Source organism: Tamandua tetradactyla, chromosome 16 (genome assembly GCF_023851605.1).
Source record: "Tamandua tetradactyla isolate mTamTet1 chromosome 16, mTamTet1.pri, whole genome shotgun sequence".
In the NCBI taxonomy this organism is placed as follows: Eukaryota; Metazoa; Chordata; class Mammalia; order Pilosa; family Myrmecophagidae; genus Tamandua; species Tamandua tetradactyla.
Window position 1 is genome coordinate 72,136,658 of NC_135342.1, and position 288,358 is coordinate 72,425,015.

Here is a 288,358-nt window from a genome sequence, read left to right on the forward strand (position 1 = left end):
ACACCGCAATCTCTTGACCCAATCCTCCACATCAATGTTCTGTTCCAAATAACTCTGCTGGGAATTGAATACACACATATTGGTCAGCATCCACCCCTACTTCTTTCCCCTTTCTATTCAACACTTCCATGTCTATGGAATCCTCCTCCAGATTCCATGTCTATGCCTAAACTTACCTTTGGCTTTTTCCTAAAGGCAAGGTTTTTTTTCTGCAGCCCTAGTCTTTCATATACAGTCTCTCATATCTCAAGACCAGAGTTCTTCTAGATCATTACCTACCACTGCATTTTTTAAACACTTTATTCTTCCAAGATTTATATCAGCCTCCTGGTTATCACCACTCATTACTTGAAGATTGTGTGGTAGTTAGGTTCAGGTGTCAGTTTGGCCAGGTGAAGGTCCCTAGTTCTGTTGCTGTGGACATAAGCCAATGGTACATGAACCTCATCTGTTGCACATTGCATCTGCAGTCAGCTAAGAAGCGTGCCTGCTGCAATGAATGATGTTTGATTTAATTGGCTGGTGCTTAAATGAGAGAGCTCAACATAGCACAGCCAAAGCAGATCAGCATACCTCATCTCAGCACTTGCAGCTCAGCCCAGGCCTTTGAAGATAAAGAAATCACCCTGGGGAAAGTTGTTGGAACCCAGAGACCGGGAGAGAAGGCCTGTGCCTTCTTCCCACGTAAGAAAGAACCTCAGTTGAAAGTTAGCTGCCTTTCCTCTGAAGAACTAATGAAATAAATCCCCTTTAATTGAAAGCCAGTTCATCTCTGGTGTGCTGCATTCCAGCAGCTAGCAAACTAGCCACATGGCTCACGTGGTCTTCACTCCACAGACTGTCAAAGCTCACTGACTTCCATATCCGCAAAAATGACCCAAATTCTAATACTCTGGATTCTTACTTCTAATCATTTTCACCCAATCCCAGCCGATCATACTTTGGACAATGTTGACAGAAATGGCACCATTTTCAAAATCACTCATTTAGATATCTAATTCTATGATCATAACCCTTTGTCTTCATTCTGGCTCACTTTTCTCAAGCACCTTAACTACAGCAGCCTCTCAACCTTATAAAGTGCTCCAGTCTCTTTTAACCACTTCATTTTCTCCTTATCCATCAGCAGTCTCTTTTCCTCATCTTTACTTTCCTCCTAACCAAAATACTATTCTATTAATCTATATATTCAGCTGGGAGCCTATAATTATTTATTACCCCTTGTAAGAAACTTTTGCCTCCCTGCCCTGATATCTTTTTGTCCCACCTTTGTGGCAACACCCTACCTCCAGATGAGTCCAAATGCCCACCATCTTCATGCCCACAGTTGAGTAGTTGAACTTGGTCTTTATTATCTCAATACACAAAACCACTTTTTACCCAGAAAACCAAACCACCTTTCTTGATACCATCACCCTCACAATCAGCCAATTTCTTTCTAAGCCCTATCAATTTGACTTCATAAACACACCTCAAACCCATCCATCCCTCTTCATCTCCACAGCTAACACTCTGATCCAAGTCACCATGAAGTCTCACCTGAACCACGGCAACAGTTCCCTAATGGTATTCCAGCTACCATGTAGACCCCTTCCCAATCCATTCTTCAGACATAAACAGAGTAATCACAATAAATGAACTGAATCATATCAAGCACACATTTAAAATTTATAATTGGCTTCTTATTGCACCAGACAAGAATTAAAATCTTTAACCCAGCACACAAGGCTTTGAATCAAGTGTCTTCCCAGCTTGCCAGTCTTATCACATCCTAGCCAGTACTCATTTATTGCTTTTCAGCCATAAAGGCCTTTTTTTTTTTTAACCTCCAGAACATAACAGGCTCTTTCCTGCCCTGGCTTCTGCACAGGCCTTTCCTGCCATGTGCAGGAACTTCCATCTCCTGACCTGGATCACTCCTAATTATCTTGCCCAAATCTCAGTTAAAATGTCTCTTTTTCAAAGAGGTCTTCCATGATCCTAGTCCCAATACTCAAGGCCCAGAATCTCATCTAAATGTGTTGAAAGTGCATCTTAAATCAGGTCCAGGTATAGATAAGGCTCCTCGAATATATTTCCTCTTCACCTATGAAGCAAAGAGAAAAGTTATTTGCACTCTGCTACCACCCAACATAAAATGGTAGGCCTAGCAGTAATTGAAATAGCCATTTCTGTGCAGAAAGTGGGAACATGGGAGGCTCAAAAACATCATTGATCCACAGCAATTCCAAAGTCCAAATGGGGCAAATATTGGAATATTCTTAAAGCCTGGAAATAATTCTTTAGTGGTTCTCAGCTCTAGCCTCTTGGGTCTTGCTCCTGCTCTCCAAATCCTCCATCCTTTTTCATGAAAGGTAGCACATGTTTGCAGGTATGTAGTTTTCTTATCCTTCTCCTGGCCAGTAGAGTGGGGGGTGGGGGGGGTCCAAAGCCCTTTTTTCACTTGGTACTATCTCTGTTTTTTCAGTCCAAGCTAGTGATGTTTCCACATAAGTACTCCTTTAAAAAACTTTGTGGGTCTTCTATGAATCTTAGTGGATCCACTACATTAGACAAATGCCACAGGTGCAAATCTCTTCAAGATAAATCCTTCTCTTCCTCGAGCTTCTGCTGAGCCTGTGGTAGGATCACACCCTGCCTCCTTAGAGTACCTTTTATCAGTTAGAGAATATTCTGTGGAACTACCTTGGCTCTTCCTGAGAACTTAACAAGAATTTATATTTACACCTGCAGTATCATCTTTGGACCATAGTTTCCTTTCAATACACTGGATTTGACCTTCACTAAGAAGCCATTCTTTAATTTTGGTATTGTTTATTGTCTGAAGAGGCTAAGAATATTCAAAACAATCAAGTCCTGGCTTTTTTTTTGTTTAACATTCCTTCCTTTAGTTTAGCTCTCTGCTCCTGCATTTTATGATTAACAGCAAGAAACCAGGTGGCACTTTCAACACATGCTTGGAAATCTCCTTAGCTAGATTATTCAGTTCATTAGGTACATTTTCTACTTTTCATGTTACTGCAAAGTATTGATAAACTTTCTGCCATTACATAATAAGGATCTCTCATTTCTAGTTTCTAATAATATTTAACCCTGCATTCCTGCAAGCCGTTACCCACAACTTTATCAAAGACCATGAGGCTTCTTTTAACAGCTTTTTCCAGTCATATCAAGGCTTTCCTAACACTCTCTTCAAAGTTCACCGCCTGACTCAAAAGTCACAAGCACATTTTAGGTTTTTGTGGAAGCAGCATCCTATTTCCAGGTATACTATTGTATTATCTCTTGCTGCATAACAGATTCCTGGACACTTAAGCATGGTCATCCGTGTGTGTTTATTTTTAACTGCTAGGTGTGTATTGTTTACGATTAAATATTTGGTGATTGAGTTGTGCGTAGAGCAAGAAGGAATGATGAAGGAGGACTTCGAGTAATAGGGACAAGCTGGACCAACACGGCAGCCACCAGCGCAAACGAAGGGAATGGGTCCATCCTAAGACAAACAAGGAGTTATTTTAGTAAATATTCACTACTCTTCTGGCTCTCAGGGGTCCCCAGACCATCTTTTCTGTCTCCTGAATGCTTTCTTTGGAGAAAGGCAAAGTCTTAGAAGACAGCTCTGGAGAAGAGAGAAATGAGAAGATGACCAGGAATAATCCTTTCTCCTACACTGCAGCGCCTTCTCCCTCCTACAGGGGAGTCACAGAGGGCACCCATGCAGGCAGTTCTCAACAAGGGCCCTGGCAAAAAAGGTCCAGGGAGCCAGGCTTGACTCAGAGCCCTGGGAGAAAAACTTCCATCTCCCTGGGAACTGGGTGAGGACTTGCCACTAACTGTGTAGAATCCTATAAGAGAAAAATGGCCCTGGCATATCCACAAGGCAGTGCTTCAGTTCAGGGTGTGGGCTCAGGGATTCGTGTCTGTTGCAGAAACTTGAGTAACCTCAGGGAGCCTGCTTTGCTACCCCAGCCGCAATTTCCCAAATGTTTACATGGCTGCCAGAATGGCAAGTTAAAGCCAACTTGGGAATGCCCAGGCTATGGCCAGATGCCCCAAACCTATCTTAGGTTTCTTGTACCAAGGGCAAGTTCTGGAGACCACATGCAGAAGCCTCTGGGAAATGTAATCTTGAGACAGAGATAAAGATTTCTCTAGGGACTCCCTGAGCTCCCTGAACCACCATCAATTTTATGCATGTGTTTTTCAAGAAATACCAGCACCACAGTACCACCACTATGTGTTGACATGAAAATGTAAAAGCCAAAAAATGGCCTAGGTATTCTTGAAGATGAACAAAGCAGAAAGATTTATATTACTGGAAAAGAAGACCTATTATATTTTAAGGAAGACAACATGGTATTGTTGCAAGTATAGACGAGCATAACAGCAAGCATAGGGAGTGCAAAAATAGACCCGCTAATATAAGTTCACCTTATTTTATGACCAATATGATACTGTTGTGCAGTGAAGAAAGGATAGTCTTTTCCAATAAATAGTGCCAGGCCAACTGGGTATCTATAAGGAAAAAATAATCATCTTGATCCCTATCTCACACCATACACTAAAGTCAATCCCATTTGGATCAAAATATAAAGGCAGGGGTGAAACAAAACTTTAAGAAAAAATGTTTTGCACAATATTAAACATGCTGAGATGATAAAAGTTTAAAACAGTAGATTTAAATTTAGCTTTTTAATGCGGCTACTGAGCACACTGAAGTGTCAGAATATTGTGCTCTATTCAGATGGCTCTTGGTCACACTTTCATGTGAACATTTATTTATAAACATCTATAAATTATTCTATAGTGTAGATGCTACCATTTTTACAACATTAAATTTCTGAAAGGGCACAAGATGGCAGTAGTTCTAAACTGTTTTCTAATAGGAACAAAATTTTAACTGAAGTTTAATCTCCTGATGGACTTGGCAGAACATGGTTCAGATTTTACCAACAGTATATTTATTGTGAACACAGAGGTTCAGCAAAATAACATTTATGATCATTCTAAATATTCCCAGGGATGTTCCATATTATTGGGGTCTTTTTAGATGGAACAGGATCCAGAGCCTAATTTAGCATGTAGGAAAAAATGGAAGAGTTAAGAGGTTTTTCTCAGGGGTCACACAACAATTGATAAAATCTTAACACTGATGCCCTTTAAATATACTCAACCTTCACCTTTGTGGATCATAAATTTGTTGAAAAAACATGAATTAAATAAGTTATAGGTTATTTTTATCCATTAGGAATTTAAGAAGTCCTTGGGATATTATTTATTTAGCTTTAGATTTTGGATTAAGAAAGGTGTTCAGTGGAATTTAAACAGATACCTTCAGTTTACTACTCATTTAAAATAATGTTAACCTTATTTTATGACCAATATGATACTGTTGTGCAGTGAAGAAAGGATAGTCTTTTACAATAAATAGTGCCAGGCCAACTGGGTATCTATAAGGACAAAATAATCATCTTGATCCCTATCTCACATTTAAAATAATGTTATGTGTTATTTTAAACACATAAAATATGTGTTATGTGTGGTGAATTTTGTAATGTCTTTATTATGAACATTGTCAATGACAGAAAATTCAAATAGTGAAATGATTTCCCATGTGCCATTTGTTATTCTTGTGATATTGGAAATTACTTTTGTGACTTACTCATTGAAAAACATTTTAAATACAGTCACAGAGATGATTTATCCACAAAAGCCCATGCACCCCAACCATAATTTGGTATGGTATGTTTACTTTCTCACTATGTAATTTCCTGCCCCCCACCCCCCAACCTCCTTCCCCTCCCCCTATTTTAAATATTTGTGAGAGGATCAAGAGGAGATAGGCAGGGCAGCCTGACTTTCAGAGAAACTATGCCAGAGTCAGCAGCAGTCTAATAAGACCCTAGATCCTCAAAGGGAAAGCATTACAAAAGCCCCTAAACACCATTGTTGAGGGTATCAAAATAGCACTTGACCTTGGAAGGAGGCCAGTTTTAAAGATTTAAGCCTCTACTGGAACTAACTATGGCCTTTATTGCCATCTAGTGACATAGGTTGGAAATACACAAACCAAACCAACCCAGCTCAGCTCCCTGTAATTCAGGTAGACTGGAAGACTGACAGGCAAGAAATAAACAAGTTGAACCTGGAGTATCTTGTAGTGCCATAAGGTAAGGAAGAGCTAAAAAAACAACACACCCAATGATGGGGGTATGTCAAAGTGACACAGGAGCCAACTGAAAGAGCTTCCAAATGGCCAAAGCTGGAACAATTTGAGAAACTAAATTAATAAAATAAAATGAATACCCATTAGTCCATACTTATAAAAATCATTGGATAAATAAATAAATGAGAGAGGAGAGATAAATCTCCCATTCAGAATAATTCTAAATCATCTATGCAGATACTCCACCCTGAAGGAGAAGGGAATAACCTAGAAAGACCTTAAAAACTACCGATTGACTAAGGAGGTGCATCTGGAAGTGTGTTCCCAGGTCAAACGGCATCACCATCACCTGAGAACTTTTTAGAAATGCAAGTTTTGGGGCTTCACCTCAGAGCTACTGCATGAGAGAGTCTGGAGTTGGGGGCCAGCAATAGGGTTCAACAAGCCCTACAGGTGATACTCACCAAGTTTGAGACCCAATGAACTATCACTCTTTTCTATCTATTCTTGTGGTAGAATACAAATAAAAACAAAGTCTTTGGATACAGAAATTTCAGGATCAATTCTGTGATCCTCAGAACTTAAGGTGTGACCCAAGACAAATTATTTTTTCTCTTTGATCTTGAATTAACTCATCTGTAATTAGAAATTTAGACACCGATTTCAGTAAACCTGTGAGGATGAAATAAGGTGATGCCAATTTCTCTACTTTCCTTATTAAGGGGATGACTATTTTATAATACACTTTATGTCTTGATTGGGCGGTGGCAACATAGGTGTATATATGTCAAAACTCATCAAACTATACACTTAAAATGAATGCATTTCATTCTACTCATATAAAATTGGATATATATGTGTACATACAACTGAAAGGTAGATAAGCTAAAATTCACAGAACTAACAGGATGACTAAGGGTATCAGGCCTGAGTAAAAAGGAGTTGTCAAAAGTGACTACCAGCTGAGCCTCTGCCCCCTTCAACCTATATGGGGAGACCTTAACACCATTTCATACAAAATGCAGTAACACCAACATGAGACAACCAGAGGCAATAGGACACTGTTTTATCATCTGCCCCTCCACTTGCTCTCAGCTTTATCTCCCTTGATTTAATGGCCAATAAGAAGGAATTTCACTGAATATTATTCCCTCTTTCATGTTCATTCATCTTTCTGTACCTGCTACCTGTGGACATGTGTTCACAGCTGCTGAGTGTCCACATACAGGTCACACCTGCACTGGGTGTTCATTACGATATTTAAACGATTCTCTCTGATCAATGACAACCTAAGTGCAAAAAGAAAAATAAATGCACTTTCAGAAATCACTGTGAAGTGTGGACCACCCATTAAGCTGAAACCAAAGTGCAAAAGTCCTATACAGTGCTTTAACACTTCTGGGCTGCTGTGGGTATTAACAGAAAGTAGGAAAAGAGAGTCAATGAAGTCTTGGCAGAACTTAATGGAGAAGATTCAATTCTCTAAGATCCCTGGAAGAATACCTAGAAGTGGAAAGGGTCATATAAGGGCATATTTGATGCCCTGTGTCATGCATAGCATTTCTTAAAGAACTGAGCCTCTCCCAAGAGAGTAGGAGTGACTCTAGCAAGCAACAAAGACTAAACACCACAGCTAAGTAAGTCTAGGGTGTCAACTGACAAGCTTTGGGGAAGCTGGGTGTGGGGGATTTCCACCTGTAGACTCTCTGTAATCTCATTTCTAGTCCACAGTCTCCTTGAAGATAAAAATGGAAGACAATCTTGTTCCTTCTTTCCACATCACTGTACCAGCGCCCAACATTTCCCAAACACACACACACATAAACATACACATATTCACACACACACATCCATCAGAGCTCCCCTGTTTTTTTTACCTAACAGAATCTCTCTGGAGCAGTAGTGCTAATTAGTTTGGAGTTTGAAATCAAGATAAACCCCATTCAGTCCACCATCATGGCCACAAAGATAGTAGGACAAATATGACTGGATAATACTTTGAGGTTCTTAATCTCTGTGATGTACTTTTCCAGTGTGCTCTAGATATTGTCCTAGAAAAGAAGCAAAGCAAAGCAAAAATCAGAGAGATCTTATCTTGCTGTTCCTTCTAACTTTTTGCCCACATTTTAAGCCACAGAGTGAATGAAATTTTAAGTCACTCAGGTATAAATGAAGATAGGACCACTTTGTCAAAAGTGGAGTAGAAAAGAAAGCGGCTTCCTCCAAGACTAGAAAGAATTTCCTTTGGACTGAGGAAGGATGGAGGGAGGAGAAAAAGGAGATGGTCTGTGACTCTAGATTTCAAAAAGAAGTAGTCTTTGTTCCAGCAGCATCACCAAAAAGGTCATAGGACCAAAAACGACCTGCCCCAGCAGTGATGGGCAGAGTTCCACCTACTGAGCATGCCAAAGAAGCAGTTTAGGACCACCGATGTCCCAGTATACAGAGACCTCTCAAAGATCAACCTGAGAAAATTTAGGGCCAAATTCTTTTCAAAGCCCACCAAACCCCAAAACTATAACTTATGACCATTAGAAGTTGGGGGTTACAACTACCACCAACCTGCAAGATAAGGACCTAAATTAGAGAATAACTTGGTTATTAAAAAAAAAAGGCATATGTTTTCACACTTGTATTGTGTACTGAGAGTCACACCGTCTATGTATACATTGCATTTGTCTTAATTTTTAACCTAGAAGGCTACTGAAGGAATGATTTACAGTGCTTTCCCTTGGGAAGAGGGATAGGATGAGACAAGAGAGTTTTCCTTCATTTTACTCTATGCCGTTTAAGCTAATATATGTTAGAACTTTAAATTTTTAAAAAAAAGTAAAGAGGAGGGAAGATTATGAACAACTTTTGCTTCAATCTTTATATGTCTATTTTTTCAAGTCTTTTTTGTTCTATAAAATACTCAAAATGCAAAGCAGAGTGAAAGGGCATTCGAGTGCATTGCCTTAAGTGGCTTCTATTTTGTAAAGTTTCTGTGAAGTTAAAAAATAAATATGAAAATATATTTAATTCCAGAATCCATACTTACTTGTTTCAATGTATGGAAAATGTCAAAAAAAATTATTTCTGGTAAAATTGCTCAATTCCCGTCACCAGCAACAAAAGCAAAATCTTCCTATAACAATGCTTCAGAATCATGCCCCTCATATATCAAAGAATAGTGAAGAAAACTATGAGACAGGCCAGTTTGAAATGTGCAGTGGCAGGAATTTATGTAGAGGTGGGTGGCCAAGAACATGTTGAGGTGATTAGGGGCTCTGCAGATAGCTGGCCTGACTTCCTTTATGTTTTCACGCCTTCTAAAGGATTCAGGTGAAACCAATCCAGCCCTTGCCTCTCTGAGCACAGAACATTACGAGAGTTGCTAAAAGTGATTCTAACCAGGAGATGGCAGCATTTACTCAGAGATGTTCCCGTGAGCTGCCTTCGCCTCCATCACACCATGGAATATGTCTAAGCAACTCTAGAGAGCACTAAGGCCTCATGGTCTGTTACAGAGGGGCTGGTTTGGAGAAGTTCTGGTAGGGAAAATCCTCCTCATGTCACACACACACCCCACACATCTACACTCAGTCACAAGTTGGGCCCTGTAGCCACCTATAGAGGCCTGACTACTCAACACAATTCCCCAGCCCCACCCACATACACCACCCCATGCAAAATTTCCAGGCCAAGAGAAGGCCACAAAGTCACCATTCACAAGGTTCAGATCAAGCTGTCATCTTTCCTTTACCTCCTCTTTGATACTTTGTCATAGGAAGTATTTAACTTTAAATACATTGTATTAATCAGGATTTTACAAAGAAACAGAACCAACAGGATGTAATGTGCACGTGTGTGTATATAGAAATATAATTTCTATGTACATAAAGATATTTTAAGGAATTGGCTCACATGACTGTGGGAGCTGGCACGCTTGAACTCTGAAGGACTGTCCAGCAGACAAGAAATTCTGGTAAGAGCTGATGTTGAGAACTTGAGTGTAAAATCCATAGAGAAGGCCAGACAGGCTGGGAACTCTGAGAGGAGTAGAGGGTGTGGGCTTGAGGCAGAATTTCTTTTCTTCTGAAATCACAGCTCTTGCACATAAGGCCTTCAGCTGAATTGAAGAGACTTACATTATCAAGGGTAATCTCCTTTACTTAAAATCAGGGGATTCAGGTGCTCAATCGCATCTACCAAATATCTGCACAGCAACATCTAGGCCAGTGTTCGACTGACCAAACAACTGGACACCATGACGCAGCCAAGTTGACGCACAAAATTAGCCATTTCATCCATGTTTCAAAGGCAGGACTTATTAGATCACAAAGTTACCCAGGGCACCAGTTGGGCAAGGGTTGTACTCAGCAGACCCAGTGGGAATCAAAGAGCAACTAAAGAACTAGAACTAACTATATGCTTCTGTGTGCCCAGAACAATGGTCATAGATGGATATATGAAATAAGATTACATATATCATTGAACATTGTAAGAGAAGTAACATTATCACCCATTTATACTTGAAGCAACTGATTTTCAGGGTGGCTTAGTCACTTCTCCATTGTCATATACCTACCTAGTGGTGGAAAGGAATTTCAAATCCAAATTTGTCTGATTCTGAACCCTCTGTTCTTTCTTCAGCCCCAGCTTCCCTTAAAACATTGGACCAGCAAGAACATTCAATTCTTTGAACGGAATTTACTGTCACTTGTAATTGTTTTTCCTTTTCCAAATAGAACATATTTGGATTAAAACAAAGAATTTTGCCAAGTGCTAAACTTTTCTACCAAAGGCAAGTTCTAGTTAAATGGAATATAATGTGAAACTCTCGGCTAGTAGGAATTCTCAGGAGCATTGCATAATACACAGTTTCCTGTAATCATGGTAACACCTAAAAGGCTCAATTACCATGTAAATTTTAAAACAAGGTTAAATGCAAATGGCTGTGCTTGCTCTGCAAATGGTAAGAAGTAAATTGTACATCCTCAGGTTGAGGTGAAATATGAATTAATGCTGACCCAGAAGTCTTTTTCACATAGGCCTTTGCTAGCTGCAAGGCCGTTATTATCAGAAAAATATGGCTATCCAGTAAATCGATATGTGCTCAAGTGGCATTGATAAAAAAAATAAAGTTCTAAACAATGGACATGATACTTCTCCTCTACTCTGCTTTGTTCAGACCACTCTGTACTAAATTCCTATGAAGACATTTTGATGGTGAGTTTTGGTAACTGGAAATTGTCAAGAGAAGAGAGACCGGATGGTCAGAAGCTACTCCAGACCAACCATCTGCTTCCCAGGACCCTCACCTGCTTCCTATACCATAGGCTGAAGAAGAGATGATTTAGGGAGAACCTAACACTTGCATACAAATATGCAAATATGCAGGGCATGTTTTGGGGGCTCTCCAAGATGAAATGTAAGCCTATGAACAGAAGGTACAAAGAGGCAGAGTGGATCCCACTTCCGGAAGAACAATGTCACACATAGAACTGTCCCACAGTGATTAGGTGGCCTGTTGAGGATACCAATGAAAATTGGTGAACTGGTGAAATGTCCAAGCAGAAAATCCCCTCCATATATGCTATGTGCTAGACCAGATTCTGGGGGTACAATAATGACTAAGGCAGGTTCTGACCCTGCCTTCATGGAGCCTTCAGTCTGGTGGAGAAAACAGGCATTATAACTTTGAGGTGTGAAATATAATATAATAGGGGAAGGAACAGGATACTAAAGAGCTCATTGAAGAGACAGCCACCTTGTCTCAGGGAGCTCAGGGAAGTATTGCCAGAGAAAGCTTGCCTAATTTGAGAAAAAATATTGTGAATAAGAGTTAGTTGAATAAAGAGGGTGGGAGAAAGGGGATTTCCCTATGGGAACAATCTGCTTTCCCAGACAAAGTTACCTGTGACTTCCAATACTTATGTGATCTTTCCAAAACATCAAGAAAAATTTCCGATTGTTTCTATTGTCTTTGTTGCTTAACAAACCACTTCAAAATGTTATAGCTTAAAACCACAACCATTTACATGCTTATGGTTCTGCAGTTTGGACTGTGTTCAGCCAGGTGGTTCTTTTTCTGTCTTGACTCAGTCACTCATTGGGCTGCCATAATCTGTTAGCTCAACTGGGTGGGCTTCCAGATAGCTTCACATTTCTGGAAGTTGGTGCTGATGTTTGCTGATGCACCTTGGTTCTTCTCCTTGTGACCTCTCATCCTCTTGTAGGCTGACAGAGATGTCTTATATGGCGGTCCTTGGGCAGCATTCCAAGAGGACAAACGAGGAACTTTTAAGGCATCTTGGGGTCTAGCCTGTCATATTCTGTCCTATTCTATTGGTCCAAGTAAGTTGGAAGCCAGCCTAGATCTAAAGAATGAGGAAATAGACTCCTCCTTTTAAGAGCAAGTGTTGCAAAATATTGGAGCCATCTTTTTCATCTACACAAATCAGGCTGAGAAAACCCAAACTAAAATCAATGAAAGATGACTCCAGAGAAGTGAAGCTGGAGCTCAGTCTTAAAGGATGAGTAAAATTTTTATTAAGGAGAGCAGGAGAGGGTGCAGTCTGGCAAGGAAAGGTTGGAAACCATAAATGGACTTTTAGAGACATTCAGATGATCTGGTAGCAAAGGATCAGGGAGAAAATTGTGGAAATGATACAGTGGAAGGAGAACATCAACAGATAGCAGTGTCTCACAATGCATTGGGTTGCCTGGGTGATCAATAAATATTGATCTTATCCCTGTTAGTGTAAAATCATGAAGGCCTTTGGATGATCAATGTAAAGGTTAAGCATGAGAAAATTTATATCAGGGGATTTAGACAATGAGTTTTGTTTTTGTATATCTGAAGTGACGTTGCACAGGCCCTGCATAAAGTAGCTACTGAACTATTCCTATGGATTTGGTCTGAAACCTTAATTATCAGTCCCTGCTCTGCCACCTAGTTTGATCATGTCTGTAAGTCCTGATTCGTTGTTTTGATCTTATTACTTCAACTCGAGTACAGCAGTGGTGGTGTTTTCTCAGTAGGCTGCAAAGATCCCATCTGGCCTCATTATGGACAATGAAACTAGAGACACCAGGGACCATTAAGAGCATCTGAAGGCAAAAGCTATCTAAGCCAACACATATGATCCATCGCCAGTTGGATCTCCACAGGATGTTTCCCCCTATTTATCTGAAAATCGGTAGGGAGAAGACTTTTTGCTGAAAGCCCAGAGAGAGGAAGAACTAAAACAGCAATCAACTATTTGGCAAAGCTGGGATCGAGGTGTCTTAAATTGCTCAGGGTCATGTGATGGCTAAATGATCTAAGCCCCTGGGGATGGATAGCAAACATTTCCTCACATTTTTGGTTGCTCTGTGGGCAGGAACAAAGCACAATTTAAAATTGAAGTGCAAACTCTCTCTTTCAAGCAAATCCTTCTGTCATTTTGAGGTGGGCTGGCAACCATCTAGTCTTTATGCTCACAAATTCTTTTCCAAATCAAGCAGAGGCACGTTCTTGAAGCAATAGCAAGCATAGCAAGTGTCTTCCACTTCCTCTGTATGCCCCTTTGTTCCTTTAACCCAGAGAAGCATCTACAGAAATCAAATAATGAATCCAACAACTTTTTTATAGTTATCAGTTGGAATTTGTATTATTCTAATACTGGCAAAAACTACTCCTTTGTTTTGCTGTGGGGAGAAGTGGAGTTTCTTAGAGATGGCAGGAATAAAGACCTGTTGATTCAATGCATTTTGTGTTAGATTAGTTAGACTCTATAAAATGACATGCCCCTGAGCCTCGGGTTGCCTATGTTTTGCTAAGATAGGAAGGATTCCCTCAGGGACAGACAGGCCTGGGGCTAATTATGCTGCAGGGCGAATTCATCACTAAATCTTTTCACTAACAAAGACAAATTACTTCTTACATTTTACAGAGCCCTAAAAAATTAGGTGAGTGGATCTAATGTGCAGTCAACACATGAGTCCAGAGTCAGCAAAATGGCACCCTGCCAGAGAGACTCCTCATTGTTGGTTTGCATAGAAACAAATGAGAATAGGCAATCATCATCGGGCATATGATTTATGAGAGCTTTCACACACCATGATATTATTTGACATTCCCTGTAGCCACAGAAAGGAAGACATTATTATTGCCTTCATTTGCAAATGAGGAAACTGAGGTTCAGGAACATCAGAGTCACAGAGTGGAAAGAACTTGAACTTTGCAGGCATAAAGCTCAGCTCCAACTCTGTCTCTACCTCTCATTTGCCATGTGACTTTTGGCAGGTTTTTAAACCTCTCTGAGAGTCAGTCTTCTCAACTTCATAACAGGGATGATAATACCTCTCTCAGAGGCTTGTGACAACTAGAGAAGAATTTATTCACACTTATGCACACTAACATGAACTCACACATACTCATGGCAACTCATAGGTGTTTCTTTTAGGAAGTGGTTATTAAGCAATGGTCCTCAGAGTTAAGACTACTAGGGTTAAAACTCTAGTAATGCTATCTACCAAAGATCATAAATCAAAGAACTAGTTTAGACTGTCTATGACACATTGTCTTATTTATAAAATAGGTACAATAATAGCAGTTGCCTCAACTGCTTAAAGCTAATAATGACAGGTAAGCATTTAACAAATGATGATGACGGTGATGATGGTGATGATGGGTGGTGACGGTGATTATGGTGGCAATGATTATCTTATCCTGCACATGATTTGTTCAGAATCACACAGTATGTCAAGGCCAGAGACAGGGATCAATCCCAGGTCTTCTAACTTTAAATCCTGGGGTTTTGTTCTATGAGACAGGACCACAGAGCTAAGGACAAGGGTGGGAAAAAAATTGAAATCCCAAGAGATCTGTGATGGCAGAAAAAGACTTGAGTAATTTTCAAGAGACAATGGAAGTGTGGGAGGGCTGGACTAATGCCTTCCTTATGGTCAGGATGGGACCTCTCAGGCTTTGACAAGGAGAGCCAGAATGAAATTATGTTGCAAGACATGCATAGCTTTTCTATTCTGTGCACACATAATTGCTCAAAGGTCATGGGCTATAGTTACGAAGCTGTTGGAGCTAGGGTGTGAATGGCAGGGTCTATAGGTCTATCTTCAGCTCAGTTTTGATAGAGGGACCCTGCTGTGGTCATAGAAACTCATATTCCTTTGTTACCTCTCCTTTTCCCCCTATAGCTTACTCTTTTAAGGGAAGCGTTCACTCATTTTCCTAGCTCTGCCACTTGACCAAGGTCAAATGGCGGGTACATTAAGCTTTCATTATTTTATTTTTAAAATGGGTAATAATGCTACCTATCCCCTAGGCTTTTAATCAAGACAGCATGAGATGATGCATATAAAACACTTAGCTATTATTTATTAGTCACTGTACCTTATTACTTATTGATAGTTCTATTGGAAACAGTATTTTAGATACAGCAGCAAGAAAAGGATCTGATTCTTTGAATCTTATCTGGAGATCTAAGCTTCTGTCCTAGTTCTTCTACTAATGAATTGTATGACCTAGGGCAATTCATTTCTCTTTCAGAACCTTTTTTTCTTTTTCGTAAAATTAAAAAGTCAATATTACAGGCTATATTCCTAAAAAATTAGTCCCATGAGATTATCCTTAGAATGAAAAAGAGTTCAGTGGATATACAAGTCTGGGAAACTTGGTATCTTATATTCTTTTCCTAGAAATCCTCAATGCACATGACTGGAGTAAAGATTCTGAGAAGTCCTGAAGTGAAGTAATCCATTTGATCTGGATCAAACTAAAGTTTCCCAAAGCCATTTGATTGCAGGATCATTTCCCCCCATAACAGCAAGTCAACTTGCTGTTATGTATTATTCTTTGGGAAATGTTGAACTAGGTTATCTCCTAGGAGCCTTTTCAACTTTGAAAATATTTTTTCTCTTTACCAATATCACCTACATTCAATGTTTCTTTCCATAGTTTCAGGCTCAGGTACAAGCAGGCTTGTTCTTCATTGATGAAGGCCACACTGGTACATACTAAACCACATGGTATAAGCAAATTAAAAAAGAACCTCATGAGTAAAAAGCATACCCATTAATAAGTGCACCAAAATGACAATAATACGCAAAATCTAAAAATGTGCTTCATGATAGTCTTATTGTTGCCAGCACTGTTTTTTGTTTTTTTACTGTTCTCTGGACAGCCTTTTCTTTAGGAACCATATCCCATTTTTTTCTCACCAAACTGGAAAGAAAAACTTGGGATCAGAAGGCTTTATTGCCTTCTGAATAGCTGAGCCAAAGGAGAGTGATGATCTGGAAACCAGAACATTTGGATTCTAATTCTGCCTTTGCTGTGAACTTGACCTCGATTTGGAGTAAGTCACTTGTACCATCAAATCCTGCATTTCTCCAACCTTGAAAGGGAGGGAGTTGAGCTAGACTGGTCTCTGTGTTCTCACCCAGCATGAGATATGTGGTTTCTTTCCAGAAAAATGGCATTCAAAGGCTGCTTTTGATCCAGCAGTCCCACAGTTGGCCCCTACAGCCTCTGGTAGCAGCCATCTGATTCTGTGTGGTTTGCATGAGCCTCCCTGAAGCAACAGCAATAGCTGGGGGTGGGAACAGCCCAAGCCCATCTGCCTCTTTTAAGAGGGCTGCACTTCCCCCCCGCCACCACCATGTAAATGCCCACACTGATGCCACCCCCAACCTTTGGGAAAATGCTCTCTCCATCTACTGGGAAATCCCATGTCCTCTAGATCAAAGACCCAGATTGTAGGGATTTGGGTATTTTCTTTCTTTCTTTTCTATTATAACAAAAAAATATTAGCAAGAACTCTAATTTAAGTTATGTGAAGGGTTTTACTTAAATCCACAAAAGCAATGAGAACCAGACCTAGGCCTGCAACTAGGGCCAGACACAATGGCTTAGATTAAGGAGCGAAGATCAGCTTTAATTTTGAGCTTAAAGATCGCTCTTTCTTTTGTGGCTCTGTCGGGCTGTTAACATCACTTGAATATAATTGATTTGGGGGATCTGAAGGCTGTGAATGTGTACATTGGCTTCTAGGTCTCCAAAATTATGTTTTAAAGGCTCAAATTCCCTGAATACTGAGCACAAGGAATCTCTCTTGAGAAAAAAAACAAACCCTCAAGCTTTGATTTTGAAATTGCTTGCTGCACTCCTCTCTCTGCCCCATTGGAGGTCAGCTAAATGAGGCCTGCTTGGGGCTGGTCTGAATCACCTCTGTATGCCCTGGGGTGGGGGCAGCAGCGGAGGTGGGGGTTGTTATCAAGAGCTCCGCACATGTGTAAGTAGAGAAACATCAAAGAGCAGGATGTCAGTGGTTGGCTCAGTGATCTTACCATTCTATGACTTTAGGATAGGTGGTTAACTCCTCTGGGCCTTAAAATGGGGCTGGTAATCCCTCTCCTGTAAAATGGGCTGATAATCCCTGCCATGAATCCCTCATGGGACTTCTCTGCCACACTACCTCGTGCCCCTCTCCAATTTGCCCTTGACTTAGTGTGACTCTACCTTGTTCTTTGGAGCCTTCCCTTCTGGTACCAGCCCTCCTCTTTTGCTAGGTGAACTTTTACTCATTCTTCCAGACACAGACCAAGTGCTTTCTCATCCAGGTAGTTCTTAACAAGCTTAGCTGAGTGTCCCAGTTCTGTACTCCTCTGACACTTTGTATTTATATTTGTCATAGCTCTCAGAAAGCCCAAATTCCCCACCCTCAAGTTGTCCAGCATCTTGTGGCAGATGGATCATACCCTTCTATAATTGTTTGTTTTCAGCACTCTTTCTCCATATGGTGGCTAGTGCTATTCTAGGCATATAATAGCAGGCGAGAGAAAGTGAAGACTGTATCTCATTTCAACACATTAATGATGGAGAGGTTCTTACTGGTGAGCTAATAAGTAAAGAAAAAAATTTGGTGATGGCCTACATGAGCCAGTACCATTTATATATATTATCTGATTTAACCTCTTCTAATTCTGATGATATATATGGTAGCAATTTGTGAAAAATGAAGAAACTAATCTCAGAGTTTAAGCAACTTCATGTGTCAGCTGGTCCCTTTCAGACCCTGAGAGGGAATTCGTAGTGCAAGTGGTTTATTGTGTGTGTGTGTATGTGTGTAGAGGGCACTTTTGAAAGATATAAAGGGGGTGGAAGCAAAATTCTGCAAGGAAATCCTTCAAAGTGCAATGCAGATCTGATGCCTGTGAAAGGAAAGAGGGGAGGATGTGGGATTAGACAGAGAAAGACACAGCTCATAATGCAGAACGAAGTCTCAGCCAATCCAACGGGAAGCTCTGAGGTGTCCACTAGCATATCCCATGTAGACGTAAATGCTCTAGTATCTCTACAGTGCTCAGAAGCTGAGGTGAACACTGAAGACACCATAGCTGGAAGCGCTCAGTTAACTCCACTCCTTGCCTCATTTACTCTAGATGTTCTATCATAGCCATGATTATGAAAGTGGGTCCGTCTGGCATTAAAGTGCATTTTCTTACTCTACCCTTCTTAAACTTAATGGGCCTTCCATTACATATCCTGAAATAAAATTTCAAAGATCAAATACGTGACCACAATGAACCTGATACCAACATAAATATCACAATAAAGGTCCTATGTCAAACAAGGTACAAAGTGAACTTCCGGTTTATGATCTTGCTTCCATGACTTGGAAAGTTTTCCCTCTCTTGAAAAATGTGTTCTGTCAGGACCAACAGGGATTATACAATATACAGAATGATTAAAAGTTATTAAAAATTCAGATGATTGAATCTACTGATTAAGCAACTGTTTGCACATTCAAATCACTTAACAGGACTCAGTCGCCAAGTGCTGTAAACTTGGGCTGGAAAGGCAAAGGATTTATAAAAGCTGGAATGCTTTTTATGCTTCCTGTACCAGAGCTTGTTCTGAGCCAAAGCTTGTCTAACCATAACCTCATCTTCACCATAAATATCCTGGTATCAATCTTTCAATTGCTTCCACTGATGACCACGTGAGGGCCATCACCGTGGGATCATAAGATCCATTGAAGTATGAACTCAGTGTATTCAGAAAACTGTGAATCAGCACAGTTTTCCAATTCAGTTGTCTTCCAAATCTTTAAAATAGCTACAAATAAGACATAAAGTAGAGAGACGGAGATGGGGCTCAACCTTCACCCCTATGATTCTGATGCATAACCCAGGTATAGAAATGGTAGGAAGGGTAAAGTTTCAATCACTTGACTTCTCAGACCCCCAACTTAGCATTAATAAGTATCTCCATGGTGGGAGCTCAAAATCTGTATTTTATCACTGATTGATGTGAGAGAATGAGCAGACTCATAGAAGGCCTCAGAATCTTCCACCTCATCCTAATCTACGCTGACTCTAAAAGTTCTAATTTCAATGCCACATAGTTCTTTTGTGGGAGAAGCAAACCTAAAACCCAGTCCAGTAGTCTGTCAGAATTATATTTCTTTTGATTTTACATTTTGGTGGCTGGCTCAACTAGTAGTGAGCTCCCCATGACTGGAGACAATCAAACAGAAGCAGGAGGGTCATCTGTTAAGTAGGTTGTGGAGAACAGTCCTGAAGAAGGAGGGAGGAGTGAATCCCTAAGTTCTCTAGCGACTCTGAAAGTCAACTTTTAATCAAACTGAGTACAGACTATCCAAAAACATAAATTCATTATAGTTCATGCCTAATACCATACCCTCCTACAGCCTTCTTCAGACCATGCTCTAATATCTAAGCATTCACCTTCTAACTCACAAATCTGACTGTCATTTCACTAATGAAATCAACAATTATCTCTTATGAATCTCTGTGGTCCACAGCATTAACCTGATTACAATACCTTTCCAATCCGATCTTCCCCTTTCCTCTTGGACCCTATCCTCAACACTTACCATACCCCTTCTCATCTCAGAACATGGCATAAACTTTCAAGTCACCCATATTAGATACCTGTTGTCATTTATTATCTAATAGGAATTCTAAAGTGGCTAGCTGTGTAGTTATGACTTGGGATCCCTTATGAAGTTGCAGAAAAATGTCAGGCAGGGCTACAGTAATCAGAAATTTGGCCAGGGATGGAGAATCTGCTTCCACGATGGCTCACTCTCATGGTTCTAGACATTGGCAGGAGGTATCAGTGGGCATCTCCAGGTGGGCTTCTCCATGGGCTGCAAGAGTATCATCACGTGGCAACTGGCTTTTCCAAGAGTGAGGAATCAAAAAGGGACAGAGATGGAAGACACAATGTCTTTTATGTCCTAGCCTTGGAAACCACGTACTATAATTTCTGCAATATCTCAAAAGTTAAACAAATCAGATCTTTTTCTGTATGAAAGGGGATTATACAAGGGCAAGAATATTAGGAAAAAGAGCTGTTTGGGGACTCTCTTGGAGACTGGCAACCGCATTCATAATTTTTAACATGCTGTCCTTTTTGCCTTGATTGCTCTTATCTCTTAACTACCTAGCACACTCCTATTCATCCTTCAAGACCCATCTCAAATGTGACCCAATTGTGGAGCTTTCTCTTAATCTGTTAAACAGATTTCTTATCTAGTGTTTCTGACCCTTAGCTCAATTTTGGCAGACAATAGGCACTTATGCAATATTTCAATGAATAATACCATTTCCCCCATCACACCATCCCTAATCTAATTTCTGGGGCCAAATTTAATGCCAATAAAGTACAAAATAGCAGTTAAGATAGAGTAAAAAGCACCAACCATTATTGGTTATTTAAACCCCTAACCTAAGCCTAATATTGAATAAGAAAGCAGCTTTCTGTAAGGAAAAGTTGGGTTTGAAAAGAAAATTACTATTCTTAGAGCATGAAAAAGCTTTAGAAATCAAGTTGCCCATTCTCTCCTTTTGCAAATTTTTCATGGAAGAAACCAGAAAGGGAGTTTGTGAATCTTGATAAAAGGAAGATATTTGAATAATCTGAATAGATTTTAATTTTATGCTTTCATCCCCTTTTATAATCCAAATCTTTGATTTCTCTCCCTCTCAGTCTTCCTTGAAGAAGAACAATATAGAGTGAATTAATTGAATAGATCAAAGGAGGTAGGAAAAAGCAGTTATTAATTCTAAAAACATTAAAAGAAAGCTCAGGAATTTGGCGCCAGGCACCAGTAAAGAAGAGCTCTTGAAAAGAAAGAGAGAGAAAATTGGAAGAGACCGCACTCACTTCTTCCCTGAATTCAGTGTTCTCTGTTCTAAATGTAGAAAGCCTAACTTCCAAAGTATGGCAGATTTTCTCTGGAGATGGAAAAATAAATGCAATGGCAAAGGCTATGCTAAGTACTAAAGAGCAACATTCAGCAATAAAATTGATTTCCTTCTAGGAGTGGGGAGTGGAGAGAATAGACAGGGGAAGGACAAAGGAATTTTGAAGTTCAATCTCAAATTTAAGTTGCATTTTTGCTCTGAGTAAAATTGCAATGGAAAGTCCCTGTTCATCCCTCTGTACCCTTCACTAGCCAAGATTGGTGCAAGTAGTTCTATTTTCAACAGTTATGACAGACTCAAACTGAGTTTTCATTGTTCCTGGGTGAGGTGAAAGAAAATAAGGTCTTTCTGGAACCAGAGAACTCTACAGCAAAGAGACCCACTGTACCAAATCCACCACTAAGGTGTAGGCAGGGCATTTCTTGCCAACATCACAGCAGCAGCGACATACATAGAAGAAGGTTTCGATTTGAATTTGCCAACAATAAACTCCCTGAGTACCACTTGCCTTCATCCTCATTGTGTCCCATGTCACTGTGGCAACGAATGCTCCACACAAGTTTTTCCTTTTCTTGGCTTGTTGAATCGTTGAATCCAACCAGGGTAGCTCAATAAATTGCTTTAGCAATTGTACTTTCAGGCCACATGCACAACAGGCTGAAGTCATTCTTAGACTTTTAGTGAGAATTGAAACCACCGTCAAGTTATGGAAGACTCAGGGGCTGGGAGAGGCCTTAAATCACATCTGCTATGCTATTGGGACCAAAATAGCGGTTCCCAGCCCTGTTGCATATTAGAATAACCTGGGAACTTGCATCTCCACTCCAAATCAATGGAATCAAAATTTCTGAAAAGGGGGCATTGTGTAATATTTTTTACCTTCTCCCCAGGTTATTATAATGTATATTCAGCTTTGATAAATTTAAAATCTGATGATATCCAGGGCTTAAAGAAAGGATGAGACTAAGTCTAGGTTATCTGGCTTCTAATGAAGTCTTCTTTCCAATGCATCATGTTATCTTCTTTTTAATCAATTCATAGGGTGGAAGACATTGAATTTTAAAGACTCTTGCCTTAAGGCAAGGATGTCCTAAAACATCAGCCACCAAAATATTGGGCTCTACTTTTTGTTGTAAAGAATTGGGCAGAATGTATTCTTTTTAAGTGCAGAGCCCATAGAAAGTGCATTGGATATCATACCTTTCTTCTCTTTAATATGAGTATTTAATGATATTAGTTTACCTTTAAGAAGTGCTTTAGGGCGGGCCATGGTGGCTCAGCAGGCAGGAATGCTTGCCTGTGATGCCAGAGGACCTGGGTTCAATTCCCAGTGCCTGCCCATGTAAAAGAAAAAGAAAAAAAAAAGAACTGCTTTAGCCATATTCTGCAATACACTTCATAAAAAATATATTTTTATTTTTCTTGTGATTTCTTCTATGATTCATAAATTATTTAGAAGTATGTTGTTTAATTTCTAAATATTTGGGGTTTTCATAGATATCTTGTTGTTTATTCTTAACTCAATTCTGTTGTTTTAAGACAACATATGGTATGATTTCAATATTTAAAATTTACTAAGTTTTTTTTAAATGGTCCAAAATATTGTCTATCTTGTTGAATGCACTATGTACTGTTATAAAGAATATGTACTGCAGCATTGTGGAGTATACTGTTTTATAAATATCACAAGTCAAAGTTGAAAGTGTTGCTCATATTTTCTGTATTCTTTACTAATTATTTGTCAGATTTATCAATTGCTGATAGAGGGATATTAAAATATTTTTCTATAATGGTGAAACTGCTTCTTTCTCCTTTTAACTGTCCATTTTTGTTTCATGCATTTTGAGGTTTCTTATAGGCAGGTCCATATTTATAATTGTTATGTCTTCCTAATACATTATCCCTTTATCACAATGAAATATCATTCTTTATCTGTGGCAATACTCCTTGCTTTAAAGCCTACTTTGTCTTCTTACTCTTACTGTTGGCTTTCATTTTTCATCCATTTAGTCTCAATACAGCTGTTTTTATATTTAAAATGTACCTACTGTAGACAGTATATCATTGGGTTTTTGCTTTTTAGGGTATTCTGTTAATCTCTGTCTTGTAACATTTAGACTAGTAAGATTTAATGTACTTATTGATATGTTTGAATTTAAGTCTACCAATCTGTTACTCATTTCCTATCTGTGACCTCTGTTTTACTTTCTGTTTTCCCTTTCCTGTCTTCTTTTGAAATATTTGAATTTATTTTTTAAGTATTTCATTTTATTTTTCTATTGGTTCATTAGCTACACTTGTTTATGTTATTTTTTAGTGGTTGCTCTAGGAATTTAATTATATATCCTTAGTCTTGTTCTACTTAGAGTTATTTTAGGATTCTTGTGAAGTCTAGAAACCTGTGGGCTTCTTTATCCCCACTCCTTGCACCATTTAAAGGATATATTATAGTCATCATATTATTACATTTGCATACACTAAAAACATCACAAGACAATACTATAATTGTTGCTTTAAACAATTTTAAAAGTTAAAAGAAAAAGATCAAACGAAAAAATAGTCTTTTATACTTAAGCCTATTTGGGGATTGCTGAGCTTTTTGAATATGTAATATTTTTTCTTTACAAAATTTTGGGATTTGGTGCCATTTTTCCCTCAAATGTTTTCCCATACCATCAGTCCCCTCTTCTTCTGGGATTCTAAATACCCATATGCTAGATATTTTGATATTGAACCACAAGTTTCTAGGCTCTATTAATTTATTTCCCACATTGATTATTATAAACTTTATTGTAGTTATTTTGTGTATTTGTCTTAATATTTCCTCTGCTTTTATATAGATACATTGCTCAGTTGGATGCCTGCCATTGTGGCTAAAATGACCTTTCTAAACTGATTTTTTCTCACAGTTTTTCTTATTGAGATATAGTATACATGCCATAAAATGAACTCCTTAAAGTATACAATTCAATGCTTTTTAGTGTATTCATGAAGTGATACAACCATCACCAATATCAAGTTCCAGATCCATTTCATCACCCCTGAAACAAACCCCATGTCCATTCCCCCCCCACTCCAGGACCAGGAAGTGATTTGCCTATCATTGATATTTTATAAACATACTTGTTATTATCTGTCTTTTTTATTATAGACATCCTATTGGGTGTGATGTGGGTGGTGTGAAATGAAGTGGTATCTCATTGTGGTATTGATTTGCATTTCCCTATTAATTAATTATATTGATCATATTTTAAGTTTAAAATTGACCATTTGTCTATCTCATTAGGAGGTATCTCTAAATATTTTGTCTATTTTTAAATTGGGTTATTTGTCTCTTTATTATTCTAAGAGTTCTTGACATAGTCTGGACATTGGACCCTTATCGGATGTATGATTTGCAAATATTTTCTCCTTCCATGGTGTTCTATCCACATGACCCTGACATTGGATAGATGATATTCACAGCAGTTTGCTAGTCACATATACTCACAGCCTGGAGGAGGAGGACCATACCGGGACTGCTTGGGAGCAGCTGCTCTTGCAACAGCTAGGACTGTTTCAGGGCTATAAGAGTTTTACGGTTTTGAGTCTTTTTGGGAAATAACTTCATAGGTTCATTGATAGCTAAGATTTCTGGAATAAAGTGAATCTACTCCCTAGAATTCCTCTCTCATTCTCTGGTGGCCAATCATGATTTTCAGGGTTCCTTTCCCTGTTCTCCCATCGAAAGACAGGGACCTACTGGAGTTTTAGCCACGCTGCTCTGTGTCCGCAGCCTGCCCTTGGAACAAAGCTATTTGCTTTCCCAAGTTTTGACTCCCTTACACAGTGTTCTAATTTTTACTCTTCAAAATCTTTAGGCAATTTTTACTTTTCCTATTTTGTCCTAAATAGGAAGCTATTTCAGAGAGCTGGCCAGTAGGAGGCTTATACACCCACACTAGAAGCAGAAGTCACAGGACATTTAACAGTCAATATAAATATTTTATGGAATTAAAAAAACTTCCCCAAACTTTATTCCTTGCAAGTAGCCATTATTATCATCATCATCACCATCACAATGAAGACACAGATGTGTCATAGTTTCAACAACAACAAAACAGTCATTCAAGCTAATCTCTCCTATTCATGAAATTCAAAAGGGCGATTTATACCATAATTTATCTATTCCATTATAGAAAAATAGTCTCTATCAACATGGTATGTAGAACACAAGTTATGAAGAATAATCCATGGGCTTTCCTCATACACAATTTTTAAAATGACCCCCCCCCCCTTTTAAAACAGTTTCTTCATACACCATACAATGCACCCAAATTAATCACGGATGGCTCTCAGTATGATCGCAGAGTTGTGCATTCACTGTCACATTCAATGTGAGAACAGTCTCATTGCTCCAAAAAGAAAACTCATATTGGTTTGCTTTTGTAAAATTGGCTCCTCTCTGCCCTAAGTGGAAGGATCATATTCCTGAAACAGACCTGTACTTCTAAACCCGTAATGGCATTTGTTGTTATGTGACCTTAAGTGAGTTATTTAAATGTACTGAGCCTCAGTATCCTCATCCTTAAAAAGAAAAAAATGATAATAAGGGATTTGATGTGAGAATTAAAGGAAAGAGTGCACATAAAGTGCTTAGGAGAATGTCTGGCACACAGCAGGGGCTTAGTAAATGTCAGCCCCCCTTTTCCCTGGATAGCAGCAAAGAGAGAACGGAATTGAAAGAGCTGGTGAATATCTGGCTACTGCATTTGAAGGCAGTAAAACTAAAGTCTGACTAATCTGAGTTAAGATTATCTAGATCACTTCAATTCTCCCTGCCACTCTATTCAGGGGATACTGAGACACCCAGCTCCCAAACATAATCTTCCCCAAATCAGTCCTTTTACAGGGGGACTCTGAAAGACTCTTTGTACTAGCAAACAATACTCAGAGTGTGCTTTGCAGATAGACAATATGGTAAAGCAGCACATTAATCTTCCCTAAATCCTATTTCATCTCTTCCGGACCTAGCAGAGGGGTGATGGGTGGGAACAATTGATCCATTGAAGAGTCACAGGCTGACCTCCAGCTGAGACCTCTACCTGGGTGAGTAAATCTGGATGGAGAACAAGTGCCTTGGCCCCAGCCAAAGGTTGCTTCCTGTTCCCTGACTGAGGCTGGCTGCAGTTCAGTTATGAAATCTGCAAGCAAGAGTGTGCCACTGGAAAAGACGTTAAAAATGCCCAGCCCATCAGGATTTAATTAATAGCCATCCAGGAACAAACTTCCTCCCACCCTGGGGAAATGGGGAGCTTGGCAGCTGGGCCCTCCTAGGCTGCCAGCTGTCAGTCCTTTGAGAATCTCAGCCATGCACCTGTGCCAGGAGGCTGGCAGCAGAGGTTCATATGACCCCAGGGCTGAAATCTCAAGAAATCTCAGCCATGAATGAACCTGCTTATCAAGTTATTCCCTGAAAAGCTTCAAAACCATAAAACTCCTCTTATACCCTTGGAATCTCCTTAGTTGTTACAAGAGCACCTGATACTTCACTATTCTACCTTCTTTCTCTTGACTGTTATTTTTATAGTTACCACTTCTTAAGTATTGCTGTGAGCCAGGCACCACTCTTTAGTACACAGTATCTCCTTGAATACTCAAGCAACTCTAGTTACTATAGATACTCCTGACTAGGTCAATCACCAACGAATGACCAGTTGGTTGAAGGTCTGCACCTAGGGTTGGGTGGGAACAGAAGTTTTTCAGTCACTTCTGTCTTTCTATGCTTGCTGGTAAAGTGGGTACTGACAGCAAGGGTAGGACTCTGGAAAAAGAGATGCAGGTGCTGGTTTTGGGAGTAAAATCATAGCACAGGCTGGAGTGCAAGGAAATGGCTAAAGGATCCAAATGGTTATGGGTGGAGCACTAGTACCCAATGTGCTTAACCCTAACTGTGGTTGTAATTTTGTGTTTGTACATGAGATACCTTGGTTAATGCCTGTCTGCACCCATGATTGTAAGCCTAAGGGTGGTGGAAAACCTGAGTAATTTCTGCTCAAATGTATAGCATCTGGCATAGGTGGTTCTAACTTTTGTTGATTAGATGATTAAATGCCTTTTCCTAGATGAAAACATTAGGGCTCAAAGAAGTGAAGTCATGTGGCCACTCACCTGACTTGTACTTGGGGAACTCAGGATGTGAATTTGTAGTCTGGAAGCAAAAGTCTCACTCTTAATCAACACATTAATGTCTCCATGAGTACAATAATGCCATTGTATGAAGTGTCTGTTAGCCTTGGTTCATACACAAGATTAAGAGAGTTAATAATATTTACTTTACATGTTAAGATTCAGATAATTATAGAAATTCAGATTAATACATGGAAAACACAAAGCATTTTCCTTAAACATAGCAGATGCACATTAATATTACTTTTGTTCCCCTCATCCACACTACATCACCATGGTCTCTTCCTGCTCTACCCACTTCCTAGTTGCTAGTCCCACGAGTCCTAACATATTACATTGTACTCATAGTTTTCTAAATAGGTCCTAGGAAAGTTGTATGAAGATAAGCAAAACACTTTAATAAGATCAGATAATTCTAGGAATTTAAATATTTTTTTTTACCTGTATCGTAACATGCACAAGTTATTAAAAACACAGTACCCAAAAGATCCCCCCAAGGTATAAACCTCTTTCTCTTTTTATGTGTGTGATAGAAAAAAGAAAGTAAGACAAAATTACAGTTTTTCCTACCCTCCACCCTCTCTAGTCTCATCCTCATCACAAGGTCATATATTTCACAAACTGGGCTTTCTTTCCCTCAGGATGAGGTGGCTATAAATGCAGACATAGCCACTCCTGCCAAACTCTTAAAAGAGTAGGCTGAACTTTGAGGCTTTATCCAAACAGGATGTTAATAATGCCAGTATCAGTCCTCCATCTTCCCATCTATATTTTGCAATCAGTTTAGAATTTTTATAGTGATTCCCGTCTCACTCTAGTCTAGCAGAAGCAGCTTTGCTCCTGGCAGGTCCCTCTCCTTCAAGGACATCACATCAGAATAAAGGACCTACCTCCTATCTGGCTCATTTCCTTAGGGTTATCAGTTTCAATGTTCCGTATTTCTTAGGAGAACACACTTAGTAAATTAACTTACTCTTCTAATAGGGCATATTTGGCCATTTCAAGCATATCATTGATTCATAATATTTTGAGCATCAAAATCCACTTACTACCCACACCCTGAACACTGATACAATGAATGTTGCTCCATTCCCAGGGGCATAGGGAATAATTTAGAAACTTTCAAAACAAAAGCTAACATTAAGTTTATCTTTTCCTCTCAATCATCAAGTTAAATAATTACAACTATAACTAAAAATTCCTCATTTAGGGCTCTTCCTCTGAGTCCACATAGTTCTCAACAACAAACGATTTCAAATCTATATTAAAAATGCTTTTTCATTTTCTGATCCCCAACTAGACTATAAGTTTGATGAGACAGGAACTTGTGTCTGTCTTGTTCTCATGGGTATCATTCATTCAAGAAATGACAAGTAATGGGGATATACAAAAAATTTACCTGCCTTTATGGATCTCACATTCTAATTATGCCTTCCATACCAAGGACAATAGCTGACAGTGGCCATTCCATGATTACTTGCTGAGTGAAATAATAACTGGATGAATCGAGTTGCCCCTTTTGAAATCAAGCTTTCTTTGGGGAACTGTGTTGGAATAAGTAAATAATTCCAGTGGATTTTGATCAGTCTCTACACAGAAAACTTCCTATGTGACCATAGTCATTATTTTTTTAAGCAGTTTTACTGAGATGTAATATATATGCCACAAAATTCATCCATTTGAAGTGTACAACCCAATGGTTTTTAGTATATTTACAGAATTTTGCAACCTCAAGCATCATTCTTAATTTATGGCTCAGGGCAAAGCAATAGCCTAGCTTCCTGAAGATGCCAAACTTTTGGAAAAAGTAACAGGTTAGATAGTTTTAAGAACTGATACTCACAAAGTCATTTTGCCCTATAAGTAGAGAGGATGACAATATTCTTATGCTGCTTCTTTTACTGGAACATTTTTGAGAGAGGGAGAAAAACTTAAGTTAATGTCATATATATCGTATGACCTCAGTCTTTTATTAGGTTTCTATTTCAAACTCATAATTTATTAAAATTGCCTTTAAATTAGATAAAAAGAGTTTGCCTATTAGGTAAAAATTAATAAATATTTTATCATACAGTCACAAGTATACTTGCCTGAAAATCATTGTAACTGGCTTTACATCTGGATTTTCTGGGTTATTATAGGAAAGTCCCTAAAAGTTCAGGGTCTCAGCTTCTACACCTATGAAGTGAGAGAGGGAACAAAATGATCCCAAAAGCTACTTCCGGTTCTGAATTCCTAAGAATTTGCAAGTGGGTCACTCTCTTAATTCTATAATTTCATAATTTTATTATTTTACATAGGAAGAGACACTTTTTGCATGAACCTGATTTGCATCATGATATTGCCAATAACAGACTTAAAGCAAGCATGAAGTGTTGACTTGGATGAATATATAAATGATTTTGTTATTCTAAGAAAAGAGATGAGGAAACTAAAAAATTTTAGGACTTTATGCCCTGGGAACATTGCCTAATTGTTCCAGGTATAAGCAACCTCTATTTCCAAATGTAAGTCCATTGGGGTCTTCAGAAACAAGATCTTTTTCTTGCTTTTCTATCTTACATTGCAGTTGATGTTCAATAAATGCCTCTTGAATGAATGAATTTATTCTAGTTAGCAAAAATGCAGAAAAAATATTAGTTTAAGCAGACCAAACTACAAAAGGGTGAATGTGAATCTGTATATCAGAGGGAACTTTACCATGAAAAAAATATCAACCTCTAAGAAAATATGAAATATCTGTCCCATCAGGACACCTATCGGCAAGTAACAAAAGTCTTGAATAATGTGGGAATCATTAAAAAAAAAAAGGAGAAGGTTTCTGGATACAGTAGTGATTATTCCATTATTGGCTTAGGACTGTGGAAATACGCAAATAGACAAATGACATGTTAATTTTAATTATCTGGAACCAAATCTTTAAAAAAAAAACATGAATTAGTGAAATTGGCCATTAAGCAAAAAAACCCCAAATATATATATATATATATATATATATGATTCCAAGCACAGGACAATGAAATTAACTTTTTAATATTTTAGTTTGATTCTGAAGTATCATTTTAGCAGCTCTTTCCTATATCATCAAAGATGTTGTTTCTTTTGTCTTTCATTGTACAAAAGTTGAAGTCAGTCAATGCATTTCTGGCAATTTAAAGGTGGCTGTTGACCTGATTCATAAAAGCGATTAATTTACCTCTTGGCACCTAATGACCAACCAGAAAGGATATAGGGCAGCAGTATTCATTTTGTTTACTCTGGATTTCAGGAATAAAACTTGTCATGCACCATGGTTCTATCCATAAAGACACACAAGAGGCCTTGGCAGTACTTTGCCAAAGGACACGTTCAGATGGGGATTTCATTGGCTTCTCTACTTTATGTCTGTTCTTGTTTACAAACCTGGTACACTGATTCTTGGGTGTGAGTCTTTGACAAAAATGGTCCATTGTTCTCAGTGCTGCCATCTCCTCCCCATTTAAACCCTGGCTGTAGGTCATTGGTGTGCTGTGGGAGTCAGAAGAAACTGAGAGAACAATGGCCAGGACATTGGACCTCTTGACCCACCATTTGTCACTGCAAGAGTTTCCCAGTTAAAATACCCAGTGCAGAAGAGAAGAGTAGGCAAAAGACTGCTTTACTATTAGCTGAGTTTGAGCCCTGATCCCTGACCTGCATTGGGTGGTATGATGCCAAGGGGGCCTCTTTGATTACACTAGGAAGACCCAATGCCCTCCTTTTTTTTTTTTTTTTGTCTCTAGGCCAGTGGTTCCAAAACCAGCTGTTCCTCAGAGAAATTTGAATGCTTTTTAAAAGTATAAATTACCCACCTGAGGTTTAATGAATTAAAATTAATTGAACAGGGCCAAAGTTTATGTCTAAAATATCTTTAGGTGATAGTGATGGTGATGCAAATATTTAGAAACCATTATGCTGGAACTTACTCTAGATCCAACTTGGCTTTTAAAGTGGATGGGGATAAGGGAGAGAGGAACCTCTGTCCAAGAAAGAGGAGACCTTCAGCCCTATCATCTATGGAATGAGAGTCTTTAGAACTCTCTAAAGGGGCCTGGCTAGGATTTCTGCCAAGGGAGGAATGGCCAGACCTTCCTGCACTTTAGCCACATGAAAGGAGAGACAGTAGGAATTCAAAAGGAGGGATATGCCTGGGCACTGTCTCCAGCAGGAACAGCCCATGGCCTTGGATTCACCTTCAAAAGACCGCCTCCTCAAGGGTTCAGATGGCTAACTTATCACAGCAGAAGCACCACTCTTTGTACTCCATACCAATTTTTAAGTCTATTAGCTATGGGATGGAGAGTTGAGGAATTACCATATATTTTCATCTAGAGTAGTGTTTTCCAACATAGGGTGTGGATGTCATGATGTAACACTAAGTTATATCAGTTGATATCCTAAGCCTTCTAGTAACAGAGGCAGCCAAAAACCAAGGGCAAGACTATGTGGGTAAAGAAGAAAAAGAAGAACAGCTGATGGGGGAAATGGCCAACAGGGTTTCCTTGTTGTGCCCCTGACTCATCCAATTAGAATCCTGGGGACAATCCTTGAACCTCATTGGTCCATTCAACCAACCAACAAATACATAAATCACTTTTTGTTATTGAATGACCTGGTTATGAACCCTATTTTGCTCCTCACTAAACATAGTTTAGGAAAATACTTAGGAATACCTTGCAAGTATGTCTTTATTAAGTTCAAACTGGATGGTGGTTGTGTAACTGGCTAAGGCAATTTGCCATTACTTTGTAGAAATTAACTAATAGCAGGACACATTCAGAGCATATTCTGGATATTGTTCCCCGTGGCTTTTCACATAAAAATTTGATGAACAAACATTATTTACATCATAATTCTCAATGTTCAGAGATGCAATTAAATTGATTTAATTCTCCCTTTCTGTTACAAATGTGTTTTGACATTCAAGATAAAAGATAATCCTTTTGTTGACAAAAACTCCATCGTTATCTTAAATTTAATGTCGTTAAACTGAATGTTCTGACGAACTACACACAGTTCACTTACCCTCATTGACGATTGTTTTTTTCAGACATGAATTTTGTAAACCAATTAAAGTAACTGTATTTATTTAAATTAGCACTAAAATGGTGAATTTTTTTATTGGGCTTACTTTTATGGCTACTTTCTATTTATGACCGATACCACAGATTTTTCATTTAAAGGAATTATAAGAAGCTTTATTTTTTTAACCTTTTTTTGGCTCAAATCAATTTTCTTAAGTAGATAAATTTAAATTAAAAAAATAGTAAAGTTGTGAATTTATAGGGAAATTCATGATAATAGTAAGTGAATGATAGCAGTTTGAGAAACACTTCTGTATTTTTCTCTGAAAGGGGAAGATGTAGTTACCAAGATCCTAAACTAACTTCAGATGTCAGGATCCTCAGCAGCATTCAGTGACTTAAGATCTTCAGGAAAGATACGGTAAAGCAAAGAGAGCATGGAATCCTAACACATATTTTACATTTTCTAAAATACAACCACATAGCAAATAAGTAAATGACATTTTAACCCATCATACTTAACAATAATGACTCTCTGCTATTGATCCCAATAACAGGCCTTGCATAATGCAGATTGTAGAGGGTCCATGCTCCCTGCAGTCAGCTCATAGAATCCATGCCAGGGGTGGTCTCGTTCACTCACTCTCACTATATGCCCTGGTGGACTTGAAGTTGCAGGCTCCAAACACTCTGACCCTATCTACCAGGAAATACTATCATCCTAGAGAATCAGTTATTAGGGAATAAAGACACTTAGATATGCATAAGTCTTTAAGTATCCTTTATTGAAAAGTCTAGGCTAAATGGGAATTTATCACCTCTCATCCCCAATACCCATCTTAAATCATCCTAGAGCTACCTGTCACTCTTTATTTCTAAATCATTCATTGCCAAACCCTCTTCACACATTCCTCAGGGGCCTAGGAGTAAAGTTCTCAGGCCTAGATCTTCTCTTTCTATCTTTGCCATGGAAACAGAGCAGAATGACCAAAAGAATGACCTTTCAAGTTCAAGGGGAACTGGTTTTGAGTCTGGACTCTGTCACTTAATGCTATGCACCTTAGGGCCGAATATGTAATCTTTCTGAATTCAAGTGTCCCCGATTTGTGAAGTGAAGATAACTATAGTAGCTTCCTAACTGGGCTGGTATGAGGATTAAATGATGTAACTATGTAAAGGCCTCAGCATAATAGTACATGGTACCCACTAAACACCTCATGTGTAGTTGCTGTTAATATTTTATTATCAAAAGAAACAAAAATATTTTTTCTTTCTTGCCATCTGTTTATTTGTCATCTATTCCATTTTACATTCTTAGCTATAATCTTTTTTGCTTGCCAAACAGCAATAACTCATATAAAAGTCCTCAAAATATACTCTAAAGATATGTATGCATAAAAAATAAGAATTTTTGTAATCACAGATGCAGGTGAAAATACTGTATTCTCTGGTCAATCAAACTAACTTTGTCCACATAATTTTTATTTTCCATTGGTCTGATAATTTAAATTTGAAAAACCTGAGAACAATTTCTTTTAAGTTTATTTTTTAGAGCTTACTTTCTGCCTTCTTTTCTCCTTCCTCTCCATTCTCCTCTCTTCCTTCCCCCTTCTTTCCCTCTTTCCCTTCCCCTTTTTCTTTCTTTTTGCAAAAAGATTTCACCAGAAAACCTTTAGAACCAAAACAAGACAAAGCAAAAAACTCCAACTACATTCATGGTAGCTTGATCTAACTGAGATGAATTACATAAGTAAATGTTTACCTGTTGTTATAATAGCACAAAATAATTCAGTGTCTCCTTAAACTGGAAAATGCGTTCTCTATTTCATACCAGCTTGTGAGAGTTTCTGACTTTTTTTTTTGGCACACAAACAAGATCATTAATTATTGAACATCTTATCTCCTCTCCCCCTCAAAGAAGTTACTCTGAGAGTCTTAATAAACATTTATACAAGTAAATTACCTTGGAAATAACTGACTTCTCATTAACTTATTCAAGAATTTAACAAGTTTCAAAGATAAAAACCAGAATATTTTATTATAAAACATAAAATAATTAAATATTACACATATATTTTGATTTTCTCTCTGATCCATACTTTTATTCAACATTTTTCCACAGAATTAATATCATTTGCTCAGAGAAACAAGTCAAAACACATAAGGACAGGCTGTTAATAAATTAATTTTTCCATAAAATAATAAAATGATAATTATATAAACAAATAACTTGCAGTTTTCAGAGGGCAAGGGGAAGCTAGTATGGGATCATTTCTTTCTGATCACTAAACAGCCACAACTTCATACCATGCTATATGGATTGAGAGAAGCGTCTAATCATTATTTCTCCTTGATTCCAGAACACATGATTTTCATTAAAATGGCAAAAAAGGGTGCTGCTAAATTTAACTGACCACTGTCTAGTTGGTTGTGCTGAGTTGGCTAATTCTCATTTTAAATAAAACTTTTTAAAGCAGTAAAATTGGGTTATAGTCATCAAAGAAGTTGAGGAATAGAAAGAATCACATAAATGTGCCCTTTATGACCACTTTTAAAAAAATTATGAAAGGATGTAATCTTGTAAATGACTCTGGTTTTGGCAAAATAGCATGGTGTTTTTCCAATTGAGAACAATTTTAAGCTCATTAGTGCCTACCAACAGCTGACTTCTGAAGACTGCAAATATTATCAGGAAGGTTATAAAACACTCTTATTCATTGAAGGGTCTTGGCATATTATGATTTATTAATATTAATGTGGCAGAAGATAGATGGAGTTTTCTATTGCCACTATGATTTTTTCTTGTTACTAAATCCTAGGGCAAATTTAAACATGTCAGCTGGTAGGAAGAAAACACAAGTGGCCTTTACTTTTCCAAGAAGATCTGATAGTACATAGGGAGTGTTATAAAGGCCAGTCTCCACTTCCTCAAAACAAGGTTAATTTTGCTTCTCCTAGATATTGACCAGAAATGAACACCTCTCCAATGCTCATTCCAAAGAGCAGATCTCAGTCTTCCATGTTTATGTTCTGCTAGCATTCAAAACTACAAGGCTGGTATAATGTAAAGGTCATCGATATTTGTCTTTTATAAGAGTTTTTTCAAAGTGTGAATGTCAATTAAGTGGAGATTTCAAATGGTCCATGTTGTCTTATTTTTGGAATATTTCTGGAAACACTTTTCAGGTTGATTTTAGTCTTTGAGACTCTGTATAAACAGAATATACTTAAAAAGAAAAAAAGAACACACATGTATTCGCACGCACACACACACACACACACATAAAATCAACATTACAGGAAGCTTGCTAGTCCAGCAGCAAGCAAAATTATCAGCACCATTTAGCTTCTCATGTAACACCTGGTTTGGGGTGTTCGCATTTTCAGTCAAATTGTGAGCTCAAAGAACCGTTAGACAAGGCGTTCTATCCGTATTTACTTCCTCCAAGTCTTAGTCTTTGACCTGAAGGCTCAAAGGACTTCTTCAAGACAGATGTCTTTGAAGCCTCTGAAGTTGAGGAGGGCAATCCATCCCACAGTGGACAAAATTCTTTGTCAAAATTAAAATTTGACATATCTCAGTGTGATTCATCACTTTCATGCAACAGTGCAAATCAAAAGTAGTTTTTTGTGTAAGTCAGATTTGTCATCGCTTCCCAATTTCAAGTGCTTCAGAGTACCATGTGCTTTGGTGAATTGAAGAAGGATCCTAGTGGTAACCTGTCTGCTCCTCAGAGCTGGCTCCTTAAGTGCTGCAGCAGCTCACAAATGGTTTGCAGCTCTCATCTTCCCATCATAGAGCTGGCTGGTGTCACTGGAGGTTGAAATGTAAAACGCTGACATGTTGGGAGAAGGCACTGAGATCAGCTCTTCCTTGTGCATGACTTGCAGCACTGTTTGCCATAAAATTTGTCATTGCAGACACCATACTGAGGAACTAGATGACACCAGCTGAAGAAATCGACACAAAATGGATCCTCTGAAATGAGAGAATATATTTGACACATTGTCTAGAGCTCTTGGCCTTTGGGCCCGCCTGCTTTGTGCTTCAGACTGTTTCTTCCCATTATACATTACGACTTTGTTGGGTGCTGGGGCACAGGATTAAGACACGAAAAGAGACTGAGATCATTAGCAAAATGTGAGCACGTGGGAAAAAAAATACTGGATGTTGAAAAAATAGCCAAAACCAGTGTTACTGGTTGGACTGGATCCCCCAAATTATAGTCAAGTCTTAAGCCCCAATACCTCAGAATGTGACATTGTTTGGGAATAGGGTTGTTGCAGAGGAATCAAATTAAGATGAGGTCATTCAAAAACTAGTGCATATGCATATACACATGATCTCCCAATCATGTCCCTTTCAAGTTTCATTCTTCTGGGGCTCTCCATCGTACCTTTGGGGATAACATGTAAGGCTCCTGGCTCTGCCATCTCTTTTCCTGCTGCTACCAAGTTGTACCCTATCTTCCCATAATTCAGAATGTTCTACAGTTCCTTCCTCAGGCTTTGGTTCTTCTGCCTAAAATTCCCTGTGGCATACATGTCTTATTTTATTGTAGAAAAAGCGATCCCCTTAAAATATAAGCCAGTTCATGTCACACCTCTGCCTAAATTCCCCCATTGGCTCTCATCCCACCCCGAGCAAAAGCTAAAAGTCTTGACAATGGCCAGTGACGTTTCCCCCACTACCTCTCTGACCTCATCTTCCTCCCCTCACTCCTTTCACTCACTTCAACTGTATTAGCTACTTTGCTGGACCCCTAACATACTAGTCATGCTCTGGTTTCCCACTTTTTGTTCTTCTGCCAGGAACATTTTTCCCTGAGACATCTGGTGGTTCACTCCCCATTTTCTTTATGTCTCTACTCAAACAAAGGTCACCTTATCAGTAAGGCCTTCCCAGACTACCCTATAAAAATGGTAAGCCTTTGGCCTCCCACCAAGTATTTTCTATTCTCTTTATTATATATTTTTACATTGTTATTATCAGCAATCATATTACATGTTATATATTTATTTGTTATCCATCTACCCTCTAGAATGCAAAATCCATAAAAGCAGAGATCTGGTCTGCTAGACAACTGATTAGAGTATCTCATCACGGGAGGCATGCCTTAGTTGACAGTAGATGTAATACAAAGTCATAGGATGGTTCCCCAGGTTGGAGAGCCAATCAAAACACCCAGGTAGAGCATCCCACAGTGATAATGATATAAAGTGAATGCCCCTAGAGTGGCTGTCAGCATGGGTGAGGGATTGGGAGACAGCCTGGGCAAAACTCATCTCCACGGTCCAGTTGGAGTTTTTACAATGTTCAGAAATGTCCACTAGACTATAAGCTCTGTTGGTGGTGATCTGCACCTCTGAAATGCTCACAGGCCTAGCAGAATGCAAGGTTCGTACTAGAGGACTCTGAAGAGTCACAGAACTGAGTCTTCTTCCCTGTGCCACCATTCTGCTTACCCTCCCAGTAATGTTTCCTGAAAATCCACTGCCAGAAAACATACTCAAATGGCCACCTAGCCAAGCCCTACTGGAAGAACGCTTGCCACTCTCCTTACATTTGGAATGGGAACAGATGACTGGAGGACATTCCCAAACTACAGACCAATTTTTGGTGAAAAAGAAACACCTTGGTTTATGTTCTTCATATTTGCTTTCACAGTTTACTTTGTTTTTGTTTTTTTTTTTTCCGCATGGGCAGGCACCTGGGATCAAACTCAGGTCTCCAGCATGGCAGGCAAGAACTCTGCCTGCTGAGCCACTGTGGCCCGCCCCACAGTTTACTTTTTTCTCTTCCAGAGGATACCTGAAAAGCTTAGTCACGAGGTACAGAATAAAGCTCCCCTTCTAATAAGACTCTTCTTCCTGCAACCCAGGTAGAATTGACTGACCACCTTTATAACACCAATAATGTTTCTTCTTCTTTGAGACACTGAGCTCCTTGCAGCTTAAGAGCAGGACTCTACCATATTCTTTTATCCTCAGAAGAATGTCAGCAATGAAAGGAGGTGCTTAGTGAGCTTGCTTTGAGAAAAGTAGATCTCACAGCCTTTACAGACCATCTTACATTTACTCTTACACTCATGCATTTATTAATTTAGCACATATTGAGCACCCACGGTGTGCCACGTGTGGTGCTAGGTGAACAAAGGGAAAATAAAACCAATGGGCTTTCTACACTTATTAACTTTAGGAACTTTACATGCCTTGTGGTTTCTCCATCCTCCCCCACCACCCCAACTCCTGCTTAGGAGATACTGTTGAGCAATTTTCCTGGTCACCATCCTTTGGCCTTTCTGAAAGTGCTAAACATGCCTGAACTTTGTTCATGACCTTCTTAGCAGAGTCTTTACATATTTGGCTTCATCTGTAGCCAGCTGACTAAAAAGCAGAAATGAGAAATCACTGATAGTGAAGAAAAAGAGGGCCTAGGAGGACATGAGCACTCGCACAGGAATGTGTGCTTCTTCCCCATAGACCTTCTGTTGAGAAAGGCTCAACAAACCTCTAGGTTGGTAGAATTTGCATGTTGCCTATGGATAATCTGATTCTGAGTAGCAATAGCTACTAGTTTTCTTGTCTCCTGCAAGCCTCAGATAAGAGACAGAGGAGTGCAGAGGAGGGAAAATTGATGTCCAGAGTCTGAAGCTAAGGCTCTGATATGAAGTAGATTAATGACAATGACATCAACTTAGAGATGGGAAGTGATATGAACAGGGGAGAGTAGGTGAGTCACAGTGCTGAATCACATCCTCCACAAATTAGATATAAGAAGTTGGACAATCTTGGAAGAGTTATGTGATTGGATTGGAAAATAAAAAAAGAGGTTCATGCTGGAAAATTATTCTTATGCACAAGGAAATCTGGTTAGACTGAAAAACATTTCCTGGTGTTTGTCAGATTACTTTAAAATGAGTTGGACTAGAGAAGAATGGTACAGTTCACTCAGATAACTGAATTTTCCACTTTCCAATCAGTACTTACTGCATTCCGTTTGAACTGACTTTAACTAAGAAAACACCTGTGGTGTAGTCCTAGGATAATACATATTCACTGTAATTGACAGTAATTTATCAGCCTCAATTAGAAAGTGAGCTTCCTGAAGGCAATTTTTGTTCCCACTTGCTTCCTCACCAAATCGCATAATCCCTGGCACAGAGTGGTTACTTTTTTATTTGTTGATTTGCCCATTATTTAGTTAAAAAAGGTGGGGAGGGACGACAAGCAAGATTATCGCTTCCTGCTTCAAAGTTGAAATTAATGGCTAAAAACCTGTATCGTAGAATGAAATGTTCCCAGCAAGATCCGTGCAAACAAAATAATTCTGAGCATGAGCTGCCACAAAGAGCTGTGCCATGATCATCTCCAGGGAGCACTGTTCACTTAGGGTTTGATGTGAGTGCCACTCTCAGCCCACTGCCCCCAGAGCTGTACTGTGTACAGGCAGAACAAGCAAATATGTTGGGTTATTGAAAAATTCTCTAAAGTCTAGTCAAATGGACCGGAGGGTGGGTCCTTTTACCTCTTTCTGGAGCTGGACAGAAGTACGTATTGCAGGCTTGTACTGCCGGAGGCTTCTGATGGAGCAGGCAGCTTGAGGAGGGCTGACCCTGCTGCACACAGCGGACTGACCGGACCTGGACACCCCCTCCACAGGTCACCGTGCACTGCGGGAGAGGGAGAAGAGGGAGCAGTCAGAAGCGCTCCGCTTGAGGTATCCTTTCGGATGTCAAGGGCATCAAAAAGTAGAAATCCCCAAGTTTCATGACATTACCAAGATGCCTGACAATTAAAACGGGTTTGTCCGGGGCCAGGCACATGTGCCCACAGTGACTCTCCTGACATGTGTAAGCCATATGATCTGATCACAAGGGTCTTGGGCGAATGCTCTACATCTAGCCCAGTGAAGTGACTCAAAATGAAATACAGAAGCTTCTGTAAGCATGCAGGAACAAATACAGACACATCTAGGCAATTAATCACCGAATTTAAGAATTCCAAATATCTCTGCAGATGCAATAGTGACGGGGATAGTTAGAAACTAGAACAGAAAAGGGAATGATACAGCTTTGGAATTGTACTCTAGATGCCTGGGTAAATTCTGAGTTAGTCTGGTGGAGGATAGTCCTTCCTAAAAAGTCAGTGATTTCACTAACCAATTGAAAGGAAAAGAAAAAAAAAAAAGAGAGGGTAACCAAGGATTATCAACTTATTTTTTTCAGATACACTTATGAAACATTAATAAAAAGATATTTTCATAGCAAAAAGCATTAAAGAGGAACTATTATCAGAGAAAAAGGCATCTCTTTAAATTGATTTTGTTTTTTGCTTTAAAAAACTCACTACCCTGTCATTATTTTTTCCCTCTATTTTATTGCAGACAGATGAAGACTTCATCTTGGGCAAGAATCATTGTTTGGACTGATACAGAGGAGGAAAAATATATGTTGGGGTAGAAAGAGCCTGAGTTTTGGAACTAGCCTGGCATTCAAAATGAAATGTATGACTATCATCAAATCATCTAAACTAGGGCTAGCAAACCTTTGCTTGTAAAGGGCAAGATGGTAAATATTTTCTGCATTATGGGTCATAAGGTCTGTTGCAACTACTCAACTCTGTCTTTGAAGCACAAAAGTGGGCATAGATGATAAGTAAATCAATGGGCATGGCTGTGTTCCAATAAAACTTAATTTACAAAAACACAGGGGTGGGGTAGGGAAGCAGATTTTCCTGTTGGCAATTGTTTCCTGATTGCTGATCTAAATAATCTTATAAGAATCAATTTCCAAATATGTTAAATGAGTAAACAAATTTAAAATTTTTACAAGAAATCCATAGCAATATGAATTAGCACATTGCATATACAACTAGATAGAGTCAATCATTCTAATTTCCATTCCATTCCCAAAGATCTCTCCAAATACATACATACACACACACACACAAACACATATGTATATGTAAATGCATATATGTGTATATATAAATATATACATACTAATATATTTGTGCTCACACCCTATTCCCAATCCCAATGTTGAATGGTGAAATGGGGAACACCTCTCAAGTCAGTCAGTCCTTTGAAAATCTGTACAACACCTGTTGGTTGGAATGTTTCAAGGAGCAAGACACAGTTTTGGAGTCCTAAGGACATCTTGTTCTCTTAGGCTTAACAACATTCCAATCCTAGCCAATAAGACTGACTAACATGACCAAAGTTTCATACAAGTCTTCTGCAAGAAAGGGTACCTCTAACATTTGAGCTAAAAAGCTGGGTGGGTGTCCTTGGTTGAACTGCTCAACTCTGAGCTTTACCTGTCTCATCCATAAAATAGGAACATAATACCTTCTGATAGGATTGTTTCAAGGATTGAGTGAAAGAACAGAGAATGCATGTAACGTGCTTAGCACTGTGCACAGTAATGGTATGGCACATCTTAGCTGTCATTCATGATTCAGAAACATGGTATGAGAACCAAATGAGTAAAGGCTGTGAACAGCAATTCTAAAATACAGAAGACTATTGTGGTTCTAGTAGCAGCAGCAACAGCAAACATCAACACTATGATAGACTGAGCTGGTGCTTACAGCTCAATGTTCATTAGTTCGTTTACTCCTAGGAAAAAGAAAAAACAGCTCTGGAAGATATTACCATCCCAGTCTCCTAGATGTAACTTGCCCAGGGTCACACAGGCAGTGGAGCTGGAGAAAGAACGCCAGCCACTCTGCCTCTAGAACTTGAGCTCTTTGTTTCTTACATTTGATCATGTCTCCAAGAACAACCTTGGATGAACTGATTCCTTTTTTGAATCTTATTAAAACGTAAACCTCCTAAGTGAGCATGCACCCACCTGTTGCCATGGTGATGAATACCATCCAGCCACCAGACTGTACTTTGGACTGGTGGGACAAGCCCCTCGGTGGCAGGTTTCTTCCAAGTTCAGGTTTGGTTTCTTAATATTGCAGCATTTCTGCTCTGGGAAAGTTATCAGTTTTCCCTGGAAGACTTTCTCACTGCATTTCATTTCCCTCTTCCTCACACCTAGACCACACGTTGCAGAACACTAGGGGCCAAGAAAGGAACTATAAGTGTGAAGAGATCCATAGTCAAGTCCACTGAGCAAACACGTCCTGAAATAAATTCACACCATCCACATGAAATCTGAGGGATGGGATTATGGAAGGTCAATCACAGCACACATGGACCTAAATGCAGCAGCCAACTCCTTCATGCTACCAGTCAGAGAATTGGAGTGATTTTTCCAAAGTCACAGAGCTTGTTGGCATCAAAAAAAAAACAAACCAAAACTGGCCAGCAATGACTATGACATATCATTTGGATGGATGTAAGAGACTGGCAGTAAGCTGAGAGTCAGGGCTTCCCTGGAGTATTAATTTGAACCTTCAGGATTGGAGTTAATCACTTGTGGGTCCAGGTCTACCTGAAGATTCTCTGAGGCAGCATTAAGGAGGTAAGGCACAGAGAAAAGGAGTAGGGGAAGCTGAGTGGAAAGGACAAAGTGATAACTTCCACTTTCTCCTACCCTCCACTTAATTGTCCTTTATTTTTATCTAGCCTCTCCCTTGACTAACATATAACCTAATGCTACATTTGGCAGAAGAGAAAGAAGAAGGATGGGGTCTGTTAAAATAAGGAGAATAAAAAATTGTTTTTGTTTTAAGTGTTTTAAACAGTATTGTGGGAATATGTCTGGGACTTGCAATGAAGTGAATAAACCAGCAAAAACAGGCCTGAATATAAATAACTATAAACAACACAGTGCGATGCTGAGCTTCACACTTACAGTAACAGTATGAGGGAGGGGCCACCATTAGCTCCATTGTACAGATGACGTAGGTGAGGCTGAGCCACATCAAGGGGCTTGCCCAAAGGCAAACAGATACTCAATACTGAAGGTTGAATTGAAGCAGGGTAAGTCTGAGTTAAGCTCAAGCCTTTGGCCATCAGGTTATGATATCTCTTAGAGAGAAAGGATGAGGAGAAGAGAGGTGGACATCATTGCCATTTAGATAATGGACGTTCATGGAGTCGATCCAGTGGTTGTTGGAGTAAATGTCTCTCCTCTATTGGATCTCCCCACTCTCCTTATGAACTTTTCCTGCTTCTTGGAATCTGTCTCCTTCAGATTGTGAATTTCTTATGGGCAGAGACCTTGTCTCATAGGTCACTGTTGTATACATAAGCCTTAGCGCCTTTTCTTCTGTTTCCCGTGTGTGAACTCAAACCAGTTTCCCAAGCCAGAAATCTAGAGGGCATCTTTGCGTCTTCTCTCCAGCCTACCCCATAGATGCCCATAGGTATGAAATTGGTAAATGCAATCTCTTTAGGAGCTCTAAAGATGTTCTCTCTCTCCATCCTTGAAAGTATTTTCATCTTAATTATAACAATATCCACATAAAGGCCTTCCCTACTTTGCACTGGTTGTGTTCCCTGTAAAATGAAAATCGAATTGTTCCACTCCCTCATTTAAAATTTCAATTCTCTTCCCCCACAATATTTACAGGAAACACTCATAGTTTTCTGGCCTGGCACCTAAGCCCTGATATGTGTTCCAGCTCAACCATACTCCATGTTCTACCCTACTGAGTGTGCTACACTTAGGCTCTGTCCAGTATAACCCAACCTCTGCCTAATTGCTGCTCATCCTTTAGGCTCATGCTCCCAGGTAAGGCTCTTCTGACAAGGAGTCCTCCTGTGGTCTAGGTTAGGTGGACCTTGAGGTCTGCTCAGAATTACAGACCTTTATCAAAGCACTTCACGTTGTACTCATGTTCTTTATGACATTTCTGCCCCACTGCCCAGGCATAGGTCCAACCAGCATGATGGGTGCTTGATCATTGCTTGATGAAGAAGCCAAGAGGGAAGAAAGGGAAAGGAGTAAACACGTGTGCATTAAATAGAAAGGAGCTTTGAGAGTCTGGACACAGGCGGATAAGCTGAGCATTTCCAGCAATCCAGCAGTAATTCTAAACTCATACCTCACTCCATGATGAGATGACCCACTGTAGCCGGTTGTTTTTGGGGCATCGTCCTAGCATACAGCCCTCCTGCGACTCTGGCTTTGGAATGCTGGCACACAGGCTCTCAGGGACACTGTCAGCTGTGGCAGAACTTTTGCATAGGACTTCACGTTTCTTCACTCCTCGCCCACATGTCTTAGAACACTTGGGAAGGAAAAATAAAATGCCATTTCCATTCTAATTTCAGATTATTTTCTTCTGGGTAATGCTAAGAACATATTAATGAAGCGTTAGCATGTCTGTTTTCAAAAACAGCTTTAATAAGATATAACTCACATGTCATACATTTTGCCCACCTAAAGTATATAACCCAACTTTTTTTTTTAAGTATGTTCACAGATGTATAGAATTATCACTGCAGTAAATTTTAGAATACTTTTATCATGTCAAAAAGAAACTCCATAGCCTTTAGCTATCACCAACCTGTACTTCCACCCAGCCCTGCCATAAGCAATGACTAGTCTACTTTCTGTTTCTACAGATTTGCCTATTCTGGATATTTCTTATAAATGGAATCATGTTATATGTGGTCCTTTGTGATAGCTTCTTTCACTTAGCAAAATGTTGTCAAGGTCCATCTAGGTTAAATTGTGTATCAGTATTTCATTTCTTTTTATGTCCAAATAATATTTAGTTGTATGGATATACCACATTTTATTTATCCATTCATATTTGATGGATACTTTGGGTTGTTTCTAACTTTTGGCTATAATGAAAATTGCTGCTATGAACTATTTTATATAAGTGTTTGCATGGACACATGTTTTCATTTCTCTTGGGTATATGCCTAGAATTAGAATTGCCAGGTCGTACAGTAACTCTATGTTTAATCATTTGAGGAACTGCCAGACTGTTTTCCAAACTGGCTGCACCTACTTACATTCCCACCAGCAGCACATGAGGGTTCTGACTTCTTGACATCCTCACCAACACTTATTACCTGACTTTCTGATTATAGATGTCCTAATAGGTATGAAGAGGCATCTCATTGGGGTTTTGATTTGCATTTCCCTGATGACTAATGATGTCCAGCATCTTTTCATGTGCTTGTCAGTCATTTCTATATCTTCCCTGGAGAAATACCTATTCAGATCCTTTGTCCATTTTTAATTAATATCCCACAACCCAATTATTAATATTAATATTAATTCCACAAAATATTTCATATGAAATTTGAGTAAATGCTGAGAACTACAGCTCCTTTTCAAGAGGTCTTCTGTCCCACCCCACAGCCCCAGCTCTCATTTCCCTGTATCCATGCCCACCATTATTGAGTTGTAAGGGTTCTTTATACAATCTGGACACTGTAAACCTATTTTTAATCATTTGAATGAAATGCTCAATAAAATGTCTTGAAGCAAAAGAAATTCTTCCTCCATCCAGAGGTCCACTTAATGCTATAACTTGTCTACAATTAGCATTCACCTTCAATCTTCTGAATACCCAGTGACTGCTCTCTTGCCCCAAGTTTAAAGATAGGTTTTATTCAGAATAAAGAGTTTTTCTCTTTATAGCACACTTGGTAAAAATCTGGAAAATGGTGCATAGCCTTTTCATTGGTATAACCATGTTTCTCTCTGGCACAAGGCAGAATTGACCTGAGCACTTGGCTAAAGGGATTTTAGTCTCTCTAACAGGAGAATAATAAAAAATAAATGTATACATATATGCATAATACTAACAACAACAGATGGTGACATTAATAAAAATGAGGTGAGTAGCCCCAGTCTTACCCTTAAATTCATAATGCTAACCTCTAGATTAAGTTGGGGGAAGTAAATAAGTGTTCAACAAATGCTTGTGAATAAATTTGTGGACTGCAAATCTCTATGATGAACAAAGAACTTTCCCACTCTTACTTTCTTAACCTTCCCAAGAACTCTGTGAAATAGACAGGGCAGCATATAACCTCCTTTCTTTCAGATAAGCAGTTAAAAACTTGCCTTAGGGGGCTTAGAAGACATTGGCTCTGGGCCAGGCTGTCCCTCAAGGATCATATCCCCTCCCTGGGTTTGAGATTAACAGTCTCCTGTTTTCCTCTTAGAAAGCCCATGTAGGATGTGGTCCCTCTTGCCTGGAATCCTTGTCAATATGCAGAAGCTGTGGCACAGTTCCAAAGCCCTCTCAGAGGATCATGTGAATTCTCACTCTTCACGTTCTTAATGCATTCAGAGATAGGAGGAGGGGAGGAGGGTGGCAGGAAGGTGCTGACAGTAAGGATATTACAATAATTAGCAAACCACAGCAGCAGAGACCATTTATTTAATGCCTTCTGCTGGGCAATGCATGTTTAGCATGTATCCAGAACCTATACCATGCAATCCTCTAACAACACTATGAGATAATTGCTATCATCCCATTTTACAGAAGAGGCAACTGAGACTCAGATAGTTTAGACATCCTTCCCAAGATGGATCACACAGGTGCTAAGCAGAAAAGGTGGGTGCTCAACAAGTCTGTCAAGGCTTGGTTATGACCACTAAAAAGATGGCCACTCTTTCACATTCAGAATTTCCAAATAGTTCCTATTCAAGAGAATTCTATTTTTTGTCTGCATTTTTTTCCAAATGGTAAGAAATTTTTAGTTGCTTTCAAAAGGGCTCTAAAGACCTGGTTTTTAGAGGAATAAGAGGCTGCAGTAACTAATTTTGAAGGACCCTTTTCATATTAGACAGGAACAAGTTCTCAAAAGGATGCCCTGGTCTTACTAGTCAAATTAAAATAAAAAAAAAGATTGAAAATGTTCCCACAAACTATTTCATGTGAAATTTGGGTAAATGCTGAGAACCAAAGCTCCTTTTCAAGAGGTCCCATCTGCCCCACCCCCCTCAGCCCCAGCTCTCATTTCCCTGTATCCATGCCCACCACAAATACTTGGCTAAAACAGCCCTTTGAATTCTCCCTTGCAAAGAGAGAGACCATACTAAACATCACATACTGCTTAGATTTGCCCTCTCCCATAAATGAATATATTCTCTCTCATGTTAAAGTACTCTTTAGCATGCTTAAAGATACCTTTTCCCACTTCTGGTAGCTTTGTTCCCGTAACAGATAGAGTTATCCTACCATGTTCTTACATTAAAAAAGAAAAGAAAAAAAAAGAAAGAAAGAAAGAAAGGAAGGAAAGCCTTACGCTGACCTCTGCTGGGGACGTGGTAATGGATTGCTCAGTTTATTAGAAATCAACGCTCTTTAGATTGCAATATACTGTAAAGGAAAACAGGGCAAAAATGTGGTCAGGGCTGCTGTCTGGTTTGATAGATTAGGTGATGAAATTGCTGCATTTTTGTGGTCTGGTTCTTCCCTGAGATTTGCTTGCCATTCATGGCTTAGTAAAGGACGGGGTATTGTCTACAAGGGATGCTATAGAACAGGGTTTCTTATCCTTGGCACCATTGACATTTTAGACCAGAAAATTCTTTGTTTTGAGCAGTCCTGTGCATTGTAGGATGCTTATCTCTAACCACTAGATTCCAGTAGCACAACCCCTCAAGCTGTGACAATCAAGTTTGTCTCCAAGTCCTGGAGGGAGGGGAAAAAATTGCCCCCAGTTGAGAAGCTCTGCTAAAGAGGGAATTCCTGAGTTTTAACCAACAGGTTGGTTTATACCTCTCCCAACTTTGTAACTTCATGCCTTTTGCTTGGGAGGTTGTGACGCTATCAAACTTTATACCAAGTTCTGTTTTCTTATAACCCTATCTCTTTCATTAAGCAAGAGTTAAATACCCTTGATGTGCTTCCTTCTTTGTATTTCTATTTTCTATTTGATTTGGAGAATTCAGTCACCGGTCTATCTTCAGTTCTTTCCACACTCCAATCCTTTCTAGCTGTACTCATTTGTCTAGCCAAGGAAGCCACCAAACTCCAATCACTAGAAAGATAGCTCAATGCACATTCCCAGGCACCATCACCTTCGCTCAGTGCTATTCCCCTGAGGGCGTGAAGATCCAAGAGGTTCTTGGGGAATGTGCTGGTTTGAAAGGAAGTGTGCCCCCCTAAGAAAAGCCATGTTTTAATATAAATCCCATTTTATAAAGGTAGAATAATCTTTATTCAATACTGTATATTTGAAACTGTAATGAGATCATCTCCCTGGATGATGTGATTTAGTCAAGAATGGTTGTTAAACTGGATTAGGGGATGACATGTCTCCACCCATTTGAGTGGGTCTTGATTAGTTTCTGAAGTCCTATAAAAGAGGAAATATTTTTGAGAATGAGAGACTCAGAGAGAGCAAAGAATGCTGCAGCACCACGAAGCAGAGAGTCCACCAGCCAGCGACCCTCGGAGGTGAAGAGGGAAAACGCCTCCCAGGGAGCTTCATGAAACCGGAAGCCAGGAGAGAAAGCTAGCAGATGATGCTGTATTTGCCATGTGCCCTTCCAGCCGAGAGAGAAGCCCTGACTGTGTTCGCCACGTGCCTTCTCACTTGAGAGAGAAACTCTGAACTTCATCGGCCCTCTTGAACCAAAGTACCTTTCCCTGATGCCTTTGATTGGACATTCCTATAGACTTGTTTTAATTGGGACATTTCCTCGGCCTCAGAACTGTAAACTAGCAACTCATTAAATTCCCCTTTTTAAAAGCCATTCCGTTTCTGGTATATTGTATTCCAGCAGCTAGCAAACTAGAACAGGGAACAAAGACACCCCCTAAATTTTTGCCACCTTCTTCTTCCATGGGGAAACAGGCCAATGACTCCAAGTCTTTTTCCAAGTTACCTGAGACCAGGGGCCAGGGCTCCATTTTGGAGGACAGGCGTGCTCATTGCAGACTTGAACCTGAGTGGGTGTGCTCACTGGGCAGAGGGAATGCAGCACAGCTTCCTCCTTCCGGAAGGGCTTTTTCTGGACACACTGGATCTTCCGGCTCTGCTGGCCCCCCGCACAAGATCTGCTGCACGCGCTCCATTCACCTGGCATCCAACTGTCCGTGAAATAAAAATTACTTCCAAGGAAACTGGGGCTTTGGATCATCATTTCAAATGCACTTACTCTGAGAGATTAACCACCTGATAAGAGCCTTAATCAATTTTAGAACCAATAAGAACAATTCATACTAGTCTGAAACCTAGAACCATGTGTTATAGAGAATTATAGAGAATATAATTCTAGAGAAGGATAAGGCTACTCTCTGCCTCAGATGAAATAGGCACCATTTTAATTTTTGAGCCACTCATTCATTCACTCATTCATTCATCCATTCAGCCAACTTTATTGGGATATTAACTACGCGGCAGGGCCAACCCTAGGCATTCAGGATGGAAAAATAAAATGAGGCCATTTTTTTTAAGAAGCCAACCGCACAATGATGAGGCAGTTATGTGGACAAACAAAGAAAATACTTTCTGATAAATATCCCAGTTAATATAAAGCACAGTGACGAGACTAATAGAAGAGTGATAAACTAGAGAGAGAGAGACAGAGAATGTGTGTGTAGGAGAGAGGGACACAATCAGAGGATATTTCTAAGGAAGCACCTTCCCAAACTACTTTTCTGATTAGTCTTAAAATTTATTGGTGGTTAGAAATCTGACCTTCTGTTATTTATTTAAAGATTGTCAGATCGATTTTTCCTTCCACAGCTATCAGAGACCTAGTATATATTGAATATATTAATATATTTTTGAATGGCAATCAACAGAAAACTATTAGTCCTTTTCAACAACTATTTTTGACTAATCGAAATTATATGATTTTAAGCACTACCATGATTGTCACACATTACGTCAAAGCCACAATATCTGAAAATGCTCTCAGTTTATAAATATTCTGAGTATCATCTTAGAAAATAAAACATCAATATGGCCAAAATGTATTTTTATTATATCTTTGCATTTCTGTCATTTTTCCTAGTGTGCCTGTAATTTTTTTCTCTGGTTTCTCACAGCAGCCAGATGTATAAATTAAAGTCTTATGTCCGGAGGATTTAAGTGTGTAAATTCTTGGATTATATGTGTTCTCAAGCATTGAATAATCCATATTATCCTGCTAAAGATAGATGATGTCAAATAGAAAAATTCTTCATATTTGTACAATTTGTATTTTATAATAACATATAAAAGAAAACACACATATATACCTACATTATAGAATTATTGGTTTTAACATTTGCCTATAAAAATAGCATTTTGGTCTACCATACTCAAGTTTCTTGCTTTTATGTGACAAATATGATGAGTTGTGAAAGTATTAGAAAGAGCATATATATAAACAGAATTTTCACATGATATGCATGGTCCCCCACATTTGGGCCCAGGATAACCCCCCTGCCCCACTCACCGAGCCTGACCTTGAAGCCCAGACTCCTACACTCTCCTTGCCAGAGTTGATTACTCCGTAATTTGTATCTATGACTGCCTTCTTTTGGGTCATTACGCTGTATAGCACATATTGCACTGCATCTCAATTATTTATTTACACACTCATCTCTTCCACTGGACTGTGTGTTGTTTGATGACAGAAACTACATGACAGTCATCTCTGTATCTTCCTCTTCACTCAAGGCCTGGCACACACAACGGCATGTGACACAATTGTTATACAAAAAAAATCAGGTTGCTCAGATAAATTCCTTTGTCCTATTAGTGCTAGCAGCCTTAGACCCATCTTTTTAGTATATTCCTGGGGAAGAATAATTCCTGAAATGCCCCTTCTAGCATAAAACACTGAGATAAAAATCATGGAGTGGAGAAGCAGGAAGGGAGCATAAGTCCCTTGCCAATTTCAGCAAAGTGGTCTGCAGAGTTGCTGTGAAGGATTGCTCTGCTTTTAAATAGTCAATTTGTTACTGCATAGAATATCATTTCTACGTGTAGTTATTGAGGTGTATTAGGGGCTGGGCATGGCCTAGGCTTTCTCCCTTTCCATGGATACACACATGGATGGCCTTTCTTTCTTTGGTTGCCTAGATAACCAATGGCGGGAAGGAGGCTCAAAATCCAAAAACATCAGCTTTGCCACTCAAATGTACTGACTATCTCTACATCTACATAAGTACACCCATACTTATTGCACCTAAAGGAGAGAGTGCCCCCACAGGGTCAACGACACTAGTCTGGAAGTCTGGTAATTGTGTATTAGAGCCACTGTTTGCTTTTTAGCAACAGAGATAATGGCTTAGCAAAATGGGAAAATCCATGGAAGCCTCCCTCTTTGTGTTCAGGATGTAGCTAGTTCTAGACTTTAAGAAAAGAACTACATTGACAATTAGGCATATGGAATTGCTGGACAGTTGAAACTCCAAACAAAGATAACTATACACTGTTACTTGTAAGTAATACACCATTACTTATAAGAAAAAAATACATGTATGTCTACAGAAAGTTTGGGCGATATGATTGCATAACCATAAACCAAATACTATTTATTAAGATGATCTGAAACAACGTTGGTGAACACAAATTTGCTTTAGAGCTCTGTCATTTCTATATAAATGAATTCAGTAGAAAATAAATCACATAATAAGAGACTCCATTTGGCTGGGAAGATTTCTTAAAATTAGTGCCCCAACTATGGTGTGGCTAAAATCAATCCAGAGACAAACCCACTTAGCTTCCCAAGGCATAATACCATCAGGAATGGAATCACCACTTGGCCTTTACCTCATTTGTTTATTTTGTGTCTTGCCACTGTGTAATTTGCATTTTGGGTTTCATGGTCTGTATAGTATTATGATTTAAAAATTCTTGGATGACATATAAAACTTAAGCATACAACCACAAGTAAATTTAACTAATACAGGATCCTGTGCTATTTAAATATCTGTTTGATCCAGTTCAGAGAAGAGGGTTCTATATATAAAAGTTAAAAAAAAATAAAAAGAGCCACCTTTCATGTCCCAAGGTTGGGTTTGCATAGCCAAAGTGAAGTGACTAGAGCAGAATTGTTTTTCAAGTTATGTCTTTCAATCACTTTTGACACTTGATAGAAGAATTGGCAGTGGGTTCTTATCCCATATCAACAATAAGGACACTCAAGTACAAATACAACCAGAAAGACGGTTTCCAGATGACTTACTAGGCAGGACAGGAGAAAGCATTGCAGATTTTGGGTTCAGTTGCTGGCTTGGTACTTGCATTGCAGAATGAGGAATTGACTTGAATATTTTGGTCTCGTACACAAATGGCCTTTATGTTTATGTAACCTAATAAGACATCAAAAGTTACAAACTGAAAATTACAGATAGCCAATTCAGTTTGGTATCTAAAGTTAGCTTACTATTTACCAAGGTTTTGATTTTTTTATGAGATACAGAATTCAAATATTTTTTTAAAACACCTCCTTTTGGTGAGATCTGCAACTAATTTAAATACTAGTTTTCCCTGAGATAACAGCTTTCATATTTTAGTAATTTTAATATGCAGCTTCTTCGTTTGCAAGACTGATGTGGGTTCTAGAACCACAAAGTGATAAATACAATTTCTGGAAAACAGAGACGTCATAAAGGGAAACTTCCCAACAAGCCTTAACTCAAATCGCATATCTCTAATGCATAACGTTCTTCAAATGGAATACCTCTTGCTTTCAACGGGAAAAAGAATGGGTGGATTATGTGTGCAAACTCTAAAATTCTATTTTTTCATGAAGTATCGTCTACTTCCATAATAATACGATGCAAATGTGAACGAAAAGTTGAACTCACTGAATAACATCTATTTACACCCTCAGCTAGGACTTCTGAGTTTTCTTTTTCTTTTCTTTCTTTTTTTTTAGTGGTGATCTACTGTCTGGTTTTCAATTCAGGACTTATCAGAAAAATAAACTTTCTGTGAATAATTGTATTTAAAACTCCCCAATAGAAATGCAACCTTCTTTTTGAATTCTGCTTGCTTTTATTTACAGGATACTTTACCTTTATGGAATCTGAGGAACAATGAAAAGTCATTTCTGCTGTAAAGAATTAGTAATAACTCAGCTCCTCACTTTGGAGGCTAGATTAATTTTCAGGAGGCACTTACCAAAACCATACTAGGATTCCCCAAGGTAAATAATTAAGTTCTGGAGACCTTACTCATTCGGACACTTCTCATAAAATCCAGGACATACTACTGCATAAGTTAGCTGAAAGGATTGCTAAATATTGGCAAGGGGGGAATCCCATAAGGCCTTTCTCCAGCATCCTCTCCTTGGTTGAATTTATTCTCTGTAAATGGAAAAGGAACTCGATCTCTCTCCTTCCCAATGAACTATGTTTCTGGCTCCAAGTACTCTTCCTGGAATACCAGGAAGTTATTGGAAATGTTTGTTTGTTTTTTTTTTTACGTGGGCAGGCAATGGGAATCAAACCTGGAAATGTTCTTAAAGAACATTTGATATATGAAAAACTGCTCACAATCTAATATTCTCTGTAAAAATACATCTATAGTATAATTTCTGTTCTGTAAAAAAAAATACAAAATGATATTTGTGGTATATGTCTGAATATGTCAAACACACACGTGTGTTCATGCGTGTGTAGGAAAAAGAATAGAATGATGTGGACCAAAGTATTAGCATTGGCTATTGCTGATAATGAATTACAGGAAATTATTTTTCTTCTTTACAGCATTATTTCCTTTAAAATATTTATTAATATGAATGCATTAACTCTATAATACTTAAAATATTTTTTTTAAAAAGAAATATTTTCTCATACTTTGTTAATTAGAATAGTCACATGAAGAATAGGTCTGAGCAGCCATCAGAAGCCTTCATTTTCTGCCTATCTGCTCTGTCCTCGGCTCCCAGGTTCCCCATTTGGCTCAGTGGGGAGGAGCCTGTGGGGAGACCCACTGCTGCCAATGCTTGGAACATGAAAAAATGAATGTCAGTCCTTCATGCTTTGGTTTTGTGGACCCATTTCTAGGCTTTTGTTTCTCCACCCAAGAGGGCAAGTGTGACAAAAGATTGATTTTCCCACAGATAAATGACATTTCTGACATCTAGATAAGATGCTTTCCTTCTATGTGCTGGGTAGGTGGTGGTGGTTTTTCCTTCCTTGTGAGGGTTCTTTGTAAGAACTATTCCACTTCTCTACTGAGACTTTGCTGACCTCACCCATGAGGGGCTGGAATGACACATATCCATGCTTCAGACAGCCCTCTTCAGTCTGCCTTCCCTGGATTCCCACTTGTCTGGACCCTACCTTCTGTAAGTCCCAGCAGGAGATTTATAATAACAGAAGAGTCATGACTGGGGGGACCAGGGACCTGTAAACTGCAAATTTTAAAGTAAAATGTAAATCTGTATTCATAAATCTATATACATACACAAATAAAAATACATGTAAAATATATATATAAAATATATTTTTTCCTATATAAGCTTCGGGCACGTAGCTTTTGAGCTCAGCTTGTGGATGATTTGTGTTTTGAGAATTGGTTCCTTTGTACATAAGAAAATCCTCCAATAGTACAATAATATTTATTCTCTACAGTAATGGTTCCCATAAAAGACTGCTCTTTTGTTGCTTATTTAAATCTCATAATGTTAAAGGGGCCTGGAATGAAAGAATATGTTTTAAGAAGAGACAGACTTGGAAGATGGAATTAGGAAAGTCAACTACCTCCACCGCAGGAGACTGAGCAATCTGACTGTACTGTGTTCCAGGCATAGATGTGTCTTTTCGTGGTTGTCTGAGTTCCATTCATGGCCTTGGGAAGTGCATACTTCCAAGCTATCCCAGGATTTTTGCCTTGCATCAGAATCTGGACAGTGTAAGATAAAAATCAGAGATCAAGACACAGGTCAGACTGTGGAATTCCAGAAATCTCACTGAACATTTAGAAGTTATTTGTATGACATTTTGACCTTAAAGTGGGTTCACTTCATTTCATTGTTCTCATGTATGTTTTATGTTAATGTAAAACTTTCCCATGGCACTTCCACATGATGCCTTCATATCATCAAAATGGAGATGTTAATAGATGCTAAACTGGGAAGCGGAACGTGACACTTGCCATAAACCCACAACCCTCAACTGTAGGTACACACGTTAACAAAGCAAAAAACATTACATTATATTGAAGGAAAGAAGATTATATGTTGGGAATCAACAATAAGAATTGAAAAATTTTAAAGTAAAATATAAATCTGTATTTTATTAAATTAGAAAGCCACGAATCTGAATTTAAGTAAATTCCTACATTTTTAGGATATACTCTGGGTCACAACTTACAGTCCCTCCCCTGGGAGCCAGTAGAAGCTAGGTGCAGGGAAGCACTCCAAAATCCATAAAATACCCTCATTTACCATGAACTTCAGAATCCAAAAGGATTTCTAATAGGGTTTCCGAAGAGAATTTGTTAACTGTGTCCAAGGATGAGCAAACAAGAAAAAAAAAGAAATATGGTCAGAAGAAGGGAGGTCAATATGATATATACTGGAAGGGATTTCACCTCAAAAGACTGCAGGGATCAGGACAAGTCTGGGCCTTTCAAGTCTGGCTTCTAAAAGAAGAGCAAACATTGACCAGGCTCTTCACAGATGCCAGACTCTGCATCTCAAAACATTATCTCAAAACATTCCTCTAACAATTCCATAAGGTAGTTGCCTGTTTGTTAGTTTGTTTTTTTCAATGAGAAAACTGAAAAAAGTTAACTTGTACAAAGTTACACAGCTGCTCAGGGAATGAGTTTAGACCAGAACATGCCTCAACTTTGCAGTATATCATCTTGTTGTCGGTGTGGGCAAACCCATATTATTTGCCTCCCTTCCTGTTCTCCTCTTTTCTTACCCACCCTCTTTGTTTTGCCCTTACCTACCCTCTTCGCTTTGCCAAGCTCAAAGCATGTTTTTAAACAGTTGGTTCTCTCCTCATGAGTCATATGGAAAATTCTTCACCACCAAAATTGGGCATCCATGTCCAAGAGGCAAGCAAATATCCAGTTCACCAGAGGAATGCTTGGCTCTATCTCCATCTGATGGGATTGCCCCTCAATTAGAGTTGGGTGGGTGGCAGCTGTCCAAGGACTTCCATTATACTAGACCACTCCTGAAGATATTGCAAAATGGTTTCCACTTTGCTTTTAGCTTAACTGTGTCCAGGAACACTATGGTTTACTTTGTGGACTCCACTTTTTTTTGGGGTACAAGACAAATCCTGGTATCATCCAGAAATGACCAAAATGTTAACAGATGGGTCTGTGTTTCCCCACTCCCTCTAAAACTAAATTGGTAGCACCATTAAAATGTACAAATACCAAATTCTCATTAGTCACCAATGAAAATCTCAAAGTCAAGATCCTATGACTCTTTCAGTTTTGAGGATCTTTCTAATCTTTACTTCTCCTATTTTTGCAGCTAAGTCATACAGCTGTTCTCAGACCCATGTTAAATTTAAAACGACATTTTCTATATTTTGAATAAATACTATGGTTTCCTTATTTGGGATTTCCATGGTGTTTCTCTTAATGGCTTTATGTGACATTAAGTAAACAACAAAACTTTAGAGTTGTACTTCTCATCAAATCAGAATTTTGAGAGAAGACAGGCTTGATGTTCACTGATATTTCAGCTCATTTTTTCCTTCAATTAAAGAAGCATTTCAAATGTAACGTTTTCAGTTGCTATTTTCTTTGTGGAACAGGAATGTAGGGATCTTGTAGGGTAGAAAATACAGCAGTACACTGTATTTACATGTCTGGCAGTAAAATATGAGTGAAATGCATACGTGTGATAGTGAGTTAAGACCCCGAGGCAGGCTGACATCACTATGCAGTGGGGTTGCATCACAGGTTTTTAAGGGAGGCAAATTCAAGCATAAGTGCTGCAGAGAAGGAAATGCACTTTACTCATCTTTACTTCCTAACATGACTCCATTCCCTCATTCAAGCTGGATCCTGGCTTCTGCTGCCCCAGAGGAAAGTGACCATCAAAGGAAATATAAAGCACATCAGCAGGAGAGTCAGCTCTTACCTTCTGAGCTTCAAGGACTTATGTGATTTAAGGGTAGTTGAAGAAATTTCTATTGGTCATTTAAAATATATTCTACTTTGCCCTTTTACAAAGCTTCCAGAACCTGTGGCATGTGTTTCTACTGTACTACCTTTAAAAATGTTCTCTGCACAGCAGGGTACAGTTTTAAAGAAAGAAAATTAGATTGCAAAGACTTAAGTATCATAACTATTAGACAAAAACAACTGAGGTGTCACGCTTCCCCATTCCTCCACTAGTGCCAGCCATAAAAAATGATCAATGTTACCAACAAGAAGAGAACTTACGCAAATGTCCAGAGCTGTACCCGCAGTTGTACCCATACATTCCTCTTCCATTTTAGTTACTCAGGAGGCGCTGGCTCCTGCCTAAGTCCTGGTCCTCCACCCGTGCTCTGGACTCCAGCTGCCCCCACCAGCACGCGAGGATAGCACTACTTAGCCGTTCCCTCTCCTTGAGCTTTATGGGAATTCCTGTCATTTGGACCAGCTCCATCAATGTCCAAAGAGGTCATTACATCTCCCATCTTAAGGAAAAAAATTATCTTAACTCCACACATCCCTCCAGCTAATATCCCATGTGTCTGTTTCTCTTTATAGTAAAGAAATCCTCTAAAGAGTTGCAACTTTTTAGAGAGTGAGGCAACTCTCTTACTCTCTGCCAAGAGGACATTATGATATCCCAATAGTTGGGAGTTCTCACTTATAGTTAATCACTTCCTCTTTTCCTGGCCACCTAAACTAATTTTTTTGGTTCTTTTTCTATCTCACTGATCTTCATTCCTAGTCTCTTTTGCTAAATCCTCCTTATCTCCTAACTATTCAATGCCAAAATAACCTAAACTCAGCCCTCTAACCTTTTCTCTTATTTAGCACCTTCTCCCTACCCCACCCCAACCCCGCCCAGGTTGTCTCCTCTAGTCCTACGAGTTTAAGTACAATTTACATGTTGACCACTCCCAAATGTATAACTGGACATCAGTGCCTTCCAAAAGAATTTTCTACAGTGATCATAATGTACTATAAGTCTATGTTATTCCGTATGGTAGCCGTAAGCCACATGTTGCTATCGAGTACCAAGGTGATTGAGGAACTTAATCTTTAATTTACTTTAGCTTAATTAAAATTTAAAATTAAATAACCTTGCATGGCTAGGGGCTACCAACTGGGCAGCACAGTTGGACATGAAACCCATCCTTTGACCTCAAAAGTCTGATATTCAACTGCTTACTCAGCATCTCCACTTGAATTTTTAAACGGCTTATCAACACCCAACACCGATTTTGTGATTTTCCTCCCTATACCCTGAAAATTTCCCAAATCTTTCCTGTCTCATAAAATGGTAACCCATTTGTCTAATGGTCCAGATCAAAACAAAAAGTTGGACCACCCTGATCTCTTCTCTTTTTCTCATACTTCACATCAAATCGATCAGAAAATGGCATTATCTTTACTTTCAATATATTTCAAATCTGGCCACTTTTCACCATCTCTACTGCTCACGCTGTAACCCTGATACAAGCCACCATGATCTCTTTTCTGATTTTCATGGTCAAGGCTCTGAAAAAGATGCTCTAAGGAGGAGAAATCATATTTTCCAGTGGAGATGAGACAGGTCCACACATAAAAATAGTACAGTGAAAGCTACTTCAGAGGTTAAAGGCAAAGTCCTCTAGCATCTGCAAAGGGAAATCAAATGCTATTGTGAAACTGGAAAACAAGTCACGAACTTACCCAAAGAAGCTTTGTAGCTATCATTTAATTAATGAAGTATTTTGGAGGAGAAGACACAAGACAGCAAAAGAGAACTTAAGTCCTCTTTGAAGATTTCTATTCCCCCAAAAGGGTCAAACTGTAATACTGAGTTTCCCACCTCCTCTTCTCCCATAATTTAATTGAAAATGTGTAAAGACCCTCCGAAAAGCAACATTATTCAGCTAAAAATAAAAAAGCACTGAACAGAATATTTTATATCAATAAAGGGACTAATCCATTTCATATTATCAGAATAAGAAATTTATGTATCCCAGCAAAAACAAGAAAAGAACACAATTTACTATAAATGTTCACTGGAAGACACCCTTTAATTACTAAAACTCATAAAATCTATAGTAGCTGGTTATTTTTTGTGATGCTATTAGTTTTATAGCCAATGGATAATAGGAAATATTATTTATATTTTATTTGTTGAGCATATTAATGGAGTCAACAAATGTGTAAATGAATTCATAAGCCTCTCAACCTAAAAATAAAATGCCTGTGAAGCTACAAGTTCACAAGGAGAGCTGCCCAGGTAATCACATAGGCTGAAAAACAATTTAGGCACAGACCATAGGAAGGTAACTTTAAACTTTTTAAATATCAGTTCATTAATTCCCTCTCAAGATCATATCTAAACAAACAGGCATCAAGACTAAACATATACAAGGTGAGCATAATCTAATCACAATATTTTCTTCTCAGTGTTAAAGTATCTCTACACTGTTCTTCTTCCTGTAATAGGGAGACACGTGGACAAGAAGAGGGGACACAGCGGCGCCCTCCTCTCCTACTGCCTGATACCTGTGTGAGGTCAATTCTTTGGAAACGGACTATCTGCCTGGCTAAGAAAATCTCTGCGCATTTCTGCTTCAGCCCTACTCTTAAATTAAGAGACAAAACTGTGCTAAAGAAATCAGTCCCACCCTCAAGAATGGCTATGTAATTGTGAGGCCCAGTGTGAAATGAAAAGACAAATCCTCACTAAAAAATCATGAACTTTCAAGGCAGCAACAGCAGAGCATTCAATCCAACATAGGGCCTCTCTGATCATGAGGCTCTTTCTTTAGACTTTGCAGTCTCCAGGCCTGCTCAACCTTAAAGTCCAGATTTTCTCATCTGATTGATCTTAAAACACTATTAAAACATTTTTAATCCGTAGTGACACGGTGGTGTACTGATGACTTCTCCCTGTCTTCCTTGATGGAGATGATAGCTGCCCTACCTGGTGGCTTGGCTTATACCTGGACACCTCAGTGCAACCGTCACCGATATCTCACCCATAAGAAGCTGGAAGCAGGAGAACTTTGGGGAGATGTGTGTATAACCGCACAGCTAAGACTCTAACTGCCCTATGGAAGCTGGGCAGACATCTAGGACGATACGTAATTTGAAAATGATAATTCCCATCACTCATGTCTACTTTTTTTTTTTTTTTTTAAAGGAAAGACAGAGAGAAGGAAGGAAGGATAGAAGGAAGGAAGGATAGAAGGAAGGAAGAGAGGGAAACATCTTTTAAACATTTTCTTGTTTTATTGTATTTTGTTTCTCCGTTTTCGTTACATGGGCTGGGGCCGGGAATCGAACCGAGGTCCTCCGGCATAGCAGGCAAGCACTTTGCCCGCTGAGCCACCGCGGCCCGCCCCACTCATGTCTACTTTTAAAGACTTTCAGTGACCTTGTCAAGAGCAGTCAATTGCTTATTTCAGCACTAGAGAAGAACACAAATGCCCTCCCGATCACAGGAATGACACACGATGGGAAGGCGAAGCTCCCTCCCCAAATTACAGAACATCACAATAAGGCTGCTCCTGAGCCACCCCTGCTGCATGTCAGACTGCATAGCTGAGTTGTTAAATGCACAAATTTGGAAAGACCGCCAGTGATTCAGTCTACTTATCTGGACTTGGTCCAGAGACTTTTCCAGCCAACTGGCATTTGGTCTCTAATTTACAGCTGGCAAGCAACCTCCTTAAATGTTTCCAGGTCCTCAGTAGAACTGTTTAATGTCTACCTTTAACACACTAACCACCTGACTTCAGACACAACACTCAGCAGCTCTGACCGCAGGGTACAGAGTTATAAAATTTACAGCTTCTTAAGTCTGAAAACCACAGCGGAGGCTGGAATCTACCAACTGCCTCTGAACGAGGGGGGGTGCACTTTCTGCTTAGGGTTCACCAAGTCAAAACACAGGACAAACTGGATAATCTGGGGTAAATAACCTTGTTTTGTTCCTCTTTTCATCTATAACATTAAAACTATAAATTGTTTCAACCAGTTTTGTACTTGTTTCATTACTTAAGACTTTTTTTTTTTTAAGATAGTGTCCTAATTTTCCCATGAATAGGTTTTAAAGCCTGGCTTTTTATTTAATGCATGCTAGGAAATAGGTTTCTTGTCCTCAAGAACAGATTAGATTACTTTAAAATGAATAATAGTAATACTTACTGCATGTGTGCTATGGGGAAGGCAAAGCATTTCACATGCATTATCTCATTTTAAATTGGGAATGATCATTAAGAGGAAGGCACTGTGCTATTACTATTCCAATATGCAAATGAATAAAGAATTATATAAGGTTTCATAGCTAGGAAGTGGCAGAGCGGGGACTCAAGTTTCTGGTATTGTCTGACTCCAAAACTTGAGTTCCTTGCCTCCTGTAACACTGCCTTTTAAGCCTTGAAACACAAAGTCCAGGGCTTTAATTTGAAGTTCCTAAAATTGTATTAACTTTTGAAAAAATTCTATCACTAGGACTCAACAGCATGTGGTCATGTTTACTTTGTGCTTACCAGGTTTGAATGTGAACATTTTATTTCGTGAACATGCTGATCTCTGATTCAAGGATGTATGATTTTTTAGTTACCTCCATCCATTTTCCCTTTGTGTTTGTTTAAATGTTTTATTTAATCGTTGTTTTAAAAACTGAAGCACAACACATTCTATAGATTGGTCCTTCCCAGTGAATTGTGAATTGCATGATCCATTAGATACTGACTAAAGCTCACGGAGGGGATAATTTTGTAGTACAGATTACCATATTTTGGGGAGCCCTTATGATGTTAAAAATCAACCAGCTTGACTCAGCATCAAGGGACTGAGAAAGCCTTCTTGACCAAAAGGAGGAAGAGAGAAATACGACTAAATAAAGTGTCAGTGGCTGAGAGATTTCAGAGTCAAGAGATTATCCTGGAGGTTATTCTTATAGATATCCCTTTTTAGTTTATGGTGTATTAGAGTTTCTAGAGGGAAGTATCTGAAACTGTGGAGCTATGTTCCAGTAGCCTTATCTCTTGAAGATGATTGTATAAAGATATAGTTTTTGCAATGTGACTGTGTGATTGTGAAAACCTTGTGTCTGATGCTCCTTTTATCTATGGTATGGACAGATGAGTGAAAAATATGGATAAAAAATAAACAAACAATAGGGGGAACAAAGGTTAAGATAAATTGAGTAGATTGAAATACTAGTGGTAGATGAGAGGGAGGAGTAAGGGGTATGTTATGTATGAGTTTTTCCCTTTTTCTTTCTTTTGCTGGAGAGATGCAAATGTTCAAAAAACTGATCGCGGTGATGAATGCACAACTATGTGATGATATTGTGAGCCACTGATTATACACCATGTGTAGAATGTTTGTATGTCGAGAATGTTTGTATGTTTGTTGTGTACAATAAAATATTAAAAAGAAATTATGAATAAAATGTAGAATATTTGAGGGAATTTAATTCAGTTTGAAGACAGCGCCAAAATTAACCAAAAGTCCTTTAAAACTGAATGCCAAAATTTGCTACATTCATTAAGTAAAATGACAAAACTATTTGTCAAACCTAAATAGAGCTGTTTGGGGGTATAGGATTAACATAAACTTTAGTTTGTCTTTGTGTTCCCAAACCCCAAATCCCAAGCTCTGAATTTGGAATTTAAATGAATAAAAATTAATTTTAAAAACTCAAAAAAAAAAAAAAAAAGAGAGATTCAGTCAGCTTTCTGGGCCTTTTTTCCTTGTTTGTTTCAAAACTGGAAGAGACAGCAACACAGAGAGCCTGCCGGGGCCTTGGAAATGCATCAGCAAGGCAGCTTCAAAGGTGCGGCTGAGCTACTGGGCCTCGACCACGGTTCTAACTCCACTCGCCCACATTCCTCCGAGTTCAGTGGAGAGAATTAAAGAGCATGCTCCCACCCATCACAAAAATATTGGGTGAATTCACCGGATGCTCGCACTTCAAATAGCACACGGTCATCTCTAGACAAATGACGTGCCATTGCAGGAGTCCTCAAAAGTCTGAGGCTGATTTTTTATGTCATCTGTTTGGAGTTAATTCTCCATTACCTCTTTGGTTCTTTCATGTTTTGCATCTTCACTCAGTCCATGCACCTTGGCTAATCTCCTCTCCCTGACGCTGATTTTAGCCCAAGGCACGTCTTTACTCATTTCGGCCCCCTTCCCCCCGAGGACCAGTCAGCCAGCCGGGTCACAGGGAAGGAGCGAGACGAGAAGGTAATACTTTGTCAGCGGAACTCACACACTGTCATCTCGTTGATCAATGTGCCGGCCACCTGGTCCCCCGCCACCCCATCATCTCCTTTTGCCAAAGAGCGGAGGAAGCTGTTCATTATAGTAATTGTCTTTAGATGTTGTTTCCTGTCTTGAATCTGGCCTGTGGTTAAGCAAATTCTCACTTACTGTCATGATAAATGCCGCTGTATTTTTCGGCTTCAGGGGTCTCCCTGGGTGCACTGTTAAACGGGAATTAAACACCCATTTAAATACGAAGGGTTAAACACCACCTTTTGCAACTCAATGTATGGGGGATAAAGAACTTGAACCTAAAGGAGAACTTTTTATATTTAAGAGTTTTAAAAAAGACAAATGCCATAAAAACACAGGTGATTGCATTTCAGTAATAAATAGCAACCTGTGTTATCATGTCATCCTGAATCACTCTGTGTAACAGACAGGGATGAAGTTACTTTATAAAGAAACACTCGTGAAGAATGCTCTCACCTCCACGCCAACAGCATGACAGTTTGATGGAGAATATGACTCATTTATTGGTATTGGTGTGTGTGTGTGTGTGTGTGTGTGTGTGTGTGTAGGAGGGGGAGCTCATCTTCTATCACTTATAAGGAATGTATCATTTCTAAGTGGACACTTGAGCTAACTGTGAAAAAAAAGATAACTTTTGTGTCTTTAAACCTTATTGCCAAAGCTTCTTCAAATTGTATATTCAACAGGTCTCTTTCACAGTGCTTAAATAAAAAAGTCAGTGACCTTAAATAACCTACATCTAAATCTCAAAATGGAAAAACATTAAGTTTCAAATATATTCAAGAAGCTCAGCATGAAATGACTGTTTTTCCTCAAAGTCATCTGTAAAATTCAACCATGAGCCTCAGTTTTCACACTTTGAGCATTTCAAAATGCAATTCCCTAACACATACAAACTCTAAATAGAGCTGTTTGGGGGTATAGGATTAACATAGACTTTAGTTTGTCTTTGTGTTTCCAAACCCAATAAAACGAAAATCTTGCCTAATGCAGAGGCCTATATATAATTTCCTAAAGACCACTGAAACACAAGTCTGCCTTTCAACTCATCAGCAGCTTTCGGTCTACCAAAAGTGCACCAAGTCAGAGAGACAGTCCTTCGACTTCATGCCAGCCCTGGATTGTGGGGAATAAGTTGAACAAAATAAACGTGTGGAAATTATCTAGTTTTATAATAGTATCTGCAGTGATCTCAGATAGCATGACTGCCAAATCAATATTTATTTCTCTTTGCGCTGGGATATGCACGCATGTGAGCAGCATTTTTTTTTTCCTGGGGAATGCAGAAACATGATACAGTGTCATGAAAATTCGGTGCTTTTCTCTCAAGTAATTAGCATGTATATGTATGCATATATTTCAAAATAAAAACTTGGTTGATGGGCTTAAATAATACCTAAAAAATTTAAGACCTAAAACAATCATATAAATCCTTGATTACCCTCAGGATTTTCCCTCGGCCACTGAGGAAATCAATGGAGACCAGCATTGTTTAATTTGACATCCACCTGCTGCAAATGTTGAAACCATCTTGAGCCAGGGCTCCAAGGAGAATGAACATATGTAACAGAAACTGCATTTTAAAATTGGACTGGCACGTGACTCAGTGATAAAAGTGAAGGTCTGTTTTCCATTTAGTTTAAACTTTGAGCTTCCCTATGAAGACATTCTATAAAGTTTTGACATATAAAAATAACCAGAAGCAGAAGACATTTTTATTTGGTGTCAGGCTATGCACTTATTTCTTGGGGTTAACTGACAGCAATCAAATAGTCCCAAGATTGCATTGCCTTGCCTCATGCTAAAAAACACCCAGAAACAATGGAAATATCTGGTAAACCCACCACCCTATGAGAGCAATTTGCTTCTCTCCCAGATTGAGTGAACTCTACTGTGAACTAACTTAACTGGTCAGTAACTTCCAATGTGTAAATTACTCACTTCGGGAAAGGCAAGCATTTTAGGAAGCAGATTGATTCCTAACAAGCAATTTTGGAGATCAAATTTCAATACCCTACATGCTAGCCTCCATGCTTAATTTTACAGTTCTAAGACCATTTCTAAGCAATGACTGAATCCAGTGGTTTATAGCATGTGTGCTGCAGAAGTCCAGGGTTCTTCAGAGGACTTCAGATTCTGGCTGTGGTTTGGGACAGAAAGGATGAAAGGGGAGACAAGGCCAGCCTCTTGGCCCTTTGCTCCTGACCTTGGTCAGAGAAGCTTTCATTACATCAGTCTTATTTATCATCTCCACTTTAAAAAAGAATGAGTGAATTTCATCATTGAGTGCCATTCATCCAACGAACACGTTCTAGCATCTATGATGGTCTAAACATTATGTCAGCTGTAGAGGATACAAAGATGAATGAGTCAGGAGTCTTATGATACAGGCTTTCAGGTGCTATGAAAGTTCTTCAGGACAGTGCTATAACATGTAGCAGAGACATTATTAGCTCAGCCTGGGGAAATCATTTTCCAAATAAGGAAATTAGGACAAAGAGAGTTTAAGTGACTTGTCCAAAGTTACACAGTCTGTAACAGAGCCACTCATATCACCAACAATCTATGCCTTGTCCTAAAACATGATGTCTGAAAAAAAAAAAAAAACAGCAACAACAAAAAATGAGCTCTACTGACCCAAATTTGCTTTTTACATTTTTAAAGACCTGAGACTATAAAGTTTTGGTGACATGGCATATGTCCTAACAGTCTGTGTATTTCCAATATCCTGCACAGAGTCTGGCATTAAATGAATGTTTGTTGAATTGCTTTTTATCAGACATTGAGAGGAAGTGAACTACTCTGAAGGCAGTTACCTGAATCAATACATAAAAGGTGGTTGAAAATGGGAATTAGTTAAGCTATTGGAAGGGATCTGATGCTACACATAGAAACACCAGAAAAAGAAGAGCATGGTTTCACAATGCCATCCTTGTGCATTTTGGCAAAGAGACCCTTCTGCTGAATTTTACATTATAATGAGAACTTAGGACACATGCAGTAATTTTAAATGGCCAGAAGGGAAAGTGCCTTCTTTTTTAGACTTTTATTTTCTGTGGATGGAACAGCATTTTTCATTTTGATAGCTTCTCACACTTTGATTTCAGCATCCCACAGGATTGTAAAACACATTCAATATTTTTATATTGGAGTGAACAATGCTTGGCTCCAAAAGTATTCATTTTGGTTCAGTTCATAGTTGTATGGAAAAGCATATGAATTTCAACTTTTTTTTAAGAGGAATGTAGCCATGGATTACTTGGATACTGATATACAGCTTAGTTTTGGGAAAAGGCAATTTCTTGCTTAACATAGTTTTAAGTTTTTAAAATCACTGTATTCCAACAATTTTGGAGAGGTATGAGTGCACGATAAAAACTGACCAGAAATTCGAGGATGCTCTCCTGAGGACAATAAAGTGTAATTTAAATATTAAAGTCATTACTCAAATTATTTTAAAAGGTAAAATAGACATCATATTGGGTTACTGGATTCGAAACATATTTGCAAGTTTTGAATGAAACCATAACTCCTTTAAAAACACAAGCAAGCAATGTCCAATTAATCACATAAATTTCCATCTAGATTGTTTTAAGACATTCCCAAGATCCTAATTTAAGCTTTCTTTGAGTTTATAAGTAATATGACTACATAAAGTAAGACCGTAAAACAAATAGCCAAGCAAGTATCACCTTACTCCACTGTGGTGAAACTCCTTGGTTTTATCAGAGATATTATTTATGTAGTAGTAAAAACCATCATTTAGAAAAATTACACATATCCAACTGAACCTGGGAAAATCTTAATGCTTTCATTTATATGTACCCAATATTTCTCCTTTCATTTTAATTTTTTTTCCTTACAAGGCACTCTATGTATTTACAAGGAGAGGGATTGATGAAGCTGTCCAATTTTATTCCACCACCACCTGAGATCATCTCTTTCTCAAAATAGCTTCTAAACATCAGGGACAATTTTGTGCCCAGTAAACAATCCAAAGTCTAGTTTTCATCAGAGCTAAATAATACAGATGAATGAGATACAGAGCTGTGCTTAGACAAAAAAATACACAAAAAAGGCTGGGCTTGAGACTGATACGGTGTTCAACGACAATGATGTGATTGTCTGGTTAATTTGACAAGCTTTCAGGGTCTAACGATGAAAGTTAGAAGGAATTTGGTCATTCACTTGACACTTTCTACCATTTCTTGTCTTAGGCTATGTTGTGGTTTTTCTGTAGATACTATATATTTAAGGACAAAGCTTACATTATAAACAGCACAGTGAAAATTTACTGACACTCTGCAATTTTTGAGAAAAACAACAAAAAATGGTTGCTTGTCATGAAGCAGTAAAAGCCATATTTCTCATCAGGAATGATCTGTCCTTTGTTGTGATTGCCCATGGCAGAGGTAGTGAGAGGCACCTCGCTTCCTCTTGCTAACTTCTCCACGTAGGTTTTCAGTCACAGAACTTGGTTTGTGTACATTCATTTAGAGGTGGATCAAAGAAAGTCCTCTTGGCAAAATTAATGAGGCTGTGTTTCCTGAAAACTGATATGCTGTGAGATAAATGCCTCTAAAAAAAGGAAAAGATGTTCACAGCACAGGTGCTTGGTAGAATAGAATGTAATAGAGCAAATCTATACATTTAAAAAAACAAAGATAAAAAAAATAGGTCCACTCAATTACAGAGCCCAATTTCTATGCCTTTGGTTTAATTAAAATGTAATTTCAGGGGTTAGATTCATTGATGAACTCTAATCCACCCTAGCTTTAGTTCAATTTGAGTTGGAGTTCCTACTTTCTGCCTCTAAAATGAAGGCTGAGAGGGCTGGAAGAACTTTTCTTCATAGGACAGTGTGGTAGAGTGAATCATGCACCTCAACGAAAGATACGTTCTTAAATTGTGTTGCTACGGGTGTTAACCTAACTGCAAACAGGACTTTTTGAAGATGTTATTATTAGTTGAAGTATGGCCAAATTGAGCCAGGGCAGGTGTTAATTCATAATACTGGAGGCCTTATACAGAGAGGAACTTTGAATACAGTTGGTCAGTAGAAACCAGAAACCAGAAGAAGCCAGAAGATGGAGAAGTCAGAGAAAGCTACAAGAGGAGAGACCAAGGACATTGGCATGTTACAGAAGACTGCCATCACCAGAATGCCTTCGATTCAGGGAGAAAGGATGACCTTGCTAAATCTTGATTTTATACTATGGGCCTCCAAACTGTGACCAATGAATTCTTCTTGTTGAAACCAACCCATAGTGTGTTGTATGTCACAGCAGGCAAGGCAAACCAATACAGCCTCTCTCTGAATAAGTGCTGGGAGATCTTCAAAGGCTCTCCTGTCATGTGGACTGAGGAGATGCAACCCAGTATCACAGGACAGGAAGATTATGGGAAGTTAACTCACCGTCAAGATCTAGGCTGCAAACTCGAATACTTACTAGGGGCAGAAGAAGTTCCTTTTTCTTAAGATAATTGAGAACCTATAGTTTTGAATTACAGTTCAAAGCACTGCTTCATTTTATTTTAATATTAAGCAGTTCTGGGGACTGGATCTAGCCCGTGGTCACCAGTTTGTTATGATCTGAAGATTTTTTTTTTTTTTTTTTGAGAATTGTATGTTATATGCTCAGAGGTAAAATTACTATGAAGGTGACAAACACTGTGTACCAAGCACTTTGCAGGCACTGAACTTACACTATCTTAAATTATCCTTCAAAGGTAGCTAGTTATTTGCCCATTTTATAGATATGCATATTACATTGTTATGAAAAGCTAAAGAAATTTTTCCAAGTTACAGAACCAGTTAAGAGTCTGTATTCTTAACCACACTATGTGGACAGCATCTGATTTAGAAATCAAAGTTACATGTGCTTATTTTTTATCTATTTCCTATTCATCTCCTTTAGTAAATGTTTAAAGCAAGTGCCATTCAATAACTATTTATAGGAGGGCAATCCTACTTATGTACCACCATAGGCTGTTCGCTGAATAAAATGTTTCTCCCTGTCATTTACAAATCGTGCTTCGACATCCCAGGAAACGCAGTGTTTTCGAAATTGGAAGAACAGATTGTGTGGTCTTGAAACTGTGAAACTGACACTTGGCAGGTTTCTCTGATTGCCTCCAGAGAGCAACTTGAATTTCATCAAGGAAATATTTTCAAAGTATACACTAAACTGAATTTGCATAGCTTGTGAGTATGGAATTCAGACACATTTCAAATACTTTAAAGTCTGGAAGGAAACTTAACCAGTGGGAACAATAGTAGAGAGAACAGCTGGGAAAGCTTTCCCATTGCCACGGACAAGGACATTTCCATTCTCGTGTCTGTGGGTGTGCAGGTGCAGGGCAAAATCCCACGGCAGAACGTCAGAGTGATGAGAGATGAGCATCTACATACACAAACCCGTGACATCTGTGAGGATCACATTTCCAGACATATGCGGGCCTCCCTATACCAGCTTTGTGTTCCTTTTTATTAGACGTATCAACCAAGGTGAAATGGCTTCTTTGCAAGACATAGTCTTGACATGGCTTTGATTTAGCTACTCCAAAGAGGTAGCTTATCAAAAAAACCTGGGATTTCAGCATTACCCTCAGTTAACAAATGATACACACACTTTAGATGTTTTAGAATAGCTGATTTATATCTTCACTCCAAGGTTTTTTTGCTGCATTGTAAACATATACACAACTGCCTACTCGATAGCTACTCTTGAATGCATGTGAGGCATCTCATATGTAAATGGCTAAAATAGAAACTTCTTCCCACATCCCCAAGTCAGTTAGGGTGGCAAGACCTTCCACTAAATGCTCAAAGCAGAAACATGGGACTCTTTCTCAATGCATCCTTCTCCCTCAGAGTCCATATCTAACGTACATCTAGTAACTTTTCTAACAATTTTCTAGCCTCAATCTATAATATATTGTATACATGTCTACTTCCCTCCACTTTGCAGCCACCATTTCAGTTCCAGCTTCCATCACTTTTTTTTTTTCCTCTTAACTCTTGTCCCACCCCTTCCATCTCTTCTTATCTGGGATGCTAGAATATCAATTTTCCTATGTACCCAATTCAATTCTTGAACCTCCAGGCATTCATCTACACAGCAGCTAGAGTGAACTTTTAAAATGCAAACAAGACAAAGTTTTGTTTTTAAAAAATCCCGATATTACTCTTAGAATGAAATTCAAACTCCTTACCATGACTTATAATATTCTCTGTGACATTTTCCCTCTGTCACACCCATCTCATATCCCAATACCCTCTTTCCTCACTGTGCCATAGCTGACTGGATCTTTTAATGCTCTTCTAGAGCAGTAGGGTTTTGTCTTGCTTCTTGCTTCTCCCTGAATTTCTGTTTTTCTTCACCTGGCTGGCTCTTCAAACCCTGCAGATTTCACCTTAACTAGCAATTCCCAGAGAAGCTTTCACCAAACCGCCAGTGGCAACACAGCCTCCCTCTGTTTCTTTTCTTACATTTATTTTTTTCCAAAGAACTAACCACAACCTATAACTGTGTGCCCATTTAGATATTTAATTGTGTAACGGTACGTTACTGTTTACCTCCCAACATTGTACATTTCACGATGGTAAGGGATTTTTTTCTGTTTTATTCACCACTATATACCCAGTTTTTCCTCAGCAAGGAACATAATGGGAGCTCATGGCATGATATACAGAAGGAACTCAATGATTATTTATTTTAATGCTTGAATATTTTTGCTTCCGAAGGTCTAGCAAATCCCAGAATTCCTTAGAAAAACTTCAAGACATCATTAAATCCACCCCAAATAATTCAGCACACATGGAATCTAACCCCCCACACATGAGGTAGAAGAAATTAGTTTCAATTGCCTTCACCACTGAATTGTCATGAGCTGTGAGGGATCATCACCAATGTCATTATAATACGGTATTTAGTCAAACGATTATTCTGTCTCATGTGTATGAGATTGAGGATGATAACAAATTGAGGGTTTCAGCTTAGCCAGAGGAAGTATCTAGCTGTGCAAGTTGCTTCATTAGTCACCTATCTGACCAAAACTCCTTGTGATGAGGAGGAATACGACGTACTAGAGGCTCCCTAAAAGCAGGCACTACATCTATATCCTCAGCACCAGGTACAGAAATGGCTCAAAATGAATTAATTAACACACATAACATAGAAAAAGGGAAATAAAGAAGTTTAAGTAAAAATCAGCTGACAAGCTTCTGACAGCAATCTTCTTAGTATTCAGTTTTTAGAGCAACTCAGTAATTGCCACAGATTTATGTCTGTGTTGGACAAGACAAAGAGATGTGTTCCCACCATTTCATGAATTCAAATATGGGTGGTACATGTTTCCCACAGGCATACTTTCCATTCCCCACCTCTGGTATCCTATGTACCTTCTACAGAAACAAGTGTAGCCGTTTCACATTAAGAGAAAACCTCACTGTGATGAGTGGCTGAACTTTTACACCATCTGTGATTCAAAGTAATGTGATAGGTAAGTGACTCAGAAAGATTTGGGTTCAAATCTCAGTCCTGCTCCTTACTTACTAGATGGCTTTCGGCATATGAACTGATATCTTTGAGGCTCAGTTTTCTCACCTGTAAAATGGGGATTCAATAACAACATCTACTTCATAAGGCTGTTGTGGGAATTCAATAAACTAATGCATGAAACTGATTAGTACAATGCCTGACCACAGGAAGCACTCAGGATTTTATAGCCATGATGATGATGATGATTGCACAAACCTTATGTCTCATTTATTTATAAAGAAAAGGGCAGTGTGAAGAGACTAGGTGTAGATATCAAGCTCCTGGATGGAACAGATTGAGACCCAAGTTCAGCTTTGTATTTTCCTAGCTGCATGAGTTACATGAGCCTTTTTTTTTTTTTTTTTTTTTTTAAAGGAAAGACAGAGAGAAGGAAGGAAGGAAGGAAGAAAGGGAAACATTTTTAAACATTTTCTTGTTTTATTGTATTCTGTTTCTCCGTTTTTGTTACATGGGCTGGGGCCGGGAATCGAACCGAGGTCCTCCGGCATAGCAGGCAAGCACTTTGCCCGCTGAGCCACCGCGGCCCGCCACATGAGTCTTTTAACCTCTCCTCATGCTTGGTTGCTTGTTCTTCTGGGAATTAAGTGAAGTAAGTTTACTTATCCCCATTGTGTAGGTGATAAATTGAAGCTTAGAATGACAGATGTGAGTGTTCGGTCATTTGAGAGGTCAGTAAAGAGGAGAAAGTACCACTTCTACATCCCTGGAGGCAGATCATTAGACTCTGAGAACCAGTGATCAGCCTCATTTTAAACAAAGAGGAAAACCAAATTCAAGGACATTATGAGGCCTGAAGAGAATGCACATACTATTACTGCCCTACAGAGTCATTTACAGAAACACTGGCTATTTCTATTATTGTTACTATTGACCATTACATTTTTTTCTTTTTCTTACCTCCAAAGAAACTTCAACCTGGAAAAATAAGGTTGTTTGGCATGACTAAAACTCTCCTGACACTTACGCAAGTGTTCTTTCTCCTACATCGCTCTGCCTTGCAGACCAATGTGGACCAATGCAATGAATAACTACACAGACCTGTCCAAATGGCAGACAGCGACAAACCAAACCAATCTGCTGAGTATTTCTGTTATATCCCTTGCCATTCATGAGGTTCAAGCATAATGGTGAAAGGTTGGCATCACAAGGTGAAAATCAATGAGCCTTCTTGGTGGCCCACTGGATTCCTATTCCTTTCAAAAATGGAATTGCAGTCCATCTTGGCACCTTGTGCCTGGAAATTCAGCCTATCAAGAAACCAATTTGAACTAGAAGGACAGGAGTTCTTCAAGCTAGCCTAACGTGGAGTTATCACTATAAATTCAGCAAAAGCATTCGAGAACTGAATAAATGGGAGGGACTTACCTCAAAGACCAACGTCTCTGTTGTGGGCCCAGGCGCATAGAGGCGCTCTGGGCGGTTAAAGGAGCGCTGGTACTCAAATGTGGTCCCTGCAAAGGGGAACTCCCCGGGCCAGTCGATGACCCAGTTTCCCATGAGGTAATACTTCCGGCTGAGACTGCGAACTGCGAGATAGTTGGAAGACACCTGGAGCTCCCGGACTTCGATGCTTCGGGCACCAGCCGGGATGGTGACCATTGGATAATACTCTAAATGGAAAGAAGAAAATACGTCTCTTTTCCACGTTGCGTACTGGAAAAGGGTGGCTAGACATGCCCGGAGACAGGGTCCATGTTTATAAGATAGGAGTTTTTTAATTATAAACTGACATTCACTCCCATTCTATGAAGTGAAATGATCCATTGGTTCATTTGCCAAGTGGCAGAATCATATGTGTGGCTTTTCCAAAGTCTTAACCGAGCGTAGGTATCACGCACAGGTGATACGCCCTTCTTTCTAGACCAGCAGAGTCCACAAAGTTTAAGAAATCTTTTTTGTTTTGTTAGAACTATTAGAGGAAACTCAGAGTCATGTATCCTCAATAGCGATATCCAGAAAACTCAGCTTAAAGTTTGATTTTATTTAAGATGCTTAAATAATTGACTCAACTATTCATTCAATGTTGTGAGTATGGATCATCTAAGTTTCATAAATTCCTTATCTGACAAATGCATCTGGGGAATTTGATAACCTGACCAGCATATTAAAATTCTAGAGTAGGAAAGCATTAATTTAACACATTTTTGAGATGTTGAGATGATAATGTATTGAATAACCCACCCTCACTCTCCCCAGAAAACCATCTACTCACTTGTGCTGTGTCATCACTGTGTCAGATGGACTAGTCCAAGGCTCAACCATATTTAACATGACCTTAACTTGTTCAGCAGCTAATGAAGTGTTTTACCAGTGATAACAAGGAACAGCGGCACATCTTACCCTTTGCTTCATGCTGCTTGAGATACAGGCCTTTATAAAAATTGCAAGTCGTATTATCACCTTTGCAAATACCACAAGCATCCAAAACTGCTTTAGAGCCAAGTTCATGATCACATCCCACTGGCTGTGATTAAAACAAAAAAAAAAAAGTGAGAACATCAACGATCTGAAAAGCCAGTGGCTAAGAATTACTAACAGGTACATGGTTTCCTGCATTTACAGAATATTAGGGAGTCTATATATGCTTTATGGTTAAAAGTACAGTCTGAAGTTTGATTGGGGGCCTAAATTCTTCCTTTGTCACTACTAGATGCAAAACTGGATGAATTTCATAAATTCTAAGGCTTGGATTCTCATGTACAAAAGTGGGATAAAAAGTCACTGCTACTACTAATGGCAGGTGAGCTTACTCAGGCCAGCTCTCCCAGTAGAAACACAAAAAAATGCTAAACCACACACACATATGCACACATATACCCTTAAAGGATTAAGAGCTCACAACTGAACTAAAAAAAAAAGAGAAAGTATATTCCCAAAGAGAAGGGAAAAACAGTCAAGAACAAATAGTAGTGCCATTTCAAAACATATTTGTGAGGTTCACATCATACAGTAATTGTGCTTAGTAAACATGCAACAAAAATTTATGATTATTTAATTTATAATTTAATTCTTACAACTAGTATGTAAACCAAGATATCTCATCACCTCCTTTCTATATATGTAGAAACTGAATGAAAAGAAAAACTAAAATATTGGATGGAATTCACACAGAAGCTAGGTAGGGAATTTGGAGTTGGTGCTCACAGCCAAGTGGGAAATGTGGCCCTCTTTCCCCATGCCATCTGCCTTTCTCTAGGCACAGAATCTCTTCCATACATCACCTGGCACACATCTGATGTGAAGAAACACAAGCACAACCATATACCCCAGAGCAGGAATTTTCTCTTACTTCGCAAATTCCATCAATACACACATCATTTCTGTTTGGCGAGCAAGGAGTTCCATCTTTCACCTTGCCAGACATTGCAAAAAAAAATTCAAAGTTTTCAGCCTTGCAGTAGAGTTTACATCGATCTTCATCTAGAAGCAAAGAGATCAAGACAGGACATGGTCAAGGGGAAAGTACGAGGAAAATGGCATGGCCACCAAAGAGGTGAATTTGATATACTTAGAAAGCTATCATGATCAGAATGGAAGATGTTATGCATAGTTACATATATATTTGCATATGTATTTTGACCTGGATGTATGTGGCTTTTTTTGGGGGTGGGGGGTACATGGGCCAGGAATCAAATCTGGGCCTCTCACATGGCAGGTGAGCATTCTGTCACTGAACCACTCATGAACACTGTTCGTGGCTTTTAAAAATATGAAGCTAACTTAGCAGTTTCTATAAGTGTTCTAATATTAATACATAGAATTTTATTTTCTAATTCATAGTAATAGCTACCATATACGTGATTGGTGGGTTGTGTGGCTAGCTTAACTTGAATAGTAAATATTTTAGGTTTTGCAGGTCCTATGGTTAGACACTGACAAATGCAAATTAAGGGATGTGTCTGTGTTTCAATAAAAATTTATTAAAGAAAAAAGCAGGTCAGATTTGGTCTGCTGACCCTGACTTAGGATATGGATTACTTCAGATATTTATTCCATCTGTTAAGAAGAAAAAAATTTGGTACTTCATAAAAAAAAAAAACCTACAGTCAATAATGTTTATCAAATATAGAGAGGAAAAACATATCACGAAATGAAAGAGGAAACAAACTTAAGCCCTACCTGACTAAAAAGTAACTTTTATTGACCACTAAGTTTCTGAAGAAGTTTCTGGTGTAGCAGGCAAAAAGAAAAGATTTTAATATTTATACAACTCTTGTTATCAGAAAGAGGTTAAGATGTCGATTTCTCAAATGGAAAGCTTTCTTCTGGGCCAGGAATTCCACATGACGCTCCTCCTAGAGACCTACCAGGGCAACACTGAGCAGCAGCCCTGACAACAGTTTTACAACAAATGCATAAACAGTTTGCAAACAGTCAAACTTTATAAAACTCCTCAGTAAAAGTAGGAGTCAAAACCTAGATATGAGAGAAGTTAAATTATTATGGCCCAAATTGCAAATGGATGGATGAATTAAAAGTTTCTCTCTCACCTAGGATGTTTTTTAAATAGGAGAGCTTTATTTAATGCCTCCAGTTTTTTGTGTATGAGATTAGTGAGTTTTTCCAGCACAGATTCCTGGGCAAGCTTATGAACTCGTCCATTATACTCACAGAAGAAAAGAAGAAACAAAGATAATTTCTGTAGGACAAAGCCTGTATGAATCAAGTCTTCCCTTCTTCCTTTCAAACTGTAAGAATGTCACAAGATCTTCAAATCATGGTCCATCTCTTTTGATTCTTAAGTAAGTATCCAAAGGAGAGCAGGGAGGGACTAGAAGGCCTTAAGTTTTCAGTCTCTGTTCACCGGAATGAGAGAGTCTAAGACTGGGGACTGTGTTTTATTCAGTGTACTGTCCTCCGTTCTAACAGAGTATCTCCTGTGCAATAAGTGCTCAGTAAAACATCTGTTGTGTGAATGAAAGAAACTGCATGCCCCTACATAGGGAAAATGGAAATAAAATCAGTGTAAAAAACTTCGCAATCAAAAAGTATTTTACAAGTTACAGAAGGCATTGGCTCAACAACCTCCTAATGTGTAACCACAGAACCTATTTAAAGGGCAGCACAGTGACAGGCTCCATGAAACTGTGCTCGAATGGAAGCTGTGACATGGGAAAGGTCTTTGCTTTCTCTGAAACCAAAGCAAAGGGAAAGAAGAGGGAGAACGACGGAGTCTTGGAAAAAGAACCACAATTAAGAAACATGGGTTTACAGGAGTCTACAGCAAAGAGAAAATAAATCTTCAAATGTAAGAAGTGCAACTGCAACTATTCAATCTCATTGTCCACAGGAACCTGCTTTTAGCATCCTTCCTAGGTAATCACTCAATACCTGACAGGATGACTCTAGTGATGGAGTCCTTACTACTCACAAAGGGAACACACTTCCATTTCAGACAGTTATTTATTTATTAATTCATTCATTCAGAAACTCATGGGCACTAAATAAATATGGGACAAGTGACGTTCTTAGATGCCGGGGATGTGAACATGCTCAAGACGAATGAAGACTTTGTCCCAGTGTACCTATAATCTTTGGGAGAGAAAGGTCAAAACAATGACCGTGCAGTATTCATTCATGCCACGATAAGAGGTATGAAAGATAAAGCAGATAAAAGGCTAGCAGAATGGCATAAAGGAAGGATCCTTCAAACAGGTTGGACAAAGAAGGTCTCTCCAAGATGATGATATGGCTAGGAAATTCTTTGTCCTTGAATTAATTCTATCCTCTGAAGCCATTTCAAATAAATCTAAGCCACTCTCTATTTGATGACTCTTCAAAATTTTGAAGGTTGAAAGGTACTAGTTTCTTTTCTACAGCAAACATTTATTGATCCCCCCCATTGGTCCCTGTCTCTAAAGGCCATGGCCCCAACAAAAAGCATTGCTCCAAAATGGTCTGGCCAGTACCAAGGAAAGTTGTATTATCATCTCCTTTGGTTTGGAGGCTCTAATTGTAGTAGCGATGTTTCTTCTGATGACAGCTTCTTTTTTTGGCACTTGTTAATATTGGTTCATTTGGAGCTCTTGCACAAAAACAGCTTTCAGTCTTATTTCATATGGGTTTTTATAAAATTAAATCTTTTTTCCAATCTATACTTGTGCAGTTGGAGCTTCACATGTTTTCCTTTTCAAGTGAACATGGATGGGTTTTGATAAATCAAGTAAACCGAAATTACGGGTTAAAAATTTTGTGAGTTAAGCTATTCTCCTTTTAATACTAAGTCTTTAAGGCTTCATGCTGTAACTTAAAGAAATGTTTGGGTATTTAACCAAAATAAAAAACAAATTAATTATAAAAGTAAAATATAAGCCGTAGTTTTAAATTATATATGTACATGTGGGTTCTTGTGTGTGTGTGTGTATGTGTGTGGGTGTGCATGTGTGCTGACTTTACATATAGGCCTTCCCATGTCTGTAATCATCTGACATGTCATTTTCTGAGTGTGATGTTGCTGTGGGACATATATGGTTTCATGCGTTTTTGGTCTGGACAATTCATACCAAATCCACTTAACATCCCTGGGAGACTAAATTGCTGAAATGTCAAAGGTAAATTTAGAAACACAAGTACATTTCAAACACATGAATGCTTTGGCTTATAGCTGTGGGAAGAAAAGGGGGTGTCCTATGGAAAAATAAATAAAATCTATGGAACTGAGTGAGAAACTGGACCAGGACGGGTCTGGGGAAGGAAAAGTAAATGGTGAAACTCTGCTATATAGGTTACAATTTCTTCTGTGCTATTCATTCACATATGCTATCCATATATAATTACTTGAATGCCATAGAGAACAAGTTACCTTCTACTTTCGTATACGGTTTCCACTGGTAGAACCATCCACGGAAAGGCTTGTTGTTATATTCTGCACACTGCTGGGCTCGAAAATCCAAGCTATTTTCATTACAAGGCTCAATGTTGCATAGCCGATAAATACGGCTAGAACCTGGGCAAAACTTGCCACCATACTGAGGCCTAAAAACAAAATTAAAGAACTTTAATATGCCAGCAATCAAAGGACTCACTGTTAGGCACAGACATTAATATAAGGCTGGGGGGGGGGGGCACTTAGGAGATGAACATTACCACAGTTTCTGCAGTAAATATCCTCTATTACAGGAACAGGAATAGTAGCATTCAACTTGCTACTTCATACAGCCATTGGCAGCCCTAACTAATTGATCAAGGATTTATTTTTTCAGAAATCAAACATGGCCTCAAAATCCTTCTCTGCACAGCCCTAGGCAGTCACTACCCCTGCTCGTTAATTGGAATTGGCGTGTTAAATTCAACTTATTTGCCATCCCTGATCAAAATTTCAGATGCTGGCAATTTCCTTAAAGACTGTTTCATAGAAGGTCATTCTTGAAACTTGTATTCTCTCATTTGTTATGGAAATCTGTAAATACACCTAAGTGTTCTTATTGTTGTGTATATGTGTATTGCACACACAAACACACATGCCCTATATGTTGGCACAAAAAGCTGACCCAACCTACCTCTCTAGTTTTTCTCCCATTTCCCCACACACTGTTGTTTTCCTACCCTTTGCCATCACCTGCTATTATGAAGAAGCCAGGTCCCTGGGGAGGGGTAGCGGTGACCCCCATCTGCCCAGGTGTCCAGGCCATGTTCTCCAATCCAGCTTTGACAGTCATTGAACTGATACCATGATTATCATCGGACTCATGAGTGTTTTATTCAATTGTCTCTAAACGTTGAGAAAAAGCATTCCCTAATTCTCATGTGCACAGTTATTTTTTAACTTTGCAGGTGGTCTAGACCATCCCTGCCAAGCACGATGGGTAATGGATTTCCAGAGTAAGGAATCCCATTCGAGAATAAGCAGTTATGTTCTGGTAGCAACCTCATTTAAGGTCTTGGGAGGCAGATTCCAGTCAGCCAAAACCAGAAAGCACACTTTTTTTCTTTTCCAAAGAAGAGCAGAAACCAAGCTTAAAATTACCAGTGACATCTTACCAGCTTTCTCCATTGCACAGAGCAATTGACTCTTTTCATGCCTCTCTTTGGATGAAGGCTGAAATCCAACTGTGTGAAATCCACAGAGTAGTGCATATAAAATTCAATGCTAAATGTTCTAAGAAATGATCATGGTGATGAATATACAACTATGTGATGATACTGTGAGCCACTGATTGTACACCAACTATGGAATGGTGATATGTTAAGAATGTTTATGTTCGTATGTCGTTTTGTCAATAAAAATATTTTAAAATATTCAATGCCAACATGTAGCATGAAAGGCGGCTTTAGGTTAATAAATTCATGTGATTAAAATTCCTTGTCTCTTATAGGAAGCACAAGTATGCCATAAAACACCCTTGGATTTGCTTCAGCATATTTTATCAAATCCTCCTATAACTGTATGCTAAAATGGATTCAACAGAAACGGGAAGTGTCACACTGCCAGAATGAGATTTTATGCTGTTTCAAAACATTCTGGAGCAAAGACTTGACCAGGCAGCAGGTTTGTGCCAGATCAAATCCCTGAAGATTTCTTAAATCATTATCTAACTAGCACTTAGGAAAACCTTAAAAGCACCATATCATAGCCCTTAATATTCCTGGACATCTTTCGAAAGCACATTTAAAACTAACTTCTCAGCTTAAGACATTCTGTCCGAGATTTTACAAATAGCCTTCATTTGGACTAGTTTTACCTAATAAAGTGAAAGAGGACCGACCACATGTGTTACTTTTCAATGCAAAGAAGTTGTAACACGGACAGGAGCTCAAAACTTATAGAGCCGTCCCCTCGTTTCATAGATGAAGTGAAAACCAAGCTCGTAGAGCTCACAAAACTTGCTGAATAAAGGTCACACGGCTAGAAAGAGACAGAACAGAGCTAAAACTCAGATCTTGAGTCTGTCCAGGATTCTTCATTTTCTCTCTGCCTGCATTTAACTGAGTTAGATGGTTGCTGGAAGAAATGGGAAGGAGAGGGAGGAGAAAACCAATGATTCACAATGGTTAGGGGGCTGGCCTTTTGTAATGAGGCAGACATGGATTTAAATAAACTCTCTGCCTTTTCCCAACCTGATTTTAGGCCATTTTATTTACCCTCCTCCTCTGTAAAAGGGGAAGAGTTGTGACAGTGAACTGAGATAACCTTGTCAAGGGTTTAGGGCAGCATCTAGGGCAAAGTTAGCACAAATACATTGCAGCTATTTTAAAAATCCTATTATATTTACTTGTTAAGTGCCCACACCATGTTGGGCATTATCCTATTTGGTTTCTACATATTAAACATTTCATTTTTTTAATTGCGGGATAAGGTCAAAGTGATCAAAATAATGAAGGTCAAGAATTTGGAATTTTCAACCAAATCCTCAAATACAGACACTTTTCTGCAGCTTTAAACATGAGTGTTAGGATAAATTAAAAGAAAAAGTCTACCACGGTGTCCCTTGGTGTAGTAAGTTTCTTAAGATTAAAAATAAAAGTAGAATCAGTCTGGAAACAAATTTCCAGGCACATGTTTTTGCCTTTATATTATGCTACTATAAAGTATAGCTATATGTGGTTCTGCATAATTTATCAGGTTATGACTGCAATTGGTCTTGATGATGGTTGGATTATCAGAACCACTTGGGAAGCTGAGACAGGTCTCTTAACTTCCTAGTCCTCCAAAACTTTCTAAATAAGAAAATATGATGGGGCAGATTCAGAGATCAGTATTTTTTTTTTTTTATAGCACCCTTGGTGATTCTGATAAGCAGCTGAGATTGGAAATTACTGATTGAAGAATGAGCCACAGACTTGATTCAATTATTCTGGAGCCATGACTTTTCTCTAGCTCCACATGCTAAGTTAGATTACGGTAGGTGGTATATTATTCTTTCTCAAAGAGACTCACTTCTTTGGAAAGTTCTAGAATGCTTTAGCATGTTACTATTACATTTCTTGAACAGAGTTAATAGGAATTTCATGAGTCTCCCTTACAATATTAATAATTGAATAGTCAAGGAACCAGAAAAAAGTCAAAGAACTAAGACTGTGGGATCTGGGGCTGAGTCTGTCACTTCCGGTGTGGTGACCTGGGCAGGTGTGGCTGCCCTGACCTGGCCCCTCTGCCTTACCTGTTTCCCATCAGTAAAATCATTGGATTGGACAATGGGTCTCAACCCATCTGTCAGTTCCAACCTGACTGGAAGCAAATGCCTGGAGGAATGTTTTGGGAAGGTTTGGGCTCGGATCAATTAAAAATGCCGGCCATTGACATGGGAAAAGAAGGGCCGCAGGTGCCTGGGGTTTGTGATTCCAGAAGCAGATAACTTTTCTATTGCTTTTTTTTTTTTTCACATGGGCAGGCACCGAGAATTGAACCCAGGTCCTCTGGCATGGCAGGCAAGCGTCCTTGCCTGCTGAGCCACCGTGGCCTGCCCTTTTCTATTGCTTTGAAGCTCAAATATTTGATAAATCAATGAATCATCCAAGAAGAAATCATTTTTTATGAAATAAAATATGTTCTGGAAGATCCAATATTATTGTATACGAAATAGAAAGCTCATGCTGCTCACATGAGAAAATGAAAATGGTTATGCAGAGTGATGGGAACACAACCAAATATTTAAAATGGAGCAAGAAAGAAATCAGTAATTTGAAATAGGGGAAAAAAGAGTTTACCGCCACAGAATGAATTAAGAACAGAGAACAATTAATTCAGTTGTCTTGGGATAGCTAATTGTCGACCTGTGTTATTTGTGACTTCATGCATAGTTACAGTAAACACCGTCCTGATTAGCTTTAATCTTGTTTAAAATGTTAAAGCTGCACCAAGTGGAACTACTTTAGTGATTAATTCTTTTATAAAGCATCTCTAAAATTACAATATGATAGTTCCATGAACAATGCCCTATTATAACAAGAGTTCTCAATCCCACAGATATGAGAGAGGTTTAATTTAAATCTCAGGGGTGTCATTCATGTACTTTACCAGCAGAGCTATTAAATTAGGTAATCTATTTCTTTCTTGGGAAAATATCTCGATTGTAAAATGTTGTGATGTATGAAAACCAGATCCATGAAATACGCTGCAAAAATGTAAGTAATATAATGATTTTAACAATTCTATCCAAGACACAGTCTACACTCAAAGTATCTGGAGGGTAGTTTTAATAATCTGGTAAATGTTATAAATGCATTGCAAGCCTGCTTACCATTGAACCCAATTACTGGGCCTGATTAGACCAGTGATTCCTAGCCAGAGGTGATTCTGCCTCCAAGTGGCATTTGGTAATGTGTAGAGACACTTTGGTTGTCACAATCGGGGAGGAAGATGCCACTGGCATCTAATGGATAAAGGTCAGGAATGCTGCTAAACATCCTGCCTGCCCAGGGCAGCCCCCTGCAACAATGAATGATCGGGCTCAAAAGTGCCAAGGCTGAGAACCCCTGTCCCCAAAGCACCTGGCAAACCATGGTCAAATGATCTCAAACCCTGCATTGAGATTTTGGCACAAATTAGCCCTTTCCTCCAGTTCAGACTTCTGACTCAGACAAAGTACCATTTTTCTCCTTTAAAATTCCCTTTTGCTCTAGTTTCATTATTTATTTTAATTCTCAATTTACCACCCATTTATACAATGCTTATGATGTGCCAGACACTTTTGTAAGCAAAAATGTTAATGTTTGACAAACATCAACTCATTGGATCTAGGTACTATCATCCCAGTTTTACAAATGTGCATCTGAGGCGGGAGGAGTGAGTTGCCTGGAGCCATGTAACTAGGAAATGGCAGGGCCAGGACACAAACTCAGGTTGTTGGGCTTTGGAGACTGGGCTGTGAATGTCCATGCTATACTAACTACTCAAATCTTGTCATAAAATAAAATCCACTATTTCCCAAGGCCCCATCACATTCTTTTCATTCTATCACCCTTGACAACTCTCCAAAGTCCACTTTCATCATTGAGGCCTCTCCCCATTGCTTCTGAGAGCTGACCCTTCGTTACTGGTGAGCTTGGGTTAAGGAAGATACAACCCACGTGGACCTTGGAATCTTTTGTTGAACACTCACTGAACGTGCCCCAGTATGTCAGGTGTTCAACAGATGCAATTTCTAATCTTTCCCAAGCCCTCCAAGGGAAGTGTTATTATCTCCATTTCATTCATTCAATCCAAGCTCAGTGCTCAAGTGACTTTTCCAAGGCCACATGGTTAATAATTGGCAGACATGGAATTTGGAGCCCTATCTTTCCATCTAAACCCTGGCTCTTTCTACTTCACCATATTGATTGGGAGATGTATATCTCACAGGTGTTTCATGTGAGAGTAGATAAAATAACATAAAACCACCTCTGCATTCACAAGGTATAGCTTAGGGTCTACTGGCCAATTTCAATCCTTAGATGGTTTGATTACTTTTCACAGCATTTTTTTTTTTTTTTAAGAATGGAATTTGTTGTCAATATCTTAAATACTGGAAAATTTCACATACTAAATTTTCATGAATTTCTGGTTTCTCCTGAAATGTCAGCAGACCTGTCAACATTCCTGCATGGCAAAAATCAGCATGCTTTCTCTAGTTTGCCAGTTTGAGAGACACAAACACCCCACCAGCCAATATCACAGGTATTTGATTGTGTAGCCCTAGCTTAGATGAAAAAGCAGCTTAGATTTTGGAGCTCTTGGGCATCATATTCACACACAGCATAACCCCTTTGCAGAATTTTTGGTTTCTGCCCCCATCACCTACCTCCAGTGCCTTTAACCTTTATATGCAAACAGCAAAGCTCTATTGGTTATTATAAAGGAGAAGGAGGAAGCTATAGGATAAAGTCATATGAGCACTGACTATTCCTTACTTGGGGTTGTTGCAGTGTCTCTCCTGGTACTTGACTCCACCGCCACATGTCCTGGAACATTCTGACCATTTCGACCAGGTAGACCACTGGCCATGGATGGGCCGGGGCCCATGTTCACCAAACTTGACACACTGGCCTCGCCGACACCACTGGGAAAAGAGTGGGTGACATGTGTCCTGTCAGAGACCACCTGGGAAAGCATGGGGAGATGCAAACCATGCACGGTCACAGGAAAAACAAGTCTGCTGGCCAGTAAGAAAAGGCACAACAACTGGATAAATTCCTTCACTTGCCGTGCTTTATAAACACCCGGTTACTCTGTGTTTACCTCCTGCTTTGAAGATTGACATCTGGAGAGAAGGGACACCTATCACCAGCAGGCTCAGGATTACATATGCTCCTTGAGCTGTCAAGGTTATATATTCAGAGAAGATTCCACTGGACAGCCAGAGTAGTCAACAGATAAAATTCCAACAGGGTCTCCCTTGAACAACGGGGACCCCTTACTAAAGTAAAAGCAGTTTTTTAAATATTAACACAGAATTTATCATTTTGAATGATTAACTCTCCACAAAGACAGATTCAACTATGCATATTTTATATTTTTGTTTATTCCAAACCATCTCTATGGGACATCTCTTATGAAACTGAATAGCTTTTAGTCTGCACAAATTCTGCTCTTCAGATAACACCCTTTGTCTTGTTCAAAAGGTCCCCATTTCAGACTTTCTAATGACTCTGAGTGTCTTTGATGAATTAGCACTGGGTCTTTCATTGGCAAATGATCTGCCAAAGTGGAGCAGGAGCTGTTTCCTGCTTTAGCCTTCCCATTTGAGTTCTTCTTTGTAATACATTCCATGCTTCATTGGTCATCTCTCTCTGTGGGGGTTGCATTAGTCTCTGGTAGTGATTTTTTTTTTCAGTGGTGCTTTTATTATGAGCAAGTTCTGCATGACTTAGCATAACTGCACACTTTCCTAAAAACCTCTGCAATTAGATCCAAAGGGCTGGCGTTCGGACCCTGCCAGGTTTTGCAGAGGAGCAGGAATTCAGTTACAAAATTATAGAGAGGTTGTTTGACTTTCAAATCTTCACTCCCCGCGCCCCCCATTATAAATTTGGCTTTGTGGCTGTTTATTGTGTGGCCTGCTTGCTAGTGCACTTTGTCTCGGTTAAGATATTGCTTCCTTTCTTCAAATTCTTGCCATGTGCTGGTTACTTCTTCTGTTTGTGATTTTTCTTTTTCTTGGATTAATTGCCATTTTGGACTTGGCACAAAATTCTGTAACAGCACTAAGAACGTTTTTTGGCAAAGCGATGAGACATTTGAGGATTTTGTCTACTACAGCCACACATCTTCCCTACCTGGAGACTCTGAGCTCAGTGGCTGAAACAAAATAACAGCCACAGCAGAGAAGCTACAGGTTCTATATGTAGACGGTTCCATGTGCCTCAAAATGGTGCCAACAGCTTTATCAATAGTGTGACAAATGACCTTCCCCAAAAGGTTAGGTATTAAAAATCTATTATCCCCATTCTCTGGATGAGAGAAACTTAGCAAAGAATTATTAAGTAATTTGCTCAGAGTCACACAGCTACAGAAGTAGTTACACAGTAGCTGAAACTGGATTTCAACCCAAGAGCCAAAGCTACTAATGAAGGGGACACATAGTACATCTTACCTCAGAGGCCAATTGCTAATAATGTTTCTCAACTCTAATCACATTTCTTTCACAGAAATCAGTTTCTCACTATTTGTATCATTTGATTCATTTGACGACTTTCTTTTTTTTTTTTTTTGCATGGGCAGGTACCGGGTGACTTCCTTTTATTTCAGCATTCACCCTACTATTGAGTTAGACTGCTGACCTTACAACTTTTTCAGTTCGTGTCAAAATCAGAAATATATAGGAATACACTCACTCACACACATGCTTATACAACGCTACACATAATATGTAGAAAAATACAATACATATGGATATATAATTTTACCTATCTACCCAAACATACTTATTTCTGGTGCTGCTTCTAATTTCAAATGGAACGGCCATGACTTAGGCAAATGGCTGTCTCCAGATAAATGTTTGTGGCTTTCACACTCACACACATTTACACACATTTACAGGATGCAAGTATTCCTCAAGGACCAGGGACTACAGAGGGCATGGGAAAGGACTCAGTTGGATTTTAGTTAAAAAACAAACAAAATGACAAACAAACTTTAGCAGTCGCTTGTCTGTGCAGAAAGTAGGGTGAAACATGGATACAGCTTGGTCCTGGCCTCATGGAGCTTACAGTCTAATAAATACCCTATTGAAGGGCCTCGTGAAGAAAGGATCAGACGAACCGAGATCTGAGTGCAGTCACTGTTAGACTGGAATGACAGATGGAACTTATCAAGATGCTTTCTACTGAGGGTCACCTTCTAGTTGAAGGCTTTTCTCCAATAAATAAGTACAGCCCTGGTGTTCAAAAGTAAGTAGGAAAAGGGGGTGGTGGAACAAGGGTAGTTCAGTGGTAGAATTCTCACCTGCCATGTGGGAGACCCAAGTTCCACTTCCCAAAACAAACAAACAAAAACCAAACAAAAATTCAACAAATGGTGTTACAGTAATGGAATACTCACACTACAAAATGAAATGTGACCCCCACCATACAGCATACACACACACACATACACATACACATACACACACACACAAATAAATAAAATAAGTAGAAAAAGGGAAGCGTGTGTGTGTGTGAGTGTGTGTGTGTGTGTGTGTGTGTGTGTGTGTGTGTGTGTGTACAGGGCGAGTATTTCTAATTTCTGGCTTGATTTGTCTCATGATCTATTAATTGAAGTCTAGTCCAGGGGAATTATAGTCCCTACAGAACTTAGAACCCTGGTGTCTTTTGTAACCAAACTTAGAACGATGCCATTTATCACTGCTCTCATTTATCGTACACTTTTTGCACATTTTCTCAGCCTTGCCTTTTAATGAAAAAAAATTCCCATTAATCTTCAAGTTATAACTTATAACCATAAAGTATCAAGTTATAACTTTTGATCCTTTAACAATAAGAAATGACTTGAGTAGTATTTATATTTTCAGGTATTTAATTAATTCATCGTTAGTGTATATTCACAATGAAAAATCCTCAACATTTTCAGTGAGAATCCTTATTAGAATTTTCTAAGACCAGTATATCTGATTAAAAATTGCCCACAACGCTGCACTTGTTAAAATGTTCATTTTTTTTCTTTAAAATAAAAAGACTTAAATCATGAATCTTTTAAGAGCTATTAGCTTAAATGCTGTAACAAATATCTGACAGGGTTTGCCGAACACATTCATTTTTGCAGTCCTGTGTCTCTGTCTTTACTGTCTGTCTCTCCCTAAGAAGTCTTCCCTTTCTCTCATCCAACTGGGGAACTTCAATTCAAACTCCAAGGTCCATCTTAATGTACCGCCCCTTGGAGCTTTCCCAGGTGCATGCCAAATCCTGAGTAATATTCACTTCCCATACATCTGGGCCTCGAAAGCAACTAAGTGCTTTAAACAAAATATGTTTAAAAAGACAGTTATTGGTTTCTGCACAGGTCTCCCTACTCAATTGTGAACTCGTGAAGATTTAGGACTGAGATATGTTTATCTCCACATCTCCAGAGTTCTCCAGTTCCTGATATCCAGGAGTCAATACATTATTGTGGAGTTGAATTAACTTTCAATGACCGATTCTTTTTTGTGGGCTGGTGCTACCTTCAAAGAGACAATAATAGAGATGAACAAATCTGTAACATCCTTCCTCTCTCATCATTCCCAGTCTTTAAAACGAACTCCCCAAATCTGGATCATTTACAGCTTTCTCAAGGGCACCTTTCCCTCCAGACTCTAGTAGGAAAAGAGAACAAGAAGAGAAACTATAACATATGAAAGTCTTTCAGTGAAAACATGGTTCTTCATGTGGAAACTTTGGGTCAAAAATGTCTCTGGCAAAAGATTTTCTGGTACAACATTCATGGAGATGATCCCTATTCTTCAATAAGAATCTCACCGTAAGTGTTGGAAATCTAAGGAGCATGTCAAATTCAAGAGCGTTCTGGGGAGGTGAGATGAAAGTCAGAGGCCACTTGAAGAGGGACAGTCATTCTTGTGCCACTAGAAGGGACATTTGATTTCTGAGGCCTTTACATACCGCATCAAGTATAAACGCAAACAGTTGACAGTGAAACCAACTTGCCCACTGAAATAAAGAATTCTTTGTTCTAAGCCTCCATTTCAAAAAGGAAAACAATGGCAAAATGCAACTAAAAAAAAAAAAAAAACTCCTTGAAAAGTTGCATTAACTGGGTTATAGTAGCATTAAAGTTTATAATAGCTGCTGTTTTTTCTAAAGAAAAATAAGGAACTATATGCAACAAAGGCGTTTCATTGCAGGGTCACCACACGTATGGTTTGGATTCTATGCCTTATCAAGTTTCTAGCACTAAAAACTAACAAGTATGCAGTTTACCATACTCAAGCCACAAACGGTCCCTTCTGCTGCAGGCATAAATTTGGTCTCACATCTGTGGCCCACTCGGTGGCACCAAAGTGACTTGCAAATGTCCTGTAAGGGAAGAAGGGACAGGTAAACTTGATGATAACAATAAAAATGAAAACATTCAATATTCTTGTGCACATTATGCTTTGCGTTGGTTTATGAAATGATCCAGAAAGTGGAGGTGAGTGAAGCTGGTGGTAGCAAGATCAGCAGTCCTATGTCCTGGGCAAATGTGTAAGTAGCATGCTCCATACTTCCTGCATGTTCATGTGTGCTTAGCAATGACTGGGAGGTGGCATCAGTCAATTTGAAAAACATTGGGATGGGAACTGACTAGTAGACCTGGCTTTTAATAATGGTAATAACCAGTGTGGCAGAATGGGCCGAGACTGGAATACAGCAAGCCTGATTCACGTGCCTGTCCTAGAATTTCAGGTTGCAGGCTCTATGGCCACGCCATGGAAGCCCTTTAAACTATGGTTTCTCCATGTGTAAAATAGTGATAATAATAGAACTGGCCTCCTTAGAGTTCTTCTGATGGAAAAATAAGGCCATACAGTTAAAATGATTACGTTGCTTGGCACACCATTCTCCAAACTATTAGCTGTTAACATCATCACCATCCTCCATTTATATTGCAATTTCCAAGCACTGATATAATTTAATTCTCACATTGGATTTATGAAATAATTTAATTCGTGCTTTTCTGCGGTTGGCAGAATTGTGGTCCCTTCAGAGATGTCTACGCTCTTATCCTCAGAACCTATAAATATCTTAGGTTACATGGAAATGAGGAATTAAATTTGCAGATGGAATTAAGGTTGCTTAACAGCTGACCTTAAAAGACTACCCTGGGCTCTCCCGGTGGGCCCAATGTAATCCTAAGGGTCCTTAAATGTGGAAGAGAGAGAAAGAAGAGAAGTAGAAAGATGTCAGCAGGAGAATGACTCAGCTGGACATTGCTGGCTTTGAAGATGGAGGAAGGGGAACCTGAGCCAAGGAAGGGGGGGTGGCTTCTAGAGGCTGGAAAAGGCAAAGAAATGGATTCTCCCCTAGAGCTTCCAGAAGGAGTGCAGCCCTGCTCATATCTTCGTTGTTAGCCCCATGAGACCCACTTCGGCTTCTGACCTCCAGAACCATGAGATACTCAATGTGTATGTTTCAAGTCACTGAAGTCTGTGGTCATTTATCACAGCAGCTGCAGGAAACTAAGGCCTACTATTACAGTTCTGGTTTGCTAGCTGCCGGAATGCAATATACCAGAAACGGAATGGCTTCTAAACAGGGGAATTTAATAAGTTGGTAGTTTACAGTTCCAAGGCCAAGAAAATGTCCCAATTAAAACAAGTCCATAGACATGTCCAATTTAAGGCATCCGGGGAACGATATCTTGGCTCAAGAAGGCCAACGATGTTCAACGTTTCTCTCTCAGCTGGAAGGGCACATGGCGAACATGGCAGCGTCTGCTGGCTTTCACGTGGCTCTACCAAAAAGGGACTCTCTCTGAAATGGTTCCTCTTTTAAAGGATTCCAGTAAGCAACTCCACCTTCAGTGGGTGGAGACACACCTCCATGGAAATCATCTAATCAAAAGTTACCACCCACAACTGGATGGGTCACGTCTTCATGGAAACAATCAAAATGCTTCCACCTAGCAATATTGAATGAGGATCAAAGGGCATGGCTTTTCTGGGGTCCAACACAAATTCAGACCAGCACAACTACTAAGACCACTTACCAGATGAGGAAACCGAGCAAGCTACTAATACTTTCAAAGCAGCCAAGCCACACGGCTGGTAAGTGTCAAAGGTCAGACTCATGCTGGCCTGATTCCAGAGCCCTGGGTCTCACCCACTGCTCTGGATTTGCCATTAATAGATGTTGGAAAACTCTCAACTTCTCCAGGCCTCTCAGTTCCTCATCCTATAAAGTAAAGGGATTGAACCGGATTCCTTCTAGCTCAAACATTTGGAGTAGCTGTTCAGAATGATGTCACTAATGAAATGTCAGAATCACGTAGCATCAAAGTGATTCCATTTTGTTCTATTTAGTAAGGTAAAAAATGTGAACACAAGCATTTTGGGGAAAATATTAACAATCTGGGAGGGGGACAAAAAAAGATTTTTGCAGTTACTTCTTATAACCCTGAAAATTCAATTAACCAGGTACCCAATTCCCCAAGCATCCCAGTTAATATAGATTTTATGGTTAGGGAATATGGCAAGAGCATGCTTAAGAGATATTTTATAAAAATTTTCCACAGGACCAAGAAAAGAAAACATAGGGAAACCAGAGATATGTGCAGTAGTGAGTCTGGTCTTTTAGATTATAATAGTCTTCCCTCAAAAGAGAATGGAAGGTTATTTATAAAGAAAAGTTAGTTGAATATGCTGAGAATAAAAAAAACAAAAAACAAAACAGAGGGGTCCTGCTTGGAAATACCACCACCAGCAGTAATCTCAAACACTGATGCATGTACACACACACTCTCACACATCGGTTCCAAAGTTCCAAAAAGCTCGTAACACAGAATACATAAAAGCTTCCCATGGAAAAGGGACCTGCCACAAGACCCTGGTGCAAAGCATAAGGCAGCCTCTGAACAAGCTGAATTAGAGTCATCACCTCTGTGGGACCCCATATCCGGGTCCCCTGGTCTGAGGGGAGTCAATTCATGTGGAAAAAAGGAAGTATCTACATCAAAATGGAGGAACTGAGAGGTAGCTGCTGAAACAATCAACACCATGGTTGGAAAGGCTTTCAGGATTAAATTGTCTTCCTTTTAACAGCCAGGGAAGAGCCAGAAGCCATACTCATGGCTTATGTGGCAGCCACCAACATGGCCCCAAGGCTGACCCAAGAAAAGGAGGTCTAGACTCTATAACCAACGCCAGGCCCAGGGCTAAGAGAGGGGGGCTCAAGTGGACCAAGATAACAAAACAACCCAAAAACACAGGGATTCCAGAGTGAAACAAGACAGGCTGTGTGAACATGTTATTTCTTTTGTGGTGAAGTGCAGAAGTCAAACATAATTATAGCAAACTACATGCTTTGGCAGCCATGAAAGCTCTCTGAACAAGCTCCCCTTCAGTGTAAACAGACAGGGGAATTTGCACTTTTCTGTTTGTTCCTTCCTCTGCACCCCCGCCCCCATCAGCACACTTAACAAATCCCTGTCTATAATTCTCAGGACCTAAGGCATAATTTAAGGGGAATAAAAGCACCACAGAGACTCCAAGGTCCCTTTGGATATGATTTTTTTTTCTGAACTAGATGACATTTCTAAGGACAGAGTCGCAGCTGTAGGGTATTCTGTCCTGTCACTCACTAGCCATGTTCTCCAGCTGTATTCCATAGGATGCCTGTCCCTTCAAGTGAAGTGTGACTTGCTAAAATTGTTCATGGTTTTCACAAATCTAATTTAATGCAGCAGTTCAGACTTAACACATCCAAAACATAATTCCTCATCCCTGTCCCAAAAAACCTGCTCTATGCTAAGCCTCTCTCCATCGTACTTCACGACACCTCCATATGCTGCAGTTGCTCAGGTCGAAAATGCTGGCGTCCCCTTTGACAACCTCATTTCTCTCACATTCTGCCCAGAAACCTTCCACTATAGCAAGGGATTGTATTGGCTCTACCTTCAAAATATTTCCAGAATTCACCCTCCTCACAAGTGTGCCTGCCTCTACCCTCCCCTGCCATCTCTACCAGTTAATTCTCAACACTGTGACAAAAGCTGCACTGTCCGATAGGGTCGCCACTAGTCACATGCAGCTATTTACACTTAATTTTTCATAATTTAAAATTAAATACGATTTAAAATTCACCCCCTCAGTGCCCCTCGCCACACTGCAGAGGCTCGATTGGCCCATGTGGGACAATATTTCTATCATCGTAAAAAGTACTATTGGACAGAGCTGAGTTAGAGTGAGCCTTCCAAATCAAGTCAGCCAGAGCATGTCACTTCTCAGCTCAGAACCATACAACGGCTTCTTGCTTTACTAGGAGAAAAGCCTAAATGCTTATAATTGCCTACCAAACCACACATGATTAAGTCCCTTTTACCTCTAGGACCTCACCTCCTACCAGTCTACCTTTCACTCTCCCTGCTCTAGCCACACCAGCTTCCTTGATGCTCTACAGACACCTAAGCTTGCTTTCTCCTTGGGTCTTCTCAATGGCAGTTCTATCTCCCCCAGCTATCTGCAGGGCTAACTGACCCTCCTCTCCTTCAAGTCTTTGCCTAAATTTCACCTTCTCAGTGAGCTCTCCTGTGAACCCACAATTACAAAATGCAATTTAATCAGCTACCACTCAATCAGCCTCCCAATTTCCCCTACCCTCCTCGATCTTTATTGATCTCATGCAACTTTCTAATATTCTACATTATTTACTTATCATTTTTATTGTGCATTGTCTGTCTCCCGCATTAGAATATCAGCACCACAAGGGCAGAGGATTTTGTTTTTCCCCGATGTATCCCAAGCATCTAGTAAAGTAACTGGGCAAAGTGAGGTTCAATAAATACTTCTCAGTACATCAATATATGAATCAAAATATTGACTTCAAAATTAAAGGTAGGGTGGTGGCACGGTGGCTCAGTGGCAGAATTCTCACCTGCCATGCCAGAGACCCGGGTTTGATTCCCAGAGCCTGCTCATGCCAAAAAAAAAAAAAAAAAATTAAAGGCAGCCTTCAATTTTATAAAGACTGTGAAATCCTTAAGAAGAGTCTTCAAGAATCAAAAATAAAATAGACAAATACAGTAACGCTAAAAAAATTGAGTGCTGCTGCTATGAGTTATTCCTCAATTATTTTACTGGATTATCATGGTAACCCTCTGAGGTACATATGACTATTACTTTCATTGTACTATGAGGAAACTGAGGTTCAGAGAAGTTCAGTAAATTCCCTCAACCTACCTTGGCAGATAAATCTGTGTTTAACTGGATTTAAACACATTTCTGCCTGACTCCACAGCCCAAACTTTGAGCTAAGCTTAACAGGATTAAAAAGAAATGGTGACCTTGAATTGCCACTAGTACCATTTTAAAATCAATTTATTGGGATATAATGTACTACAATAATATGCACCCAGTACAAGTGTACAGTTTGATAAGTTTGGCAAATGTATACACAACTGTGGACACCACCACAATCAAGAAAGTACATTTCCATCCCCTCAGAAAGTCCCCTCCTGACCTTTTCCAGTAAGTTCCTCACCCAGAGGCAACCACTGTTCTAATTTCTATTACTATAGATTAGTTTCGCCTATTTTTAAATTTCATATAAACAGAATCTCAAGAACATGTGTTCTTTTACGTATGGTTTATTTTGCTCAACATGTTTTTTAATCATCCATGTTTTCTATGTATCAATGGTTTGCTCCTTTTTGATTGATGAAGAGAGTGTGAATTTACCAAATTTGCTTCTCCATTTACCTTTTGACAGACTTTGGGTTGTTTCCAGTCTTTGGCTCTTATGAACACATCAACAACTAAGAACATTCTTAGGCATGTCTTCTTGTGAAACATGTGCTTTTATTTCTTTCAGGTAAATAACTTGGAGTGGATTTGCTGAGTCCAGGGGTCCAGAGGGCCAGGTATGTTTAACCTTAGAAATATTTTTTTAAAAAACCTGCCAAACCATTTTCTAAATGACTATACTGTAATACTGTAGGTGTAACTGACACCAGTGAACTGTATATTTGGAAATGTTTACAATGGGGGGGATTTTATGTTGTATATATGTTATCAGAATAAAAATTTAAAAAACAAACATAGGATTATAAAAAATAAAGTGCCTTCTATACTCTATCTGAGAGTTCCAGTTGCTCCATATCTTTGATGACATTTGGTGCTGCCAGTCTTTTTAATGATGCTCATGCAAGTGTGTGTGCAGTGGCAATTCACTGTGATTTATTTATATGTTCCTAATAATTGATATTGAACACCATTTCCTGTTGATTATTTGTCTATCTTCTTAATGATGTATCATTTAATTCTTTTGTGCTCCCTTTTTTGCTCATAGGGGAATTGTCAGTAGGACCATTTTGTATTTCTTCCAGGTAGAAAATATGGAAGGCAGTATAGTATATTGGTTAGGAGTATGTACCAACCAGTCCCAATTTTAGTCCTGCCATTTCTTAGTTGTGTAAATGTGAGCGAAAGTTCATTATCTGTGCTTCAGATTCACTATCTATACAATGGGGATCGTAATAGCACATACAACAAAGGGGTGTTGTAGGCCTTGAATATATGAATATATATAAAAAGTGTTAAAGTGTTGCTTGGTATACAATTAGCACTGGGTAGATATTAGCTATTGTTATAGAAAGAATTTGTGCTGGTTTGAAAGGAAGTATGTCCCCTAGAAAAGCCATGTTTTAATCTAAATCCCATTTCATAAAGGCAGAATAATCCCTATTCAATATTGTATGTTTGAAACTGTAATCAGATCATCTCCCTGGAGATGTGATTTAATCAAGAGTGGTTGTTAAGCTGGATAAAGTGATGACATGTCTCCACCCATTTGGGTGGGTCTTGATAAGTTTCTGGAGTCCTATAAAAGAGGAAACATTTTAGAGAATGAAAGAGATTCGGAGAGAGCAGAGAGTGCTGCAGCACCACTAAGCAGAGAGTCCACGAGCCAGCGACCTTTGGAGATGAAGAAGGAAAACGCTTCCCGGGAAGCTTCATGAAACAGGAAACCAGGAGAGAAAACTAGCAGATGATGCCGTGTTTGCCATGTGCCCTTCCAGATGAGAGAGAAGCCCTGACTGTGTTCCCCATGTGCTTTCTCACTTGAGAGAGAAACCCTGAACTTCACTGGCCTTCTTGAACCAAGGTACCTTTTTCTGGATGCCTTTGATTGGACATTTCCATAGACCTGTTTTAATTGGGACATTTTCTCAGCCTTAGAACTGTAAACTAGCAACTTATTAAATTCTCCTTTTTAAAAGCCATTCTGTTTCTGGTATATTGTATTCCTGCAGCTAGCAAACTAGAACACTTTTCTTCCTCAAGTTTTTAAAAAGTTCATTCAAACAACTAAGCAAGATTTCACTGCAATCTTTGATGCTAAAATGTGGGCTTTTAGTTTTCTTGTATACTGGCATGTTCTGCCTTTTGTTGGGGAGATTATTTAGCTTCAATTTTGTTACTGCTGGATTCAAAGGAAACAACAGTTAATGCCCCCTGTTTGCTTTGTTAGTAGATAAATAAGACACTGGAGTAAGAGAAATGGAGAGCAAGATAATAACTTATTTATTTAAAAAGATGAATTGGAAAATGTGCTGAGATCTGTGGCCAAATAGGCCTTCTAATGGTATCTCCACTGTGTATTAAACTAACTGCTACTTCCCATTGGTAGGCAGAGGAGACAAGCAAAAGTATCCCCAACAGAGGCAGGTCACCTACAGGATGGCAGAGAGAAGCAGGCATCCTGTTTCCACCAGGAGCACAAGAAGAGAAGATACTGAGAAGGTACTGAACAATGCATGGTCAGATGTGCTCTCATCAGGCAGGTAAGGTGCTCCTCCTTTGGGGAAGGATGAAACAAGGAAAAGAGGCAAAATCCTCCACTTTAGGGAAAGGAAGTGCTAAAAACATTAGCTTTAGTTATCATAAATCCAGTAAATATTTACTGAGTATCTAACATGTCAAGTACATGCTAAGCATCTACTGGGACAAGAGATGCACACAGACGGTTATATGTAGTATAATAAGCTTATGAGGTGACATATGATATGGATGTGGAAACCAGAGAGAGGAACATTTAAATCTCCTTGGGAAAAAAGGAAGTAACACGACGTGAATCTTTGTGACAATGATTAGGTGACAAACACACAGATGACCAGGCAGTATTGTAGTTGGGAAGGCATATAACCAAAGGCTTGTAGAACAGAGTGGGCAATATTTGAAAAGCATCAATATTGTTGGAATTTAAATTGATGGGAAAAGGTGATAGAAGTTGAAGTGTGATGCAGGAGATTTTGTAGCTTTTTGATTTCAAAATCAAAGTGTGACTTAGATACATGGAAGTTTCTCTTCATTCTCCACTCTTTGACTTCAAAGTCACATTCGTGAAAGAAAAACACATGCCCATTCTACCACATTTGGCATATCCTTCCCTTCAGGAGAAAAGCTCTCTGAGGTGACAGCCCTGAAAATATTCATCATTATCTGAACACCTTTCCCACAATTTCAACTCAGAGCCAAACCTCATGGTGGGTCTATAAATTACCACTTACTGAGCTCCTGCGATGTGACAGCAAGTATGCTGGCTACTCAGTTACCACTGGGTAAACTAAAACAGGATCATTTTCTTCCACTTCTCATTTCTAACTCAGTAGGATAATCAGCTTGGGAGGTTGATCGGAGCCTTTACACACTTGGGGTATTCTGGAAAATAGCTTCAATTCACTTACTGGGGCAGTCAGTAAACATTTAATGAGTGCACCACAGTAAAATGGCTGCTCTAATAGCTGTGGCAGCAGCCCTCCTTTAGGCCTGTCCAGAAAATGGGGAGCTGTTAGCCAGATTAGCAAATCATTTTCGTCAACACTTTGGGAGAGGGTAATGGAGATCAAATTTGCTACGCCAAAGACACAGAAAGTTGGGGCGTGGGAGAGGAACACCTAAGGTGGCGGGAGTGGGGAGGAGGAGAGAGTGTTAAAAAAAAAAAAAGCATAGCCAGTCTCAGGGCTTTTTTTCAGGGAAGACTTTGTGAAAGAACATCCAGGTGCGATGGTGATGGTATCGCTGAGAAGATGAGGCAGGGAGGACAGGAGCCTCATGGTTGATTGAAGGATGCATCTCCACCAGGAGATGAATCCTCATAGATGTACCAGGGAGAAACAATTATTATCCTCACCTTATGCATATGGAAACTGAGGCTGAGACCTTAGGAAACTTGCCCAAGGTTTTAGGAAGTAATGGGAGGAGGTCTATTTAATTCCTAAAGCCAGAGATATATATGTGTGTATGTGCGTGAACGTGTCTGCATAAAACCGAGGACTTTCTAACTCAGTAGTTCTCAGTCTTCACCCTGCATAGGAATCACCCAAAGCCTTTGATAAACTCTTGACAACTGGGTGTGACCCCCAAATTGCATTAGGTATTGGAGATTGAATCATGTCCCACCAAATGGCAGTATATTCAGGTCCCAACCCCTGGTCCTGTGGGTGTGAACCCATTTGGAAATGGGAGCTTTGAGGATGTTATTAGTTAAGGTGTGCCCAAATGAATGAGGGTAACAATCCAATATGGATGAAGTCCTTACAAGCAAAGGAAACTGGACATAGAAACAGCAGCCACAAGAGCAGCCAAAAGCTGGAAATCAATGTACCCGGAAGAGAAAGGAGAAGATGCCGCCATGTGCATTGCCACATGACCCAAAAGCTAAGGAACCCCACAGACTGCTGGCCAGCCAGAAGACACTGGCCCTGGGAGGAAGCAGGCCTGCTAGCTTCTGAAACTTTGAGTCAACAAATTCCTGTTATTAAACGAACCCATCCTATGTTATTTGTTTTAGTAACCTGGAAACTAAAACATTAGGCTTGGGCTGAGACCTAAGAATGTATATCTCTAAACTCTCAAGTGATGCTGATATGCTCATGAGGCTGGTTTAACAGACACTTGGAGAATTATTTCCTTTTCTGCTCTTTTGTCTTCTAATCACTATGCAAAACTGCATTTGCAGGAGGCACAAAGAAAAAAAGTAGGTGGAGTGAGGCAAAAAGACACAAAAGAGAAGGAAATGATAGGACAAATGAAGAGCCGTATTGTTGGAACTGGTGTTAAAGTCCATAATAAACAGTATAACTAGGAGATTTTGTTGTTTTGGAAAAATCTCTTAACCAGGACCTAGCAGGGAGATATTTACTATCCTCAGAGGCATGCCATGTTACAAGTTATATGTAACTTTAGGTATAATCTCAACAGGTAGGCTGTGGGGAAAGATATATGGATCTTCTGCCAAAAGTATCAACTTAATAGGCAACAGATAGAGTTGTGAATTTGTTAGTTATACACACGATACACCAGTATTTGCCAAAGTAAGGTCGATGTACCATGAAGGAAGCACCAAATAATTGTGGATAGTATATGGCTAAACTCTTCTAGTAGTTATGCATTTAAGTTGCATTAGGAAAAAAAAATCCAATTGCTCATCAAACCTGTGATTTGATGGATATTATTTCTTAGGACAATACATTTTTTTAAAGTGAGTTACTTGCGAAAAAGCAGTAAGTGAACGATAATGTAGTAGAGAGATACAGTACCACTGACGGAGGTAGTTAATGACTGAATGTCAACTTAAAAGCTGAAACTAATGGAGAGGAAGAAGCTTAACAACAATGTGGAAATGCAATATGCCAAAACTAAATGTCAGTAAGTAGGGAATGCGGGGGAGCGGTACGGGATTCTCTAAGGAAGAAAAGGAGCTGTCCTCATAGAGGCTGTGGTGAAGGTATGGCTATGTGATTACATGGGGAGCCACTCATGTTTTTACTTAGGTTGGGTTGTATGATGTGTGACTAAAATTGTTTAAAAATGGAAAAACAAACTCAATGTGAGTGATTCCTTTTACTCAGTTTCTACCATTTTAAAGTTTTGTGGCTCTAGGCATGTTGAAATGCCTTCTCTGAACTCCATGTATAAGTTCAGAAGGTTTTTAACAAAGATTAAAATAAAGTAAAAAAAAAAAAAAAGTCTCTGCAATTTCTGATGGGGAGCAGACTCGCTCAGCAAGTGGTGGTGGAGGAGGAGGAGGAGAAAGAGGAGAGGGGGAAGAAGAGAATGAAGAGAAGGAGAACGAGTAGGGACAGGGAGAGGAGAAAGAGCTACAACGAACCTCTATAATTTCCACCTACCCAGACCCTCAGGCCTTCCATAGTTCTGTCTTCGGGTCCGGAGAGTAAGCCAACTGAAAACACGATTCTACTTTTTAGTGCTGTTGAGATTCCAACACTCAGTGATATGGCCCTTGAGGGCCAGGTGGAAGAAGGCTGCTCTTGCTTTAGCATTTTCCCAATATCAAACGAAGGCCTTGACACCAAAATTATTCAAGACGCACTTCTGAATTTTTATATATATCAAAAAAAATCTCTGCTAATAATATTTCATCGACTAGAAAAGGCATATGAAGTATTTTGGGATGGTGATGATTTCAAACATATTACATGAAAGGAGAATATGAGTACAAAGATAATAGAAATAATCATTATCTGTAGGTTAAAAAAAAAAACAAAACACAACCGCTGCTCCCAGATTTACGGCTAGCGACAAAATCTTCATCTAAGGTGGTGGGGTTGTCTTCCAAGGGTGCAGTCAGTCATAGGGTGCTTCAGTCAGGCCTGGTCTGTGTGGGATAAGCCTCGATAATTCACTGGCAGTAAAAATGCCCCTTAATTATCATGTCAAACAACTGACATTTCGGAGATAACCCAGATTCTAACCTCGCCTTTACCAACCCCAATGTTTATTCTTTTGTTAGGTACACAGATACACTGCAGAATCTTAATGTAAGTTTGAAATCACAAGCAAACATACCGTCCCAAAACTATGGCTGCATAACTTGGCTTTGGCTCCAAATTGCCACTTGCACTGTGTGTCGCCATCATAAATCTGTCCTGGAAGTTTGTCCGGATATTTATAGTGTCCTGTTTGCTTGGGCTCGTCCACCAGACACCCAGCCTGAGGTGTGCTGCAGTGATAACACATCATTATTAATTACTACGCTCTTGGGTGATCTTTTCATTTAAAACTATGCATTCGTGCAAAGAAAAGAAAACATGGTTAAAGAAGTAGGTATATGTTTCAAATTAAAATGAATGTTTATTCGAATGGGTCTTGCTTATCTAAGAAGATAGAATTTATAAAGTCACCAAAGGGGTTTCCATGGTGCTGGGAGTTACAGTCACTCAAGTGCTTTGGTTTGATGGGAGATGGGAAATGGCGATGTAGTTTTAAATTCCCCTCACCAGTCTCATTCAACAATATTCAACAAGTATTTATTAATTTCAGTTTTATAATATTTTATTTTATTTGTCTTTTTTAAAATTTTATTTCTTTATTCTTTAACAAGTATTTATTGAATGACTTCTCTGCAGCTAGTAAGGCCAAAGGTAGAAAATCAATCAGACAGTACCTGTCCAGCTGGGGTTTAAAGTCATGCCGTACCTTCCCTCAAATGATCTTTACAAACAAAGGAGTAAGGTTATTGAAAGAAATCCATAGGAAGGCTACACTGGGACAAAAAGCAGAAAAATTTCCCTGAGGTATGTTTAAATGGGACATGTTAAGAAAAAAAATGAGTCTTGATGACATGGGTGTTCTTTGAAAGCACCTTATCTCCATTTACTTAAATAATTAAACTGTGATATCACTGAGAGGTGAAAGAGTGTTCTAGATTCTGGAGTCGGACAGAGGGAGCTCCTAGTCAACCCCATAACAAAAGCCAAGTTACCCCACAATACACACCTCACTGGCCATGAGTCCCATGCGGGTTGTTAGAAGGAAGCATGAAAATGTAACGTGCCTGATACAGCACTCAGCACTCAGAGGTAGCTTTTGTTGTTGACATCGTCATTATCATCACCAAGCATTTAACTGCTACATATGAAGGACAGAAATTCAATCTACATCCTACTTGACCTGGATTTATATATTTATGGTTTCCACTCTCATATGAATCAGAGAAGATAATTTCAGGCCCAAAATAAAAAATTTAAAACTAACTGGAAAATGTGTGGCAAAGCTTATTACTAACAAAAGGTTTTGGATATCATTGGTTAGACATCCTTACATTTAATCAGCCTTGCCTAATTCCACAAACATATGCAAATAATAGTCACTAGGTGAACAGGTATCAAGCATATCAATTCCCAAAGAAGCTAGTTTCCCTCACATACATCTGGGATTTAATCAGTGGGTCAACACAGATTAAAATGATATACCTACATAAAAATAAAAGGATAGTATATTTCTCTCTATATATAATTATAATATTTATTATATAATAAGTACTTTATTATAATATATACACTTATATATAACGTATTTTATATAGATATATAATACATACAAGTATATATATTTAACAGTAGCAACTATATTGCTTTATAATAATCAAATGTTCAAATACATGTTATAAATAAATAAAATTAAGGAAAATTTCAGAGAATTTCAACTTGGGTTCAAACAGTACTACCTTCCCACCTTCCAATTTTACTAATGTAACCTAGGAGTTCTGAGTTATCAAAAGGGTTTTACATGGCTCTCTTCCCCTTTGGATGTCTTTTGGACACAGAGCCAGTTCTTGGCCATTTCATACAAATTAGACAATGACATAATGCTCCAGTTTTTTAAAGAAACATGCACTCATTGTGGATATCTGTAATACTCTCATGACCAAACTGATCAGATTAAAATAATTCATCAGAGTAAAATGGGATCATCTCGCAGCCTCTGGATGTCAGGGAGAACAGGTGGTTAGGAGCACAGATCCTGGAATCAGAACAGGCATAAGATATGTCTGAAATCCAACAGCTGCAGGAGCTTAAGCAGAATAATTCACCTCTCTAGGATTCAACTCCCTCAACTCTAAAATTAGGATAACAATGGGGTTGCCGTGAGGACGGACTGAGGCAATCTATGGAGAACATGTAGCATGCCATTAGGTCCTCGATCTGCTTTTTCAATGACAAGACTCGTAACACAGTCACCATGGCTTTCATTGCCATCATCATCCTGGCAATGTGCCACAAAAGTTCACTGAGAGGTCAGAGATGTTTCCACTGCAGTTGTCTTCCTGTCTATTGATCGCTGCTCCCTGTTCCCACCCCAACCTGGGCACACTCCTAGCTTTGGCTCTTACCTGAGGAATTTCTTGAGATATTGTTGGCTGCAAGAAGACCATGAAAACACCCCATTCTTCCCCCTCAGTGTGGGAGACATGATGTTGTCTTCAGTCTTCCTGCAGGGATTGCCTTCCCCATCGTGAATCATGCCAAAGCTGAAACGGAGTGAAGAAAACAAAAACCTTTGTGTGGGTTCATTTCCCAAATTACAGCCAGAGGAAGAAAAGAAAATGCACTGATAATCAATGAACCCCCATCACAGATAGTTACTGAAACTGTAAGAAAAGAGAAAGACAAAAATGAGTTACTGTATAAAGTATTGTAAAAATCATGTAGAAAATGTTAATATATGTTAAGGGCTTTGTTATATTATGCCTTGACTACATGATCAAAGAATTGTGCACCTACAACACATTTTTAAGGGATGGAAAATTTTGGTCAGCCTTTGTAAGCCAAACTAAAGTGATGGGATGGTCAAATTCTTTTATTTCAAATAGTCAAATTCTTTTGCCACCTATCATGGAACTGTGGAAGGAAGTGCAGTGTGAGTAGAAGGCGGATGAAGACAGAAGGTGATTACGAATTAAGGACTATTCTTTGCATAAGACTAGTGTGAAATGAAATCTTTTTCCCAATGTTGATGAATTTGTTCATTGAAATCCTAAGTTATGCTTATAATTAAACTCTTATTATAACAATGAACATCTTTAAAAGTTTATGGTTGAGGAGCAGTGCAACAGTGGCTCAGTGGCAGAGTTCTTGTTCCGTCATGCCGGAGACCCGGGTTTGAATCCTGGTGCCTGCCCATGCCAAAAAGAAGTAGGAGATAGGGAGAATAAAGCGTTTTGATAAACTCACAGCAATTCAATATGCAAAAAAAAAAGACATTTATTGCTTTTTTAGAGGGGCAAAAATTAGAGGGATACAGATATCAACTTTATCATTAAATCAGATGGTTAACTTAATTACTTTAAAGTACGAAAATTATGCCTCATAAGGGTATAGTTTTATAAGGTAGGGATGATTCTCATGGAAATAAACATGCTATTCTGATGAAACCTCATTTACAAGGATGTCTTTTGGAGGTAAGCAATACCAAATACATAATTGTTACAAACATAGTCCTGACTTTCTGTGACTTTACCTATCACCTGGCCAAATTTTTCTCCATTCCTTCCAGTTTATCAGGTAAGTATTGGCAGAATAAGAAATATCAGGATCCTGTCAGTGACCATCCAGGACATTAGAGGTGACACATTCACAAGTAAAGATTTATCAACCTCAACACAGATTCGGGAAAAATGTTTTTCTCATCTTCAGCTTGGCCCACTTTAATCCTTCTTTGTACCTGACAAGGATGCTAAGGGGATCTGTTTGGGAGACACTCTTCTGTGTATTTGTGAAAGGCAAAAACTGAAGAAAACACTGGAGGAAAGTGAGAAACCCAGAAATGGGGATTATATGCATGGGAGAGAGTCTGACTCCGTTACTCAAAAAAAAAGGTAGTTTAAATTAGCATGGAGTGGGAATTTTAAGGTTCGAACTGAATTTTGAACTTATTTTAAAGATTTCTAATTTACTTTGATTCAACAGCATTTTAGAAAATAATGCACATTTTTCAACACCTCAAAAGGACATATCAACAGCATGCAAATGTAGTTCAATGGTAGAATTCTCACCTGCCATTGGGAGACCTGGGTTTGATTCCTGGCCCATATACATCCCTTGCCCACCCCCCCAAACAAAAAAATTCAACAAATGGTGCTACAATAATGGGATAGTCACATGGAAAAAGAAAGAAATGTGGCCCCCCACCATCCAGCATACAAAAAAAAAAGACGAATCAAAATGTTATGAATGCTCTGTCTCAAAACTTAACTCCAACAAAGCCATGTTGTCTAGGGTTTGAGTATATATTTCGTTTTATACTCATTTTCCACCACCCCCCCCCCCCCCAATAAATACTGACTCCTCTTTCCTCTTTCCCACTACACCCTGGAAAGTTTGTTTTGCTTTTCTTATCTAAAATGTTGATGTTAACTTCAACTCATAAGCAAGAGTGACTAAATTGTTTGATGGCCAGATTTTGAAAAGTGAGACCTTTGAATTGGGACCTCACAGTGGTGAACCAAATTTAGACACCCATTTGGCAGGTACTATTTTATTTCTTGCTCTGTCTGGATGGGTCTTGTACCCAATGGCCAATTTTATTTTTCATTGTAAAGTTCTGTATTTAGCTTCAAAAAACCCAACAGTACAAAGTCATCAGGACCAATGACCATTTTTGTACCCTACTCATGATAAAACTGGTTCATTCATATCTCGCTTGGAAAGCGCTTATAAAAATAAAAATGCAGGGAAACTGGGCAATAAATCTAGAATAACACCAAAAAAATTCTGATTTTGAAGACAGTTAAGACTCAAATTTCCTGCAGATAGTAAGATTTAGCACATAAGAGAGACTAACATAAAAGTTTCAAAATATAATTAGTCGTTGAATGGAGGAGATTTACATTTATTTTTAAGTCAGAAACAAACTGAATGCTCTGGAAATGTATGAAAGTTATATGTTGACTAAAATACATACACAACCATTCCTAAGCGTGTACATTCAAAGAGCGCTGCCCTTTGAAATAGGCACTTTGTAAAGCAGCATGCTTATTTCAACGCAGCTACTATTGCTCAAATAACATTTGAAAATTCTCTGTAGAACTGTTTCCACATCAGACTATACACATCACAGAAACTTCATCTCATTACTCTCAGGTTCCTTGTTCCTCATTCTTAACTCTATTCTCAAAGAAGGTGTACTAACAAGAACCATTAAAAGAATAGGCAGTGTATGCAGCATCAATTAAGAGAATAAGCATTAAATGCTTTGAAAGTCTTAAAAATATATACACGTCATACTATTCTGAGGTGTTATTTATATGACCCCATGATTATTTTCTTAGCATAAAAAATTAGCTATTAGTATCTTCTTCGAAGCATTGCTTGAAATAATGAAAAAATAAAATAAAAATAAGCAGATGAGTCAAAGACCAGAGGACTGGTGAAATGACTTACAGTGTATTTTTTCATAGAAAAAGTCTAACATTGTGTGGCTATTTAAGGCTATTGTTTAAAAGACAAATACCAATGGCGACCTGTCTTTACTGAGCGTTTCTTAAGTGTCAGGCACTATTCTCATCTTAACACAAGATGTATCTATTCATTTGACTTACATTAATAACAAGTATTAGAGGAGTGCCAGTGGATTGCTAGATCAGTGTTCATAAAAAGTGGCAAAGCAAGGGGCCGCTTACCTGTGCCCTGATTCATGAGCAATGGTGAAGGCAAGGCCGAGCCCCGTGTCTTCATTGATGGTGCAACTTCGGTACTTACTGCACATCCCACTGATGGGAGCAAAGCCTAGTGCGAAATCCATTTCAAATGTTAACCCAAAGGGGTGCACAGAAATACACAATCATCACTCATGTATCCAAAACGCTCCATACAGTTTTCATCTAATGGATGAAGGCGCTTGATTTCTTGCAGGAAAATATTAATCAGTTAGCCTGCTAAAAGAATACAGCTCTCTGTCTTGTTTAATGGTGATAGAAAATGCAGTACTTCATCTTTACTTGCTTTTTAGATATTGTCATCAATTTATCTTACGGAACAACCCTGTGAAGTCAGTATGAGTATTATAGTTCTCATTTTGCATATAGGACAGCAAACCAGAGGGAATTTACAACTTTTCTAGGTTCACTATTTAGGTCAGAGCAGCCACTAAAATGATACCTAAACCAATGCAAAACTTTCACTTAACAGTGGCATTAGTGTCAAAATTCAGGACCTATTTTCTAAGGAGATGTATTCTCTAAAAATCCTGGCCTTTTTGCTAAAGTAGAGAATGTGGAAATGCCCAAGCAATGTGTTCAGATTAAACTTGTTTTTCTTCCAGCCACTCCAGGAGACATAAAAAAATGCTCATTTCCAAAGAACTGGTTCGGTCCAACAACTATGTTTGGGCAACCCACCTCCTTCCAAGGTGGGTCACTGCACTCAGCCCTTGATTCTATCCTGAACATACTGTAGGTGTGAAAATCTCTTTCCAGTTTTGGGTGCTTATAAGCAATAGAACAGGGCTTTGTACCCAAAGAGTATTAAATACATGCTCGTGAATCGATGACACTCATCTGGTCATCATAATGTAAGTGAGACCATCTAGGAAATACAGTGCAACCTAAGGCACATATATCATGGGGTAGCACCATCATCATCACAACCACCACCATCATCATCACTAAATAAATGGTAGCTAAATAAGAGGCACTGTGCTGTATGTTTACATGGGTATATATATAATTATAGATGAGATAACTGATAAAAAAGGCAAATTCACTTGCTGAAGACCTCAACATCATAAATTTTGGACTCAGGAATCAAATAGGTCAACCTGAGGTCAAAGCACCCCTCTTTGCATTACGAAATGCTGCTTAAAGTAAGCAGCCTAGAAATCAGTTGTTGAGACTCCTGGTGTTGTCTGATAAAACTGCCTTCTTCTTAGAATCCCTCTTCAAGACAGCAACAATGCATTGATTTATTAGATGTCACCTGGCAAATTCCAAACTCAGAATATGAATTCCTCATTATAAAACTCTTCCCATGGGACAAATCCTGAAATGGTTAACCTAAACTATGCATTCTGTTCTTGAAAAGACTGTGATGAATAGTGAATTATTAAAATACACTTATCTTTTTAATAAGACATTATAGAGAATTTGAAAAATAAAAAATTGCAAAGTTTTTGTAAAAATTCATCTTTTTTTTTAGAAGGGATTAAAAAGTACTTTGAAAAAAAAATCTTATACAATTTTTCTCAACTCTCTTATATTTTACCATTAGCCTGGATCAGTCGTGTTCCTAAACTCTGGGTCCTAGGCCAAATCTACCCCACTGACTATTTTTGTAAATGAAGTTGTATTGCACACAAACATACTCATTCATTCATATATTGCCTATGGCTGCTTTTGTTATAAAACTGCAAAGGTGCTTGGTCTAGAAAGCCTAATATATTTACCATTTGGTCCTTTACAAGAAAAGTTTGCTGATCTTTGGTCTAGACAATCAATTCATAAAAAATTTGAATTCATACTATTTGCACTGGAACATACTAGAAAATATGGAAGACGTATAGATATAAAGGTATAGTCCTTACTTTCACTGTTTTTTGTTGTTTCGTTTTTTTTTTTTTTTTACAAATATAGAAGAATTGAGCCCACAAAGGCCAAGTAACTTTGCAAAGGAGGCACTGCTACCTAGTGGCACAATTAAGTACCATAGAGCCCAAACTCTCTTCAGCTACCTGGTTCTGTGATCTTGATGCTTACGAAATGACCCACGACTTTTCTAGTTGAATGATGATATCAGTTATCACCAATAGGGTCAACACAGAAAAATCCAAAAGGAACAAAGTGAATGGGTTCCTCGGTTCCATAATGAGTTCAGTTAAATAGAACAATATTCCCCAGAGGATACAATGCGGATGCTTCATCATGTATAAGGTCTCCTTATTAAGGACCTTATTGGAAACCCTCCCAATAGATCCATTTCTGTACTGCTGCTTTCAGCTAACATGGATGTGCATGAAGCATCTGTCCATACCTTACCTAGAGTATCACACGGCTCATTCTTCCAGGAACAAATATCGAATCCTGTCAGCAGGATGGCGTGGTCGTGCCTCTTGCCATTCTTTCCAACGAGGGCCGACTGCCACTGACAAAAGCTAGTCAGAGACTGTTCTGCATGATGATTGATCAGTAACCCTCCCTATGGGAAAGCCACACAAATCAGAGTGTGAATCTGTCACAGAGACGAGAATATTAAACTATTCCATGTGTACAGGCAAACCAGAAACATCACATTTCTAGGGAGAAAAGTCAGTAGAGGAAAATGAGTGAAATTTGGAGACAATGAATAACACAATATTTTTGGCCAATGTTCACAATTTTCACATTGCTGACAAAGTTTCAGTAGCCTAATTCATGACCAATTCTATTTCTACAACAAACGACCTAACATCATTTAGGATTTAGGAACACCTCCATTCATCTTGGCTGGGACCAGCTCTATCAGATTGTCATAATTTCATAGGTTTCAATCAATCAATCATCCAACCAGCCAACCAACCAATCAATCAATCAATCAATCAATAAAATGAAAGTTCACTGAATGAATACATAAACAAATAGTTTAAATGGTGAGTCAGGCCCTACCCTTAAGGGTGAAGTAGGTCGTACCTTTAAAATAATCATTTATCAAAACATTTGCTTCAAACTACTGACTTTGGTCAAGTTGAAAGTTTTTAAGACAAGATCCTTATTATCAGTGAATTAGGATGTCCTTGGGAAACGTATAAGTGGTAGGCTAAAGACAAAACTGCTTCTCAACCAATCACGTGGACTATCTAAAATTCCAAGAATAATTTGACAAGATTTTAACCTCTGAAAGTCTACACACCTGGACAATTAGATTAGGTTTTGTCTTGTCTCTGACTCCCTGGCTTTGTACTTTTTTTATTGGAGGATAGATGAAGAGGAAAAGCCTCAGGGGACTTAAAAATAGTCTGTTTGACTGGAAATCCCTACCTCAAGAAAGTACAATTTCAACATCAAAACACTACAAAGAAGTGGTTACCATGCAATTTACACTTTTATTATAGGTTCTGGTTTTATAGTTTGCCCCATGTCATTGTCTTGTCCTTCATTGTAATCAATTCAAAGGCAGTTAAATATTCCCTGCCAATTCTTGATAGTACCTAAGATGGGTGTTGGGGAGAAAGAAGGTTTCCTACAAGAATTTTCTGATGACTTATTTTCAAAATATACTTGCAATTACCCATCATACCGAGCTTGCAAAATCCAGCTATCCTTAAATCTGTAACCAAAGGCACCTTACTTGTGAAGTCTACATTGTTCATATATTTTCTTTATATGACGTACTATTTCTATTTTATACTTATATTATATATGCATTTTAATCATATTTTATGTGTCCATGTTCTGGTTTTATAGTTAAACAGCTGCATGTATGCATAAACAATTATTTTGTGGTGTTTTAGCTATTTGTTTAGCCAGCCCTACAGATTGTAGTTTCCTCGAGGGCAGGGTCCATGTATTTTCAAATTGAAGTTTCTAATGACTAATGCAGGGATTGGCACACAATACATGCTTAATAAATGATTCCAGAATGAAAGAATGAATTAAAAAATAAAGTTTGCCACTTACTGGTTCTTGCTCCAGAAGAATGAGGCTCACCAAAACAATATTTATGTCACTTCCAATAGTCCCATCTTTAAATAGGCTGGAAACCTACAGGAACAATGAAAATCAACAAAAAGAAAGAAAATAAACAAATCTCAATATTCCCAAAAAACGTGGGAGGTGTAAGTGAGCATGGGAAATCAATCACATGTATTTGTGAGTATGTGGGCTTCAATTTCATCCAATGCATGTATATATGAAACCAATTTCCCCAAAACACAACTTTGTTCCCAATAAAATCATTTGGTTACATCTGCGACTCAATTCATGCAGGGGAAGTCTATGATCTTTTGTTCCTGTGGAGACCAGAAGGGCTGAAGTCCTGATAACCTCCATTACCATGTTCATCACTGTGAGAATGTACAGGGTGACATTTCCCTTGCCATGCTTCTCCACCATTCTCTTATCTGCTACCACAAGGGTTTCCACATTTAGGCCCTTTTGTGACTTTCCAGCTGATCTTCTGGGCCGCCCTGAGCTCCCGTATTCATCAAACCGTAGGTAGGTGTCCTCTGTGGGAGGTTTGGGTGCATCTGCAATGAGCACAAGAGCATTTGGGAAGGATATCAGTAGAGAACATCCGGATGACATAGAATGAGAGAGAAATCTAAAGAAGAGGCAAAGAGAAATTATGTAACCAACACTTCACTAATTCTGCCAGTCAGTCATCGGTGCCTCCCTCAGTGCCTACCACAGCCATAGCATGAAAGATTTATGCACTAGGTGGCTGGATGCATGGGTGGGTTTTTTATTAAATCAAAAACGTTCAAAAGCAAACAAGCTACAATTTGAGCTGGTAGAACAGATCAAGAAATATCAGGAGTCTTTGAAAAATAGAAACATTATTTTGCGTTTAGTACTCAGAAACTGCAGACAGCATCCTTTGCATCTGAATTTATAACACTTTCTCTATATTATTTTTTCAATGAAATGTAAGCTCCTCTAAAACATTTATGCCTTATACTTTTATCTCCCACATGCTGTAATATGGCACATGATAAGTAGTCAATAGGGACTCTGGCTAAATTCAGACTTGGTTATTGGGGAAACAGCATAGTCATGGGTAGTATAGTATTAAAATCATATCCAAAAACTTATATCAAACATTTTTCATAATTGATAAGACATGGGCACCAAGTTAGCTATTGGAGTACTGGCCATGGTCCTTAAGTAGAGACCTGGAAATGCCTAATGGGTCAGTCGTGACCTGCTCAGTTAATGGAGAGTGAGAAGTCCAAGGGCTCATGGGGAAGGAACAGGGGCAGCAGGGAAATAGGCATTAGGAAAGTTCAGGACAGTAACTATTTGCTAACTAGTATATAATTCTTTAACTACTGGTACAGCCATAACAGTGAGGTCAGCCCTGCACAAAAGAGTGAAATTAAAAGATCAAATCATTTCCTTTTATAAACTTGGGGTGAGGGCGGCACAGTGGCTCAGTAGGCAGAGCTCTTGCCTGCTACACCAGAGACCTGGGTTCATTTCCCAGTGCCTGCCCATGCAAAAAAAAAAAAAAAAAAACTCAGGTTGGCCACTTATCAGCCCCGTGACCCTGAGCAGCAGCTTCTTAATCCATGAAAAGAGTCTGATAACCCTTCATAAAGTTGTTCTAGGGATTATACATCAAATATCTATAACTACCACCACTACTATACATAGATGCCAGATGAATGTTGTTTGAAGGAGACATTTCAACAGCACAAATGCAAAAACAACTGAAAATAGGAGAACCATTATTTTTCATTATTATTCCCAAAGACGACAGTTCCTCTTCTCCAGGGGTAGACCCAGCATCTGGCTTCAGAGCAAGCATGACAATCACTTGTCATGTAAGGCTGCTGAGCCCTTAAAATGTGGCTGGTACAATTCAGGAACTGAATTTTTAAATTTTACTTAATTTTAATCAACTTAAATTTTAAAACCAATATTTGATTCAGTTATTGAAAAAATGTTTAAAAGTCTATTTGGAGAAACTTGAGTACATATATACTTCTTCAACTGTATATTTTATGAAATCTCAATACAGGTCAAGTATTTCTGATGAAAATTGAGCACTCAAACTGAAATGTGCTGGATGTGTAAAATAAATACTGAATTTGGAAAATTTCATGTGAAAAAAGAATGTAAAACATCTCATTAAGCATTTGTTATATTAATCACACGTTGAGGTAATAATATTTTGTGTATACTGGGCTAAATAAAATATGGTTATAAATTAATTTTACTTGATTTTCTTCTTAAAAATTTTTTTTAAATACGGCTATAAAGAAAACTTAAAATTCCATATGGAAACTGTACTATCTCTTTACAGGACATTGCTGTTGTAGTAAACATAGAAGCTTGTGTCTGGGTCACAAACCATATTCAGTGGTCCCTATGCTTGAGGGCCACCTCCCATTGGGTGTCCATGTCCCTCTTTGATGGGAATCTTCTTCATGTCCTCCAAAGGAATGAATATTCAGCCACCTAGAAATTGAACCCTGACTCCCTTTCATCAGAAGCAAATGGACTGGAAATCCAGGTACTTTTCTCAAGGACACAGAAACAAAGGGAAGATTGGGACCTGTGACTAAAAACTAGGAGATGCTAAAACAGCAAAAAAGAAACCACATCAAAATCTTTTCTAGTTTAGCCTAGGAGAATTGATCACCCAGTTTTTGCCAACAGGGACGAGGTTGTGGTGGGTGCTCCACGGAGCCCATTTTCACCTGCAGCATCAGCAAACCTAATGGCACTCAAGAAAGTCTGCAGAGGGCCCACATAAGGACAGAACGAGAAAAAGTTCCCTTACATACATTTCTTGCGTCGTCCACAAAAATGCTGCTTTTGCAACCTTCGATGGTGATCAGCTCTTTCTTGACTCTGAGACAGGTGGGGAATGTGGCTTGGGGGCTGACCAGGCGCCGTCTCACTGGAACTGGGGTAGAGGTGATACCGCTGCACCTTCGCCTCTGCCGTCCTTTTGTACAGTACGTGAGGGTGGTGGCCTGTGGGCGAGCTGTAGTTGTGTTCCTGGGCCAGCAGCTGAGGTAATGGCGAGATGAGGAATTCATTTTTTCGTGTCCTTATTAAACCTGACTAAAAGCCAAACACAAATAAAATATTTCATGCATCCCTTTTTTTTTTTTTTATGTGTTGATCTTCAGCAACCACTTATTGACACTTTCTGTCTGCAGGCCCAAGGCTAGCTGCTCGAATATATCTTCTCATTTTATCTGCACCATTAAAGTCACTGCTGTTGTTGCCCCCAATTTCTGGAAGAAAAAGCTGAGGCTAAGATGGAAGAGGGAGAGGCAGCACTGGCACCCAGGGTTGTCCACCTTCAGAGGCAGTCTCTTTTAGCCAGTCTAGGCCACCCATCTGGATGTTTGTGATGTTTGTGGCTGAGCCACATGACCTCCTGGGTCCCTTTTGGATTTATGACATGGTAGACATGTGGGAGGCATGGCACAGAGAGCTATGAATTTAAAAACCAGCCATCTGGGGGTACAAAGTTAGTGCAGTGATAGAATTCTCACCCGCCATATAGGAGACCCAGGTTAGATTCCCAGCCCATGCACTTCCCAAACAAACAGAAACAAACGGAAAACCAAAGAAACAAAAATTCAACAAGTGGAGCTGCAATGAGGGCATGCTTACATGGAAAAAGAATGAAAAGTGACCCCTGCCATAGAGCATACCAAAAAAAAAAAAAAAAAAAACAAAACCACCCCATCTTCAATGAGCTCATAGTGTCTGCGGTTAAAAAAAAAGGCATTCCATTTTATCTTAAAGACACTTGATTTCATAAGTGCTAAATCAAAGAACTAACCAAGAACTTTGAGAAGGCAGGAAAAGCAGGGAGCATTATCTCTTAGTAGAGGTCTGGGGAATCCAATGAGCTCTACTGTGATGAAGAGACATATTTACTAAATCAAGAAGAAAGAAGGGACTATGGGACAGTGGCATGGCCTGTCAGTCACAACCAAGCTTTCCAAGTTCATGGCACATTTTGGATATCTTTGTACTGGACATTTCAAACACAACATGCCCCTTGACTTTCTCTGAACAAACCCTGTTTTCTCATTCCTTTTTGCATTTGGTCAAGAGCTTCCCTGATCCTTGGGCACTGCTATTCAAAGGTTACTCTGTGGACCTGCAGGTCCACTTTCACTGGAGAATCTGTTGTAAATGGCAAATCTTAGGGCCCACCCCAGACCTGCTGTGCCAGTATCTGCATCTACCCAGATCTCCAGGTGATTTAATGCCCCATGATATTTGAGAACCACTGATACAGGCTTCAGTTCTTAAACTTTGTGTAATGTTAGAATTACCCAGAACACTTGAAAAAAAAAAAAACCCAGGCAGAATCCTATACCAACAAAACCAGAATCTCTGCAGGTATGACTGATGCATCAGAATATTTTATTCTATCCCTTCCACTTTTCCACCCCAGGTAACTATTCCAACATACAATAAGTTTGTGAACCAGGGCTCTAGGCTTCATCTACCTCATATGCAAAATGGAGATAATTCTTGACTACCTTACAAGGTGAGATAAAATAAGGTAACAACAGTAGAAGCCACATACTTTGAGCAGCTACTCTGTTGACATTGACGAGTGACTGAAACAACAAATAAATATGGAGTATATGGATACTCTGGATATTCTGTACTCAGCTAAGTGCAGGGAAGGCAGCTGTACAGGGGATCCACAGATGGAACATGTGATCTACTGGGAAGATACATCTACATAAGTATACAAATATGGTACAACATTTTAAATGGGGTGTTGGGGTAAGGGTGAGGTACCATAGGGACACAGAGACACTGGAGTGGATGGGTGATATCAGAGGGACTGCCTTCAGGTCCTGTTTTGGCCTATATCAGGGATCAGTTTCTAATTCTTAAAAGAAGCCCCAGAAAATGTGGTTTGGACCTGATTTTCCTTCCACTTCAGGTATCAGTCAAGAGACTATCATTTTTTTGTATACTGTATGGCAGGGGTCACATTTCATTCTTTTTCCATTTGAGTATCCCATTATCGCAGCACCATTTATTGAATTTTTCTTTGTTTGGTTTTTTGTTTGTTTTGTTTTGCTTGTTTGTTTCTTGAGGAACTGCACAGGCCAGGAATTGAACCCAGATCTCCTACATGGCGGGTGGGAATTCTACCATTGAACCCCCCTCGCATGCCCCCCAAGAGACCGTCTTATCGGCCATAGCACTGACAGGATGTCTAACATCTGGAGACAAAGATAAACACTTTCCTTCAGCAAACACACATTGAACATCTAATTCATGGCAGCCCTTTTCCAGGCATCGACACAAACAAAAGAGGCACACAGTAGGCCAGTGAAACAGTCAAAATTTATATCCTCGTGCAAAGTATGGGAAGAAAAACTGACAAACAAGATTTGAAATTTAAGTAAGTAAACCCCCACAATCTCGGAAATCCTGTCTACGAAATCTCCAAGATGTATCTCAGAGGAGGAGCAGCCCAGCCTTCTTTACCTTCATGATAGCCACGGCCATGTTAGCAGAGACTTCCATCTCTCATTTAGACACTTTCCATCCAGTGTTTCAAACCTCCCCTCTCCTCTTCAGTCAGGTCTCCCTACATCAGCCAGAGTCCTCTCCAAACATGAGTCAACTCATTTTGGGCACTCCACCCTCAATCCCAAATCCAAATCCCTTTTCCCGGCCCACAGGGCCCTGTCCAGTCTGCCTCCTACAGACCTAGGTCAGCCTTAGCTGCTCCCGTTCCCCCTCCTTCTGGCCATTCTAAAAAAAAGATAACTCTCTCATTTCTCGACTCTGAGTTCTTTCATCTTCTGAGGTGTGCACACACCCTTTTTCTTGCACCTGTACCCTCCCATCTGCTCTGGACTTTCTGGTACTCATCATTGACATCTCAGCTTAAAAGATATTTAAAATGACTCCCAATTTACTTGCAAATAATCTCAGGCCACCGTTGATTTGTTCTATATCTATCTGCTATAAAGAAAACAAACATAAACTACAGCAATTATTCTCGACCATTCTCTGCAGCCCCCTCCTGGCACCTTCTCACCCACTTACAATGTGCTCTCCATGACAGCAGGAGCCCCATCTGTACCCCCTGGTGTCTGCTACGTGGTATCACTGGCACATACTATCACTGTATAAATATGTGTGTTTATTAGTCTACAAATATTGGTTGACTGCATGAATTAAAGAATCTCAGAGTGGAAGGGATTCTGAAGGCACGCCACATTCCCTTGCTTTACAGTGGGGAAAACCAGAGTCGAAAAGGGATGTGTTCAAGATCATAAAAAACATAAACTCTTTCTATATTTCAGGTGTAAAAGCAAGAACACCGCATGCAATACCTTATCTAAACCTCACAGCTTCCTTATGAGGAAAATCCCATTGTGAAACAGAGCTAAAAATGTCCTCCCTTCCCTGGCTGGCCCTCTCATCTGTGACCTCCGCTCTTCCAAGCAACTTGAAGACAAAGGACACCATGTCCCCAACAGATAGAAGGAACAGTTAAAGGCAGGGGAGGGGAGTGAACGATCTCTAAAAGCCCTCTAGCCTTCCTAACTTCCTTACTTTGTTCAACTAATATCAAAGGCTTAAGTCACTGAAGTGCCTTAACTGGACTAACCAGTTCGGAGGCTTTCTATTTTCTTCCCTATTTCATGAAAACTTTAGGCAACTCAAATGCATAGTGAAAACTTTCATGCTGAGAAAGCAATAAGAAAGTGTCAACCTATATAGGGAAAAATGCATTGGAATCACATAACCCCAATCTTTCAGTTCAAAGTGTCCAGCACAAGAATCTATAAGTCTGTTTTGGGGGAGAGGGGAGGAAAAAACCCCAAGAATTTTACAGAGCTAGATGTTAAAGAAAAAAATATTCTTTCATGGTTTGCTTTCATTTGTTGGAAGGCATTAGAATCTAACCAAATAAATACACTTCATAGTCTGAAGTGCATTCAAAAGTAGCCATCTGCTTATTTATTTGAACTATCTTGAGTTACTGATCACATGCGATATTCTGACTAAATAGTGGTGAGCGAGACAGATACGTGTTTTCACGTGGCTTCCAGTCAAATGGGGGGAGCAGGGATTAAAGCAGTAAATATCACAAATGGGAATAGATATTCCTTGGTACAGCATATGAAGAAAAAGAACAGTCTATTATAGAGAAAAATAACAGGAAGGGTAAGTGTGGCATTGGAGCTAATTTCAGAGTGCGACATCATCAAGACATGCTTTTCTGAGGATGGACATTTTCATTGATGCCAGAAACCCCTTCCAGGTTCACACAGGGGAAGCCTGGAGGGAAGCCAGAAATTGACAGCTCAGACCTAAAAAGAAGGGAAAAGGCTGGAAGAGAGGCAGAGGAAGGACAAAGCAAAGAGACCCAGTGGGCTGTTAAGAAGTGGGCATCCTTAGGCTTCCCTTAGGATAGAGAAAGACAGGGAAGTCCCCAAGTCCTCTGAGGAGTGGGTGCAAAGAGCTGAATGATGCGATCGGCTCTTCCAACTGCTCCACCCAGGGGCACTCCTGCCTCAATAGACTGAACCCCCTACTTGATGCTGTGCTGAAGGATCACCTCAAAATAATATCTTCCCACACGCAGTGCTCTCTCCCTCCACCTTTACCAATTTTAAGACATACAAAGGGTCACATAATTTAGCTGCTAATAAAAATTAAATGGATGCTGACCAAGAGTCAATATTCTATTCACATAATATTTTTCATGTTATGGCTTAGCAAAGGAGATAAATATGAGACTGTTTTATTTGTTTTACTGTGTCCTATTTTAGATTAAAATGGCCACAATAATTCGCAAAGGACTTTACCTTTTAAAACCCTTCCCTAAAGGTCATATTTTTATTCCATAAGGGCTTTAGATTTTACAGAAAAAATATGAAGACTGGAGAGTCCAGAAGTATTTGATGACTCAGGCAGTGATATGTGTGCACAATTCATCTTAAAAGGTTCAGTGTGTGCAGTTTCCAGTTGAACAACATGGGGGCATAAGATGCCAGGGTACCTTTTCCCCACAGAAGCTTTGAGCAACTAGCAAAAACTGACAGAGCTATCTTCCTCAAAACTCTAGAAACAGAAAAAGGGTTACAGTAACCAGGGGAGGGCTGATCAAGGAAACATAGGTTTAAAAAAGATAGGAAAGTGGCTTCATTGGGCTGTAGGAGAAGATGGTGGTCTCCACAGACATTTAGAGCTATAAATTTCTCCCTGAGGACTGTCTTTGCTACATTTGGAGTTAAAGTTCCTCATAATTTTTGCACGTTGGAAGAACTTAAAGAAGGACAAAAAGGAATAGGCGATGGTGCTGTTAGCTCAGGCATGGAAGATGATGAAGATATGACACTTACAAGGTGGATAGCCGTGATAATTGGGCCACCAAGGACAAATTACAAGATTAGAATATATAGCCTGAAAGTAGAATGTGGACCTAAATGCCCAGAAGCCCCTCCATCAGTTAGATTTGTAACAAAAATTAATATGAATGGAATAAATAATTCTAGTGGGATGGTGGATGCACAGAGATAGTAATGTTAGCAAAATGGCAAAATTCATATAGCATTAAAGTTGTACTTCAAGAGCTAAGACGTCTAATGAGTCTAAAGAAAATATGAAGCTACCACAGTCACCAGAAGGACATACAATGATTAATATTAGTGGATCTCAAACTTGTCTTATATCAACAATCTTCTATTCATGTTAATGTCTGGATTGAGTATCACAATGCAGAATACCTATACATCAAGTAGAAGAATTCCAGCTGGTAAACATCACCTGTAAGAGGGAAATTCATTGCCCTAAATGCCTATATCAAAAAAGAAGAAAGAGCAAAATCAAGGAATTAATTTTCCACTTGGAAGAACTAGAGGAAGAAAAGCAAACTAACCCCAAAGCAAGCAAAAGGAAAGAAATAATGAAGGTTAGAGCAGAAATAAATGAAATTGAGAACATGAAAACAATTGAGAAAATCAACAAAACCAGAAGTTGGTTCTATGAGAAAAACAAAAATATTGATGGACCCTTAGAAAGGTTGACAAAAAGAAGAAGAGAGAGGATGCAAATAAATAAAATCAGAAATGGAAGAGGAAACATAACCACTGACCCCACAGAAATAAAGGAGGTAATGAGAGGATACTATGAACAACTTCATGCTACTAAGCTAAACAATGTAGATGAAATGAACAACTTCCTAGAAAGGCATGAACAACCAACATTGACTCGAGAAGAAATAGATGACTTCAACAAACCAAACACAAATAAAGAAATTGAATTAGTCATCAAGAAGCTCCCAAAAAAGAAAAGCCCAGGACCAGATGGCCTCACATGTGAATTCTACCAAACATTCAAGAAAAAATTAGTACCAATCCTGTCCAAATGCTTCAAAAAAATTGAAGTGGAGTGAAGGTTACCTCATTCATTCTATGAAGCCAACATCACCCTCATTCCAAAGCCAAAGATATTACAAGAAAAGAAAATTACAGCCCAATCTCTCTAATGAATAGAGATGAAAAAATCCTCAACAAAATTCTTGCAAATAGAATCCAGCATTACACTAAAAGAATTATACCAAGTAGGATTCATCCCAGGTATGCAAGGGTGGTTCAACACAAGAAAATTGATACAGAAAAGGCATTTGACAAAATTCAACATCCTTTCTTGTTGAAAACACTTCAAAGGATAGGAATAGAAGGGAGGTACCTCAACATGATAAAGGGAATACATGGAAAAACCACAGTTAACATCATCCTCAATGGGGAAAAACTGAAAACTTTCTTCCTAAGATCAGGAACAAGACAAGGATGTCCACTAACACCACTGTTATTCAACATTGTGTTAGAAGTTCTAGCCAGAGAAATTAGACAAGAAAAATAAATACAAGGCATCAAAATAGAAAGGAAGAAGTAAAACTCTCACTATTTGCAGATGATATGATACTATATGTCGAAAACCCTGAAAAATCCACAGCAAAACTACTAAAGCTAATACACGAGTACAGCAAAGTGTCAGGTTACAAGATCAACACTCAAAAATCTGTAGTGTTTCCATACACTAGTAATCAAAAATCTGAGGGGGAAATCAAGAAAAAATTCCATTTACAATGGCAACCATGAGAATAAAATATTTAGGAATAAATTTAACTAAGGATACAAAAGACCTATACAAAGAAAACTACAAGAAATTGCTAAAAGAAATCACAGAAGACCTAAATAGATGGAAGGACATACTGTGTTCATGGATTGGAAGACTAAATATAGTAAAGATGTCAATTCTACCTAAATTGATTTATAGATTCAATGCAATACCAATTAAAATCCCAAAAACTTACTTTTCAGAAATAGAAAAAAAAAAAGAACCAAGTTTATCTGGAAGGGCAGGGTGTCCTGAATAGCTAAAAATATCCTGAGAAAGAAAAATGAAGTTGTAGGTCTCACGTTATCTGACTTTAAGGCATATTACGAAGCTACAGTGGTCAAAATGGTATGGTACTGGCATAAAGATAGATATATTGATCAACAGAATCGAATACAGTGTTCAGATATAGACCCTCTCATCTATGGACATTTGATCTTTGATAAGGCAGTCAAACCAACTCACCTGGGACAGAATAGTCTCTTCAATAAATGGTGCCTAGAGAACAGGATATCCACATGCAAAAGAATGAAAGAGGATCCATATCTCACACCCTATAAAAAATTAATTCAAGTGTTGGCTTCTGCGTCAGCTCAGCTCTCTCCAAAATGTTCCCTCTTTTAAAGGACTCCAGCAAATTAATCAAGACTCACCTAGAATGGGCAGAGTCACATCTCCATCTCATCAAAAGGTTACACTCATAATTTGGTGCATCATATCTCTGTGGAGATAATCTAATCAAAAGTTTCTGCCCTAGGGTAGTGAATTAGGATTAAAAGAACTAGCCGCTTCCACAAGATTGAATCAGGATTAAAACACTTTTTTTTTTTTTCCTGAGGTACCTAATATTTTCAAACTGGCAAACAGACTTATGATATATTTAAGATTTTGAAAGAGAAAGATTGCCAGCTTTAAGCATTTTTTATCCAGCAAAGCTATCCTTCAAAAGTTTAAAGGGAGAGTTTAAATTTTTTACAGATAAACAAATGCTGAGAGAATTTATTAACAAGGAACCTTCTCTGCAAGAAATACTAAAGGGAGTTCTGTCAACTGAAAAACGAAGACAGGACAGAGAGGTTTGTAGGAGAGTATAGAAAGATAATTATCAGTAGGGGTAACTAAAAGGGTATATACAGAGAAAGTTACTAGATTTGATAAAAGCCATGGGGTAAAATGGTTGAAAGATAGCTTTTACAGTAAGAATATTGAACATTAATGGAACATTCTTCCCAATAAAAAGAAACAGAATGACATAATAGATAAAAAAAATATGAGTCATCTATATGCTGTTTGTTTATGAGAGACTCATTTTAGACCCAAAAATACAAACATGTTGAAATTGAAGGATGGAAAAAGATAGTCCATGCAAGCAATAACCAAAATTAATAAACAAATAAATAAACTGAGATAGCTATACTAATAGCAGATAAAATAGACTTTAAATGCAAAGATGTCATAAGTGACAAAGGACACTATATACTAATAAAATGGGTAATTCCCCAAGAAGAAATAACAATCATAAATGTTTATGTACCAATTAAGGTGCTCCAAAGTACATAAGGCAAACACAGGCAAAACAGAAGGGAAAAACAGAATTTCTACAATAATAGTGGGAGAATTCAACACACCATTCTCTTCAATAGATGGAACAATTACACAGAGGATGAGTAAGAAAATAGGGAACCTAAATAATATGATAAATGATTTAGACCTAGAAGATATATATAAATCATTTCAAGATACACATTCTTCTCAAGTGCTCATGGAACATTCTCCAGGATAGATCATATGCTGGGGCATCAAAATGTTTTTAACAATTTTTAAAAGATTGAAATTATTGAAAGCACTTTCTCCAATCATAAAAGAATGAAGCTAGAAATCAATAACCACCAAGGAACTGGAACTTTCACCAACACATGCAGGTTAAATAACACATGCTTAAAGAGTCGATGGGTCAAAGAAGAAATAGCAAGAGAAACCAGTACATTACTGAGAAAAATAAAAATGAGAATACAATGTGTCAAAACTTAGGGGATACAGCAAAGGCATTGCCAAAAGGAAAATTCATAGCTCTAAACAACTACATTAAAAAGGAAAAAAGAGCTAAAGCCAAAGACCTCACTGAAAAATTGAAGAAATGAGAGGAAGAGCAGCAAACTGACCTTAAGGTAAGTAGAAGAAAAGAAATAAAGATTAAAGTAGAAATAAATGAATTGGAGAACAAAAGAGAGAGAGAGAGAAAATTAATAAAACCAAAAGTTGGCCCTTTGAGGTAAAAAAAGATCAACAAAGCTTAGCTAGACTGACAAAATAAAAAAGAGAGAAGATGCATACAAATAAAATCAGAAATGAGAGGAGAGTCATTACCACATACCCCAAGAAATAAAAAAGTTCATAAGCAGATAATACGAACAACTGTACATCAACAAACTAGACCACTTAGATGAAATGGACAATTTCTTAGAAACACACAAACAACCTATACTAACTAAAGAAGAAACAGAAAACCTCAACAACCCAATCACAAGTAAAGAAATTCAGTGAGTCATGAAAAACCTACTTACAAAGAAAAGCCCAGGGCCAGATGGCGTCATTTTACCCCATGGCTTTTATCAAATCTAGTAATTTTTCAAAGAAAAAATTCATTTTTTAATTGACAGAACTTCCTTTAGTATGAATCCCAAACAGGATAAACTTGAAGACAGACATGTCTAGACATGTAGTAGCCAAGCTATTGAATGCCAAAGACAAAGAGTATTCTGAAAGTTGCAAGAGTAAAGCAATGCATCATGTACAAGGGAGTCCCAATAAGATTAAATGCTGATTTCACATCAGAAACCATGAAGGCAAGGAAGCAGTGGGATGAAATATTTAAAATGCTGCAAAAAAGAAGTAACTGTCAAACAAGAATTTGTACCAGATCAATCAGACTGTCTTTCAAGCATGAAGGAGAAATTAAGCAATTTCCAGATAAACATAAACTGAAGGAGTTCAGTGCCATTAGACCCACTGTGCTAGTTTGAAGTGGTTATGTAAAGCCATGTTCTTTTCAAAGAAAAGCTTGTTCTTTTTAGACTTTAAGGCAAAAACTGTTACAAGGAAAGAAGAAGGTCACTGTTGATAAAGGGATCAATTCATCAAGAAGATATAACTATTATAAATATATATACACCTAACAGCAGAGCCCCAAAATACATGAAGCAAATACTGACAAATTTGAAGGAAGAAATAGATGGTCTTACATTAAGGGTAGGAAACTTTGATACACTACTTTCAATAATGGATAAACCACCCAGACAGGTTATCATAAGGAAATAGAAGACTTGAACAATACTATAAACCAAGTATGTTCTTTTTAAAGAAAAGCCATGTTCTTTCAAAAGAAAAGCCACATTCTTTTCAAAGAAAAGCCATGTTCTTTTCATCCTAATCCAATCTTGTGACGACAGACTTACATTTGGGTAGGACCTTTTGATTAGATGGAGATATTACCCTGCTCGTTCAAGGTAGGTCTTGATTAGTTTAGTGGAGTCCTTAAAAGAGCTCACAGAGAGAAAGTGAGCTCAGCGCCAATCCAGAGGGGAAAGAGATGAAACCAAGAGACAAAGCTATTTGGAGATGTTAAACTAAGAGATGAAACCCAGAGTCTGTCCTGGAGAAGCTAAGTGAGGAACTACAGATGCTTAGAGTGAAAGCCACTGGAAACAGAAGCTGAGAGAGATGTTTGAATAAGGAAGAGCCTTATGCAAACATGTGCCTTTCCATGTGACAGAGAAACCCCATACCTGATAAGCTATGTATTCCAGTAAAACATGTCATTAAACTTAATCCAGTCCTGCAGGTATGAACCCTTGTAAATAGGACCTTTTGATGAGGTTATTTCAGTTACTGTTTGGACCAGCTGAATTGGGTAGGTCCTAATTTTGTTACCCGAGTCTTTTAGAAACAGAATAAAGTTCAGATAAACAGAAAGAAAGCCACAGGAAGAAGCCAGGAGTCAATGAAACTTACAGAAACCAGAAGAGGCCACCATGCCATGTGTATTGCTATGCAACAGAAAAGCCAAGGGCCAAAGATTGCTGGCAGCCACTGCCAGAAAGCAACAGTCTGGGTGAAAGCATCACCTTGATGACACCTTGATCTTAGTTTTTCAGCTTCAAAACCATGGGCCAGTAAATTCCCATTTTTTAAGTCAATTCATTGCATGGTATTTGGTTTAGCATTCAGGAAGACAAAATACAGACAAATAAAACATTTCACCAAACAGCAGCAGAATAAACATTTTTCTCTAGTGCACATGGATCATTCTCCAGGATAGACCATATGTTAGGTCACAAATCGAATCTCAACAAATTTAAAAATACTGAAATCATACAATGTATCTTTCTGACCACAATGGAATGAAGCTAGAAATCAATAACAGAGAATTTGAAAATTTACCAGTATGTGGAAATTAAACAAACCACTCTTAAACAACCAATGAGTCAAAGAAGAAATCACAATGGAAATTAGCCAATATCTTAAGGCAAATGGGAATGAAAACACAATATACCAAAACCAATGGGATTCAGCAAAGGTAGTACTGAAAGGAAAATTGATAGCTCTAAATGCTTATATTAAAAAAGAAGATTTAGAATCAGAGATCTAACCTTATGACTGAGGAATCTGCCAAAAGAGCAAACTAAGCCCAAAACAAGCAGAAGAGCAGAAGGAAGGAAATACTATACTTTAGATCCTACATAAATAAAAGAGAGAATTTCAAAAAATCAAGAGTATCGATGGAACCAAAAGTTTCCAATCTTTGAAAAGATCAACAGTATCGATCAAACTTCATGTTGACTAAGATAAAAGAGAAGGTACACAAGTAACTAAAGTCAGAAATGAAATGGGGCACATTACTACCGGCCACAAAGAAATAAAAAGTATTATAACAGGATATTATGAACAATGGTACAAACTAGATTACCTAGTTGGAATGGACAGATTCTTAAAAACACACAAACTACCTACACTGCCTCAGGAAGAAACAGAAGATCTCAATAGAAAAGTAGCAAGTAAAGATATTTAATCAGTAATCAAAAACCTTCCAGCAAAGAAAATTCCCAGACCAGAAGCTTTCACTGGAGAATTTTACTAAATATTTCAATTATAATTAATACCAACACTGCTCAAACTCTTCCAAAAATTTGAAGAGGAGGGAATACTTTCTAACTCATTCTATGAGGCCAACATCACCCTGACACCAAAGCCAGATAAAGGCACAATTAAAAAAAATACAGACCAATATTCTTCATGAATTTAGATGCAAAAATCATCAACAAAATACAGGCTAGGCAAGCACTCTGAAATTCAGCATTCCACCCCCACCCCCACCCCCATTTGTGAAATGGGAATAGATGTAGTTCTAACTCAGGGTTTTGCAATGATTTAATAAGTTACTATTTATCAGGCACTGCACTGGGTGGTGAAATGCTCAATAAAGTTTAACATCAAAAAATAGAGCCAGCATGATTTCTAAGAAGAAAACAAGACTTCAGAGCACATGAAAAATTGTTCACCTGGCATTTGGTGAGAGCAAGCAAAACCATTTGCACCACTAAGCACACTGAACAGACAGAATCTGATGTCCCAAGAGGAGCCCAGCACTGACATCCTCAGTTCTCTCTACCATATATAGTTGTAAACATTTTCAATAGAATTTTTTTGTCATATTGAAGTGTCCTGGTAATACATGAAGAGATGATTTAATAGACAACTTGGATGTGCCCTCAAACATGACCATTTGCTTTGAAAAGGGATGTCTATTAAGGATTCCCTCTTACCACCAAAGGATAAAAAAATTCTCCTACACTTTTGGAGAAAAAACAAAAAAATGCATATTTCAACAAAGATCTGGTATTTTCCATCCACTCATTAATATCGACATTACTACACATGGGACTCACAATAAGAATATGATTTAGAAGGGGATTTATGTTTTCAAGATTTGTAGACACATTAATATTCATTCAAAAAAAATGTCAGGCGTAGTCAATTCCAAAATAATTGGATACTATCAACATCCCAAAGTTGCTCACAGCCTGGTTAGAGAAAGGGACATGAAATAAATAAGAACAACAAAGTATTTTCAATTCTGTAGGGGCTGAGTATTCCTCTCCATTTCCCTTATCCCCTGGGGAAGTTTTCCAACCTTTCTGATACTCTGGACCCTGATCCATAAATGGGAATGATAATAGCACCTTCCTTGGGGAATTAAATGAATTGTTCCATTTAAAAGACTAAGAACAGTGCTTGGCACAGAGAAAACACTCAATATCTATTTATTATTATTATAATTATTGTATTGATTATTTGAGGGATATAAGCAGAGCCTTTTCCTAAAAGTAGTATAATTTTCCCCTTCAAATGCACCTGAAATTTTCGGAAACATTATGTCTGTTCTTTAGTTTACTGAGAAAGACAATGAGAGAACTAAACTGGGCTTCAAGACCTGAAAAGAGAGATTAACGAAATTCTTGCAAATGTAATTGAAGATATTTAATGGCAGAAAAGAAAGCAAGAATTCTTCTACCTTGGAGAGTTGCATAACCCAAGGATTCTATGTCTTGGTTTTTTTGTCTGGTTTGGTGAGGGATCAGAAAGAGAGGGGACAGGTGGAAAGAAATCAATGAATGGCATCACTGGTTTCATCTCTTATCCATCCCTTCTTGGGACCCTTAATTTCACATCCATAATGTTCATGGGTTCAAAGGTTTAAATCCAGCCTTAGTCTATTCTTAAGACTCAATCTCCTATTCTCCTACCCCAAATTAAAAAAGAAGCAGTATGTCTCTTTTCAGTTTGGCTGGCATCCTGGGGAGAGGGATGTTTTCAATCAGCCTTAAAGAAAAGTAGATGGTTGCTGCTGGGAGAGAGAAAGGGATTTGGGTTTTCTGGAGAAGACTGACGAGTCCATGATTATGGGCTGGAGCTCTCAAGTTACATGCTGGCCATCTTTTTAGATCAGACAGGTAAAGGCCCACCTCACCAAGTGCACACCTGAGCAGGTCACTCCACAGCTACTCAACAGATATTCATTTAGCACCTTCTCTATCTGTGGTTCCTTTAGCTGCACCACAGGACTAAACTGATCATCAGTGACTCCTGACCTCAGCTCAGCAGGTTGAATCCCTAAGCACTCAGTCTCTATGTCTTTGAGTCATGCTGATGAAGAAGGGCTAAAAAAAATGTCCAAAAATCCTGCTGCAGGAGTCTGTAGAAATGAGCTGGCTTTCTTTTCTTCCCTGTTCTGGGACGTCCATCTGTTTCTTCAAATATACCAGTAGGCTTAAAACGAATTATCCTTTTCTTTCGTTTATACTAACCAAATTTGGCTCTGATGCTTGCAACTAAAACAATATTAACTAATATGGCTTTGGCCATATGAAATAGTTTATGCAACTGACACAAAGACAAATAGACTTTATTTCCTTAAGCTCTTAAACTATAACCATCTGTACTGGTATAAAATATGCCATTTTAGCAGCTCTTAATAGATATTAATAAACATATTGCTGAAACTTATTTTTTAGCTTATTAATATCCTTTCTTATCTGAAAAAAACACTTATGAGTTCAACAGTCCAAGTCCAGGAAGATCAGAATACAGCAGTTCCCAACTCAACATTGGCTTCAGAGGTACAAGCAGATTCTGTCCAAGTTACGTCTTGTATCCATTCTCAGAAGGGCATGTATTCTAAAAAACTGTTTATTTTTTAGAACAATGAATACAAAAATAGGTTTACCATAACATGATAGGTTTACCATGTTTATTATGGTAAACATGTTAAGGGCAGAAAAGAAAGCAAGAATTCTTCTACCTTGGAGAGTTGCATAGCCCAAGGATTCCACCTTGGAGAGCTGCATAACCCAAGGATTACCAAAACATGTTTACCATAACAGGTTTACCCTTAACATGTTTACCATAACACATTGTAGACATTTTAATATTTCAAAAATGAAATACATAAATATTCATAATACATAGCTTTTATAAGCAGTCACTACCTATGTTTGAGCATTCATAAATCAATCCAAGTGTTTTAATCATGATCAATAGATGTTGGAGAGTTTCTCTCCTTCTTTCCCCACTTTCCTTTCTGGTCTCACCCAGTGTCTCCTGTGTACTTGGAACTGAGCAAAGCTTTCTATCTGCAAAATCTCACCTGACTCTCACAACAGTTCTATTTGATAGGTACTTTTGTTAACCTCTATATTTAACATGAATCCTATTGGGAGTCGGTAAAGTTTCCAAAGTGGACATGACTATTGTGGGGGCAGGAGGGAATGGGAATTTTTGAACATAGTGGATCTAAAAAATTAAACCACTTCTTGGCTGGCATAATTTAGGTCCTAGTCTCCTGTCAACTCCAGCTATGTCATTCCCTGCCAATTCAGATGGATCAGTAAGACACAGATGTGGTCTTTCTCAGAAGTGAAGGCTGGGCAAGTGGCATTAAAATCATTAGGTCATAATTTGGTGTCACCTCTCAATTTCCACACCAAAAAGTAGATTTAATCTTCCTTGAGAAAGGCTCTCCATGAAGGCAAAGATAAGCGGCTCAATTGTTTTATTATATATGGCCTTACTGGTCATGATTAATCAAATTCAGATTTCACCCTTCAGTGCACTCCTCTTCTCCCTTCACGTGTATTGTAAGTACTCTCAGGGCAGGGCTGGACCTAATCTGCTTTGCAATAGCTTCTCATGTCCTGTATGTCATAGGTATTCCATACTTTTTTGGGAAGAGATATACATCGAATAAGGAGGGGAAAAAAACATCTTTCCATCTCCCCCAGATAGCCAAATATACCCTGACAATCAACAAGATTGACAGATGTCAAAGCTACATGACCCCAAAAAGTTGTTGGGTCCTGAAGACTTTCTCAATCAATGAAGACTAAGGAAGGAGTCATTTGACACTGACCACCTTTGTACCATGTGACCCTCTTCTCTCCAGACTTTTCTTGACAATTTGATAATTTCAAAGGAAGCTGAAAGATATCATTTGTAAAACATATGACCACCATAATGGCTATTTGTTAATTGTGAGTGACAAAATAAAATAACTAGCATGGCTACATTTAAGGGAAACCAGATGTTCCACAAACTTCACATGGGACCATGCAACCACCCTTTCTTCCTGGATCATCCCAGGCTTTGGTGCAATGTCTGCTAATAACCATCCTTCCACTTCATGTATCAGCATCCTCAGAAAGGGGGGCCCTGAATGTCCAGGAGGAGATGATCATAATTCATATAAAGCTAAATTGGCTTTTCTAATACAATTTTCAGCACCTAAATCTGTGTTCCCAATCTCCAATTTTCCTTCCCTTCAAACAACATCCTACTGAGTGTTGCATTATATGGTTAAGAATGTTGACAAATTGCAATATAAAATGTATCACTTGAGCTCCTAATTCTGTCCTTCCTTATGTCTCCATTTCAGTTTAGTCATTCATAACCCCTGGCCTAGAATAAATCAATGGCCTCCGATCTCATCTCCTCTCTACCCTCTTTTACTCCAGGGTTATTTTTCTAAAGCATCACTTTGAACAGGTCATATTCATGTTCCATTATTACAAAATAGATGCCAGACCAAGAAAAATGGATTCCAAGCCACTCTGCAGTGCAGCCAGTCCAATTCCAGTCCCCTGTTACCTCCTTCAGCCATTTCCTACCTCTCAGCCTTTTTTGCTGCACTTTAGTTATGCTGGCTTCACTGCTAATCCATAAATAGGCAGCCAAACTCCTGCCTCAAGACCTTTGCCTTTGCTGCTTCCTATGTCTAGAATGTGCTTCCCCTAAATAACGATTTCATGGGTTTTTGTCCAAAGGTCACCTTGAAAAGGCATTCTCCAAACATCTTAGCAAAACAAAGCTCTATTTTTTATCCAGTCTCTATTATCTAATGATCCATTTTATACCTGTCTGCACAGTGTTTGCATCTGTTGTTCCTGTAGCTCCATAAGCACTGGGATGTGAGTCAATCCTGTTCAATTTCTCATATCCCCAGTGTCCAGCTCATTGTCTGGCATATGGTAGACACTCCCTAAATATTTGTGGATTTAATTAAGTACAAATAAGGTAACCTGTTCTGTGCTAAAGGAGATATAAAAACAAGCAAGACATTGATGCCTGTGTTTAAGGAAGATTTCTGTTACTGGAGCAGACACATAGCCAGTTAATCAGACACAGAATATACCTTCTGTAACTTGTCCTTTGGATTTACATGCCCCTCTTGTGGGCTCTCCACCCTACATGTAGCTTTACCACAGCTCTTATCTGAAGGGACTGTTATTCTCTCATTTCTCCTTCTCCCCTTATAACTCAAAGCCCTACAAAGCAGAGATCAAGTTATACTTGATACTGTGCCCTTAGAACCCAGGTGATGTCGACATGACACTCAAATCATGTTGAATGAATGAGGGAATAAACATAATTCTGTGGAAGTCCAAAGTCATGGCAGACCGCCACTGCAGATATATTGTGCTGGTTTGAAAGGAAGTATGCCCCCTAAGAGAAGCCATGTTTTAACATAAATCCCATTTCTTAAAGGTAGAATAATCCCTATTCAATACTGTATATTTGAAACTGTAATGAGATCATCTCCCTGGTTGATATGATTTAGTTAAGAATGGTTGTTAAACTGGATTAGGGGATGACATGTCTCCACCCATTTGAGTGGGTTTTGATTAGTTTCTGAAGTCCTATAAAAGAGGAAACATTTTGGAGAATAAGAGATTCAGAGAGATTCAGAGAGAGCAACACTACAAAGCAGATAGTCCACCAGCCAGCGACCTTTGGAGATGAAGAAGGAAAACGCCTCCTGGGGAGCTTCATGAAACAGGAAGCCAGGAGAGAAAGCCAGCAGATGACGCCGTGTTCGCCATGTGCCCTTCCAGCTGAGAGAGAAGCCCTGACTGTTCGCCATGTGCCTTCTCACTTGAGAGAGAAACCCTGAACTTCATCGGCCTTCTTGAACCAAGGTATCTTTCCCTAGATGCCTTTGATTGGACATTTCTTTAGACTTGTTTTAATTGGGACATTTTCTCAGCCTTAGAACTGTAAACTAGCAACTCATTAAATTCCCCTTTTTAAAAGCCATTCCGTTTCTGGTATATTGCATTCCAGCAGCTAGCAAACTAGAACATATATTAAAACTCTTGTACAATGAGGAAAGGTGCAAGTTTTGAAGGGAAAAGCCACAATAACAGTTTTAAGTTTTAGAAAACAATGATTGGCTCCCAAATTTTAGGGACTCTGCTTCTTGTAGCAGCAAAGGATGCACTAATTTGACATTTCTTATTTTGCCTGGCTTTATCATGAAATAGGCCAAAAATTTAGACAAGAGTAAAAAATTATATAAACACACATTACCTAGCATCCCGTTTATTAGTTCTTTGTAGTACGCCATCTTTGCTTCAGATTTATTTTTTAAAGATCCTAAATACTACAGACATTGGTATTCAAGTATTGAACTCTTCATATCCAAACTCAATATCCAAATCAATTCAGATAAATATTTTGATAGAAGGTTAGTAATCCTTGCTGCAAAAACTCTAACTTCTCACTATCTGAGGATCAATAATCATTATATTATTGGTATTTCTTGCTATTTAAATTACCACTATCCACATTTATTTGGTTTCTGAGTTTAGATAGTAGGGAATACATGAAGTTGATTCTCAACATGTGTTTGCTGAAAATGGTAATCTCTCTAAGAAAGAGCAGTTGATGCAGGTCCTGTAACCCAGCTGGAGCTACACAGATCACATCCACTATATTTGTGAGATAGTAGAGCAATCAGTTTTGGTATAAATGATGCTCCTCCATACCCCGGGCTGCTGCCCACTGATGTGCACCATCAGGAAGACATATGTTTTCACTTGTTTCTATAGTGGTGATGGGTTATGTCAAGCTCCCCACCCCACCCTGCTTCCCTTGGAACTGACAGCATTCATTTGTTAAACAGACAGCTGGAGCTGGAAGCCATGCCAGTGACCAGCCTTTAGAGACTTGATGAAGCGCGCCACGCGGTGTCAACCTATTGGGCAGCCGCACAAAGGGACCCGGTGATTGACTGGACTTCCCAAGCTCTCCCGAGGGTGGTATGGAAGAGCCAGAGACCAGCCACCTTGGAAATGGATGGTCCCACTTGGCCTGTTATTTATCTTCTCCCGTTCCCCTCATCCTCTACCTTAACGTGAAACCCAGGAAAATAATCATAGCATTATAGGATGTTAGCAAACGTGTAGCTCATCCCCCTAGTTTTACAGAGGAAGAAAATGGGATCCAGGAATAACAAAGGCATTGTCCAGAGCCTAACAACTTATTAGTAGCAGATCTTTTTTACTTAGCATTCAGTTTTCTAATCTTACTGAAGGGAGTTGACTCTCTGGTTTGAGAGCACTTTCGCGCCTGCAATTCTATTCTTTGTCCCGTAGGATGCCAGAAAGTTTACTCACTATGATAAATTTAATTTTTGTGTAAGACAGTATGCTCTCTTGAGAACCTGGCACCCACCAGGCAAAATGTATTTGAGGATATGCATATTTGGCTGCCAATTAGGGGTCTCAGACCTCATCCTCAACCAGGAGACATAAAAACAAGCAAGATATTGATGCCTGTGTTTGAGGAAGATTTCTATTACTGGAGCAGACATATAGCCAGTTAATCAGACACAAAATATACCTTCTGTAACTTGTCCTTTGGATTTACATGCCCCTCTTGTGGGCTCTCCACCCTACACGTAGCTTTACCACAGCTCTTATCTGAAGGGACTGTTATTCTCTCATTTCTCCTTCTCCCCTTATAACTCAAAGCCTGAACACCAGGCTTAAAGATGCAGACACTTACACTCACCCAGACTTCCCGAGTCTGAATTGCTAGGGTTTGAAACCAATCTTGTAGAAGAGAGGCTGTGAACGGATGCCCACTGGTTCACCTAGCCCTCGTTATGTTTTGTTTGGTCCATTCAGTCTTAAAAAATTTTTTTCAAGGTAGGAATTTGAATGCAATATTGTCATTTCATCCAATTTTTCAAGAAAAGGTAGAAACTGTTTTGTATGTGCCACCCTTAGGCATCAGCCAAGGGGTGGTTGCTTTTTAAGGATGTGGCATATTCTCTCCAGTTCATGGTAGCCCCCAGCCATCCCCATCACCCCGCGTGCCTCACTGCATCCTAGCCTGGTGCCTGTAGAAATATGACTTTGTGACCCTGCCTTAATTCAACTATATATTTGATGCATTTCTTACATAAGAGTCAGCTCTTATTAACTGAAACATTTCTCTTTTCTGCGTTCAAATCTGCCTGCTTATCCTGTCCAATGCTAACCCCACAGATTTGTCACATGCAAATGTAATTATAGAGGAAAAAGTATCTGTGGGTATGTATGAAGGGTCTATATTGAGAAGACGATAAAAGAACTGGGATCTTTCATCTAGATCAGATTCAAACTCTGGCTCCACTCCTTAAGAGCTGTGCAACCTTAGGCTTCTTGGGTAACTTTTCTTAGCTTTAGTTTGCTCACCTGTAAAATGAGGCTAATACAGAATTATATCTTCCAGCATTGCTTAGCATTACTTAAGGTGTGCGTGAAAAGCATATTGCTTGGTGATGACATTCATTAAGAGATCAATGAATGGATGCCCTTAGAGTGAAGCAGGTAGATAAACACAGCTTTCTTAGAAGGCTGGAGCAGAAGCACAGTTTATTTAACCTTGTGAAGTCAGTCAGTTTGCAAGTATTTGGTGCCTTCATGCAGAAACAAACTACAGAAGCCTGCAAATGGGTAAATAAACATTTCTGTTCTGTGAACCATGCTTGCCTTCTGTAACGGCCAAATTATCACTCCAAACAGATGCTGGAGATGGAGGAGGCAGCTCAGGGGCAAAAAATAGCAAAGGGCCGTTGGCATGAAATTATGCTAATACCCTCCCTCCAGATTCAGCTTCACAAAGACATAAATAAGGCAGGATGTTCGGCAAACCCATATGCTGTTAACTCGCTAACACATAACTGGAGGAATTAATTAAATGTGTGCAGTGATTTCCAAGTTTTTCCTCATGCTCTCATAGATTCCCTTGGCTCAGCTCACTGTCATGTAGGTGCTCTCTCTGCTACAGACACGGTGTAGCAGGAAGGAAGATGTGAAGTGGCTTTCTTGACAAAGTCCGGCTCATTTCCATGTGATGCTGATAGTCCTATGTCTGCCATTGGTCCTGGGCCTGTTTACAAAGTTGTTCAGAATGTAAGATGGCCCAGTCCACCCTTGTCCTAGGGAAAAACAACATTCCAGGCTTCCAGATTGTTCATAAAAATGGCCAACTTAGTTTTGGAAGTGATATCCAAATGTACTAAAGAGTGTACACTCAAAGGCAGCTCTATCAGAACTGGCAGCTCATGCCTGGAGACTGCAATTTCATCCACATCCCATTCTTTTCTTTTAATGTAAAGCATTTGAAAATAAATTGCTTCCACTGTCACATCTCTCCTTTAAGGGAGGAGTATGGGCTGCACATCAGTGGCTTCCTATGATCACATTCGGACAATCAGCAGCATGATGTTGAGTTCTTTAACTTCTGCCAAGAAGTTTCACTGGATTCTCCAACCAGAGCTCAGATAACATGTGACCTGAGATTACAGTCAATGTCCATCAACGCCCAGGACTGCAGGTGAACCCTGCCTGTTCTGCCCACTCGTGTATTGAACTGATGGCTGCTGTCTTCATTCAGGTGTTGCCTGCTCATCTACACAGCTTGAGAAAGACTTCTTACGGGTTTTATCTCTTATCACCATCCCCTCCCTCATCCCCCAATCCCTTCCCTCCCACTTCCTTTATTCCCTGTCAGCCAGACAGGCCTTTCTGCCTTTCCTTAAACTTGCTAAACCTGCTCCTGGCTTAGGACCTCAACCCTATACTTCCATATTTTCTCCCCCAGGAACGCTCTGCAAGGCTCGAGTCACCATCTCAGAAAATTCTTCCCTGACTTTAACTCACCACTGCTGGCAAGGCTGTCATTATGGCACAGACTGGAACCAGATATCTGGGTTCAAATCCTGACTCCACTACTCATAAGGGTTGTGACCTGGGTGATTTGCTTGACCCTTCGGTCCTCAGTTTCTTCAGCACAAAATGAAGATATGTGAAGGAAGCAGGCTTGCTCTGACCTTTTAAGATGGTGATACTGTAAGTCACTTGGAACTGTCTGCCGCACAGGGGGCTCCTGGTTGGCCTAATTCACTTGCTGCTTCACTGTCCAAAATTATCTTATTTCTTGATTGCCTGGTTGTTTATCTTTCCCATTAACTTATGGGAGAGCAGAGAGTAGGGACCTTGTGTGTTCTTATCCAGCCCTCTACCCCAGTTTCCTTGCACAGAGAGCAGTGCCTGATACATAACAGATTCTGAATGAGTATCTGTTGATTGAATGAATAATGTCCAAATGCTGCTTTTGTGACAAGATCATAGCATTGAATGAAGCTAGCAGCAGCCAACTCTGAAAAGATGCCATCAGGTACAGACCCAAGGTTGGAATTCAATGATAAATAAAAAGGGAATCCCAACCTTTGCATTCTTTCATTCCACAGAGTGTGTATAAGATGACAGTCAATTTGAGGGTTTGGTTTTATTTTGTTTGTTTGCAACTGATCTATTTGGCAAAGGGGTGGGGCCTGAAAAACTCCTCCCACGATAGTAGGTGAGGGTCAGATTCATAAATTAATGAATATTAATGGAGTATTTACAGTGGGCAGGCCACTGCCCTAAGCCCTGGGGATAAGGAAGGAAGCAGCTTTGCACCCTGCCCTTGAGTTCTCAGGTCCCCATCTGGGAGCTCAATAGCTAAAAAAACACCATAACACAGCCCCCACCTCCAAAGGAGCTTTGGGAGACCACTGAAGGGGCATCTAACAAATTCTTGGAAAGCTTTCTTAGAAGAGGTGATATCTAAGGTTAGACCTTAATGATGTTAGATTAGCCAGGTGAGCAAGACCTGGGGGAGGGGGAGGGGAGAACTCCAGGTGAGGGAGCAAAGGTGAAATAGAGAGAGAGGCTCAGATACCTGCAGCTATTTGACTTGCCAGGCATAGCGGGATGCATGCCCTGGCATGTGTATACTACAGTGAGTGGAAAGTGGAAGGTTTTTGGTGTTGTTTTTTTCTTTAAGACTTAAACATTAAAAAGATAATACGTATCCTCACGTAATTCAAAGCAAAAATAGCATCAAGTTAGTAAAATTTACAGTCAGCAGATATAGGAATAGCCAGAATTTTACTGGTGAGGGGAAAGAAAACGAAAAGGTTTGTTCATTCAAGCGAAGGACTCTGAGCTATATAACCTGAGAAAAATGCAGAGTCCCAGGGATTTTCAAGAGGATGGACTGAAAGGAAGACACGGACTGAGGATAGTTCTGGAAATTCAGGAGAGAACAGACATGGAAACCAGGCCAGTGGTTGTACAGATGGACTGAAGGAAACAAATTCTTAAAAATTAAGAAGGTAGAATGACAAGGCCTTATCTATTGGGAAAGGGTAGAGAAAAGAATTTAAGGATGGTACTCAGATCTCCTTTGTAGGCAAGCGGATGAACCAAAGGTAAAAAAGAGGCTTTGGTCTCTTTTATTTTTTCCCCACCTATATAGAATCCTCTAACCCTGTTGACTTCCTGCAAACAATCCCTTCAACCCACCAAGCCGCTCTATTGAAAACAGTAGCCGCTAACCACATATGGCTAGTTAAACTCACATTTTAATTAATCAAATGGGACTAAAATTCAAAATCATTAAAAAATTTGTAATGATAGAAACATTTTGGTAATGGATATTGGTGATGGTAGCATGGCTCTGTGAACGTAATTAACAGCACTAAAATATATGTTGGGATGTGGTGAAAGGGGAAATGTTAGATTGCATATATGGTAACAATAAACATTTTTTTAAAATTCCATGGAACTGCACAACCCAGTGAACACTCAGTTAAAGCAACGACTGTAGTTAATAGCACAATCATAAAAATGTGCTTCAATCGTTGTAACAAATGTACCACACCAATACAAGATAGTAATAATAGGGTGGTGCAAGAGAATCCTGTATTTTATGCACTATTGTTCTGTAAACCCACAATTTCTCTTAAAAAAAAAAAAAATCAGCTTCTCAGTCGTACAAGCCAAACTTCACCTGGTTGTGGCCACACGTGGCTAGAGGCTGCTGACCCGGATGGCACAGAAAGTTCTACTGGACGTCACATCAAACTCTCACCAAATACAGCGGTGAAACCATCACACACAATACCATCCTCTCATCACTTTTACCCAGCAAATTGACCATGATCCTGCACATTTATATTTTGTTCTCTTTTTGAATCTAAAAGACAGCAAGCCACTTTTAAAAACAGAGAGCTCTACCTACCAAGCAGGAATTAAATGTCATTTCATGAACATACTTGGAAGAGAAATTTGGCAGGATTAGAGACCAAGCATTCGTGATCCCTCAGTCTTAAGAAAGCTAGGAGAGGTCTGCTGCAAACAAGCTGGAATCTGGTCATGTCAAACGGCAGGTAATTATTTTAGAGTGTTCCTGATGTAGTGTCAGCAGGTAGGGAGAGGAGAATGAGTCAGCTTTAGATTCACTCACCCTTCCTTTTAATAAATGCAAATAACAATGAGCAGCCTTCAAGTTAAAGATAAAGTAAAGGCTATGTTTTCTTCATGGAGGAGCTGGGGCAGGGGGAGGGAATCCAAGAGTTCATTTCAGATCAACTGATACTTCACTCTGAGTTTCCCAAAGACCCATCCACAATGGGAAGAAGCTGGCTTGGTGAGTTGGTCAGCGGTGGCCTGGGTTGAGGATCCAGGGCCCAGGATTCCCCTCCATATGGAGAGCAGATCACTGCACATGGCCACCTACATGATCCGGACAGACATTAAAGGTCATGAGACCTCCTTGGGGGTCGGGGGTGGGGAGGAGAGTGTCTACCTGGTATCGTTAACAAGGCACTGAAACACCCCTCCCCTCATCACTGTTGATAACAAACCTCCAAACTCCCATGTCACCAGACCCTGCTGAAACTCTGTTCTCACATTCTTGTCCTAATAAACCCTTACACTCCCCCACCCCACTTGCGGAGCACTCACTAACCTTCATTTTCCACAGCTGGCTGCCACCGTGGAAGATCTCCTATCTGTGAGTCCCAATAAACTCATGCCTAACTCCCCACCTGAGTGTCTTTGGGTGTTTGGGCTGCCCTGACTCAAGCCTTCCAAGAGTTGGGTTGGAACACCTGGCTCTGAGAAAACCCAGGCTGCTATGAACTAAGAAAATGTCTTCTGACCACCTGTATCTACAAACTTCACCATCACAGAAACAGTCCCTCTCACAGAAGGGGTGCTCAGTTGTTGTACATTGAGTTAAACAAAAATGATAAGAATCATTCAATCAAATTATTGACAACATAGTATGTGGCAGGCACAACCAATAATGTTATGGGGAAGGAAACAATCCAGGTTAAGTTATATTACATCACGCCTCTGCTCACACCTCTCTGTCAGCCCTCCTCCCCATCCCACTCACAGTAAAAGCCCTACGGGAGGTGTCATGATGATTTCCATGGTTTGATCCAACTCCTTCTTCTCTAACTTCATTTCCAAATGTTCAGCCTCTCAACCCAGCATGGCCTCATTGGCCTAATTGCTGATCCCGACACATGCCCACCGTCCTGCTCCTGCAAGGGCCTGTACTCTGGACCACCTGTTTTCTCTACCTGGAACGTTCTCCTCTAAGAAGGCCACTGACTCGCACCCTCATTCCCTTCCTGCCTGTACATCACTCTTAGCAAGACCCTTCCTGAACCCCCCTGTATAAAATTCCCACCGCAGCCCTACTCTTCTGTCTCCCAGTGCTTCACTTTTATTCACAGCACTTCACCCCCTGATAGATCAAAAATATATTTGCTTATGGTCCATGTCTCCCACTAGAGTGTGGGCTCCATAAGGGCAGGCACTTCATTTTGCTCACTGCTGTATTTTCAATGCCTGGACTGGTTCCTGGCACATGGCAGAGCCAACAAATATGTGCTGAGTAGAGAAGTGCCCTGTCCTATGGAATTACACCCTCTATGGCAGATACTTATGCAAAAATGGCACTGGATTCAAAAAGCACATCCTTTAAATAATAATAAGAATGAATTTAGTTACCATAAAATTTAATTATGCATGATTTAGGAAGTATAAATGGCAGCTATGAAATCCTTTTCTATGATGATTTGGTGTGTGGACTGGCAGAGGGAACATTTAGACAGTGTTTAAGATTCACAATATTGAGAGAGTGATTAAAGGAAGCAAAAGGATTAGAACCAGGAAGCAATGGGTTCCATAGATAGGGATAACACACCGATTTTATGATTTCACCAAAAGTCAGCCACATTTTTCTGGATAATATTGTTAAAACTTTAAACCTGGAGGGGCTCCTTGACATTCTTTATACATGGTTGGTATTATTTTTGCAGCTGTCCTGTAAGATTGAAATTATTTGAAAACAAAAAGCTAAAAAAAAAAACCAAACAAGCTCTGCAGTGTTCTCAGTAACCATCTGGCCACAATGGAGGTTAAAATGTACAGAAGAAGGCATGACTTGTGCAAGGTCATAGAATGGCCAAGGTCAACGTAGAACCCAATGGGAAGCCCTTCCCATTCAGTGCAGTCTCTACAGTATCAGGGGCCTAATACAGGGGTCTTGAATTAAAAGGTGCCTGAGAATGTACAGTTTCCCCCCCAAAAGCAAGTCAGGTTTGAGTTAGGAGGGATAAGCTGCTTGCACTGAGACCTGCAAGCAGGCCATCTTCTAAACCCTAAACTGGTATGCAAAATCAGCCAAACCAAACACCTCCATGAGCCGCGGCCGTCATGACTCGCTGGCTTCTAATGTGACTCTTGTTCCAGCTCCGTTCTTTCTTCAGCTATCCTCCCACAAATGTGAGCCAGCCATGGGAATCATGTGCACCCAGTAGAATTCTAGTTAGCCAGAGATGGTGCCATTTTCAGTCCTGGCTCTGAACCATGCATGCAATCCATTGGGATTGCTGCCTCCAAGACATTTGAGTCAAGCTAAAAGGGCTTCACATGACTGACGATGGTTCTGTGTTTGCTTTTCAAGTCCATCAACTTCATTGTAAAGGAGATTTATCCCACTGTATCCATTAAACTTGAAATCACTGTGCATTAAAATACAACCTTAGAAGCCACTAGACTGGGAGGAGTAGGGAGGGTAAATGAGCCCACTTCCAAAAGCTCCTTAGCTTTTCGGAAAGGCCCCGTGCATTTATGTGTTTGTTTATAGACCATTCACTGCTTTGTGTCTGGAAACAGCCTGTGGTCATAGAATAAGCAAGGATTAGTCAGACCTAGTTTTAAATCCAGTGACTTTTGTCTGCTTATTTAACCTCCTGCTGCTCAGCATTTTCATTTAAAAGATGGAAGAATAATAGCTTTGCTTGGGGCTGGGGAAGGATTAGACCTTTGTCTAGTGCCTGGTACATAGAAAAAGTTAGCTCTTTGGAGAAGAAAGTTGGAGGGAAAAAGAGAAGGTAGCAAATATAACTTAAAAAATGAGGAATTTGGGTCAAAAGGGATTGATTAATATTTAAAAATGCCTTAAAAAACAAAAAAGGAAGGAGGAGAATAATCAGAGATCAAGATAAACAGCATTTGAAATTACCTTATGAATAAGAGTAAAGTAACATTCCCATCCAAAACATGACTTACAGGATTCAAGAAGACACCTAAATCACATAAAAAGCGCGTAGTCTTTTGGAATTCTTGGACCAGGGTAGGGGTGGGGTGGGGAGGAGTGGGGAACACTTTAACTGATTAATATTAACAAGAATTTCCCTTTTTATTCTTCCTAAGAAAAGTCATTACCATTACCAAGCCCAAACTACCATCTTCTGTCAACATTGTTTCATAAAACAAAATAATGAAACATTACATTACTAATAGGTGATGAAAGAATAGGCATATATACATACATTAAAGAAATATATTCATATGCATTTCTTATGCTTCTCTTTTCATTGAATACCAATCTCCAAAAACATTTGTCTTTTGGGAATTAAGAAATCCCTTGTTTAGGGGCCAGAACACATAAAAGTACAATTGCTGCCTTTGGAAAATGGATGTGCTAAGGTAGTGTGCATTGAAACCACATGGGGAGCCCGGGCTAAATGTCAGTCCACAGGCCCTACCATGACATACTGGGATTCATCAGGTCTGGGGTAGTCTTAAAGCAGCTGGACTTTCATAAGCAGCCCAGGTGTATGGTCTCAGGAGTCCACACACTCAGGTGTGAAGCAAGGCTGTAAGACAGCTCAATCATCTGCACATAAGGCCGAAACCCATATTCCTTACATGTGTTCAACTGGACTCTCAACTCGAAGGAAAAACTTAGGCAGTGAGACCATGGTCAATCTTTCATCTTCAGCACATTTTCACAACACTCTCACCTCTGGTCCACATAGAATCTGAGAAAGGATACATCACTTAAGAAAGGATGATGGAATTTACCTTTGGAGATATTAGAAACTATATCCATGTTTCCTATTGGAATCAAGCATCAGCCATCAAATGTGATTTGATGTGAGTTGTGGTTGCCAGGGGAGTGGGGCACTGTGATTGGCAAGGCCAAAGTTCTCCGAAAGCCTGTGGGGTCTGGCCCTGCCTGCCTCATCCACGACCCTGCTCCACCCCCAGCTGCCTACCCAGGTGGCTCCACCACAGGGGCTTTCATTTGGTTCCTAAAGCCAACCAAGCTCCCTTCTCCTACTGTGCATCTGCATAAGCTACTCCCTCCACCGAGAGAGCTTGTGAAGTTTCCCCTCCACTTAGTTAAGGCATCTTTCCACCACGCATATTCAGTTTAATCACCATTTTCTTCAGGGCTGCCTTCCCTGCATGCCTTCACAGCATCATGCACCTTTCTTCTGAAGCACTTATCACAGTTACATATCTCTAGGATGCTCTAATGGAAGTACTATCTACCCAACAGGGTTGTAAGCTGTACATACCACAAGGGCAGAGACATACTTTTCAAACGCCAATCATTCCAACTCGGACACCTTCCAAGGACCGACACTGAGTAGGCATTGAACATACATATATGGAATGGACAACAGCAATAGGGCCATGGGGAAGTCTGAATTGGAAAAGCCATTTGGCATTTTTAGATCCAGGTGTCTAGAGAAATGTGATGGACGTGGTATTATTCTACCACTGTTTCCAGAAGTAGCAGTGGTGACAGTGGTAATAGCCATTGCTTATGCAGCACTACCACTATGCATCAGGGTGCCAAGCTACTTTATCTTGTCTCCTTCTCCTAATAGCCCTCTATGGTAGGAAAAATACCATTAATATTTTGTAGATGAGGAATCCAAGACTCTAAAATGTTAAGTAACTTGCCCAAGGTCGCCCAGCCAGTGGGAAGGAAAGCCATAATTTCCACTAGTCATTTGACTACCACACTCTAACCCTAAATCACAACAATCTATAACCCACCATAACCCACACATGTTTTACCTAGAACCAAATAAACTCTAATCTATAGATATTTCAGTCAGGTTCATGAAGTCATTCATTGCCACTTGATATGTAGGGAAGCTGAGAGGTTAACTAACTTAGTGTTTGTCACAAAGGGACATTTGAAATAGCCAATATTTGTATATGTGTGTGTATCTATATATATATGCATGCATATATATGGTCTCAAAGTGCTGCAAATTAAAAACAGATTGCAGCCTTTTTGCAGAAATATGACTATACTTCAGCATAAAGTCATTTGAAAATAACTATTTCCAGACGACATATGGGTTATGTAAGAGTTTCACGTGATCGGTATAATGTTTGATGGAAGTTGTTATCAGAACCACAAGATTGAAAATCATTTTAGACCAAAACTACAGGAAATATTCAAAAGTAAAAATCTTAATCAAAAAACAAATGTTGACAATATGACAATTGGTCAAGAGAAAACCTGCAAAGAGGAAATTCTAAATTCCAGCACACAGGAGAAATCTAGATTCCAAGAAGGCTTGTAGGAAACTCAAATGGTTTTATTGTAACCAAAATCAGAGGCCCAGTGAATTCCAAAACTATTATTCTTTTCAGACAGTTGTGCATTAAAGGATAGCCCAACTTTGTCCACTAAATGTGTGCCAATCTGCATTGCTTTTTAACACATTCCTATTATTCCAAATCTAATCTATTATTTCCACAAGTAAAGAATAAAAATAGTTTTAGAATCTACTTTAGACATGAGAAAGAAGAAAATTCAACCATGCTGAAGAAAAATCAACCATGTAGAAAAGGAAGAGCTTTGCGTGTTTTTTTTTCCCTGAGTGTAATGTATAGAAAAGTCATCACTTCTCCAATTTTCCTAAATACAAATATAAGAGGATGTCAGACCTCCCAAATGTTTGTGGCTATATTATTAAAATACCATGTTAAATCTTCTCTGCAATCATTTTCATCACCACCACCCAGCAAATATTACATTAAAAGAAACAGACCATCACTGGCGGGAACGTAAAATGGTACAGCTGCGATGGGAAAATGCTTGGCAGTCTCTCAAAAAGTTAGACATCAAATTGCCAAATGATCCAGAATCCTAGGTATAGACCCAAAAGGATTGAAAACAAGGACTCCAACAGATATTTATACGCTAATGTTCATAGCGGCATTATTCACAATAGCTAAACATGGAAACAGCTCAAATGCCTCACAGCAGACAAATGGATTTAAAAAATGGGTATATACATACAATGGAATATCTTTCCATCACAAAAGGAAATGAAGTTCTGATCCATGAGACACATGGACAGACCCTAAAGACATCACGTTGCCTGTACTAAGCCAGAAACAAAAGGACAATATTGAAGGATTCCACTTATGTGAAATACCTAGAATAAGCTTCTTCACAAAGACAAAGTAGATTTGAGGTTACCAGGGGATAAGGGTTGGAGGAATGGGGAGTTATCGCTTATTAGATACAAAATTTCCACTTGGGTTGAGGGAAAAAGTCTTGGTAATGGATGATAATGATGATAGTACAACATTATGAATGTAACTAATGCCACTGACTTGGAGATTTTAAAATGGCTAAAATGGCAAATCTTATGTTACATATATGTTACTACAATAATTTTATTTATTTATTTTTGCATGGGCAGGCACCGGGAATCGAACCCGGATCCTCTGGCATGGCAGGCAAGCGTCCTTGCCTGCTGAGCCACCGTGGCCCACCCCACAATAAAATTTTTAAAAAAAGAAATAGATAATTAACTCAGCTCTAGAGAATGCTCCTCTGTTTGACAACAGTAATGAACTCATCTTTACTAGATATGCAGCCCTTGAAGAATTTGGAGTCATTATCATATTGATGTTAATTTAGTCCAAGGAACTGGGTAAGTTTTTGCCCGCTGTATGAAGCAAGAAGAACAGAAAGTTTACAAAACATCTCCAGGAAATTCTAATATTTAAGGCAGAGGTGGTTGCAAACAGGTAACACACAAGTGTCCTCTGTTTTGTTCACACAGGACAAAAGTATTTCATAAGTTGCCCACATTAAACAAAGGAATATTGCAATTAATATCCAGAGGTATGGGCTGTCTGGGAAATGCGAAGAAGTTGGCAATACCAGACTCTGCTCTTATAAAATGAACAGCTGTGGGTGACGAGCAACTTCTCTCTTTAGATGAACCCCTACCTGTCTGTGCCCTACGACATGCCTCTAGATTGCTTTATTTGCTTACATATATGACCTGGCCCAGGATTTGAATTCAGGACAGCTGACATAAGGATGACAAAGGTAAGAAACCTGGAAGGAGCAGCCAGAAGATAGAAGGAAATCCAGGTGAGTATAACAATCACATTTCAAGGAAAGGAAGTTTTAAGAAGGTGATGATCAAAATTGTCAAATGCTTTAGAAGGACCAGACCCCAGAGATGGAGAGAGATCAAGTGCTGATCACATCATTTAGCCTCTGAATCCCACAGAAGCAGAACAGACATTCCTTTTTTCTCTCTTGAAATGAAAGCTTCAGGGAAGCTAGAGTGGTTTTGCAGTTTGGGTTTTTGGCTTCTTAACATTTTTCTCCCTAAAAGAAGATGAAGCTGAGTGATGGTAGTTGATTCTTCCAACTCAAAGATTCTTCCAACTGTTAGCTGCTTCAATCAAGAATGGGGAAGATACACACTCTTTGTAAAGTTGCTTTGGACTGCAAATAAGAGAACTCTGCCCAGGACACAGTGTAACTGTGTGGAGCTGGGCTGTCCTAAGCATTGAGGACATGCTGACTGTTACGCCCAGCATGCTGCCAAGGCTTGATCACTGCGTTATGACCATGACTGCTACTCCTGCTACCACTATTATTTATGACGACAACTACAAACAAACTGTCCCTAAAGAAAACTCCTGGTATATAAACTAAGTATAGATAAACTTTGCATTCTGTAGTTTGGAATTCTATGGATTTATCTTTAAGAAAGAGTGGCCCATATGGATACCTGGCCAAATAGGTCTCTCTTCAAAACACACAAAATGACTTCCCAGTACCCAGAAGTATACTGTGGCCCTGGTTAGATGGATCAATGTCCCATCACCCAATTTCTCAAATACGCCAATACAATTTCAAATGGAATCTCTGATCCTGCACAGTTAGAACCCCACTCCCTGAATCCAGGGCTTTCTGGAAGACCTCTTTGGTGCCTGGCAGCACAAACCCTGTACCCTCCTCTGATTCTAGCTCAGCTGCCATGTTCAAGGGTAGCTCAGCCTTGCCTCCAGCAGGCCACATCCTACCTCAAATCAGCATTGTATATTTTTGTACATCTGTCCCAAGACTTTCTCAGATGGTAGGGCCTACTCAGCCAGAAGCCCAGAACTGGGGTGGGGGTGAGTTAAGATCCTCAGAGCAACCTTCAACCAATGGAGGGTGGAAGCCAATGGATGCTGTTCTTCAGGGGAAATATTCTTCCCAAGAGGTGTTGGCAGAAATGAGCTCACAGTGCCCCTGGCAGAATCCTCTGGAAAGCGCCCCAATGCTATTGTTTTCCCTTCTTTATCTAATTCTCCCTATCCACTCTCTTCTGCTTGCTGGGATCACCTCCCAAATAAACTACCTATTCTCAAATCCTTGTCTCAGTTTCTACTTTGGGGGAGAACCAAATTAAGACAGAGCCAAAGTATAAGAATCCAAGATAATAATAGCAAACATATTTACTATGTACCAAGTGCTATTTTTAGGACTTCACTTATATTAATTCATAAGTTCATTGAAGTGGGTGAAATTCTTGATCTGCTTAATAGATGTGGAAAGTGAGAGCATTTAAGTAACTTGGCCAAGTCCCACAGTTAGCAAATGTTGGAACTGGGATTTGAACCCAGTGTGGTTCCAGAGCCTTCATCGCTGTATTATCTTGCCCTCCACAAACACTAGGACTCAGAAGCTCCGTCTCCTGCTGGAACAGTTGAGCAAAAACATAGTATAGAAGAACTTCTGTTATATCATGAGATAGACAATTCCCTAAGTTTCCTGCTGCCCGCACAAAACATAACCTACCACTTGCTTCTTGCCCAAAGAGAGGGATACTACTCTGGGAGATGCAAGTCCCCCACCTCTGCTGACCCCTGTGGCCAGCAGTGCTCATTATTCAGGCAGTTCTGGGATCACTTTCAAATCCAGAGATTTTCCAGGTTCCTGCAAATTCCAGAGCATGGTCTAGGACCCTCTAGCATGAGAAAATGACCACTTTTTCAGTGCTGGCTGTGATTATAAAGGGACTTGAAGCCCTGAAAGAGGAAGATTTAAGTCCCAGTCTTAAGCAGAATGTAAACAACTTTTAAAATCAACTTCAAGTAAGAGAACGTTTATGTGCCTCCCCTTCCCCTTGATATACAAACCTGCATTTGATCAATGTGGATAATGAATCCAAAGACCAACAACAGAAAATACATTTGTCAAAACAAAGAAAGTGAGGCTGGATTCATGCTGTAGGAGCAAAACCCTAAAACCTCACTTTCCAGTTCTTATTCTTACAAAAATAACCTAACTCTGGGCAGTTTTAAGATATGCCAGGCTTAAGACCAAGTATTCCGTGAATTCTTTGCCTCTACATCTGGATCCCTCTTTGGAAATGCCCCACAACACCACAGAAAGAAAACCTCAATCAAATGCACTGGTTAACAATCACTGGGTGATGCAATAATCACAACATCGAGATCGACGATAACACATTATAGCCGCGTGCGTGCCAAGCCCCATTTAAACCTCCGTACGTGCAGTTGCCCAATTTCGCATTCACTAAAACAAAAAGATGGATAACGCTGCTGCCGGCATCACTGATTAAGACAACTGATGCACAAGGAAGTTAAGTAACTTGTCCAAGGTTACAGAGATGGTGAACGGGGAAAGGGGGATCTTGTCATTAAGAGGGTGTTGGCAGCACTAGAGGACCTGATGGCTAATCCTAACACAACTGCAAAGTGATAAATGTAAGTCCCAGGGCTCAGATTTGGCAATATTATTCACAATAATAGCCAGCTTTTTTTAGCGTGCTTCCTTTGAGATATTTCATTTAATCCCCATACCGTTAGAGGAAGGGAGTATATTATCCATTTTGGGGGGTCGGGGCAGGGGGAAGGAAATGAGATTTTATGCAACTTTTCCAGTGTCACAATGTGATTAAGTAGTAGAGCCAGGATTTGAATTCAAGGTTGTTCCTCCTAGAAGCTGCACTTTCAATTCACTCAATCACACTATTGTACAACATGAGGGCCTGGGAGATGGGAGGTGGGGAGGGTGAGGGACTGATGTGGTTATAAAGCCAACAGTCCCTCTGCCTGGACTCGAGCCTGCTGCTGTCTGACTCAGGCCCTCAGAACGTTGCCTAAGTGCAACCCCTGTCCCCAAGCCTTCCCTGACACTCCCAAGCATGCTCGGTCTCCTGTAACTCTCTCCACACCTTACGCTTCCTTCCTTATACCTACATGCATAGACCTACTGAACTGAGAAGCCCTGAAGGAAGAGACTAGAGAAGGTCCTGCATCTTTCTGGTCATGAAGATTTAATGGGAAGCAAGACAGAAAGAAGGTGTGCCAGTCTGAAAGTATTATATACCCCCAAAAGCCATGTTTTAACCCTGATCCAATCTTGCGTGAGCAACTGTTTCTTTCAATCCTGATTCAAAACTGTAGTTTGGAATCTTTTAATTAGGTTATCTCCATGGAGATATCACACTCAACTGTGGATGTGACCTTTTTTTTTTTTTTTTTATCTTTTTTTTCATATTTTTTTTTTGTTTTTTCTTTTTTGGGGAGGAGGTATGACCATTTGATTACATGGAGAAATAACTCGGGCCATTCACAGTGGGTCTTGATTAGTTTACTGGAATCCTTCAAAAGAGGAAACATTTTGGAGAAACCTCAGAAATGACAGAAACAACAAAGCCAACAGAGAAAGAGCTGACAGGAGCTTCAGAGCAGAGCTGATACAGATGCTGAAACTTGGACACAGATGTTTGGAGATGCTTGGAGTCCAGTAGAAGTCACCATGAGATGTTAAGCAAACCAGAATCTGGAGAGAGCCAAGGGAAGCCAAAAGATTAAGGCCAACCCCTGCAAAGCAAAGTGAGGAACCACCAGAGGAACAGAGGTTGAAAGGAACACAGTCCAGGAACAAGGGACCAGCAGATGCAAGCCATGTGACTTTCCAGATGACAGAGGTGTTCCTAACTCATCGGCCTTCCTTGAATCAAGGTACCTTTCCCTCATGCCTCAGTTTGGACATTTTTATAGGCTTAGAACTATAAACTTGCAACTTACTAAATTCCCCTTTTTAAAAGTTCTAGTATACTGCATTCTGGCAGCTTACTAACTAATACAAATTTTGGTACCAGGGAAGTGGGGTGCTGCTGTAGTTTGCTAATACCAAACATGTTGGAATGTTTTTTTAAATGGATGAGGGGAATTTTGGAAGAATTGTGAGGATTCTGATAGAAAGGGCCTGAATTGCTTTGAAGAGAGTTAGAAATGTGGATTATACAGATACCTCTGATAAGGCTGTAGACAGAAAAGATGAACATGTCATTGAAAACCAGAAGAAAGGCATTCTATATAGATGGAAAGCAGAATTTGAGAGTAATGAACTTGGATATTTAGCAGAAATTTCTAAGCTACATGTGGAAAATGCAATCGGGGCTATTCACTGCAGATTATAGTAAAATGTGAGAGGAAAGAGATAAATTGAAAACCAAACTCTTGGGTACAAAGAAAATAGAAATTGGTGCTCTGGAAAATTCTGGGCTTCTAGAAAGTGAAATCCAGTGAACAGGGCTCCACATAAGGATTTATCCAAGCATAGAAGCAATGAGCCATTACAAGACAAGGGAGGATTTGAGATGGACTTATCTAGAATAGATTTATGGAAGTTATATTATCAGATGGGCATAATCCAGTATATTGCATAGAAAACCAACAAGAGTGCTGTAGAATCTGTATAAACAGAACCATTGCCAGTCTGGACTAAAAGGGACAGAAAAGGGACAAAGTGAAGGAAAAATGTCTTCAGAGGCAGAATCATAGAAGCTAAGGTCTGGAGCCAAGAAATCTCAGGCCAGGAGAGCAGACCTGCCCATACACGTGCAGAGGGTAGGTTTGCTCTGGAAGCAAAGGTGGGCCTTTTGCTTTGTTGCTCAGGAAGTGTTATGCCACCCCATGCATTGGGGAGGGTGGAGCACATAAACTGGGGACTTGGGGAGACTGGCCGCAACCCCATTGTTCTGGAGGGATTGAGTGTGTCCTGAAGATGGCAGAGATCTCGGGCTGCTGTCCCAAAGCTTGGAGAAGGTAGAACCAAGAAAAAGGTGTCTTCCCAATGTTCCCCAAGATTGTAACCACCCCAGTGTTTGGACAGAGCAAAGCCACTGCATGGTCCCTTGGAAAGCCACAAGGATAAATGACTCTCAGACTTTGAAATCTAATGGAATTTGCCCTCCAGCAAGGTTCAATGATCCCTGTATTCCTTCCAATTTATCCCTATGGAAATGGAAATATAACTCCTATGGCTGTCCCTCCTTTGTGTATTGGCAGCAGATAACTTGTTCTGACAGCCAAGGGAAGCCAAGAGATGAAGGCCAGACCCAAAGAAGCCAAGTAAGAATCCCCCACAGGAACAGAGGCTGAAAATAACATAGTCCAGGAGCAAGGGACCAGCAGATGCCAGCCACGTGACTTCCCAGCTGACAGAGGTGTCCCTGATGCATCGGCCTCCTTAAATTAAGATATCATTTCCTGGAGGCCTTAGCTTGGACATTTTTATAGACTTAGAACTGTAAACTTGTAACTTATTAAATATTTTTATAAAAGTCATTCCTGTTCTGGTATATTGCATTCCAGCAGCTTACTAACTAATACAGAAGGTGCTCAGTAAACCTGCCTTAAAAGATGAGGTTAGATCTTCCCCTGCTGCCAATGCTAAGGTAACATTCACCCGTGTCTTAAGTCACTTATGGGCAACAGTCAAAGCCATGGGCACCTTCGATTTAAAACACTATATTCTGGCCTTTTTTTTTTTTCACTGGGCATGTATATGTGTTTATTGATTTTTTTTTTAACAAGCAGTTATAGAACATATTTTTTTTATTAATCAAAAAAAAGAAAAGAAATTAACACAACATTTAGAAATCATTCCATTCTACACATGCACTCAGTAATTCTTAGTATCATCACATAGATGTATGATCATCAATTCTTAGTACATTTGCATCGATTTAGGAAAAGAACTAGCAAAACAGCAGAAAAAGATATAGAATGTTAATATAGAGAAGAGACTTAAAATAATAATACTAATAAAAAATATATATATATATATATATAAAAGGAAAAAGAAAAAAACAAAAACAAAAGATACAAACAAACAAACAAACAAACAAAAAACTATATTTCAGGTGCAGCTTCATTCAGTGTTCCAACATAGTTACATTACACTTAGGTATTATTGTGCTGTCCATTTTTGAGTTTTTGTATCTAGTCCTGTTGCACAGTCTGTATCCCTTCAGCTCCAATTACCCATTATCTTACCCTGTTTCTAACTCCTGCTGGTCTCTGTTACCGATGATATATTCCAAGCTGATTCTCGAATGTCAGTTCACATCAGTGGGACCATACAGTATTTGTCCTTTAGTTTTTGGCTAGACTCACTCAGCATAATGTTCTCTAGGTCCATCCATGTTCTTACATGCTTCATAAGTTTAGTCTGTCTTAAAGCTGCATAATATTCCATCGTAGGTATACGCCACAGTTTGTTTAGCCACTTGTCTGTCGATGGACATTTTGGCTGTTTCCATCTCTTTGCAATTGTAGATAATGCTGCTATTAACACTGGTGTGCAAATGTCCGTCTGTGTCTTTGCCCTTAAGTCCTTTGAGTAGATACCTAGCAGTGGTATTGCTGGGTCGTAATCCATTTTGCCATTCTATGTCTTTTGATTGGGAAATTCAGTCCATTAACTTTTAGTGTTATTACTGTTTGGATAATATTTTCCTCTAACATTTTGCCTTTTGTATTATATATATCATATCTGACTTTCCTTCTTTCTACACTCTTCTCCATACCTCTCTCTTCTGTCTTTTCGTATCTGACTCTAGTGCTCCCTTTAGTATTTCTTGCAGAGCTGGTCTCTTGGTCACAAATTCTCTCAGTGACTTTTTGTCTATAAATGTTTTAATTTCTCCTTCATTTTTGAAGGACAATTTTGCTAGATATAGAAGTCTTGGTTGGCAGTTTTTCTCTTTTAGTAATTTAAATATATCATCCCACTATCTTCTAGCTTCCATGGTTTCTGCTGAGAAATCTACACATAGTCTTATTGGGTTTCCCTTGTATGTGACAGATTGTTTTTCTCTTGCTGCTTTCAAGATCCTCTCTTTCTCTTTGACCTCTGACATTCTAACTAGTAAGTGTCTTGGAGAACGCCTATTTGGGTCTATTCTCTTTGGGGTGCGCTGCACTTCTTGGATCTGCAAATTTAGGTCTTTCATAAGAGTTGGGAAATTTTCAGTGATAATTTCTTCCATTAGTTTTTCTCCTCCTTTTCCCTTCTCTTCTCCTTCTGGGACACCCACAACACGTATATTTGTGCGCTTCATATTGTCATTCAGTTCCCTGATCCCCTGCTCAAGTTTTTCCATTCTTTTCCCTATAGTTTCTGTTTCTTTTTGGAATTCAGATGTTCCATCCTCCAGCTCACTAATTGTAGCTTCTGTCTCTTTAGATCTTCCATTGTAGGTATCCATTGTTTTTTCCATTTTTTCTTCTTTGTCCTTCACTCCCATAAGTTCTGTGATTTGTTTTTTCAGATTTTCTATTTCTTCTTTTTGTTCAGTCCATGTCTTCTTCATGTCCTCCCTCAATTTATTGATTTGGTTTTTGAAGAGTTTTTCCATTTCTGTTCGTATATTCAGCATTAGTTGTCTCAGCTCCTGTATCTCATTTGAACTATTGGTTTGTTCCTTTGACTGGGCCATATCTTCAATTTTCTGAGCGTCATCCATTATTTTCTGCTGGTGTCTGGGCATTTGATCAGATTTCCCTGGGTGTGGGACCCAGCTGGTTGAAAGGTTTTTCTGTGAAATCTCTGGGCTCTGTTTTTCTTTTCCTGCCCAGTAGGTGGCACTCATGGCGCTCGTCTGTCTGCGGGGCCCACCAGTAAAAGATGCTGTGGCTCCTTTAACTCGCCAATCCGAATCTCACAGTCGGCCCGGGAAACCGCGCATGGAGGGGGGGGTCGCCGGCCGCTGAGGCTTGGGGGAGTGCCGGTCCAAATTGCCCAGCTGGCCCGAGACGCCAAGCGTGGCGGGAGGGCTCTGCTATCCAACGTTCCCAGTCAGACCGGGGAGCCACGTGCGTGGAGGGGACCCCAGTCGCCAGCCGCCCCGGCCGGGAAAACGCGCGCCCCTCGGGTATCTCACCGCAGCGGATTCTCCCTGCCCGTTCAGCCGTTCCAGAATGGGGTACGCTGTCTTTTTGGTTTCTGTCGTGGCTCCGGGAGCTGTTTCGTATTGTTTCTGTTTCTTTAGTTGCTTTTCTGGAGGAGGAACTAAGACCCGCGCGTCTTACTAAGCCGCCATCTTCTCTGGAAGTCTATATTCTGGCCTTTTACTTCTTTGAACATACACATATTCCAAGATTTCTTTAATACCCCACAAAAGCAAGGCCATTTTTATGCGCCAGTCAAGTCTCTCCTGCAGTGTTCTGCTCTCAGCACTCCATCCATAGCCATCCCATGAGCACCTTCACCCATGTGCATGGGAGCTCACAGGTGCCTGGGACTTAGGCTGCATTAGAAGGCAAGAATGGGTTTAGGTTTTGGACAGGGCAGACATTTCACTAATATTTATTGAGAGTTTATTAAATGACAGGTCAGTATACCACAAGGAAAAGATCAGACCATGGCCACAGATAGCCTGGATGACTTAATACTAATTCTATGTTTCACTCACTCAAATATATGCATGTATGTATGTGAGTGTGTAGGTATGTATACCTATACACATTACAATTATATACGTTATGTTCCAGACACTGTACTAGGAAGGAGCTGGAGATATAGAACTGAATATGGACCCTGCTTTTAAGGAGCTTATCTATTAGGGGAGACAGAGTCATTCATTCTTTCATTAAAAGTGTGTGTGTATATGTATATACATACCAAAACCACTTGTATAAGTTAGACATCATGAGCAAAACCAGACATGGTTCTGCCTCACAGATCTTACAGTCTAGTGGGAGATACAAGCAAAAATCTAAGAATCACACGATTAAGTGTAAATTTTACTTTTGAAGAAAGACATGTTGCTGTAAAAAATGTAAAACAAAGGGGCTTGAAGGAATCTGCTTTGGAAAGTGGACTGGAAGGGGAGGGAGGCTTTCCTGATAGCATGACATTTGAGCAGAGCTCAATTGGAGTTAAATTTGTGACCAGCTTTCTTTAGGGAAGAACCTCTGAAACTTCTTTAGAAGCAGGTTCTTGTGAATCAAAAGCATTGGGCTTTAAGGCTACAGTGAGAAGAGGGGCAAGGAGGAAGAAGAAGGGGGGAAGGGGAAGTGGGAGGAGGAGAGTGGGATGAGGAGGAGAAAGTGGGAGGAGGAGGAGGAAGAGGGAGGGAAGAAGAGGAGGGATGGGTAAAAAATACAAAAGTATGCATCAAGAGCTTGAATTCATTTTTGCAAATCTTGCATAAAAATCGTTAAAAAGCTCCACAAGGCAATGGATGTCTAAGAACAGAGGGAAGAAAGATGCATCTCAGGGTAATAGACAGATTTGGGGGAAAACATCTCAGGGCCACAAAAAGTTAATTTTTAGGGGAAACGGACTTTGTCATATGAACCCAAAGCCTCTCTACATGTTAAAAACAGAACCAGCAACAGCAGACTAATTACAAGGAAAGAAGAAAACGAAATAATAGAAAATTCATTCTAAACTCCTAACTAAATACTGTTGAAAAATCAACACTGGAGATGATGGTAAACATGAGGTGACCCTCACATACATGGTCGATGGTACTTAATAGTCCTGGGGTTTTTATTTGTTCTGTATTTATATTATTCTGATTTGAAAGCTATAAATTCACATAGTCCAATGAGGCCATTCGGCCCATTTACTTTTTTAATGTATTTCTCATGTAGTCTACCCTGTGATCTTTCGCATCCTATGTGACTGATTCTATGCCATGTCTGGGATTGCAAAGACCATCACGATCTGTGCCCTTTCCTACCTAATGGGGGTTGGCTGAGGAACACAGATACTTGCATTGCAGTATGACGGCAATGATAAGATTCAAGAGCACAAAACTTGAGGCTTTAACTCAGACTGGGAGGCAACCGAGAAGATTTCCTGGAGAAACAGATGTTTGAACAGTGGATTAAAATAAAAAAGAACCAGGTTAAACCCCCCAGAAAAAATATGTTTAGCACTGCCATTAATCACCTAAGCCATTGGTGAGGAAAAATTTCAGAGAGATTTTGGGCAGATTCACTGTGGCTAAAAGTGACACTGAAATCCTGACAGGGAGGGTGCAAAAAAAAAAAACTGATTCAATTTAAGATTTTCTCTTGAGGCAGCATTTGGCCACCACTGTGCTGGGACTGGAAGAGAAAATCTGGACTTCTCAGAAATGTGTTGACAGCTAAATGGACCCAAATTCCTTTGTAGATAGGCAGCTCTTGATCGAATGCATCCCAAAAGTTTCAATCTGAGTGAAAATGAAATTGAATTATTTTAAATTTCCTGAGCACTCCACCATTCTACTTGGGAGAGCAGTAGGAGACACATCATTAGCAATGTCCAGTCAAGGGTCCAATGTAGTCCTGATTTCAATGACCTATGGAGCAGAGCTATTCGAATGCCCTAAATAAGCACCAGACTACAGTCAGGTTTCAGTTCTATTTAAGGTAGAAGAAATACTGCTTAGAAAATGAACTCTTCCAGTATGTTCTTCTCTTTTTTTTTTTGCATGGGCAGGCACCAGAAATCAAACCCGGGTCTCAGGCATGGCAGGCAAGAACTCTGCCTGCTAGGCCACCATGGCCTACCCTCCTGTATGTTCTTAAGTCCAACTTTTCATAAACAAGAAAGTAGCATTACTCCTAGAAAGGTTATTCCCCTGAATTAACAGATGAAGACCTTGAGACATTAACCTCTTTCACACTCAGTTTCTTTTTTAAAATGGTGAAAATAGTACTTCCCTAATAAAATTGTAAGAGTTAAATGAATAATAAATATAAAGCATTTAAAACATATAACTACAATAAGGAACATTGTTATCATCACTTGAAAGGCAGGGCAGATTAGTTGTTAAAATTCTGGGTCCTAGGACAAAAAATCTTTTAAAACTTATCTGTATATAGAAGGGATTCTATCAAGGGAATGAAGCTCTCCACTCTCTTCTTTAAGTACAGCTTTTTGTAAAAAAGAAAAACTGCCATTTACATGCAAAATTATCACTTCTCCTAAACAATACTTGTGTGGTTCCTTTATCTCTCAAATCAACATCTATAAAAACCTAGCTTACTGATATTGCTGAGATAAGCATACATTTTCCCTTAAACAGTTCCAGCCACAAAATGTCAATGTTGACTGTTCCCAAAGTCTACTGCCTCTATTTTCTACAGCGTTCTCAAATCAACAGAAAAATGAAAAAGACATAAATTGAGATGATCTTGTAACATACCAATTTTCCATTGACAATAACTAGAAAAGCTTCATAAAATTCCCCCATACCCACTCCCAAATCTGTTTGAAGTCACTGAAGAATTTTAAAGGGACTAAAAAGGTCCAAGACTCCAGAAGGAAGAGACACACATTGAAGTGATATCACCAATCTACATCAATTTTTCCTTTGAGTTATCAATGAAGAGGCTGAAAAGCCCATTTTAAACTAACTGCTAGGAGACAGAAACCTCTGCAAAACTTTCTGCTGATTCATGAAATAAGGAAGACAAAATCTAATGTTTGGAGCTACCAAAATATTCAAGTCTTGATGGGCTATCATCTCTTAGAGAGAAGAAGCACAAAAAAGTGAGCACAGTAGTTTGAGATGCTTTTCCTTTTATGGAATTTGCCTCTGATAAATGGTGTCAGTTCAGAAAAGTCAAGCAGAAAGCATCAACCCAAAGTTTGAGGGGTTAAACCAAGCTCTTAGATTTAAAAAAAAGTTCAATAACTATCAAGAAAATAGAAAATTGGTAAATACTTGAATTCTTCAGATGGGCACCTGAAGAAATGCATCCTAGGAGTAAAGGAAAACTAGAAATAGAGCAGACTTTTCAAAACTGAAGACAAGCCTCAAAACAGCCAATTGGAGTAAACTGATCTACCTACTAGATTATACCCTTAATAAACTGCCTCAAGAAACTAACATCTTATATAGACGCTCTATAATTTCTTACACATAACATTTACATTTAATTAAAATCATAAGTCATAACAAGAAACAAGACCAATGGAGGAAAAAAATAAAAACTAGAAAAAGACCCATAGGCAATGCAGATTTTGCAGTTATTCACTACAGACTTTTAAACAACTGAAATTAACATGCTGACAAAGATAGATAAGTAAGAAAATTTCACTAAAAAACTGGCAACTAGTTTAAAAATCAAATTTTAGAATGGAAATAATAATAGTTGAAATTAAGAACCAAATAGATGGGTTTACCAAAAACCCATACACAGCTCAAGGGAGGATCAATATCCTGGAAGAGAGGTCAGTAGAATATGCATAATATACATGTTATTGGTTATTTGAAAATATATGTGTGATAATAAGTGATTGGTGTCCCAAAAGAGGAGCTGAGTCAACATAAGCAGATGTAATATCTGAAATGGTACTGGTCAAGAATTTTCCAAAATTGGAAAAGACTTCAAGCCACATATTCATGATGGTCTAGTTTGCTATCTGCCAGGATGTGATAGACCAGAAATGGAATGGGTTTTAAAAACGGGGGATTTATTAAGTTGCAAGTTCAAAGAATGTGAAAATATCCAAATTAAGGTACCAACAAGAGGTTACTTTCATTAAGAAGGGCCAATGAAATCCAGGGTTTCTCTCTCAACTGGAAAGGCTTATGGTGAGCACGGAAACATTTGCTAACTTTCTCTCCAGGCTTCTTGTTTCATGAAGCTCCCCCAGGGTTGTATTTCTTCTTCATCTCCAAAAGTCTCCAGTAGCATGGGCTCTCTGCTTCATGACTCTTTCAAAAATGCTTGCTTATTTTAAAGGATTCCAGGAAAGTAATCAAGCCCCACCTGGAATGGATAGAGTCATATCTCCTTCTAATCTAAGTTTAATACCCACAATTGAGTGAGTCACAAATCCATGGACATAATCAAATCAAAAGATTCCTACCTACATTATTGAATAGGGATTAAAATAAATGTTGCTCCCACAAGATTGGATCAGGATTAAAACATGGCTTTCCTAGAGTACATCATCTTTTCAAACCAGCAAACATGATATATTATAAACCCCAGGAAGCATAAATTTAAAGGAAACAATACCCCAGCCACATTACAGTGATACTGTTGCAACTAAAGGGGAGGGAGAAAGTCTTAAAAATCTCCAGAGGAAACAAAAAGATATGTTACAAAGAGGATCAACAGGAAGAATGACAGCCAACTACCTGGTAAAACAATGGAATCCAGTAAACAATGGAATAATATTTTTAAATTGCTGAGGAAAAATAAAGGACAAGCTAGAATTCTAAACCCACTGAAGAGTAAGCAGTGATTACATGGATATTTTAAGCCTTAAAATCACATATTAGAAAAGAAAAAATATTGTAAAGGTATGACTAAGAACCTATATAGAGAGTGAAATGAACAGCAAGTTAAATCCAAGGAAAGCAGAAGTAGGAAAAAAAAATCATTTTTTCAACTCATTTTATGAGGCCAGGCAAACCTTTTTTTTTTTTTTTTAGTTTTTTTTTTTAATTTTTTATTAATTACAAGAAACAAACATTCCCAACAAATACACTCAGCAATTCACAATATCATCACATAGTTGCATATTCATCATCATGATCATTTCCCAGAACATTAGCATCAATTCAGAAAAAGAAATAAAAAGACAAAAGAAAACTATAACAAACAGAAAAAAAAAATTTTACAGGCCATACCCCTTACTGATCCCTTTCATTGATCACTAGCATTTCAAACTAAATCTATTTTAACATTTGTTCCCCCTATTATTTATTTTTATTCCATATGTTCCTCTCATCTATTGACAAGGTAGATAAAAGGAGCATCAGACACAAGGTTTTCACAATCACACAGTTACATTGTGAAAGCTATATCATTATACAATCATCATCAAGAAACATGGCTACTGGAACACAGCTCTACATTTTCAGGCAGTTCCCTCCAGCCTCTCCATTACATCTTGGATAACAAGGTGATATCTACTTAATGCATAAGAATAACCTCCAGGATAACCTCTCGACTCTGTTTGGAGTCTCTCAGCCATTGACACTTTTTCTCACCTCACTTTTCCCCCTTTTGGTCGAGAAGGTTCCCTCAATCCCTTGATGCTGGGTCTCAGCTCATTCCAGAGTTTTTCTCAAACCCTTGATGCTGAATCTCAGCTCATTCTGGGATTTCTGTCCCACACTACCAGGGAGATCCACACCCCTGGTAGCCACATCCCACGTAGACAGGGGGAGGGCAGCGAGTCTGCCTGCTGTGCTGGCTGGAGAGAGAGGCCACACCCGAGCAACAAAAGAGGTTCTCTTGGGGGTGACTCTTAGGCTTAATTTTAAGTAGATTTGACCTATCCTTTGTGAGGTTAAGTTTCATGTGAACAAACCCCAAGACTGGGGGCTCAGCCTATAGCTTTGGTTGTGCACACTGCTTGTGAAAATATCAAGAATTCAACTTGGGAAAGTTGAGTATTCCCCCGTTCTCACCATTCCCTGAAGGGGACTTTGCAAATACTTTTCCACTCACTGATCAGATCACTCTGGGATTCATCAGGGCATCACCTGGACAAACTAACAGAATCTCATGTCTTATACAAAGTTCCATGTACTTAAGGGCCAGTCAAATCTTGATACCTAAACTTTACATGGATATTAAAAGAAAATAAAATTACAGACCAATGTTTCTCATAGGAATGCATGAGAAATTCTAAACAGATATATACAAATCAAATAAATTAATAAATAAAAACTATAATACATCATGAACAAATAAGGTTTAATACATCATGAACAAATAAGGTTTAATGAAGCATCAACTTAACATTTGAAAAATCACTATATATCATGGAGAAAAGAGAAAAATCACATGATTCAATAAAAGTTGAAAACCCACTTTTATATTAGCAATATTAATAAAAAGGAACATTATCAATCTGATAAATGGTACTTAAAAGAAATTTACCACTAACATCCTATTTAATGGTGAAATATTAAAATATTGACCCCCAAGATGAGGAATTAAACAAAGATGTTTCTATCATTTCTATTCATCACCATATTTGAGTACACAAGGCAGGGACAAGAAATAAAAGGTCTAAGGATTGAAAAGAAATGTAAACTATTATTATTCATAGAAGGCATGATTGTACATAGAGAATTCAAAAGCATTTATAAACTTTTAATATGATAGGTGAATTCAGCAGGGCTTCTAGTTAAGAGTCTACATATAAAACAAAAACAAAAAGTCTATATACCAAAATCAATTTTAGTTCTGTACATCAATGGCAATTAATTGATTTAATTAAATATTATCAAATCAACAAATGGCCTGGAAAAAATTATCTGACAACTGATGTACACGGACTCTGTAATGAAAACTAGAAAACATCAATAAAAGAATTTAATGAGTTAAATAAATGAAGACATTTGCCTTTCACATGGGTCAGAAGACAATATTGTAAAAATTAATCTATATAGGGTGTGGCCAAGATGGCAGCTTAGCAATGTGCGCGTTTTAGTTCATCCTCCAGAACAACTACTAAATAACCAGAAACAGTACAGAACAGCTCCTGGAGCCACGTCAGTGACTGGACACACAGCGTACCCCAGTCTGGACCAGCTGGACCAGCTGTGAGCCTCCCTAGAACCCTGAGTTCCCCAAGCTGCAGCGGCCAGTGCTCCTCCCCCACAGGCTGCTTCCCGGAGGGAAAGGAAAGAGATTTTAACAGCAGCAGGGGCTGAGTCCAACCAAATACCAATTGTGGCATTAAATAACAAATTCTGACTACTAAAAATAGGCCTGCACCTCAGGTGAACCTGGTCAAAGCTGAGGTTGCTCATTGGGCTAACGGAAAAAGAAAAAAAGGAAAGAAACAGAGGTTTTTGTGGCTGCATTTCTACAAAGGTTTGGCTGCCTCTGGATTCAGCAGCAGGACTTTTCAGGCTGCAAGTGCCCCAGGCATAGGCAGAAACAGGCTGCTTTCAGGGCTGTCTCCCACCTGTGCCTTCCCCAAGAGAGGGGTGAAACCCAACTCAGGTGGAATCCCTCCCTCAAGGAATTCAGACCCCAGGGCTTGGCAATTTGAAGCCATTACAACCAGCCTACAACCTCTCCTCTGTCTCCACCACGCCCAAAGCAGGGAGAGTCTTCCAAAGTTAAAAGTGCCCCATCATCTTATGCTGGTGGGACCCACAGGCAGACAAGCACCACATACTGGGCAGGATATGAAAAACAGAGTCCAGAGACTTCACAGGAAAGTCTTTTAACCTGCTGGATCTTACCCTCAAGGAAAACTGATGCAGGTGACTCCTTCCCTGATAGGATGTCAGTTTAGTCTGGCAAAACCCAGGTGGAGTCTATAATACCTACATAGACCCTCCTAAGGGTGGGGGGAAAAAGGAACCATACAAGCAGGGCAAGAAACGAGAAAACAAGAACCAAAAAATTCTCCTCTGTTAAACAAAACCTAAGCTAGAGGTCCAGAAAAAATTGAACTGAATGTCAAAGAACAGATAGACAACAAATTCATCTAGCAAGAAAACCCTAGGTAAGAGAAGGGAAAGCACTCTCCAGAATAAACAAATTAAGGTAATTAAATGCCTAGATGCCAGCAAAAAATAACAAATCACACCAGGAAAACTGAAGATATGGCCCAGTCAAAGGAACAAACCAACAGTTCAAATGAGATACTAGAGCTGAAAGAATTAATTCAGAATATACGAACAGACATGGAAAACCTCATCAAAAACCAAATTAATGAATTGAGGGAGGATATGAAGAAGGCAAGGAATGAACAAAAAGAAGAAATGAAAAGTCTGAAAAAACAAATCACAGAACTCTTGGAAATGAAAGGCACAGTAGAAGAGATGAAAATAACAATGGAAACTTACAATGGTAGATTTCGAAAGACAGATAGGATTAATAAACTGGAGGATGGAACATTTGAAATGCAACAAGAAACAGAAACTATAAGGAAAAAACTGGAAACTATAAGGAAAAAACTGGAAAAATGAAAACTCAGGGAACTGAGTGATAAGATGAAGCGCATGAATATACATGTTGTGGGTGTCCCAGAAGGAGAACAGAAGGGAAAAGGAGGAGAAAAACTAATGGAGGAAATTATCACTGAAAATTTCCCAACTCTTATGAAAGACTCAAAATTACAGATCCAAGAAGTGCAGCATACCCCAAAGGTAATAAATCCAAATAGATGTACAAGACACTTACTAATCAGAATGTCAGAGGTCAAAGAGAAAGAGAGGATCTTGAAAGCAGCAAGAGAAAAGCAATCCATCACATGCAAGAAACCCAACAAAACTATGAGTAGATTTCTCAGCAGAAATCATGGAGGCGAGAAGACAGTGGGGTGATATATTTAAATTACTAAAAGAGAAAAAGTGCCAACCAAGAATTGTATACCCAGCAAAATTGTCCTTCAAAAATGAGGGAGAAATTAAAACATTTTCAGACAAAAAATCACTGAGAGAATTTGTGACCAAGAGACCAGTTCTGCAAGAAATACTAAAGGGAGCACTGGAGACAGATACGAAAACACAAAAAAAGAGGTGTGGAGAAGAGTGTAGAAAGAAGGAAAATTAGATATGACATATAAATTCCAAAAGGCAAAATGGTACAAGAAAGTACTACCCGTACAGTAATAACACTAAATGTTAATGGATTGAACTCCCTAATCAAAAGACAAAGACTGGCAGAATGGATTAAAAAACAGGATCCTTCTATATGCTGTCTACAGGAAAAAACATCTTAGACCCAAAGATAAGCATAGGTTGAAAGTGAAACGTTGGGAAAAGATATTTCATGCAAATAACAACCAGAAAAGAGCAGAAGTAGCTATACTAATATCCAACAAATTAGACTTCAATGTAAAACAGTCAAAAGAGACAAAGAAGGACACTATGTACTAATAAAAGGAACAATTCAACATGGAGACATAACAATCATAAATATTTATGTACCAAACCACAATGCCCCAAAATACATGAGGCAAACACAGCAAACACTGAAAAGAGAAATAGACACATGTACCATAATAGTTGGAGACTTCAATTCCCCACTCTCATCAATGGACAGAACATCTAGACAGAGGATCAATAAAGAAACAGAGAATTTGAATATTACAATAAATGAGCTAGACTTAACAGACATTTATAGGACATTACACCCCACAACAGCAGGATACACATTTTTCTCAAGTGCTCATGGATCATTCTCAAGGATAGACCATATGCTGGGTCACAAAGCAAGTCTCAACAAATTTTAAAAGATTGAAATCATACACAACACTTTCTCAGATCATAAGGGAATGAAGTTGGAAATCAATAATAGGCAAAGTGCCAGAAAATTCACAAATATGTGGAGGCTCAACAACACACTCTTAAATAACCAGTGGGTCAAGGAAGAAATTACAAGAGAAATCAGTAAATATCTTGAGGCAAATGAAAATGAAAACACAACATATCAAAACTTATGGGATGCAGCAAAGGCAGTGCTAGAGGGAAATTTATTGCCCTAAATGCCTATATCAAAAAAAGAAGAAAGGGCAAAAATACAGGAATTAACTCTTCACTTGGAAGAACTGGAGAAAGAACAGCAAACTAACCCCAAAGCAAGCAAAAGGAAAGAAATAACAAAGATTAGAGCAGAAATAAATGAAATTGAGAACATGAAAACAATAGAGAAAACCAATAAAACCAGAAGCTGGTTCTATGAGAAAATCAAAAAGATTGATGGGCCCTTAGCAAGATTGACAAAAAGAAGAAGAGAGAGGATGCAAATAAATAAGATCAGAAATGGAAGAGGAGACATAACCACTGACCCCACAGAAATAAAGGAGGTAATAACAGGATACTATGAACAACTTTATGCAAATAAATACAACAATGTAGATGAAATGGACAACTTCCTAGAAAGGCATGAGCAACCAACTTTGACTTGAGAAGAAATAGACGACCTCAACAAAGCCATCGCAAGTAAAGAAATCGAATCAGTCATTCAAAAGCTTCCCAAAAAGAAAAGTCCAGGACCAGATGCTTCACATGTGAATTCTACCAAACATTCCAGAAAGAATTAGTACCAACTCTGCTCAAACGCTTCAAAAAATATTGAAGTGGAGGGAAAGCTACCTAATTCATTCTATGAAGCCAACATCACTCTCATACCAAAACCACACAAAGATATAACAAAAAAATAAAACTATAGACCAATCTCTCTAATGAATATAGATGCAAAAATCTTGAACAAAATTCTAGCAAATCGAATCCATAAACACATTAAAAGAATTGTACATCAAGACCAAGTAGGATTCATCCCAAGTATGCAAGGATGGTTTAACATAAGAAAATCAATTAATGTAAAACACCATATCAAGAAATCAAAGCAGAAAAATCACATGATCACCTCGATTGATGCAGAGAAGGCATATGACAAAATTCAACATCCTTTCCTGTTGAAAACACTTCAAAGAATAGGAATACAAGGGAACTTCCTTAAAATTATAAAGGGAATATATGAAAAACCCGCAGCTAATATCATCCTCAATGGGGAAAAACTGAAAACTTTCCCCCTAAGGTCAGGAACAAGACAAGGATGTCCACTGCTATTCAACCTTGTGTTGGAAGTTCTAGCCAGAGCAATTAGACAAGAAAAAGAAATACAAAGCATCAAAATTGGAAAGGAAGAAGTAAAACTCCCATTGTTTGCAGATGATATGATACTATATGTTGAAAACACTGAAAAATCCACTGCAAAACTACTAGAGCTAATAAATGAGTACAGCAAAGTGGCAAGTTACAAGATCGACATTAAAAAATCTTTAGTGTTTCTATACACTAGTAATGAACAATTTGAGGGGGAAATCAAGAAACGAATTCCATTTACAATTGTAACCAAACGAAAAAAATATTTAGGAATAAATTTAACTAAAGAGACAAAAGACCTACCTATACCAAGAAAACTACAAGCAATTGTTAAAAGAAATCACAGAAGACCTAAATAGATGGAAGGGCATACCGTGTTCATGGATTGGAAGACTAAATATAGTTAAGATGTCAATTCTACCTCAATTGATTTACAGATTCAATGCAATACCAATCAAAATCCCAACAACTTATTTTTCGAAAATAGAAAAACCAATAAGCAAATTTATCTGGAAGGGCAGGGTGCCCTGAATTGCTAAAAGTATCTTGAGGTAAAAAACAAAGCTGGAGGTCTCACGCTGCCTGACTTTAAGGCATATTATGAAGTTACAGTGGTCAAAACAGCATGGTACTGGCATAAAGATAGATATATTGACCAACAGAATTGAATAGAGTGTTCAGATATAGACCCTGGCATCTATGGACATTTGATCTTTCATAAGATAGTCAAGCCAACTCACCTGAGACAGAACAGTCTCTTCAATAAATGATGCCTAGAGAACTGGATATCTATATGCAAAAGAATGAAAGATGACCTGTATCTCACACCCTATACAAAAGTTAACTCAAAATGGATCAAAGATCTAAACATCAGGTCTAAGACCATAAAACAGAGGAAAATGTAGGGAAATATCTTATAAATCTTACAATGGGAGGCGGTTTTATAGACCTTACACCCAAAGTAAGAGCACTGAAGAAAGAAAGAAAGAAATGGAAACTCCTCAAAACTAAACACTTTTGCGCATCAAAGAACTTCATCAAGAAAGTAAAAACAGCCTACACAATGGGTGACAATATTTGGAAACGACATATCAGATAACGGTCTAGTATCCAGAATTTATAAAGAGATTGTTCAACTCAACAACAAAAAGACAGCCAATCAAATTACAAAATGGGAAAAAGACTTGAACAGACATTTCTCAGAAGAGGAAATACAAATGGCCAAAAGGCACATGAAGAGATGTTCAACGTCCCTGGCCATTATCAACAAAACAGAAAATGACAAGTGCTGGAGAGGATGTGGAGAAAGAGGCACGCCTATCCACTGTTGGTGGGAATTTCAAATGGTGCAACCACTGTGGAAGGCAGTTTGGCGGTTCCTCAAAAAGCTGAATATAGAATTGCCATATGACCCAGCAATACCATTGCTAGGTATCTACTCAGAGGACTTAAGGGCAAAGACACAAATGGACATTTGCACACCAATGTTTATAGAAGCATTATTTACAATTGCAAGGAGATGGAAACAGCCAAAATGTCCATCAACAGACGAGTGGCTAAACAAACTGTGGTATATACATATGATGGAATATTATGCAGCTTTAAGACAGAATAAAGTCATGAAGTATGTAACAACATGGATGGACCTTGAGAACATTATGCTGAGTGAGACTAGTCAAAAACAAAAGGACAAATATTTTATGGGCTCACTGATATGAACTGACATTAGTGAATAAATTTGGAATATTTTCTTGGTAACAGACACTATCAGGAGATAGAAATAGGGTAAGATATTAGGTAATTGGAGCTGAAGGGATACAGACTGTGCAACAGGACTGAATACAAAAACTCAGAAATGGACAGCACAATACTACCTAACTGTAATACAATTAGGTTAAAACACTGAATGAAGCTGCATGTGAGAATGATAGAGGGAGGAGGGCTGGGGACATAAATGAAATCAGAAAGAAAATAGATGTTAAAGATTGAGATGGTATAATCTAGGAATGCCTAGAGTGTATAATAATAGTGACTAAATGTACAAATTTTAAAAATGCTTTCGCATGAGGAAGAACAAAGGAATGTCATTATTGCAGGGTACTGAAAATAGATGGTAATTAATATTTTTAAATGTCACCTTATGTGTGAGACTAAAGCATAAAATGTTCATGTGGTACAAAATTTATATTTTGACTAGTGCATTTCCTAATATAACTTACGTAGATTGTTTGATTGAACATCATAAGTACTTGGAATCTCAGGTAGGACATGAGATTTTGTTGGTTTGTCCAGAGTGATGCCCCCATGAATCCCAGAGTGATTCGGTCAGTGAATGGAAAAGTATTTGCAAAGCCCTCTTCAGGGAATGGTGAGAACGGGGGAATACTCAACTTTCCCAAGTTGAATTCTTGATATTTTCACAAGCAGTGTGCACAACCAAAGCTATAGGCTGAGCCCCCAGTCTTGGGGTTTGTTCACATGAAACTTAACCTCACAAAGGATAGGTCAAATCTACTTAAAATTAAGCCTAAGAGTCACCCCCAAGAGAACCTCTTTTGTTGCTCGGGTGTGGCCTCTCTCTCCAGCCAGCACAGCAGGCAGACTCGCTGCCCTCCCCCTGTCTACGTGGGATGTGGCTACCAGGGGTGTGGATCTCCCTGGTAGTGTGGGACAGAAATCCCAGAATGAGCTGAGATTCAGCATCAAGGGTTTGAGAAAAACTCTGGAATGAGCTGAGACCCAGCATCAAGGGATTGAGGGAACCTTCTCGACCAAAAGGGGGAAAAGTGAGGTGAGAAAAAGTGTCAATGGCTGAGAGACTCCAAACAGAGTCGAGAGGTTATCCTGGAGGTTATTCTTATGCATTAAGTAGATATCACCTTGTTATCCAAGATGTAATGGAGAGGCTGGAGGGAACTGCCTGAAAATGTAGAGCTGTGTTCCAGTAGCCATGTTTCTTGATGATGATTGTATAATGATATAGCTTTCACAATGTAACTGTGTGATTGTGAAAACCTTGTGTCTGATGCTCCTTTTATCTACCTTGTCAACAAATGAGTAGAACATATGGAATAAAAATAAATAATAGGGGGAACAAATGCAAAAATAAATTTAGTTTGAAATGCTAGGGATCAATGAAAGCGAGGGGTAAGGGGTATGGTATGTATAATCTTTTTTTTTCTTTTCTGTTTTTGTTTTATTTCTTTTTCTATTATCTTTTTATTTCTTTTTCTGAATTGATGCAAATGTTCTAAGAAATGATGAATATGCAACTAAGTGATGATATTGTGAATTGCTGAGTATATATGCTGGTGTTTTATTTGGTTTGTTAAATTTTTTTAAATTAATAAATAATTTTAAAAAATTAATCTATAAATTCAATCCATCTAAATAACTTATAAATGCAATACTGTCCAAATAAATATCCCAGCAGGATTTTGGTGGAAATTGGCAAATTGATCATAAATGTATATGAAAATACAAAGAACTGAATATAGTCAGGACAAATTTGAAGCACAAAAATAGAGGACTTGGATCACTAGATATCAAGACATATTACAAAGCTACAGTGATTAAGCAAATATGGTATTAGCACAAAGAAAACTAGAACAAAATAAAATAAAATAGAGAATCCAGAAACAGACCAATATATAAAGCATCACCTGACTTAATGACAAAGCTAATACTACAGTGTAGTGTGTTTGAAACTTATTGGTCTTTTCCATGCGTGGTGCTACATCACCTGGATATTCAATTGGGAAATAACACATCTTGACCCACCACTCACATCATTCACACACACAAAAAAATTCCAAATAGATTATAGAACTAAATGTGAAAGTAAATAAACAAAATAAATAATCTTCTGGAATTTTATATTGAAAAATACCTTTAGGACCTTGGGTATATGAAAGAATTTTAATAAAGGACCCTGTGGTAGTTAGGTTCAGGTGTCAACTTGGCCAGGTGAAGGTGCCTAGTTCTGTTACTGTGGCCATGAGCCAATGGCATGTGAACCTCATCTGTTGCTGATTACATCTGCAGTCGGCTAGGAAGTGTGCCTGCTGCAATGAATGATGTTTGATTTAATTGGCTGAAAGCTTAAATGATAGAGGTCAATGCAGCACAGCCCAAGCAGCTCAGCATACCTCATCTCAGCACTTGCAGCTCAGCCCAGGCATTTGGAGATGCAGTAAGAAATCACCCCAGGGAAAGTTGTTGGAACTCAAGGCCTGAAGAGAAGGCCAGCAGAGATCACCCTGTGCCTTCCCATGTAAGAAAGAACCTCAGTTGAAAGTTGGCTGCCTTTCCTCTGAAAAACTATCCATTTTTAACTAAATAAATCCCCTTTTATTAAAAGTCAATCCATCTCCAGTGTGTTGCATTCCAGCAGCTAGCAAACTAGAACAGACCCCAAATACTGATAAATTGGGACACATTAAGAATGACATTTATCAAAAGAATCTATTAAAAGGGTGAGAAGACAGTCCAGAGAATGTAAAAATACATGTATCCAAATGAGATCCCATAACGAGATAAAGCAATAGAAAAAATGGCAAAAACAAAATAAAAACCCTTAGACACATCACAGAAGAGGCTAGACAATTATCCAATAAATTTATTGAAAATTGCTAAACTTCTTTAGTCATTAGGGAAATGCAAAATCACAATATGATATACTATATACACACGAGACTGGTTAAAAGGAGAAAATAAAAGTCAAAAAAATACCAATTGGCAAAGATGAGAAACAAGTGAAACCCATAGTTTACGTGAATGTAAATTGGTAGAACCACTTTAGAAAACTGTTTGGCAATTTCTATTGAAGCTGAATTTGCACATGCCTTATAGCCCTGAAATTCTTCTACTAGATAAATTAACATACCAGAAATGAGTATATATTTGAACCACAACACAAGTAAAAGATATACACAGCAGCATTATGTATAATAGCCAGAAACAACCCAAAAGTCCACCGACAATGGAACGGATAAATAAACTGTAGCCTTTATGCAAGAGAATATTTTTGATTAATATTCTTTTGAATAATATTGAGCCAATATTATTCAGTTGTGCCAAAGAGCCTAAACAACAAAGAACAGTCTGCTGATTTCACCCACAAAATGTTCCAAACAGGCAAAACTTATCTACGGGCTTAGAAGTCATGAGAGTGGTTGTGTTTGGGGAGTGAGGCAAATAGAAATGAGTGGAGGCAGGAGAAGGGCTCTGGGCTACGGACAACAATCTACATTCTAGTGTGGATGGTAATTACACGAGTGTGGCCACATTGTAAAAGTTAATTGAGCTGTATATCCATTATTCGTGCACCTTTTTATATATCCTATTTTATATATATCCACTTTTATATATATGTATATTTTTTATTTATATCCACTTTTATATATATCCGCTTTTATATATATCCACTTATATATATCCACTTTTATATATCCTATTTCAGCTAAAGGAGAGAAATTATACGCAGGATTTCAGAAGCACCTTGTAACTTGAGTGACCACTTTTTAGTCAAAAAACTAGATTAAGGCTACATCGCCTGAAGCCCTGTCCCATTGAAATAGATGTTGACGAAAGTAGAGATAAGAAACTGCATTAGAATCAAAAGTAGCATTTCACAGGGGACTGGCTTATTCCAAAGAGGGTAACAACAAAAAAAAAATCTTCTCCTAAGCAGATATGACAGGATAAACAGTATTACAGACATTCTGCTCTCAGTAGCTGACTAAACAGCCGAGGCTGACAGATTTACAATGAAGAATTGAATCCTCGGATCAAACACCATGTGCTCTGTTTGGGGTTTGATGACCTACAGTGTACACTGAAACCCTTAAATCAACAGGTTTATGGCATTTACGGTGAGGCTCCCTGACAGGTCTGCTTTGTCCAACAAGCCTTGTCTTGAATTTGAGCTCGGCTAAAAGCTGGGCTATCAAAGGCAATATGGGAGGAAAAGCACTCCGTTTCTGTTTAAATACTTAATGGAAATCCTTCTTGTGCTTTTGGGGTAAAAAAAAAAAAAAAATGGCACAAATGTATAGAGGTGTACATAATTTTTAAGAGCTGTCAGTTCCAGCGAAGACATTTATTCAATGACCCCATACTTCTTATAAGTTACTACAAGACAAGGCTCAGTATTTGATTTGATTCTATGTCGTTTGTACAATGCTCCTTTCTTAACGGACAATTAAACGGACCTGTCTATATATCCATTACGTATGGATGTTCCATAATAGTATCTCGTAAACCATTTTGACTAAAAGCCACAGCCAAAAAATAGTATACTCACCCACAGACATTTCATAACATAGCCCAGTTTTCATATATATATACCCACACCACAAAATTTCATGAAATACTTACCCTTAGTATATATTATATAATCTGATGTTGTCTTGTCTACTCTATTTTATGCTACTCTATAATATTTCCTTTCTTGACAACATTGGTCATAACCTCACTGAATTAATTCATGACACCCTGATTGGTAATGTGAAAAAAAAATTTTCTATAAAGAAGTAGAATTTGCAAAAAGAAGAAAACATATGAGCCAGGCTACCTGTTTCTAGTTCACTGATTCTTACCATTTGGCACATGTAAGACTCCTCTAGGGCCCTTATTGAAAGTACAGAGTCCAGGGCTGCCAATCCCAGAGGTTCTGATTCAGCAGATTTGGGGTTGGGGGGAGAGAGGGGGATCAAGAAATCTCGATTTTTATTAAGCACTTCCAATAATGACTGGGCAGAAATACTGGGGATGACAGTTTGATAGATGCTTCCCTAATCCCTTTTCAGAAGTGAAAACTGATCTGAGGATACTGAAGTCCGGAGAAGGAAAATGATTTGCACGAGGTCGTAGAGAGGCTAGTCAAGGCCCTGGGCCTAGGACCAAGTCTCAGACTCCCAGACCATTTCAGCAGGTGGCCAGTGTCTTTCCCCACTTGTTTTAATCCTATTAAGAAAAGGATGCTACAAGTCAACTGCACTTCTTCAGAAACTAGCTAGAATCACGCTAGGACTTAGTGCTGGCAGAGAACACCTTTTCCTTCCTATTAAATGAAAACAACATCCATTCACCACCATGAATCTTTTCAAAATTGTCCTTTTTATCTTCACACATCATGGTGCAGTCAGCAATATATAATATACCAGCTTTTCAGATATCCCCTCTGTCAAGCAGCTCTTCACAAACAGGCTCATTTATTCCACAGAACCCCCTACTTTCCTGCAAAACGCCAATGAAGCATGAATGTCCACTGTCTTCCTTCTTTAGGGGATGAGCTGAATAGAATAGTGTGGCAGCTATGATTTACTGTGGTGGTGGTTGCTTGCTGAGTGTTTGGGGTTCCTAGAACATACCAAACCATTTCCACTTGCTACTTCTCTACGTGGGGTGCTCCTCTCAGGAATATCCCTACCACATGCATCCTTCTCTCTTTGGGACTCTGCTCAATTCATCAGGGAGGTCTTTCCTGACCACCCAATAGAAAAGAGCGATATCCCCACCAGGGCCTCCCCACCCCCCAGCACTCCCCACTTCAATAGTGCGTCCACCTTCTGACATTATATATTTACTTGCCTGGGTATTTGCCTGTCTCCTTCATGCCATAAAGATAGGGACTTTTCTCTTTATTCACTGCTATATATCCAGTACCTAGACCAGGTCCTGATAGAAAAGGGACAGTCAATAATTACATGTCAAATAATTAAGAGACAGATGCTTGCTCTGTTCAAAGCACTGCGATACCTGCTTTGCATGAGATGTTTAAGGCTGTCCACAATCAGATGAGGTAGGTGCTCTCATACCTCCATTACTGATGAGGAAAACGAGAAATGCAAAGGGTTTAAGATTGCTCAAGACGACTCAGCTCACAGAAGTGCTGGGATATTCACACTGGAGTCAGCCTGGTGCCAAAACCTTGTTCAGGACCACTGGGCTACACTGTGTCCTCAGTGCTGCATGCCTGGACCTGGGAGAGCGGCACTCAATGCATGATGAATGAGGGAATTCGCTTGGATACATTTCAAATAGTCACCACTATATTGCTATATAATGATAAATACTTGAAATATCATCACATTTCTGTGTGTATATATATATATATCTACATACACACAAGTTGGGGATGGGGAAAAGTAGGGACTAGATCAGGTACATGACATATAAGGATGAGAAAAAAACATTAAAGGCAGAGTTCACGCCCTCACAGCACTAGCCATTCCGTGCAGGGGACAGACAGTATTCATATAATCGCACCATGAAGTACAGAGACACAAATGGAGCCTGCTAGGGGAAGAGGTGTGAGAACAACTTCACAAAAGGCTGGTAAAAAGATCGATTTGGGATCTGGGTCCAGAATGCCAGCAAAAACGGAAAGCAGGAAGAAACACCTGAGAAGCACTCACTGCCCACTCCCTGGGTTGAGAACATTTCCTTTCTTTCTATAGAATGAAGACTACTTGCTTCTCATATCAAATAACCCTGGGAAAATTCTCTTCTTCTCTGGCCTAAGGAAGCCGGGCCTCAACAAGGGAGTGTTTCATTCGAACCCAAGGCAGGGTCTAATTTTCCAGGTATGGAAGAAGCCACTCTGGGGGGGGGGGGGGGGCATGAAGAAATCCTTCTTTGGGGTTGGTTTCTCCTGCCTCTCTGAGAAAGCCACCAGCAAGGAAAATGTACCCAAATATCCACTTGAGCAACATCTCAAATACATAACTAAATGTCCGAATGTAGACCTTAAGTCAGATATGATGCATTTTTTTAAGGCCCGTTAATCTGGATTCTTTATACCACTGAACTCCACTTAATAAGGAGGGAGATTGATAATAGCGTAACATTAGCTGTTAATTTCCAGACCATGGATCTTTTTAAAACTATAGTTTGCTCTTTAAATATGTTAACTAGTGCAATGAGAAATGTTATTATGAGGGCTAAGAATTAACAAAGAGGGTTCCATTAAAAAAAAACAAAACAAAATTCAACTAGCAAGTTTTGACAAAATCTAATTAGAAGAAAACCCATGTGCAAATTCTGAAAATTTTCACAAAAAAAAACCTTTTACTTATCTGTAAGAGAAATGTTCAATTGAACATCCTTATTTTAAATCTGATTTCCACCATGAGAATTATACAATTTTAAATGTACTCGTACAGGGCGGGCCACAGTGGCTCAGCAGGCAGAGTTCTCGCCTGCCATGCTGGAGACCTGGGTTCGATTCCCAGTGCCTGCCCGTGCAAAAAACAAACAAACAACAAAGATTTAAATGTAACTGTATAATGAATAAATGTTGTCAAAACAACATATTGATCTTCCACGCAGGAGAATATTCGTCTCAGAACAGCAGAGGCTTGGGGCAGTACTGTTTGGAAGACAAGTAATTTTGGAAAACTAGTCTACCAAAAAGGAACTTTTTCTGCCAGTTTACTGCCATGTGCACATTAGAGGTCTTTAAGAGGGAACAGTGGCCATGAACTATCAGCGGTCACTGGGCACTGGAAATGTGGCTGGTCTGAACTGAGAGATGCAATAAGTATAACACGCATTCTAGATTTCAAAGACTTGTGTGGGGAAAAAAGCAAACAATCTCAATAATAATAATTTATATATGGATTATATGTTGAAATAATAATATGGCAGATAAATCAGAATAAGTCAAACATATTACTGCCAGGAAATCCATCCTTTTTTTTAAAAATGTTCTCTCTTTTTTTAGATTTTTATTGTGGTTACCTTACATATAACAACATTTCCCATTTTAACCACTTTTTTTTTAACTTTTTAAAAAATCTGCCTACCAGAAAATTAAACTTACCTATGTGGCTTGCATTATATTGCCACTGGACAGTGCTGGGCTGGAGCTAAGAGGAGAGGAAGTTCTGTGCGTAATAAAAAATAAATAGAGCATTTCATGGGGGAAAATCTTCCGTTGTCATTATTTAAAAATAAAAATCCACTGCACGCTAAAATTAGATTCATTAAAATAAACTTCTTCAAAGGCGCAAATTAACTGCACATGACTGTTGAGCAATGTCATCCATCAATAAGCATTCTTGGTTTACAACATTACGCCACATGTCATCGTCCAAAGAAATCAATTAAAACTGGCTACAGAGTGTGAAGTCATCCTCTAAGTCAACCATGAACTCCCTGTCTCCCTCCAACTGCTCAATGACAAGCATATAATATGCTCACCTGGATTTGCTGCTTTAAAGCCATCTGCGGTTACTGTTGGCAGACACGGAGAGGTGTGTGATGGCAACACAACTGACAAAGCAGTGAATCAACAAGATAGACCATGGATCCAAGATGCATTGTTAGGAGCAAATATTGACAATGCTTGATGCAGTACTCCAGTACAGCTGGCACTGGACCCAAGAAATGTCGATTCACGAAGTGTATGGGCAAATTGCCCATTGCATTTACCTGTCAGCTACTCTATGCTCAATGCCCTCATTGTCTATTCTTTCTATGAGACTGTGAGCTCTTTATGGAAAGTGCCCATGACTTTCATCCCCATTACAGTTTGGACTGACAATTAAAAGCGTCAGAAACTAAAGTTAAATTAGCTTAAAAAGGTGTGGTGGCAGGAGGTATGGTTCATGTGAATGAAAAGCCCATAGTACTTTGATTTCAAGCACAGATGGACTCACAAGCTCAAATTAAGCCATTGGGAGTGTAATGATCCTATTCTCAGGTGACAGAATGATTGCCAACAACTCTGGGCTTTCATTCCATCCTCTTTGCCATGCCCAGATAACCCACAGCTGGGTTTTATTTGATCCTATTATAGGTTTATACCTGAACCAATCTCTGTCACCAAGGATATCTGATATTCTGATTGGTCACTATGGAAAATGTCGCCTCCATCTAAACCCCATTGACTAGAGGCAGGGGTGAGGAGAGCAAGTCCCCAAGGAAAAATGCAATAATTTTACCAAAGAGTAGGGAAATAGATGCTAGGAAGGCAAAAACAAAACAACAACAACCAAAAAAACTAAAGGTGAAGCACTGCTATCTCCAAATTCCAAGTATATAGCCTGCACATAAAAAGTTACCTTTTTTACTTTTTCCCAATGAATGAATGCATAACTAAGAACTATCCAATTCATATTGTATTCTAAACATAGAAATGATTTCCCTACTTTTAAATTACCAGAATGATAACTGCATACATTCATGTAACAAATGTTTATTGTGTTCCTATGATGTGCCAAGGACCATTCAAGCTGTTGAAAAGACAGCAGTAAACAAGAGAGCTAAAGCTCCTGCTCTCATGGAGAAGACAGCCAAGAGCGGTAGACAGTAAATACAAGATAAGTCAATCAGGTATTGAGTGATAAATATTCTCCTATGTGAGTAAGAAGTGATAAGCACTCCCTCATTCTTTCGTAATGAGGAAAAATAAAACAATAGAAGGGGATGGGGAGGGACAGGGGAGCCATTTTAGATTGAGGGTGTCAGGGAAAAATATTCTCCAATGATGCCATTTACATACAGAAATGACAAGAGCGAAGGAAAGAACCAGGTGCACATCTGAAGTAAGAGTATTCAAAAGGCAAAGACCTTGAAGTAGAGGTATCTGGGCATGCTGAAAGGTAGTGGAGATCAGAGAGCTGGGATGGAGTATTTCATGGTAGAAGAAGTAGGAAGTCAGGTCAATGGGTCTTGAAGGCCATGATAAGAAATATGAATTATATACTATTGGTAATGGAAAACCATTAGCCTACAGAGAAAAGGAGAGTGAAATAATCTGGGTATAGTGACAAGAATAGATTATAGGGAAACAAGAGAATCATCAGATGGTAGGCTGCTGCAGGAGCCCAGGTGAGAGAGAGTGTGGTTTACATCACAGTGGTAGCAGTGGAGGTGGTAAGAGGTGATCAGCTTTGGATATATTTTGAATTGACTTGTGGGCAATTAATTTACATGGAATTTCATATAAAACCATCTGGTATTTATATATCTTCAAGGGCTAATGCAACCATTCAAATTGCTTGCTCATTATGTTACAAATTAGTCTCAACATTTCTTTAGTTATTCCACAGCCTTTAAATATACCTTAAGTATGATACTGATTTTGCTGCACTTGTCCTTATGTATATTCCTGTCACTATGACTCTCTACCCTCACAATGGAACATCCTAGAATTTAGGAACCAGGAACTATATTCTTATCATTTTTGTATTTCTACAGGCTGTTATGATCCTAAGTTAAATGCTAGATGGGAATTAATGCTTTGGATTAGAAAGATGGACGTATGGATGTATTCATGGATGGATGGGTGGGTGGATGATGGATAAATAGATGGATGGATGAGAGAGAATAAAATAAAGGAAGGTTAAGAGGTTAGTTACTGACAGCTAAAAGTGACCTTCATGTTGCATACCTGGTAGAATAATTGAATAACTTAAAGGGTACTGCTAATTAGATAAATACTACTCACTCTCAGATGATGAGTCTATTTAAGGAAGGGATGATAGGCAGGCTAAATGATTAGTTTAGTGAGTTCATGCATATGAGAGAATTGGGTCCCACATCGTGCCTACCACTTAAAACAGAACTCTCTGTTTCTTCAGTATGGCGGCTATTTAAAAAGTAGCAAATTTGTAAATAGTGGCCTAACTCCATGTAGTAGATCCGAAAATCTAATATGCCTTTTACAGGATTCCCAGGCTGTAACATACTGATGAAACATAGAGAAAGTTCCCAATTTAATTTCCAAAACTGTGCCTTTGTCCCCATTCTTATAGGCAGAGAGAATACAGAGGACATTTAACTTTTATCTCAGATCAACTGCAAAGCTAGAAATAGAATCCACATTTAAGTGACACCATGGTTAGGTCCCCTCCCTTGCAAGAACGTGAGGGTAAATTTTATTGTAAATACATCTTTGTTTCTTCAGACATTCAGTTATTTTCAGCAGTCTGAGTTGGCATGCTGTGAAATTCAAAAGCAAATACACATCTTTTAAAATATTTCCAGATGCTTTTTCTGCTGCCATCCGATGTCCCTTCCCCCCCCCCCCCCCCCCACGATTCATACACGGTTCCATCAGCTAAATTCTTCAAAGGTAGGTGTATACCCCAAATCATTGTTCTTAATGACACTGAAATCAACAGCACTTATATGTTGAAAAAATATATAAACTTACATTATTAAAGAAACCAGTTTGTGATTGTGCTATATCAATGGTTCTCACTCAGGTGTGATTTTACTCCCCAGACAACAAACACATATGTGGCAATGTCTGGAGACCCTTTTGGTTGACATAGCTGGGGAGAGGGTGCTCCTGGCATCTCGTGGGACAGGGTTGTTGCTAAATATCCTACAATACACAGCACAGGCCTCCCACCCCCACTCCAAGCAAAGAATTATCCATCCTCAAATGTTACAAAACCACATTGAGAAACCAAGTGCTAAATATAACAATTTCCTAAGAAATTTTAAATAATGAATATCTAAGGAAACTTTCTTCTTTTCCTTTGACCCACAGTCTTGCCCCATGAAGAAGAATGAGTGATAGACTAGATGATTTAATTTGTCTGTGATCTGAACAGGGAAGGGACTTGCTGTGTTTTCAATACCTGCTATGTAGCGAGCACTATGGACATTTTCTGTATCAGTTTCCTATTGCGGTATAAAAAAGTTATTACAAACTTAGTCACTTAAAAAAGAAGGCCCATTTAATAGCTTACAGTTCTGTAAGTCAGAAGTCAGGGCAGGCTGAGCTGGTTTCTCTGCACAGGGGCTCATAAGACCAAAGCCAAGGAAGGAGTCAGCCAGACTGCATTCCTTTCTGGAGGCTCTGGGAGAGAATCCACTTCTAAGCTCATTCAGGTTGTCAGCAGAGCTCAGTTTCTTAGTTTAAAGGACTGAGGTCTTCACTTCTTTGCTGGCTGTCAGCCAGAGGCTACTCTCAGCTCCTAGAGATCACCCACCTTTCCTGCCACATGGATGTTTCCCTTTTCAAAGCCAGGAATGGAGAATTTCTCAACTGTCAAATCCTTCTAGCTATGAACCTCTCCGACTTCTCCTGTTTCTGACCTCCAGACCCATATTTTAAAGGCTCAAGTGATTAGGTAAGACCTACCCCCAAATTCTGTCTATCTTAAGGTCAACTGATTTGGAGCCTTAATTATATCTGAAAAATCCCTTCACAGCAGCACTTAGATTAGTTTTAAGTTGAATAACTATGAGAAGATGTGTGTCTTCCAGGGGCAGGGAACTCAGGTTCCATGTTAGAATGCTGTCTATCACATATCTCATACAGTATCTCATTTAATTCTCAAAGCAGCCCTTTGAGGTAGGTTTTTTCCATACCCACATTACAGATGAGGAAACTAGATTCCTAGAAAATGTAATGATTTCCTAAAGCTGAGTAAAAGGTATAAGGGAACTCTGTATTATTTTTGCAATTTCTTGTGAGTCTACAATGATTTTAAATTAGAGTGATTTTACAAATAATTGCCCCAAGATCACATAACTAGTAAAGAATAATTTCCCCAAGATCACAAACATAGTAAGTGAAAGCAATGGGCTTCTAAAAATTTCATGAATTTTAACATGAGATTTAAGCTGTCTGTCTCCTTAAGCTACTGTACAAAGTATTTCTAAGATGGCAGCATATCTAAAGATCCTAACATTTTATCTATACTAGGAGTTCTCAATCTTGACTGCATCAGAACCACATGGAACGTAGTCAAAAAACACCAGTGCCTGGGGCCCATCCTCAAACATCCTGCCATCACTGGTCTGGGTTGGTGTTTTGGTTTGCTAAAGCTGCCAGAATGCAATATACCAGAAATGGAATGGCTTTTGAAAAGGGAATTTATTAAGTTGCAAGTTTACAGTTTTAAAGCCATAAAAATGCCCGACTAATGGATCCAGAGACAGACAGCTTGACTCAAGAAAGGCCAATGGCCCAGAACATCTCTGTCATCTGGGAAGGAAGGTGGCTGGCATCTGCTAGGGACTTGGGCTTCTGGTTTCAAACAGCTTCCCCGGGAGCATTTACTTTCTGCATCTCCAAATGTCTGGGTCTCCTATTGGCTTTACTGGCTCTGTCAGCTCTTTCCAAAATGGTTCCCTTTCAAAGGACTCTAGAATGCAACCTCACCTTGAATGGGTAGAGACACATCTCCATGGAAACCACCTAACCAAAAGGTCCCACAATTGAGTGAGTCACATCTCCACCAAAACAACTTAATAAAAAGATCCCACCCAACAATATTGAATCAGGATTAAAGATCATGGCTTTTCTGGGGTACACAACACTTTCAAACCAGTACATTCCACCCTCTGGACTCAAAAAAGACATATTCTTTCCATATTCAAAATACACTCATTCCATTATAATATTACAAAGCCTTAAACCATTTCAGTAATAAAACAAATACAACAGAATGTCAAACATAGTACAAAATCTCATCAAAGTTAGTAACAAGTATGGTCTGTTCTAAGGTAAAATGTGCCTTTGGCTCTGGGCCTGTAAAGCTCAGAACAAATAACAGCTGCCAATATACAAAGGAGGGACAGTCATAGGATACACATTTCCATCTCCATAGGGAGAAACTGGAAGGTCCGAGTCCCAAACAGTTCTGAACACCTAGAGAGCAAACTCCACTGGATTTCAAAGTCTGAGAGTCAATTCATCTTCAGCGCTTTAGAAAGCGGCAGCCCCACTGCGCTGGTTTGAAAGGATGTACAGACCCTAGAAAAGTCATTTTAATTCTAATCCCATTTTGTAAAGGCAGCCATTTCTTCTAATCCCTATTCAGTACTGTATGTTTGAAACTGTAATTAGATCATCTCCCTGGAGATGTGACTCAATCAAGAGTGGTTGTTAAACTGGATTAGGTAGAGACATATCTCTACCCATTCAGGTGGATCTTGATTAGTTTATGGGAATTCTATAAAAGAGGAAACATTTTGAAGAAAGCTGAAGATTCAGAGAGAACAGAATGACATAGCCACAAGAAGCAGAGTCCACCAGTCAGTGACTTTTGGAAATAAAGAAGGAAAACACCTCCCAGGGAGCTTCATGAAGGGAAGCCAGGAGAGAAAGCTAGCAGATGATACCATGTTTGCCACATGCCTTTCCAGATGAGAGAGAAACCCTGACCTGTTCACCATGTGCCTTCTCACTTGAGAGAGAAACCCTGAACTTCATCGGCCTTCTTGAACCAAGGTATCTTTTCCTGGATGCCTTAGATTGGACATTTCTATAGACTTGTTTTAATTGGGACATTTTCTCAGCCTGAGAACTGTACACTAGTAACTTATTAAATTCCCCTTTTTAAAAGCCATTCTGTTTCTGCTATATTGCATTCTGGCAGCTAGCAAACTAAAACACCCACCCTTTCCAAGGACCTATGCAGTGGCTTTGCTCTCTCCAAATGCTGGGGTGAAGGTTGCAACACTGGGACTTGTTGCGGGGGGGAACAACCCTTTTCTCAGCTCTACCATCTCCACATACTGTGGCAGTACCCAGGCTGTCTGCCATCTCCAGCACACGGTCAACCCCCTCAGAACACTGAGGCCATCACCAGGTTCCTCAATGCCTGGTTTATGTGCCCTCCCCCCAATGCCTGGGGCATCAAAACTCTTCCTGAACAATGAAGCTAAAGACCTGCCCTCTGCCTCTGAGGCAAAGTTACCTTCTCCAAGTGCATAAGTGGGTCTACTCTCCTGGCCTGAGGTTTCTTAGATTCAGACCTTAGCTTCCATGTTCTGCCTTTAAAGTTATTTTCCTTTCAATTTGTCTCTTTTCTATCCCTTTTAGTCCAAACTGGCCGTGCTTCCATGTATACATTTTGAAATGTATACAATTTGAAAGCAAACTGTTTGCTTTCTATGTCGTATACTGGGGTCATGCCCATCTGACAACAGAACTCTCCACAAATCCTTTCCAGATAACTTCATCTCTAATCCTGGCTTTTTCTGAAATAGCTGACTGTTTCCATGTCTGGTTAATTCCTCATGTGGGACACTATTCTCTGGGGTCTTCCTCTCTGGAAGCCTAGAATTTTCCAGACCATCAAACCAAATTTTTGGTTTCTTTGTACCCAAGGGTTCAGTTCTCAGCTTATCTCTCTCTGTCACATTTCACTATAAGCTGCAAGGAGACACTTTCCACACTTAATTCGGAAATCTCTTCAGCTAAGTATCCTAGCTCATAACTTTTAAAATCTTCCTTCCATCAAAAACCAGTAGTCAGTCTTGCCAAATTTCTTTGCCACTTAAAAACAAGGATCACCTTCCTTCCAATTTGCAATAATACACTTATCATTTCTGTCTAAGGCTGTGCTGGTTTGAAAGGATGTATGCACCCTAGGAAAGCCATGTTTTAATCCTAATCCCATTTTGTAAAGGCAATTGTTTCTTCTAATCCCTATTCATACTGTATATTGTAAACTTGAATTAGATTATCTCCTTGGAGATGTGACTCAATCAAGAGTGGTTGTTAAATTTGATTAGATGGAGATGTGACTTCACCCATTCAGGTGGGTTTTTTGTAGTTAACTGGAATTCTATAAAAGAGGAAATATTTTGGAGAAAGATGGAGATTTGGAGAGAGCAGAGACGAACGACAGAGCCACAAGAAAGTCACAACAAAGAACGCTGCACAACCACGAAGCAGAATCCACCAGCCAGTGACTTTTAGAGATGAAGAAGGAAAACGCTTCCTGGGGAGCTGGAGAGGAAGCTAGCAGATGATGCCATGTTCACCATGTGCCCTTCCAGTTGAGAGAGAAATGTTGACCATGTTTGCCATGTGCCTTTCCACTTGAGAGAGAGAGAGAAACCCTGAACTTCATCAGCCTTCTTGAATCAAGGTACCTTTAGGCCTTAGATTGGACATTTTTATAGACCTGCTTTATTTTGGGACATTTTCTTAGTCTTAGAACTATAAACTAGCAACTTATTCAATTCCTCTTTTTAAAAGCCATTCCGTTTCTGGTATATTGCATTCTGGCAGCTAGCAAACTAGAAAAAAGTCCTTATCAGAAGTATCTTTAGAGTTCACATTTCTACCAACAATCTCTTCAAAGAATTCTAGGGCTTCTCCATCAAGCTCCTCACAACTCTTTTAGAATCTTCCCCTTATCCATTTAAAAAGCTGTTCCAACATGTTTGATATTTGCAAACAGCAGCACCCCACTCAGAGCACCAAAATCTGTTTTGGTTTGCTAAAGTTGCTGGACTGCAACATACCACAAATGGGACAGCTTTCAAAAAGGGAATTTATTAAGTTGCAAGTTTACAGTTCTAAAGTCATAAAAATGTCCAACTAAAGCATCCAGAGAAAGGTACCTTGACACAAGAAAGGCCAATGGGTCTAGAACACCTCTGTCAGATGGGAAGGCATGTGGTTGGCATTTGCTGGGGTCTTTGGCTTCTGGGTCCAATAGCTTCCCCGGGGATGTTTACTTTCTGCATCTCCAAATGTCTGGGTCTCGTGTTGGCTCTGTCGGCTCTGTCAGCTCATTCCAAAATGGTTCCCTCTCAAAGGACTCCAGTAAGCAACCCCACCTTGAGTGGGCGGAAACACATCTCCATGGAAACATGTAATCAAAAGGTCCCACCCACAACTGAGTGGGTCAGATCTCCACAGAAACAACTTACTCCAAAAGATCCCACCCAACAATATTGAATCAAGCATAAAGAACATGGCTCTTCTGGTTACACAACACTTTCAAATCAGCACAGATGGGGACTGCAATCTGTGATTTTTAGAGCTCCCTGTACAAAGAATCACTAATCTGGAATTAATTTATAGGCATAAAGTAGTGTTAACAAATATATATCAAATGGAGATTCATATTTGTATTACACATAAAATGAAACTTTGTAAAAAAATGGAACTCATCTTACTTCAGTGCATTTTACTGGAAAACAATGACTGCAAGACCCTGAGATAAAATGTAGAGAACTCTGCTGGCACATTTAAAGAGTGAGAGTACATTTAAGGAATATTTACTTTCCGTCATGTTTCTGTACTGATTAAAACAGACCCAGACTTTAAATAAGCAAGGTGAAAAAAAACTGTGTTCACTCTTTATCCTTAGACATTAATTTGTGTAACTCATTTGCTTCCTGAGAGTGCAAAGTAAAATATGAAAGGGAGATGAGAAATTGTAAAGTCACAAGATGAACCCATCGGCAATAAAAAGCACTCTGCTGTAGGAGAACTCAGTAAATCAGGGAGAGATAATCTACTTTGACTAGCTTATCTCAATCCCTTTCAAATGCTGTCTCTCAAATAAGGGTGTACACACAGTTGACTTCTAGTAAATTAGAGATTATGCTATATATTTATATTTGAAAGTATGCCCCTGTGACTTCTAGTGGTAAAAGAGCAGATAAAGGATTCCAAAGCTCAGTGGCATGAATAAGCAATCAAAAGAATTCAGCTGAAAATGAAATCCTTAGATATATCAAAGGCATCCCCCTTCTGGAGAGGTGAGCAGGCTGTTCAGATGGAACTCTCTTACCAGAGTTGTATTAGGGCATTTGAGAGTACTCTTGTCCTACAATTGGATAGCAAAACTGTGGGAACAGGCTTTCGTGGGAATATCTTGCTATATCTGGGGAGGAACTCCTGGGTCTGTGAACAGAGATGCATATTTTTTGTCCAGTGCTATAATCCTATTTCTATTTGGACTTCAGGAATTGATAACATTTTCTCTTAAATTGTTTATCGCTGATGGTGGGAAACCATGCAATTTTACCAAGACACATGCTCTGTGTCCAAAGAACTATTCTTTGGAGTGTCTCAGACACTTTGAAGCTCAAAGGATGAAACGAGCTCTCAGTAACTCTGCATGTTATACAGACAAGGTGGCAGTGGCAATGACATTGGGTGACTAATGCCAATGTCAGCAAGCAGATCTCCAACTATGGCTGATACCCTGGATGTGCTTAGCACCTCAGCTTCTCACAAAGTAGATTCCTCTCTCTCTCGCTCGCTCATAAAAAATAGAATTGTCCACAACAACAAAGAGTCACATATATGTGAGCTCTTCTCAGCAACAGCCCAAAACTGAAAATAATCAGGAAGTATTGATTAAATACGCAGTAGTTGAAGAATAACACAGGTTTATATACAGTGATAAGGAAAAAATTCCAAGAGGTTCATTATATTTAAGCATCCTCTCCCCCACCCCCACCCCCAAGAAAAAAGCTTTAGGAAAATCTGATTTATATATACTTTAAACTCTCACACAAGCACGTGGGATAATAAATTCTGGTTTCAAAAAGAGCTTCAAACTGATAACCGTGGGGTCCTCACTTGCTGGGCGCCATTCCAGACCTCCTTCCATGCATTCATTCACATACCAATACATGAAGAAAGATACAGGCCGTTCTTGTTTGGAATCAGAGATAAATTCAAGGTGGCCCTCTGGGGGCTTACAGAAGACAGGTAAAGGGGAAACAAAGTCCAGAGCCCCATGCACATGTTCTCAGGCATCACGTACAAGTGTGAGGTTATCAGTAAGCAAATCACCTGCGAAACCAGAAACCCAAGGAAATATCTTGACCATCTCTGGAACATAGGTGGTTCCGCACATTGAAGGAAGCCAAGCAGGGACAAGAAAAGCAGAGAGACAGGGAGAAAGAGAAGAGTGATGACATCATAGGCTATCCCAGATCCAGCCTTGCTGAGAGCTAGCCCATTCCAGTACAAAGAAAGAAAAGAAAAGAAGGAAGCGGGGAGGAGGGAGGAAAAATGGAAGGGAAAAAAGGATGGATTAGAAAGATTTTTCCAGAGTCAAAAACTACACATATTTTTATGCTTAACCTGGTTTGAGATGGAATTTTCCTCCTTGCAACTGAAAAGTCCTATAATACCTAAGCAGAAACAATCTCTACATTCGATTCACACTAGTTGCTCCCCTCAGCACACAAACTGCCTGAGGCTGGTCTGTGCACTGTTAGTCACACTTACACGGTGTGATGCATTTCACGAAGCAAGAATAATTCTCCAGATGAGGTTCAAGGAGCCCTCTGCTTCTTCTGAGAAAGTTCTTTTCAGACACTTTTAAGGCAACGATTCATAGCCACAAGGTGCCCAGTGGAACCATTCGTGGGAACTGTTCCTGACACTTTTATTTCCTTTATTAAATGTGAGCCCTCAGACTCTACCCAGGACTTACTGAATTTTCAGGGATGGGGCTGAATGTGTGTGCTTCCTGAAAGTGCTCCAGCTTTTGAAGAGCACGGTTCCAACAGTGCTACTTGAACACTAATAGGCCAACTACCAGTTGAATATTATAAAACTCTGTTTGTATTTAGCTGCATCTCCCTCTCAAAGGCTACATTCTTAAGAGTCATACGTGCTCAAGAAATATTAGCCATTATCATTCTGTAGACTAAAATTCTCTCCTGTCTGCGGGCAATAAGGAGGATGGCCATGCATCTATACGAAAGTCCCTTTAAAGGGAGAAGGTCTGAAATAAAGATAATTATTCCTATATTATTATCACTACCAGTGTTATCACTATGTGCCAGGCACTGTTATAAACACAGTATGTAGAATGTTTTCCTTTCAAATGAGCAATCATGAACCCCGTAGGGGAGGTACTATCAGATTCATTTTGCCAACAAAGATGCTAAGGCATAGACAGGGTAAGTGATTTGACTTGGTCACACCAGTAATGCCCAGAGCTGGGACTCACACTGACCACATCTGAGCTCAGAGCCACAACACTAGGCTGATCTAAATTCATATCTATTTATTGATCCTTCCTCTGGATTCTGTATCCTCTTTGATTCTGTATCTTTCCCTCATCTTACATCCACCAAATCCCCAAAAGTCTCTGGTAGGATGACCGCCGATATCTGCATGCTCCTTTCCTGCTCTGACAGGCTGAGAAGGCAATAAGAGAAGAGCTTTGGCCCTTGAACTCGGAGTCAGTAATAAATGAGTATGGCTGTACTGCATGCCAGGCTCACAGCAGAAACGGCACCAGGAAATATGCGGAATCCACACAATCACAGCCCTGTGAAGGGGCATTATCACTGCCACTTTACAGAAGAGAAACCGAGGCACAGAGGTATGGAGACAGTCCAATAAAGACAGCACAGGAGCTCAGGGAGTCTAGGCTCTCACGGCCGGCGTCAGGCAGAGATGGAGGGAGGAAGGGCCTTCCTGCCTCCCAGGAGCGCATCCCTCGGGGAGGCCGCAGTCAGCTTGGGACCAGCTCTCTGACAAGACCTTTGGCTATTGTTTAAAAGAAGAGCTTGGCCTGACATTTTGCTAAAAGAGTTGCCATGAGCAAATAATTCTCTTTATAAATCATGTCTGAAAAGGACGTACAGAAGAAATCCCCCCACTCATCCCCCCAGAAAGTTCTTTTACTCTGGATGAATCAAGTAATAGCCTAAGAAAACATCACTGATTCAGGTCAGGCTGCATCAAAAACATGTAAATACAACCCAGTCTAATCCTTCATTTCACATGATCCTCTCAAGTGACCCAAAAGTTCCAAGGGGGGGGGGGTATGTCATTCAATGAACCCCTGAGAGCTAACAAGACCCTGCAAAGAGGCAGAGCCCTGTTTCTTTCTGCCATGGACGAAAGCCATTTAACTTCAGCCCTTTTACAAATAGAAATCGGCTTTCTAAAGACTCCAGGGCAGGCGGTGACCAGCAAGAGACAACTCAATGACTGAGCCTTCTGAGTCATAAAATACATTTGAAAAGGAGAGATCAAAGCATGCCCAGGACCTATTCAAATCCAATTGCTTCCAACGCTCCTTGCAGGGACCCAGGCTTTCTAGAGAATGGGTCACTGCAGTTATAGTCTAGAAAGGCCACCACCAAAGAAGGATACAATGGGGACATTAGGGCAGCCGGCCATGGAGGAGAAACACCGCTAACGACTCAACTCTTGAGGACAAAGCAAAGAGAAGTGAAGGAAAACCAAGTGGCAAAACTGGATGGCGCATCAGGCATCGGGGTTGGAGGGGGTTCCCTTGGCAGCCTCTAGTTTAGCTGGATTGCAACCAGAGATTGGGCTCTTCTGTTACAGACAGAAGTGCCACCAACGTGGTTTACCAACCTCACTGAAACTAGTCATGGAAATTAAGTCTACTATCAAGATACCACTTTATACCCACAAAGATGGCTATTATTTAAAAATGGAAAATAACAAGTATTGGACAGAATGCATAGAAATTAAACTCTCCTACATTGCTGGTGAGAGTGCAAAATGGTTCAGCCACCGTGGAAAACAGTATGGCGGTTTCTCAAAAGGTTCCACATAAAAATGTCATGTGACCCAGCAATTCCACACCTAGGAATATACCCAAAATAACTGAAAACAGGTGCTCGAACAGACACACACCAGTTATTCACAATGTTCAAAAGATAAAAACAACCCAAATGTCCATTAACAAATGGATAAACAAAATGTGCTACATACACAAATGCAGTATCATCCAACTGTAAAAAGGAATAAGGTTCTGACACATGCTATATACCTTGAAAACACCCTGCTAAATGAAATAAGCCAGACACAAAAGGAGGAATGCTGTTTGATTCTACTTGAATGAAATAGCTAGAAATAGCAAATTCATAGAGACTGAAGGTAGATTAGAAGTCACCAGAAAATGGAGTAGGGGGAAGAGGGAGTTGTTGCTTGGTGGGTACATACAGAATGTTTGTAAATTTTAGAATTTAAATTAAAAAAAAATTAAGTATACCCATGTATTGCAGATCTGGGTGGAAATGCATCATGGGGAATAGTTTTGTGTCCTCTCATTTTATCTTTATATTAAGAACAGGGGTTGGTTTCAGAATTTCTTAAGAGGGACAGTGCCCCAACTAGAAGACATGTCATTATAAACACCTCAGGTACCAATACACTGCAAATAACCTTAAACTTCAAAGCCACTATTTTACTGTAAACTGCAGAACTCTGGTAGGTACAAGGAATTGATGGGAGTATGGCTTAACGGAGGGAGGCATGGTCAAATTAATACCAAAATCCCACCTCTGAGACTATATCTTCACAATGTGCATTAGCATGTTAAAAGGTCTGAAATATACTACAGTAAAGACACTTGTTTAACTTTGTTTAAACACAAAGCTTTCCTAACATATGACCATGGAACCCTTTTATTCCTGGAGTATCTCTTAACAAAAATAAGTACATGATAGTACAGCATCTCCTTTGGGAATCATCATTTTGGGGATTTTCTTATCAATATCAAATCGTAAAGAAATACTCCTTGATGAAAACATTTCCATGATCAAATAAATTAGGGAAACTCCAAGTTTAAACAGGGTACCTTGTCAAGTCATCTAAAGGTTGCTCTATGAATTCCCTAATATACACCACATGCAAACCAGGAGATCACTATCCCCTCTGGGGGTTCCTGGGGCCACTGTTTGCATTCTGCTCTTGGAGACACTCACAGACACTGCAAATGGAAGTTTCAGTCAAACTCTGAGGCATCTCATGCCAGTCTCTGATTAATGGAAGAAGAGTTGCCATCTGTTCTAGCAGATCTAGCATTCACTCGGATGAATCTCTCTAACAAGGATATTTGAAACATATCCTCTTCCTGAACTCTTGAATCATTCCATCACACTGAATCCATGACAGTGGTTGCTGGAGACAGAGTGTAGAAATGACTTCCAGGAAATGTGTACCCCCTGCCTTTACCAATAAAAAGGGCTGAGGAATGTCCAGGAGTTCCAAGTAGCTAGAAAAGGATGAAGAAATTCTCTTTCGTGACATGGGTTATTTTTCCTTCAACCCCATTTATCTATGTCCACAGTGAAGTGATCCCTCAATGTGGTTCCTTAAGTGATCTCACTATTGCTGTATGATAACTCTTAACAAGTGGATAAATGCATTGTTAGAGAATCACAGCCATAACAACAAAGATATTAAGATGCTGAAGGGATTTCTGTGCCTGATTCTTGTGTCTTTTCACAGAAAAAGGGGGAAACACCACCATTTGGGCTGAAAATATTTTTACTATTTCTTGTCCGCATATGATATAAAGAGATCCCAAACGAGGGTACATAAATGGCCTATAAGCAAAAGGGAAAGAATTTAACTTCAATAGCCATCTGAACAATGCAAACTAAACCCATAACGTGGTACTACTTCAAACCTATCAATCAGAGTGGCTAAATGGAAAGACAGACAATACCAAGTGTTGGTTAGGAGGTAAAGCAACTGGAACTCTCAGATACTCCTGATGGGAGTGTAAATTAGTACAGCTACTTTGAAAATCTGTTTGGTAGTATCTACTAAGGTGAACAAATACATATCCCACAACCCAGCAATTTCATTCCTACAAATGCATCTGACCAAAAATGTTCATAAATTATCGAAAAAACATATACAAGAATGTTCAGAAGTACTCTTGATAATAGTCCCAAACTAGGACTTGGAATGCCCATCAACAATCAGATGGAAATATTGTGGAATATTCACAGAGGAATACTGTGTAACCATAAGAACAGAGGAACAACATGTATGAATTTCACAAACATAATGCTGAGTGAAATAAGCCAGGCAGAGAAGTCATGCAGTATCATTCTTAATTATATAAAATTCAAACTAGGTATAATTAAACTATGTTAGAAGTCAGGATAGTTATTACCTGTGGTGGGCAGTGACTGGGAATCTTCTAGGACACTGGTAATATCTTGTGCCTTGATCTGACTGCTTGCTACATGGGTATGAACTTTGTGGAAATTCATTAATTTCCTGGACCATGTGCACTTATGATCTGGGTACTTTTCTGTGTGTACATTATAGTTCATAGAAAGGTTAGAAAATTATACAGAGTAGAGTCTTGGCTTCTCAGTTGCAATTCTGTCCTCTTCATTGTTTTTTCTTATTTTATTGAGTATGGGTGTGTGTGGGGGGGGTGCAGTTTGCTCAGTTCTTTGGATGGGATGTAGGGCAGGAAATGAATGGGGCTAAGCTTGACCATTTCCCTACCCTGGGTATACCAAGTAGACCTTCCATGGTCAACAAATTGGATAATCAGAGTCAGATGCCTAAAGCTGGCAATGGTCTTAGAAATCATTTTACATGGTTCAGGATAGGAAACCAAGTCCTAGGGAGGTAAAGTTAATTAACTAAGGACATGCAGCTGGTTTGTTGCAAAGCAGGGACAGAACCTGAGTCTCATGATCCCAGTTTATATCAGCCTTATACACAGGCATATCTGTCAAGTACTTCTCTCACAAAAAAGGAAAATCTTAACCTACTTCATGCTTATGTATTAAATCATAATTCACTCCCTGTTCAAAAGTGAATCTCTTCTGTAGAAAAGGTAACCCAACATCTATCAATATGAGGCAATTTATTAGCATCCCTATTCCTAACAGAGGGTGGAATTCTGAAAGAGCTAAATACAGGGGGTTTTGCTGGAAATGGAACGATGGAGCAATTGTTCCTAGCCAGCTTCTACTGCAGTATTTCCCATGGGAGAAGTTACTTAATCCCCCCAGTTATGTGACAGCAATTCTCTTGTTATTCCCATTTTAGAGAGGTGGAAACTAATGCACAAGTTACTTGCCAAAGGTCCTATGGGTGGGAGAACTGGAAAGGGACAGACTGCTCTTAACCAGTGGCATGTGGAATAAGGTAGTTTAAGCTACTCGGGTACGGTGTCTAAACTCTTTCTGAAAACTTTAGGATACTGAAATAAACAGAAGAGACAAATGTGGAAGGACCTAAAAAAAAATCAACACAATAAAGCAAGGTGTCAGGTGCATGGATGGTTCAGCAGTAGAATGCTCACCTTCCATGCTGGAGACCCGGATTTGAATCCTGGACCATGCACCAAAAAACAAAAACAAAAACAAAGCAAGGTATGTGTATGTGTGTGTGTGTATAAACATGTTAAAAACACAGCCGATTCCTGAGCCATATTCATCATTTAAATGCGTCAAACTGGGTTGGGATTTGTTAAATCTTTGATTTACTCCGTAGTTTAAAAGCCATACTAAAACACAATAACAAAAGTTATACGAAAGACTATCACGATGGTTCTGGTACTGATGAAAGCTTTTAGCTAACTTTTAGGCCACAATAGGATGGATTTAGGGGAGCAAAATTAATAGCTATACATCCACAAAAGAAAATAGATGGAATTTTTCTTCAAGGAAATTACCTAATTCAAATATTCATGTTTCCACTGAATCAGGAGCATTTGGGGGCAGGGGTTGGGGGGCAGAGTCTAAATTTCACATAACTCCCAGTGTTGGGTAGCCTGCAATGAGACCTCGGATACTTAACAAGTAACAGCGGTTTTGCATTTCCAATATTATTTATGCATGATAATAAAACTCCCGCACTATCGTCAATTGTAACAAATGTCCCTCACCAGCACAAGGCGTTAACAATAGGGTGGTATACTGGGATCCTGTATGTTATGCATGACTGTTCTGTAAACCCACAACTTCTCTAATAAAGGAAAACAAACAAAAAACTCCAGCACTTGTACCATTCTTAGCATTTTCACCACGTACTTTCATATTCATTGCCACCTAAGCCACCCACCACCCCGACTTGTTCTGTGGTTTGCAGTGCCCTGTAGATTACTAATCCTACATCCTCAGCAAGGCTTTCTCCCATTTTCCTTCTTGCATCCATCCCACGGCATTATTTCCATGTGTCTCAACACACGCAAACTCTTCTGTTAGCTCCTGACACTCCTGAATTGCAAGGCAGAATGAAATCAACGTCAAACACTATTTCCTGCCTCATATATTTGATTGAATCCTAAAGGAACTATCATTTAGACAGATCTTCCCAGCCTGGTGCTCAACAGATGAGGATTACACAGAGAGGAAATAACATTTGTCCCACGTGTTTTTTAAGTGCTTTGCCTCTCTGGATGCCACACTTAATCCTGCCGGCCCTTGAACACATCACACCACATCCTAAAAGGGTGTCATATGTGAGCAGGAGACACCAACAGATGAGCTGAAAAGAAAACAAAAGGCCTCCCTGCAGTAAAATGAAGATTGGGCTTAGCAAGGCTACGGAATGCAATTTTTGCACTGAAATCCTGTTTTCCCATTTCAAAGCAATGTAGAGGCATGCAGCTTGTTAGATTTATAGAATGTCGGGTCTCCCAAGACTTTGCAAAGCGAATGGCATCCATCAAATTAATTTCCTTGTGGATCATCTCAGACATGGAGAATAAAAAGGCCCAGACCATTAAACATCAAAAGAATGTTCCAAATGGTAATTAAAGTTCTATTACATTTTCTTCTTTTTTTTCCCTCGAAGATTAGATTAATTCAATTGCAAATATAATAAGTATCAAAGCTGACAGTGCGGACGTGTCGGGTTTGTGAGAAGAGCATTTAATATTGCAGGCATCTGTTCATTCAAGCAATACAGAGTACATGCAAGAGGGAGTCTGCTTCAGAGCATGGCGTACTCACCAAGCCGGCACACGTAGACACGGCAACGGAGGAAGAGCTGTCATTTCTGATAAATCCCTGATAGAAACAGCGCTGCACCGCAGGTTCCTGGTTCTCTGAAGCACCATCTTTTCCAAGTACCTGGACAATAAAGTGACTGCTCAAAATCGCCGAGGGCTTAAGTTCTAAGTGTAGTTCCTGTCCAAATGCTGAAAATCGGTAGTGCAGGGAGCTCCTGGCACTCTGCGCCGATCGCTTTCTCCTGCCGCTGTGCAAAATGTCGTGTGATATATATGATCCATCCGAGTCCACTTGCACTGGTGTGACAAAGACGTAATCTGCAGCGGGAAAAGTTGAGGCTGTCAGCACCCCGAGCCAACAATGCCAAATAGCCACTTTCCAACAGGCTGGCAAAGAGCAATGCAGAGCTCAAAGCTATCTTTGTTCCTTTTGTCATGCCCCTAGATTAAATATAATTCAGAGCAGTTCCTGAAGATTGCGACCCTGTGGATTCTACAATGAGCCCTGCCATAGTAATTCCTATAGAAACAGAAATCCAAGCACAATGCTGATGGATTTCAAAAATATTGTGGAAAATGTCACAGCTCTCCTTGTCTAGAGATAGATGTACTTTTCATATTCTAAGCCACAGAGCCATCCACAGAAATAGGTTTGGGGGGAGCAAAATGAATAAATATACATCCACAAAAGTAAATAAATGGAGGGAAAAAAAGTAAATTAATGGAACTTTTCTTCCAAGAAATTACCCTATTCAATCTTCACGTTTAAACTGAATTGGGAGCCTTTTCTTTTGGCCGAGTTTAAATTTCAAGTGATAACTCCCAGTGTTAGGTAACTTGAGATGAGACCTCAAATAATTGACAAGTAACAGCGGTTTCGTATTTCCAATATTATTTGTGCATGATAATAAAATTCTAGCACTTGGATCATCCCTAGCATTTTACCATGTGCTTTCACAGGGGTGATTCCATTTAATTGCAAGCATAAAATATTGCATGCAAATAAAAAAAAATGCCTCCGAATTGTCAGAAGTTTCCTATTATAGTCTGATGTTATGATTAAAATTGCTCAAACATGTTGGTGGGGGAGTGTCGGCTCAGGGACACCTGGAAAGGCATGTTTAAAATACCTTCACCCTTGCTCCTTAGAGCAGCACTTACTGCTGTCTGGTTCAAGGAGGAGCTAAAAAGCAATTTGCTGTTTGAGAAGGCAGCAGGCTGTTTTCCTTCATAAAACATTCAAACCGAAAAGTATCATCCCCCACAAAGATTTGGAACATGCCCACCGCACATTAGAAATGCTCTGCATTTCCACTTTCTAGGCACAGAATGGGAAACTAATTTGGAAAGTGTTTAGAAAGATTCCAAATAACTAAGAGGCATGTCTGAGTCACTTGGGTCCTTGGTTACTGGAGGAGGAAAAGAAGGAGGAATTTCCCTTTTCCCAAAACATTCTAACCAAAAAGGTTTAGGGAATGAACAGAAGCCCTGGAGCCAGCCGGGGGATCAATGTGTGATATTCTAATTAGGCCGACGTTTGCAAAGAAATCCAATATGACAATAATTTTTTCTGTGCATGACCCATCATCAGTGGCTCTTTCATTGCTGGGGCAGCCCTCAATTGTACAATGCTCTTTATCCACCCCACCACCACCATTTCTCTCCTTTTAACTAGAAATGCTAAAGAATTGACATGCATACTAAAACATAAAAACGATCATTGAAAGGAGGATTTCCCCTGTCTCAACCTTAAAAATTGAGCAGAATGAACACTATTTCCTTTCTCTTAAAAATCTCTAATATGCTGCTTTTGGCTCTTGATTAAATGGACCTTTCTCTTAGAGAGAAACCACCCCGCTTCTCCCACCAAACTAAAACCTAACCGAATCTGTGAATACTACCCTTGACAGAGTCTCTAGCAATAAGGTTTTTCTTACCTCTTTGTCCAAACCATTTCTGAACGATTGGGAAACCCTGCAGGAGCCTTTCCTGGCCAACCTTCTATGGAATTAGCCCACAAAATCCTCCCAGACTGGTTTGCTTCAGAGGGGAGAATGGGCAGGCTGATGGTTACAGGCTGATGGCTACAGTCTTGATGGTTACAGGGAGATGGTTACAGTCTGATGGTTACATTACAGGCTGATGGCTACAGGCTGATGGCTACAGGCTGATGCTGGGAGGAGGGGCAGTCCGAACCCCCTGGAAACACTGATTGCATTGACTGATTCACAAGTTGACCAAAGACGAGATCCTTGCAGGTGATGGCGGGACAGACGGAAACTCCAGTCATTTGCCCCTGATGGAACCATGAGGGGGCGTTTTGGAAACTGTAGCCTTTCTGGTTGGGCAAAAAGTGAATTTCTCCTCCAGAGCTCATTCCTGACTCTCCTCCACCCCCTCACTCACCGGTTCCCTGGCACAGGCCTTCTCGGCTACACCACCGATTCCCAACAGGCCTGCTTGTCTCCTGGCAGGAGAAGACAGCCCTGCAAAGCTAAAGTGTTTTAGAGTCTCAAGGAACCCAGCTTGGACAACAAGGTTTTGCTACTCATCTTGGGTCAGGGATCAGCTGTTCTCCTATAGCTGGTGGGAAAGAGGGATTTCCTTCAGGGCATCAGAGGGAAGTTAGTAAATGACACACGTGAAAGGTATTCTGGCAATTTGTGAATGGGGAACCCCAGGACAGATAGAAGAAAAAAACGCCCAGAGACTGCAAACTACCAGCTTTCCCCTATAAAAACGATCTTTGGAAATCCATGACACAAAGGCAGTGAAGAGCCCAGAAGGAAGAAAAGGAACAGAAGTAGAGAGGAGAGAGTGTAGGAAACAGAGGCTGGGAGAAGGAAAAGGGTTCACATTCTTTCCTTCTTTCACACACACAACTCCCAAACCAAGAATTAGTGCCAGTGGGCTTTCCCAGGACGGAAGGAAATGAGGAGGGGGTCTTTTGATACCAGTCACCCAGTCCCTGTCCACTTCTTTTCTAATCTGTCAAGGCAGTCAGGACTTTTTTTTAAACATTCCATCTGTGAAGGTGGAAAGTCTCGTTTTCTCCTGTCTGTGACCTGCAGCTTGAGGCACTGATTCTTCTGATAAGCCCAGAACCCTTGCCACACACTCCATCTCCAAACAGGAGCCATTTCCAGGAGGCACACACACTTGGCAGTTTGGGGGACCGGGTGGGCTTTTCTATCTTTGGGTGGGAGAGGGGAGGAAGGGATAAAGTGCCTTGGAAAGGCCCTTCTTGGGGGGTGGAGGGGGGAAATACGAACCATCATTTAATCCGCTGCCGTCACTGGCTAAGGCCGCGGCGACCCACGCACAGCAGAGGCAGCACAGCTGGAGCGCCTGCAAGAGAAAAGGTGACACCGCGCGTAAGGGGCGCGCCGGGGCGGACGCCTGGCGCCCCCTGCCACCCACTCTCGGAGCACCCCTCGGTGGGCACCTGCCTTAGCCAGGCGCCCCAGTCCCGCCCGGCCCCGGGGCGGGTCGGAGCCGGCGGCCGGGAGGGCGCACGCGAGCAGGAGGGCACACTCCATGGTCAGGTGCGGGCGCCGCGGCCACGGGCTGCGGGACGCGGCGGGCGGAGCGCACGAGCGGCGCGCATTCTTCCCGCGGGCCCGGAGCGCGGCGCCCCAGGTGTGGCCCAGGTGGGGCCTCCCCTCCTCCGGCCGCCCGCGCGCCCTCCCTTCTGCCGGGGCCGGCCTGTGGAGCTGCCGCCTGCGGCTCCCTGGGAGGCGTGGGGGGCTCCCGCGGCCGGGACCGGCGAGCGCCTCCGAGCGCAGACGGCGAGGGGACTCTGCCTGTGCTTGCCCGCCTGTCTGTGCGTCTGTCTGTGTCTGTGTCTGTGTGAGCGTCTGGGGCTCCCGGGGAAGGCAGCGCCGGCAGGCTCCCCAGGCGCGCGGGAGCCGAGCGCCCGCCTCTCCACCGCGCCGTGATTGGCGACCAGCGGCTCCCGGGCGCGTCCGAGCCCCCGGGCTGGTGCAAGGGCGTGGGATTCCCGGCTCCCGCTCCGAGGGAGGGGGCCAAAGGGCGGGGAGGCTGGGTGGGCGCGAGGGGGAGGCGGGCCGACCGCCGAGAGACGGAGGGAGGGGAGAGCCCCGGGTCAAGCTTGGAAAACCTAAATTAAGCGCACGGAGAGATGAGCTGAAGGCAGGCGAGAACGAGGGGGAGCAAGGGCTAGAAAGTGGCGAGGCTTCTTTCGCTGCCTGTGCAGACTTCTTATTTACAGCCTCCTGGAGAAAGAGTCAAGGTGGTTAGCATTCTCAATGCCTCTTAAGTGCCAGGTGCTTTCCCCCGCCTTATCTCATTTATCCTACTCCCAATCTTTGCGAGGTGGGAATTATCATCCTCTGGATTAGGATGAGAAACCCGAGGCTCAGATGGGCTCAGGATGCCGCGGCTACTCAATGGACCGTCCCGGGAACTCCCTAACTTGCACATCTAGGGCTGGAACAATGAGCCTTGCCACACTGTCTGTGGCTTGTGAAGACGCATGACCAGCGGCGGCCTCGCCTCTTCTCCCGGATCGTTCTCTTCTCCTCAAGTGAAGATGCCTCAGACTCTTCAAGATTGAATCCAGGCTCCAGACACCCAAACCTGCAGAAATCAGCCATCGCAAAACAGTGCTCGCCCTCTCCACGACTGTGCATGCAATTAGCTGTGAGCCTTTTCATTACTCAGTGCACTTGATCTTTATTTCCCTACTGTTTGCAGTGATGAACAAAACGTATTTTCCCCACAGACCAGCGGGAAGACCCCTGTTGGAAAACTCAACAACAAGGACAAAATGGTCACAACTGCTATGGAGGAAAAGGATAGGCTCCTAAATTAGAAAGAATGACAGCAACTCATTTAGATTGAGGAAGGTAAGGTGAGAGTGTGCAGGCCAGTTTCTGAAGAAATAAGAGCAGGCCAGTTTCTGAAGAAGAGCCAGCATTTTAGGCAGACAGGGCACAGCATAAGTGAGGGTCTTGAAGTAGGAAAAATGCTTGACATGGTGGAAGCCATTTATGTTTTAGTTTAAATGCAGTGAAAACCTGTTAATGAGATTTAAGGAGATGTGTGTGTGTGTGTGTGTGCTCCTGTGTAGGAGGCAGCACCATCTCAAATAAAAATCAACATGGAGATGCTTTGGGAGGTTGCTGAGGCAGGACCAGAGAGGAACAAGTTAGGAAGCTTTTGCTAGAATCAGGGTGAGCAATGCTGGTGAACCAGGATGGCGGCAATGGAGGTGCACAGTCCTGGGAGCACCGAGACGATTAAGATGAGATGCATGGCACAGTCCAGAACTGACAGTGCAGCATATATAGCTTGTTTCATGAATACAACAGTAAAGAGGTAAACCCAGGATAGGAGAAACAGAGAAGGTGGCAAAACTCACTGCCTGGGCGAATTAGGAACAGTCTCACAGAAGCGCCAGGGTTAAACACATGGGTTCCCCTAAGGAAGCTGTCTAAGCTCTCAGGACCTCCATTTAATCATCTGGAAAACAGGAATCACAGTATATCAGGTGTTTAACAAACGCTTGCTAGTGATTCTGACATGGGTGACTTGGGGCTTTATGTGATCTCAGTAAAAAACCAGACACTTAAAAACATCAAAAAGATGCAGTCAAAACAGTGGCAGAAGTCATGTCATCGAGTAACAAACTGGACCAAAAAAGGGGCTGGAATCAACAACACTGTAAATCATTCCATCAAGTAGACATGAAAGGGAACAGGAAGTGCAAATGGCTTGGCCTCCATCAGCTGACAATGCCCCTATCCCTGACTTGCGTTTCTCCATCGAGATACATTGGCATGAAGTCATCCCTATCACTTCAGCCATCTTCTGCCACCAATACTATTGTGGTTACCAAGGTCAGGACCACAGTCTCAGAGAACAAGTCCTAGTTATGCTTTATACTAGACTCCAGAGTTTCACAAACTTGGCACTATTGCCATTTGGGGCGGTAATAGTGGGTGGCTATTCTGCGGCATCCCTGGCACTCTCCTAATCTGTGACATTATCTCCATCAATGAGGAGGCTCATAGCCTCTTATTCAATTGGACAAATATTTGTCGAATGGTCCCCATTTGAAGAATTAGAGACCTTCTCCTGAACTGTTTTGTGAGTGACTGGTCCCCAGCTGGTTTTCCAGCTCTTCTTCCATGCTCCAGTACTACTTTGTACTTTTAGATCCTAATCCTCCGTGGCTTGGTACAGAATCCAAGATTCAATTCCCACATACTCGTCGATCTAGGCACCAAAACTTCCATTTTCATTTATTTGAAATGACCAGGTCCAAATTCTTCTCTGGGGCCTATACACAAACACTGCAAAGCCATAATCTCTGGAGGTATCTCATGTTCAATGCTCCAGGAAACTGGCCCTGCAATATATAGAACTTGTCACTAGATGGTGACAGAGTCATAACTGCAGGATTCATCCTTTCAGTTGTGAATTAGAAAGTAGAATCTGCTTCCAAGTTACCTGGAAATATAATTTTTAGCTGATTTTAAAACTATAAATCTAAGCACTATAATGAATATCGAAAGTTCGTAGTAAACCAAAAGGTTAAAAAAAGAAAATATAACCTCTGATGTGTTGTATCCTCTCAAACCTAGCCAAGAGCCAGGCACACAGCAGGAATTCTTCAGGTTGGATGCTTGGAGGGAGAAAGGAAGGAAGGAAGAGAGGGAGGGAAGGAGGGAGAGAGGAAGGGGACGAAGTAAGTGGTGGGAGGGCAAAATAGAGAGAGAAAGAGCATGTAGTTTCAGTCTCTTAACTATCAAAAACTTTATCCTTTTTTCCCCTCCTTTAAAACAAACCTTTAGGTATTGGGATTCTTTTACTCTACCTTAAGCCTAACCCTTTTTCAAAATAATCTGCCCTAACTTGCATATGTCCTTCTGGCCATAGCAAGAAATAAAAGGCAGTCCCTGTCATTTATTTACTTTTCCCTTTGTCTCTGCTCCATGAAGATGCAAGCAGCCCTTCCTCAAAAAGTGAAAAATATTTACCAACTCTCCCACCACAGTTGACTTTCTGCACTATAACCGACCCCTTATTTTCTCCTGTCTTTTCCCAGAAGAGAGTAGAGGGATACTGCCCCTCTCTGACTTCTTCAAGCTGCATAGAATTCCTTGTCAGTTTTTATTTAACAGGTTCCTGGCAGTTTCCAGTAGACAGTATTTTCATATCCGGAGAGAAAGATGTCTAAATTAGTCTTACATCCCAAACGAGAACAGGATAAAACAGAAACAGAAAACAGGGCTTAGCTTATTTCCACACAGTAGCCAGAAAGAAAAATAAAGGGATGGAAATGGATTTACCTCCTTGAGGGTTGAGTGGGAAGAGCTGCCTCTGAGCAATGTCTCAGAAATGAGGTGCAGTTAGCAACACAATTCTTAACAACAGTGGGTGGTGAGGAGAAAGGGGCAGCAGAAGACGCAGCAGCAGACCCTAAATTCTATATCCCTTGAGGATAAGCTATCCGTAAAGACAGGGCATTCAATACCCAAAATAAAGAGTGAAATTCAAACAAGTGATACGAAACTTTTTTTTTTCTTGTTTGTGGTCATACGGGAAGCCGAGACTCTTAGTTCAACAGCTAGTTTTGCACACAGATTGTCATCAAACATAATTTAGGAATTGTCACCTGCTCTCCTTCACCTTGACCATTGCAAATGGCAGTAATTTTAGGACACTGGCAGTGATTTCTTCCCTGTATAAGCCACGCTTGTCTAACTTCTCCAGATGATAAGGCTTCCTGCACTCATCTCAGCTTTCCTCCAGGGATCCTTCTCCGGCCACATGTATTTGCTTCACTGTTTTGTTTCTAGTTCTTTCCCAAGCCTTACTATTAAAAGTAACTTGTATACCAGAGGCTGAAGAAGTAGTATTTAAACTAAGGCTGCACGTATTTCCACAAGTGAGTTCAAGGACAGGATCTGAGCTTCCTGCACACTGGAAGAGTGAAATATATACTTTATGGAAAGCTCTGGAAAATATCAGGCTGCCTGAGAAAGGTCAATCACCATTGTCTATGTGAAGTATTTCTCTTCTTTCTCCACCACCCTGATCCCAAAAGGCACAGGCTAAGGTGTGTGTGCCCCAGTGATTCACAAACTCAAGCCTCTAACATCAGCCAGTTATGTCTAAGCCTTAGGCCTGTAACAGCCAGGTTTGGGAACTGCTGCTGATCAAAATCACCTAGAAAAATGATAGAAATACAGATTCTTGGGCTTTCCCAAGAATATTCTGATAAAGCAGGTATGGGATGACTGCTCTCTTTTAACCAACCCCCCTGGGTGTTTCTGATGTAACCAGAAATTTTACAAACTAGTATACAGGACCCCCTATGCTTACATGTCATTGTTCAACAGGAGTTAAAGCTTCTGGAATGCCTTTGACTCATTTCTTCTTCATGGAGGAAGAGAAGGATAATAGAAAGTATGAAAAGCAGTCCTAGAGCTGGATCCTTACTGAGTGAGTGATCAGTGATTAAGTATCAATGTCTATTGTTTGTATGATGAGGTTTGGGGAGTGGGAGAGGGCAGTCTTCCAAGTTTTTACATCTCCCTTCTTTTGCTTTTACCCATGATCTAGGCTTCCCCAGCATTTAACAACCCACTCTTCTGGGGAAAAATTACTTGCCCAAGAGCTGGGACCCGGACTCAAGAGTAACCCATCAGACTACTCCCATAGTGCTGCTGTAACACCTGGGGAGAAAGAATCCACTTTGAGCTGAGGTTGGCACACTGTAGGATTAAAGGCTGGAACGGGCAGCAGCCAGCCTTCTGAGCTGGGCTCAAAAGTAGAAACAAGAGGAAAACACACAGTTTCTAGTCTGAGGCCCTGGTTGCTGTATCTTCTCCTTTAACCCCCCAAATCACTACCATTTTCCATAAGAAACCCCTATCCTACTCCTCTTTCCCCTTTAAGTTGGCCCATGTTGGTTTTTTATCACTTTTAAACAAAATTGTCCTAGTGCTTTAGCTGTATGACTGTGGACACATAACCATAGTGCCCTCTTTTCTAACACAGGGAGAACAAGCCCTATCTCACATGCTTTATTTTCATGAGGGTTGAATGTAGCTACATATTCAAAGCATCTACGGCAGGACTGGAGCACCAGGGCTCAGCGAATGATAGCTGTCCTCTCCTCTTGACCGTGTTTAGTCCCTTACTCCTTAGTGGGTCTGTGAACTCTCGCATGGAGATGGAAGCCCTTTGCATGTTCCCCCCTCTAACTCGAAGCTGGGCCCCGAATATTTCTTTCCTGATTTCGGGTTGCAGCTTCCTTGCACAACACCTTTGTGTGCATTAGAAGATATGTTTTCTTCCGGGCAGGTGCACAGAAGTGGCCGTCTGTTGGAAGCTGGGCAAATCAGGGGAAAAGCGCCCCCCTGGGGCTAACGATGCCTGGCAGGGGCGGCACCTGCGGGCAGAGGACTGACCGGGTGGCGGTTCAGGTCGCCGCGAGCAGCCACCACCAGGGCTGCGGTCAGCTCTGAGCCTTGTCGGGTCTCAGGCTGGGGCATGGGCGCAAGGCAAAGACTCATCCATTCCCCTGACACCGCCCCCCACAAAGTCATAATCCAGAGGATCCTTTTATAATCTGAAAATGACAAGAAACCTATTTACAAAACCACCACCACACACACACACACACACACACACACAAACACACACACACAGAAAAATAGAGATTTAAACCTGCTCCTTTCACTCAGACAGAACGATTTAAAATGCATAAGAAAGAAAAGGAAAGGAGAGGAAGGGAAGGAAGGGAGAAAGAGAAAGAGAGAGAGAGACAGAGGGAGAGAGAGAGAGGGGAGAAATAAAGGATCTTTGGCAGTGTTTATTTTCTTTAAATAGTTGAGGTGTGTGTGTGGCTGTGTTCACCATCTCCTCAAAATTCTCCCACCTTTTCATCTTCCAGGGCACTACTTTGTCCTGCTTATGATTTTTTTCTTCATTAACTTTTAACTTATCAATCATTTCTCATTACTTTTTATTTTATTTTTAAAACATTTTTTAATTGTGAAATATAATATATATACAAAAAAAGCAATACATTTCGAAGTACATTGAAACAAGTAGGTATAGAACAGATTTCAGCATCTGGTATGGGTTACAGTTCCACAGTTTTAGTTTGTTTCCTTCTAGGTGTTCCAAGACACTGGAGACTAAAGGAAATGTCAATGGAATGATTCAGCAGTCACACTCATTTGTTAAATCCTATCTTCTCTGTTATGACTCCACCTTCTCCTTTGATTTTCTTCCCACTCTTTAGGGGTATTTGGGCTGTGCCCATCCAACTTTTTCATGTTGCAAGGCACTGTCAATCATATGGGGTAGGGAGATGGAAGTAGGTGATGTTCTTAGAGAGGCTGGGCCCTCTGGGTTTCAGGACTTATTTGGTTTAAGGACCTATTTGGAGATTGTAGGTTTCTGGAAAGTAATCTTAGTGCATGAAGGTTTGTAGAATCTCAGATAGGTGTTCTTTAGGGTTGACGGAAATGGTTTGGGTTGGGATTTGGCAAACCATACATAGCAATATCCAGCTGAAGCTAACATAAGAGTAGCCTCTAGAATAACACCTCAATTCTATCGGAACTCTCTCAGCCACTGATGCCTTTTTTAGTTATATTTCTTTTCCCCACTTTTGGTCAGGAAGGCGTGGTCGATCCCATGGTGCCAGGGCCAGGCTCATCCCTGGGAGTCCTCTCCCACATCGCCAGGGAGACTTTCACCCCTGGATGTCATGTCCCACGTAGGGGGTGATGATTTTACTTACAGAGTTGGGCTTAGAGAGAGACACCACAGCATTTCTCAGTATTTTTTTGAAAGCATGGCCCAGATTTCTATCTTCATTCCTTATCTTTTCTCCTAAAATAATCTCTATTCTCTGGTACATTCCGACCCCACCTGATATGTTGGTGACTGCCAGACCTGCGATTTGAGCACCACACATATTTCCCACCACTTACAGACATTTTCAAACTGCTTGCACCACAGGCACCTTTGATTCTACAAAGGTGCACAAGCATAAATCACCAGCTAGCTTCCAGGGGCCGCCTGCACAGAGTCCCAAGGCAAGTCTCTGGCTGTGGGAACTGAGGAAGAGATGAGGGCAGTTGTCACTCAACCTGCTTTCTAAGTGCCTCAGGGTCCCTCCCTCCCCACCCACATTTTCATTGCCTCAATTCAGGCCCTCAACACGGCAGCGCTTATCTGGGCATCTGGTTCCCTGCATCCCCCCAGCAACCTACACTCCTCCCCATGGCCTCAGTTGGATATATGAGACAGCACTACAGAGCTTGTCACCCCCATGCCCAATCGCCGCTGCCCTGACAGCGTTTAGCGCAGGGCGTGGTCTTCTCTCCTCTATACCTAGTAGGAAGGACAGGGCTAGAACATACATATTTGATAATACATTGAAGCCAAACCTCGTTGTTCAAAAGGAAAAAATCCAGACTGCTGACACAGGCACTGTATACCATCTCCTCCTTGAGCCTCAACTGAGGAACCTATTTCCAGTACTCCCGTGAGGGACAAATTCCACAATCAGAAAGATTTCCACACTTGCGTGGGATCTAGGTTCAGTGACTTTTGTTTTTACTCCCTTACTCTCTCCCCAGTTCGTCCGCATTTTTATTTCCCCCAACACCCTTCAACACACAGCGGTCTTTCCTTCCCTCTTTCCCTAACTAAACCTTAGTTTGTGTTGTCCTTCAATTAAGCCTCAACACCTTGGGGCTTACCCTGACCTTTTCTAGCACACAATTTCCCACCTCTTTTAATTAAACCAATTATTGCTATAAGTTCACTGAGGGCCAGGCACCATGTAACCTTCTCCCACGTAGCTTCTTATCAGCCAGCACTAGGATAAACCTTCTAGTATCGAACACACTTGAATAATCCCACCCCACCTCTAATACCCTTAAATATGAAACGCTTATGTCATGCCTCTGCTTGAAAACACCTGCACAGCTCCTCCATGCTCTTAGACTAGAATCCAAAATCCTAAATTCCATCTTCAGTCCCTTCAGTCCCTCTCTCTCCTGCCTGGTTCACACCTCGCTTGCACTTGCTTTGAGCCATGCACTCTTCTTCCCATCCTTAGAAGATTCTAGTCTCATCTCCACTGCAGGAATCTGCACACACGGTTTCCTCTAGCCTAGACTTGCTCTGCTCCCCACAGCCTTTCCGATACCTTCCAGGTTCTGGCCCTAATATCACTTCCTTGGAGAAGCCTTCCTTGGTCCCTAGGACTTCTTCAGAGCATTTACTAAATTCGTTACCATTTACTAATTCTGTAGATATTTACTTCTATCTGTTTCCCAACACACCTGGCCCCTGTGACCCTGTAGCTTATAGTCTGTGTTAGCGCCTAGCACCCTACCTTGGGGAAGAGGTTTAAGGGAGACTGGGTGGCTAAATGGATACATGAATGAATGAGCTGATAATAGAATCTCTGAAGCACCTTCCAACTTCGGAATTTCTTGGTTTTTGGCATTCTCTGTCCAAAGAGCAGAGCAGAAAAGAGTTCAGGCTCTAGGGAAGATATTGTCAACCTTGGAGTCCATCAGCCAAGTTCCACTGCCAGAGATTCTGATGGAGTAGGTCTGCATGCAGACTGGGGTTCCTTTAATGCCCCCAGCTCCAGGTGAATCTAATACACAGCCAGTTGAGAATCGGGGTCCAGAGCCTCCGTATTCATAGTGTAATCCCATATCAGCAGCAGCAGCAGCTGAGAGCAGGTTAGGCAGGCAGCCTCTCGAGCCCCAGCGCAGGGGGCTGAATCAGCCTACAATGCCGGGCGGCCGGTGTGCACATGCAAGTGTGAGCAGCACCACTGGTGTGTCAAACAGTGGCCTCTGACACCAACCGGGTGAACTTGGAATCTCCTGCAGTGATCTCTGCAGGACAGCAAGGACAAAGAGCTTTCACAGGGACACAGGGAGCAGGGTTAAAAGGGGTCCTGGCCGCCCTTAGGCTCCTGGAAGCAGCACCTCCTGACCATTCTTCCTCCATTCCTCTCTCCTCCTTCACTCCTCAGCACGCTACTGAGGAAGGGAAACTTTACTCTCAGACCCAGACTGTGTCGTCCTGGGAAGCAGCGCGAATAGGAGGCTCTCAGATGCCATATTCATGCTCAAAATCAACGTTTCCAATTTTAAGTATGCAAACAGGTCATGGTGCCCTTGACTTATCCGCATCATTCAAAACGCTGACCATGACCTGGCCTTCTAGACACCCTGTCTACCCATGTACCTGCCACCATCCCGCTGGCATGTTGTGTAGGGGCTCTGCTCCATTACACATGCAATTTGTTTCCTGAAGCTGCTTAGTGACTTCCCCCACCGTGCTTGAGGTGTGGCATTTCCACGAGACTGCAAACCAGGATTTCAAGAGGCAGATCATTTAAAACCAACTATTGGAATTCAACTTGCATTTTCAAGGAATTTATTTAGGGAATCCAAGGTGTCAGAGAGATCCGAGTAGAAGAGATGCGCGGGGGCGGGGGGGGGGGGGTTGCATTTATTTTCAAAAGCAATCAGGGATCTATTTCAATAGACTCCAAACATCAGGGGTTATGTCCAGACAACAACTTAATACTTAATACTGCTCTGTTTCTGTAGAGTTCTAGCCTTCCCTGTCTTTGGATGGAGTCTCTCTCATTTTATGTTGCCAGTGAAAGGAGAGGAGCCTTCTGAAAATGTCTGAAAAGCTAACACTGAACTGGGACATAATAACAGCTCCAGGACGCCAGGGCCCACTTGTGCCTGCATTGCAATGTTGGACGTTTTTATGTGCGTTACATTAAGAGCTCCCATCTCTCTGGACAAAGAGAGAAAAGTCCTTCCATGGTGGGTGGCCCCAATTAAACCCTGTGCCTAGTGAGTTTCCGCCGAGGCTGACTGGAAGTCAGCCAGGGCTGATGAGAGAGCAGGTACCTCAAACGGCCCCAGCACTGCCATATGAAAACGTTCTGGAAAACGACTAAATGGCACAGAGGAAAATCATTACAATTGAAATGTGTCCCCTTGGTGCTCCCCCTGCCCCCCCCCCAAAAAAACACTTCTTCTGAATTGCCTAAATATTGCTTTGCCCAATGAGTTAATTGTACAGTAAATGAAAGATCTTTTACACAGGCAGCCTGGCTTTCCAAGCTTGACTGCACCACTCTGATAAAGAAACATTTTATTTTGTGTAGAACTAGATAAAGAAAAAGAAAACTTTGAAAAACAAAACAGAAACAGCCTCCCCCACCCCAAAAAAAGCAGGTGGATTGCCACAAACACTATAGAACCAACAACTAGGCCTAATACTGAAATGAAGATTTGCAGATAATACCTAATTTAAAAAGAGAGCTAAACATTTTTTTATGATGACAAAGCCAGTACAAAGCTCTTTTTTAAAACCTTGAAAAATATAGAGAAGTACAGAATGAGAGAATAAGGATAATTCACCATCCATCCCTCAAAGATAACCACGGTTAACTTGCCCCTGAGTGTCTTCCTTCTGGAAGCAGCTGAGACTATGTGAGCATATGGGAACAACGCCGAGCAAATGGGGGTCTTTTGATTTGCTAAAACTGCCAGAATGCAATATACCAGAAATGGGTAGGCTTTGACAATGGGGAGTTACTAACTTGCAATTTACAGTTTTTAGGCCATGAAAATATCCCAATTAAGGCATTAACAAGAAGATACCTGGACTCTGAAGAAAGGCTGCCAGCATCTGGGACACCTCTGCCACATGGAAAGGCACATGGCTGGCATCTGCTGTCCTTCACCCCAGAATTCTGTTGCTTTCAGCTTCTGACTCCAGTGGCTCTCTCTCTGAGCACCTGCGAGTCCTCTCTTAGCATCTCCAGGGAGCTCTCTCTAAGCTCTCTTTTTCTTGGTGCTTCTCTCTGAGCTCTCTGGACTCTCTGTCCATTATCGAAGACTCCAGTAAAAAGGATTAAGACCCACTTTTAACTGGGTGGATCACATCTCAATTGAAACAACCAAAACAAAAGGTCCCACCCACAATAGGTGTGGCCCCACAGGAATGGATTAAAAGAACATAACCTTTTCTGGGTGCGCATAACAATTTCAAATCACACAGAAGGGAAATGATAGAATTGTTCTTTAGAAAGATTGATGCATAGCCTAGGTGAGATGACTCTCTGCCAGGACCTCTTTCGAAAGCCTAGATGGTGAAGGTGAGGTGAGGCCAAACATGTTATATCCATAGTCACTTACCATTTGTTTCCCAACCAACTGCATTCTGGCTACTTCTCCCCCCAGTCCCCTGACCCTGTACCCACTGCTTTAATTATTTGAAATTGCATTGCATAGGTGTTTATGCCCTGCTTGTTTGGCTAATGTTATACATGGAATGTGTTACAAATAATTAAAATGTCCCTGCACCACCATTGTTAAGGGATGGGAAATAATCCATCAAATGGATGTAACATAATGCACTTAGTAAAAATTTGGAAGCCTCTTGCTGTGGAACATCTGAGCTATACTAAATAATAGCAGTGGCAGGAACCTCTGCACCAGCATTCCTATAATGGGAAAGGGAGGTGAGAACTAATATTCCTTGAGTTCCTCTGGGACAATCATTGTGTCTGGAATGTTCTATAGGGTACCTGGTTTAGTCCTCACAATAAAATGGAGAAGCGATTATTATCAATCCCCTATCACATATAAGGGCTCTGGAGTTCATCAATAGAAGGGGTCACTGGCCAAGGTCACAGAGCTGGTGTGGTAGGGCCAAGATGAAGACAAGGTCTGCAGATCCTTACTTATTTCTGACTCCCCATCCATTTGTGGGGACAGAGCAGAATAGCCAAAAAAGCTCAGGTTTGGAGTCCAAGTTTTGTTTGTCCTGTACCTTGAAAAAGATAAGTACTGAACGCATACTGTATAAAAGGCTTTTCTTCTGCTGTAAATTTCACTGATGGAATCCCTCGTAAACACATGATTGTACCCACAAAATGCCACATTTGCAGGGTGATTTCCTTTCACCAGAGCTACAGTTTTAAATTCAAGTTTACATATGAAAGATATCATAGGTATGATTACCAAGGTGGAACCAGGGAAATGGAAGCTACATATATCTCAGAAAGTTCCTTAGGAGTGGAGAAAGCATCTAGTTTGGGTAAGAAGTGAACAGAACTGGTACTCTCTTCTTAATTTACTCTCATTAATTGAATACTTACTTGGTACTGGACCAACCACTGGGAACATATAGAGAAAATAAACATCAAATCACTCTGAAAAGTAGTGTCCTAATCTGGAAAATGAAAATAAAAATGTCTAGTGCTCAAAGAAGTTAAGTAATTATCAGCTGAGATACTTTAGGTAAGTGATGGATAGATTTGAAACCAGTCTGCTTTGTTCAGCAACACACACAAGGTCCAACTTACCATCTTCCTCCTGGGCAGCATGATGTGTTGGACCAGCAGGTACAAACCACCCCTAATTGTGCCAGCAAAAGAATCATGTTTGCAGGTTGTCCTGTTGTGGCACTTCTGGAGTCCATGAGCAGGTACCTATGTGGCAAACCCCGAAGGCTTGATCAGCCAACAGCTCAGCTGGGAATGGCTGGTAAACATGTTTAGAATTGATCCCTAGTGTTCCAGTTTGCTAGCTGCCAGAATGCAACACACCAGAGATGGATTGGCTTTTAATAAAAGGGGATTTATTTCATTAGTTCTTCAAAGGAAAGGCAGTTAACTTTCATCTGAGGTTCTTTCTTACATGGGAAGGCACAGGATAATCTCTGCTGGCCTTCTCTCCAGGCCTCTGAGTTCCAACAACTTTCCCTGGGGTAACTCCTTTCTGCATCTCCAAAGGCCTGGGCTGAGCTGCGAATGCTGAGATGAGGTGTGCTGAGCTGCTTGGGCTCTGCTATGTTGAGCTCTCTCATTTAAGCACCAGCCAATTAAATCAAACATCATTCATTGTGACAGGCACACCTCCTAACTGACTGCAGATGTAATAAGCAACAAATGAGGTTCACATGCCATTGGCTCATGTCCACAGCAATAGAACTAGGTGCCTTCACCTGGCCAAGGTGACAACTGAATCTACCACACCTAGATTTTAAAATTACACTGAAATGGACCTTCATAATTCACATAGGCTATCCTTGGGCATCAGAAAACTCTCCCAAGTGAGTCACAGGCCTGACCCAGGATGACATTTATATGCCTAAATTATAGGAAAAGGAGTTGAAAGAAGCAAAAGCCAGAATATGAGGAGGAGATTCAGAGAGGAAAAAATCAGAACAAAAACCAAAGACTAAAACCATCAAGCAGATAAAACACAATATAAAGGCAAGTAAATAATTTAATAGATGCAGAGAGAGAGAGGAGAAAGTGTGCACATTTGTAGAACCAGATAATGAAAACTGGCCTATATTAGATTTGTATCTCACTTATTAAATTTGTGTCTCACTTCTTGGACTCCTACAATAACCCCATGAGATAGGCAATGTAAATAGCAATTGGAAACCTCTAAGCTAGAACATAGATTACTAGCCTTTTTGAACTTCTTTTATTTCGTATTTATGCAACCCAGATAACATCCTGCTCTTAAAATATGAATATAATCAATGAGATCCCTAAATCCCATATTCTATGGAAAATCTGATGACCTTGCGAGGATTTGAGGAACTTCCTAGGGAATTGCTTTCTCATGTTTCTTCTGGCTCCCACCGAACACTCAATGTCATCTGACCCTCATCTTTTGCTCAGTTCTCTCCTCTGCCCTGCCCAGATAGACATAGAGAATGCAGACATAAAATGTAGACTATATTATAGAAAGACGGATAAATACAAAGATATAGATAGATACACAGATAGAGATATAGACTATATTAGATAGACACAGAGATGATTAGGAAAAAGATAGATGACAGACACCCAAAAAGATACATAAAGCCTACATATTTGATCTATATAGAATACAGAATGTGTTAAATACATAGATAGATACTGTGATATTAGGTCCAGGTGTCAACTTGGCCAGGTGATGATGCCCCATTGTTCGGTTGCTGTGGACTTAAATCATCAGTATGTATAATTCATGGACGGCTGATTACATCTTCAGTCGGCAAAGGGGAGTGCCTTCCACAATGAATGAGGTTTAATTTAACTAGCTGGAGACTTAAAAGAGAGAGGTCAGAAGAGAGCTCAGCAGCTCAGGATACCTCGTCTCAGCACTCAGACTTCAGACTCAGAAGTGTGGAGTTGCAGAAAGGAATCATCCCAAGTTTGTAGATGCAGAAAGGAAGTACCCCAGAGAAAGCCATTTGAACCCAGAAATGAGGAGGGAAACCCAGCAGACATCCACCGTGTGCCTTCCCATGTGACAGAGGAAAGCCAGCTGCCTTTCCTCTGAAGAACTGCAAATTTTTAACTAAATAAATTCCCTTACAAAAGCTGATCCGTCTCTGGTATGTTGCATTCTGGCAGCTTTAGCAAACTAAAACACATGCAGGTAGATATATACATACAGACATAAATGCATCACATATATATTATATAAGGTAGCCCCTTTTGTTTGTTTCACAGCACTCAAGGGAGTCATTTGTGCATGTAGCAGTTGCTACTAAAGACAGGGGACTCAAATGGGCTTTGCATCCCAGAGCTGGAATACAGTTTAAATAGAATATCTGATTTCACTTTTCTTACAGGTGCTCAGGCCACCCACCATGATGCCCGAGGCCCCTCAGTCCTCAAAGACCTCCCTCTTCTCCACCTTTTGCTTTTTATGTGGACCAATTCAGCCTCCACCTTCTATTCAGTTTCAGGCCTATCTTAGCATATCAGATAACTCATGAACGTGCTCTGCAGAAATAAGCTGGTCTTGTGTTCCTTGCCTCACTCTTCAGCAGAACAGAACAATTGTCAGAAGCACTGACATTTCTGACTTTCTTTCTGCTCTCCCAGTGCCCACAAGTGAAAAGAAACTGGAACAGGAATAGTGCCATTTCCTTTAGAAGGCAGAAATGTCGACCATCGGTTTTGATTTAAAAGAAAAATTGTTATTGTTATCAATTTCTAAAATGCAGAAAGCTGAAATAAGTTTTCAACCATGGAACTAGGAGTGAAATCGAGCCAGGTCTTCTTGTCACCACTTCAGATTGACCTTATAGCTCCATTTTTAAAGATAACCAATGGAAAGTCAATCTGTTTTATAAAAGACTAACGGGGTAGCACTCACTTGGCATCAGTTTGAGCTCACATTTCTCCAGGGGAAGCCTTCCAACCCATTCCCAACCACTCCTATATGGGTTGATGGCCCTTCTCTGTGCTCTCCAAACACCAGTGTTTCCTTCTGTCATAGAACACAGAAAAGTAAAGCAACAGTTAAAATAAGGTAAGATGACCTCCTGCTGGACTGTGAGACCCTGAAATCCAGGGGCTTTGTCCTTTTCATCTTAAACAATGGCTCTCAACTGGGGAGTACTTTTGCAGCCCCCTCTAGGGAACATGTGGCAATGTCTGCGGACTTCTTTAGTTATTATAACTGGCAAAGAGGCTACTGACATCTAGTGGGTAGAGGCCGGGGATGCTGCTAAACACCCTACAGTACACAGGACAGCCCCCATACCCAGCAAAGAGTCATCTGATCTAAAATGCCAAGTGCCGACATGGAAAAACCCTGATCTTAAAGGTCATGCGGTGTGCTGGTTTGAAAATATTAGGTACCCCAGAAAAGCCATGTTTTAATCCTGATTCAATCTTGAGGAGGCAGCCGTTTCTTTTAGTACTGATTCAATACTGTAGGTTGGAAACTTTTGATTAGATTATCTCCATGGAGGTGGAGATGTGACTCCCTCCATTCCAGGTGGGTCATGATTAGTTTGTTGGAATCCTTTAAAAGAGGAAACATTTGGAGAAAGCCAGAAATGACAGAGCTGACAGAAACTTCAGAGCACAGAGCTGACATAGATGCCTATACGTGGAGAACAGAGACACGGATTTGGAGATGCTTGTTACCCAACAGGCATCACCATAAGATGTTAAGCAAGCCAGAACCTGGAGAGAGCCAAGGGAAGCCAAGAGATGAAAGCCAGCCTGGAGAAGCAAAGTGAGGATTCCCCCACAGGAACAGAGGCTGTAAGTAATACAGCCCGGGAGCAAGGGACCAGGTATGTCACTTAGCTGATAGAGGTATTCCTGACCCATCAACCTTCCTTGAATTAAGGTATCTTTAACTGGATGACTTAGTGTAGACATTTTTATAGGCTTAGAACTGTAACCTTGTAACTTATTAAATTCTGCTTTTAAAAGCTGTTCCAGATCTGGTATATCTCATTCCAGCAGCTGGCAAACTAGTACACTCAGTTATCAAATATTGATTAAGTACTATCTATGTATCACACCTTGTGCTAAGTGTTGGAAACACCTTGTGCCTTCCTCCTCCCCATCACTATTTTTATAATAATAGTAAGACTCCAATGAGCATTAGAGACTGTTGGTTCCAATGTTTAGTGTTTCACATATACAATGTTGTCTCATGTAATCTTCACAATAGCTCTGTAACATTATTATGTCCTCCCTTCACTCACGGACCCCCTCCTTTTAAAGCAAATGATAGTGTTGAGACTCAGAGAGGTTGAGTGTGCGTAAAATGCCCACAGCCACAGGGCATCTGCTTTATGTTCACCTGACTCATGATACTATGCCCAGTTGCCTATGTGCTTAAAAACAATTGGGGTCATGGTATTTACATCATAGGGCCGTTATAGAAATTACTTGCATTATCTCTTTTCACGCATTTAATGACTCCACCAATATAGTGGACTTTCAGACTGGAGTCCTGAGAATGACTTCTGCTACCGTGGATGGTTTTGGAGAAGCTAAATCATCTCTTGGGAGAGAAGGCAGGAAGGTTAAGAGAAGATGACACAGGAGGTCTTAGGTACCCATTATTTTTCAAGAATGAGGAACCCTTACTGAAGACCTTCTGCAAGAGCATATGTGTGTGTGTGTAATGGAAAGAGGAGTATTTATTAGATAGCAGAAAACAGAGACTTCTCAAAGATGATGTTGATGATGAGACTTAGGCCAACGGACTACTGAATGAAACATCTTCATTTCTTAGAATTTTAGTCCATCCCTTTTGGATAAATGTTTCTATTTCTTCACACTTCTCATTTTACCAGATCCTATCTGAAGCAGATTCTAACACAGAATTAAACAGGTAAGGATCTTATTAGGGGAAATATCTGTGAGAAGAAATGAGGGGGGAAGCCTGGGAAGGCTGAAGAACCCATCAGACTGCAATGCAAGTCTGACTGTGAGTGAAGGAGAGAGAAAAGGATGGTTGAGTGGAAACATCTAAATTTGTGCAGTCTATGGAAGTTTCCAGAAGATTGCAGGGGAGGCCTAAAGATGTCTCTTGTCCCTTCAGAATGGGCCTGCCATAGTATCCCTGCTATGCAGCCCGCACACAAGAAGCACAGACTTGGCACAAATGTGTGGATGGCTTTCAGCACCCAGCAACCGAGGCCCTTGGCCAGCTGACCTCTCTGTGGTTGGAGGGCTGCTAAGAACATTCTCGGGACTGCCACAGCAGGTACTCAAACATTTTAAATCCAATACATACCAGTGCTCTACCTTCAACTTCATCAGAGATGCATCTACTTGTACACATAACTTTGGGGTAAACAGCATGTCACCTGCCTAACCCCCTCCACCCAGACTGTACTTGAAGCATCAATGTGTGGTTCTAGCTTACAACCAGTGAACTCATCTGCTTCCACGACATGTTATAAATTTCCCTGTCTGTGTAAAATGGCTCTTCTCCCACTGTACCCTGTCTTCCTCCCAAAAGCCCTGTTATTTTGTTTTGTTTCATATTGAAACCTGGATCTCAGCTTTGATTGTCTGGCCCTCTGTTTCTTTATACCTGGGATAATAAACTGTATGCACTGAATCAACTGTAAACAATACTTCTCTAGGGTGAGCTCCCACAAAGGAAGTGACCCATTAGCCATCCCTTTCCAGGCAGGTCCTGCCCGCCCTGCCCCAGACAGCATGGATGAGGTGAGAAACAAGCCTGGGCTTCTGGGTCCTGGCCAGCCAATGGAGCGTCCTTTGGTGGGGCCTGAAGTAGTAATCGAGCAGGGTGGAAGGAGGGGAGGGCCTTCCAGTATCCTACCTGAGTGCTCAGTAGGTGGCCGCAGGGCACTTGACTGCAATCCAAGAGAGGCACCTGGCTCCCAGCCCGCCTGGTGCCAGTTTCAGAGGTTGAGCTTGCCCTGAATGACGGCGTCTGGGCGCAATTCATGCTTTATTGTTATGTGTCTCTTTAAAACTAATTCCCCAGTGAAAGATGTTTGAAATCTAAGCCTCCTCATGCCCCCTCCTCGTTTTATTTTGAATAGCAGGCACTTGCCGCTGTTGAGAATCGAGAAAGTCCTGCTAGTAAGCAAATCCCTGCTGGAAATGGAATCCCTGAGCGATCTCAGGCACAGTTGTTGAAATACTGAAGCATCTTCCAGGTCTAGAAATAACAAAGGAAAGAGCAAAACTGTTCCCACCTTATAGCCCCCAAGGTGGTGCCTGGGAAAGTAAAGAAAGACGGAATGATTCCTCAAACATAGAGCACAGAATGTAAGACCTGTGTTCCAAAAGCATATATGGGCTTCTGCAATTGTTTTGTTTTGTTTTGTTTTTCTTGGGTACCTGGTCTGGAAATCAAACCTGAGTCTCCAACATGGAAGGCGAGCATTCTACCACTGGACCACCCATGCTCCCTTCTACCACTGGACCACCCATGCACCCTTCTACCACTGAACCACCCATGCACCCTTCTACCACTGAACCACCCATGCTCCCTCCTACCACCAGACCACCCATGCGCCCTTCTACCACCAGACCACCCATGCGCCCTTCTACCACTGGACCACCCATGCACCCTTCTACCACCGAACCACCCATGTACCCTTCTACCACTGGACCACCCATGCACCCTTCTACTACTGAACTACCCATGCACCCTTCTACCACTGGACCACCCATGCACACTTCTACCACTGGACCACCCATGCTCCCTTCTACCACTGGACCACCCATGCACCCTTCTACCACTGGACCACCCATGCACCCTTCTACCACTGGACCACCCATGTACCCTGCAGTTGTTTTCAAAGTGTGATTCCCAGACCAGCAGCATCACCGTCACCAGGAAACTCATGAGAAATGCAAAATTCTACTGCATCAGAAGCCCTGGGTGTGGGACCCAGCACTTACGCTTACCAGGTGAGGGTGATCACAGCTAAAGTTTGAGGCAGAGACTGCTTTTTCACTAATAACTAGAACATAAGACAGTGTGTTTAATCATGTAACACTCCTATCACTTTATCACAGTGCATTTATACACATATTTATTGAACTTCTACCTGGTACTAGGCTCTGGGCTAGGCCTAGGAGGGCATAAAGATAAGTTAAAAATAGTCACAGTCCTTGTTCTCACAGAGCTTGTCTTCTAGTCGAGACAACAGATGCCAATCAAACACACGCCCCAATAATTATACAAATACCAATTCTTTAAGGTGCTTTGAGCATAATATACAACGTTCCTTCATAATATAATACTGGAAGTCCTAATCCAGTCTAGGAGATAAGAGCTTCAGTGAGGAAATGGTACTTGAATTGAGATACAAGAGAAGCAAAGAAATGAGGTTGGTAACATATGGAAGGGAGGTGAAGTTTCAGGCAAAGGAAACCGTGTGTGCCCAAAGGCCTGCAACTTGCCAGAGGTAGCTCATTCAAGAATCGACAAAAGGTCAGAAATGCAGAGATCAAAGGACAGAGAGGTACAAGACGGGACCAGTAAGAGACACAGGGATCATGTTAAACATTTTGGTCTTTATTATGAGATCCATGAGCATCCATTGAAGAGTTTGAAGACAGGGGCAGGAGCAAGATGACCAGATCAGCATTCAGAGAAATTTCATTGCTGTTAATGTACGGAGAATGGATTAGAAAGGGACAGAAGTGTGTGGGGAGAGGACAATTGGAAAGGCATAGCTGTCATCTAGGCCTGAGATAAGGAAGGGGAAACCAGAGTGGTGACGGTGGAGATTTAGAGATGTGGAAGGAATTGAGAACACTATATCACAAGTTATGCAGAGACAAAGGGATAAAGAAGGAATTCCATTTCTGGCTTGCACAGCTATAGGAGTGGGGATACCATTCAATGATATTTATAACATCTCTGAAAAACGACATATTTGGTGGCCCATATCTCATATATGCATTATGTGGATTGAATGATGTACTCTTTAGTGCATCACAAATGCTTTCATTACCTTTGTAAGACAAGGGTAGACTTTTAATATTATTTATGGTATGGCTTAATGAATAAGTAATTGAATGAATGAGTATTATAGATCCCCTTTCTCATAGAATTATTTTTCTGAGAAACATTTCACAGTGATGGTCTGGGAATGGGAGCATGTTTGAGTTTTGCATTGCATTCAGGAAAACTTGCACATTCAATTCAAGCCTTTATCCTCATTTAAGAAATGGGAAAAACAAAAGAAAACAAAGACATGACTTTAATGTAGCAGGATTTTTTTGAAAGACAGCTTAGATAGTCTTTGATATATAGCTCTTCTCTAAGGAAGTAAAAGCAGCCTTGTATTGTATATCTCAGGATAGGTCATACCATTTGCTCCAGCTGACCTTTCTCACCATACTCATCCTTATCATTTTTAAAAGTCTGATGTACTTTGAAAAGACCTCATCTCTTTCAGAACTATCATGTCTAATGAACTTTTACAATAAAATTAAAAGGCAAACATCAGGAGTCTTAAAACACTCTGAAACAGCTGGAGAAATGGGTGTGTTTCCCAGAAGGTTGGTATTGCCCTCATACTCACAGAGCTAGGCTACCATGCAGCCAACAAAAGCAAGATAAAACTTCTCATGTTAAGACACTTGGGCATATCAGTCAAACCATCCACCTATTCATACTGCCATTCATTTTAATTAGTATCAGAAGCCTGCATGGATTAAAAAGAAAAGGAAACAAGTGGAATATTCTGGAACCTGTTGTCATTGTATATATTTTTTGATGTTCTATTCATTTAGTGACCTAAACTGTAACAACAGCAAAAAAGGCCAGCACTGTTACTATAGAGCACACTTGAAAAAAAGATCGGGGTGCTGTCACATTTGTGGGGAAAAAAAATAGTATATTCCTAGGATTGATTCAAGGAATTTCACTTTTTCTTTTCTTAGTCCTCTGAGAGCATGCCACAAATCATGCCTAGATCCTAAAAAAATAATATTAGAATAATTAACTCCAAAGATGTCCCCATCCCCATCCAACAACCATGAGTTGGCTTTATCTTAGAGGAAGTCACAGAACCAGGGATATTGCCTGAAACCTTATCAATTATGGAGGATAATCCTAATGAAGGATGTAACCTGACAGAGTGATTATATGGCCTTGCAAAAGCTATATCATGCACCATCATTCTAAAGCACACTTCTCTTCACGTTTAAACATTGCGAAATAAGAACATGTTGTGCAGTAAGTAGCATCCCAGAAACATGATGATAGTGAGGAGAGAAGAATAAATAACAACTAGAATTTATTGTGTGCTTACTTTGTGCTGGGAATCATGCTAAGCTTTTGTATGTATAGTGGGTTGAATAGTGACCCCCAAAAGATATGACTGCTGGAAACCTGAGAATGTGAGCTTAGTTGGTGTAAGGATCTTTGCAGATATAATTAAGGTAAGGATCTCAGGATGAAAGCATCCTTGTTTAGGGTGGTAGAAGATGCACAGTGGTGCAGAGTGAAAGGGCATGTGAAGTGTGGTAGTTTGGAGGTTGTATACGCCCTATAAAAGGTGATGTACTTTTAATCTATCCCTGTGGGTGTAGGTCTATTGTGGGTGGGACCTTTTGATTGGGTACTTTCTATTGAGATGTGACGGCCTCATTCAGGGTGGGTCTTGATCCCCTTGCTGGAGTCTTTTATAAGAGGCTAAAACATGTACAGAAGCTAAGAGAGGAAATCGAGGAAAGCTCACAGAAGAGAGCACCTGAGGAGCTGGGAGGGACCTACTGAAGTCAGAAGGTGAAAGCAACAGAACCCAGAAGAGAAGGGCTAGCAGATGCCAGCCATGTGTCTTTCTATGTGACAGAGGTCTCCTAGATGCCAGCAGCTTGTCTTCAGAGTCTAGGAATCATCCCATTGATGCCTTGACTTGAATATTTTTATGGTCTAAGAACTATAAATTCTAAGTTAGTAAGTCCCCATTTAAAAGCCAATGTATATGCATTTAAAATACATATTCATTTAAATGTATATGCATTTTAAATGTATATGTATTTAAAAGCCAATTATATTGCATTTGTCAGCTTTAGCAAACCAAAAAGCATGAAGACAGGTGGAGACTGGAGTACTGTGTCTACAAGCCAAGGAACATCAAGTATTCCCTCTAGGTACCAGAAGCTAGGAGGTAGGCATGGAATGGATTTTCCCACAGAGCCTCCTGAAGGAAACTGCCCTGCCCACACCTGGATTTTGGACTTTTGACCTCCAGAACAATGAGAGAACAGAGTTCTGTTGTTTTAAACCACTCAACTTGGGGTAGTTTGTTACAGCAGACCTAGGACACTAAAACAGCATGCATTCACTCACTTCCTCCTCATTGCAGTCCTCTGAGGAAGGTACTTTTGCTCTCCCAGTTTTACAAAGAAGGAAGCTGAGGAACAGAGAAGTCAAATAACCAACCCAATGCCACTGGACTAGTTAATGAAATGTGGATTTAAAAACTGGCTTATAGGACTCTAGAAAGCTCGAACTTGCAGGCAGTTTCATAGGCTTCTTTCTCCCTGTAGCCAGTAAATAATAACTCTTCCAACTAGTTGGAACAAAAGTCAAGGAAAATCATATAGTTAGATAGATACAAATTGTTATACACATTTTGTGAATTTGAAGTATAATCGAGTATTAGGTATCCCTACCATCATTGTTGCTATTATTATTAGAATATTGAAACAATACAAATAGAAAAAACAGAATGGTAGAGATTTTGGAAACTACATCCAGTTGTCTGAGTAACAATCTCAACAGTCTCGAGATTTTTTTTCCCTATCTATGAACCACTTGACCCTTTATTTTTATGTAGCCTAATTCACGTTACCAAAAAAGCAAACAATGGCTGGGAGACATGGCGGCTCCAGACCTCTCAGCTCCAAAGTCTTTTTTGCAGCTTCCCAAGGAATCCCTGTAGGGCATGACTCGGTTGCTTGGGAAACTCTGGTCTGCATAACCTGAGCACATTTCATCCTCTCCACCCTACAATAGGGCCTGGTGGCCACATCAGGGACCTGCTGAAGGCCTTTCACCATTCCACTGCCCATTTCATGCACAACAAGCTCCAAATTCACAAATAAAAACAATGATGCATCAGGGAGGGAAGGCATCACAACATAAACCTTGACGTGTTAATTCAACAGTGGATGTAAGAACATATAACATTGTGGTCTCATATGTTCAGGCAAAAAAAAAAAAAATGCCACAAAGGCCAAATATTTAGTTATGAAAAAAAAGGAACATCTAGTCACTTCTGCTCCAGTATTTTCATTGTAGTCCAATTAATCAAATCAGAATAGGTCCAAAACTGGTAGCCACTTGTCAAGTCGACAAGAAAATGTCTGGTTCTGATTATTAAATAAACAATTCCCAAAAAAGGAAGCATTATGGAGAAAGAAAAACATTTTCTTCTCCTGAATTGCAGTGTTCCAAACTCCTCCCCAAAACTGATGGTAGGAAAAGACTGAACTAGCTGGGAATTGAGGATATATCAAATCCTAGTTTATTCCAAACATCAGATATCATGATGTCTAAAATACCTCTGAAAAAAGTTAGGAATGCTGTTACTTTGTCTTACATTTTGAAGAAAAATAATTATGGTGAATCTTGGATGGTAATGGTTGGGTTATGTATCTTTAATAGATTTTATAAGATTAGCATTCTCTTAAATGTGAACATGTCAATGCATTCTCTAATTAATTCAACTTTGGTTTCTCAGTCTTTTCCATGATTCTTCACGCCACAAGTCAGAAGTTGGTTTATACAGACTCAAGGCAGCTTGGAGTTGAGCTAAGAAGAGATTTGGAATTATGTAAGATCAGAGTTCTAATCCTAAATGCCACTTATTTCCTGTGCAAGAATGTCCCACTCACCTTACCTCTCTTTAAATCCCTCATATTTAAAGTGGTAACACTTTCCACTATTGTTGAGGATTTAAATGTAGTATAGTGAAGTCGTTAGGTGGTTGGTCAGGAAAACAATATCTGGAAGACTATACATCAGGTTCTCAACCAAGCTCACCTTTGGGAATGCATGGGTGTGTGGAGGTGTGTGTTGGGAGGTCAGTATGTGGGATGATGGAGTACTACCTTTTTGTGTTTTGCAGATTTCCAGTCTGTGAAAATATGTTAAGATGAACATGGCTCATATATAAACATTAAAGATGGGAATGATATGTAACAGTAAAAAGAACAAGAAGACAAAAAGTACCCATGGGGTGGTTGGTCCTTGAGCCATGTCTTGAGCCTGAAACCAATTCAGATTCAATGCCCTTGTTTGCCTTCTGTTGGCACTGTGTCTGGAGTTGACTTGATTTTAAGATAAGCTCTGGAGTGTAGAAATAGTAAACACAGCACTTGGAATATACTGACCCAACCAGAACCCTAACCACCTTGTTAGGCAGCGTGAGGTCCTTGCTGAAGCATTAAAAATCGAAAAGGAAAAGAAAATGTCAGCCTTTGGCAAACATCTCAACTCACTTCGTTTGTCAAAACTATAGCCACAGTACTACTACTAATGATTATTATCATTTACTGAGATTTTGCTATGATCTGGGAATTGAGCTTAAGTATTTTTTAGACGATGGTCTCATTCAATGTTTGCACAACCATTTAAAGAAGGCATTATTATCATCCCCATTTTTGACAAGGGAGAACAATGGTTAGAGAGGTTAGATAGCTGACCCAGAGTCACAGGGCTAGAAGCAGTAAATAGAAATTAGACTCCAGCTATCTGGAATGCTACAATGGGATTAAACAGCAGGAACTCAAAAGTACTGAAGCAGAGAAGTTGGCAAAGTGGTCATTTCTTGTGGGCTTGGCTTATAGAATCATCAAATTTTCAGCACTAGAAGGGATGGTGCAGATCCTTGCGCTCCACCTCCCTCTCAGTAAGGAATCTTTTCCACATATCCATGATGGATGGCCTTCCATTCACTGCTTAAATAGCCCTAGTCAAAGGAAATTCAAGATTTATGTGGATGGATCTTTGCACTGTTGGGTAATCCTTCTCATTACAGCTTTCTTCCTTTGATTAAGCAGAAATTGGTTGCCCTATGAAATCACACCAAAGGCTTCAGTTCTTGTATCTGGAAAGCCACATAATGAAGTCTGTTTCCTCTTTCATGTGACAATCCTTGAAATATATGAAGACATTACTTGTGTCCGCAATAAATTTGAATAGTTTATTTTGGAGTAGAAAGTAGAGTTTAGAATATTTCAGTCCTGGGCTCAAATGTCAGTTCTGCCCTTTACTAGCCATGAATCTTTGGGCAAGTTCCTTAAATTTTCTGAGTCTCAGTCTTCTCATCTATAAATTGTTGAGTATCATATCTATGCTAGAAGGCTTTTGGGAATAAAATACAAAGTTCCCAGAATAAGGTCAGGCCCAGAGTAAGCATCCAGGACACACTAGCTCCCTTTTTCTTCTCACTGTTTTGTTGACTGCCCTCTAGTTTTTTTTGTATTATTTTGTTTTTAATGAATTTCTTCAAATGTGAGACTCCAGATGTACTCTGAAGTCAAGGAAGGTGGAACTGTCCGGTGCTGTGGTGTGGACACTCTGATTTTTTATTTAAATGACATCATCATTCTAAAGAACCATATTTACTTGGCAATGGAAGAAATAAATCTGAGCCCTTTACCTGCTATCCAACCAAGCCTCCTGTCTTTCATGTTAAACTTACAGATTTTACTTTTAGCTCGAAAAGCAAGACTTCCTTTTCTCTCCATTGCATTCCATCTTCTCATTTTAGTCCATCGTTCCTGCCTGTTGATTTTATGTGCCGTGGCCTGTCATCTATGCTATTAGCAATCCGTCCCTACTTTGTGGCAGCTGAAAAATGTGATAAGCACACTTTCAACCCAAGTAACTGATAAAAAGTGCCAAAAGGACAGAACCAGGGCACGATCTCCATGCCACTCCACTGCAGACCTCCCACTGAGTTGACAAGAAGTCGTTAATCAGCCCTAGCTGGAATGGGCTCTCCTGTCATCTGTAAGTGCATCCGGCAGTCCTACCACCCAATTCATGTGCCATAATCCTGCTATCGGGGAAACTTTATCAAATACTTCTCTGAAACCAAGATGCATTGCTCGCCTGGCCCATCAGCCTTGTAGTAAAGCCATCAATATAGGATGTGGAGTTAGTTTGGCACCAAAACACAAATCCTCATTAGTAGCCACACTTGTTCATGAATGGCCAGCCATTTAAGAATCAACATTAGGCTCTTTAGAGAATGTTACTTCTTCTTAAGAAGATTAAGTCACTTCTTAGGTCTGCAGAAGTGATTTTAATAGACCTCTGTTTTAGAACATTTGGGTATTTGTAATCTAATGGCATCCTTCCTATTCTCTAATGGAATTTAAAAGTTATACAAAATGAGTGTGATAAATTTCCAGACTCCAGAGTTATTTTCTCAAGCCTCTAAGGAAGATAACTGCTTTTATGGGTTCGATCATTATCTTCTCATAACTAGGATGCTAGTTTCCTCTTTTCAAAAATTTATTTTGATTTTCCCTTTGCTATTAGAAGAGAGAGCCATGCAACTTCATTTCAGATTAGACAAGGAAAAGGAAAGGACATCAAGGGAGCATGTCCTTTATTCTATCATCAGTCAAGTCTTAGCTCCTTGTATTTACTCCTCTCTTATTTTGCTTCTAGTTTATTTTTTACATTTTGAATTGAGTAAATTGATTTAGGATGCATTTTTTATCATTATCTTTCCAATACCTTCTTCAACGAAATCACCTAACCACAATAACTAGAGAGAAATAAGTGCTTGTCCCTAGTATGCCTATTTTAACTAATTGTAATCATGAATGTTCTCTTTTTTATGAATTTTAAAACTTAGTATCAGAATATATTGTATTTTGTCCTGTTACATAGTCTATGTGATAAGATTTAAGCAATGTTTGATGAATCAGCTGTCTGGAATATAATGTCAGTATTTTTTTCTTTTTTTTTTCGCATGGCCAGGGTCTGGGAATTGAACCCGGGTCTAGGGCATGGCAGGCAAGAATTCTGCCACTGAGCCACCATGTCACCCAATGTCAGTCTTAAAACATTGAAAGTCTAATAACTATATCAGTTTTGTTTTCTTTTGCATGGGCAGGCACTGGGCATTGAACCCAGGTCTCCGGCATGGCAGGTGAGAACTCTGCCACTGAGCCACCATTGCACTGCCCTATATCATTTTTTAATATGATTTTTGTATAAGCATGTAAAAAAATATAATTTAAATAAAGAATTGCTATTTACTTATTTCATTTGTATAATATTAATTTTCCTGTATGAGAGAATTGGGTCAAATATACATTCAATATACATTCCTTTTAATGTATATCGTCATGTCTGAAATAATTTATAGTGCTAAAGTGCAGGTGCAAATATGTCGTTTAAAACTATAGGTACACTAGATATTGTTAATTTTTCACAGGTTCTGTTTTAATGTTCTCTTGTTTATTTGGCTCATCCAACATTGCATGTGTAGTTTATAGATATTTAGAAAGGATCCACATTTTGGTATTTCTTTTATCAGTTGTCCCAGTGATAAACTAAAACCAAAATTATTCCGTTTAGTTTTATTCCTCTTCGCTTTAAATTAAATTATTTAATGTGGCAACCTAATACCATTTTTTCTGTAATACCAGGTAAATTTATCAGAGAGAAGGCTGCAATGTTAACTTTATTGCAGCTATGCATAAATCAACAATGATTACTCTTCTTAAAAGTGCACGCAAAATGTAAGACATTTTTCAAAATCTACTGAATTCATCTAACGTAAAAAAAAAAATTTGAGAACACATTTGTGCCAAGTATGGTAGGTCCTGTGGCAGATACAACAATGAGTAAGATGTGGCCCTTGAATTTAGAGACATATAATTGAGGAGGGACAGTAAAGGAAATCTACCCAAAACCACCACCACCACCACCACAACAAAAGCAGAAACAGGAGGCAGAATGTGTAAAATGCGCTGAAGGGTACAAAATGCTCTATGAGCCTTTAGAGTTTGGAGAAATGAATTTGGGATTTAAAACTCCCTGCTTGGGGTGGGAAGGAGTGATGGAGTTCATTGTAATTAAGTCTTATCAAAGTCCAAAAGAGAGAGAGATTTTCTCTATTGCTCCAGTTCAGAAAACAGCACCAAATAAGGCTGATTCCTAGGGAAGCAGAAATAAACTCTTCTCCCTAGAGAAGAGTCTTCTCCTGATTTTTGTTTTTGAAAAGCTGAGATTGTGCTGAGAAATGCAACTATTTAGGAGTTAGGCTGTGAGAAAATGCAGTGTGTTTGGGGCATGTTTGCTTTGGGGTGGCACTTTCCCAAGGATAAGAGGTTGGTTCGGGGTCCAGAAGGACTCTGGGAACTGGGCTTGGTTCCCCACAATCCTGCAAGAGTGGAATGTGGTTTGTGCACTGAGCCACCACTGTGTTTTGCCATCCAGCACTAGAGACTGTAAAAGAAAATTTATCATCCAGACATTCATCAGATGAGTCCACCAATGACCAAGTGGTTGCTTCTTGCTTCTTGCTTCTCCTTGGCCACACAGAAATTCCATGGTGGCTGACCCTGGATCTAGAGAATGGAATGTGTCTACCGTATTCTTTACCAGGAAAGCTGATTAAGGTACCACTGCCTTATACGTCATAGAATGTTTATTGATTGTGAATAATTCTGGGAGCCTGCATTCCAAAAACTGTCAAAATACTGGTCAAATTAATGTATCATTTGGTTGCCACCTTATAGATTCAAAGAATTCCATACATTAGAAATACAAATCACATTGCTTTTTTTACTTTCCCTTTTCTTTTACTAAGTTGTTCAACTTTTCTGATTAATCTGAGAATGCAAAACACAATTTGTTCCAAAAGGAAGTTGGAAATGTATGCAACTCTAGTAGATTGGATTCAAGTGTGTGGGTTCTCAAGCAATAAGAGGGTATATCTTCTCTTAGATCTTTAAATAACTTGACCTTTCTCATCAGGCCTCAGTTGGAATATCCCGTTGTATTTTGGTATTTTATTATTTTTAACTTTTATATTTATTTTATTTTCCATCATAGAACTTGTTGCTAATTAATATTCTCTAAGTTACTTGTTTATTTTCTGCATTCTTTAACAAGAATGTGAGTTTCATGAAGGCAGGAACTTTGTCTGTCATTTACCTTTAGTGCCCATCTCATTGTAGGCACTCAATAAATATTTGTTAAAAGCAAAATTACATGAATGAATGATGACTTCCAGGAAGATAGCAAAATAAGATAGGCTGGGTTCAAATAGAGAACAAATAGAGAAAGGGCATGGAACAACCAGAACAGCAATTCCAGGATTCGAGGGACCAGAAAGGAACTTCTATACTACATAGGGAGGACCTGGATGAAAAAGTGGAGAAATTATGATTGCCAGGATGGGGTGAGTTTACTCAGTCGTGACTATACCTGGGGTGGACTCCAATAAGCAGGTCAGAGTGTATGCCAAAGGAACAGTGCACTCCCACATTCCCATCTCCGTACCAGGTTGGGAGATCTTCCCCTCAGCTCCGCAGCCAGGAGCTCCCATATGGGAACCCAGAAGCCAGCAGTCTTGGTTTACATTTGCAGAGAGACGTTGTGGAGTACACCACCTAAACTTCACACCTGAGGCAGGCCCCTATGGATGCCTGATTTTGGTAGAGATTTGGGGCCCCTCCCCTCGGGTGAAGGAGGGATGGAAAACAGAGCCCATCCAACAACTGGCCAGTGAGAGAGTCACTCCAAGTCCCGTTACCTCTATCCTTTCTCCATGAAAGCCCAGAGCACTCATGGCATGCACAGGTGGAGGGGTGGGAATGAAGAAGCAAGCTGCGCTGCACCACTAGGTACTCCTGGGCTGACTGTGGGCAGAGAAAGTTGAAATACTCAGTCCCACAGGCCAAGGTCATTCCATGCAGCAGCCTAGGAACCACCAGATGATTCTCTGCTGAGATGCACACTGCCAGCTGATGCAATCAGGGACAGGCAGTCCAGAGAGGAAGAAGGGGTCCTAAGAGCATCATCTGCAGGGCGGACAGGAAACGTGCACTGTGGCAAACTGCCTTTCTCCCTAGGTTTTATCAGATCTTCAATTAGAGTTGCACCTCCTGCATGAGGTCCTGACCTTGGTTTGGTGGGGAATTACTAACAAATCAAGTGCTAAAGGAGACATTCAATGCAAACCCAAGGAAAAACAGAATATAAGATGAGCAAGAGAAAACAACTCTCAAAATGAATTTATTAAGATAATCAAATTAAGATATGGCCAAGCCAAAGTAAAAAGGCAGAGGAGACACAGAATTTGGAACAACTGATCAAAGAAAGATGTTCATGCAAATCTCTCAAATAATGTCAGTGGGTTGGATAAAGATATAAAGGATATCCAGAAGACACTAGAAGAGCATAAAGAAGAATTAGAAAGAATAAATAGGAAAATAGTAAATCTTACGGAAATGAAAGAGACCATAGATCAAGGTAAAAATATACTAAAGACATGCAACAGCAAATTTGAGGAGGCAGCAGAAAGAACAAGTGAACTAGAGAACAGGGTAACTAAATTCAAATACACAAAAGAACAAATGGTGAGAAACGTGGAAAATTTGAATTGAATCTCAGGAAAATGACAGACGATATGAAGCTACAAATTTAAGAGTGACTGGTGTCCCCGAAAAAGAAGACAAGAATAAAGGGCTAGGAAGATTACTGAGGAGATAATTGGGGAAAATGTCTCAACTCTTAAAAATATATATATATGCAAATCAAAGAAACCCAATGAACTTCAAATAGAATTAACCCAAATAGATCCACTCCAAGACATATATTAATCAGACTGTCAAATGCTGAAGAAAAGCAGAAAGTTCTGTAAGCAGCAAGAGAAAGCGATTTACCACACACAAGGGGAGCCACATAAGACTAAGTTTGAACTATTCAATGGGCATTCTGGAGTTGAGAAGGCAGTGGTATGATATATTTAACATTCTGAAAGAGAAAAATTGTCAACCAAGAATTCTTTATTCAGCAAGGTTGTCCTTCAAAAGTAAGGGAGATATTAAAATTTTCCAGACAAACAAATGCTGAGAAAATTTGCTAAGAAGAGACCTGCCCTGAAAAAATGCAAAAGGGAATTCTGTCGGCTAGGGAAAAAAAAGGACAGGAAATAGAGGTCTGGAGGAGGGCACAAAATTGAGAAATATTAGTAAGGGTAACTTAAAGAATAAAAAGAGAGGGGGGACATGAATAAATATGATAAATAAAACCCAAACGAGAAGATGGCAGATTAAAGAACTATCTTTTCATTAATAACTTCGAATGTTAATGTATTAAACTCCCCAATTACAAGATACAGATTGGCAGAATGGATTTTAAAATATGATCCGTCTACATGCTGTTTACAAGAGACTCATCTTAGACCCAAGTATACAAATAGATTGAAATTGAAAGGATAGAAAAGAATATTTCACACAAGCTGTAACCAAAAGAGAGCAGGAGTAGCTATACTGATATCAGGCAAAATAAACTTCAAATGTAAAGACATCATAAGAGACAAGAAAGGACACTATTTATTAATAAAAGGCACAATTCACCAAAAAGAAATAGTCATAAATGTTTCTGCACCCAATCAAAGAGCTTCAAAGTACATAAGGCAAACATTGGCAATACTGAAGGGACCAGGTGTTGTGGGATCAACAATATTTCCCTGACCAAAAGGGGGAGAAGAATTATAATAAGGCATCAGTGACAGAGAGCTCAACTAGGGTTGAGAGGCTACTCTGGAGGCTACTCTTATGCAAGCTTCAGCTAGATACTGCTGCTTATTATAGTTTGCCAAATCCCAATCAAAACCATTCCTGCCAACTTAGGGCCTTATCTGAGATCTACAAAGGTTTCATGCACTATGATTACTTTCCAGAAACCTATACTCTCCAAATGGGTTCCTAAGCCAGATAAGTTCTGAAACTCAAAGGCGACAGCCTTTTCAGAACATCAAGTAGTTCCATCCCCTTATCCCAAATTATCAACAGCCCTTTCCAACATGAAGAGGTTAGAATGGGCACAGCCCAGATACCCCTCAAGATTGGGAGAAAGGTCAAAGGAGAAGGTGGAATTATAACAGAGAAGATAGGATTTAACAAATAAGTATGACTACTGAATCATTCTATTGATATTTCTTTTAGTCTCCAGTGCCTTGGAGCAGCTAGAAGGAAAAAACTAAAATTGTGGAACTGTAACCTATGCCAAACTCTAAAATCCATTCTAGAGCTAGTCATTGCAATGTGTTTTGAAATGTATTGCTTTTTTGTATTATTTTTGTGTGTATTTTTTTACAATAAAAAAAGAAAAATTGAAGGAAGCTATAGGCATTTCAACAGTAATAGTGGGAGACTTCAATACACCACTGTCCTCTATAGATAGAACCACCAGAGAGAGGAGCAATAAAGAAATAGAAAACCTAAATAATGTGATAAATGAATTAGACCTAACAGACATACATAGATCACTACAACTCAAAACACCAGGATATACATTCTTAAGTGCTCATGGAACATTTTCCAAGATAGATCATAAGCTGGGACAGAGAACAGGTGTTAATAAATTTTAAAAGATTGAAATTACTCAAAGTACTTTCTCTGGCCACAATGGGACGAAGCTGGAAATCAATAATTACCAAAGAACCAGAACTTTTGCAAAAAGAAGGGGGTTAAGTAACACCCTTAAACAATCAGTGGGTCAAAGAAGAAATCGAAAGAGACATCGGTAAATATCTGGAGATGAATGAAAATGAAAATACAACATATCAAAACTCATGGGATCCAGCAAAGGCAGTGCTGAGGGGAAATTATTGCCAAAAATGCTTATATTGAAAAACAAGAAAGAGCAAAATCAAGGACTTAACTGCTCACCTGGAGGAACTACAGAAACAAAAGCAAACAAACCCCAAAGCAAATAGAAGAGAAATAGCAAAGACTAAAGCAGAAGTAAATGAACTGCAGAACAAAAACAATTGAGAGGGCAGGCCATGGTGGCTCAGCAGGCAGAGTTCTCGCCTGCCATGCCAGAGACCTGGGTTCGATTCCCAGTGCCTGCCCATGCAAAAAACAAAAAGCAAAAAAAAGAAAATTAGAGAGAATCAATAAAACCATGTTAGTTCTTTGAGAAATTCAATAAAAATCAATGGACTCTTAGCTAGGCTGACCAAGGAAAAAAAGAAAGAAGATGCAAATAAATAAAATCATAAGTGAGAGGGGGTTCATTACCATGATTCCAGAAGAATTAAAACAAGCATAAGAGAAACTATGAACAACTATATGCCAACAAACTAGACCACTTGGATGAAATGGACAATTTACTTGAAACACATGAACAACCTATACTGAATTGAGAAGAAATAAAACACCTCAACAAACCAATCACAAGTAAAGAGATTTGATCAATCAACAAAAACCTCCCTACAAAGAAAAGTCCAGGGTCAGATGGCTTCACAGGGGAATTTTACCAAACATTCCAAAAAGAAGTAACACCATTCTTGCTCAAACACTTCCAAAATTTTGAGGAAAAAGGAGTACTACCTAACTCATTTTATGAAGCTAGCATCACTCCAATGCCAAAACCAGATAAAGACACTACAAGAAAGGAAAACTACAGGCTAATCTCCCTAATGAATGCAGATGAAAAAATTCTCAACAAAATACTTGCAAATCGAATCCAATGGCACATTAAAAAAATTTATACACCACAACAAAGTGGGGTTTATTCCAGGCATGCAAGGGTGGTTCAACACAAGACAGTCAATCAATGTAATACTAGACATTAACAAACCGCAAGGGAAAAAAATCACATGATCTCGATTGATGCTGAAAAAGCATTCAACAAATTCAACACTTTTTCTAATAAAAACACTTTAAAAGGTAGGAATTGAAGGAAATTTCCTCAATATGAAAAAGGGGATTTATAAAACAAAACCACAGCTAGCGATAATACTCAATAGTGAGAGACTGAAAGCCTTCCTCCTTAGACTGGGAATGAGACAAAAATACCCACTGTCACCACTATTACTCAACATTATGCCAGAAGTTCTAGCCAGAGGAATTAGGCAAGAAAAAGTACAAAACAAGTCATTAAATTGGAAAGGAAGTAGTGAAACTTTTATTAGTTGCAGATGTTATAAGCCTATATTTGGAAAATCCGGAGAAATTTACCAAATTCAGCAAAGTGGTGGGATGCAAGCTTAATGTACAAATATCAGTAATGTTTTTATACACAAGTAGTGACCTAACTGAGGTGGCAATTAAGAAAAAAAATTATTCACAATAGCAACTAAAAGAATCACATATCTAGGAATAAACTTAACTAGAGATACATTGAAAACTACAAAACATTGCTAAAAGAAATCAAAGAAGATCTAAATAGGTGGAAAACCATTCCGTGTTCATGGATAGGAACATTAAATGTAATTTAGACATTGTATCAGTTTGAAAGTATCATGTACCCCAGAAAAGCCATGTTTTAATCCTGATTCAATCTTGGGGAACAGCCATTTCTCCTAATCCTGATTCAATAATGTATGCTAGAAATTTTTTATTAGATTATCTCCACAAAAATGTGACACACCAATCTTGGATGTGAGTTTTGATTAGATGGAGATGTGACTCCATCCATTTTGGGTGGGTCTTAATTAGTTTACTTAATTAGTTTACCTTAAATTTAATTAGTTTACCTTAAAAGTGGAAACATTTTAGAGGAATGGTAGAAGACTCCGAGCCAACAGAAACTTCATAGCAGAGCTGACATAGTTGTGAACATATGGAGAACAGAGACACACATGTTTGGAGATGCTTGGAGTCTAGCAAACATCATCATGAGACGTTAAGCAAGCAAGAACCTGGAGAGAGCCAAGGGAAGTCAAGAGATGAAAGCCAGCCCCAGAGAAACAAAGTGAGGAGCCCCAACAGAAACAGAGGCTGGAAGTGACAGAGTCCAGGACCAACAGACAAGCAGATGCCAACCACATGACTACCAACTGACAGAGGTGTTCCTGACCCATCAACCTTCCTTGATTATGATATCTTTCCCTGGATGCCTTAGTTGGACATTTTTATAGGCTTAGAACTGCAAACTTGTAACCTTTTAAAAATTCCCCTTTTTAAAAGCTGTTCCAGATCTGGTATATTGCATTCTGGCAGCTTGCAAACCAAAACAGATATCAATTCTATACAAATTGATCTATGGATTTAATGTAATACCAATCAAAATTCTAACAACCTCCTTTGAAGACTTGGAAAAGCTAGTTATTAAATTTGTTTGGAAGGGAAAGGGCCCTCAAATAGCCAAAAACCTTCTAAGAAAGAAGAATGAAGTGGCTTTAAATAAGTGACTTTAAAATTTATTATAAAACCCAATGGTCAAAACAGCATGGTATTGCCACAAAGACAGACATATTGATCAATGGAATCGAATTAAGAGTTTGAAAACAGACCCCAAGATCTACAGCCAATTGATCTTTGAAAGGACCCCTAAATCTGCTGGAAATTCTGCTGACAGAACTTTCTTTTCAATAAATGAAGACAGGATATCCATGGCCAAAGGAATGAAAGAGGAACTTTACTTCACATCCTATACAAAAATTAACTCAAAATGGATCAAAGACTAAATATAACAGCCAGTACCATAAAACTCCAAAGAGAAAATATTGGGAAACATCTTCAAGACCTAGTAATAGGAGGTAACTTCTCAGACCTTACATAGAAAGCACAAGCAACAAAAGAAAAAATAGATAAATGCTATTTATCTTCTCAACTTCTCAAAAGGAAATGCTTCTGTGCCTCAAGGAACTCTGTCAAAAAGGTGAAGAGACAGCCAATTCAATGGGAGAAAATATTTGGAACAATATATCCTATAAAGGTTTAATATTCAGTATATATATTTAAAAAAACAAACTCAACAACAAAAGAACAACCAAACTATAAAATGGGCAAAAGATATGAGTAGACATTTTTCCAGAGAGAAAATGCACATGACTAAAAAGCACATGAAAAGATGTTCAGCTTCATGAGCTATAAGGGAAATGCAAATCAAAACCACAATTAGATATCACCTCACACCTTTAAGAATGGCTGCCATTAAACAAACAGGAAATTACAAATGTTGGAGAGAATGTGGAGAAACTGGAGCATTTAGTCACTGATGGTGGCAATATATAATAGTACAGTCACTATGGACTTTGATGGCTCCTCAGAAAACTATGACCTGTTAATGCTACAACTTGTTAAATACCCAGAAGAGCTAAATGCAGAGACATGAGCAGACATTTGCACACTGATGTTCAGAGCGGCATTATTCATAATTGCCAAAGGATGGATACAATTTAAGTGTCCTTCAACAGACAAATGGATAAACAAAATGTGGTATATATATGCAGTGGAATATTATGCAACTGTAAGAAGAAATGAGATCTTACAGCATCTGACAACATGGATGAATCCTGAAGACATGATGCTGAGTGAAATAAGCCAGACACAAAAGGACAGATACTCTTTTATTTCACTAATATGAACCTGTAGTAAAGGTAAACTCAGAGTCTTAAAATGTAGACTATAGGGGACCTAGAGATAGACAGAAGTTAGAGAAGGAGGAACAGTTACCTAATATGTATCGACTTGTTAACAAGGTTGAACATAAATGTATAGGAATGGATGGAGGTGATTTATTAGTGGGATTATAAGTAATAGTGCCATATTGAAGGTGAATATGATTGAAAGACATTGTTTACAGCCATCTATCTACTGAACAGCCCTATAAATATAAGTAACTTCTTACATGAACTACTTCAAAGATACGACACCCGTACAAAGAGTTACTAATGTGAAGAACTACCTATTGCATGCTGCCATCTATATTTAACAGGAATACCTCTAGTACACAATAGTACTGGGGTAAATAATTAGGTGGGGGGGGGAGTGAGGCTAAGAGTTCAGGGGAGTTTTGGAGTTTCTCTTTGTTGTGATAACAGATAGACAAGCAATGAAAAATTCCTAAAATTGAGAGTGGTGGTGATGGTACAACTAAGTTAGACACTGTGAGACACTGATTATTTATTTTGGATAGAATATGTGCTGGGTGAATATATCTCAACAAAAATTCTGCAGATTCAAAATAAATAAATAAATAGAAAGATTTGAGTGCAGAGAAAATGTGGAGAGAGATCTATACCTATTCATTGTTGGTAGCAGAATGGGGCAGCTCCTCCAGAGAGTATAGCAGCAAATCCACAGGAGGCTAGATGTAGGGTTGCCATAAGATTAGGCAATCCTGTTACTAGGAATATACTTGGAAGAACTGAAAAGTAGTGACTCAAATAGATATCTGCACACTGATGTTGATGGCAGCGTTATTCAGGATAGCCAATGGATGGAAATGGCCGAAGGGACCATTAACCAAGGAGCAGAAGGGCAAAGTGTGGTGTATATATATGATGGAATATTGTGCAGCTACAGAAAGAAAGGAATGAAGTGAGGCATGCAATGAGGGGAATGAACCCTGAGGATATTATGCTGAGTAAAAGAAGCCAGAAACAAAAGGACAAATATTGTATGGTCTCATTTAGAAAATATTTATAAGAAATATTTCTAGATTGTAAGCTCTTACACAGTCACATCTATTCCTGAGTTTTAGTTGTTATTTCTAAATTCTGAGATGCTGTGCTCACTATGTACAATCTAGTATTTCCCTGGAACTTTGGGTACCTGTGTGATAACTAAGACTCAACTGGAATTCTGCAGCTCCGAAAGTCAGCATTACTTCATATAGCAACTGTTAAGGAAGCCAAAAAGAGATCAGACTTCAATTAGAGATGTGAATGAAGTTGATCTGGTTGGGACGAAGGTAAATCAGAATACAGGGTAATTCTGATAGTGTCTGTATTCTAAAACTACTGTGAGAGTCCAAAGTAAGAGATGTTTATTTTGTCCAAAACTTAAATTTCCTGTAGCACGCAGTTTAACTTAACCTTCCTGGCCAGTTCATTTAAACAACCTAAACACATGGAGCCTAGAATAGGGAACGAAATCTTGTAATTCTGTATAGCTTAATGTAATACCCTGATACACTCCAGGGTATGTAGGAAAGATATTATAAAAGTATTTTCAAAGTCCCTTAAGGACTAGAGAAAAAAAAATGGATCTATTAAACTTCCCCACCTGGGAAATTTCTGATACTCTCTCAAGTATTAGAGACTCCTAAGTAAATAGGCCATGCCCTCAATCTTGAGGCTTATTCTTATGAAGTTCATTTCTCATAATGAGGAAGTTAAGCCTACCTATAATTATGCCTAAGAGTCACTTCCAGAGAACCTCTTTTGTTGTTCAGATGTGGCCTCTCTCTCTAGGTACAACCCTACAAATAAACTCATTCTCCTCCGCCTTTTGTGGGACATGACTTCCAGGAGTGTAAATCTCCCTGGAAACGTGGGACATCACTCCCAGAGATGAGCCTGGTCCTGGCATTGGTGAGATGGGGCAATGTGTGCTTGACCAAAAGGAGGAAAAGAAGTGCAACAAAATAAGGCTTCAGTGGCTAAGAGATTTCAAATAGAGCCAAGTAGCTATTGTGGAGGTTACTTATATGCAAATTCCAGCTAGATATTGCAAATTGCCATGGTATGACAAGCCCTAACCAACAGTATTCCTGAAAACCGTAAAGAATACCCAGGGCTCTATCTGAGGCTCTATAATAGTTTTACTCAATTTACTTTTCAGAAACCTAAACCTTCAGATTGTTCCTATGCCAGATAAGCCCTGAAACCCAGAGGTACCAGTCTTTCCAAGAACATCAACCAGTTGCATTCCCCTGCCTCATCACGTCACCCCTTCTCAACATGAAGAAGTTAGAATGGTCATTGCCCAAATATCCCTAAAGTTTGGGAGAAGGATCAAATGAGAGAGAGAAGTTGCAACAAAGACAGAATTTAACAAATGAGTATGACTACTGAATCATACTGATATTTCTTGCTTGTCTCCAGCGTATTAGAGCAGCTAGAAGGAAATACCTAAAATTGTGGAACTGTACCCCATCCCACACTTTGAAACTTGTTTTATAACTACTTGTTAAAATGTACTTTGAAATCTATCATTTCTCTGCACATGTTATATTTCACAATGAAAATGTTTTAACAAACATTACATGGATGAATGATTTATAAAACCATCCCTTTATCTTCTCCCAGATTAGACCTCTATTATCAGCTCTTGAGATAAATGATGCTACATTTAAGAGGTTTTTTTTTCCTCCTTGGATTATATTTCCAATATGAGTTTGGAGGGGTGTCAAACTGATTTTTCATAATGTTCATGTGGAATGAATGAATGATTAAAGGAATCAGTCACCACTGAATGAAGCCAGCAGTATATTTATCACCTAACTAGTGCCAGACCCAGGAAATACAAAGATGCATGCAATTAGAGAATCCATTCTCAATAAATTCTTTCCTGATAGAGGAAGTCATTCATATTCCTAAAGAAAACCTGTTGTGAAAATGAAAATTCCTCCAAATTGGGAGCTTCTGATCCCGCATGTATTCTTCTTTGGAACCAAGCTCAAAAGCCATGTCTTTTGGGAATTCTTCTTTATACCCTCTCACTACATTAAGGTCCTGACAAAGGCCCTCATCGTAGGCAGCCTGTCCTTTCTTCATAATATTCATTCCCACCGGCATTTCTGACACACAGCAGATGCTCAAAAATATCTGCTAAAGGATAGAATCAGTAAACAGGGTATCTCAGCTCTTCCAGAGCATCCTGACACTTAGATTACAGCAATTTAATTTCCTATATAACCTCAAAGTCTATAGTTAAATTATCAAATCATAGGGAGTTTCTTTTTCTACCTTCAATAGGCATTGTCCAGCAAAGCTAACAAAATTTTTAAGCTCAAAATCTCCTTCAAGCTATTATCAGTTGCAACAAATGTTCTCCACCAATGTAAGATGTTGGTGGGGGAGGGGGTATGTATGGGAATTCTGATGCTCTAATAAAGAAAAAAAAAACCTCCTTCAAAATTGCATGCATTTCTTTGAGTTACCATTGTGAGAAAAATGCCCTACATGATTTATTTGAAGTTCCAGTAAGCTCTTTCCCCCCAAACGTATCTAACCTTGGCATTTAATGTGTGTGTTTGAGGAGGAGAGAGATGTCTTCCAAACACTGAATTTCAGTTTTGAAAATACTCCAGTTGGAGGTTCTGCATGTGGAAGAGAATGAGGGACATTTGGAAGGCGTGGGCAGGGTGGAATCATCCTGACAGCAAACAGGAGCTGAAGATGTCAGGAAACAGGATAGAGCAAGTCTGAAGGAAGACTGAGTTGTCTCCTCAGAACCCACAGGCTTTTCCTCTGCAACTGCAGGCATCTTCAACCTCTTCCAGCTTCACCCTCTTCATTGGGAAATTGGGATCTTTAGACCTGTATAATCGGATTGTGATGAGTTAAATGAGATGATAAGGGCCTACTGAATTCAGGTGGTTAATTAAGCTCTCCCCTCCCCATTTCCTCCCTGGTAAAGTAAATGAAACAACCCATGTAACACAAGAAAGACTAAACCTCCTCCTATCCAGGACCCCTCTGCCACGTCCTGGAACCTAAGTTCTTTGACCAATTGGACACTGGTCTTGGGGTAGCCACATTCCAGAAGTAGAGACAGTCCATATCTGAGGACCCAGAACCCTGGGTTTTTGCTTAAATGTAATTTATAAACTGTCAACAGCATTTCCTGTCATATTAACACACTTACCAGGATCCTCACTCTCTAGTGTTCACCATCATACTCCAAAACTTATTTAAAAAGGATTTTCTAGCAAGAACCCCCACCTCCACACACATAACACACACACACACACACACACACACACACACACACTCCTTGATTTTACAGCTCTGTATAGATTTTTGACTTAGTGGATTTTCTCAGAGATGTTCTGTATGGTCAGGAAAGAGCCTGACCAAAGTAGCTATGTATGAAGATAAACTTCAATGGTTCTCAAGAAGTTTGATAGAGGGTGGCTTGTGCAGTGGGTGCTGGTAGAGCCTGAGGCTTCTGCTCTGTTACTCCAGGAAGCGTTGGATAGAAACAGAGCAGTTGGAGAATTGTTCTGTGGAGGATGTGTATAAAGTTTACACCAAAGCAAAGAGTGATAGAAATACAGGGTACTGCTCTTTGCAAGGAAATCTCTCTAATGGACAGGACTAACTTATCTACCAAGGAGAAATGTGTTTAACTGGTTAGGCATGGGAGAGCACATTTCCCATTCCCTAGTGCAAAACAGGGACTACTAGTAGAATTGAAGATGGTTTTCATATGTGCACAGACAAAATAATAATGAAATTTTGGGGAGGGATCATAATCAAAAAGGTACTCTACTTTCTCACTTGTGGGTTACATTAAGAGGAAGTTCTCCATCAGCTGAGCCCAAATATGTCTTTTTCTTTTAAGACCTCTCTGTTATAAAGGGAGATAATGCAAGCATTAAAGAGAGTGCAGGCTTAGGGCTAGAACCCTTGGCAGAGAACAATATCTAATTAGAAGTTAACTGGAAAAAAAACCACAATGAAAACAACAAAATGGTCATAAATTCTGATTGCAGCAAATGATACAAAGAATCCTTTTTAAAGTATATTTGTTTGAAAAAATGTCAGCTGGCTTAAAGACAAATATTAAGGAAATAATAGTGCATAATGTCCTCTAGATATGTCCTGGGGGATTCTGAGGTTTCTCTATAATTTTCCTTTTTGTCCTCTTCCTCCTAACCTGAGCATAGAGAACAAACACCCAGAATTTAAATCTCCTAAAGATTCTACAGGGAGTAGAATAAAAGCCCTCTGCATGTTCCCTTCATTTTTAGAATCATAGCTTGTTTTAATTAGAAATTCTCTAAGGTCCTTACAAGCTGTTGCTGCCGGCTTTTTAGATGAGAAAGCTAGGGCTCAGAGAAGTAATGGAATTGGCCCAAAGTCACAGAGCTAGTTGGAGGCAGAGCCAATACAAAAGCCCATGGCTCCCTGTTCACTGTCTGCCAAGCGAAGCTGCCCAAGCAGGTTTGAGCCAGTATTCCACTCTTCCCCAGTTCCAAACTCACTTTCATCCTGGGAACTTGAGCCTGTAGGTATTGGCCATTTGGGACAGAGGGAACCTCAGCTTGCCAACTCTGAGGAAGAGACCATCTGGTGTGTGAGAATTTACATGTGTGCTGATGACCTCAGGGATGAAATGACACCAACCTTGAAGCCACTGGACACACTGCAGTCCTGTCCTTCCAAAAAACTTAATGATGATCTCTTGCTTCCGATGACATGGGAGTCTACCCTAGTGTTTATTATTTCCAGAGCCCTGATCCAGGGTGGGCCTTCTGTGATTGTTTCCAGCCCCACCCTGTCTAAACACGCAGCCCCTACTGAGATGTCTTCAGCTACCCTCGCAAAACTTCCCAAGCGCTGCTGCTGATAAGAGCCAAAAGCCATCGTAATGAACGCTGGAGTTTCTGTGTCATTTTGTTTATTAGATCATGGCCCCACTGCTACTTGAAGGACTGCCTACTTAAATATATATATATATTTATATATAATATATATTTATATAGTTATATTTATTATATATTTATATTTATATATGTATTTATATAAATTTATATATATATTTATATATATATTTTTTTTTCAAGTAAAAGTTTGCCATAAGGAAAATTATTTCCTGGTCTCACTTGCCCAAACAGGCACCTGCCCACTTAGAAGGATGTGCACACTATTGAATAATAGCCAGAATGTATATTCAGATTCCAAATTTAGCAAAGATTACATGGGTCATGCTTTTATCCTTTGGGCTTTCCTTTTCTCATTTTGTAATCAGGATAACTGGGAATGTAACCAAGAATTAAGAATTGACAAATAATTATGATTACTCAATCTCTATAGAGATGCTTTTCTTGCTTTCTCATATATTGTAAAACAACTAAAGGGAAATGCCTGAGGCTGCTCCCTTGGTCTTTGATGACTAACTACACAGCCTTTATCAGGAGATTGTAAAATCCTTGTGACTGGTCCCACTTATGCCCCCTTATCCTGTTTCTCAACTTTAGAGTCTTATGATCACAAAAGATAGCTCATAATGTTAAGTAATGAAGGAACCTGAGTCAGCCCAGAGCTAACCTCCCCCAATACCTAAACTATTTACTAGACAAAGCTGGATCTAACCAAAAGTAGCTCATCTGACAGGCAAGGTAGCTTAAATTTTAACCTATACGTGACCTATACAACATTATAATAATAAAAATCATGCCACCATTTTCTTACATACATTCTGTGACTAAGCATGTTATCGGTCTGTACATGCTTAGTAATTAGGTCATCTCTAATTTTGTCCTCTCAAGCCATTGTACTCATTATTCTAAAACCTGCCATCTTTTGTTACTAAAGCTTTCAGAGTGACTGCAGTTTGGGGAGACAGGTTTTTAGACTAATAGGCCATGTGATCTTCTGCTTTGCACTTAGAAATCAATTCTTTCTCTCTTTGAAACCCTGGTGTCTCAGATATTGTCATTAGAGCACATTGGACAGAGAAACTCCACTTTTGATCAGTATCAATTTGGCAAGTCTGGTGAGACAAAGTCCTTAAGAATCTGTCCTGGAGGCCCTGAAGGACAGTTAGACACAGTAATCGAGACCTTTGTGGCCACATAGACACTTTTAGTCTAGACGCTTGGCCACCAGGTTTTCCTCTGCCCTGGTGGCACACCAGGACCTCAGTTCTTTAAAGCTTCAAAGCAAGAAACAGTTTTCAATTCCAGGGCTAGACTTCTGACTGGTGAGTGCGTCACCAAGGTACGCATGGCGTAAGTTGCTTGGACCTGCGTTTTGAGACCCTGGGTCCCCTTCCAGCATGATCCATCTTTGCGCTGACCTCTACACCTTTCTGTTTTCTGAGTACCATTCTGTACAGGACTCAAGGCCCTGACCTGAGTTTGTCTGTTGAATATAGTCCCAGAAAATAAGTAATCCAACAATTAGTTGGTATTTAATAAAGTTAAGTCGGTGTCTGATGCCTATTTGTTAACAGTTTCCCCAGGGTCACTTAAATCTTGACCAAATATGAAGAAACCAGTTGTAGCGTCTATGAGGAAAGGACTTGGAGGTATAGATTTGACTTAAAAATTCTTTCTACTGGAACTTATATATATATATATAAGTGATATCACTTTTATATATAAGGGATTCCTGGAGACCTGGAAAAAAAAAAGCCCTCTCAGTACCAGGGTTTAAGGCCTTAGTACCAGTAATTACTGTCAACAAACCTGGACACTGGGAAAAAACCATCACCTGGAATTTTCCCAAAGCAGCAGAGAGCTGCCTTGGGAAAGGCAAAAACTCTTCCAATTGTCTGTGTAGTGGTTAGGTTCAGGTGTCAACTTGGCCAGGTGAAGGTGTCTCAATCTACTGCTGTGGACATGAGCCAATGGCATGTGAACCTCATCTGCACAAGGCTAGGAGGCATGCCTGCTCAATGAATGATGTTTAATTTAATTGGCTGGTGCTTAAATGAGAGAGCTCAACATAGCACAGCCCAAGCAGCTCAGCATACCTCATCTCAGCACTTGCAGCTCAGCCCAGGCCATTGGAGATGCATAAAGGAATCACCCCGGGGAACGTTGTTGGAACCTAAGGCCTGGAGAGAAGGCCAGCAGAGATCACCTTGTGCCTTTGTGCATGAGAAAGAAACTCAGTTGAAAGATGGCTGCCTTTCCTTTGAAGAACTCTACATTTTTAATGAAATAAATCCCCTTTTATTAAAAGCCAATCCATCTCTGGTGTGTCTCATTCTGGCAGCTAGCAAACTAGAACAGTCTGGGTCACATCTTTAGGCAAAATAGATCTAATAATCGGAAACAGTTAACTGGAAACGGTTAAAAGAAGGGACATAGGACTCTCATCAATACTAAGGCTACCTTATTGGTCTTAAATCCCACCACTTTCATTTAAAACTTTTAAAACCAGGCCTCATGCTCTCTGTCTCACCTAAATCTTGACCAAATATGAAGAAACCAGTTGTAGCGTCTATAAGAAAAGGACTTGGAGGTATAGATTTGACTTAAAAATTCTTTCTACTGGACCTAGAAATTGAAAGTGATAGAGACAGAAAGAATGCTATGAAATAGACAATCCTTTATGTAGTTTGTCCTGCAAATTCCAAATTTAAAATTATTAGTTATTTTCCCCAATAATGCCTTGGCAATGGTAACTGCAATAAGCAAATCATTATTAATACATAAATAGCCTTGGGATGGGGTAATTAAAATTTGCCCTTATGAAACATTTCTGTGAAGCTGAGCCTAATTAGAAGTAATGCCTAAGAGTTGCCCCCTAAAATCCTCTTTTGTTGCTCAGATGTAGCCTCTCCCTCTAAACAAAATTCTGCAAATAAACTTGCTACTTTCCCTGCTACATGGGACGTAGCTCCCAGGGATGAGCCTTGCCCTGGCACTGTGGGTTTGGCAATGCTTAATTGACCAAAGGAGGGGAAAGAAATAGAACAAAGTCTCAGTGCTAAGAGATTTCAAACAGAGTCAAAAGACATTTCTGGAGTAACCACTCTTATGCAAATTTCAGTCAGATATTGCAAACCAGCACAGTATGCCAACCCCCAAGCAACAGTGTTCCTGAAAACCCTAAAGAATACCCCAGGCTCTGTTTAATACTCTATAAAAAGTTTTGCTTTTTTAAAAAAAAAAAAAAAAAACTGATTTTTTTTTTTTTTACTTATTAAGTTTATTTACAGAGACTTAAAACCTCCAGATTGTCCCTATACCAGTTAAGCCCAAGAACCCAGAGGGACCAGTCTTTCCAAGAATGACAGATAGTTTCATTCCTCTTTCCCATAATGTTGATGCCCCTTTTCAGTATGAAGTTAGAACAGTCATTGCCCAGATATCCCTCAAGATTGAGAGAACGGACAAACAAGAGTGAGAAGTTGTTTATTAATAAGAAGTAATAAATAATCATGATTACTAAATCACTATATAGATGATTTCTAATATAGTGAAAATGACCAAAAGGAAATGCCTGAGGTGGCTGTCCTGTGGCCCAGCTGCCTTGATCTTTGATAATAATTGTATAACTACACAGCCTTTATCTTGTGATTGTAAAAATCTGTTACTGGCACCATTTGTGCTTCCTTATCCTATTTTTCAACTTTAGAGTCTTATGATCACAAAAGACAACTGCTAATGTTTAGTAATGAAGGAAACTATGTCAGCCCAGAACTAACCTACCCCAATTCCTAAACTATTTACTAAACAAAACTGGATCTAACCAAAATTGACCCATCTGACATGTGAAGTAGCTTAAACTTCAACCTATATGTAACCTATACCTCATAATAATAAAAATCACACCCATCATCATATTAAGGCCACCATTTTCTTATATACATTCTGTGACTAAGCATGCAATTGATCTGTATCTGCTCAGTAATTAGCTCATCTCTATCTTCATTATCTCAAGCCATTGTATTCATTATCCTAAAACCTGCCATCTTTGGATACTATAAAACTATCAGAGTTACTGCAGTTTGGGGAGACAGATTTTTAGGCTGAGAGGCCATCTGATCTCCTGCTTCACTTTTAGTAATAAACTCTTTCTCTCTTTGAAACCCTGTCGTCTCAGGAATTGGTCATTTTAGTGCATTGGGCAGAGAACTCCACACTTTTGATCAGTATCAGGAACTCTGTAAAATCAAGGGCTTTGCTAGCTACAAAAGAAAAGTACATTGGTTTGTTTCATACATCAGAAAATTAGATTTGCTGTATCTCATTTCTACTAGAATGACACCTGAGATGAAATACTGAATCCTTTTTGAATCTCATATTTAAGGATATCAGCAGTCTTGACTGGCATTCTCTTAAAAGTAACAAACATCAAGTGAGAAATTATTTGAGAAGAACTGTGAGAAGACAGCTTTACCGGAGAGGAGTATTTCTGTTAACTCTCTCTTTCTCTACTCCAAAATGTGGCTTCCAATTGCTCTTTCATTCTTCAGTGAGAAACCAGATGAAAGCATTTGATGCAGAATGAAAATTCATACTATGCTTTCAGCAACTAATAAAAAGATAATTTCCTGATAACACCTGGACTAGAAAGTCAGGCTGCTTTGAGAATCTTTACCCAACACTAACCAAGTCTATAACTACAGGACATTACTAAATCTCCCCAAACCACTATTTCACATCTTCAAAATGGGAATTATAACAAAATCTGCCTCACAAGTTGTGGAAGGATCTTGAAATACACCTGGCACTGAGCTTTTATGGCTCTAGCATGGATGTGCTGACAATAATACAAATAATTAGTAGGTTTTGTGCATGAGGCATCCTTTGGTCACTCAAGGTAAAGAAATAGAGTCCTAAATTATCTCTCTTGCTTGATGCATTTGCAAAAGAGTAAGTAGATTTCTCACCCATGTTTTCCTAAAAATTCAGGGGCTTGGGAAAATTACTTCCTTTCAGTATTTACCAGGACTCTTTTATTATAAGGGACAGGAATCCAACTCAAGTTAATTTAAGTGCACATTAGGATTATTGGATCATGCAACCGAGAAGTCCAGATAATGACTCCAGATACTGTTGGATCTGGAAATTATGGATGATCTCATTTTTCTATTTTCCACTTCTTGGCTGTTTCTCTTGTATCTTGTCCTGATCCTCTCCTACTGCACACAGGTTTCCTCTGCATAGTTGGGCACACAGGCGCCCCAACTCATGCCTTCCAATTCTGTGTCCCAAAACACAGAACACTTTTCATTCAGCACTCGATGATCATAGTCCTGGAGAAGAACTTGGATTGACCTGTCTTGGGTCATGGAGCTAAAACTGTGCCAATTGCTGTGGTTGGAGAAATGTGGTTCTAACGACTGGTTAGGTCTGCATTACATGACCACTATGCCTTAGGAGACCCACATTGGAAAGAGTGGAGCATGTCCACAATGTCCAACTCTTCTCCATGTTGAAGAGTATCAACCTAGCTATCAGTGGCTCACATTCAGAGTACATGCCAGACTCTCAGGGAATTGAGTATATTCATTGCCAAGGTTTTCTTTATTTTCTCATATTTTACTGTGCTTTATTCTGAATATCCTCCCCAATAAAGAAGAGTTTGTTTATAATTTTTAGACCCACTGAGCTAAAAGACCCTTAAAAACATTTCCAGCTTTGGCATAATAAGATTGCTACGAGGAAGGGAAAAAATTGTGATACTGGTATGGTTAACTGGTGTGGTCCTGGTGACAGGCCATAAGTTCAAGTTTCTGCCCTTGCTTATTGTTCACACCCTGAAGGAGTACGGAATGAATCTAATCCCTCTTCATTCCCCAAGCCCTACAGAGCCTTTTAAATGAAGAGAATGCAGGGAGAAGAAATAATTTATACAACTGTTTCCAAGAGACAAACCTGAGATGAAATCTGGGCTCTACCACTTACAAGTTGTGTGATCTTAGACAAGTTATTTTTCCTCTCTGAACCTCACCTTCCTCCCTGTAAAATGGGGATCAGGCTAATTATTTCAAAAACACATGGTAAGATTAAATAAAAATGTTGGAAAGAGTTTCCTTTGCTTCCAGACAAAAGAGATTAAAAATATTTTCCCTCCCACTTGAAATAAACAAACAGAAACACAAACAAAATATACAGAAAAAAGGTCATCAAGAAAAAAGGTTATCAAGACAAAGAACACAAGACAACAAATGATACGGATTCCTGAAAGGTAGAAAAGAAATGGACATAGCCCTATAATTGTTTCCTTGAGAGGGGTTCAAGTTGAGGCTCAGGAAATGGGACCCAGGTAAAAACCTGACAAATTCCCTGAGTTGAAGAGATTGAGTGGTGAGTCCAGGGAGACCAAGTCCTCCTAAAGTATGCAGGACAGAATTCTGCAGAGTAGAGCAGCACTTAGGATCCCAAAGATCTACAGAAGGTCTCCTCGAGTATTCATTAGAGTATAACAAACACACACATGTTAGCAAACTACCCAGGATAAGGAAAAGAGCCATCCAAAATGATTAAGTAGAACATTTTCTGGTACACAAAGAAGGCCAGGGATAGTGCCTCAGACTGGAAAAACTCATATTTCATAGGGCATTGGATAGAGTGCTCAGGAAGGTTTTGCCTCAGTAGTGGGGAATAATTATGTCTAGATTGAGTACTGCACCACTCTGGACCTGCCTGACAAATCATAAATGAGAAGATTCAAATTGAGCACATTGTTTCCAAATAATTTAACTGCATCCAGAAATAATACTCATGAGTATTTATAGGGATACAATAGTATCTAGCACCCAACTAGGTCAAAATTCATTATGATTGGCATCCAAAGATTGCTAGGTGTGAAAGGAAACAGGAAAAGATGACCCATAAGGAGAGGAATAATAAATTGAAACTGGCCCAGCAGTGACATAGAGGTTAGAATTAGCATACAAGGAAATTAAAATAGTTATCAAAACTGTATTCCAGGCATTCAAAAGTTGAGTGAAGACATGAAATATATATATATTTTTTCCTTTTTTGAAATTTTTATTAATAAAACCAATCAACATACAATATGAACATTCTTTTTTATCAGATAGTTGTATATTCATCATCATGATCATTTCTTAGAACATTTGCACCAATTCAGAAATGTATATGTATATATATATATATATATATATATATATATATATATATTTTAAGACCCACGTTGAACTTCCAAAGATGGAATCTATACATTTAAGATGAAAAATATACTAGATGAGATTAATTTCAGAGTAGATACTGCCAAAGAAAAAATTAGTGAACATGAAGACATAGCAATAGAAACTTTCCAAATTGAAAACTGGAGAGAAATGAATAAAGGAAAAAAAAGACTTTTTGTGAACTGAGGAACAATTTTTAGCTATGTAATATATGTGGAAATGGAGTCTATGAAGGACAGGATAGGTAGGTACAGAAAAAAGATATGAAGAAATACAGACTAATTTTCTTTTCAAGTTTGACAATAACTATATACCCAAAGGAGGGAGAAATGTAGGGTTTTTATACTGTAGATAAAGTGGTATAATATTACTTGAAGGTAAACTGTATTAAATTACATATGTACACTATAAATCCTAAAGCAACTGCTAAATAAAATTTGCATGTACAAAATATCCATTTTGCCCCTCCTAAACAGCGACTAATCTGCTTTCTATTCTTCCTTATACATTTTAAATGCATGAAGTAACAACAAATCTAAATCCCTAAAACTTGGCATATAGTAATCAATAAACACATGTTGGAATATATTAAAATCTTTTTTGTTGTTATCATGCATTCTCAAGTTAAAGACTCCTTGCAAAATTTTTTCTAAATACATATTGCTTTTGGGGGACTTTATCTATCACTTTATCTTAGTGCCTAGAATAAAAACTATCCAGCAGGTAAAAAGCACTCAATAAACTGTTTTCTTAAATTATCTTATTTTACATTTATCCATGAGTTAGGCACAATTGTAGTTTCCATGTTACAGAGGAAGGCACCTCAGCCTGATTTCACTCTCACAAGCTGGGTGATTTTGAAAACCATTTGCCCAACACAGATCTGTCTGACTCCGTGGCCTTGGTTAAACTAAAATGCAAAAGCAGAAAGAAATATCTGTTAGAGAATGCTGTCTTAACAGCACTTACTTTGGCCTGGGTGCACAACCTGTTATAAAAACAATATTTGTGTTCAAGTGAGCCGTTACAACTTGCTGTCTGATCTGCCTGCCAACCATATCAGGGAACCACCTATGCCATCATTTTCCCCAGAGTGACATAAATGTCTGCACCAATACTCAGAAGAACTGGACATCCTCAAAGACAAGAATTTTTCTGTTCCTTAAGCTGTTTCCCAGCTTGCTCTCACAGTTGGCAAGATGCCTCCATTGAATCACTTGATATGCTGACTTTTCTTACTGTAAACATCTCTGCAAACAAGCAGAAGCCCAAACACCTCTCTAACTGTGTGGGTTCTGGGTACATCGAAACATGAGGGCAGCCAAGGTTCCGGTTTCTCACAGAACTTCCTCGCAGTTTGGGTCTATTTTCTTTAACTTCTCCACTTAGTGTTCTAAAATGAAAATACAAATTAGCATTATCTGTCTCACAGCTCCTAATCCTCTTCCCAAGGCACAAAGCTGCCAAATGTTGCTGCCTGCATTCTTTTCTCCTTTCCAATTGGCCCCCTTTTTAAAGGGAACAATAACCTTTCTTTGCAGACACCTTGAAGAAAGGATGGATGAAGCCAAGAGCGGCCGGTGAGGGTGGCAGGAACTGCCTCGGAGGCTCTAGCGGAACCACATGATGTTGAGAACATCTGGGAGGAGGCTGTGCACACCGGCTCCTGTAGACTTTGATGTTTTGAAGGCGTGTGGAAAGTAGCCAGGGAAATTCAGATACTCTTACCCAGTAATTGATTATTCAGCTGCATCTCCAAAAGACACTGCTTGACCAGGCCTGACAGCTATTGTTTCCTTTTACAGCTTTTGGGTGTGGGAGCCAAGGAGATGTGGGACAGAGATACAGCCTGAGGGGTACTAGAGGTAAGAAGTCATCCAGCCCATAGAGTCTATTGTTCGGTTTTCTCCCAGCCCCTTTTTCATATCCAGCCTGAGAGGCAGTGATATGAAGTAGAGCCTGAAAAGAAGAAAAAGACAGACCATTGATGAATGAGTGGAGAAGGAAAAATGAGTGCCAACATTACGGATAAATGGAATTTTTGAGGGTTTAATGGTTTTTCAAGTCTTTGTGAGTTAGACAATGTGAATACACCACAGCTCAGTGTGTGTGCAAGTATCCTAAGATAACAAATGTTAATGCTGATGCACTATACTTTTATGCCACTATAGGTTGACTTTCACTTAATTTTTTTATATGCTACCAAAAGAGCTTATGAAATATTGTACCACTATTCTTCTCAATGCAATTTTGGGGGTGATTTCTTTGTCAGATGAACAAATTTCTATAATGATTTTTGAGTAATAACTTCCATCAGTTGTTTTTTTATGAACATAATGGGTTAATATTCCTGTAAGAAAAAAACTTAAGACACCTTCTAAAGCAGTGATTTTTACCTTGATGAGCATGTGCGTTTTAGGGATGGAAAGGAAATGGGCAATTACATGTCATATTTGCCAAGGGAAAAATTCATATGTATACTTTAAAGAATATATTTTAATATTATCCCACTGCTTACATTTATTGTTACTCAAGTAATTTAATCTATTTAGAAATTTCAAGGGACTAAGCTGCTTATGCTTATTTAAAAGGCATTAAAGTTGACCTGGTAACAACTTCCTAGCTACAGATGGGTAAACTGACGTCCAGAGTGATTTACACAAGGTAACCCAGATAGTGGAAGAAACAGAAGGTGAAAAGGTCTGAGACTTGACACCAATTACTCTGACTCCAAACTCAGTCCCCTTTTCATTATATACAGTGGTTGCAGGTAAATGCTTTGCTGTCAGTCCTAACTGTCCCTCTAGTCAAGAGAAAAATGAAAATCCTATGAATTGCAGTTGATATGCTACTGGATGGGGTAAATGCTCAATAAATGTTTGTTATTGTTCTGTGCCATTTATTGTGCTAAGCATTTTATATGCACCATCACATACAAATCTCGTAACTATGCTATAAGTTGGTACTACAATTCTCCCCATTTTTCAGGTGAGAAAGCTAGTACACAGAGTGGTCCAGTATCTTGCACAAAGTCACGCAGCACATGGTGACTCAGATTAGAACCATACAGGATGAACTGCAGAGTCTGATTGCTGTGCCATATCAAGAGGCCCCTAATACCTTATGAAGCTGTTAGCCTCAGTGAATCAAATGTCTTTTCCAACACTGGGTGTGCATAATTCTCATGACTTGTTTTCCAGATCTTGCCTCTTTTCTTCCCCCCCCCCCCCCAAATTTTTAATTTTAAAGTAATTTGAAACTTACAGGAGTGTTTTAAAAATAAGACAAACCTGTACAGAGAAGTCCAACATACTCCCCTCAGATACTTAGATTCACCAATTTTAACATTTTTCAACATTTGCCCTATCTATCTATCCATCCATCCATCCATCCATCTATCCATCTGTCCATATCATTCATCCATCATCTATTTTCTAAATGTTTGAAGTTGTATACATCATGCTCCTTGAGACTCTTGTCTTTTGAGCTGAGTCTTCATCTTCCCACTTGTCTGTCTCAGGCTGTAGTATGTGTTGATGTTACCAAGCTCCTGACCTTGGTCCTGAGCATTCTGCAAAGCTGCCTCCATAAAAGAAAATGTGGGAATTCTAGAGAGAAGGAATTCTGAGAGTTAAAATTTCTTTTTCTCATCTCAATGAAAATCAGTCAATAAACAGTATCCAAACAAAAAGTGTTTTTCTTGAGTCCCAGCTGGTATGACAAGGTGACCAGAGATTGTTTCAGGATGCTGAAACCATAAAGAATTGATGAACCTTTGCTTGGAAGTCACCTGCCATGGAGAAATCTAGCAGGGTGCTAGAAGCACAGATTATCTAAACAGGAAGGGATTTTGTTCTTCAACTAAGAACACCTTCATTTTGACATACAAGGAAAAACAGAGAATGCAAACAAATGGCTCTCTCTCAAATTGTTCTATGTCAAATTGCTCTAGTTAGTGGCAAAGTCCACACTAAAACTTTAGTAGAGACACCTCTGAGATCTTCCTAAATGCTTCTTCCATCCATCTATTCATATATCCAACAAACTTCTATAGCGATCCAAAGATGAAGATGCCTCAGACCCTGTGTTTTGGGAGCTTATGTCTACTGGGGAGAGAAACAAGTGTTGACCATTTACACTGATTGGATAACTACTGTAATAGAGACATATAAGAGTCTATGAAAAAATAGAGAAGAATGGGATTCCTTTCCAGGGAAGGCTTCATGTAGGGAGTTAATTTGAATGAAGTTTTGTGGGATGAGTAAGAGTTGGTCAGGTGGCCTAGCAGGGAGACAGAGAGAGGCAATTTAGAAACAATGGCACAGACATATGAGAGTCCATGTGGAAAAGAGAGAGAAAACCTTAACCTCACATGTATGTTAAAAACAGAGGGAAGTAAAAGCCAAAAAAATAAAAATTCTGGCAACCCTATAAAAAACAATTGGGATGTGGGCATCTTCAGGAAACCTCCTACACAGAGGAGTCCATGGAAATGCAGTCAACCTAGAATAATCTTCTTAAAACAACCTAAAATATCTAAGGACCTATCAATCTAACTTGTTCTATCTCAGTTTACATCGATCTGATTTTTTACAGTGGTTGCTGGTGTCAAGAAGGATGTGAGAAACTATAATGGTGAGAGGGGAAGGACAGGCAAAATATAGCAATTTTTTCTGTATTTTCTGCAGAGGAAAATCAAGAGACAATCTCAGAGATACAAGTGGGAAAGCCAAAATTAGTCACTTAAAAGCCAAGAGGTAAGACATAGAAAGCAAACCTCGTGAATAATAGTTGTTTGCACCATAGGTTTGCAATGCTGGTTTCTACAACTCAAGATCCAAGAGTCTTTTTTGACCGAGCCCATCCTTATATATATAAAAGACCCTTTTCACAGAGTCCCAAAGATTATCATGAGTCAGTGAAAAATGTGCTTCAAGTGTTTGGGTAGTAATTAAATAGACAGTTCACTATGCTTGTTAGGAAGTACTTAAGGAACTGAAGAGCTAAAAGGTCTCTCCATCAAAGCGGTGGCATGATGCCAATGAAGCCAAAATGAGAAGTTTGCAATTCTGGAAGTGGGGAAATGATTACATGTCTCTTTGAGGAGAGAGTGAGTGGACTTCCACTCTTTTCAGCTCCTATCTCTGTCTAGACCTGCTTCATACTTCTTTTTTTCCTGAAAGATTTGCTTCAGGATCAGCCAGCAAGAGGAGTTTTGCTTAACTCAAGATTTGGCATAAATCTTGGAGTGGAATAAGTTTTGAAAGATCCCAAATGTGGGGTCTGGAATGACTGGCCAAAGTTACTTGAATTTTTTTTTCCACATAAATCCAGAGACTACTTAAACGGTATTAGAAAGGTTATACTGCCTATAATTATTTGATACATATAATTTATTTGATACATATAATTATTTGATGCATATAAGGAGCTACATAACTCCAAACTTAAAAAAAATTCTAATAACATATATATAACCTCAAATTTCTCCTTGAAACCACATTCAAATATATAATTCAGTGTTGTTATGTTCACAATGTTGTGATACCATCTCCACCATCCATTACAAAAACTTCACAATCAACCCAAACAGAAACTCTGTACAATTTAAACATTAACTCTGTATTCTCAGTTTTAAATACACACACACACACACACACACATATGCACACATGCACAGTCACACTAAGTGCCTAGTACATGTCAGGCAATATGACAGGCTATTTAAATCCATTTAATCCTCATATGCACTTTACAATATAGCTAGTATTTTCTTCATTTGATAGGTAAGAGAATTGAGACTCAGAAAGATCAGATAACTTGATCAAGGTGTTATACCTTATAAAAGACAGAGTTTGGACTTGAACCTAACTGTCTAACCCAGAGACTGTGCTCAGTTCCCAAAGTGATGACAAATAACTAGGCAAAATGAACAAATTAGGTGGCAGGACATGTGGAGACTGAGCACCCGCAATGGTGGAATCATCTCCCAATAACCTTCACCAGTAAATGATTCCACTTGGAAAAGACAGGCTGCTGGAAGAGACAGAGCTGCCCTGGCAAAGGCAAGCATGGCCCAGATCTCTGCTACTTTCCTGTCTCTGCCCATTCCCAACACTGCCTTGATGAGTTTTAGTTGATTCTGGATGTGTCCTAGAAGGAGAGAAAATTCATGGCAGCCCTAAGGGAGGGCAATTAGACATCCCTCATGACTTCATCATTGAGTGTCTCCCTCACTGAAATATATTAGAAAATAAACCCAGACAGATTTCTGGAATACACTGGACTCGGGTATTTTTAAATGAGGGACATTTCACTGAGAATAAGTCTAAATATTGACTCATCAGAGGAAGTTTATGCCTTCTCAAGTTTATACATTCTCAAGTTTATGACGAAAAATACTGGAAGTTGAATCCCAGTTCTGCAGTACTCAGTCTGTATAGGACATGGATCTGGGGCAATTCCCCATGTTTCTCCCTAGATCTCCAAGGTCTATCTTAGGTTGGAATGGGAAATAATGATTGGTCAGTCTTATTTCCTCTAATCTTCTTTCCCCTGTCCTTGTTCTTCCCTTTTCCCCAGCACATTTTGCCACCAATATGACTGGGGAACCTGTATTCAGTCTGGATGGGGACTAACCTTGACTATTCCTCTCCCCAGAAATATCCAACCCAGACTGTCTGATGATGTCATGGGAGCATCTTTGTATTTAGAGACAAGCATTAAATTATTTTAGCATTTGCATGCTCCCGTGCTCTATTAGCTTAGGTAATCTAGCGTTGACCAAATGATTGTTCCCCTTGCTGTCCACAGTATAAGCATTTATTTCCAGCATTCCCTAGATTTTCCAGTGAGGCATTTGTATCCTTTACATGTCTCAGTATTCTCCAACTTTGATTGTTTTTTTTTTAATTTATCCTATTGTATAGTCCTTAAGTAGTCCCTGATGGTGTGTGTGTGTGAGTTCATATCACGAGTACAGTGTGGCCATGGCAGGGAGGCATTAGAACATACCATAAATCAACTACAGTTTGGGAAAATGATGACAAGTGTGATTTATAGGATATTTCAGCTCTGATTTCCATGTAGAAATTCTCTGATTCACAATTATTCCTTGGAGGAATGAAAAGTAAAAGAAAGTTCAGTGTGGGTGGTAGGTTCCCTCCCCAGAAACTCACAATGGTCATCCTCTCCATACAGGAAAGCAGATATTATGCTTTTCTATGGATGAACATTATCCATGGTAACTGGGAAACTGTCAGAGCTGGGAGAAGTGAGTCAACTAAAGATCATTTTCCCTTGACCTGGGTAGACAAGACTAATTGTGCATATTAGTCAAGAGAATTAGAAAATTGCCAAAAACTTATTATATAGTAAATTGCCAAAGTAACAATATACAAATTAAATAGACAATTGTGTTTTCTCAATTTTCATTTATGGTAAATAGAAGCAGAAAATGTGATTGATTTTACCAAAAGGCACTTCTTTTTACACACATAGGACTTTTGATCTCTCTGCCTTAGCTAAGGTGGACCAAATCATTTATCTTTCAAACTGTAATACTTTTTGAGGGTGAAAATGGGTGCTTTTAATTTATCCAGGCAACAGAGTCAATCCCTGGAAAAATGTAGCATACTGTGGCTATACCCCATACCCCAACCACATGTCATGGTGATCACTGTATCTTGTCTCTCTCATCACTGGATCCTTAAGAGCAGAGATCAAGATGTCCCAGCAGTGTTTATTGAGAGCTCATTTTATTCCATGATGGAAGCTAAAAATATGTTTTTCAGTTTTGTATGGAATAAATGACACATTGATGTTTAAAATAAATTCACCAATGTACCTAGAGCAAAGTTAACACTCAACAAATGATTGATAAAAATTATAATATATCATGGTTTACGTGGTCAGCATCCTTTGCAGATGTTCAAAGTGTGGTTTTTAAAGACAGTTTAAAAGTTTTAATTATTGTTTTTTTGTACAGGATCTCTTTTTGTGCTTTTTAAATGTAAGCCTACCCATAACCCTAATATTTAAGACAGATACAAGCAATTAAGCATGTGAAACTTGGCAGAAAACTTTTAGCAGTTGAAGTACCCTAAAAGCACAACTTCAGATCCAAATACTTCACTTGGGGACAAATTTAAATACTACAACTGAAGATAAACCTTCATTAAGATACTAAAATATCAACTAAACCCGATTTTGAGAAAGACTCTCAGTATTTTCAGCACATTCAGTAGTGGATTAAGGGAGAATTAAGAAGAAAGATTTGGCATTCATTAGGTTCTTGATTTTCTTTAAAGACCCAATGCACATGATTGAGCAAGTTGAGTTCCTGAGGGATTCCTTCAGCTGAATTTCAAAGACCGAGGGGGAAAGAGAAAAAGACCACTGCAATGTGCAGCAATATTCTTGGAGTATTTCAGACCCCCCAAAAAGCATGCAATGGAAAATACATTTTCTGAATAAGCTGTATCATGCTCTTCTTAAATTTCTCTTTCTGTCTGGCCAGCTAAGTACTTGCTTTAACAGTCTACACCCATGTTCATAGCAATTGTTTCCTGGAATAATTGCTGAAATGTAGTAGGTGTTGCCATTGCATTGTGATTCCAGAAGGTTCCACAGGATGTTCCCGTTAGGGATTGGAAGAGTTGGAACAAAGATTTGGATTCATTGACTACATTTAGGAGAAGCTTCATTCCCAAACTCCATAAAGCCAAAGTTGTCTGTGCCAAAATCATGGCAGGGCTACACCCATAAACTTGCCAGGGCCAAAGATCTGGAAGACAGTTGGCCAATGGATAGGCCACACTGGGGCTTCTCCCCCAATCTACATACTCCTTTCTGCCTCAGTGGATGTTGGAACATCACTGAACTCATTATCCATTGCTATGTACTCATTATCTATTGCTGTGCCACATATTACCACTACTTAGGGACTTAACACACATGTATTATCTAACAGTTTCTGTGGGTCAGGAATCCAGGCACAATTTTGCTGGGTTCTCTGTTTCATGGTTTTTCACTAGGCTGCAATCAAGATGTTGGCCAGGACTAGGACCTCATCTAAAAGCCCAACTGGAGAAAGATCTGCTTCCAAGTTTGGTCCCTGCAATATTGTTGGCCTAAGGGTCTCATTTCTTAGCTGGCTGTTGGCTGTAGTTCATCCTCAATACATTACCATGTGGACCTCTCCAGTAGGGAAGCTCCCAACACAGTGGCTTGCTTCATCAAAGCATGCAAACGAGAGAGTCTTTTAGCAAGATGGAAGTCACAGTCTTATGTAATCTAAGCACAGAAATAACATGTCATCACTTTTGCTGTGTTCTACTGAGGAGAAGTAAGTCACAGGCCCCATCCACACTCAAAGGCAGGGAATTACACAAGGACATATATAACAGGTGGTAAAGATCACTGGGGACCATCTTAGAAAACTACCCAACCCCCTTTCTTCTCATTATATAATCCAGTCACAAAGAGAAAAAGCGGGGGGGTCCATGCTGTGCTTGTCCATACTCCCTTCCACGTATTATTTCCTCTGCTACCAATACACCTTTTATGCCTGTTGAACTCCTACCCATCCTTAAAAGAGCCAAATCAAATACTACCCCTTTGAAAAAGTTTTCCCCAAAGCCCTAGAAACTTAGGTGGGTACAGGCACATTCTCCTATAACCCTTGTTGCATAACTTAAAAGCATGTGTAGTACATATTACAATTGTGAATGTGGGACCCTCATTAAGCCATAAGCACTTTGGGGGCAGAAAATGTGTCTTCATTTCTCTATTTTCTCAGTAGGACAGGCCAAGTCTGGCACCCAGCAATTGCTCAGTAAATACACATGAAGAGCACAGAAAAGAAAATTATCTCCAGGGAGCAAAAAGGCCTTTTTTTGACACTCTTAAGTTGTTCCTCACTCACCTTGGTTTTCCTTTTCAATTCTTGTGAATGCCACCTGAACTTCTGGCTGTCCAAATCTCAGCAGGAATGTCTGAAGTACCCGGCCACCTTATAATTGGTGAGAAGTTCCAAAAATTAGAACTTAGAAACCTGAACCCCCTATTGACTCTTTAGAGAGTTTACTTTGAACTCTTGTCTGAATTGGATACATCTGTCTTCAAAAAGAACTTAAATCCCAACATCAAAGTCAGGGAGGAAAATATTGTGCTCCTATTGAGAAGATGGATTCTCAAAGTGTGACTTTTGTGTCTTGTTAGAATTGCTTCCTTAATGTTAGGACACCCAGGCCAATGCTTTTTCACTCTATCACCAGTGTTTTTAAATAAAGGAATGGCTTTATTGCCAAAGTCCTCCGTGATCTTTAAAGCAAAAACTTACGTTATGATCATATTTTATGTGTAATCTCCAGTGTATTTCAATGTTGCAAAGATATGCCATTTTAAGGCTTTAAAATAAAATTGAACATGTTTTAGGAAGTCTCACTATATTACTGTTTCTGTCCTTTTAGCTAGCATGTAACATTGATGGTGATAATAAATATAATGATAAAGGTAATCATGGTTTTGAGCATTTTTTATATGCCAAGACTATTCTAGGTGCTTTTCATACAGACTTTATTTTTTTACACTTTATTCTCCAAAACTGAGGTTGATACCACTAACACATTTTGCAAATAAGAAAACTTAGGCACAAAGAAGCATCTGAAGACAGAGAAGATGTTTCTAGTTGGTTGTTGGTGGAAGCCATCCTCAGTTTATCTACTACATCCTATCTCCTGGCATCTAATCTTTGGCGTAAATTATTTTATTTCCCCGATGAGAAATAAGTAAGAGCACTTGAGGCTGTAGAATCAGTGACTTATCTTGACATGAAGAAACAAGTAACTAATAATTATGTATTCCTGGAGGACAAGTTTCAATAAAAATATCTCCCTCAGGTTAGATTCCTCAAGGTGTCTCTAACCATCTCATCACTTCTCTCTGTATAACTGAGTTCCCGTAAGCCCACCCAACTCCAAGACCATTGCTGAGCCACTGAAGAAGGATTTAAGGAGTTTAAGTACAGCTCTCAATGATCTGACAGAGACCCTGCTCAGAAAACAAGGTTTCTGTCCTTGTCCCTGAGACATAGCCTGTCCCTGCCTAGTGCTGTTTTGAAAAAGGCATGCCCCCATCCCTAGGATTGCTATTGTGTCATTTGTTTTTCCCATTCTCCCACCTTGCAATGGGTCCTCCAAGCCCCATTGGCCAGTACCTGCTTGTGTTTCTTGATATTGCCTCCTCTCATGACAAAACATGGTAATGTGGAATCCATCATCACATCCTCCTACTTTAATTGACAAGTGAGTGGAGAAATATCCTGGCCTGAAAGTAACTGTTTTTGTTTTTTTTTTTCCTTAAACAAAAATAAAGCTTTCTTCTTGAAGTGGAGAAGTTTCCAGTTAATAAAAGTTTCTGAATACAACTTCTGGCATTCTAATACCAAAACCCTGAATGGTCAATGAATATTTGTTGATGTTGATCTAAAACCCACAGATCAGACATTCCACGGCTGTGGCAGAATACTGAATGACATGAATGCCAGAATTTTTAAAAGTTGAAAACTAAAATCCTTAAATCTTTGAACCATAAAAAGTCTCCTCAGCAGAAAAAAAGAGCAATATATAGATGTTCATCCACAATGCCACAGTTTTAATCAGTAACATTTAGGTAATCTGAACTAGAATGTTCAATGCAGAGATAGATAGATAGATAGGTAGACAGATAGCTACACAGATAGATAGATAGATAGATAGATAGATAGATAGATAGATAGATAGATAGACAGACAGACAGGCAGATGATAGACAGATAGGCAAATAAAGATAGGCAGAGATAGACAGCTGATGGATTGGTAGATGTAGATAGGACGAATGGATGGATGAATGGATGGATGGATGAATGGATGGATGGATGGATGACTGATGGATGGAAGGATAGGTATACAATTGATAATATATTATTACTTTTTTTTAGTGAACTGACATTTCTCTTCTCCATCACTACCAGTACTCAGAAGTCATAATAAAAAGTGTTCTGACACTACAGAAAAGCTAAACAACAGAAAAGAGATTTTGCTGTGAGAAGCTGAATTATGTTTTCTATGTGGGGTCCATGGCCAGGATCATAGTAAAGAGTTGGAGGAAACAGATACTACGCACTCAAGGAGCAGGTCTAATGATGATAATGTCCATTCTCATCAGAATATGGATGGAATCAGAGCCCTGGTCAGCAGCAGCCCTCTAACTCCTCTTGATTCTGAACCCCTTCAGGATGCAAGGGTTTTGCTTATTTTCTCTGCCCAAGAAACCCCCAAACAATAGAAATTTGCAAATCAGAAGTGAGTCCCCTGGGAGAAGTTAGCTACTTATAATCTGAGGACCTAGTATGGAGAAATGTGTCTGATTCCTCCCCTCCCACCCAGCCTGTCCCTCTAAAGTCTGGCCAAGCTGCATCTGGAGTGAAGAAAGACATGGAGTCTCCTGGAAGGTAAGTGAAGGAGGTGCTGCCTGGGAATTACAGCTTGCCTGTGCAGTAGAGGCAACAGCCAAGAGAAAAATCTGAGGGATAGACACCAAGGAGGTGAAGATGATACAGAATTAGGCCAGCGAGGATCAGGGTGAGGGTGTTTTGTGTTAGACTGATAGATGGGAAAACTGAAAACCTAAAAGGAATATGAGGGGATATGAGCAGCACATAAAAGTAAAAGAAATTGCCTTACTCAAGGTGGGAGAATTTGCCCCACTTATGAGCCTCCCACCAGGATGAGATGTGATGCTTCTTCTGTAAGGGCAACCAAGTCTCTGTGTATGCAGCTTTGCACAAAATATAGGTCAGCCTCTACCCTGCAGAGAGACAGGCCCTGATAGAATCAAGTTTATGCCCCTTTCTCGACAGACTGACCTGCCAATCCAGACTGCAGATACAGGTACTGTCCTTTAAGTTCCTATTCAGTGCTGTTCTAGTTTGCTAGCTGCTGGAATGTGATATGCCAGAAACAGAATGGCTTTTTAAATGTAATAAATTGTTAGTTTACATTTCTAAGGCTATGAAAGTGTCCCAATTAAAGCAAGTCTATGAAAATGTCCAAATTATGGCACCAGAAAGAGGTTACCTTCACTTAAGAAAGGCCGATGAAGTTCAAGGTTTCTCTCTCAATTGGAAAGGCATGTGGCAAACATGGCAATGACTGCTAGCTTCTCTCCAGGCTTTCTGCTTCATGAAGCTTTCCTGGGGATGTATTCCTTCTTCATCTTCAAAGATCTCTAGCTGTGTGAACTCTCTGATTCTCATGGTTCTGCTGTGGCTTTAAAAGGGACCCTCTCCAAAATGCTTCCTCTTTAAAAGGATTCCAGTAAACTAATCAAGACCCACTTGGAATGGATTGGTCACATCTCCATCTAATCTAAAGTTAATACCCACAATTGGGTGAGTCACATTTCCACGGATACAATCTAATCAAGTTTCCAACCTACAGTGCTGAATAGGGATGAAAAGAAGCTACCTCCACAAGATTGGATCAGGACTAAAGCATGGCTTTTCTAGGGCACATAATCCTTTCAAATCAGCACAAGTGTCAAACCTATTTCTACCCACCCCATGAAGTGGGCATTCTTATTCCCATTTCACAGATGAAAAATTCGAGGCATCTCAACGTTTCAATCTCCACAATTCTGGCTACACCAAACTCCCAGGACTATATTTTTTTCTACCTTAATTCTGTCTCTGATCTAAAAACAGAAAGAGGCTGGAAGAAAAAGGAAGAGAAAAGAGTGGCCTTGGCCAATTTCTAAACTCCTAATAGGACTTTATAAGAGTGCTTTAAAACAGAAATTGTTAGTACTTTTGGGAGATAATTCCTTGTGGATCTTATACATTTCTGCACATCTTGTGAGTAGAGACACTAACTGCCTTTATCCTGCATTATAATTTTAAGGATGCTTGCATAGCAAACAGACTTGTAGGACAGAAATAGTATTTCCCACTGGAACAGTGAATTACCATACTTACTGTCTAGTATAATATATTTAGTTTCCCTAAGCTTTGGTTTCCTCTTCTGTAACATACCCTACAACTTGAGAACGTCTCATCTGGCCCTCTTTGCATTGCCCTGTAGGAATAACACAAACAAAAACATGAAGCTCATTGCTGCTTACTGTGCCAAGAGCAATAAAGTCCTTTGTCTCTAACCAGGAGTTTCCCATATTCTGTCAGTGTTCACAAAACCTTGGCAGGCTAATTTGTTAGCTTGCAAGTACTGTAAAATCTGAGACCCTGTTCTCAGTTCCTGACATATACTTCATTTGTTTCTTCCTCCTGTCCTTTCCAGTGAGCAGTCTATCTTTAGAGAGAAATCAGTCCAAAGCTACTATTCAGTTTGAGTTCAAGGCTTCTGATGGGTGAGAGGGGGATGGAAAATGGGCATGCCATTTGGGAGGCAGAGGTGAAAGTGGCATGAGGACTCAAAGCACAGATTTATGAGGCCTTCTCTCTGCTGATCTTGGCAGGCCCACAGAGGCAATTGCTTCCTGAGGAAGAGCGTGTCAGCCTGTCAACACTGTTGGGCTTTTCATCATAACCAACAGGCAAGCAGGCTGCCCTTTTCCTCACATTTAAAATATTCAAAAATAAAAAATGTTAATTATATTCCAGACCTGGGAAACCTAAGCTATCTAAATTGTGAATATATAATGGCCATTGGTAGTTTTTTCTCATATCTCCAGCTTCTTGTTCATAGTGGGTGGGTGCTGGATGAATGATGGGGTACAGGAAATGACACTATCATCCCTTCAAGTAGCAGAAACAATATCTTGTCCATCCTTATTTTCTAAACTTCAATGACCAATGTTTAAAAATATCAGGTATCCAAAATATCTGTGGATTAATTACCCACAGAGTATATTATGTGGTTTTAGTTCTCATTTTTAAAAGAGGGGAGCGAGTTGGAAAAAGATTGCCCTAGGGAATGAAACAGCAACAAGTCTAGAAGTCAGAGAGGCCCATAAGCTAAATACACACAGACACACTCAAATGCACACCCATATATATATACCCACATGCTTACACATAATGAAATCACATGTAATTCAGGTGTAAGATTTTAAAGTCACCACATAAATTTTTCTAAAAAATTGTCATGCAAAATTACCTTGAAAAAAATCCCTTAAAGAGGAAGAAAAGCATGAAGAGTGATGGGGGATAAAAGATGCAATCTGATATGATATTGGTAAAGCTGAGGGTTTTTATACATTCATGACTGTTCTAGATGAGAGCGCTAGGATGATAGTGAAGGAGAGAGGGTTGTAATCAGAAGGTTCTGCTAGATTCTTCTATGGTCCTCTAGGAAATGGATTTGAGTGGTGCCAAAGCTATGTAACACTGATACTGGGTGTTCTAGTTTGCAAGCTGCCAGAATGCAATATACCAGAAACAGAACAGCTTTTTAAAAGTGGATTTTATAAAGTCGCAAATCTACAGGTTCTAAGGCTGTGAAAATGTCCAAATTAAAGCAAGGCTATAGAAATGTACAATCTAAAGCATCCAAGGAAAGATACCTTGGTTCAAGAATGCTGATAACGTTCAGGGTTTCTCTCTCAACTGGAAAGGCTGATGGCAAACATGGCGACATCTGCTAGCTTTCTCCCCAGGCTTCTTGTTTCATGAAATTCCCCAAGGGGCATTTTCCTTCTTTATCTCCAAAGGTCTCTGGCTGCATGGGCTCTGGTGGCTTTGAAGTTTATTCCAAAATGTTTCCTCTTTTCCCGGATTCCAGCAAACTAATCAAGACCCACCTGGAATGGATGGAGTCACATCTCCCTCTAATCAAAGGTTAATAACCACAAATGGATGAGTCACACCTCTGTGGAGATAATCTAATCAAATTTCCAACCTACAGAACTGAGTAGGGATAAAAAGAAATGGCTTCATCCAGAAATGGATGAGGATTAAAGCATTGCTTTTTTAGGGTACATAATTCTTTCAAATTGGCACACTCTGAGGGAGAGGGACTGGAGAAGCCTCTGATTTACAAGGCACATCTCTGGCTTCCCCCTAGTTAGGCCAAGCTAAACATAACAATAAATGGTGCCATCTCTTCCAATGAGAAACATTTCAGCTGCTGTGTGCTTCCTGGGCCATAGCACACTGACAGACATGAGTGGCATATGCAATTTAGTGATTTTTATAGTTTTGTATTAAAGCAGGAGCCAAGAAACATATGGCTATTGTATGTTAATACTCAGGTATTGTATGTAAATCAGCCTTCCTCATCAAGTTCCAAAGTTCTTGACCCATGCTTTGTACTTTTATCCACAAAGGATAATTAGAAATCCAAGTGGGACTTCCCTGAGCTAATATTTTTGAGCTTAGGCCTGCTCTAGGATCCTGCCTGACTGATCCTCAAGAGAAGACATGGGAAATTGAAGTTCCCACTGTGTGTTCCTGGTCTCTACAGATGTAATCTCTCTAAGTTAAAAAAAAGTTATCAAGAAGTTTCTCAATTACAAAACAAAGATCATCCCACTGAATTGTACATTTGGGAATGGTTGAAAAGGGAAAGTTTATGCTATGTAGATGTTCTTCAATTTTAAAAATAGATAGAGACATCATAGAGATAATGATAAATTAATGTAATATGTGGTCCTGGAGAAAATCTAGTAAGGCAGGAAAAAGACCCAAAAGGATATTATTGGCACATATTTAAAAATTGGAATATAGACTGTAAGCTTTATATAAATGTTAAATTTCTTGAACTTGAAATATTAAGTGTTCAAGGAGCATGATATCTACAGCCTACTCTCAAATGTTTAGAAGTTGATAGATAGACAGACAGAAGGATAGATGGATGGAAAGAATAGTAAGGCAATTGATGCCTTGTTTTTGTCTATAACTTTCGTTATTTGTCTATAACTTCAAAAAAATCCACAAAACACAGAACAAGCAAAAATCATCAAAAAATCATGCCTTTGTTAGTGTGCTACGTAGAACAGCTTTTGCTGTGGAATGACTGACTCTGAAGGGTTCCAAAATTTACCCAAGCTTCTCATTAGAAAATACACAGAAAGTTTTACCTTTCATTTCTGGGTCCAAAGTCCCCTGGAAGTCCATCCATGGATTTGACTTTAGAAAGAAAGGGTTTGCTAAGCAAGTTAATCTCACACAGACTTTGCTCTTGGAAGTAAATAAAACTTCCACTTACAAACTTCTAAATAGCTTTCTTAGGGATAAGTTCCCATTTTGATAAAGTTACTAAGAAGGTCTATGGAATGATGTCAAAAAGATCACCTCTGGGATATTCATTCTCTATTAAAGTGTCACATGAGCAAGCCTATAGAAGAAGATTTAAGGGAACTGAAAGGTCACACTGGGTTCCCCCTGGGTAATCTTGGACAGGACATTTCCCCTTCTCAAGTTGCAGTTTCTTCCTCTGTAAAATGAAAGGAGTGCACTATATAATTTCTAAAGATCCTTCCAGCACATTAGAAAACTAATGCCTATAACCCAGACCATTCAGGAATTCTAATAGGTCTTGTCTAGAGAGAGACCAGTAGTTAAACTTTGATATTTATGTGAAGAGTGAAAGAGATGCTTTGCTTTCCACAGACAAAGAATGAACAAAGACTATGCTTTGATCAAGGACTGAAAATAAACCAGTTGTCTAATTTTGCTTCAGCCTCTGCTTTGAGAATTAAAAGATGTTCCTGGGTGTAAAAGAAAATATCCTCAACATTATCAACGGTGGCAGAAAATTAACCATAATAAATTGCAAAGATCTCTTGCAGAAAACTGGACCAAGAAAACAGCAGAAGGTCTCTGTTTTACTCTTTTAACCTCTGTTGACTTCATCATCCCTTTTATTACTACTATCCTTATAGTATGAAGCCCCAGCCAAAACTGGATAGAAAAAGAAAAGGAAAAGATGAATCATCGTTTCTTGGTGATAATTACAGGCTAGGAATCATGCATATGTTATTGCATTTCACAGTGGAATTTATTTGAATGATGAGGAAATGGAGAGTCAGTGATGATAAGAGACTTGCATAAAATTATCCAAATAAGGAGTTATCAGGGCAGAGAAATCAGCCCAGTTCAATCTGATTCCAATGTCCACATAGTTTTCAGTACAGTACCATTTCCCCCATGAAAATCCAATGTGTTACCAATGTGAAGGCAAAGATGACCTGAGGTTTTATATTTACCCCAGATCTATAAATGTCCCAAGCTACCTAGAGGGCCACAGATGATGCTTCCAAAGACTAAAATGAGGGATGACACTAAAAACTGCATTTTGGTGAGTACAGACTCAATGCTATTCAATGGGAAAACACCACACTGAAGACAAGATTTTTGGCTAGCCTTTTCTAATAACAAGCTTTGAATCTTGAACATCCACTTAGCTTATTTAGGCCTCTGTTCCTCTGCCATTAAAGTAAAAATGAATGATGCCTTTAGATCTCTTCTTCACTAGACCTTTGTGATGATCATATGGGATAATACACGTAAAAGCACTTCCAAAAAACATAGCAGTACTCTGTGAATGTAAAGTTTGAGAATGCTTAACATACTTTCTGGATCTTTAGTATCAGCTTTCAGTTCAGAGAACTAGAGCCCAAACCAACTAACTAGAGAGTTACCTAAACTTTAATTCACTTTTGATTGTGTTTACATTATTATAAACACCAAAGAATGAAATATGAAATAAAAATTAAAGCTGATTCTAGATATCATTGGAATAACCCTGTGTTTCTTGACTAGCTACTGCACCAAATTTGGGTTTCTAGTTTCACCCAGGAGACCAGACTTCTCTGTTTATTTCAGATTGTGAACCTCTTTTAGCCTAGCTCATATCTCTAATGTCTAGTTTCTAAACATCAAATTTTGTCATAAGAATTTAAGGTTAGGTGCTCCCTGTCACATAGCTAACAAGTGGGGTTATTATTCAAACCGAGGCCTGCTTAACTTAAAATATTCTTTCTACAAATGCTACCCTACCTCCTATGGCATGAGAAATAATGATTGAAATTCCACTTGTCTGATTAATACAGAGTGCCTATTTGAGATTTATGTTTGCTTTTCTATTTAAAACATGGTTACAGCATTTCCCCAGCCAAGAATACACTGGACTAATTAATAACAGCTTTCTTTCAAAGTCCACTGTATAGAAAAAATCCTATCTCCAGGGATCCATCACTCACATAGGCCATGGATAGACCATCTCAAGAGTCCCTCGTTAAGAGGCCCCAGAGAACAGCCACACATGGACATACCATGGGCCAGTCACACCTTACCAAAGATTAATCTCTTTGAGCACTGGTGAATTGTCAAGCAGAAAACAATATAGAAGGGATAAAGGAAATAAGGAAGGTGGAAGAGAAGTAAAGAGAGTTAAGAGAAGAATGGGAAGGGAAGCAAAGAAATATTGAGAGCCTCCTACTTTCCAGGCATGTACCAGATAGCTTATACACATGGCTTCATTTAACAACATACAGGGTTAAGTGATCTGTTCATTATTCACTATTTACTCAACTATTTAAATCAGTTTTTATGAGATGTAATTTACATACAGCAATACGCAGAGTTCGATGAGTTTATTCAGGCAGGTAAACATCACTACAATCATTATATAGACCATTTCCATCTTCTCACATTCCTCTTCATAGTCAACTGTCCTTAATTCTAAGTTTCCAGCAATCAACAATCTGCTTTCTATCTCTATAAATTTGAATATTCTGGACATTTCATATAAATGAATTGTATAATAGGTAACCATTTGCATTAGGCTTCTTTCATTTAGCACAATGTTTCTGAGGTCCACTCAGGTTGTAGCATATCCAAGAATTCCATTCCTTGTTTTTTGTTTATTTTTGCCTAATATATTCCATTGTATGGATATTCCACATGTGTTTATCTATTCACCTGTGATGGACATTTGGGGTGTTTCCAGGTTTTAGCTATTACTAGTAAAGATGCTATAAATATTTATATACAAGTTTTTGAGTAGCACATGCTTTCACTTACATTGGGTAAATATCTCAGACTAGAATTCCTAAGTTACATGGTAAGTGTATATTTAACTTTTTTCTACACGCTTTGATTTATTTATTTTTATTAGAGAAGTTTTAGATTAACAAAAATTATGCAGAAAATAATATGTTTACCTTAAAAAGCTGTCAAACAGTTCTCAACATTGGTTGTAGAATTTTCAAATCCCAGCAGCAATGTATGAGAATTACAGACTTTCTAGTGGATAAGTAGTGATGCCTTATTTTGATTTTAATTTGCATTTTACTAATGATTAGTGATCTTCAGCATCTTTTCATGAGCTTATTACCATTCACATAGCTGCAAATATCAGTTCAAATATTTTATCCTTTTTCATTAAATTGTTCTTCTATTATTACTTAATTGTAAGTATTCTTAAATATTCTCATTGCCAGTACTTTGTCATATATATATATTGCAATATTTTCTCCCAGGCCATGGTTTGTTTTTTTTAATTATCTAAATGGTGTCTTTCAAAGAGAAAAAGGTTTCAATTTTGATGAAGTTCAATTAATCTTTTAAAAAATTTTATGGATTGTAATTTTTACCCCTTATCTAATAAATCTTTTTCTTACTCCTGGGTCATAAAGATTTTCTGCCATACATTTTATTTTTCTAGTTTTGTATTTTGTATTTAAGTCTATGATCCTTTTCTAGTTAATTTTTGTATATGACATAAGGTATAAGTCAAAATTCATTTACCATTTGGATATCCAACAAATGGTGTACTAGCATCAACTATTTTCAAATATGCATCATTTTTCCATAGAATTACCTTAGTATCTTTAATTGTGTGGATCTCTTTCTGGACTGGCATTTTATTTGATCATCTATATGTCTAGCCATATGCCAATACCACATTGCCATGGGTACTTTGTATTTTCATAAAAAGTATTAAGTCAGCTTGCCAATTTCTAAAATAAATAAATAAATAAATAAAGTGTGCTGGAATTTTTGGTTGGGATTGTGTTGAAGATATAAATCAATTTAGAATCAGTACTGTATTCTCCAATCCATGAAGATAGTATATCTCTCCATTTATTTTACTCAGTTATCTTTTTAAGAATCTGGATCACATTTTGGGTTAGGTTTGAAGTCTAAAATATATCTAAGTGATCACTGAATCCAAAGACTTAATTTTGTATGTCATAAACCCTGTAATTTTTCACATGGGTACCTAGTTTTCCCTTTTCACCCAATTAGTCAAAGAAAAAAAAAATTTCCCCTAGCGAGAAAGACTTCTTTCTGGTTTATGAGAGGTTAATTTGAGTTAAATGATCTAGTGCTGAAAGGAAAAAGTAGAAAGGAAATGATGCTGAGTACACTTGGGGTAGAGGTGGAGCCTTCCTTACAAAGCACAATTCATGCCTGTATTCCACATACACACACACAGATCCCAGCCAAGGGAGTTAAGGAGTAAGGCATTCTTGTGGATAAGGAAAGTGACTGAAAGAGGAAACAAGTAATAAGTATTATCGCGGATGGTGTGCTTGGGTCCTCTGTGATATCCTTCAACTGACACCAGTGAGGTATGGTGTTCTAGTTTGCTAGCTGCCGGAGTGCAATATACCAGAAACGGAATGGCTTTTAACAAAGGGAATTTAATAAGTTGCTAGTTTACAGTTCTAAGGCCAAGAAAATGTCCCAATTAAAACAAGTCTATAGAAATATCCAATTTAAGGCATCCAGGGAAAGATACCTTGGGTCAAGAAGGCCAACGATGTTCAACGTTTCTCTCTCAGCTGGAAGGGCACGTGGCGAACATGGTGGCGTCTGTTGGCTTTCATGTGGCTCTACCAAAAGGGACTCTCTACAAAATGTTTCCTCTTTTAAAGGATTCCAGCAAACAACTCCGCCTTCAGTGGGTGGAGACACACCTCCACGGAATTCATCTAATCAAAAGTTACCACCCACAATTGGGTGGGTCACATCTTCATGGAAGCAATCAAAATGCTCCCACCCAGCAATATTGAATGAGGATCAAAGGGCATGGCTTTTCTGGGGTCCACCACAGATTCAGACCGGCACATATGGCATCCTGTTTTAATCCTGTACTTGATGAACTGTGATTCCTGAATGTGCAACAAGAATGAACCATACAGGTCTCTGGATTTAAAAAGCCCATACAGATGAGGAAATAGAGCCGAGCAGAGGTCTGGCTTTACTTGACAGCCATGAATATCATAGCAGAGTCAGATCTGAGACCTAGGCAGGCCTCATTTTGAGCACAGATTAGTGTTAGGTAGATGAGCCCAGGTGAATGGATCCCAGACCCCACCTTTCACAAAGACCCCCTGCATGGGGCAGTGTTTATTCAAGAATAACCCAGCACATGTTATGTGATTCTGTAACAACTGAGTTAGCAGTATTTTCATGAACAGATTCCTATAGACAAGACCAATCACCAGTAGCATTAGTATTGCTCTAAGAATTATATAAAAGTATTGACATACTTCCATCTGTTGTTGGCAGCCAAATGGCTTTATCAACAGCCAATTCTCCCACAGCTTTTCCCCACCCTACAGAGCCTCACAATGCCCCAGCTGCCCCAAACAATATCTGCACATGGTCCAGTAACCAAAATGTTAAGTTGTGGCACAAATGAGCCTCACCCCCAGGCATGTGACCTCATACCTCATTCCCAGGTATGTGACCTTCAACAATGCTGACTGATGCCCACAGCATACCAGTTGTTAAATATTTTAAACATCATTTTCTACAAAAATATTTTAGGAGACACAATTTCACAGTACTCTTTTCCATACTATCTCTGTCCCATATACTCTTTTCTACTCTCACAGCCACTACATTTTACCTCAAATATAAGAGAGTCTCTTCACAGTTATAAAAATATGATAGCTACCATCATTTATTAAATACCTGCTATATTCTCTTTATGGGTAAATATCTCTTAACCCCCCCCAAATAAACCTCCAGGGTTTTTTAGTATCCTCATTTTACAGATTACATTATTGTCCTCATTTTATAGATGAACAGCCTGAGGCTTAGGCCTCCTCAAAGCCAACATCTGAGCCCTTTTCAGTTTGGCTCTTTCCACCATGTCCCATTGTTTCTCTTGCTTTGTGTAAAGAAAGCTACTTAATAATAAATTCTAAATTAAAAATATGAGACTCATTCTCAACTCTTCCAATTCATTTAAAAAGAACCACCCTTCACAACGATGCCTTCTTTCATGTATTGACCAACTCAGGATAAAAATATGAAAGTATCCAATCTCCACTCTGGCAATAGCCTGACGGCTTCTTACTACAGTGGAACTGTATTTGCACGTGCTGGGAATGTGAAATCACATCCTTTAAGTGCTGCATTAATAAAATCTTTCATTTCTAAACTCTGGCTCCTTCCTATATTTGTATTTTTTATTTCTATTCTCAACCATCAGTTTTCATGCATTGACACTCTCATTTTAAAATAATATATAGATTTAATAGAGGCAGGCTTTGTCAGAGTAAGAGGGTTGGATTTAGTGGTTTCTAGGGGGGTGAATTATTTGGGATAACTAACTGAAACCAAAGCACATTACCATTCCTTGCCTGCAACAATAAACACTAGGTCTTCAAAGGCTGACCAAGTTTCCAGTGAATCCCAACAATAGCAGTTGTCATTTTCAAATGATGGCCCTTTTGAAAAGCCAAGTGGAGTGAAGAAAAAGTGTGTGCTGTTGCTGATTAGACAGGAATATGACTTGCAGTGGCCTATGTTACTCTCTTGTCTGCAAATTTTCTGCCCTGATTAATTACAAAGAGTGCCAGAGCGTGTTGATGTTAGTTAAAAGCATTTGCTCTTTCCAGCCTGTCGTTATACCCGAATTAAGGATTTCTGTGTCGAGGTGAGGTCAGGAGGGTTCAGATCTGTTTTTTGCTGATAAATCTTGCTGTCCCATAAGGATTAAAGGAACCCCAGGCTTTCATATGTAAAACTAATACATAGCCGCCTGCTTGTATATACCCTCATGATCAAAGAGCTCTTGGCCAGGGAGGTTTGTCTCAAAGAGATAATAGGTAATTCGTTCACTACAAACATTACAATTATCCATCTTTCTACAAAGCACTGAGAATAAATTCTCTAATCAGAGTTAATTAACATCCTTGTTGCCTTGGGTTTAGCTGGCTAGGCCTCTTAAAGGCACATGAATGTGAAAATTATATGCCTTCTCTGGGCCAAGTTCTTAAACTCTTGCAAAGTTAGTTGGTGTCTCTGCCCACCAATTAGCTTCAAGTCATTTACTTCAATTTGATCAAATCAACAAAATTCACTGAGATCCTCCTCTATATTCATGAACTTTTCCATACTTTCATTTGTTGATTCTCTACCCTGTGCTGATTGCCTTTTTTGAGGGCTTAATGCCCTCAAATTCAAAACACACAGTGGAAACACAATGAAGGAGAACTAGCACAGTCACTCTGGGAGGCCAAAAGAGATGGGGGGAGGGGAGGTTGAAAATGACCTCTCTCAGGAGGTGACATTCAAGGTTGGTTTGGAAGAATGAGTAGGAATTTAGTAGATTCATATATGAGAAAAGGACATTTCAAGAAACACCAAAAACAAAGCCTGTAAAAATCATCATTTCATCTTATTAAGAACTATGTGCCATCCACTCTGCATGTACTAATTCAGTTAATCCTCACCAAAAATTGCTGTGAATGTTGCTGTCTCTTATTCACAGATGAGGAAATAAAGAATGGAGAAGGTGCAACAACTGAAACAAAACATAGAGCCAGTAAGAAAAAAATCAAAGTCTGAACCCAGGTAGCCTGACTCCTGCACCTGTATGATATTCTAACTAGGCACGCACACAAGCACCACACATATACATGAATAAGTCCTTTCTGCAAAGGACAAATGGGGCATAAACACATCTGAATTTTCCTGCACTGAATAAGGTCTCTGTATAAAAGAGTTCTACAGAGAAAATGCAACCACTACAGAGAAGATGAAGAGATTTGTTCCAGAGGAAAGCTCAAGAAATTGTAATAGTGACAAGAGCTTGCTCAACTCTGAAGAGTGTCAGCTGCCTTCAGAGGCCTCATTTTGTTTGAAAACCAGAAAGGATACACGGATTCGGGGCTTCGTATCGTGCCTGATGCTCAGGAGGTGTTTGCCTCCTATCTCATGACTCCTTCTTCCCTCAAATCTAGCCTTCTCCATCAGACCTTCCCAAAGCCTTCCCATTTGGGATGATGTTTGTCTTCTTTTGCATTACCATGGGATGTGTGTGGAAGACAGTGGAGGAGATGGTAATGTTTTTCATGTAATTGCACTAGTAATGATAAACAACTAAAGTATACTGTGCTTGCTGACAATGCAGAGAAACCCTGGGATTTAAAAAAAAATTACTCAATTTTTTATTTATGATAGTATCTCATTGGGAAATCATGTTCTTAGAGTCTGAGGAGTAGGTATTATTGTATTAGCAATCTGTTATCGTGCTATTTCTCATTTCATTCTTCCAAGAACGCTCCAAAATATTCATTGTCATCTCTTTGAATGAAGGATTTGAATCCAGATTTCTTTTCTTTTTGCTGTGGACTAACACTGTTAATTGTTCCTTCTCAATAAGTTCTCCATCAATTTTAAATGAATTTAGGAATGGAAAATCAAGGCCATTTTCCCTTCAGTTCTTTTTATGAGAACTGGGGTGTAGACTAAATTTGGAGTAAGAAGTCCAGTCCCAGTTGTGCATGCTAAACTTAAGTTACATGACGTGACAATTGGCTTCTCCAAGCATCTGTTTCCTCATCTGAAAAACTGAATAATATCATACTTCACAAATACAGGTGAAAATTAAGGGGATGGTATATGAACATGCTTTTTAAATTACTCAAGGGGTTTTATTATCCTTATAGGAAAAAGACAGCACAGACAACAAGAATTATGGTGCTCAGAATGTAAATGAACTATGGCAAGGAGCACACTGGTTTAATTCAGCTGACTTTTTTCATTCATAGTGAGGCTTTCTCCATGAAGGAAGTGGTACACTGATTTTCGTTCTGGCAAGTTTCTTACCTTGTCACTGTCCAGTAACAAACAGTTCAAGGATGGCACATAGCTACTTGAGTACTGAGTTATACTAATTCTATTCTTTGAAATTGACTTTAGTTGTATTTGTGATGTAATATATAGTCCAATTTTTGTAAATGGTACATGCATAGGGTTTAAAAAGATGTTCTCTATTGCTAGAAGTAAAAACCTCAAGTTCTGGAATTGTAACCCATACCAACTCTGAAATATGTGCTACAACTAATTGTTGCAATGTACTTTGAAATTTATTGCTTCTTTGTACATATGTTACTTTTCACACAAAAAAAGAGAAGGATGAGTATAACAGAGAAGATAGGATTTGACAAATGTGTATGATGGCTGAATCGTTATATTGATATTTCTCTTGGACTCCAGTGTCTTGGAGCAGCTAGAATTAAAAATGAAAAATCAAGGAACTGTAACCCATACCAAACTTCAAAATCTGTTCTATAATTATTTGTTAAAATGTATTTGGAAATTTATTGCTTTTTAATATATATGTTCTATTTCACAATAAAAAAAGAATTATAGTGCTTGTAAACATCTCTGACACTTAATTTCTTCATCTGCAGAGTTAGTGGTTTGGAAGAGGTGATTTTTAAACTCATTCAGTAGAATAACTGATTTTTCAAGTGAAATCTTGTGCTGAAGCCCAACAGTGGTACAGGCCAAGCCTTTGTGCTCTACCATGGAGCTCCTGCAACACCCAGGGGTCTAGAGATCAGGGTTGGAAAAATCTTTGGGTTCATCAATCAGTGATATTCCAGGATCAAATGATCCCATGTTTGATGCCAGCCATAAAGAATACAAGTAGCATATCCAAAAAGGGATTCTGATAACTTAACCCTTACATAGCTTTACCGAAGGTGGTCATTATGATGAAAAATAATCCAAATAATGTCATTGATAAACATGCATTCTATAAATGATTCACAAAACTTCCAATCTAAGATTTCTAATCACACAGGTCTGGAGAAATTTATATATTTTTGAGCCACCAGCCTTCCTGCACGACCAACCTTGATTCCTCTATTTCCCTCATCCCCTAATTTAACAAATTCATCATAAGTCTTGTGGTTTTTATTTACAATATCTTGGATCCATCCAGTTCTTTCCATCTCTACTGCCACTTTCCAAAGTGGTAGTTTAAACGATTTTTTAAAAAAAACATTAATAAGGATATTATTCTGATATAAAATCATTGTCTTCTAGACAGAGTACTCAGATGGTTAAGAAAACTTTTTGTAATTTTTCTTTAAGAGCAGACTAACAATCCACATTGTTCTAACAGAGAAAACTCAACTATAGTTTCGTATGAATACATGGTTTGGCACAAAAGCTTTTATAAAAAATATTATAAACAGGCTTATAAGCAGTCTGATAAAATGTTTGGTCAGCATTGACTATGATATACAGAATTCACTTTTATAAACCTTCTACAACTTTCCATATTTATTCAGGGCTTGAACTCGGCAATGACTACAACAAACAAAATTCACTTTCACAAACTTTTTACAACCACAACAAAAATTCACTTCAATCAGGAAATACAATCAACTCAGTATGGACTGCTGCATTATCCAGACAATGCATGATGATATCCTGTCCCCTCCCATCTACTCTCCATAACAGCTCTCCTCAAACAGCTCTTAGATAAAATCCAAATTCCAAACTGTGGCCTCCAAGACCCTGCCTGACCTGACATGTTCCCATATAATTAGGGAACTGCCACACTGGTTGGCCCTGACTCACAATCCAAGCTCTTTTCTCTTTCCAGCCTTTGCACTTATCATTCCCTCTACCTGGAATTTCCTTTCTCTCACCATCTTTGCTGCTAACTCTCTCATCTCATTCAGATTCCAGATCAAAGTCTTCCCTCAACATCATCTTGAGTTCTTCCTAACAACCCCAACTACTGTGTAATCTGCCTATTCCCTCTGTTATACTAATCATACTCTGTATTTATTTATTTCCTTGATAAGTATCTAAACTCAACTACTCATTAGACTATAAACTCCATGAAAGCAAAAGAACCTTATTTTTTCATTCACCATAATAATTTCAGTATCAAAAATAGTCCCTGGGACATAATAAATGCTTACTCAATAACTGCTGAAAGAAAAAATAAATGCATGTCCATTAAGCATTTGAATAGTAGATTCTAAATATATTAATGAGGAATCATTGTTTTCATGGAGATCCTTCAGTGTTCTATTCTCCTGGCTTTTGAGCAGGAATCTCAGCAATTTTTTTGACTTAGTAGGGGTCTATGAGGTGCTTACCCAGAGTTTTTGAATCACATTGGAGGTATGTTTTCCAGTTCTGGACTTAATTCTGGTATAGACCCTTCCAGAACAATTTTCTCACTTCTAAACAGGTGAAAGCTACATATGGACCCCTGGAAGTGGTCAAATTCAGGCTTTCTCAATAATTTTTTTCCAATTTTTGAAATAGTTATCCAAGTTATATGCTCATCAAATCACGTGCTCTCACACATACACATGTATGCACATTTGCTTTTGAGTTATAGCAAAACTAAAGTCTAATGGGGCATGAGAAGAATTTCTACATGGCCGTACCAGAATAGATGAGACAGTGTTCTAACTGATTAATGTATTGTCATTATTTCTTTTGCCTTAACAACCTAACATCATATTGCATGACAAGGGACCCACCAGTCTAAACCCTTAGAATTTGCAAAGACTTTTCACATGCATTATTTTATTACATATTTACAGTAGACTATGAGCCAGACATATCAGCAGAGTGATTATTATCTCCAGGTTCCAGGAAAGAAAATCTAGTTTTGGAAATATCAGGAAAACTGCTAGAAATTTTCCAAGTAAAAGATGGTGGGCCAGCTCCCCAAACAGTACTATTTCCACTGAATCACAATGTCTTCTCAGATCAATAATTGCCTGAGAAATAATTGACACATGGACCCTGACTATGGCAGTCTAGTTTACAGCAATCCTCACCCACCCCCCAAAATCAGGGTTCTTGATGATCAGCAGTTTTCAACCAAGGGTGATTTGCTCCCTAGACTAGGCAAAGTCTAGAAGACATTTTTGTTGTCACAACTGGGAAGGGAGTTCTATGGGGTAGAGGTCAGGGATGTTGTTTAACCGCCTGTGATGCACAGGATAGTCCTCTCAACGAGAAATTATCTGGTCTGAAATGCCAATAGAATCAAGATTGAGAAACCCTGTTCTGAGATAAATCACCTCTAGGATGATAGGAGAAAAGAAGGAAACTGCTCATTCTTCCCACAGGCATGGAATGATTCAGCACTAACTAGACCAACCTATGCCAACCTTATGAAACGCTCAGCTTACAAGAACTGGAATGGGGAGGGTTCAGGGAAAGACCTCCCAATAGTTTGCTAAAAAAATACCCCCCATTTTATATAGGGAATAAATAGAGAAAGGGAAATCTACTTTGCAGCCAACTCTTATTTTTTCAGAATATATTCACTCAATGAATATTGTAGAATGTCAAATGATAAAGTGTCTAATATGTACAGGTTTAATGATATACCATGAACAGGTGGACTTTGTCTCTGATATCATGGAGTATACAGGAAAAAATGTATAAAGCAATTAATGACAAGAAACATCAAAGGGAAAAATCATCTAAAATGTTGGGTACACTAGATTTTTAAACTTTAAGATCAAATACTGAGGAAGTTTTTTTACCGTCTCCTATGAAAATCTCCAATAGACTTTCCATGTTTGGGAATTTTCCATGGTTTCTCTTTAACATAATAAAGTCAGTATTAAAATATAGAAAATATTATTCGCCTGTCAATCCAATTTTATAATCTGAATGTAAACAATTTGTAATCCCTGAAATCAAAGCTAGGTCAAATATAAGCTTACAATACTTTTAAAGACACATATTTTCTCCAAAGTGCAGCTGCCAAACAAATGGTAGCAGGGATGAGTACGCCATTTCACCATGGGACTGTAAATCCATCATCTGTGAGAAGACTATAAATTATGCTTTCAGGGGAAATTCCTCTAGCTTAGCCTGCTGAAGGAATCCAAGAAAAGCAGTAGGAAAACTTACTTACTACCTCGGTACACTGACCTAAAACTTGTACAGATACTTCACTGCTCGAGGAGAACAAGCAAAATGTAAATTATTCAGATGTAAAATCCAAAATGCACTTCTAGGAGTGATGAAGACAAAATAGAGGTACAAAATGGATTCCCCCCCCCCCCTCCCCAATCAAAGACACTCCTGGAGAACCTGATTTGAACTCCTTCTAATACAACTATTTGATATATCAGAGTCTTACAAATTAAGGTTTGGAAAGAAACTTGGTGTTGCCTTTTTCAGTTCCACATAAGGTTTTTGCAAAAGCATGTTTTTGTATATTAAATGCCAAACAAAAAATATACAAAAAGCACCAAAAAATGATCAACTCTGAGATGATTAACCAAGGTTTTATCATACAGGTCTTATCATATTTATCATATCAACAAAGAAAGTATTAGTAAATGGGGACATAGGAATGGGTACATGCTCATGAACCAAGCATAGCTCTTTCCTTTCATTAGATCAACTGAATCTTGGGTGGAAAGATCCGCTGGCCATCTCTAAATAGGGCTGGGACTACAGACACATATGATATTATAAGTGTGAGGGTGGACAGAAAAATGGTCCCCCAAAGATGGCCACATGCTAATCCTGTGAATATGTTTCCTTATATGGCAAAAGGAACTTTGCAGATGTGATTAAGATAAGGATCTCAACATGGGAAGATTTCCCTGGATGATCTGGGTGGGCCCAAAGTAATCACAAATGACTTATAAGTGGGAGCAAGGATGTCAGAGCACTGCAATGTGAGAAAGGCTCAACCAGACATTAGGGTTTTAAAGATGAAAGGGAGCCACGAGCCAGCAAATGTGATGTCTTGAAAACGCTGAAAAGGCAATAAAATGGGTTTTCTTTCGTAGACCTTCACTTTAGCCCAGTGAGACCTGTGTCAACCATCTGACCTCCAGAACTGTAAAACCAATACACTTGTGCTGCTTGAAGTCATCAAGTTGGTGGTAATTTGTTACAGCCACAATAGGAAGCTAACATAGGTGCTAATCAGAAGACTTTGTATGTAACAGTTGTTTCGTTTTGATTTTAATCTCTTGGGTATGATTACATTTTTCAAGAGGAAAATGCAAAGTCCTTATGGAATGGGAACGTTCTCTGTCTCAGGGCACAGGCAGTGCAGCATAGTTCACTTCACAGGGCTGCAGCAGCACTAAAATACAAATCCAAACCATGGCTCCCCCATCTGCTAGCTGGGTGACCGAGGGTAAGCAACAGGGTTTTAAAACTTTGATTAGCCAACGTTTTATTATCTATGGTCAGTGCAATAAAGGAAATAATAAACGGGGCTATAGAAAACGGGCGTTTGCTAATATGCCAAGGATAGTCCTTTCCTTGAACCAATTGAAGCTTGAGGTCTAAGACCCATTGGCCATTTCTGATTAGGATAGGGACTGTAAGAGATACTAATTTATTTCTCCTAACATGAAGGTACTAATACTTCTCTAATAAGATAGCCGTATGAGCTAACCCAGACTCTGCATGTAAAGGGACTGGAGCATAGATGTGTTTTTGGAATGAATGCAAGAGGGAAAGATGCAGATATGATTACTCCATGGAGCCTCAGGGCAGAGATGTAGAACCTTCGTCAGAGTGTGAAAAGAAGGGGAAGTTTGACTCACCCAGGGGATATGTGCAATGGTTAAGAGACAAGACCAACAGCATGTAAACTTATGTGACTTGGGTAAGTAGCTTGACCTGTGTGAGCTGCAGTTTCTTGGTCTGTAACATGGAGATAATATTAGTATCTTTTTTCAGTGAATAAAGAACAATACAAACAAAATGCTTAGTCTAGGTCTGAGACATAAAAAGCACCCAATAAATGTTAGTTATTATTTTATTATAACTACAGTTATTATTAGTGAGCCCTAGACAGCACTCTTCTCATTCAGGATGTTCAGGAGACTATGGGCTCCCAGCATTGGTCAATTGTAACCAGCATTGGAAAACTACCACTTAAGAAAGCTGTGGGAAGGAGCAGCCTTTGCTGGAAGGTCGCTAAGCTCCCCTGGCCTCTCTTGCTTCTTACTCATTACAGGAGGCCAAATCCTTACCTGCTGAAATATGTAGGATTTTCAGGAAGGCCTCTCCTTTTAAATTCTCAGCAGAGCCGAGTCGTAAAATTCCACTTATTTCTCTAGTCCATTTCTTGGCAGGCAGGGCTTTTAGCATCCTGCAGCAATTCCCCAAGCCTCCGCAACATCTTAGGAAATTTACCATCACGATCACCCCTAATAAAGTGCAAGACAAATTGGTAGCCAGGGGAGAGAGGTGTCTTTTGTTACATTCTGTGTGCCTTTAGCTATTCTGTCTGTGATTTACAACTCAACAGACGGGTAGGTTATAAGTTAGAGGAGGCTGGGTGATTAACATGCTAAGAATGAACTCCATGCATCACATTGCAGCTACACAGAGATACTGTGCAACCTTGTTAGCAGGAAGCAGAAGCTCAGAAAATCAAGATGCAACAGGAGAGATAATCTGAATGTGTGACAAAATGAACATAAGCAGACTTGGAAAAAAATTGCAAAAGTATACAAGCAGTTTTGCCTCTTAATCCTTTGTTCTAATATTATGCTAGAGACTATATCAGAACCCACCAACCCCAGTTTAATTTGTTCTTGGGTAAAATTAATTCCAAGGGGAAAAAAACCAATAGATGTTTTTGCGGGTTCTTCTTATAGACATCTTCTCAGATGTTAAGTTTATAATCTTCTTTTCAAAACTGGACTCTCCCAGACCTCAAAATCTGGAAATAAATTAGCAATATTGATGCTTTCTAAAAACATTTTGTTAAATGCCTGGTTCATTGACCATTATTCTAAAGATGCTCATATATCTCCTCTTTCTGTGAAAAAAAACTTAAGTGGATCTAAAGCTATAATTAAATCTTAGCTATGAAGAACACATTTTAAAAAATTAGCTATAAACTGATTGCTCAAATAAATGAGACTAAAAAGCACAGTTTTCCTTAATGTTACCTCATTTTACATAATCAAACCAAAGCATGTTGCCTCTCAGATTGAAACAACACAGATACATAGTGTTTACGGTGGCGATATTCATGATTTGCAATGGATGGAGGTGGACTAAGGGTACATCGACAGAGAAATGGAAAGATGAAGTGTGGTGTATACAAATAATGGAATATTGAGCACCTGCAAGAAGGAATGAAGCTGTGAGGCATGCAACTAGGTGAATGAATCTTGCAGACAGTATGTTGAGTGAAATAAGCCAGAAATGAAATGACAAATATTGTAATGTCTCATGAATATGGACTAATTATAAATGTGCAAACTCTGAGAATTTCATTCAAGAGCATAGGTTATCAGGGGAAGGCTTATTGTAAAGGTTCCTATATTGTAAACTCTCTCAACAGTCACATCCTTCCCTGAGTTGTAACATTATTTTAAAATTCTGAGATGCAGAGTTCTTTGTGTATAACCTGGTCATTCCCTGGAACTTCAGGTATCCATGTGATACCTGAGACTCAGAGCTAAAGTTCTACAGCTATGAAAGTCAGCATTACCCCAAATAGCAACTGTTGAAAAAGCTGAAAAAGAGATCAGATTTCAATCAGAGATGTGAATAAAGCTGATCTGGTTATGACTAAGTTAAATCAGAATAAAGGGTAAAGGATGATACTAACTGAGCTTTAAAACTTCAACTTCTGTGTGAGACCAAAAGAAGAGATGTTTATTTTGTGCAAAATTTCTATTTTCTGTGACACACTGTCTAATTTAACCTGTATGGTCAGTTAATTTGAACACCATAATTACATTGGATCTTGAATAGGGAGAGAGATCTTGTTGTTTTGTATGGGTTAGTTTGATGCCCCGATACTTCCCAGAGTAATCTGAGCAGAAAATAAGAGTATTAGCAAAGTCCCCTAGAGAGATTGGGAAAAAATCTGGAAATATTAAACTTCCCCACCTGGGGAATTCCTGATATTCTCACAAGCTATGGGGACTACCAATTTAATAGGCCAAGCTCTCAATCTTGGAGTTTACCTTACAAAACTTATTTCTGCAAGGAGAAGCTAAGCTTATTTATACTTATGCCTAACAGTTACCCCAAGAGAACCTCTTTTGTCGCTCAGATGTAGTCTCTCTAAGCCAACTCGGCAGTTAAACTCACTGCCCTCCCCCCTACATGGGACATGACTCCCAGGATGTAAATCTCCCTGGAAACGTGAAACATGACTTCCAGGGATCAGTAGGCACCCAGCATCATGGGATTGAGAGAGCCTTCTTGACCAGAGGTGGGGAGAGAAATGAAACAAAATAAAGTTTCAGTGGCTGAGAGATTTAAAACAGAGTTGAGAGGTCATTGTGGAGATGATTCTTCTACAGTATATAGATATCCCTTTTTAATTTTTAGTGTATTAGAATGGCTAGAAGGAAATATTTGAAACTATTGAATTGTAATCCAGTAGCCTTGGTTCTTGAAGATGATTATATAACTATATAGCTTTTATGGTGTGACCATGTAATTGTGAAAACCTTGTGACCGACACTCCCTTTATCCAGCGTATGGACATATGAGTAAGAAAATAAAGACAAAAAAATAAATAAATAACGGGGGGAAAGGGATATGGGATGTTTGGGGCATTCTTTTTTATTTTTATTCTTATTTTAATTTTTTTTGAGTAATGACAATGATCAAAAAAATACGTTGTAATGAATGCATTTTTATGATATTCTGTGAACCACTGATTGTATGCTTGGATGATTATATGGTATGTGATTATATCTCAATAAAATTACATTTAAAAATACACAGAGGCCAAAAATCCTATTTATAATTCTAGTTTCATGGTTAAATATCTGTTTAGTTGGTCTGACATTGAACAAAGCTGAAGGTTGGAAAATCTGGGCCTATTTTTCCATCACAAAGGAAAAACATAAGAGAGCTCATGGTGTTGGACAGAACAGAAACCTTCATCCATGTGTCCAAATCAGGTCATTGTCACAGTTTCAGCTTCTGAACTCCAGAAGCAGATTTTGGCTACGGCCAAACAACACCTGTCATGGATCTCTTTCTATGGCTGAAAATCAGGAAACTGAACTTAGGTCTCTAAACATGACCCATGATCACACATCATCCATTTATAATAGAAATTACATCTAGTCTCAGAAGAACCATAGGGTCAATCATACTAAGAAAGCTGACATCACTTCTTCATTTTCTGTCATGATTTGAATTCAGCAAAACAAGAAATCACTAAACAAGTAGAAGATAATGCTGGAGTCATTCTCGAACCCTCCACCTCTTAGATTCTGTATAGATCAGAGATAGGATCTGAACTTGAAATAAATGACTACATTGTACATTCTTCAGATGCCGTATTTGTGCTTGGTCAGTTAGTATAAGGTTGTTTACTAGTGAAAAGGAGAGGTAATGAAGTCCATCCTTAAAGGAATAGCCCAAGAGCTATTCATTCATTTATTCATCTGGCCAACAAATTATGATTAGCTTTTGAAAAGCACCAGAAACCCCAGGTACTCAGACTTTTAATATTCCCTGATCTTTCTTCAGTTCTAAAATTCTTCAACACAAATCTATATGATGTCCAAGAAAGGAAAAATTCAGATGCTCTGTCCCTGAGCCTTCTCTCCTCCTCCAGGGTAAGTAGAAGCCAACAGAACACACACTGACTTCAGGCAGTGAAATGGGTAAGATGAGGGTCAAGAGGCTACAGAATTGGAAACAAAGATGGAACACTTTTTCTGCCTCATTTAGTCATCCTTACACTATACCTGGCTGTCAAGAATGGCAAATGACAGTCCCCCTAAATATTTTTCACGATGATTGATCTTGGAATAATAAACAAAAGAAAAATAAATAATTTTTTGAAAATTACCACTTAATTGCTTTGTTTATGAGCTTTACCAAATATTTTTGCCTAATCATCACAGCCTCAAAATTCATTAGAATAATACTAGTAATGATTGAATATGTGGATAATTTACAAAATGCTTTCACAATAAAATCATCATTTTTGGGGTTTTTTTTTTTTGTTGGCATCGGCAGGCACCAGGAATCAAACCCAGGTCTCCAGCATGGCAGGTGAGAACTCGGCTGAGCCACCATGGCCCACCTCAAAATCATGCTTTTGATCCTCAGAACAACTCTGAAAGTGAGGTGTTAATTGTTATCTCTACACGGCAGGACTGGAAAGCTGAGGTTCAGAGTAGTTAAAAGAGGTATGTCCCCTGATACTCAGAGCACTGAAGCTATGAAAGTCAGGATTGCCCCATTCAGCAATTGTTTTGAAAAAGGGTGCATGGGTGGTTCAGTGGTGGAATGCTCGCCTTTCATGCAGGGGACCCAGGTTCAATTCCCGGACCATGCACCCCCCCCCCCCAAAAAAAAGCTGAACAAGTGATCAGATGTTCTCTAGAGATATGAATGAAGCTGATCTGAATAGGAATAAGGTAAATCAGAATACTGGGTAAAAGGATGATATGGCCCATATTTTCAATCTTCAACTTCTGTGTGATACCAAAGGGAGAGATTATTGGTTGCAACACTTATTGTTTGGGTGCACACTATCTAATTTAACCTGTATAGTCAGTTCATTCTAACATCATAATTACATGGAATCTTGAATAGGGTGTGAGATCTTGTTGGTTTGTACAATTTAGTGTGATACCCCAACATACCCCAGAATAATTTGCGCAGAGAATAGAAAGTATATGCAAAGTCTCCTTGGGAGACTCAGGAGAAAGAAGAAGTATTAAACTTCCCCATCTGGGGAATTCCTCTTATTCTCACAAGCAGTGGGGATGACTAATTCCATAGACTGAAGCCCCAGTCTTGGGGCTTACCCCTGTGAATCTTATTTCTGCAAAGGAGAAGCTAAGCCTACTGATAATTATACCTAAGAGTCACCCCCAGAGAACCTCTTTTGTTGCTTAGATGTAGCCTCACTCTTTAAACGAACTTGGCAGGTGAACTCACTGCCCTCCCTACTTTGTGGGACATGACTCCCAGGGGTATAAATCTCCCTGGCAACATGGGACAGGATTCTCAGTGATGAGCCTGGACCCAGCATCATGGGATTGAGAAAGCCTTCTTGACCAAAAGGGGAAAGAAAGAAATGAGACAAAATAAATTTTCAGTGGCTGAGAGATTTCAAACAGAGTTGAGAGGTAACCCTGGAGGTTATTCTTACACATTATATAGATAACTCGTTTTAGTTTATGGTGTATTGGAGTGGCTGGTGGGAAATACCTGAAGCTGTTGAACTGTGTTCCAGTAGCCTTGATTCTTGAAGAAGACTATATAACTGTATAGCTTTTACAATGTGACCATGTGATTGTGAAAATTTGTGTCTGATGCTCCTTTTATCCAGGGTATGGACAGATGAGTGAAAAACAAAAAAACAGGATGATAAATACATAAATAATAGGGGGAAATGTTGGGTAGATTGAAATACTGTGGGTCAGTGAGAGGTAGGGGTATGGGCTATGAGATGTAAGAGTTTTTTTTCGTCTTTTTGTTGCTTTTTCTGGAGTGATACAAATGTTATAAAAATGACCATGGTGAAGAATACACAATTATGTGATATTATATAATATGAATATATAATATGAAAATTACATAATTATATAATATGATTGGACTGTGTTTGTGTGGGTATTTCTCAATAAAAATATTTTTTAAAAAAGATTTGTCGAACAGAATGCAGTCTCATAGCATGCATTTAAGCTGTGAAGTATTTCTCAATTTCATGTTCTTCATTAAGTGGATATTAAATTGCATACAATCATACCACTAACATTCATTTTGGTGCACCTTGTCTTCCTGCCTTGCATTCATGCAACCCAATGTTCTACTACAAAGACTAGAAAACTTAAGAAGGAGTATCCAAAAAGTCCAGTTGAGGGTAGTGGTTAGAAGCTAAGCATGTTTATCCAGCAGATTTAAAATCACATTGATTCCAGTATTTGTCCATGGATGAGTTAGTTAACTTATCTTAGCCTTAGAGTCATCATTGTTATGAGGATTAAAATTTTAAGTATGTGAACAATTTGCACACTCTATCTACAGCATCTCTGTGCCAGGACTTCTGCTAGGAACATTGAAGAATCTCAAGTACAAGTAGGAGCAGCAACAGCAGCAGGAGTAGCTGCAGTAATAGTGACAGTAGCAGCAACAGCTCCTACTATGTAAGAATAAACTAAGTAGTAGCAGTAAAATGTTAAACTATAGGACTGACAGGAGTAGTTTTGTAGCAGTAATAGTAGTAGTACTTATAGTCATCCATCATAGTAGAAATAGTAGGAGAAGTAATAGAGGGTATCTGTGACTAAGACTTGATTTTTCAACCAAGCAACATAGAAAGAAAATGTAGGGTCACTGTCCATCAATAAGCATGTGCCAAGACCAGCTACGGGTGAAATGTTTCCTGGTTTGGTGACCTTGAAGTTACCACTGAGGTCACCTGATCAGAACAGAGTCAGTGGAAGAAAACAGGTTTTTTAATTTCAATAATCAGAAACCAGTAATGGAAAGGAAGTCCCACATGATCACTGGATTCTACTCCAGAGCAGGTAGAAGCAATGGTATTCAAAGCAGTCCAGTGCTCTTCAACTCCAGCCACCTAGACATTTTTTTCTCTTTTGTTTGGGGAAGTATCAAGTTACATACAATAACAGCTAAATGCAGGTATTGACTATTGTTTCAAACTCCATTTTCTCTTTTAGTTTTCTCTTGGCCAATCTCTGAAAACAAACAGAGTCAAGTAAACTATCTTTTTTTGAAAAGAAAATGAAAAAAAATGACAATTTCTTGAATGCCTACTTGGTATCCTACCCCATGATGGGTCTCTGCATCTGATGGTTAGCTACAACCTTAGAAGATAGGGGAGAACCAGAGCTTAAAGTCAAGCAACTTTAACCCCATAAGATATCTGGAAACAAGGATGGGCTGTGATTCAAACCAAACCTGTTGACTGCAAATTTCACATCTTTCTTATGTTTTTATGCTCTTCCCTGAAAATTCATCTTGGCAAGCTATTTGCCTTTAAAATGCGGCAATTCTATTGTCACACCTACTCAAATTTAGATTTGGGTTCTTCAACATAACTCATGGTGCCCAAGCATGTGTCCTCACCTTTACATCTTTGGAGCTCACTGACTCCTGCCTGAGGACTTTTTCTTATCTACTAAAGCCCATTCTCCCTGCCCACCTGCCTGTGCAGCAGGCCAGAGTGTTGGGAAATGAATCCCCTAGGGAACAACCTTCAACCAATGACTGCAGAGATTTTGGTGGAAAAATACTCCAGCTGCCACATTCTCTGGAACACTGAAGTATTTGGTCTACACTGGCTGCCAGAGTCCCCTATGGATATTGACCTCCAAAGTGGCTGCAGTAGACACTGGCTTGAAAACACTTCTTTCATTACCAGCCTTCCCTTTCCTATCTGGCCTACTGTCCCCCTAATTGATGTCTCTTTCCTCTGCCGGGTAAACCATGCTTCCACTCAAATCTCTGCTCAGGGTCTACATGTAGGAGAGGCCAAACTAAGGGAAGCACCAGAGCAAATTTGGGATATGGATCATCTCAGCTCATAAATTCCATCATACTGTTGTAGGAGCATACCCATTTTCCTAAACTCTTCTGAATTTTCTTTAATTAGCCAATTCATGTCAAGAGGTTGAAGTTAATTATAATGCATTAGTGTCACATTGTTCTAGTTTGCTAGCTGCCGGAATGCAACACACCAGAGACGGATTGGCTTTTAATAAAGGGGGATTTATTTTGTTGGTTCTTCAGAGGAAAGGC

At 39.4% G+C, this 288,358-nt stretch overlaps 1 protein-coding gene and 1 pseudogene across 1 annotated transcript; one reads left to right on the top strand and one right to left on the bottom strand.

Annotated features, from left to right (window-relative positions):
* Nucleotides 1-34,721: 34,721 nt before the first annotated feature.
* ADAMTS18 (ADAM metallopeptidase with thrombospondin type 1 motif 18) lies at nt 34,722-194,377 on the bottom strand. Its single transcript, XM_077133096.1, has 21 exons — nt 194,264-194,377; nt 113,756-114,042; nt 111,304-111,497; nt 110,929-111,012; nt 109,312-109,471; nt 106,963-107,068; nt 103,675-103,812; nt 101,349-101,502; nt 89,764-89,859; nt 85,264-85,412; nt 79,238-79,410; nt 75,725-75,855; nt 74,776-74,899; nt 73,801-74,045; nt 55,192-55,333; nt 52,665-52,791; nt 49,368-49,572; nt 44,605-44,790; nt 42,456-42,668; nt 40,127-40,271; nt 34,722-36,577 (listed from the first exon to the last, which is right to left on the bottom strand). Exons 2-21 carry the CDS (start codon nt 114,015-114,017, stop codon nt 36,462-36,464), a joined length of 3,150 nt encoding a protein of 1,049 aa, XP_076989211.1. The 5' UTR covers nt 114,018-114,042; nt 194,264-194,377; the 3' UTR covers nt 34,722-36,461.
* On the top strand, nt 115,467-119,686 carry LOC143658470 (ubiquitin-conjugating enzyme E2 variant 2 pseudogene; annotated as a pseudogene).
* Nucleotides 194,378-288,358: the final 93,981 nt, after the last annotated feature.

Coding starts and splice junctions, on each gene's coding strand:
- ADAMTS18 (XM_077133096.1), bottom strand. CDS start 114,017: ATGAATTCCTCATCTCGCCATTACCTCAGCTGCTGGCCCAGGAACACA. Junction 74,900..75,724: donor GTATTGATGGAATTTGCGAA/GTAAGAGAAAAT, acceptor TTTTAATCACAG/CCAGTGGGATGTGATCATGA. Junction 36,578..40,126: donor CTGTCCAGCTCCAGAAAGAG/GTAAAAGGACCC, acceptor CTCTCATTTCAG/AGGATCCATTTTGTGTCGAT.